At 43.1% G+C, this 247,516-nt stretch overlaps 5 protein-coding genes across 15 annotated transcripts; 3 read left to right on the forward strand and 2 right to left on the reverse strand.

The window, feature by feature from the left end:
• The first annotated feature begins 41,951 nt into the window (after window positions 1-41,951).
• UBE2Q2 (ubiquitin conjugating enzyme E2 Q2) lies at window positions 41,952-88,329 on the forward strand. 2 transcript variants are annotated; one of them, XM_040077216.2, is made up of 14 exons: window positions 41,952-42,333; window positions 57,943-58,047; window positions 64,666-64,770; window positions 66,393-66,449; window positions 66,661-66,747; window positions 68,473-68,613; window positions 74,919-75,003; window positions 79,597-79,657; window positions 81,685-81,775; window positions 82,116-82,174; window positions 83,448-83,496; window positions 84,378-84,473; window positions 84,914-84,980; window positions 86,705-88,329. In XM_040077216.2, the coding sequence occupies exons 1-14, from the start codon at window positions 42,148-42,150 to the stop codon at window positions 86,734-86,736; spliced, it is 1,221 nt and encodes a 406-aa protein (XP_039933150.1). In that variant the 5' UTR covers window positions 41,952-42,147; the 3' UTR covers window positions 86,737-88,329. The 2 variants fall into 2 exon arrangements, with proteins under 2 accessions (XP_039933150.1, XP_039933152.1); XM_040077218.2 differs by lacking the exon at window positions 66,661-66,747 and having other exon boundaries at window positions 41,973-42,333.
• Window positions 88,330-88,477: 148 nt separating this feature from the next.
• On the forward strand, window positions 88,478-96,714 carry FBXO22 (F-box protein 22). Its single transcript, XM_040077566.2, has 7 exons — window positions 88,478-88,609; window positions 88,694-88,826; window positions 90,383-90,470; window positions 90,875-90,970; window positions 91,841-92,005; window positions 92,331-92,496; window positions 93,520-96,714. The coding sequence occupies exons 1-7, from the start codon at window positions 88,506-88,508 to the stop codon at window positions 93,947-93,949; spliced, it is 1,182 nt and encodes a 393-aa protein (XP_039933500.1). The 5' UTR covers window positions 88,478-88,505; the 3' UTR covers window positions 93,950-96,714.
• Window positions 96,715-100,766: 4,052 nt separating this feature from the next.
• On the reverse strand, window positions 100,767-123,845 carry NRG4 (neuregulin 4). 5 transcript variants are annotated; one of them, XR_005702990.2, is made up of 8 exons: window positions 123,687-123,845; window positions 119,786-119,959; window positions 118,772-118,826; window positions 114,763-114,856; window positions 107,026-107,175; window positions 103,270-103,349; window positions 103,081-103,173; window positions 100,767-102,756 (listed from the first exon to the last, which is right to left on the reverse strand). XR_005702990.2 is itself a non-coding variant. In XM_058422372.1 (7 exons), the coding sequence occupies exons 3-7, from the start codon at window positions 118,779-118,781 to the stop codon at window positions 103,157-103,159; spliced, it is 351 nt and encodes a 116-aa protein (XP_058278355.1). In that variant the 5' UTR covers window positions 118,782-118,826; window positions 119,786-119,849; window positions 123,687-123,845; the 3' UTR covers window positions 102,927-103,156. The 5 variants fall into 5 exon arrangements, 3 of the variants coding, with proteins under 3 accessions (XP_058278355.1, XP_039933250.1, XP_039933251.1); XR_009208286.1 differs by having other exon boundaries at window positions 100,769-102,178; XM_058422372.1 differs by lacking the exon at window positions 100,767-102,756 and having other exon boundaries at window positions 102,927-103,173; window positions 119,786-119,849.
• A 344-nt stretch (window positions 123,846-124,189) lies between these two features.
• Window positions 124,190-213,495, forward strand: TMEM266 (transmembrane protein 266). 6 transcript variants are annotated; one of them, XM_040076981.1, is made up of 14 exons: window positions 124,206-124,252; window positions 140,439-140,555; window positions 150,118-150,303; window positions 151,401-151,501; window positions 152,495-152,600; window positions 154,636-154,824; window positions 165,206-165,360; window positions 169,981-170,054; window positions 180,998-181,054; window positions 182,793-182,931; window positions 184,379-184,494; window positions 193,695-193,881; window positions 204,011-204,061; window positions 212,726-213,495. In XM_040076981.1, the coding sequence occupies exons 5-14, from the start codon at window positions 152,587-152,589 to the stop codon at window positions 213,292-213,294; spliced, it is 1,551 nt and encodes a 516-aa protein (XP_039932915.1). In that variant the 5' UTR covers window positions 124,206-124,252; window positions 140,439-140,555; window positions 150,118-150,303; window positions 151,401-151,501; window positions 152,495-152,586; the 3' UTR covers window positions 213,295-213,495. The 6 variants fall into 6 exon arrangements, with proteins under 6 accessions (XP_039932916.1, XP_039932919.1, XP_039932915.1 ...); XM_040076984.1 differs by having other exon boundaries at window positions 150,118-150,196; XM_040076982.2 differs by lacking the exon at window positions 140,439-140,555 and having other exon boundaries at window positions 124,190-124,252.
• A 432-nt stretch (window positions 213,496-213,927) lies between these two features.
• Window positions 213,928-243,131, reverse strand: ETFA (electron transfer flavoprotein subunit alpha). The gene is made up of 12 exons (XM_040076987.2): window positions 243,071-243,131; window positions 237,100-237,249; window positions 235,208-235,289; window positions 235,024-235,106; window positions 233,427-233,526; window positions 232,093-232,203; window positions 230,869-230,970; window positions 230,008-230,076; window positions 228,936-229,018; window positions 218,122-218,187; window positions 214,812-214,892; window positions 213,928-214,025 (listed from the first exon to the last, which is right to left on the reverse strand). The coding sequence occupies exons 1-12, from the start codon at window positions 243,107-243,109 to the stop codon at window positions 213,987-213,989; spliced, it is 1,005 nt and encodes a 334-aa protein (XP_039932921.1). The 5' UTR covers window positions 243,110-243,131; the 3' UTR covers window positions 213,928-213,986.
• Between the last annotated feature and the right edge of the window lie 4,385 nt (window positions 243,132-247,516).

The raw sequence follows: 247,516 nt of genomic DNA on the forward strand, positions 1-247,516 counted from the left end.
GTAGTCATTCCTATTGGCTGATCTAGTGGAAATAGATGTTCTCAGGCAGATTTTGGTTTTCCTGCCCCTGTTTTAAATCCAGAACTTGACTTAAATGGAAGGAGAACAGGTGAGCTGAAAATGAGGCCTCGTGGACTTACCCTGAAACAACTCTCTCTTTTTTGCAAACATCATGAAGCTCAAGGCACCATGGCTGCCTGCAGGCTGCAGTTTTGCTGGAGAACTTCCCCAGCTGCTGTCTGCAGTGGGCTCTTGTTCCCCCCCGAGTCCTGAGTGCTGCCACATCTGCTGCAGGAATGCTTTCCCCAGCTGCATTCCTGATCCTGGCTCACACCATGCAGGTCCTGGCTGTAAGTTCAGTGGAGCTGTGCTCGAGTCTGTCTTTGTCAGCAAGACTCAGATGCTGCCCGTAGCTTCTTTTAGTTCAGCCCGACTCGGGGGGCACCCAGGTGCTCCTGGAAAGGGGAAAGAGTAAAAGAGCAGCTGTAGTCATTCAAAATAAAATCATCCCAGGAGATACTGCTTCTCAAAAACTATAGAGTAGCAAGCAGCTGGATCCCTGGCTCGTGGGAAATATGGTTTCTGCTGTTCTTGTGTCACTGGTGCAGGACAGGGAAGAATCTAGCACTTCACTGAGGCCATTCCTTTAACTGTCGTTGTTTCCATGCCCAGTACTTCTAAATCTGCCCTTTTTTCCCACAGTACCTCAGATTAGCAGTGCCTTCCTTTAGAGAGCTTTTATATTGTAAAAATACTTTTCTGGTTTGCTATTTTTGCTGCAGACATAATGTAAGCAGAAAATGATGGGGCTTGCGTGCCTGGAGTGAGACTAGTGAGACTTTTCTTTAAAAATTTCATTCAGTTGCACAAAGAAAATCCCAAATTCCATTTATGCCTGCCCAGCTAGGAAAGTGCTTTTGTTGGTTCTAGTAATTATTACATATTTTATTAGTCTATCAGTTTCATCTAATCTGGTCTTTCCTACTTTACTCCATAAACGCTGTACTGGGTGGAAAAAGGGACGTGGTTGTCTTGTGCGTGAGTAGAAATTATTTATGTGTGCATGTTCTCCCTCCCACTTGCTCCCCCACTTTTTCTTCATCTGAATTGCAGTGTGACTGATGATCTCACTTCTACCTATGTCAAGAAAAATGTTGCTGTTGGCCTTCCTGTGCACACAGGGTACGAATGGTCTATGTCATCTCCTTGACACACAGGGAAGAAAGAGTTGTTCTATCAAAATCTCCCTTTGGCCATAACCATCAGGGAAAATAGCACTAGCAGCATTTTTGGGTGGGTAATCTGTGGCCACCTGTTGGGGTTTAAGTCTCCTGTGGAATTTTTTCCCCCCTCCCAAGTTGCTAGGAGACTAAGTGCTGAGTGCTTAACGTGGACAAAAGAACTGATAACTTAGTTTTGGGGGAGGGAAAAAAGCTCCCGGAGAGAGCGGAGGGTGGGGGGATCTCGCGGGTTTTTTTTCTCTTCTTTCTTCCGGGGGGAGCACGGATCGGGCCACGGCTGGCTGGAGTCCACGGTTAACGAAGGAGTCTGGTCCTGGGAATTCTACCATCTGTTGGAGTATCCAGGAGTTTCTTCGCTGTCCTGCTGGATTTTGGGTGAGCCCGGGTCCCGCCGCTGCAGCTTCTCCAGCACTGCCACCTCTGCCTGCCGAGGACACCCCGTGCCTGCAGAGGACAGTCCACCGCGCCCGGCTTCCAGCCATCAGCGCCGGAGCTTCCACCGTGTGCCCTCGGGGTTCTTAGTTCTGTTCTACTATTGTTATAATTGCTGTTGTTTTTTTGTGTCTGTCCTGTTATATTTACTAGTAAAGGACTGTTATTCCTTTTCCCCATAGCTCTGACTGAAAAGTTTTATTCTTAATCTTCCGAATTATAATAACACGGAGGGAAGGATTCAAATTCCTCATTTCCTAGAGAGGCCTGCCTCTCCATAGCAGATACCTGTCTTTTCAAAAACCAAGACAGAATTTGGCGCCCAACGTGGGGCATTGAGAGAAAAAGGAATAACAGTTCTTAAGTGCCTACATTGCTGTGCACTGGATATCATGTAGTCTTGCTTAACCTGGTTTGGGTGGCATGTGGGTGTGGCCGTATTTCTCCCATTTGCAGGCCCTTTTCTAAACATGGGCCCTGTAACTAAGGTTACTGTGGCTGTCATCAATTTTGCTATATGGGTTAACGAAGTGAGGAAATCGTGGATTTTTAATTTCCTCTGGAAGGCAGGCACATAGATTCAGGGCTATCATACACTAACTGTGTGTTTCTGGAGTTACTTTAACAACGGTACCTACTGTGAAGAAATGACACCGGGGGAAATTTTTTCACAACCCTTCACCCAGCTCTTTGGGCCTACCCCACCAGTCTTTGAAGGGTTCAAATCTCTGAATGTTAATGACATCATACAGTGGCTGGTGTTGCTGGTATGCCTGTTCTGTTTAGCATTTAGAGATAAGGGGAGACTGACCTGGATAACCACCCTGATACCTGCCCTAGAGAATAAGGATACTGCCCCACAGCCTGAGCCCGTCCCACAGCCTGACCCTGCCCCACAGCCTGAGCCTGCCCCACAGCCTGAGCCCGTCCCACAACCTGACACTGTCCCACAGCCTGCCTCAAGAATAAACCACCCAGATTTGGTGAAGGAGATAGGTGAGATGCTGAGGGAGTACCTTTCCCCTGTAGTAGCCTCATTAGCCCCAGCTGCTGGGAAACCCTCCCCCTGCCCCGACAAAGGAGAGTCTGATGGTGCAGCAGCAGAACCCACAGACGTTACAACCGTCCAGGTTCCAGCTGAACCACAGGGGCAGCCACAGCCAGCAGCAGTGGCCCCTGTGGAAACAAAGAAGTATAAGGTGAAATCAGAGCACCCAGGCAACAAGGATAAGAAAGGAGGGCCCTCACAACCCGGGGAGGAGTCAGAAGTTGAGATCATCACTGAGTCCCTGACATATGAAAGTCTCCGTAATCTGCAGAAAGATCTTGCACGGCGGGGACGTGAGGCTTATACAGCCTGGTTACTTCGGGTCTGGGACCTTATAGGTACAGGCGTGCAGCTAGATAGTAGTGAGGCAAGGAATTTGGGACCCTTGACCCAGGACTCAGGTGTGAATCAGGTATTCGTAAGGGAGCCAGGGCCCCTTTCCCTTTGGGAGCGGCTTTTAATGAGTGTACGGGAGAGGTTTGTCCACAGAGACAGAATGCAGGAGCACCATCATAGAATGCGCTGGAAGACCCTTGAGGAAGGGATCCAACAGCTGAGAGAAGTGGCGGTATTGGAGGTACTCTTTGGGAGGGGTGGACAGCATGATAATGACCCCGACAAAGTCAAGTGCACAGGGCAAATGCTGTGGAATCTGGCAACTCTAGGACCATCTCAATACGCCACATACATTGCAACAATTCATCCTGATACCAACCGAGAGACAGTGGGTTCTGTAGCCAACAAGCTTAGAAATTACGAGAGTATCATCTGTAGCCCAATGCAGGCTCAGGTCTCTGCCGTGGCTAAGGAACTCAGAGAGGAGATAAGGGAGAAGATGGAGGAGGTGACAGAGAAGATGGAGGAGGTGACAGGGAAGATGGAGGAGATGATGAGGAGGAACAGTTCCCATGTAGCACCGGTGCGAGTTACAGGCCCCAGAGTCAGAGGTCAACAGCCCCCAGCTAGAGAGAGAGGGTACACCCCACGAGCTGACCTGTGGTACTTTCTGCGTGACCATGGGGAAGACATGGGAAGGTGGGATGGAAAACCCACTTCTGCCCTGGCAGCACGGGTGCGTGAGCTCAAGGAGAGAAACACTAACCGAGGGGGTTCCACTAAGATGAAGGTAGCCTCGACATCGCACGACCAGGCTGCCAGGTATTATAGAAGTGAGGATGATATGTCAGATCCCCGTGAAGGAACCTCTACCATGTATGCTCAGGAGGGGAATAATGACCGGTGCTAGAGGGGCCCTGCCTCTAGCCAGGGAGAGGCACGGGAAAACCGGGTCTATTAGACAGTGTGGATCCGATGGCCTGGCACATCAGAGCCACAGAAATATGAAGCTTTAGTTGATACTGGTTCTCAGTGTACCCTGATACCATCGGAATATGTGGGGACAGAACCTATTTCCATTGCTGGGGTGACGGGGGGATCACAGGAACTGACTCTGCTGGAAGCCGAGGTGAGCCTGACCGGGAAAGAGTGGCAGAAACATCCAATTGTGACTGGCTCAGGGGCCCCGTGTATTTTGGGCATAGACTTCCTCCGGAATAGTTATTACAAAGACTCTAAGGGATTCAGGTGGGCTTTTAGAATAGCAGCTGTGGAAGCAGAGGGCATTAAGAAATTGAATAGCTTGCCTAGACTGTCAGAGAACCCATCTGCAGTAGGACTTCTAAAGGTAGAAGAGCAACGAGTTCCAGTTGCCACCTCGACGGTGCACCGCCGACAGTATCGGACAAATCGAGATGCCGTGATCCCCATCCACAAGATGATTCGGGAGCTGGAGAGCCAAGGGGTGGTCAGCAAAACCCACTCACCCTTCAACAGCCCCATCTGGCCTGTGCGCAAGCCTGACAGAGAATGGAGATTGACTGTGGACTACCGTGCCTTAAACGAAGTGACTCCACCATTGAGTGCTACTGTGCCAGACATGCTAGAATTCCAGTACGAGCTGGAGTCCAAGGCAGCAAAATGGTACGCCACAATTGACATTGCTAATGCCTTTTTCTCCATTCCTCTGGCTGCAGAATGCAAGCCTCAGTTTGCTTTCACCTGGAGGGGCGTGCAGTACACCTGGAACCGACTGCCCCAGGGGTGGAAACACAGCCCCACCATCTGCCATGGACTGATCCAGGCTGCACTGGAAAAGGGTGAGGCTCCAGAGCACCTACAGTATATCGATGACATCATTGTGTGGGGGAACACAGCAATGGAAGTGTTTGAGAAAGGAGAGAAGATCATCCACATTCTCCTAAAAGCTGGTTTTGCCATCAAGCAGAGCAAGGTCAAGGGACCTGCCCGAGAGATCCAGTTCCTGGGAGTAAAGTGGCAAGATAGACGGCGGCAGATTCCCACTGAGGTCATCAATAAGATCACTGCAATGTCCCCACCAACCAGCAAAAAGGAGACACAAGCTTTCCTAGGCGCTATAGGATTCTAGAGGATGCACATTCCTGAGTACAGCCAGATTGTGAGCCCTCTCTACCTGGTCACCCACAAGAAAAACGATTTCCACTGGGGCCCTGAACAGCAACAAGTCTTTGCCCAGATCAAGCAGGAGATCGCTCATGCGGTAGCCCTTGGCCCAGTCAGGACGGGACCAGATGTGAAGAACATGCTCTACTCAGCAGCCGGGAACAATGGCCTGTCCTAGAGCCTTTGGCAGAAAGTGCCTGGGGAGACTCGGGGCCGACCACTGGGATTCTAGAGCCGAAGCTACAGAAAGTCCGAAGCCAACTACACTCCAACAGAAAAGGAAATCTTGGCCGCCTATAAAGGAGTTCAAGCTGCCTCAGAGGTGATTGGCACAGAAGCACAACTCCTCCTGGCACCCCGACTACCGGTGCTGGGGTGGATGTTTAAAGGAAAGGTTCCCTCCACCCATCATGCCACCGACGCCACGTAGAGCAAATGGATTGCCCTCATCACTCAGCGCGCCCGCATTAGAAACCCAAATCGCCCTGGGATTTTGGAGATAATTACAAACTGGCCGGAAGGTGAAAACTTTGGTCTCATGGATGAAGAGGAGCAGGAACAAGTGACACGTGCTGAAGAAGCTCCACCATACAACCAACTGCCAGAAGAAGAAACACGCTATGCTCTTTTCACTGACGGTTCCTGCCGCATCGTAGGGATGAACCGGAAATGGAAAGCAGCCGTATGGAGCCCCACACGACAAGTTGCACAAGCCACTGAAGGAGAAGGTAAGTCAAGCCAACTTGCTGAACTCAAAGCTGTTCAACTGGCCCTGGACATTGCTGAAAGAGAGAAGTGGCCAAAGCTCTACCTCTACACTGATTTGTGGATGGTGGCCAATGCTCTGTGGGGTTGGCTGGACAGGTGGAGAAAGGCCAATTGGCAGCGTAGGGGAAAACCAATCTGGGCTGCAGATGAGTGGAAGGACATTGCCACTCAGGTAGAGAAGCTACCTGTCAAAGTCCGCCATGTAGATGCCCATGTCCCCAAGAGTCGGGCTAATGAGGAGCACCGAAACAACGAGCACGTAGATCAGGCTGCAAAGATAGAAGTGTCAAAGATAGACTTAGATTAGCAACACAAGGGAGAGTTGTTCCTAGCTCGATGGGCCCATGATGCCTCAAGTCACCAAGGTAGAGATGCCACCTATAAGTGGGCACAAGACCGAGGGGTGGATCTAACTATGGACAGTATTTCTCAGGTTATCCATGACTGTGAGACGTGTGCTGCCATCAAGCAGGCCAAGCGGGTGAAGCCCCTGTGGTATGGCGGGCGATGGTCCAAGTATAAGTATGGGGAAGCCTGGCAGATTGACTACATCACCCTTCCCCAAACCCGCCAAGGCAAGCGCTATGTGCTGACCATGGTGAAAGCCACCACTGGATGGCTGGAGACCTACCCTGTGCCTCATGCTACTGCCCGGAACACCATCCTGGGCCTTGAAAAGCAAATCCTGTGGAGACATAGTACCCCTGAGAGGATTGAGTCTGACAACGAGACTCATTTCAAGAACAGCCTTATAAACACCTGGGCTAGGGAACATAGCATTGAGTAGGTGTACCATATTCCTTATCATGCGCCAGCAGCCGGGAAGGTTGAACGATGCAATGGCCTGCTTAAAACCACTTTGAAGGCACTGGGTGCAGGGACTTTTAAGAACTAGGAGAATAACTTAGCAAAGGCCACCTGGTTAGTGAACACTCGAAGTTCCACCAACCGAGCAGGCCCCGCCCAATCTGAGCCCCTGGGAACAAGAGATAGAAATAAAGTTCCTGTAGTACACATGAGAGGAATGCTGGGAAAAACTGTTTGGATTAATTCTGCCTCCAGCAAAGACAATCCCGCTCCTGGGGTTGTTTTTGCTCAGGGACCTGGCTGCACATGGTAGGTGATGCAAAAGGATGGAGAGACCCGCTGCATACCTCAAGGGGACCTTGTTTTTCGGTGAACACTGTGACTGTGTCTGTATTTATATTCACATGTATATATATGTATATTATTTAAAGATTTAAATTCAATATAATATGTTGGTGTGGGAAAAAAAATTCGGGGTGGATAATGTTGGGGTTTAAGTCTCCTGTGGAATTTTTTCCCCCCTCCCAAGTTGCTAGGAGACTAAGTGCTAAGTGCTTAACGTGGACAAAAGAACTGATAACTTAGTTTTGGGGGAGGGAAAAAAGCTCCCGGAGAGAGCGGAGGGTGGGGGGATCTCGCGGGTTTTTTTTCTCTTCTTTCTTCCGGGGGGAGCACGGATCAGGCCACGGCTGGCTGGAGTCCACGGTTAACGAAGGAGTCTGGTCCTGGGAATTCTACCATCTGTTGGAGTATCCAGGAGTTTCTTCGCTGTCCTGCTGGATTTTGGGTGAGCCCGGGTCCCGCCGCTGCAGCTTCTCCAGCACTGCCACCTCTGCCTGCCGAGGACACCCCGTGCCTGCAGAGGACAGTCCACCGCGCCCGGCTTCCAGCCATCAGCGCCGGAGCTTCCACCGTGTGCCCTCGGGGTTCTTAGTTCTGTTCTACTATTGTTATAATTGCTGTTGTTTTTTTGTGTCTGTCCTGTTATATTTACTAGTAAAGGACTGTTATTCCTTTTCCCCATAGCTCTGACTGAAAAGTTTTATTCTTAATCTTCCGAATTATAATAACACGGAGGGAAGGATTCAAATTCCTCATTTCCTAGAGAGGCCTGCCTCTCCATAGCAGATACCTGTCTTTTCAAAAACCAAGACACCACCTCAGCTGAGTGTGTCTTGATAAACTTCTCCAGGCCCCAGTGACTCCTACAGCTCTTTCCTCCTTGTCCCTCTTTCCTTCCCTTTCTCACTTCCAAACTGGGACGCTTCAGAACACTTAAATGGTGCCTTCTGTGTGTAAGAATAGGGTCAAGTTTTTTGAGACTGTTAGTCCAAGAGCAGGGAGTCCTGCATGGGGGAGAGGAGTTTCCTGGGACACCTTCCATGTGTGATCTCCACGGGTTGGAGCCCCGGGGCTGTGCTGGCATTGAGGGCAGGGGACTGCCAGCTCTGCTTTACCTGGGAGAGAAAGGCTTCTCCCTGCGAGTTAGGGGGGTGATTCTCATTGTCAGCTCCTCTGACTGCCTGTGCACGTGTTCCCAGGCAGGAGCTGAGGGCCAGGAGGTGTCTGAAGCGAAGGCTGCAGTCTCCCTTTGACTTGGACCAGGTTTCTGTGACACTTCCCTCCCAAGTTTCCACTCCTGACCATCCATTTGGTCTGCTCTGAACTCACCTCTCTGCCCTACTGCAGTGCTGTCATTGATACACTGAAGCTGTTCCTGTCCCCCATCACCTGAGGGGAGAGGGCTCAGTGGCACCAAAGTGGCTCAGTAGGGTCACGAGGTTTGCTCCAGGATTCTGAGAACAGGACAACATGACCAGAACCACTTCAGACTGTAAGACACTTCTGTGCTCCTTTCTGTACCTGCCCTGTCAGCAGGCAGGCAGAGACACCGCACTCCTCTGTGTGCTGCCTTGGTCCCCAGTCTGTGTTTTGCTTCTCTCTTTTGCACGGTCTCTGAAATATCCAGAGGCAGCTGCCATAACCTAGGTCTCCTTAATGGGGAAATTACCTTGTCCCGGTTTTGCTCCTCATCATACCCTGCAATTTCCTGTTCATTTCTGATCTGTATTGCTGTAACCTTCTTTGTCTGATCTGTGTTGCTTTCACCTTCTCTACTTCTATTATGAATAATCTGATAGAATTTTAAAAAGTGGTTTTTCATTCTTACATTTTTATGTAGCAGCTCCAGCTAGCGTGCAATGGAGCGCTGTGTATCAAAAATGGACAGGCAGGAATATGAGCAATAAATAGCAATGCTCATTAATGCTATGTGCTCTTCCACCGTGAGAATTCTCTGTCTCCTCATTATTTTTCCTTCTTCAAAGTCAATTAGTTTAATGCGGTAACAGGAATTTATGACGGTGCTGCCAAACCATATGTGTCTCAATCTCCGTGAATTCCCAGCATGACTTTTTGTTATGCACTGAGCAGTGGCAGATGTGTGACACTGAAAACATTTCTCAAACCTCTTCCACTTTTCTCTATCTTTGGGCCAGGATCAGTTTAAATAAAACCCATGGGCTAGCAATAAATGTACATTAACTTGTCCTTTCTTGGTCCTGTAATGATTCCTGTGTGTTCCAGTGTTCGGATGCAAACAGGTCCTTTGAACTTGCCTGGGCTGAGCAGAGATAAGGAAAAACATGGGAGTAAATCCTGCAGGACTGGGACCTTAAACCTGAGCAGATGACAAGGGTACAGCAGCTGTGTAGCCCCGTCTAATGTGGGCAGTGTTCCTGGGTGCAGGGTGCTTTATAGGGAACTGTGACACATCCATGATGCTCCTCATGGGTCCACATCATCTGGAGGCATTTCTGTAGTGACAAATATTTCTCTTAATCTTCTTCCAGCCTGGGTTCTAATGATTGGGATCTGAGGTTGAGCATGAGGTTTTGAACAGACGTAGCACTTACTCTGCAGGTTGCTAGACCCGCGATACTGATGGATGTTATTAATGTTATTATTTTGGCCGTGCTGCACTGTCAGCACTTCCCATACCACAGATTTTTGTATTGTGACCAAGATGTGCGGTGCCAGCTGAAATTGTTAGCAGCTGAATGGGACACGTTTGTGATTTTTGGCACTTGTTCATGATGATTTGGGGCTGGGTTTGAGCATTCCAGCTGACTTTCTCAGTACAATATTCAGCTGGGACATGATTTGCAATTTTAGACTTTACAGTCAACATTTTTTATTTTTTTAATGAAATACTGGCTACTCAGAAAACTCGGCTGATGTCTGAAGCTATCTGGAATATCTAGAAGAGAACACTGAATGTGATGACTTGCAGGATTTCTGACAAGGACTGTGCTTCAGTAACCTTGTCAGCGAGGGAGGGCGTTATTTATTTTTGCACACCTTCTTGGGTAATGTCTTAGCATATTTATTGTATTCATATAGAAACTTCTCCCAGAGAGAGTTTGGAAGAGCAAACCTCAGTTCTGGAATAATCGTTCAAGTTTGTTTTCTATTTATACACCTGGTGCAGATGTTTTATCTGAAAATGCCCAAAGCATTTTCTTAGCAACATTCCCAATGCTGTCCTTTCAGACCTTTGCTGTTGTTCTTTATTGCTCGTGCTGCATCTGGGCATAAGCTACATTTTATGCTTAGGTGGAAGATTGTTATCTAGGCATTTATCATTTCACACAAATCTCTCTCTGTAATCAGTGAAGTGAATGTAGCTTTTCCAGACCCTGCTTTGTGCTAGCACCTCTGTCCCTTTATAGCATTTCAAAGAACAGCTGTCCCAGTTCTGCTCTATTTTGGGCCATGAGAGGGTCCTGATACATTAAATGAAAGCTGATCTGAGACCAGGAAGAGGCATAAGAGTTAGGTTTGCTTTGAGCTCTGTCCATCTAACCCTTCCCTCAGCAGTGGCTTTAGCATGGGTTTATCTTTGAAAATATATATAAACAACAGATATAGAATTTGTTCTATCATATAATCATATAATCATATTAGAGGATCCTAGCACTGAAGAGGAGAGTGGATTTCAAGGATTAGTCAGAGGGTGAATGTTAACCTAATGGAAAAGTAGGATGAATATTGGGGAAAAAATAATCTAGCTACTGCAGTCCAATGGGACAGAGAGGAAATGGAAAGACTATTGACTGGCTTATTTTAAAATGGCTAGGAAGAATATTACATCAAGAAAAATCTTTCCTTGGTTAAATCGGCCAGACATTATTGGCCTACTCAGACTGAAGAAACCTGTAAACACAGCATTTATTCCATCTGTGCTAGGACCTTGCACAAATGTCCACCCCCTTTTGGAAAAGTACTGACATCCGAATGTATGCTTAGAACAAAATGCCTGTTCAGAAGTTATGTTGAATTCAGGTCTAAAGCTTTAGGGGGCTCTGAGCAGTTGTAGATGTTGTCCTGCAGAGCATCCTTTCACGCGGGTGCTTTGTGCTGCCCGGCACCAGCGCTGCTCTCGGGGCTCTGCAGCGTTTCTGTGCCGCTCTCCATCCGTGGGCTGCGGTGCTGGCACTCAGGTGGTTCACGTCCAGCCGTGTGTTCGCCTCACACAGCTGAGATCTGCTGGGCTCAGGTGTCTCATCCACTGCAGGACAGACACTGAAGTGGTAATGCTTGGACAGGCCGAAAACAACCAGATGCAAAAGTGTGCACCTTACATGCTGCTGGGCTTTATTGCCTATAATGCAGCGTTCATTTAAATTACAGTCTTTAATTCCTTATGTTCTTTTTTGAAAGCTGTAGAAGCAATTTTCTTTGTGATTTCATCTTCAGAGGAAGCTTGTTATAATTTCATTCTGAAAGATCATCAGTGGGTCTCTGCCGTATTGCACAACACTTGTTTTTACATTGTAATCTTATATAATAACGGGATTGTAATGACTTTGCTAATGGACATCCAGGATGCAAACTGTCTGTTTCTCAAATTTATAGTATTTTTTGTAGAAGGAGCATCCTAATGGAATCATCATGAGGAGTCTGAAAAGTTCCTTCCCTGTTTTTCTCTGTATGCTTGTACTTACGACATGAGACCATTGAGACAGTATTAGGAAACGAGATTTAGGGTCACTTTACAAAAGCTGTGTATTTGATAGGCAGTGTAATTTGTGGAACAGTGGTCTCATCCTAAATGGAAATCCAAATGGAATTATGAGCACTCCTGAACTCTCAAAATTGTACACTTAATGATAATGGAGATTCATTTTGTCATCTGTGCTTTGTGGCTGCAGGGTTGGAAGCAGGCATTAAAATTTGATGAAAGATATTTTCCCATGGGGAAGGTCTGTTTCTGATACTGACCAATCATCCAGACTCAGCCCTAGATGGTTTTATTAGGGCAAGTACAAGGCTGATGGGTTGGAGGTAAGTAGAGACAGAGTTGTTAGAAAAATAGCAACAGTTAGAGACCTTCAGACATCAGCTAGAGACTAAGAATGACCTGTGCAAGTGTGGTTTTAGAGCATCTGTGTGGCATGTGCCTGTAGCTACAGTGGAGCTAAAGATGATGTTTTTCTGGCACATACAGGGGCCAGCTACTCTTATCTTCTGTGAGCTAGGCAATCCTCTAGTTCCTGCTTCCTCTAAATCATCATTTCTGTAAGGAACTCTCACTCACATCACACTTAATGTGATTAAAGAATCATGTGACTTCAATGTGTCAAAATCACATTAAGTGATTCTTTACCATGAATTTCAACAGAATTTCCCTGCAGCCATTTCTGGGTGAAAATTGTGCATTGGCTCTCCTTGGAAGTCCAGTGCTAATTGTAAAGTTGGGGGGGGTTTCCCTCTCTTCTGCTTCTGCCTATCAGCTTTGGCTCCCAGTGGCTGAGAATAGCAGCTGCCAATGCTCTCTGTCATTGTAAGGCTATTCAGGTGGAAAAAAATTGTGCTTTCTTTAGTTCCAGGGTCATTTGACTTTCCCACAAGGACTACAAAGGTGATATTTTTATCTTGGCTCAAATCTTTCTATTTATTTTGAGCTTAAAACTTGTAAGAATTGCTAAAACTTCTGTCTCCAGCGACACTGGCCCAATGCGTAAGGTGTGCTGAAACCTGCCTAGTAAATATCCTAAACTTTGCTTGTTAAATGCACATCCCTCAGGCTGGCAGCTCTTCGAGTTCCAGAGCCACTCTGTGGGCACAGGCACAAAACTGTGCCTGCAGGTAGAGAGAACAAGCAGTAACACAATAATGAGTGAGGCTGGGCTTTTCAGTGTCTTTGTTTCCAGAGCTACCAGAAAATCTTGATCGTTAAATGAACAAATTGTATTGAAAGGAGAGCTGGCTGGGAATGTTTTGATGAAAACTTTCTCATTGCGAAGTATTACAGCTGCACCTGACTAGAAACATTTCCGTTTGGTCAAAATCTCTCAGGTAATTTCTCAGGCACGAGACAGAAATGATTGTAAAAGCAAGCAATAATTCAAATTTATTTTTCAATCATGATAAGTTTGGGCTCAAGATCTTTGTGTTTTAAGAGCAGATATTTAATCTTTCTCTCCCAGATTTCCAGTCTGAACCACTATTTTTGCAATAGAAATGACAATTTGAGTGAGTGTAATAGATGAACTGCCTGCCTTGCTGTGGGAGCGGTGTAGTTTATAATGCATTTACGGTTTTCAGAACTGACTAAAAGGGAGGGATCTATCAGGAGAAATTTGTACAACATTCCAGAATCCATCAGAATCAAAGGATTCAATATCGAAGCTCCAAGTTTCCTAGGGCACACATTGCTTTCTCTTCAGAATTAGAATCAGTAAAATCCATTGGAACAAAGTAACTTTACCTCCATGTGGTAATTACATGTACAATGTATATAACATTCAATAGAATAAATGCCTAGTATCAGGTTTCTAACTGGAAGAGTTAGAAAAGAGTGACAATTAGGAAAATATATGTATCTGGGGATTGCAACAAAATTTTTTCCTTATGGGAGTTAGAAAGATTTTTTTCTTTCTTTTGGCTATCATGAGACCCTCTTGCACTTATGGCAAACAAACATTCTCCCCAATCCTTTAGATAGATAGAGGCTTGAATAATACTTGTAGCAAATATTTCTGAGATGCATTTTATTAAAAAAAAACAAGCAAGCAAACAAACAGAACCACCAAAAAATCCAAACCACATCCACCTGTGCAGTGTGCCTTCCTGGCAGCATGCTGGGCTTGTTTTAAGCCTGACTTATGAAGGAACAAATACAGCATGCTCAGCAATAGCCCAGGAAAGGCTGTTTTACCTGTGACCTCTAGTTCCACTTGTAGAAACAATGATTGAAATTACACTTGCTGCTAAATTGCAGTGAGTCTGGCAGTGCTGGGGTCTGTAGGATATTCGTGCTTGTGGCTTGACCTTTCCACAAAGGGCGGAACCTGAAAAGCATCATCATCACAATCCATCCTGTATCAACCTCCCAATAAAACTTGAGAGGAGCTGTTTTGTTGGCTGGAGTTTCTGCCTGCAGCACTCGATACTGAGCCATTTCACTTGCAAATGTCAGCAGTTCCAGCTTATCTGTTACAATGCTTCACTGAATTCAAACTACTGTCATGGAGTATGAAAATAGGAATTTCTCTTCAATGTGGAGTAGACCATCTGTGCATTGTTTAACTTCTCGCTCTTTAGAATGCTTAAATGGTGTCACAGATGAGTTGTAAGAGTGTGTTGGTTCATGTACTCAGATTCTATAAAGTGTATTAGTATTCATGGTTTTCTTAACACTCCTTCACCCTAAAAATGGAGCTGCATGAATTGCAGCCCAGCTGTCAGTCAATTGAATACTCCCATGCTGATGTAAGGATGAACTCAAGTAAGATATCAAAACATGGAATGCTATTTTAAAAATTTGCCAAGTTCACTTCCTGCACAGTGCTAGAGAAGATGAGTGAGTGTCTGTGCATTGTATTCCTTGGAGATTGCAGAGGCAGCTATGTTTATACTGCAGCCTGTTCCACAGGCCTGCAGGAGAGCATGGAGCCAGAGAGGGCTCAGCTCAGGGGAACCACATGGAAATATTGAGTGGTAGGAAACAAGGGGAGCCGGCAGCAGAAACAGCACTGAATGGGGCAGCTTTTGGGAGCAGCTTCTAAGGAATCAGAGGCAGAAACCACTGAGCTGGAAAGTTTCAGTGTGGGTAAAGTGTGGGTACAGCCAAAGCTTCACGGTTCTCTCCCAGATTTGAGGAGGGTGTGTCCTGGATGCCAAAAGGGTCCAATCCTACAGGCTTCTCCTAAGGCTGGCTTTCAGTTCCCTCCTGTGGGTCGTGGTAGGACTGGCAGCATGGAGCTCCTCAGGTAGCTGGCAGCCTGTATCCTGACGTTCTGCAGTGCCATGGGAGGTGAGCGGGGATATCTGCCCTGCACCATGGCCTCCAGCATCAACGTGTTCGTGAAAGCAGCACCGGCCCAGCAGCAAGGGAGGCTGCTGTGCCCAGCTCAGAACTTCTGTGTGCTCTTCCATCTGGAGACATGAACACTATACTGATTTGTGGCTGTCCTGTGAGAGCAGGCAGGTGTACGTAAAGAGCTGTGAATATGCATAAGGAAGAGGATTATTGTCACTGCTGTTCCCTGAAGAAATGATGTGGAATGAAAGTGCACCTGGAGTCTTGCTGGATTTGACATGGTATTCATTCACCACTTTGTGGATGCAGCTCAGTTTGAGCCACGTGTGGCAGGGTGTTTTCTTTTTGCATTCAAACATTACATTTATCACAAGTATTTGATGCAATGAGATTAATTTCTCTCTTTCAATTACTTTGGTTTTTGCTCTTGCTCATTCTGTTTAATCTCTCCCCACCATTTTGTTGCAGAAAATATAAATGCATTACTATTTTCTACAGCATAGGGTCATAATTGAAGTTTTTGCATGTAGAGCGAGGTGGTGGATTTTTGGATCCAAGACAATAAAGATTTTAATGTTCATGGTTTAAATAAAAAAAGCTGTGTATGCCCCATCACTGGCATTTTCCACGCCAGCTTGGATGGGGCTTGGAGCAACCTGGTCTAGTGGAAGGTATCCCTCCCTTGGCAGGATGTTGGATCTAGGTGACCTATGAGGTCTTTTAGAACTGAAACTATCCCCTGATTCTAGGAGTCTATACTCTGAATATTTATAACTTAAAGCTGGGTAAAATCATGAGAGATTTTACCTTGCTGAAGCTGGATTCCATTGGCTAGTGTCTTGGGTTATGTAACAAAAAAATGTGTATTGTATTTCATCTGTTGAAAGCTGTTTTTTTGGAGATGTTTTATCCTTCTCTTGCCCCTCCAGGGGGGAGGGGGGCAGATGCCTTCTGACAATGGCCCAGCCATTAAACCCAGGTGGGGCAGTGTTCCTTATCTCTGTCACCACCCCTCCATCCTCCAGGGGACATCTTCTGATAATGGGCCATTGAGGCACAGCACATGGCTGATAAAATTCCATCATCCCATTGGGAGATGCTCCACCCAGTGGGGAGGAGCCAGCTGTTCACAGCCAGATAAAAACTGAGACTCAAGACCAGCAGGTATCCGGTTTCTCCACTGGATCGCCGGAGTAAGACCAGAACCATCTTCTTGTCACCACTGGGCTTTCTACAGGACCATCTCTTCTTCACAGAACCACATCTGTTACTCCAACAGGATTTATTTGGACAGCTTGCAACACTCTGACCGACAGGATGTCAGGTCATATCCCTGATTCTGTCAGGGTTTTTCCAGGATTTTTGTTTGCTTGCTTGCTTGTTTTTTGTCCTACTACATTTGTGTATATATATATATATATATTTTTTTTTTTTTAATATTCTTAGTAAAGAAGTTACTCCTATTCCCATATCTTTGCCTGAAAGACCCTAATTGCAAAATTATAGTAATTTGGAGGGAAAGGGGTTTACATTCTCCATTCCAAGGGAAGCTCTAGCTTTCCCTGGCAGACAACTGTCTTTCAAAACCAAGACAGCTAGGTAGGTGTCATTCCCAGTTCACCCAGAGGAAAACAGAACTGTGCAAGGTTTTGTACACTCCAGCTGCACACAGACTTTGTGCTCATTTAGCCTGAAGACAATTCAGGCATAATCTCTTACTGTGTAAGCTCAAAATAAAAATAAAATTAACAGTTCTAAATAGCAGAGCTTCTCTTGCAACGTTGCTGAGTTGAAGAGCTGTCATGTTACATAAAGAGTACGGTTATTGCAACTGATTACTTCGTACAGGGTATTTGCCAGTCTGTCTTCTGTGTAATAAAGAAGAATGCATTGAGTTAAGAAGCGCTACACATAAATAAGTTGTGAAAAAGTCTGGGAGACAACTGAAAGTTCCTGTCACGATTGGTAGTCTGGAGAAATATTGCCAAAGCTATCAGAAAAATACCCTCTTTTCATGACGTATTCCAGAAGATACAGACCCGCATCCCAAGAATTCTTTAAAATATTTGGATAGAAAATGGGCACAAGCAGTAATACTTGCTAGTGCTTAAACTGGAGCTAATGGACTTAGTCCAGGCAAACACCAACCCATGGTATTGTCTGAAGTGCGTCGCTGTGTTTTGTTGCAGAACTGAGTTAAGGAAGTTAACTCATTTCTGCAGCAACTCATTAACTCATTAAGGAAGTTAACTCATTTCTGTGGTTGTGAAATACTGAGTATTCCACGGCAGTAATCCATGTTTGTCTTTTTTGGAGAAAGCTCTTCTGAAGTCATGATCTACAAAATGTGTATGCCCTGGTTCTCAGGCAGACTAAAGCACTTTGGCTTTGTCCAAAGCCCTGAAGAATAAATACCATTACTGTCATTTTGCTCTGCTCTGCCTGGGTAAGACCCAACCAATAAACTTCTCAGTGAACTTGAACAATTTGGAATTGCACCAGGAGAATAAGCAACAGCTCTTTTCCTTGTTCACATAATTCAATGCCAAGGTGCTCAGGCACAGAGCTGTCCCTTTGAAACCCTGTGAGTGACACTGGATTTCCTATAGAATTCTACCTTTAAAAAAATCTTCCAAATATTTCTCTCCTCCATAATTCATTTTCTATCATCTTTTTAACTCCTCAAGTCTTCTAAATGGCAAAAACTTAATTTTTATTTCTCTCTCATCTTGTCATTTGCATTTGTTAAAGGTTTTTAAGAAAAGTTGCTTGCGTTGGCGTTTTACTAAAGATTTAGTAAACTTAAATAATCTTTCTGTTAAGATTTCTATGCAGTCATATTTCTGTCAAAAATGGAGAGGGGAAGCACTCTGAAATCTTGTATTCACAATTTTGCCTTAAGCAACTGTGGTTTGCAATGAAAACTCAAAACATTTCCCAGGAAACCTTGTTTGTATTTGGCAAACATGTAATAGACATTTTTCTCCAGATGTCTTTAATTTTGAGTATTTCTAAATCTTTTCCAACTTGCACTGCTTTTTAAGTTGCCACTGGAAATATTCAGCAACACCTTCCTTCCAGAAATGCTGAATGGGAACACAAGAGGGTTTTTAGCTATTTCCCTGAGGGAGTTTGGTGGTGGAAGAGCACTGTTGCATTAGCAGTTACCCTTGGATCAAGAGGGAGGATCGAAAGAAGCTCCAGGCCTACTTTTAAGTGTGTGTTTAGTATTTGCTCCAGATCAGCTGCATTGCAAAGCCAACCATTTAGTGACCTGGTGGTTTGACCTTGTTGCTTGTCTGCTAGGCTATAACCAAGCGGTCACCTCATGGCAAAAATGCACATCACAAACCTCTTCATCCAGAGATGTCCTAGAAAAGCCTGCTTGTTTTAACTCCTGTTCTGACCCAGGTAAAGCAGAGTTCCAGAGATGTGCTCTATTTCGTTCTGTATCTTGGGGTAGGGCACTGGCAGATGAGGCAACAATTATCACCATCTTCTCTGGTCATGTGAACCTCATGTGGGAGGTCCACAACAGGGAAAAGAATATGAGGGTTATTGCAACAGGTATGTAAACTGTGGGATTATTGCTCTAGGACTGCAGATGCCAAAGATTTCCCCGAACAGGTTTGTGGAAAAGACATTAATACTCTCTAGGTACCACTAAATACCTCAAACCCAGGAGGTCTCTGAGCTGCAGTCTGTGGAAGGGTATTTGGGGCTAGTATTTTCCCTCTAGCCTTCTTCTCTGAGCATCTAGCTTCGATACCAGGAGATCCAGGACAGTGGGGCCAGAGGGATATTTAGTTCATCTGCATGGCTGGACCTTGCACATTCTCAGCTAGAAAGTGAGAAATGAATTTGTTTGTAAATGTACCTAATTGAACTCTGAAGCCTGTGCCTCATAAAAGGGCTGAGATGCATTATGAGACAGTGCCACACAACACAATCTCCCTGTACCTGCAGCGTCTGCTCTGTGGGACAACATCAGGCTGCAGTGCTGAGTGCTGGCAGGTCAGCACCTTTCATGAGCACCAGATGAATTTTTAAAGGGAAAAAGAATTGAACCGTTGCCAAGAGGTTATAAGGCTGGTGAAGGAACACGAGACTGGGGAGGAGATTGCACAAAAAGAGATTGTTCTGGACAAGATCTGTGCTCTGAGCTGTATTAACTGCACTGAACTGGAATGTGTTAAATGATTGAGAGGAGATGGAGGCCATCTCCAAGCAGCACAGAACCCCAGGGAGTAGTAAATAATTAATACAATTCTTCTGCTGTTAGTGGGATGACTCATCTCTCACTGTCTGTTTTAAGCACCTGCTCCAGGAAAGGAAAGGAAAAAACAGCTCTGAGCCCTGGCTGCTGCTAGGTCATTCCTTTATCCACCTGGATATAAAAGATACCAGCAGCAGTTACTGGTAGAGGGAGCCTATTGTCCCACTGGATCGTTTGGCAATGGAGGATCTTGTTATCGTTTTCCTTGGCTTTCCTAAAAGCAGAGAAGCAGGAAGGTGGCAGCTGACATGGAGCTCTCCAGACCTGTCTTGGAGCTTCTGCTGACAGGCACCGAGGGCTTCCCTGCGCACAGAAACGCAGCAAAGTTCTGGGATAGAGCCATTCTGCCCAGGGAAAGCCCAGAATCACCAACCCAGACACCAACTGCTCCGTGTGCATTGGAAGTGGCACCAGCGTAAACCCTGATACTGTGTCCCATCATTTGTCCATTTGACCAGGCCCAGAATAGTCAAATGTGAGGTCTTCGGCTTCCTGCCCCGGCTCTGACACGTGGAGAATCAGGAGCCATTTCCAGCTGATATTTCCAAAGGTAATGTCACTGTCAGAGTTTGTGCCAGTTCCACTGTGCAGGTTTAGGGGCAGCTCAGAACTTTTAGCAGTGGCTGTCAAACCAAATTTTGTTGTAGTAACAGAATGGTGTCACGGGATGCCCAGACCAAAGAACAGGTCACAGTGGTCCTGGTCCTCTTTCATGCACCCGTGTCCTTGGCTTGCCTGTTGCTGGGTGTCTGTCTTTGCTCACAAGTGAGCAATATTGCAGAAAATGAGTGGAATTGACTTTTTCTCTCAGATGTTTTTGGAGCCCAGGAGAGGGTAGAGAAATGAAACCTGTCCCTCTGCTTGGCTGGCATTTTCTCTCACGGGTAAATCATGGAAATCCCACTGTAAATCATGGAAAATAGCTTAGCAGACTACAGCTTATTAAAAGTATGGGAAAACTAAAGCTGTATTTTGGAAACAATTTTACCTATGTTTGGACTTCCAAAGACATATGAGTACACCCATTGACCTGGTTGTCATAGGTATGTTTTCACCCGTGATTAATTAGATCTCCAGCTAATCACATATGCCTGAAAGCAGGATCTGACCTATTGCTGGAAATTCTTGAAAAGAGATGGTAAGCAGCGCCTGGTGGCATGCTGGGAGATCATAACTGTGCTGCTTCACGTTTACTTGTAGGAGGGAAGTTTTCTCTTAAAGGGATCAACTTCAGTGTTACAAACTTTCCATTTGAGAGTGCTCATTCAGGCATACAACCAGAAGTTGTTCGGAATTAACTGATTGATTAGTGATGTGAGATAAAACTAAAGAATAATAATTCCTAATTCCTAGAAGTCCAAACCCAGTAACTGGCATGTACAGCTGTAACAGCTGAATTCTTAGTTGCTGAGATGCAGGAAATCCTCCTTTTGCTACTCAGGCTTTTCTAAACTTAGAGTACCTCCTTATGCTCCACTGGCTGTTTTAGCTATTTTACTGGTGGAGAATGTGTCAGCTGATGAGGGAAAAGTCAGTTTCAGAGTTTTTGAACTGAGATGTTCAGTCCAAAAATTCAATAAAACTATTGCACCTTGGCCCTTCCTGGCCAGCCTAAGGCCTTCTGCCCTATTGTCTTCTCCAGCCCAGGGCCAGCTTTCTATTCAGGTCTAACTTCCTTTTCTGGTGACATGTCCCTGCCTGTCATGGGCTGTTACTAATCAGCTGCTTGTGTGAGATTTGGTACCTATTTATATCTGTTTTGAGATCAGATTCTTGTTCATGTTTTCTAGTAGTGGCCTCTACAACCTATGAGAAGTTCAGGATTTTTGTTGTGTTTTTAAGTGCTGCTCTCTGTTGCCCTATTTTGCTTTTTTATCCAGGAACTGTTGTCTTCTTGCTTCACACCAATATCCTGCCTCTCTTTTCACATCCAATACTGTTCCATATTTCTAACCACCAGTTATTACTGTAAGTATTTTTCTCTGACAGGTATCTGTTTAACCATGGGCATTGATCTCCCTGTTTAGTCCTCCTTTCTTCTGCAAAAGCATTTTCTTCCTTCCTTTTTTAAGAAACAAAAATCCTTTTAGGTCATTGAGAATCTTAGAACAGCCACATTTTTTAGTTAGATCATTTCAGTGACTACACTGTTCATTATCCATGACTGTGTGTAGCACAGTTGTCTGCCTCTTAAGTGAATTTAATGACTTTAATGTGCACACACATTTGCTTTTAGACATTCAGATGAGCAATCTTATTCATCATGAATTCTGCCCTGGACACATCCTTCTGACAGCACTTCTTGGGCCTCACCAGCCTCGTGCTGTGGACAGTCTCAGACAATAGCTCAGCTCTGCTTTTGTGCTTCCCATTGTGCTGCAGCTGTGTCTGGAAACCACACCTGTGATCTTGAATGAGTTTATTGTAAGAGGAAACCCTTGTTCTGCAGAGCTGCCGTCTGAAGAGATGAGACAGATGACAGGTGGAAATGAAAGGGAGGCACCAGCAGGCTCTGTGACTTGCTTGACCTCATGTGGCAATTGTGAGGTCCCTCGTGCAGGGCGTGTGACAAAACTGGGGCAGTGACCCAGCTGTCTGGGTCCCGATGGCTTTGGCACAGCTTCTGGACCAGTCCCAAAGTATCAGGTAGTGAGACCTTAGAAAGAATCCAACAGTGCAGTGTGGCTGTAAATCAAAACAATGCAACTCTTTATTAGCCCAGGAAAAATGATCAGGAATAAGTGTATAATCTGTAGAGTCTTTATGTCTGAAATGGGATTGCTAGGGATTATTTATAGTGGCTTTTTATACAGGGCAGTCGTCATGGAGAAATTGTAGAAATATCAGAAGTGATGCATCTACTTCTGTAAAGTGTAAGATCATTCCCTGAGGGAGTGGATTCTGGGAAGACAGCGGTGATGTTCCAGAAAGACGTCTGTGAAATTAAATAGCCTGTCTAGGGATCAGCTGTGCTGCTCCTGCTAATTCAAGGGGTCTCAGCAAGAATGTTCTTTGACCAAAATAGGAAATACTCAGCGTTCTCTTTAGCTTTCCAGCTCTGTACCCAACTGTGCAGGGCAAGCACAGGAGTGAACGAGCCCAGGTGGGAAAGTCAAAATCCACAAGAAGATGGAACAGCTTCTTTTAGACGGGGGAACTTGAGGAGACCTCTGTTTTTGTCAGCTTTCCCTTTGCCTGGTTTACATACAAGCCTCATAGTCTTGGGTGTGTGAGACTTTGTGTAGTATCAAGAGTACCCTTCAGATACTGCATTATTTCTATTCACCTTGATTCCTGTTTCCAGAGACATGCCTGGAGATCATCTGCTGAGAAGTTTAATTTACAAAATCACTTTTTTGCAGTGCTCACAAAGACACAGCCAGTACCTGATAAGGAATTGTGAGTTAAACTACTAGGGTAGTTATTCTTTTGTTGTTAGCATGTTAGGGGAAAGGGTAATATAGCAAGGAAATCTTAAGAAAATTGGCCAGAGATATTGCTTTGGATATTGCAATATTGCTTTGGATACTGTTTTTCTAGCAGTGTTTTGTTCATGTGCCCATATACAATTAAATCTAGTTACAAGGCGTTTTCTTACCATCCCATTGATTTGCTGCGCTATAAACCAGATCCTATATCAGACTAAGCATATGCAAACAGTTGCTTATTGGAAGCTGTTCTCAGGGCTGCTGGGACAAGGCAACTCAGGATTTGAGGCACCTTGATGCTGCAGCAAGAGAGGGTGTGCCTGGTGCAAGCTGCAAGGATGCACTCTTGTGGCAAAGAGGTGCTGTACAGGGAGTAGGCGGAGTTGAAATAACCTGTTTATTAGGAAAAGGAAGACTTTCATACTCAAATAAGCTGAAGAGATTATCGGCTATACTAGGGAATTTTCACTTGCAGCATCAGTATTTTTGTATTAGGTCTCATTATGTTTTCTCTGCTGGAGGAAAACTTTTTTCTGAACTTCTTATGAGCAGCTGCTATTCAGCACGCCTCAGTGTTTGCTCTCCTAGACACATATTCATAGCTGTGTCCCAGCCAACTGTTTCTCTGCATGACTTAGAGGAGAGGAGCTGTCCAAGGGCAGAAGCTGAGGAGTGCCACCTGCCCCAGTGAGCCTTGCACCCCACAAACCCCTGTCCCTGCTGCCTCTGCTCTGCAGACAATAAACCCCACAGCTGAGGCAGTGCAGGATTGTCTCCCTCCCCTGCCTTAAGGCACTTCCAGGGTCAGGTGGGGAGGGTGCCAGGAGGGGATGGGCCGGCGTGGCTGGTGGCTCTGAAGTGTTGTGTTAACCACAGAGCAGCAACATGAGAGCCACGGGAAGGGCTCTGTGTGTGCAAAACCCGGTGACTAAGAGCCAGCCAAGGGGAACCACAGGTTGTTTGAGGTGAACTGCTCAACCACTCTGAGCCTCTTTTAAAGGTGCTTAGGTGCCTGCTGATATGGATGGAGTTTTGAGCTTCCCCAGAGAACCTACCTGGAGTCTATTTTCAGTCTTCCCTCTTGGACTTTGTGTCTTCTCTGTAGCTCACAGCTGATCATGTGCTCTTTCTCTGCCACTGGTTATCTAAGTTGTGTGTTCAGAGACGTTATTTTTTAACTGTTTGCTTGTGTATGTCTGAAAAGTCTCTAGCATGAGTCTCCCATGTCCATCTCTGTCATTTAGGGGGCCTGTTTCTACAAATAGATGTCTTACAAGAGTTTCCCCGTGGAGGAAGCTGGGGATATTTGCAGACTGTTTATGTAAGGTACTATTGTCAAAACTCACTTGAACTGGTATGTAGTTATGTCATTGGTAAGGTGTTTTCCAAAATATTTATTCCCATGTTCTGCAAAAGAAACCAGCCAATCATCAGCTGAATCAGTAATGCAAAAGGTTAATAGCAAACAAAATGAAGAGCATTGTAGCAGACTGCCAAGCAGTTGGCTCCATTCTGAGTGTGACAGATGGATCTCAGGTACAAAGTGAGCATCGGATATACAGAGGAAAACACAGTCTGTAACACTGCCTTGCTTCTCATTTCATGTCTGAACATGAGTGACTCTGTTTTCCAAGAGACCCAAAGCTACCCTGGCAAAGTTCCTTAGTGTAGGTCTTCGCAGGACCTGCCATCAGGAAGCACCATCCCAAGAGTCAGATGGGTTAGGAACGATCCAGTGCAGCCAGGGCAAAGCAGGGAGCTTCCAGGGCTGTTGGACTTGTTCCTGCATGGAGCTGGGGCCCTTCTGGTCAGCACGACCCCCGGAGTTCATGTGCGTAACTGAGTGAGTGCGGCGTGTCTGTCCCGCGGAGCCCCAGCTCCCTTCTCGCTCCGGCTAGCCCGAGACAAGCCGCAGCTTGGAGGAGTTTCCTCAGGGGCCTAAAACCCAGGGGGTGGCTGGGAACCTTTCCCTTAGCACGAGAGAGCGAGACCCAAAGGAAGCAAAGGAAGGAGGTCTGCACTTGATTGGGGGTGAAACCAAGGCTTTGTTCAGTCTCTCTTCTGTGGTCCTGCCCCAGACCCAGCCTGGGTCAGGAGCCCCAACCCAGGAGCCCCAGCCCAAGAGCCCCAGCCTGGGTCAGGAGCCCCAGCCTGGGTCAGGAGCCCCAGCCCAAGAGGCCTGAGCACGTGTGGCTTCGGCTTGTATCCAGGGAAGGAGCTCTGGGAGGGGACAAGCCAACACCCAGTCAGGGTAACGGGGGAGTGGAACAGGGTTGGATTACATTCAAGGAAGGGGGCCGGGAGGAATGTGGGAGAATGGGCTGGGGGAAGGGCAGAGACCAACTGGGGGATATTGCATTTTCCAGGAGAACAGGGGAGTACAGAACAAACCATTATAAAACCCAATGTAAAAATGAAACACAGTATGAAATCAAACAACACACGGCAACAAATGAGAGTGCAGGGCTCCAGGGCTAACCCTGAGGCCACCTGGATCTCAGTAGATGGCCAGATGGAACCCAAAGCCGCTGGACACTGGGTGAGCAACTGAAGTAGGTGATGTTGAAGACTCCAGTTTAACGGATAATGTGGAGAAGTCCTTCTTAGTTTGAGCATTTAAGATATTAGCATACACAAGATAGGAACATAGGGTTGATTGGGACAGATTTGAATAGTTTCCAGTGTTTCTAGCTGAAAGTGGGTCAGGAAAAGTGAAATTGTTGGAAATTAAAAGGGGAAAAATGTAATGGATAAATATTGAGCAACATTGCTTCTCCAATCTGAGTTTTTCCTCTGTGAAAATGTGGCAGTTTAATAAAATGGAATAGACTAGCTTTGGAACATTAATGTGAGTATACTTTCCTTTTACACTAAATTGTAACCCCTGTCAATGTATCTGCACTGAAAACTGTTCATCAAACCATCCTGTGCTGCAGTCAGATGGTAAAGCTCCATCACAACTCTGTCTGGCTGTCACACAGAGATAATTCCCTGGCTGACTTCAGTCTGAGCCAAAGCAAATACTGGCAAACAGGTGAAGGCTTTATGAACCTCAGAAAAATTGATTTCTAGGTGCTTTTTCAGAATACAAGGTATGTTGTAGAGTCTCAGGAAGACTAAAATTATCAGAAACATTTAATCTCATGCTGGACATACCATATGGTTTTCCCAAGATGTTGAATAGTAAAATTGATGTGACTGAAATTAATAGGAACAGTTGTCTAGAAATAGAACGCTTTGCTTGAACTTAATAGTTTAGTTTAATTCAAGGAGTATTTTCTGAACTTGCACATCAGCTTGGTAGGAGAAGAAAATAACCACGACAATATGTAAGGAATTATCTTTGAATGTCCAGGGTTCTGATAACCTCTGCTCTACCCATAGTAGCTGCAGTGCTATTGTAAGAATGCTCCAGTTTTACCTGAGTGTCTCTGGCATCTCGTGTGGAGATACGTGCCAAGGAGAGTAGTGTCTGCACAGCCTTCTGAGAAGCAGCCATGATGTCTCAAGAATATTAAGAATTATTTTCTCTCCTTCTGCCTCAAAAGATTTGCAGATGTCATTTCCTTTTGGTATTCAGGTTTTACAGACTTTCAGAAAATTTCAGCTTTCCAGAACAAACGGGCTTTGGAGAGCAGAACTATCCCTTTAATTAACCTGCTCCATCGCCCTCCATCCCTGTGTCCCCTGGAATGGGTCAGGCCCCGAGGTGCTTCCAAAAGTGTTCCTCTCTCGCCATCTCCTGGCCAGCTCTTCGGCAGTCACTACACGTCCTGGATGGCTTTTCTTCAAGCAGTTCTTCTGTAAAAGGGGACAAATATTAGCATCGAGGAGTTCAGAAAGGTAATTTCTCTGTAATTGCTAATTATCGATTACTGGGGGGGAGAAATCCAAAATTTCTGGCTTTTCTGCCTTGGTAACTACATACTTTTTTCCCATCCTAAAAAGAACAACATGTTACCCAGCTTGTGTTTATAAAAATGTAAGTACTGGGCAGAAGCTGATCGCTGACTTCTTATGCTCATTTAACCTACAAAGCCATATATAATTTAATCAATAGAGATGAAATTGTGTTCCTTCAGCTGATTTTGAAATTGCCAGAGAAAGTGATTGGCTGATGACTTGTGTTCTTTTGTTATAGAAAGAGATTATATTTTCTGCAGCTAGCTAGGCATAATAAATTGGAAATGCATTCACTTTTTTCTAAAAGTCAGAGGAGTTCTTGGTCCTGCCCATCCCCCTGCTGGCTGTTTTAAGTGGATTATAATCACATTTTCCCAGGGTTTTTTACGTTTTTTTCCTCTTCTGTGTAGTGTGTGAATGGCCCACACAAGCAACAGGGAAAACTGACTGACAGCCTTGGGGAAACAGTGAAACTCTGCAAAATGCTGCCAGGCACATGAAGCAAACTAACTGAAACACCAGGAAACAAGCAATTATTTTTAGTCACTGTATGTTATAATAGGAGCCTAAAGGATTCTAACAGATGTGGGACTTTTGAAACAGGATGGTATCCTCAACACAGATGATGCTGTACTTCTTGATGAAAGGTTGAGTGTAAATGCTCTTCTCACTTCACCGTGACTGATGTGGTCCACTGAAAAATTCAAAACATTGTGGGGTGATGTAAACTCCAGAAGATCTTTCTTTGGAAAAGACAGCTATCTTTGGCTCCCTTCCCTGGATGGGAGCTCTAAGGTGGAGTTCTACAACTGAAGCAATGTAGAATTCACTGCCTCTGGGCACACCACCCTTTCCAAGTGGGCCTCATGCTTTTCATGAGCCAAAGCCTCTGTAAATAACCTCCAAAGGGATTTTAAACCAAACCAACGAACAAAACTTGGTACCAGGACCATCAGGAATGGTGGGCTAAGGTGGCCAGAGACAGAGCCATTCTGGAGAGCTCAGTGCTGCACCCCTGTCACTGCTGCTCCCACATTCAGGGGCGGCCTGGCTGGGGGCACTGGGAGCTGGGTGACCCTCCTTATCTGAAGAAGGCAGAGAGGAGACCTAGGGCCTGAGCTGCAGCTCAGCAGCTTCAGGAGTTTCTTATGCAGGTGCCATCCTGGTATGAAGAAAACTTCAGGAACCCAGCTCCAGGTTATGTATTCTTAGCTAAATCACATCTGAGCTGTGTGAGCTGCAAAAATCAAATTAGAATTTAAGACAGATGGGAACCCCCCAAAAATGTATGCTATTTTGTTTCCTAGAAGGATTTTGACAAGCTGTTCAAAGCTGTGCAGCCTGCCACCTATCTCTGCCTGGTCTTTGAAACACAATTCAAAATAAACGCATTAAAGGTTTGTGTTTCAGCAGGGGAAATGCAGAGTTGCCTTTTTGCATTTCTAGTGACAACATCAGCAGCAGATAGCAACCAACAGCTGAAAAGCTCTGTTTATGTCACTGCCTAGCCCCCATAGGGGGCTGTATGCATGTGGTGACTGCTTCCAAGTGTGAAAATACCCCTTGGAGCTCCTCTAGTGCATGTGCAGCACCCAGTGTTAGTGCCTGTTCTGAGGCTGCCTGCAGGGAACCTTGAGAGGATGTGCAGTTGCATTTCACACTGGGAAGTTCTCGTGGAATGCTGCAGGCATCAGGAAGGAGTAATTGTTTCTGCATGGGTTATCTGCAGCTGCTTAAAATGCTCTATCTCCCTGATGTGGCAAGTGCTTAGGGTAGAAGTATGTGCTTCAAAAAAGAGATTTGTGGATGAGTAAGTCTGAAGTTAACAAAACTTTTAAAAGGCTTTGGCAGTTTTAGTTTGGGTTTTCAATTGCAGCCAACAACAAACGCTCCAAGCCCCCTGATAAATGTGTGCAGGCTTGTCTGCCCCACAGCCCCTCCCCTGGAGCAGGGCAGGGAGAGGCTGACCTGAGAGATTTATTTCTTCTGGACCTGCAGTAAAGTTAGGCATTTAGAGAGATTTTCTGTGGCTGCTGAGAATGCTTCTAATCTATGCCAGAGAGCAGGGCAGGAAGGTGATGGCTGTACCTACAGGCACACCTTTACACAAGAATTCCATTCTCAGCTGCCCTGAGTTCTGCCCTGGGAGCTGCACAGCTATTTGCTCAGGGACTGGGAACAGGAAGACTGGAGCCCCAGTTTGTCTCCAGTGCTGGCTGCAGCTTGGCATGGTGGTGAAATGGGCCCTTTTGGTCCCGTTGCTGGGGCTGTTCTGGGAGATGCTGCTCTGGCTGCTGCTGAACTGGAGGTAGAGCTCCTTCACGGAATGTCCTGCCCTGCCAATGTAAATGCACACATCGTCACTCCCTAACCTAGTTCTGTCAGAATGATGCAGGTTAGCTTAGGTATTTTTTTAATGTGGGAAAAGTAGCCTCAAGCCAGGTCGTCTTGCTCAACTTCTATTACAATAATAGCATGCGACATTCATATTATGCTCTGCTCGAGTGTGTGCGATCAGCTCGTGATTGGACTTAATGCCCCTGTAAATAAAAGAAACGCAGAACAAAAAGCATGATAGTCTCTCAGAAATCCAGCTGATTCCTGGAAGAGTTAACTCGTTTAGAAACCTTTTAGTGAGCTGTAGTGATTACATGGATGTGTTCAGAGCAGCTGTGGATATTGTAGTAACAATGAACTGAAGCCGTTTATCAGCACGTCAATTATTTCACTGGTATAAAAAGGAGCTTTAATTGGACTAATGATGATGGGTTCAATCTTATATTGAAGCTATCTGGCTATCACAAAATTATCTGTCAATGAGCTCATCTGTTTTGCAAGGAAGAAGCTCATAATCTCATAGGATGGAAGATGTTCTGGCTATTTATAGTCACTGATTTTATTTGTAGGGAATATCATGACTTCACAAGTGCAGTGGCACTAATCTCCCTGGTAAAGCATTTATCTTAATCTAAGGGAGCTGTTTGCTACAAAGCCAGCCACATAGGTAAAAGGGCCATTGAACAAATTTGCAACACTGGCAGTCATTTGCCTGTAAAAGCAGCAGGTAAATCCTTGTGTCCTGAATGCACAGCAGCCCAGAGGCAGGCTGCTCTCTGAAAATGAGACAGAGGAGAAGATATTCCTACCCAAAATAGCTGAACTGCCAAGATGAATTGGGCAACTGCACATGAGCAGCTGAGAACATGCTGCAGCCTTCTGGCTGCTGGGGTCTGCAGGGCTGGGTTTAGGCACTCTCTGTTAAAGAGCAGGCTGCTGTTCTTACACCAAGGACAGGGAGAGAGTTTACTTTTTCTCAGGTATTTCCTAGTCTGTTCCAAACTAGCAGGTCTGGGCTAGCTTTTAGCACTAAGTCATATGGAATTACTTTTGGCACCTGCTCCCAAAGGATGAAAATACCTTTCTGGTTATGTTGCAGAAATCACTGAAGACCATAGAGATAGCTGGAGTACATCTCCAAGAGATCAGGCGTTCCCTGCTGAGCCAAATGGAGGATAAGTTAATCAGAAAGCAGGGGGAAGTGGAGTTTCTGCACAGTTCAGGGCTGCCAGGAGCACTGAGCCAGCAGGGATCACTGCTGGGGTGGAGGAAGGAAGCTGTGGGTCTGTGACCTGCTCGGACCAGGGCTGGGTTAACAATTCCACAGCTCAAGCCTTCAACAGGATGTGAAGCCAGTCCCAGGATGGGCTGGGGTGCAGGAAAGCCTGTCAGGGCTGTGAGGGCTCTGAAGGGAGGGAGTGTGGGTGCGCAGCACCTGCTGCTTTCCACCTGGCACTTCATTTCTTGCATTGCTGCTGCAGCGTCCCTCCGCTGTCAGCTAGCTCCTGGGCTGCAGCTGTGCCTGAAAGGATAGTGCAACCCCAAGTCTGAATTGATTTTTCTCCTTGAAATCTGCGGGAATAGAGTGCACTTCACTCGCTTTCTGCCTGCTCTGCTGAGGCCTGCCCTTCCTGCTTGTGGGCTCAGTGATTCCACTAAGATGAGCATATTTTACACAGGGTACGTACAGGATAAACTAGAACCACGTCAGTGGAAAAGGCCAGATGTGTGTTCCTTTAAATCATAATCCTTCATGTAATATCACACTTAGTTGTCATAGAAACCATGGCATCACCAAGACTTGCGGCTCTTGAGCCTGCAAAACAATCGAGCATTTGCTTTTAATATAAAGTATGTGTTTAAATTCCAACTATTTCTGTGGCACTGCTTGTATGCCTAGAACAAAGCCTACACTATTTTTTTTCCTGTGTGAGAGTGATGTGGCCCAGTAAAACCTCCTGGTTTCTTTTGTTAAGCCCAAACAGTATGCATGTTTCACAATCAGAAAAATTACTAGCACAGCAATGGTCTAAAGAGAATCCAAACAGAACTTTTTAAGAAAATGTGTTGGCAATTGAATGCTTGATTAGATCACATCACTGTCTCTGCTTCTGCAGCCTGAAAAAGCATTAGAATAATGCTTTTCACAATTTCTTCCAGTACTCAAGACACTGGACAACTCTTAATTCTACTGATTGTATAAGGAGAAATTTTTTTTCAATTAGTCTAAAACATACAGAAGCTGGATCAGAATTTCTAACAAAAACATTCATGTTCCCAAATTTATTTATTCCCAAACCTATTTATTGTTCATGAGGCATTTGTATTTTTCTTTGAAAACTCGGTCTCTGATTTAAATGTTTAACACTTTCTGTTTTAATTCAAAGTGCTGAGGAAACTATGAAAGTATCCCTTGTGTCTCCAAGAAAACAAGAGAAGTTTGGAGTTCTGGGGGGTTTAAAACATCTTTTAGCAGGCTTTGAGCCGGTGTCCATGTTGAATATTCAATTCTGCTGCAAATGCATTTGAAAGATGACACATGATCTTTCAGTTGTTTACATTAACTACAGTATTTTCCCCCAGATCATACTACAAATAAATGCTCAGGGGACCTTTTCAGTGCCTGAAGTTCCCCTGCAGACAGTCTGGGCCTTGCTCCAGACTTGCAGGACTCAAGGAGCCGGTTTCCACTGGAGCTCAGCGGGTTCTTTATCAGAATTAGGTGGTTTAGCCTCTATATGCCTGGTTTATAATTCATATTTGGTCTCATGATAGACATGGTTTGACCAATTTGAGCAGTTGATAACTGCCTACCCACATCTGTCACAGCTGTTCTATACAAAGTTATATATTTGCATTTGTGCCAAGGAAACCTGTTCTGTAGAACTTCAGTAGGCCAAGGTGGTAGCAACTCCACAGTAAATTCAGTGCATTAGTAATGCTTTGTGTCAGCAGAAAACAAAAAGCAGCAGTGTACCAAAGACATCAGCTTTTGTGGAAATTAAAGCAGAAAGTTAATCGAGGTGGCTGAGTCACAACTCTCTTCCAATTCAGGGGATGTTTGCGGACAGATCTTCCTGCTATTTACTGAGCTCCACCAGCTGGTAAATGACTGCGTGTTTCTAAAAGCCCTTTTTGTAAAAAGTTTAAATTTGTGAATGGGAAAAGGGCTTTAAAATGTTTCTGACCTATCTCCTTGCCTGGAGAAGAAGGTATCAGCATTTGTACAGCTGCAAAGATAAATTGATGAGCGTGCTGTTGATTTTGCTGATTTCAGAGTACCTGGACAAAAAGAATCTCATCCGTAAAAATGTGCATTTCATGAAATAGCATGATTCACACAAAAATGAGTAAGAATTTATGGTCATATTGACCAGCAGACACGCAAAGGGATAATTCCCCAGATTGGTTTTTAATAATGCTGTATAAATGTAATTAATTTAGGCTGAGAACAAGACAGGGAAAGGGGACAGTAAGCTACTTTCCTCTTTAATACTTACAGGGCTTAAGTGCAGTTTTTACACAGCTCCTCTAAGAATTCGTAGCTCTCCCGAGCGTTCCCTGAGGTCCATCGGGGGTGATGGACGAAATGCTGGGCCGTCCTGAATGCTTGAAATCAATTTCAGAGCACAGAAGGCGCCAAGGGCCTCTTCTATCGCCCCCTCTTTTCTCTTCGCGGCCGTGGGCATTGCAGGGGCTCTTTTCTCCTCCCCAGCACCAAAATCCCGAGATCGTCCCGGGGGCCCGAACGGCACCGCCCGGGGGGAACGGGGCCGCCAGGGGGCGCCGTGCGAGCGCAGCGGGGCTGCTACGGGGACACGGGGACACCGGGACATGGGACACGGGGACACGGGGACACGGGGACACGGGGACATGGGGACACGGGGACAGGGGGACAGGGGGACACGGGACATGGGGACACGGGGACACGGGGACACGGGGACAGGGGACAGGGGGACAGGGGGACAGGGGGACACGGGACATGGGGACACGGGGACACGGGGACAGGGGGACACGGGGACACGGGGACAGGGGGGGGGACACGGGGACACGGGGACATGGGGATATGGGGACATGGGGACACGGGGACAGGGGACATGGGGACATGGGGACACGGGACATGGGGACACGGGGACAGGGGGACACGGGACATGGGGACACGGGGACACGGGGACAGGGGGACGGGGGGACAGGGGGATATGGGACATGGGGACACGGGGACACGGGGACACGGGGACAGAGGGACACGGGGACACCGGGACAGGGGGACACGGGATATGGGGACAGAGGGACAGGGGGACATGGGGACACGGGGACACGGGATATGGGGACATGGGGACACGGGGACACGGGGACACGGGGACACGGGGACAGGGGGACATGGGACATGGGGACATGGGACACGGGGACACGGGGACACGGGGACACGGGGACAGGGGGACATGGGACATGGGGACACGGGGACACGGGGACACGGGGACATGGGGACAGGGGGACAGGGGGACATGGGACATGGGGACATGGGACATGGGGACATGGGACACGGGGACACGGGGACGTGGGGACACGGGGACAGGGGGACATGGGGACATGGGGACATGGGGACATGGGACATGGGGACATGGGACGTGGGGACACGGGGACATGGGGACATGGGGACAGGGGGACATGGGACATGGGGACACGGGGACACGGGGACAGGGGGACAGGGGGATATGGGGACACGGGGACAGGGGGACAGGGGGGACATGGGGACATGGGGACACCGGGACAGGGGGACATGGGGACACGGGACATGGGGACACGGGGACAGGGGGACAGGGGGACACGGGGACAGGGGGACAGGGGGACACGGGGACACGGGGACACGGGGACACGGGGACAGGGGGACGGGGGACAGGGGGACATGGGCACAGGGGGATATGGGGATAGGGGACACGGGACATGGGGACAGGGGGACAGGGGGACACGGGGATATGGGGACAGGGGGACACGGGGACACGGGGACACGGGGACATGGGGACGGGGGACAGGGGGACAGGGGAACATGGGGATATGGGGACATGGGGACATGGGGATATGGGGATATGGGGACACGGGGACATGGGGATATGGGGACATGGGGACAGGGGGATATGGGGACAGGGGGACATGGGGACACGGGGATATGGGGACACGGGGATATGGGGACAAAGGGATACCAGGACATCTAGGACATCAGGACAGAGGGATACTGGTGCGTGGGGAAACCGGGACATGGGGCAGCTCCTGGGCATGCCCAGGACACACCCGGGACACACCCGGGACACACCCGGGACACACCCGGGACAGCGGGACGGGGCAGTTCCCTGGGCACACCCGGGACACCGGGACCGGGCAGTTCCCTGGGCACACCCGGGACACCGGGACCGGGCAGTTCCCTGGGCACACCCGGGACACCGGGACCGGGCAGTTCCCTGGGCACACCCGGGACACCGGGACCGGGCAGTTCCCTGGGCACACCCGGGACACCGGGACCGGGCAGTTCCCTGGGCACACCCGGGACACCGGGACCGGGCAGTTCCCTGGGCACACCCGGGACACCGGGACCGGGCAGTTCCCTGGGCACAGCCGGGACAGCGGCAGGGGCAGCTGGCGGGGCAGTCCCTGATCCCCCGTGCCACCCCACACTCTGCCTTCTCCAGCCCATCTCACCACTGTAAACCCGCAGCTTTTCCCTTGGTCTTCCCCACCATGCTCGCCTTGGGCCACCCTTGGCCCGGTTTGGTAGCCACTCTTGGCATCTCTTCGGTCCTATGGCATTGATTCCTCGAGGGAACAATCCTTCTAGGGTATCTTATGTAAGAGTGGCAGGAAGCTTTGGGCCAACATTCAGGTTATGTTTTCCTCTTCCCAGCTTAATTTTTCTTGTTTCTTGGCTGCATCAGTACTAAATAATTCTTTACACAGTGCTCTCAGCCTGCAGATTTGGGGAGCCAGAACATAAATGCAGGCCCGTGCTCCAACTCACTGTCCTATTGGTTACATGATACAGCCATGTACTAATGAAGGGAAGGGATTATAAAGGTCCTTTAGCTCCTGCCCTCCAAGCCTGTTCCTCTCCCCTGTCCCTGTAGGAAGACAGTGTATCCCTATTTGACTATTAAAATTAAAACTGTTTACATGAGACTGGTTCTTCAAGCCAGATAAATCTTCCAGATTTATCTCAGCTAGATAGGGGACAAGTTAAGACTCTTGTCTGGAAAAAAAATCACCTTGGTGAGTACATTGCCATACTGCATTCTTGCAGGTGTCACACGGATGTTGTTCCGAGGTTGCTCAGTTGCGCCTGGAGCTAAAGTGAGTGCAAGCCAGGGCTAGGATTGGGGTGTGTAAAGGAGTATCCTAATGGACGTTGGCTGCATCAGAGAATCTAGTTCTGGCTTTTAATGCTATTAAGTCTCACATCAGAAATCTGCTCTCCACGTCCCACACTCTGCTGTGATTTTTGATAATTTTCTGCCAAGATCACAGTTGCAGTGTTCTCAGGGAAGAGCACAATAGAATGTACCAAGCAGGGTAGAATCTGAAACCAGTGACAGCATCTGCTCTGCCTCCCCTAGCCAAAACAGGTGGTGACTGTGGGTGGAAATATGGAGAATCCTGTGGAAAGTAAAAGAAGTGTGGAGGCATGGGAAAGAACTGGGAAGGGGGCGGAAAGAGCTATAGAATGAGCCCAAGTGAGATCCAGTGTGATGGTGATATAAAAATACAATCTATAGGAGAGCAGGAATCACTAAGTTTGTGGCTTTATAGATCAAGGACTTGATTTTTTTAAATTGATTTTCCAGCACCTCTTGAAATTATTTTCATGTCCTCATTGCTCTTCAAAATGTCTCCCTGTGTCATCTGGTAATTTCATCAATTACAGTCTCTTCTAACTCACAGTGAAAGTCTTGATCTGAACTCTAACACAGCACTACCATGATCCATATTAAACACATTAAGTACCTTTTCCTGCTCAGTAATTTGCTGGTTTTATTCCTCATTCACAATTCTTAAGCCAGTTCTCAAATTATGTGGGTGCTGTTGTCAAAAGAAATGTGAATTAATTATATTCAGAATTCTCATTCAGTCTTCCAAATGTTTGTTTAAAGCCAAGTATGTTGGTTCTGTTACTTTCCTTTTACTGACTGATGTTGTAAGTCTATATGAATGTTCCCTTCCTTATAAACTCTAGGGCACATATAACTGCTTGAGTCTGTTATCCTTCACCCATTGCAGCAGCTTTTTGTGCTTAGAATTTGTTCCTAGCAGAAAAAGAGTCAGATTTACAAAAAGGAATTGCTATGATCATTCTTTTTCTGAGGTTTGGTCCCGCATTTGATCCTGAGACTTCTGTTTTCCTGTAACTTTTTCTCAGTCATTCTGAGGAAAGAGGATTTCAAGTCAGCTTTACAATGAAAAAATAAAATCTTATATTTTCTGCCCTTTCACCAATAAATGTAGGTGGGTTACTTTTCCAGACATACTTCACTACCTTTTTTTTTGTGGGGTTTTGTTTGTTTGTTTGGTTGGTTGGTTGTTCAGTTGGTTGTTTGGTTGGTTGGTTGTTTTTTTTTAATAGTGTTGTAGCTACCAAACTCAATTTTGTGCATTTGATATTTAAAATTTAGGAGACGCAGTTTATGTAAAAAAATCTCATATTGAGGCTTGGTATATCTTGTAGCCTGAGGACACTTGTGATTTCCAAATCAGAAAATGATTGGAAACCACAGGTTTAGCTCCCCAGTCTGACCTTCCCCACAAATCAAATGTGGCTGCATCCTGGGTCTGCTTTGGTGTGACACTGGTAAGATCAGTGTTTGTGCAGCACTTGAGTCTGGGGAGGGTTTGGACAGGGACAGTACTGTCCCAGGCACCACTCTGTTCTCCAAAATCTAAACTTATCAACAAAAAGAGATAAAAGTAAATGAGAAGCCATGGTTGGCTGCTGGTAGGGTTGCTGAAATGCATGTGATCTGGTTTTTTCCATGCTAAGTGATGTGGTTGCAGAATCTGAAACAATAACACTGACCTGCCCAGTTCACCCCAGTGTCTGCCGACTGATGCCCTGTGCTGGTATTTTAAACATAGACAAAGTTAACTATTGCACTGCCTATCAAAATAGGAAATCAAAAGGGGGGTGGAGGGGCTGAGTATTCAGCTGTGGCTAATTGCATCTCAGCCCTGGGAGCACTTGAGCTGGGGGTCTGCCCATTCCCCTGCCTCCCACTCCAGGCAGAAATGTATTTAGCAGGATTGAGCCTGGCATCTGACCTCTGCTCTTGAACATCCCTTTTAAGCACCTGTAATGGCAAGGGAAGATAAGCTTGCTGAGCCCTGTAAGGCTTATGAGCTTGTGGATCCCAAGGAAAGGGTGCAAGTCCTAGGGAGTGCAGGGAAGGTGTGTTCCTCTACTCTGAACAGTTCCATGCAGCTACCTCTTCCCTCACCCAGCCGGGTTTGGAAAAATGATATCACATTTTCCTTTTCTTTCTAGCATGGAATGCCTCAGATATGGCTGCATGGCTCCTTACTGCTTTCAGAGATGTTAGTTTCATCTGTTTTCAGGAAGCTGTATGAGCCATTAAGGAGAGAACTAGATGTGTTCCCTCATATACGCACAAGGAGTTTGGTTTCTGATGTGTTTGTAGAGTGGATTTTAATCCCCATCTGCAGTATTGCAAGACTGTGATTAGCATGGCTTGGCTTTCCTGGGGCACCTTTCTTCTAATAAATAGCTCCCACAACTTACATATAGGACAAAAACATATTGACCTTGCTTTGCAGCAGACACTATCCAGCTTTTGATAGTTCAGAAATAATCACTGTTCAGCCATAGATGTAAGTACAGACAGAGCTACAAATCCACAAACAGTAATACAATCTCCACCAACAGGTTTCCTCTACAGGATAACAAACACTCTTCAGTGGATGAGCCAAAGCATTTCAAAGAAGGGACCTAATTGACTTAATTGCTGACAGCCACAGGGATGGACTCAGAAGAGCTGGGGTTGAAAACTACTCTGACCATCCTGGGTAAAATCATGCAACTCGGGTTTTTTTGATGTTAAATTCATGGCCATGGTACATGAGTGCCTGCAGACTTCTCCTTGACACCTCTTACTGAACATCTGAGCAACAGTATCCCTCTCTGTCCCGAGCTGCTTTAGGATAGATTGGTTTTGTAATGCCATTCCTTAGCTGTTAAAGCCTTTAAAAGTGAAACTGGTATCTGAGGGACTAATCAATGCCTCACCCACTGCACATGATGCCTCTTGAAACCAGCCATTTCATCAGCTTTCATGCACTGATATATGTGCTTTTTAGGTGACTTAATTATTGAAGCAATGACACTGGTGCTGTGAGCTCAGAATGATGTGGAAGCCTGGCTTTGGCAAGCAGGACAGCTTGACTTGTGTCTTGGCAAAGCAGGATCCTCTTGACTCTTTCTGCCTTTGTCCATGGTTTCGGGTAGGGTCCCTCTCTTCCTTCTCTTTATGGTGTCAGGTATTATTTGGCTTTTCTAGTCTCAGGTTCTACTGCTGTCTGTGAAAAAGTTCAGGAATCTACCTGGGGATCAGCTATTATCAAATGGCATCATCCATCAGTAAAATCAATTTACACTTCCTCCCAACTCAGTAACTTTATCCTTTACTTTCTCTGCCTGCTGGGGTTCAGGGTTACAAAAGATCTAGGCCTTCACTATTTCTGAAATGGCAGTTCCTTTTTGGTGCCTGGCATTTCTTTTGGGAAAGTGACATCAGAATTAAACAGAAAGGCCCTTTTTAAGTGCCGGGCTGTAAATGGGAGAAGTGAAGTCAAAAAAACAAAACTATGAACGACACTCAGAGAAACAAATCAGTCCTCTGCTAGGCACACTCAACTGAATCTAGAGGAGCTTCATTCAGGGGTAAAGCTGGAACTACAGCAGACCTGGAAAAGACATTCACAAGAAGAAAAGGACTAATACAAACTGAAATTCATCTGTTCTCTGGAATATCCTTTCTTTAAGCCCCAGACAACAATTGCTTTCATAAAAGCCCATTCATCCCATATTTTACCTAATTTCCTTCTTAATGGCTCATCCTGAGCTCATCTTTCCTTCAGTTCCCTTCGCCCCTTGCTGCTGGCCTTCTGTCTTGCCAGAGACATGCCTATCTGATCTGTTGGAAACAGGGCTGGCAGTAAATGCTAAGGGGAAAGACAATTTTGGTCTAAACTGTCTCCTTGTTCTACCCAAGAATGCAATGAGGAATCTGCTGGGTTTTTTTCTGAGACTCTTACAAAAGACTCTTACAAAATTTCCTATATTTTAATAGAAAGGAGAAAAAAAGCAACAAAGAAGGTTATGAGGGTATGTTATCTTCAAAACAGGGATTTGGCCAAAGTTCAGCCCCTGGGAGAGGTAATCTAGCTGTATGACAGAGGGAGGTAATCATGATGTTGAAGATGTGCTTTTCAAGTTAGAAAAAATGGTGCTTACAGGCAATGTAGATCAAGGAACTTAAGAGCAACTGTAACTACTGGAATCTGACTGAGTGCTCCTGAGAGGCTGTCCCAAGATTCATTATCTTTAGTAAACGGAGATGTCAGGTCCTGCCCTGTGTACAATAATTTTGGTCTTTGCGAAACTCTGGGCTTTCCTGAATCATCTTATGACCAACGTGGGATTCATGTCAATGTCCCATGGCAAGTCCTCAAGAAAGAAACAGGAATGAGTCAGACATGTCAAATGGCTCTTTACAGCTCTGAAGCACCCTCTGAATTCCAGAAAAGGAGACAGACCCAATGTGTTCTCCAGGTCTTATCAGAGAAACTGATTCACAACTTGCACAATGCCTACTAAATACTGAGAAGGGCAGGAGAATTCAGAGGAGTGGCGGCTGTGCAGCTGAATGTTCATTCTTGAAGCCTGCAACAAAAAGACAGACTGAAGGAGCTGGGGAAAGTTCTAGAGCAGGTTTGCAGAACACACTTGGCCAATTAAACAATTTGTTTGGCCTGCCAGGTGCTCAGCAGATGGTGTGGCATTTGGATTAGGGGGTGCCCGAGAGAGCTTCCCATGCCTTCCACCAGCAACTGCAGGCGAGGTGTCCTCCCAGGCAGCACATCCACACATCTCAGCTGTGAGCTGCCAAAAAAAGGGTGGTGTCACCATCAGTGGAGAGGCAGAGGAGAGGGAAGGTAGATGAGAAGATAAGGAGGATGGAAGAGCAGAGGTAGTGACAGAGGCAGCTCTGGTAGGGTATGACAGAAGGTGCAGTTTGAACTTGCTAAGCCTACTCACCTAACTGCTGCAGTGAGGCGTTCCAGGCCAAAGCCCTATCGTACGAGGGAAATTGGGCTGAGTCACCAAATTCATTCCTCTACTGTTTCATGCATCACACCATGCAGCACCTGACAAAGTCTGCTTTGTTTGGTTTTGTCTCTGGGGTTCCCATAGGGAGGTTTCCAGGTCCTCCTTTTCTAATAGGTATAGTCATTTACTGCTGCTTATTTGTAGCTAGTTTGCACTTACACTTAAACCTTCCTTTATCTCTCAGAGTTCTTTGCCCTGCCTGTTGATGCATTGGCACACAACAGTTATATCCACTCTGGCCTCCCTTTGCAGGCTGTACAGCCTAAGCAATAGTTCAGCCTCTTTAGGAGAGCTGAGCTGCACACACTGTGGAACCAGGTCTTTCAAATGACTACTAAAAAATCCCGTGGAGTTTCTGGTATCTTTCATTCAGAGTATTTAACCAGCGTCAATCCTTCCTGAATTCTTTTGTAGCAAAGCATGTTCTTTGCAGCTCTCTTTGCTGGAAGGATAGGAATTCCAAGCGCACAAATCTGTAAGACTTCCATATGCTTGGAGTTGCGCATGTGCGTTACTGTTTTTCTGGATCAAGATTAGAGTTCTCACCACTTGACAAGATTCAGCTTGTGGTTTGTGAAGTGCTGCCAGTTTGTCTGGAATTAAAGATTTATGTAAAATATCAGTTAAAAAAAAAAAGGCAATTCCCCGTTCCAGGTTTATGTGTGTACTGCATTAATTAGTAGCTGGTTGGGAAACATGAAGGACACGGTGCTGGTATACACTTGATGTCATGTGAGAGCTGCTCCACGTTCCCAAAGAACTGTCAACTATCTATTTGCAAAACCAAGACGGGAAGGGACAAATAAAGGTGCAGAGATGGTATTTCCAGCGTCAGGAAGGGGCAGCACCTCCTGATCTCTGAATGTAGCATGTGTTCACTTCACTACCAATGCTTTCATGCGTCGTGATGCTTTTTCTGGGGACAAAATATTGTACAAACAATTACAAAGGAGCTTAAATGGAGTAGTAACATTTTTTTCCTTGGCCTCCGCGTTGCTGATTTCCAGCCTGCAGTGACTGACACCAGATTTTATGCGTATGGATCCGCCAGAAATGTCAGGACAGGATTTCCTGGCTTAAGTCGACTGACCCCCGGGGAGTACTGAAGGACTGACAGGAGTTTGAGACGACGAGTGCTAACCCAAAGCCGCAGATTTTTCTCAGCAAAACAGAAGTGCGGTGCGGAAGCGATACCGCGTGCCCTTCCTCAGGGCTGAGCGGTGGGCGAGGAGGAGCAGCACGGGTGAGCGGTTTGTGCGGGTCGGCAGCGGGCACCGGAGGGCTGCGAGCCGGGCTGCAGGAGGCAGCGGCCGGGCAGGGCAGGGCAGGGGCGGCCGGGCAGCGCCAGCGGGTGCCGCGGGTCGGGCCGGCCGTGCCCAGCGGGGGAGGAGCGGGGCGCGGGCCGGCCCCGGTGCGCGCGTCCCGGGCGCGGGGCCGGGCTATCGGGAGGAGGGCAGGGCGAGGGCGGGGCGGTTGGCGCGGCTGGCCCGGCCCGCCGGGGAGGAAGGGAAGGGGAGCGGACCGGGCTGTTGCCCTTTTAAGCGAGCGAGCGGGCGCAGGAGGCCGGTACAAAGGGAGCTCCGCCGTGCCCCGTCGGCTGGGGCTGCCCCGGCCCCGCCATCTTCCGCCCCGCAGGCGCGGCCGGGGCCAGGGTCGGGCCGGCCGAGTCGGAGGGAGGCGGCGGCAGCGCAGGCCCGGGCCCGGAGATGAGGCCAGGATGTCGGTGTCAGGGCTCAAGGCCGAGCTGAAGTTCCTCGAGTCCATCTTCGACAAGGACCACGAGCGCTTCCGCATCGTCTCCTGGAAGCTGGACGAGCTCCACTGCCAGTTCGTGCTCCTGCCGCCGCCGCCGGGCTCCAGCCCGCAGCCGCCGCCGCCGCTCACCATCCACTGCAACATCACGGTGCGGGGGCCGCGCGGGGCGGGAAGGGCCGGCTCCGGCCCGCCCTCGCCATTGTCCGCGGGGCGCGGGGAGGGGGCGCAGCCCCGCCGGGGTGACTCAGCACGGGGGGGCCGCTCCCCCGGGGCTCCGGGCGCCCTCCCCGCTGCCGCCTTAACAAAAGTTCGAGAGGCCGGGCGGCCCCGGCCTCTCCGCCCGCGCGGCTGGGGCTCCTCCCGGGTTCTCCTCCGGGGGACCCGGGCACGGGGGAGAGACGCGGGCCGGGGCCGCCGCTTCGGGGCCGGAACAAAGGGCGGCCGAGGCCGGGGCAGCAGGCACAGAACCCCGGGGCGGTGGCGGGGGCAGCGGAGGGGCCCGGCCCGGTGGCGGTGCGCGCGGAGCCCGGAGCGGGCGGCGGGCGGGCGCTTTACCGAGTGCGCCACACGGCCGCGGCCTGGGCGGGCCCGGCCTCCCCCGAGGGGCCGCGGCGACGGGAAACTTGGCGGTGTCACCGTGGCGGAGGGTGACCCAGAGCCCCCGCTCCGCTGCCGAGGCGCCGTTTTATCGTAACGGTGCGTTTAAACTTGTCAGGGGCTACGAGCAGCCGTGCCCCAACTGAGGGTCTGCTGCCTGCCGAGGGCTTTGAAGGTTCTTTCTGTGGGTGGTTTTTTTTCCCCCTTAAATTCGTTTGGCTAAATATTTTTTAAATGAGCGGAAGAGAAGCTGACTAAAACGTACACTGTGGCGTGATATGGTAACGATCCTCTGGTTCTTCAGAAGTTTAGGGCCTAGACTTCCGAAGGATCTGAATATATTGGCATCTGTGAGTCATCTACAGGAAAGTGCTGGAGGTTCATTTTGGTTGGGTTGGTTGCAGCTATAAGTGAATTTAAATGCCTTATCAAGATTCAACTGCACAGTGACGTATTGAAAAACTTCGGGTGAAAATATCATGTCTGTGTTTAAGGAAGATAATTTTTACTACTTTTTTTGCTCTTTGTATGAAAGTTTCAAACACCACGGTGGTCAAAACATTCATTTAAGTGTGAATATTTCAGTACTGAAGGAAGAAAATCCTTGTATGCAAACCAGATAATTCTGATAATAATCATGACTAGATTCTCTCGTGCCTTAAAGTAACTTTATTAAATTGAAGGTGAATTGTTAAGTGGATCATTCAGACTTCACAGTTAACTGTTATGAGAAGTCACTTCTGTGGCCATGGGATGAGTCTTTGTTTTACTGGATACTTGTAACACATAAGATTTTGGGGTTTTGTGGTAAATAAATAAGATGTATTGGTGGTCTTGTTTCCAGACACGACCCATCAAATGATGGATTCTGTGACTTCCTATAAATATATTTTAATCAGTAGCGAGTGTTCCATTGCAGAGAAATTTGGCTTTTTGTTTCCACACAATATGATCTATTTCATAAGTCTCGCTCTAAACAATAAAATGAAAGGTCTGATGATTGTGCCCCCTTAGTTGCCAGTTGAATTTGATGGGTTATTTCTTTGTCAAGTCACAGCTATCAGGTAAGCCAGCAGTAAGACCTGAAGCTGTTTTGCCTGGGATTTGTGCTGTGGTGTTTATCTACTTCTGAGACTTCTCTTGATAGTAGTTCTTACTGCAAAGTAATACACCCCCTTAGCTGTAGGCTTCTGGTTGAGGTGTGTCTGAGCAAGCAAGAAACCACTTAGGTCACTGTTGTCATACTTGTGTTAATAAGGAAACAGTGTCTGCAATCTGCTGTTACAGTCACTTGCCCCAAAGGTCAGGAGATCTTTCACGTGCCGTTAGACTTAGGGCGTATGAACTTGCCAAAGAACAGGAAAAGTGCTGTTTGAAACCTCAGAGCTGAGACTTCAGCTGAGACTTCTGCTTTGATGAAAGGCTGTGTCTGAGTTTCTTGGAAGTTCTGTTTACAGTTGTCTGCGAGCAGCTTGGTGCTTTCCAATGTTGACTAGTTTTTTGCTCTTCGAGGCAGGTGGCTGTTTTCCCCAGCTCTTAAAAATAAATGGGATAGGGCAACCTGAGATATCAAGGTGGCTCCCTTGAAACAAATGGACAGCAGGTGATAGAGCCAAGAAGGGAAAGCTCATCTCTGTGCTTCTGTCCTAGTTCTTTGACACACATTTCAGAACGCTTAAGTGTCACAAAAGTGATTTTTTTTTTTTCCCCCCTTCCCACTGAATGGAGTCTCTTGGCCCTAAGTCCTGATTGTCTCCAAATATTTTGGGGTTTTGTGGATACTGTAAACTAGAAGAGCCTAAGTCCTGTTTACTGTGCTTCAGTGGCTCTGCAGGTACTGGGGGAACTAGAACTTCAAATAGCAATAGTAGCATGCAAAGACTGGTAAGGCTATAAAGTTGTTGGCCAATATGGTTCTTTGGGGAGACTCTGCATTAGAACCTGCTGTCTTAGCATTCTGGATTTGCAGAGCAAATATGCAATTTTAGCTGTTTGCTTCTTCTAGCAAAGTTTAACTCCTACAATACTGATCCAGCTAGAGTATTTCCTTTACTCAGCAAAGGATCCAATGGGTTGTGTCTGGATGCTCAAGAATCCTGTTAAGGGGGAAGAGTAAGCACAGCTCATTCACCTCTTCTTTTCTCTGTGGTTCTGCTAGCGTACATCCAATGACAGCTCTCTAGCAGTGTGTAGAGATGCTGAGGTTATGGGATGGAGAAATATCTGGTAGGGAAGGAAGCTTTCAGTAGCTAAAAAGAGATCTGATAACTAAGTTGGCTCTGATATTCCCAACAAATCTTTATTTCTCTCCAGCCTAGAGGGAAGAGGAAATATTCCTCTGGAGAGATAAGGGAGCATAATATGCTTAGGAACTGTGTAGGTCTCCACAAGTTTTCTAGACTAAAATTCACAGTTTGAGAAGTCTGTCACTGGCATTTCTCACTGAGATTATTTGCTGATTGTCTCTGTAGTACAAGTTTGTAGAACTACCAAAGTTCAGTATTGGCTATAGCATCTCAGGGATACTGTACCTCTGACACTGAACACTGCTTGAAGTTAAAGCAAGATAGATTTTACTTGGTAGCTCTTCTGTTTATAGAGTGGCAGCCAAACTTTGTTCAAGTCTGTCCTTCACTATTTCGGGTAGTGACCGGTATTAGAGCTTACATGGTTAATCAGATTAGTTTAAAAGAGGCACTTCAGGGTGGAGTCACTCCTGACTGAAACATTGCTGCTTATTCCTGAGAGCTGTCTTAGACAGTTATTGGACTTGTTCAGGCTGTGTACCTTCACATTCCCATTTTGTAATGCCAACAGCAGTGCCTCCATTTAGGGTTTTATTTCTGTTTTTCTCAGGTTTTCCTTTTAGTTAACAGCACTATTCCAGTTGATCAAGTTAATAAACTTTGTCCTGTTCCTTATGTGTTTTGAAATAGTATCAAGCCTATGGCCTTACTTAGAGGAGTGTGTGTTTATTGATTATGACTTCAGGTAAGTGTCCTTCAATACAATCTCTGGTTTCCCTTTGGTACCTTATCAGACTTAGGTCACAGTATTGCAAAGGGTGTGTTAGAATTATTCTACACTGAATTCTTTTCCATGTTATTTCAAGGAAAGGGACTAGTTTGGATTGCTGTAGAATATTTTGTATTTATGTCATCTCCTCAAAGAGAAATTGGATATTAGCATCTCCCCACCCGTATGAAAAATTCCTGTTGAAACTCTGTATCCTCAGGTGACCCTTGCAGGTAGAATGGGGGTTTGTGCAAATTCCGAGTGGGAGCAGGTTTGCTCTAAACAGATATGGGGCTGTGATGTGCAGTGATTCCTTCATACTTTAGCAATTCAGTTCAGGTGGTGTGGCTGACTCAGTAAACTCCTGCTTCTCTGTTGGAAAAAAGCATCTTCTGCTTCCACTGAAAAATACCCTGCTGCTAAATCTGAGTTAAAGCTGCTACGAAAGACTTGAAAAGGTTGCTGCCTACAGATAACTGCAGTTGATGGGAGAAGACTTTATTTTCCCTTAAAACCAGAATGGATGAAAAGATATTACCTGTGAAGCTTTTGGCAAGTTGAGTATATACAGAGAGTGAGTGTATTGTAACCTGGGACAGTTCTTCAAAGACATAGGATTTTCATATTGAACTCACTCCTAGTTAATGCCTAGGCAGCTGGTAACCTTTTTAAAAGGTTATTTATTTGTACACAGAGCTAACCACATAATGAATGATGCATTCAGTTCCAGCCATGGATTTTTTTTTTTTTTTTTTGTACATTATTATACATTCTGTAGTGGGGCTGTGACCTTTGTCTTGCAGCATATGGATACCAGGACTGTATAAAAGCATACACAACTTTATCTTGATAATATATACTTTTTAGCTAGGGTTAGATATACTTGATGGCTTTAAAAATGGCACTCATGCGACTATTATCAAACATAACATGCAATAGAAATTGACCAGGTTTAGTATTTAGCAAACCAAAATTAAGCTAACAAAAAAATTACTCAAAGAGTAGTGAGGGTTATAATTTCTATTTTTATGTCAAAACTGTAACTGGAAAAATAATATCGCAAAAAGGAATGGGAGGAATCTTTTGTGTCTGGAAGACAAGACCTTTCTGACACCATAGTCTGGTTGTGTGATGTCTGAAAGGCTGGTACCAGTACTTCAGGACTTAAAAGATGGTTCTGTCCTCCCTGCAAGGTGTGAAGTGCTCCTAAAATATCCTAGAAAGCCACAGTGGTGGGTTTCAAATAGAAATGCTGGCATATGTTGAGGTCTCAGTGTACAGTAAATTGTGCTCATTTCCAGTGGGTTGCTTGTGTGAGTTCATGACATATTTACCTCAGGACTGGGATTGTTGTGGTCCTTGAAAGAACTTTCTGTGCACTTGGATAATTAAAAAGTTTTGTAGAAAGAACTGCATTCTTTTTACTCAACATCCTTCTGTGAGCAGTTCAGGAGGTTTTGTGTATTGATGCCTTGTTGATATCCTTAACATGTATTGAAAATTGCTATTGTTAGTAAGAACAAAGTGTGATGTTGTCCTGATCACTCTGTAATAGTGCTGTTTCTTGCAGACCAGCAGAGGCTATGTGCCTTGAGAGGTGGCTGAAATTGAGTTGGCTGCATTAAGGACCTGGCTGGCATGTAGAAGTTCTTACCGAGTTCTTGTTGACCTGGACTATTTGCCAGTCTGGTTTAGCTGCAAGGACAGCTGCCCTGTGTCAGCAGGGGCACAGCGCTGAGTGGGAGCGGCCGGATCCAGCAGTGCTGGCAGAGCCCTGGGTGGCACTTGGGACTGACCTCTCCTGGGTGCAGGGCCTGGGGTGGCACCAGGCCCCCACTGCCTGCCTTGTTACAGTCACAGCTGGTCCAGGCTTAACCACCAGGAGTTGGTTTACTTGAAAAATCCCGCTCTTTCCTGGAGGCTGCAAGATGCAGAGATGGAGACAGTTCTCTAAATAGTATTATTAGGAAAGACAAAAAGGAGGTGAAATTTCTTGATAGAAACAAATGTTTGTAGAAGTTGATTAACAGAAGTTATTACTATTTTAGTTATGCCTCAGTGTGGACTGCTGTTTAGTACTGTCAGGTTTTATGTAGTTTTGAAAGGTTGTAAATGCCTGAATTCCTGGCTCCAGGATTAGGGGTTTTTTTTCCTTTAAATGGTAATATTCTGTTCTTAAGAGACATGACAGTTGATGATTTAGTATGTGTTCTACTGTGTTTCTTCAGCTACAAGCTATGTAGGAGAAGCAAAAATGACCTTTCACCAGCTCCTAGAAGACAACTGAAAAATGAAATGACTGTCTGTTGTAAGAAGATGCTATTTAGCATTTAGATCTTCAGTCAGTCTGCTTGTACGCAGTACACTTGAAGCTAATATGATCAGAAGAGTTCTCAGTTGCTCTCTGGTGGAATCAAGCATACCAGTTACTGTTTGTCTTGCATCCAGCTGTAATCTCTCAGCATGGTATGAAAATAATGACCTTACATGTGGGGATTTTTTTTCATTATCTCTTGCTTACAAGACATCTTGGTGTACTAAGTACTGTAGAGCGCCTAATACATGATTTCTGAAGATTTAATATGAACTCTATTCTCTTTCTCTCAGACTTCATCGTCTTTTGCCCCCTTGGAGCAAAATTCAATGCTTTTGGATATCTTACAGTAGGTTTTCAGTGTGTATTCAGGAAGGCAGAAACATAAGCTCTGTTAGAACTTGTATAGTGGCATTAGAAAAAAAGTGTTCCTGAGCAGTGGTGTTCAAGATACCACAGGCTTCCTTGAATTTTTGAAATAGGAAATAACTGTGGTAAGAGTTGTGGTATTTAACTTATTAATGGTAAACACTCGTTGAACTCCATGGTACTGAAATGTTGCATGTGAGGGACAAAGTTCCATCCAAATGGGTCTAATCTGAAGGCTTGTGGCTGAGCAGCACCAGGGCAGCTGTGTACATGTTACTGTGAGGGGAGAGCTTCAGGGCCTGGGGAGTGGTGGCTGGAATGCTCTCTGGTGTAAGGAGCAGCAGGACCTCTCTCAGCCAGGGGTGAGAATGAAAAATTCTTCTGCCTGCAGGTGTGTCTGGAGTACAGCAAGTTTGCAAAGGGAAAAGGTGGAAAAGCGGAAGGTTGCTTTCAGAGAGGGGAAGGGGCAGAGATAGAAGGGGATGCTGAGTTGGACACCTGAAAGATGTAAATTCCTTCCCAAGTTTGAGGAAGAAGGGGAAGGAAGCCTGGATCTTTTGGGTGATGACAGAGGTGATATCAGACTTTGTATACTGTGGAGTAACTGTGTAAGTGATAAAGGTGAGAGCAGGTCTGCAAGGAAACTTTCTGGAGTGAAATTGGTGAGAGAGGCTTTTGTCACAACTTAGTTATAACCAGTTCTTCTGTTCTAGCCATACCAGAAGCCATTTCTTGTTACTCTGGCTTTGTGACACTCTTGTTGATGATAACTGGCCTGTGTAATTGCATAAGTAGGCAATTAATAACTCTCGATGGTTACAATGACTTGATAATTAGTTTCAAGTAACCAGGCTTCCTGAGGGAATTTGGACACATCAGATTCTGTGCTGGCAGTAAGGAGAGTATTGCAGAATCAGATTGGTAAAGTACCTTTCTCTTCAGCCCATGTGTGTAGCTGCTCTCAGGTAAAGCACTGCCAGCCTGAGTGCGTGTGTAATGTGTGCCTAAAGGAGAGCCCCTGGTGTCTGAGGGCTCCCAAACAGCCAGCCTCTGAGAGCTGGCAAGCTGAGGGTCCAGGCACACAGGGGGTTTTGTGTGAGGAGCAGGACAGCCTGATCCTGCTGCTGTGAGGTGCTGTAATAAAAACCTGGACATAGTCTCAGGTCTACAGCCATGTTCCCAATAAGCAAGTCACTTAGCCTTTAGCAGTGCTGTGTGCTTTGCTCAGTTTGAGTGTGGAGAATGTTTAACTTTATTTGTTGCTGTTAACATTGGCAAAGCAGTGTTCCTTAGCTCCCTTAGGTTGGCCCTCCACGATAGTGTACATTTTCAGAGACTACATGCTGCTCCAGAACAACCAACTTGCTATGCTGTTAATGCAATCCTGTAGTGCTGAGTTGTGTTTGAGCAGCAATTCAGTCACATTTGGTGGATTTTTAGTTTGGGCGCAGACAAAAGCATTGAGTTTGTTTTTTTTCATTGAATTTCCTTGAGTGGTGAGATTACATGCTGCATTATAATGATGTGGAGAGTAAAATACTACTTCACAGTGATGAACAGTAACTGTGTTTTATCAGAAAAGTGCTTTTTTTTTTTTCTTTTATGCTCCAAATTAATGTTTTAAGTCTGTGTAGTTCTGTTCCGCTGGACAAGTAGCCTCCTGCCTTTTGCTTGGTATGGAGAGAATGAGGTTGTGGCAACTGATAAGAGAATCTGATAAACCTGTTTTTCCCAGGGTTATGTGCAATTTCATGTATGGGAATTGGCAGTTGGGACATTTTGCATAGATTAAGTAATTTGAAGGACAACTGGCTGCAAAAATTTGACCACAGGAAATGTAAGAATTCTAATGCTACATTTGCATTCATGTTTGTGGCCATTTGAAGTGATATTCTATGCCTTTGCTACTTTGGTTGCAGATGTTTTGGCTTCTTATCAGGTAGTGATGTTTTGAGGAGTGAGAGATGTGTGTACCTGGACAGAGAGATATGGAAGTAAAACACCAAGGTAACTTGAATTATTCCACAAACATTGAAGTTATTGGCCTCTTGCATATGCCTGTTTGAAAGCAGCAGTTGCTTAAGCTTTCAGGATTTTTTTTTTCCTCAGAATGTTATTTTCTGTCTTGGAGGAATAAAAAATTTAAGAAGTAAAGATTCCATAATAATTTCAAGATAATTCTATGGGCTTGGGTTGAACTAATGAATTAGTGCAGATGAAGGTGCAGATCACAAACTGCTTAGATTTTGGAATAACTTGTACACAAGTGAATTGCCACTGAAATACTGTCCCTTTTGAAATTCATTGGTTCTGTGGTTGCTGTCAGTGAGGATTGGCACTTAGAAATGCTGCTGAACATGTATATTGCAAAGTGTTCCATGATCTAAGCTTTCAGTTGATTCAGAGCCGTGGTCGCTGTGCACTCGTGCAGAAGGCAGCTGGAGAAGGTGCAGTGTCAGAGCACCACACGTGCCTGTGATGTGGCATGTGACAGCAGGGCAGTGGCTTTGCCCTCAGAAGGGATCCCCAGAACCGTTCTGTATACTCACCACAAACGTTTCCTCCTGCTTACTTTGTGGTAGCCGTCTGCAGTTGGTAGAACTCGTTTGTACAGAGAGCTGTATTTTTGTTTGGGACAATTTGTGGTTGCAGAGTGAATTTTACTGGCATCTATAGAGTTGTGGTTTGTTATGGTCTTTCTGCTCCGTGAGGCACATACCTTTGACCCTCCCTTCTCTAGCATGGCTGCGTTTAATAGCGTGAGCAATTCTAAAACAAGGTAGTCTGCTACACTTGCCTCCTTCCCTGGAGAGCGTGTGGGAGAGGCCAACTGTGACCCTGTTCGCTGTGCTGATTTAATGCGCTCCTGAAGGCATTGGCTTCTGTGGCACTGAGCGTATTAGCAGAGCTGACATGGAGCAGGATTAGGGGATTCTTTCACCTTCTTCCTGTAAAGGTGCAAGATGATTAAGCTCTGGCAATCCTAGGGATCCTGCCAAAGGATGATGCTTCACCTGGGGTTGTCGTGTATAGGCTGTAGCTGTCAATACAGCCATTAAATTTGAGAGTAGAATTGCAGTAATTTTGTATGTTGTGGAGAGAGATGTGTATTTCAGACAGCTGAACTTGGTGCCTTACCAAGTGCAGGACTTTTAACAAGTGTTCTCACTGAACTGAGCCTGTCAGGCTTTAGGAAGGATGGAGGAAAAGTAAAGCTATATGGGCTTGCCTTTGGGCAAGTTAATAGCATGTTATATATGACTTTAAATTAAAGAGGAAGAGCAAGTTAAAGGTTCTCTCTTGTTTCATAGTGATGTTTAAAATTCACTTTGCTTCTTTGCTCCCACAAATACTAATTTTCATTTTAAACCCTCTATCGCAATCACTTTTCTTATCTTTTAGAACTCTGGATCACTGACATGTTGATTCTTTAAGAAATGACAATTTTTTTGTATCTAAAAGTGGGAATGTTAGAGTACTGTGGTGTTCAATGACTTGATCTATACAGCACAGCAAATGGTGGTGTCTGAATGTTTGAAGATACAAATTTGGGGAATTTAAGTAACTGGAGGTTTCTGGGAAATAGTTTAATTTGGATTACTTCCAATGAAAGTGATTCTTCATGCTTTCTTCTTGCTTAATTATTATGAAGGATTGGTTGAGAGGGCAGATGACAATCTGCTGGTGGCTTTTAAAGGTTCTTAAGCCTGTGGATTTCACTGGCACTTGAGCTGCTAGTGGTAGAAAATGCTTACTGCTTCTTAAGCTGCCTCTGGAAAATTTGCCCTCTAATAATGGGAAACAATCTGTCACTTGTGTAATCACAACTAATGCTGTTTTAAGTAGCTGTAAGTACTAGTGTTTTATGGTCACCAAGCTAAAGTTTAGCTTTAAGAATATCTTCCTAAATCCTGATATTTTTGTTAATATTAACTCTGTGGTTTTTTTCCTCTAAAGGCAGCTTGATAGAGATGGAAAAATAGTGGTGAATGATTGACTAACAATTGCAAATAATGTGTACTAAAGTGTGGCTAATTGTTGTTTATTTTTCAGTACTTATTGAATGTTCATGTAGAATGTATATATGACCCTTAAAATGAGATCTGATGCTGCAATTTAATTAAATGGACAAAGTTGGAAAGCTGTCTGTGATTTGAAATCAATTATTTGGCATGTGTTTATAGATGCAAATATATTCACCTTGAGAAGATTGTGTTAGACCTCCGAGATGTCTGGTTCCATTAGGATTTACTTCATTACCAAGATTTGGGTGAGCAAGAATGGTCTCTTTCCAGATACTCTGGCCTTCTCAGAGTATCTAAGGTGGTTAAAAGACCTGGGAGAGTGAAGAAAAACTTGGGGTCTGAGAAAACGAATATTAGAAGGACTGTTAGGAAAAGTAGCTAAGTTTTAGTTCTATCCAGTATAAAAAGAATAGAACTAGGTTCTGTCTGTGATGGAGATTTTGCAAAAACTAACAAACAGAAAAGAAATAAAAATAGTTGAAATTTGTTCAGACAGTATGCTAAGGATTTTTAAAAGAAACTACCCCCACACTTTTCCCATCTAGTATGATCGGGAAATTAAAGAAAATTAAGAACTGTCACGACATCATTGTGATTTTAAATCTTAATGCAATGGCCATGTGTTTAAATGTGTTTTCCTGCTGTTTAGCTGTTGTAAAATGGCTCAATTGTGTACAAAGAGAGATGATTATTCTTTTGCATTTTAGCAAACTGCAGGTACAGGTGGCTCTAATGTTAAGAGTGAGAGCAAGATGTTTTGATTTAGCAACATCACAATTCTAACTGTATTGTAGTAATTTAGAAATGTCTTGTTTAAAAGTCTCTTACTAATGTCAAAAATGTGTCACGGTAGCTTTAGAAAGCAGGATAAAGATTATATAACATTGCAAGGAAACGGCCTTATTGTTAAGGATGAGAAAGCTTAGATAGGATATACTTAGATGACAGATCCTGCCCAGGAAAAGCTGAATTAATGTGTGTGTTCCTGGAATCTTCTGTCACATTTTGCTGCCTTTTTTTTTTCCCTTTCGTTAGCAAAATTGTTAAATGTAAGTAGAGCTCTTACAGACGATGTAATGGAATACCTGAACAGTGAGGCCCCATGCGTATTCTTCTAACACAGTGGTTTTCCTAAATGATTTTGTTTGAAATTGTTCCCATGGCAGAAGTGCAGGGCTTTATTCCCTTTGTATTTTGTGTGTTTATTAGCAGGCAAAATTCTTTTGCTGCGTTCTGTCACAGGAGCGTTTGCGATGCCAGAGCTCCGGTCTGTCCTGATGCTGGTACAAAGCGTCTGTAGAAGTGATGATGCCGTGAATTGTGATTGTGTCTGTGCTGCTGTAAACATCCTGCCTTTGTCCTGCCCCGTGCCAGAGAGGTGTGATGTCACTGCTGTCCTGGCACCGCTGCCAGTGGGCACTGCTGGGGGGCGAGCTGCTGCCTGTGCTTGGGGAGAGCAGCAAAAAAGCAGCAGTTACATAAAACATCTCCAGTACTGAATATGGTGAGAGCTGTGCAGCCGAGACAAAACAGAGACACAATCACTGCGTGGCTGCTCTCCAGTGCAAGGCCCACGGTAACGGGGCTTTTTAGCCACTGACAATTAATAGTAAAAGGACTGCTATTTTAGGGTTCTCTCATGAAGATTGTCTTTGAGAAGCTTGTGTTTCTTACACAACAGCTCAAATCTACCTTTTATAGCTTGCAGATACAGAAAAAAAGCTGACAGTTCTCCCAACAGAATTAGCTCATGTGAAGTTTAGTTGTTTGACTTTACAAACCACAAGCTTAGCTTTAAGTTACCTGCTGTGGTTATTACAAAGTCATGAGCCTTTTTATATCTCAAATGCAGAGCGTTTGAAGTTCATGTGTGAATTCTGTATTTCAAAATACGGTGACTCATATTCGCGTGGAAATCAGCTGTTCCAAAAATATGGATTACTTACAGATCTAAAGAAACTTAATGCCATTTATGCTTTTAAATTAAATGAATGTATTTATTGGTAAGTGTGAAGAATTAAGCATTGCAACAAAATGGAAGTTTGAATTTGTATTTTAATATTACACATCAGTTGTGAAAAAATTGGAATGTACAATTAAAAAGTCATGTTCCAAAAATCTAAAACTTGAAGTATTTTCTGATACAGCTGAGTAAATATGCTTGCAGTGTTAAAGAAGAGCCTTTCTGAGAAGTGTATTCTTCCCATTCATGTTTCAAAAGCTAGATCAGGCTAAAAATGTCATAGTTAATAACTTTTAGGATATGGTCATTCACATGTGCTATACACTAATAATCCAGGCAGTACCATGTCCTTGTAGGCTTTCTCACCTAGAGGAGGGCTTGTTTTCAGGGCACAAAATGGAGTGAGTGTAAACCATGAGTAGGGCTTGTTTTCAGGGCACAGAATGGAGTGAGTGTAAACCATGAGTAAGGACTCACTCAGAGCAGGAGGCAACAGCATGTTCAAGTAGCCATGGCAATATATTTAAACTCACAGTGGGATTGCTTGATCTTCAGATCTGTGCTGTCAGTCATGTCCCTGGCTGATGACAAAGTTGCTGCAGGTATTTTGGAGGAGATAATTAAATAGGCCCCCAGACTGGAATCGATACTGGTTGCAATAAGGAATGTCCTGCTGTGGGGTTGTTCCTTAAATTCTTCAGATAGAGAAAGGAGAAATAAAATTGTCCTAAAAAAGGAATATAAACAGGGAAGAGTTGAGTTCCACTCTCTAAACAGTCTTTAGATTCCAGATATGATTTAGAAGAGATGACTAGCAGATGTTTGTCTTTTATAAATTTTTGCAATTAATAGACTTGTATAGGTCTGGACTAACATAATTTTAAAAATGCTTGATTAAAAAAAAAAAAAAGCCAAAAATACCTGTTAGCAGAATGGTGCATGCATGCACAATCCAAGTATGACTGTATCTGGAGAATATTTTTATTCTGTTGAGTCTGAGGATTTTAAGAAACAGATGGCTTGGTGAATCTTGGAAAGGATTTTGCTTGCTCTATGTTTCTTGATGAGAATGTTGGTGTAGTCTAAAGTCATGGTAGTAGTGTTTACCCTACTGCCTTTCTCTTAACTTCATGAGCTGGACAGAGAAATTTGGGTCTCAAGAGCAGCTGGGTCAAACAAGTATTGAGACAGTGGGGCCACACTCAGCAGCTTCCCTTGTGTTGTTCCCCTGCACACCCAGGTCAGTGTGCAGTGCAAAAGGCTTCAGGTGAGAAGGTTGCACCAGTGCAGAAGACTTCACAAGTAGGTTGCATGGTATTAAAGGTGAGGGAAAGGTTATCAGTACAAAACCAGAAATATTTTTAATGACGTTTAGCTCAAAAACCAGCAGTTTAGAAACCCTGTGGAACAGGGAATTCAGCCTTGTTGCTCCCACAGAGATCGTGGTTAATCTATTAAGTGAGATTGAGGAGAAAATACTCTCAAGTACTGTGTTGTATAAAGGAAGAGGGTGATTATATCACATCTGTAAGTCCTGGCAAGGTGAGCACTGGACTTCCTTGGTAGATATTTGAGATGTTAGGCCTTAGTTAATCAAGAATAGATCTCCAAGGTCTCTGCTTTGTGGGGGAACAACACAAGGGAAGCTGCTGAGTGTGGCCCCACTGCCTGAATACTTGTTTGACCCAGCTGTTCTTGAGACCCAAACTTATCTGTCCAGCTCATGAAGTTAAGAGAAAGGCTGTAAGGTAAGCACTACTACCATGGCTTTAGACTACACCAACATTCTCATCAAGAGACACAAAGAGCAAGCGGGGTATAGCATAGTGTGTGTTGTGTGCTTTGAAGTGAAGATGGAAGATGTGAACAGCTTGTCCTTTTCATAAAGGTGCTGGGGATATCATGTATTCCTTTAAGGAGTTTTTAGTTGTGATTTGAAAAAAAAGATACATAAACTTGAGGAGACTGAGCTCTTTAAAAACTAAGTTTATGGAAAGGCTTCAGTTTCCCAGAGGTGGGAATTTTAGACCTCTGTATCTAGAACTTCTCTGGAGTACAGTGTCAGTCTGTTTTGCCAAAGCTGATGTCCTTTAGTCATATGGCTTCGTTTATGGGGTTCAGCACTTCAGACAGAAGGTCAGTTAGGAAATACACTTTATTAAAAGCCAGTTCTGACATGCTTGAATTTTCCTCCAATTTTCAGACCTTGCCTGTTAACTGTTGAAGAATGAAGCATAATTTATTGTCTTTGGAATGAGAAAGATGGAATTTTTTTTTTCCCCTTTTCAACTGCAGCGAGGGAAACAAATGAAAAATCACTCATTATTTTGTAAGACCCGGGGATACAAAGATAATATCTGTGTGATAAAACTGAGGTTCAGCAATTTGTCCTCAGCTACTAAAATTTAATTGAAAGGGTGAGAAGTGGAGAATGCCTTAAATAACTAAAATAACTTTAAAATCAATTATATGAAGGGACACTTACTGTTGAATTGGAAGCTACATGGTATCTTCCATCCTTACAATGTCACCAAACCTGTGTGAGGAGAAAATTGGAATTATTTTTTGAAATGTCTGAACAAGAGCTGAGGGATTTCTCTTTAGCTTTCTGTAGCAGGGGTCTGCCAAGCACCTTAGCACTTGTGGACCACATCTCCTCCATGAGCTCCACGTGCCCAAACTGTGGCTTGTTGTGACAAATGGAGCACACTTGGAATCCTGTGAGCCCCTTTGGTAGCACCTGCCTGGACCTGGCACCTGCTGCCAGCTGTGGGACTGTCTGGATGGAGTGGAGTTAGGCTGGGAGCTTTCCTGGGTGCAATGTATTGCATGAGAAATCTTCAACAGTGGAACGTTCTCTAGGAGCCTTGGTAGTACAAAGGTAAAATGGCAAATTTTGGCACTGTGATCTGCCAGTTAAACTGTCCTCCAAGGTGGGACATTGGAGATGTATCGCTTTCATCTGTGGCTCAGTGCTAGAAGAAGCAGTAATATTCAATAATCCTGTTTGAGAAGGAAATCTAAAGACTAAGTTTTATTTCTTTCCCAACTTTTCTTTGCAAGAAGCTGTGTTTTTATGAAAAATCAGCATCAGTTTTATTCGTTGGCATGTACTATTTGTGATTCCATTTTTTGCTAATTATCACCCCTACTGCATTTTTAAATTTCTCCCTCCTGCTCCACCTGCCCCCAAGGTTTTGAACATTTCAGCGCTGTTTCTTCTGCATATCTATCATCTGAGAAGGACAAAAGTAGGTTGAAATACTCGAAGAACCAGCTGGCTGGATTTCTTTCAATTTCTTTTGCATTGGCTTAAAAATGTGATTGTTAAAAGCTTCTGTGTTACCTGACATAGACTAAGATAAAAGGTGATATTAATACTATGATATGAAATTTTGGGGATAAATGATTTTTAAAAGCTTTGGGATTTTTTGTTTATTTGTTGGGTCTTGTGTTTTTATTTTTTTTAAACAGGAATCTTACCCCTCTTCATCACCAATATGGTTTGTAGAATCAGATGACCCAAACCTGACGTCAGTCTTAGAGCGTTTAGAAGATATTAAGAAGAGCAATACTCTGGTGAGTATTTTGTTATTATTAATTATAATAACTGAAATACCAATATTAATTATTATAGTATTAATGTCGGTATTTTTAGTTATTTTGGGCATTTACTTGGGCTCATGTGTTTACTTGGCTTCATCACATTAACAAGCAGGTCAACTAGTTCAGTTTTAGGGTTATTTGGGGGATTTTATAAAAACAACTTTCTCTTCCGAAAAAAAACCTTATGAGCCAAAAGTAATCTAAAAGATTTGAGGCAAGAAGGAAAAGATTACTTAAATGCTTACTCTCTAAAGAAGTTAAGTTTCAGCCCCAGTAATTACAGTGTGAAGTTTCCTGAAAATATTTAAACAGCGAAGTGTATGAAAATGTTTAAACTGCTGAATACAATAGCTGTTACAGAGTTTTCTTTGCACAGAAATCAATTGCAGAGGCAAAACTTTGTACTCTTGAGAAGGTATATTCTCCAAAACATTACTATAATACCAAGAATTCTTGGTTTCTTGAATTCTTTCCTCCTTTCAGAGGAAACTCGACCTTCTGGTTAACTTCTGGTTCATCAGAATGTTCCTTAGGTATTGATATATTTCAGCAGTGTTGTGACTGCAAAATTGCTGCTTAAAGGAAATCTTTGTGTACATATTCTGATGGTAATTTTATACTTCAGAAAACTCTCAAGCATTATATCTTACTTAAATATCCTTTTCATGTAGCGATGGGAGCTCAGGGGAAAGGCATATGAATATGAAACTTAATTTCCTATTCTGTGTGGGAAACTGTCCTTGAATATTGCTTGGAAATAAATTCTAGTACAGATGCAGTTTGTGCCACTAAAAGGTGTATTGCAGCATACTGACAAACTCAGGCGATCTTTGTTAATAGATGATTTTAACATTTTGTGTTTATTTTGGTGGATGTAAGTGTGATGCATGCAAAACAAATCAGTCTGCAGAATACTGCTTTTTGCATGGGTTATGTGCTTAGTATTTGTCTGGTCTGGGAAAAAATGGGAATGTTCTTTCTTAGGAAAGCCTACTGCTTGTTAAGTTTACTGGGATAATGTTCATCTAGGATATCCAGCCTTAAATAAGAATGTACAAGTGTCTTTTTCTGAAGATAGTTTAGGATGCATTTGACTTCTAGCAGAAAAAATTAGGAAATGAATAAAAGCGACAGTCTTTGTGGGCCTTGCCATAATTAAAAACAGTTGTAGAGGAACACTAATGTTTTCATGCATTTTGTTGGATCTGTTTGCACAAGGTGCACATCTCTGTATTTTCTACTTCAACCTAAAATTTAGACTGGACTATATTCAGAAGGGTATTATAAATCTTAGTCTTTAAGTTTTGCCTAGAAAGACAGAAAGGGGCAGCAGCAGAAAATCTGGCCAGATGAGCTTTTTGCTTAAAGACACTTTTGGAAAGATTGTGCAGCTTGAAGCTGGTGTGGCTGATACTCAGGCTGAAGGTTCTGAACAAGGTATTTCCTGTGTGCAGCTGCCTGCAAGGGCCTGGAAGGCTTTGTTGTAAACATGCATGGGACTTGCTGTGCTGAGTTGCATATGCACACAGGCTGCTTTTGTAGCTGGTAAGAAAACAGCTTCTGCTCTCAAGATTGTACTTGCCCATGTAAAAGCTGATGGGTTGATGTAATAGACACCTGTGATGGCCCATCGGTTTCTCAGGAATCCACCCTGCATCATGCTATGCCAAGGTGAAGGCAGATAGGAGTGGCTGACAAATACTTGCACTACAAAATCTGACTTCTTTTATTTTTTGCTCCAAAGACGTGGCTTGTCACTTTTTCATTGTTTTTGGTGGGTTTTTTTCCCCCCTACACCTCTTCCCCATGGAACTCCCACCCTTTCAGTGACATGGAGCAGCTCGCACAAAGGCTTTTGCAGCAGAGTAGGAAGCAATAGGGGACTACATGTAAAAGTCCAAAGGCTTCTAATTTATCACAGTCTCACAAAAATTCACTTTGTTTAATTTGGAATAATCTAGCATGTTTCAAAAGTAGCTTTCTTTTAATTTACTGCTGGTGAAGGATCATTAGTGCCACGTTAGTCTAAATTCAAAGTTACTGGAGCAGTCAAATTTTGAATGGGAAAAGGCACTGGACTCTTCCAGGAGCTCAGCTGTGCTAAAAGCAGTGCTAGCACATGTACCCTGGTTTAGCCTTTGGTATTCCACTGCCCTTTCTACCTGCTCTGTAACGTGGGGCAGCTGTCAGCTGTTGGGAAACTGAAGAACATGCTCTTCAGGCATAAAGGTTTGACATGTGGAAGCCTTGTTATTTGACGTGGTAAAATGGAAACCGGTTTATGATGTTGAAATCATACATGGATTTCCTGGAAAATCTTCTGTGGTGTGTTAGTTACCTTTCACCAGCAGGCTGCTTTTGCTATGAAAATTCACCAAAGCACTAAAAAATGCTGAAAGGTTATTAAGAATGTGATCAGCATAGATATCATCAGGTTTGGACAACTTAGCTGCTTGATTGTCAGTGTTGGACAAGTTTTAGTCAGCAGATGAAGAGGCTAGAGTTATTTCAGCCCCTAGTGTCTCCTGAACTTCCTTCTGAAAATCAGCCAAATTTAGATTTTGTAAGTATGAAGCTGCCATCTGCCTTCTAGTGGCTGTGCTGTGCCACAGAAAGAGAAATCTTTCTGCAATTACCTTGTTCTGTTTGGTATTATGGAAGCTACATGATGCAAGTCTGAAGCCTTAAACCTTATTTCATGAGATGTTAAGAATTGCTCTACACTATTTAGAGATTTGCTTTTTAAAGAGAATAGGAAAATGGGCTTAAATTCAGAGAGGCAGCTTTAATTCTCAAACTTGCGTGGAAGATACCAGAAGTAAATACACAATTCCTGGCATAAGTATGTTTACAGCTTGGATAAGCTGCTGTCTTGAAGTACACTGCTTCTGTGTTAATATGTCAGATTAAGTCCCACACGGAGTCATTTCAGGGAAGAATGTTGTCTCTTGCAAACTCCCAGTGTGGCAGCAGCTATTTCTGTACTGGGAGTCGCAGAGACAAAATGCAGGAATTGGTTTTGCTTTACTGAATCTGCCTGAGGCTGCTGAGTGTGGGGGAGGCCACTGTCACTGTTACCTGATAGCCAAGTAGTGGCCACATTCCAGGTGACAATTACTGCTTCCCTCTGTTTCCATTTGTATCTTTCTTCAGCCCTTTCTCAGTGGCAGGCTAAAGTTTATTGATGCATTTATTTTTATACAGATATTGTGGGTGTAGGTAGAGACACAAAGAATAATTAAGTCTCTGTGCTTAAACTGTATTTCTTAAATTCATCTTTCTCAGTCAGGAAACAGGGCATTGCATAGTGAACCCAGCAGCATATTAATATCATCAAAGGTATCCTAAAACTGTTAATGCTTTCATACTGGATTAAGATGATCTCTTCATGCATTAAAAAAGCCTCCCAGGATAGACTGGGTTTCAGAAAAAATTATTCTGAACTGTTTTTGGATGTGCAGGACATTAAGATAGGAAACAAAATTCCAAGAGGTGTTTGTGTTCTAAACCAGTGTCCAAAAGAATCACCAACTTCTCAGAACTCCTGAAGCATTAAAAACTATAGAGGATGTGCATTCTAAAGGTGTAATTTTTGTCATTTTGATATTAATTGTAATAAATATAATACACTTATAAATGTGTTGTATTTTGTTACTTGAAGGTTTCCCTTCTGCAGGCTGTTCACATTGCTCCTTTACCCTGTGGGTTATGAGTTCTGGTTGCTGTTTACTTTGTGCTTTAGGCAGTGTGTATTCCAGGGAAACTGCTGGTGTGCTGATAGCTCCCTTTTCTTCAGTAGCCTCTAAGTGTTTGTTAAATGTTCATTTTACATTAGTCAGGCCTGTGAAGTTATCCTGGAAATACATTTAATTTATTAATACATGACAGAAATCTGTTCTCCCTTTTGCTAGTCTGTGTATGTACCAAACCATGCCAGGCTCTGCTTAGAGCACAAGGCTGGATCAGATGTCTTCCAAATGTGCCTTTCAGCTCAAGTGATCCTGTGATTTTTCATACAGATGAGCACGGGTTAAGGGATAGCAGTGATGGTGATCCATGGCAGAAAGATCAATGGTATTAAATTAATTCCTGTGGAGGAAAAATGTAGCAATAAGGAGGAGGGTTGGAAGGGCTTTATGGATGGGATCAGCTTCTTGCTCTGCCACCACCTTTGCAAATTGTAGACACTTATTTCAAATAAAGCAGCTGATCTGTAAAAATGAGCTGCAGTATGAGTTGCATTTAGCTAGCCCTGCAATGTAGAATCCTGCCAAGGAGGGAGATCCCTGCTCTCAGCCTTTCCTTTGATGATGAAATGGTGCTCGTGTGCTGAAGCACACCAGGAATTGATCTGCCATAAAGCTGATAAGCTGTCACATAGCAGTGTGATGTGTGGTGCAGTGGAAATGAGGAGGTGAAAAGCTGCTGGAGGCCCTTGGCAGCTGGAATTCAGCCCAGGCTGTGCCAGCACCTTGTTGTTTTGAGGGTGTTCCTGTTCCTTGCTTGTGATCCTGTGCTTGGAAGTAAGGGAAGCTTACAGTGGGTTCAGTCCACGCTGCAGAAATCCCTTCTGAGTTTCAGTTCAGGTGACAGGACGTTTCATGGGGTGGAGGGGAAGTGAAGGATGCAGCGCAGGAAGCAGTTCTTTACTCTCCAGCCCTTATTGTTTTTCTGTCAAGGCACATCTAGTACAGTGTTTATCTGTTTGTCCAAGGCCGGTGTTAATTGACCAGGCCAATGCCAATGGTGGCAGTCTTCCCTCACTGCTCAGATTTATTTTGGTATGATTCACAGAAGATGTAAACAAGTTATTGGCTCTGTGAGAGAAAAATTACAGCTCCTGGAGTTGTATAATTTAGGCTCAAGCTCCCCACGAGGCAATGTTTGTGCAGAGAAAAAGTTTATCAACAAAATGTGTAGCAGTGCAATTTTAAGCATCTTGCACATACTGAAAACAACAGTTCTAAGACCTGTGATTCTGTCTGGCAGCTAACTTTTTGATTGATTAACCTGATTCCTGTCTGCTAAAAGATGTTCTGACGATCCGGATACTGAGGAAGCTTCAAACAAGTGTAGAGTCTTAATGCTGATGAGAAACGTGATTGTTACAGGACAGAAGGGTTTTTGCCAAAACCTATCACGTCTCATGTATATGCTCCTAAGAAATGTGGTTCTGGTGCCCCAGTCCTTTTGGTGATATCTGCTTTATTTTTGAGTTAGGTTGATTATCTGCTCTATTTGTGGTTTGGGTTGACTATCATGAATGTTACAGAAACAGCAGCCACGGTGTGATTGTGTTGTAATGCAGGCTGGTATCTCAGTTCATGGCCTCAGATGGATGAATAGCATTCCTATGAAACACAATGCGGAATTCAGCTGTAGAAGGGAAAAGCACTGAAGCTTTCAGATAGCATAAGGGCAACGTTTGCTTATCACTGCTAGTGATATGGGCTTAGAAATGAGCTCTTAACCCTGGAGAGACTTGACTTTTTCACTCACTGTGGGGTAAGGTGAGAGCATTTAAACTGGCCTGTAGCAAGGTTTTGGACAGGTATTTTGGAGTGTGTGTGTGCAGAACTGACTGTACTGTCTTGCATGATACCCTCAACAAGTGGCAAGACAAATTCTCCTTTGTATCTGGAAGGAAAGTCCATAAATGGATGTACAGTTTCTGCAAGCTTCATCTAGGGTATTATTTTGCAGATAATGAGGTGTTGACCCTTTTACAAATGGATTTTGCAGTCCTATTTTTTGTTTTCCTGACACAGCTGTGCAAAAGACCTTGGAAAGTTAGGAAACACAGTAATAAAGTCTTTTGTGTCTTTGCCTTAACTATGAATCTGAGGCTGCCTAGAGAAAGTGAACAGCTGTAGAAATAAACTTAAATCATGTGGTGATCAAAGAGCAAACTTAATGTTTGTTTCTGCAGAAGTAATTTTTTTTTTTCTCCTGGCTTGCATTAGTGAGTGTGAGGTGTTGCCTAGTTTACCGTTAACAGAGCACGATTCGTGGATTGCTGCAGATTGGAAACAAAAGTTAGAGATAATAACATTGTGCTTCACCCTGGCACAAGATACAGCAAGCAGAGTGCCTGAGCTCCAGCTCTGAGCCTGCCTGGCTGCTGGGACTTGGACAGGGTTTGTCTTGCTGCTTCTGCCTCGCTGGTGCACCCTGTAGAAGAATTCAGGATTTGGAAAACCAGACTGTTCTTCGTTGGTTTTTTGAAGATAGGGTTATTTAAGCTGGGAAATGGGAATGGACCGTTTTGTCTCCTGGAATGTCACCGTTTGTTTGTTCGATGTGTGGCTCAGACACCTGTGTTTGGAATGGATGATGCTGTCAGGGCAGATTTTTTTCTGCTTGTGGCTTTCTTGTTAGACTTAGGAAGATGAATTGAGAGTCGTTGTTACTTGCCATGTCCTTGAGTTTCTATTGTGGGGACTTGACTACAAAAATTTTACTCCAGCCTGAGCAGATTTAAGTGCTGTGCACTGATTTTAAGTTCAGTATCAATGTGTGAAGAAAACTCAAAATATATTTCTCTGTGCTTTGGTTTAAATAAACATATCCATGTTTTCTTGGTTTTTGTAGCTTCTTCAGCAGCTGAAGCGATTAATATGTGACCTCTGCAGATTATATAATCTTCCTCAGCATCCGGATGTTGAAATGTTAGATCAGCCATTGCCAGCTGGACAGGTAAATTAAAAAGCTGTGGATACCTTCTTCTGCCAATAAAGGAGTTTTTTTTAACTTCAAGAAGCAAGATAATGGGAATGATTAAACCTTGTGTACACCAGAACTGAGATATGCCACCCTTTTGCGTTATGGTGTCTTCAGCCTGAATTTTGTTTGCAAAATCCATTTAATAACGGTGTGATAATATTACACAATTCCCTTTGAAGTTTCTGTATCACTGGAAGGTGTGTATGTGATATTGGTGCTGTCAAGTTTAATTCCCTCCTAAACACTGTTCAAGCCAATCTCTGTGCACTTGGAGTGCTTCCCAAACTTATTTTTCTGAAATATTTGTCTCTTTGTTGAGGAGTATGTGTTTCACAGGGTACACTTGGATGAGCTGTTGATGTTTTCCTTCTTCAGTCCCTTGCAGGGACGTGGGATATCAAGGGCATATGTTTGGGTAGGGAGGTGCCTCGCTTACTTCTTGTGCACTTGAAAAGCTAAGAATTATGAAGGCCTATGAGGTGTTCATCTTAACCAAAATGTTTTGTATTGTTCTGAAAACAGAACTGGTAACCGACAGTAACTGTTCTTTTTTTGTATTTTTAATAAGATTATGGGATCTGCTTGTACACATTAAGATGACATGATTGCTAAAATGCCCCTGTGGAGTAACAGATGGCTTTCCTGTGGTGACAGTACTATAGTAATGACAAATAGCTTGCTTAATTTTTGGTCACGTGCCAGATTGTAATCCTATAGGTCTTTTCTCTGATCTACCCACTCAGCAGTGCAGCTGTAAGGCAGTGGGCTGTGCTGTTAGGGTGTAGCTTTGTGAAGAGTCTCACATATGCTGTGAAACTCAAAAAGAGACTCATGGAAGGTTTTCTTAGGCAGAAATGTCAGATAGTTTCAAGTTAAATAAGAGGGGCCTTAGTAACTCTGACCAAAGATCCATCTGGTTCCATATATTGTCTAGAGCAGTGTTATTCCTTCTTTGCCAGAGTGAGCAGAGGACAAGCATATCAGAATGCTCCTGAGTATTTCTGCAGCTCAGACTTCCTGAGCTTGGAGTGGTATCCTGAAAGAGAAAGTCCTAAAAATTAACATACTGTATTGTTTTGATATTTCCTCAAATAGTCTAATAGCAATGGCTGCATGGTGATAGTAGTGGCTGCATGGAGGTTCTAGGTAGTCACAATAAGAATCCATTAAGTTCTAGAGGGCTGAAGTTGATTGAGTTTTTTCTTTCTAGGGGTGTCGCGTGCAGATGGATTCTAGTCAGAGCCATGATCTGATTGCACAGTTAAAGCATTGTGGGTTGTAACCCACTTGATGTGTTTGTTGCATTTGTCACTCGCTGTCTCAGGATAGGACGTTCCTTATCTGAATCTAAAGTTTCTGCTTACAATTTAATTGGAATTAATTGAGACATTCTATTTATTTTTGCTTCATGCAAAAGTCTCTTCACTGTCATACTCCAGGAAAGCATCTTTATGCATCTTACCCTTATCTTCAAAGGACTGAAGTTTAATATGTAACTTTTGCATTTACTGCTTCTCTTTAAAAGTAAACTTGCTGATTTTGAAAGCAAGAAGCATGTGCAGAATTCATGCAAAACCTTCATTGTTGTATTGCAGAATGGAACAACAGAAGAAGTTACATCAGAGGAGGAGGAAGAAGAAGATATGGGTGAAGTATGTCTCTATTTTAGATTGTTGTCCTTAATCCTTAATCTTGTAGAATTTTGGTATTTTGCTCTGCAATGTCTGGCTAATAGTTAAACCAAACTGTAAAATGTAACCTCCCTGGAGTTCAACAGAAAAGATAATTAAAATTTGGATGTTTACCTGAATGTCAGCTTTCCCTTCAACCAGAAAACTAGTGAAATTTTCTTCTTAAACCTAGATCTCAGCTGTGAGGTACTTGGATACAGAGAATTGGACATCTGTTTGTGCTTTAGTCAAACAATACATAACATTGTGTGCCAAATCAGTAAGTTTTTGCATTGTTAACTCCTATTTCAAGCAGCATGTGAACTGGCTCTGATACAGTTGGAAGTGCCTCCCAGATTGAAGCAGACTGGCTAAGAGTAAATGGGTTTGCTGACTCATTAAATGGGTGAGCTAGGTTTTGACTGTAATAAATTGAAGGACATTGAAACAGACACACTAAACATTTATGTCTGTGTATGGTAACATGAGACTCTTTTTAATGAGCTTTTTAGTTGTAAGAATCACCCTTTTTGCTTGCTTCTGCTACATGTTAGAATATCTCCAAGATGCTTGCTTTCCATACCACTTCAGTTTGCCTTATTTTATAGTAGAACTGTTCTGACTACTTCAGATTTAGATTTGTAATGAAGGTGTAGTTAGAATGAACAACTCTCTCTGAATAAAGGATCTTCCTGTGGAGAAGATCTAAATGTTACCACGTTGTTAAATTAATTTGAAGCAGCCTTTCTTACATGATGTTTACCTGATCCAGACTATGTTTGCTGGAGCTGGTGTTTCTGTAAAGGTGGTGTGTCTCACATCCTGCTGCCACAAGGCTCTGGTTGCTTGCAGACTGCTAGAGTAGCCTTTTGCATTCTGTTGTACTTTGTACCAAAAACAAATGCCCAGCTGTCTGGGGGCATTGTGTGTGGCAGTGATATCTGCAACCTGTATTCTAGTCCTGGTTCTAAATGGAGAAGCAGTTTACAATTCTTCAGTTCTATCATTGGAGAAACATGAGTATTTTGAAGACTACTCAGTCTAAAGTCTGTTACAGCTGAAGGAAACAGTGTTGTCAAATGGCACCAGGTATGTTTCTTGTTACCTAGGGCATCCCTAAATTTGAGTTTTCCTGCCATGCAAATGGGTGGTGCATAGAGAGCAGCCCCAGGTGTGACAGAGCTCTGCATACTCGAGTGTATCTGGTGGTTGTGTAACCAAAGCGTGCTGGTGTGGCTGCTGTGGTGCTTCCTTTTTCGTGGCAGGGTGTTCACATGCTTCCCCTCCTCTCCTCAGCCAGCATTTGAATCGCCTTCAGGCAGTTGTCTGAAGCTCAGAGTGCTCCTCTGCAACAAGATAACCCCATCTCAGGATACAGAGTGGAGGTGCCTTGGTCTAGAACGCAGAACCAAAATGTTGGCTCGTGTGATCAGAATGCTTGACCAGAGTATTTTGTCTTATGTCCTGATCCCAAAATTACTGTATCTAATCTTCAGCTGAAATGGTAACCTCGAATAAAGTACACATAGTTTTCTAATATTTAACTTTCTTGAAGGGTTGCAGTAGCCATGCCAGATAGGTTAATCACTGCTTGCCAGAAGTGTAGTATAGCTGGGATTCTAACTGCAAAAGAGTCTGCTTTTAGAAACATCTTGGAGCCACCCTAACTTTGGGTATTTTTGGATTCTATAGTTTGGTTTGCTACCTACTTCAGTGGGCTAATTCTCCACAATCCTATCTTCTTGCAGAGGTTGTGCTTGTTTCTGTGACCAGAAACATGTTGTGAATTTGGGTCTCATTTGTATTATGAAGGCTCCCTATAATTCCAGTAAATATTCTGGCTGAGAGTGCAGTTAGAACAAAATTATTTCTATCCAACACTCACGAATCCATAGTGCTGTGCAGTATGTGACTGTATCCCACTGTATCCCTTGGAGAGAGCTTCATTGAATGGAGAGCACAGTATAGGTATTTACAATTAACTTCTCTCTCTACTGTCCTGTAGGACATTGAAGATCTGGATCACTATGATATGAAGGAGGAGGAGCCAGTTGATGGGAAGAAATCTGAGGATGAAGGCATTGAAAAAGAGAACCTTGCAATCTTAGAAAAAATCAGAAAAAATCAAAGGCAAGATCACTTAAATGTGAGTTAATGATTTCATGCTTCTTTGCATTACTTCTGACTTTAAAATAGAGATATTTTTTTTTTTTAGCAAAGATAGCCCACTGGTGTGCACCTAGACATAAATTAACCTGTAGCTGACTGTTTTACTGCTCATCTCCAGAGGTATCCATGTGGTTGTCCCTCTGTTTCTTGCTTGGTGCCTTTGTTACAAGTGGTAGTTGTCCTTGCAGAATCAGCAGAATGCATCTAGGCTGTGAGTGTGACTTCTGTTGCTGAGCCCTTATTAAAGTAAAAAAATTAAAACCATAATTAAAATTGCCTGTAATAAAGTTCATGAGTGACTTAAAATACTTGATCAACTTGTGCTTTAAAAATCCATTTTATGCTTGAGTTTATTTTTCAGAAATAACTGTGCCATCTGGAAATTACTGAGGGGTGGTGGATTGTTGTGCAGGTTTTTTTTTATTGCCACGCATAAAGGGGCCTTCAGCAGCTCTGGAGCTTTGTTGTCAGTTTTCTGAGTGATCTTGCCAGCAGGCAGTTGTAGAAAAAGTGCTTGTTCTCCAGAGGCTTAGAAGTGTTCTGTCCCAAGTGCCAGGCTCCAGAGAGGCTTCCACTTCTCAACAGTGCATGTAGGAGGGTTTGATGATGGGCATTAATTTTATTTTAATTTTATTTGCCCTGATTCCCAAAGAAATCCAGGCTTTTGTTTCACAGAGGCTTAAAATGTGTAAAGCATGACATTTAATACTTCTGTTTATGATCTGCTTCATCCAAAGGGTTTTGGAATGATAACACCCAAACCTGACTGGCGTTTCAGGGTTTAAAAGGAGATAAACCTAAGGTCCCAAACTGCTTTGGCTGTATAGTCAAGTCTGGTTTTGAGACTTGATTAACCATGAACACAATAGTCACTTGCTGCTTTTGTTTAAACTTGAACGTTCACAGTTTTAGAAGATGAGGTTTTGTGTGTTTCTGTGTGTATAACTCACCCTTAATAGTAAGGAGTCTTTAATTGTTAAAGAAGATACATCCTCTTGCAGCCTGAGAGGCATGGCCTGCTTTACAATTATCTAAAATTTGGTAGAAGAGAAGGAAGGTTTTTGTAGCATCAGCATTCTTCCTTGGTGCAAGATGTCTCTTAAAACTGTGGATTTTCTTTTGCTGTCTGTTCTTTTCCCATTTGGCAAATACTGCCTTTCCTTTTGCTTTTCCCCTCCACATTTAGTGGAGCTGAAATGAACACTGCTGGTTTTCTGTTTGACAACAGCAGATTCAACTTACATAATAGCTGTTTCTCATGCCAAGACACTCGTTGATGCTGGTGCATAAACAAGGTCAGCTGAGTACGGGGTATTCAGCTGCTGCTGAGGAACTGTGGTATTTTTGTGGGTCACCAGAAATAGCTGTGCTACTGAAATAATTTCTCCAAGGACTTGTGAGGGTTTACTCTTTGGTGCTGGAGAACCAAAAGCTGGAGCTGTGCTACTGACCTAGGAAAGAGCTAACCCAGTAGCACTGTATTGGTCCTCCCTGCTGCCAGAGCAGGGGGCTTCTAATTGGAGAGAGCACAAGTTTGCTGAGTGTCCTAACACAAAGCAAAATTTAAATCTGTACAGCCCTCACAACTGGGTTTCTTAGAGGACTGTATGAGTTTCACAAACCGAAATGCAGTGGCTAAACCTTGTCTATTTTTTTACAGGAGCCCTGCAGCTTTTTGGGATTCTTTGTTTCCCCAGCAGAGGCCAGTAAAACAAATGCATGCCATTTACATGCTGCTTGTTGGAAAAGGGAACGTGCAGCATAATATGGGGCTTTGACTGGTGCCCAGTGCAGCCAGAAGAGAACTTTTCAGTTCCTTTCCATGTTTTTTGGCCCGAGTCCATGAGCTGTCCTCTCTCCCCTTGGCTGCAGTGCAGGCTGGAGTTACAGATCATGCTCAAAGCTTGCTCATGGGAAAGCAGTGCATGCACCCCCATTCTCATTTATTCCTGATAGGTTAAAGACATTTTTCTGCTTCTCAAGATGTTGTTATAGGAGGTTTTAGGGTTTATGTGTGTAGTACAAGTTAAGAATATGTATTTACTAATTTTGTAAATGAGTTCTGTCCTTGGCAGTATCCTTAATCCCATTCTTCTTGCTGGCATCAGGAGATAAATTTGGCTTGTGGTACAGTGTGTAACTTGGAGCAAGAATTAATCCTCCTCTTAACGTTGTAATAATTTTAAAGAACCACTGCTTACCTGGAGTTGAAAAACACCTTTGAACTGGAATCATTAACTTCAAATATTTAACAACTTGCTGCTGCTTGCTTTTCAAAGGTCTCTCTCCACATAGTCATTTTAGAGATTAATGGCTTTCTTATTAAGATAATGCTGTTAGCTTTTCCTGTTTTATACTGAGGAGTTTAAGCACTTCCCTTTAGAAGTCTCCAATGTCTCTACTTTCATCTTCAGATTTTATAAAATCTGAGGTGTCATTTCTATTTTTAGTCTAATCCTTGAAGTATGAACCTGCTTTAACTTCTAGGAATGAATGTGCTTCTGCACAAATATGGAGGAAGTTCAGTGACAATGGAACTTGTGTTCTTTAACTCTTTTTGGGAAATTTTAGATTTCAGTTTATTCTCTTGGAGAAGTTTTCATGGTTTTTTTCAGCAGGTAATTTTTGGTCTTGTAGCTAAATCTTTTGAAATGTATTGAGTGAGGAGGTTTCCTGTAGTGTTCTGATGTGTTCACAGTATTTTTCTGATCAGAAAACAAACAATCAGCACTTTGGCTATAAAACCGCAGTGAACTGCACCTCTTGTCCCGTATAACTTGTGGGGGAAGAGCAGGCATTGGGTGCATTTTGAGGGTTGGAAGGGTAAAAGAAACCCCTGAAGTCTGTGGCCTCAGTACAGCAGGGCAATGGCAAATGCTGGTCCCAGGGCACCACGAGTTTCATGTTTCCAACAGTGCCTCATCCTTGGAGGAAGAGTTTGAGAACAGGACAGGCTTGTAGAGATGCATCTCATCAATATTTTTCACGTCCAGCAGTTTTGGCTGTGAGAATTCCTGTGTCAGGTATTTCTGGTATTTGCAGCTCTCAGCAGTTGGCATGTTGTCAGCAAAGATGTTTGCCTCTTGTAGCACGGATCTCTCAGCTTACCTGCTCGTTGTTCTGGAGAGCCACAAAATACACTAGTACAGGACAGGATGATTGAGACTTTTTGTGCCTATTTGATTACTTCTTAGGAAAAAAAGTCACTTAGGTCTGGTCTGGCAGCTCATTTAACTACTTCAGATGAAATGGCTTTGCTCTTGGCATCAGCCCCATGTGACAGATACCCGTCAGATCCCGTGATTGACTGCTTATGTCTGAGGCAGTTGCAACTATAAATCTTACTGCCACAATTTGAGAAATGGGAACTCTATCTCCCTTGGAGTGTCAAGTCCCACTTTTCCAGAAGGATACTGTTATTTATATCCAAGTTCAGTCTTTGAAATTATAACTTGCATGTAGTGAGTTACGGAAAAAGCTTTTAAATTTAGTAGCAGTGTAGTCAAAACTGACCTCGATGCTCTGTATTGTGCAGTGATGGGTTGCAAGTTGTGCTCTCTTCTAAACTGCACTTTACAGTGACTCCAAAACCCATAAGTGGTACCAGAATGAAGACGTGCTCCACAACAGTGGTTTTTGGCATTAGGGTTAGCATCAGGTTTAGCTGTTACCTTCCTCTTCAAGTTCCTCCAAGGGTAGTTCAGAGCACATAAAATAAGCTCCTGTGCTAAACTACTTAAGTTAAGCTTGCTATCCTCTTTCTCCTGATTGTAGATTACTGCTTTACAGTCCATCGATTCTTTAGAGCAGCAAGTGTAACTATATTTAGTGCTGCTATATAAGGAGTGGGCAGCCCAACCAGAAATTCCTAGGGGAAAAAAGTGTGAAAAACACTGTTACAAAGTGTGTTGTGGCTTGCTTACACACACTACAACTAACTTCTTCAATTAGCAGTTATAATGGCAGTCAGGGGATGTGTTAAGTTTGGGTTTTAAATGGCCTTCAGTACAGAAGATACTTAAATTTTCATTTGCCAAGATGAACTTCCAACGTTATATATAGAAATTCAGTAATTTAATTGGATGGAAATAGAGATGCAATGAGAGAGGAAGTTTTCCAGAAGGATGTCTTTGACCATCTAACTTGTTCTTAAATTGCCTGTATTTATAGGTTGACAATTTGAAAAGTGTAAGAGAATTCCTTCTTCCAGTAAGAAATACAGTGGAAGGGGCAAGGATCTACACAGCTCCGCTCAGAAGAAAACCAAAGTTTTGACACTTGTCTATGAAATCTCTTTGTCCAGAGTCATCATACTGATGAGTCTCAATCTGAACACTCACAAAGCACAGCAAAACAAAGAATGGTGGTTACCACTGCTGTGTTTACTGGTTGAGTGTAATGCTTCCTTTTTCAGCTGATATGTAAATTGTGGCCATGAATAGCAGTAACATGCAGATATTGCATATAAACAACCTTTTTCCCATAAAATTTCATGTACTTGGGGTTCGAGAAATCCCTTTGTCTGATACTGCTCTGTAGAGAGGGGTGTAATAAACGTAGAAATTACTTGTCTGAAGATCTGCTTTTTTGTAGCTTTTGTTTAATCAGATGAAAGGAGTTGCCTGTTATTTGCAGGTTTAATTACCAGGTTCATCCTTCATACCAGTCTGTTAAGAAAAACTAGTGGAATTTCAGAAATCTGCATAATTCAATCCAAAGGCATATGAAAATGAATAGCCTTAAAAGAAAAGTCTACAGATTCTAGTGTGAAGCTAAGTATATTATGTGATACTACAGGATAGAGAAGACAGAGGACTATGGGGAGGCTTTACCATCAAGTAACTGTTACTGATATTTTTGTTGCAAAGTAATTTGGTCCTGCAGTAAGACCTTGTAGAATATAAAACATCACTGTGGACTTCAGGCAAACAGGGAGGATGTTTCAGGTATTAGGCAATGGTCACAGCTGCTTCATATTCTTCTAGAAATACTTTCCTGACACTTCTATCCAAAAAGGATGTGTTTGTAGGTGTTCATAGTGTCTGGAAGGAAACTGAAGAAATAGGTATCTTTGAATTTTTAGATGGAGTAAAAAAGCAGCCTCATCAAATTACTCATTCAGTGCTTGGTACAGACAGACTGAATTATTCTAGGTGGATCTTTCTTATTTGGTAGTGGGGTGATTTTATTTTTTTGTCATGGTTTCTCCCTCCCAGGCTTCTGAGCTCCATATGTTAGCCTGTATTTCAGTGTCAATGACTGAAGAACAGGAGCAGAAAGCTACTGCAAAGGTCCAGTGGAATAATCTACCCTTGGGAAATAGGCTGATGGTGAAAGCCCAAGTGTCACAGGCTCAGGGTTTGGGGTGGCAACTGCCTCAGCTCCTTTGGAGTCCTTATTCCTATTCTGCATTTTAAATCTTATAATGCTAACCTTTATCTCTGTTTTTCCAAACTCTTGAACCTAAAGTGGTATTTTGGGTAGGATATGCAAGTAGAGTAATCATATAACTTAAACCACAATTTTCTTATATGTTTTCTCTCACTTTGAGCTGCTGAGCAGTACAGAACTGAGCTCTACATGAACAGAAGAGATTTTGCCCTGTTGGCATAAATCACAGGAACTATGACAAGTCACAAGAAGTACTTTGCATTTTAAGGTTTACTTATCTTTGTCTTCCTCTGTGTAGATGTTGATTCCCCCCACCCCCACTCAATTGCAATAAATACTACTTTTGTTCCACGTTTTCTAAATTCACTGGTTGGTCTTCTTCCTCTGGAAGCTGCTATTCTAGAGTGGATACCTCTCAACTCCTGTGCCTTTTTCAATGACCACAGAAAAATACACCTCTGAGAAAGCAATAAAACCTTATGTGTAGAAGCTTGTTCTTAGGATTAGGCTTACTCTTCTTCCCAGTGTGTAAAGGCAGAATGTAAAATGAAATATTTCACTCTGAGACGTACTGTGCATCCACCTTGGAAATTAAAAGGCCAAAGGTTTAGGTCCTTTACAGAAAAAATACCTGTTGTACCTTGATTAAAAGTTTGCATCACCTGTAGCATTTAGTAGTATATGTTAATGTGCTTCTTTAGAGGGAGGGCCTTGTTTCTTTGGAGCAGACTTGTTCACTAGAATATTTAACTTTTCAGAAACCTAATTCTCATACAGATATTATTAATACCTTCTAATTAGTGTAACTTTGTAATGTAAAGCTGTAACTATTGTAATGTAAATAGTAAATATTACTTTTCACTTATTTGGAGCATTTTTTGTTTGTTTCAGGGCGCTGTCTCTGGGTCAGTTCAGGCTTCAGATCGACTTATGAAAGAACTCAGGGATATATATAGATCACAGAGTTATAAAACAGGTAAAATGCCTCAGATTTCCCTTTTAAAAATATATTTTAAATTAATTTTCTTGCAAAGTATTTCCTGCTAACTTTTCTGTGTTTTGTTGTCCTGTGTTTGTATATACGTGCATGTTTGTGTGCACATATGTAAAAATACATAGATTCATTGTATATACTCTTATTACCTAAAACAGTTTATTTGTGGAGAAAAATCAGAATATATTCCTTGGAATAATGGTGTGAGTTACAGTGGAAAACAAGCTTATATTTTAAATTAGTTTGAATAATGACTGGTGGTTATCTGTCAGTAGTGGATGCTGTTTCATTTATTCCTTATAGGAGCTGTAGCTAAACGAGCTCAGCAAAAGATTCAACATATTGAATTGCCTGATTGTTACCGTATGAGGAAAAAAATCACATAGATTCTGGGCAAGTTGTATTCCTCCAGGTCTGTCAAATAGATAACTCCATCACTGCAGCCAGGTGCAGGCCAGGAAGGGAACAGGAGGAATGCCTAATTAGAGAGTCAGTAAAACTTAAATATTCTTTCACTTTTCTGAACTTCTGCCTATATTTATTTCTAGAGGACTTGAATCTCACTTGGCAATGCCATTTTAATCATGTGTAAAAGAACAGGTGTAAAGAGACAATGGGGTTCCTATTTTTATTTATCATATTTAACATTTAGGTCAATTGTTTCATGCATGGAAGTGCTGGGGACAGTGGTAAAGTGTCTGGGGTATAAATTTGATGAGATAACCTAGGGTTGATTTAATGCATCTTTCTTTTAGCTTTGTTCCACCTGAGTGCTTGTCAGTGTGCCCCAATCCCCACGTGTCTGGGAAGGAATGCATTGGTGGGTCTAGGGAAGAGCTGGAGGCACATCTGTATGAAGGCATGGGGGGTGCTTTACTGCCAGGGCTTGTTTTGGTGATTGGGGCTAAGGTTGGCTATAACACACTGTAGAGGTTGCTCTGGGGTTCTCAGTCACGTGGAGTCAGCTGGGGGCCCTGGATAGGTGTGGTTTGAGGGGAGGGTTCAGGCTCTCTAATAATGCCATTTCTTGGCTTTAGATAAACAAGTCTTCATGAGTTGCAAAAGACTGATCTCGATGTAGGAAAGCATACTCTAAAATTATGAGGAAGAGCAAATCTTGCTCAACTTGCAGAAAGCTGAGGTTCTAAAGGGTGAGTGCAGTAACTTAGGGCTTATGACTTTGGAAATATGTAAAAATACTGCAGCTGGCTGCCTCATGTTGATCTCTACAGCATGGTGTAATGAAGGAGTGTCAAGTGGAGGTTGACACTACAAAGGTGATGGTAATTCTGTTTTGAAATACCGTCCTACACATTCATTACATTTTGCCAGTAAATTGATGCTGTTTGTTATAAAACGTACCTAGATTCATTCCTTATGGTTTCATTTATTCTTCGACCTTGAGTGAATTTATGTTCTCGGTTCCTTTCATACACACAAAATTCCTGCTTCCACAGCCTAGTTCTGCCTTTCTTCAGGTAACTGTCACCATGTGCACAGGCTGTGGCCAGTAATTGGCTTTTTTAATGTCATTTTTGTTCAGAGCACTTGCCCCATGGTCCATTTTACCCTAAATTTAACTTCTTCCTGTTAATGCACAAAGGGACCCATTGTGAAACTTGCAGGTTCTGGTCACTGTTGCAAGGTAATATAAGGCTGTTTTCATTTCTTTGTAAGACAAGCCAGGAAGGCTAAGGCTGATTTTTAGTTGGTTAAGGATCACTTTATTAAGTTTGCGTGAGGTTACACATTTTGAGGACTGACAGTAGGACAACACTGGGGGTTCTGAAGGGAATAATACTTACAGCAATAGTATTTTAAATTTTTTCTTTTCTGTTAGACTGTTTTATAAAAAAGTACTATTAAAAGATAGTGGCTTCAATTGTTTGTGTACATTCAAGGTAGTATCTATTTTAGGAACTAATTTCCTTTAACAAATGAATCAAATGCTGGAGTTCAAGCAAAAGGTTACAAGCTCACTCTCAGCAGCAAAGTTGCTTATCTACCTGGGAAATCTAGGGGAAGAATTGCCCTTAAAGAAACAGAAAATAATTTTCTTACAAGCTGACAGAAGCGAAAAATACTCCAGCTAATTAAGGTACTCTGTTGTGAATTAGACAGTTTCATTAACCCGTTCAGATAATGAGAGCTGCAAGTCCTGCAAAACAAGATTATCTCATTTCCACATATTAGATTGGAGATTCACAAAGGACTTAATATAATTTAGGGGAATGGGAAAGGAGGGCAAGAAACAAAGATTTTGGGGATAATAAATTAAATCTTTCTGTTCATATCTTCAGCATCTGTTTTATTCATATATAGTTCATATAGACTTCAATTCCCTGTTTTTATCCAAAGACTGTATGGGATTTACTTTTTGATGTAATAATGTTACTCTAAATAAGATATTCCCTCTGTTTTGAAAGGAATTATTTTCCTTTCTCCATTCAAATTTCTTACTTTTTGCTTGCTTCATCGTTCTGTGGGTTTCTTTTTACTTGATCACCTTTGACTAATAAAACCCTTGTAAACACAAGCAAGAGGAACCTACCTTGGTTCCTGTCCTAAATTAAGGACTTCTCAAAAACTGCTATTAATAAGTTAAATACTTTTTTACGGGAACCTTTTTCTTCATGCTGTCAAAATAACAAAGAAAGCATATAAATTATTTCCAAATAAGACCTCTTGATAATTCAGAAAACCCCAAACATGCCTTCCCTCATCTTTGGATAGTGTTGTTAAGTAGGTTCCGTATCAAGACACGGAGCCCCCTGCTGCTGTTCATGAAGAGACACAGATGCTCTTTGGTCAAAACCTGGCTGCTTGAGGAGAACTCTCCTGCAGCTTCTGCTTAGTGCAGTACAGCTCTGAAGAGTTCAGCTCTTCTGTTAGGGAAGCTGGCAAAGCCTGTGGGCTTTGAAGGACTGGGACAGGGGCTGTGCCTGAGAACAGGAGGCCCAGGATGATGGAGGGAGCTGGAGGCTTAGTGAGTGAACAAGGGGATGGAAGCTTTCCTCTGATCTTCCATTGTTTAGCACCGTGTCAGGAGCCTTACTGTAACAAGTATTCTTTGCTCCCATTTGGATGCAGGGGGAAGAAAATATTTTGGACACAACAATGGAATGGATTTATCATTAATGGGAGTTGACAGTGAGCAGAGTTCTGAATGTCAGCTCTTTTGTTGTTACATCAGAGCAGTACAAATTGAAATTCTTACAGTTTGTGACTTACACAAAGGTCAGTTCAGAAAATAGCATCCTTGGATCTGGGGAATTGGAAAAAGGCCTTAATAGCTCCTTTGGTTGATCCTCAAACGGAGATGTCATGTCTCTGAGGTAGCTGCTGATTAAAAGGGACATGGATAGCACAGCGAGTATGTGTTCGGGTCTGTATTGTTACTCTAGACATAGAAAAATTAGAAATTATGCTCTTGGCTGCAGTACTCGCTTGTTAGTGGCACTCAGTGAGGAGAAACAAGCATGGGTGCTTCAACTCATGTGCCGAGTTTTGAAATGCTTGAGAAATAAAGGTGTCTGGACAGCTTGAAATGCCATCTGTACTCCAAGTACTAATGCTTATAAGTTTCAATTGCAAGATTGTTTTTATGCTAGAATAATAAGCTCAGAAATTAATACCCTCCGTTCCTTGGGGACAATGTGGTGACTGCAATCTGGTGGTTGTGTTGCCTTCAGAAATCCTAAGCAGGTTCCCAATTTGCATATGGCTTCCAAATAATTAGGTCAGTGGCAAAGATGCTGTTAAATATTATGCCAGGTAATGAGTTTTATAATAGTAGGTTAGTCTATATGCATGAATATTCTGTGAAAAAAGAGGTTTCACTTTTGTACATGACTGATACTATGCTCCAAATTTTGTCCGGTGGTTAAAGATTTATTGCTTTTTCCAGAGCTGCTTGTGAATTTATGCAGAGAGGAAGCTTTGAGTATACAAGTAAATGGCAGATAATTTCCATTCTTCCCTGGGAGTGAAATGCACAACTGTTGTTTAACATGCTTAAAACAAACTGGCTGCTGAAAGTCACCAGCTGGCTCCCACAGACCATTCCATTCTTTAGATGCATCTTTCTGGCTTCCTCAGTCAGCTGTTGGGAATGTGCTTCATCCACTGCAGTATCTCCTTTTCTTGGGGTTTCTACTGCATACACTGTCCTGTGTGCTATCCTGGTCTGCCTGTACTGAGGAGAACCTGTGAAACAACAATGTTGCTTACTCACACTGTGAAGCGTCTTAAAAACATGGTGGCAGGGTACTGGGTGTAAAATAGAGTGAGTAATAAGCAAGCTGGAGTTGTAGTTGTGGAAGGTTTGAAGGTGAAATGGTTAAGTATCAGGAAAAAAATTATTAATGTGGAATTTTTAAATAGAAGTGAAAACACTTTTTCCTTGTAGCTGCTCAGAAGTGCATCTGCTGCTGGAGGAAGGACATACCTCAGTATCAGTATCCTACCCATTGCTTACACCTGCTGACAGTATTCATATTTAAAAGCAAAGAATGTTTTTGCTGTTTTCTATCTACACTTTTAGTGCATAATTAATTCCATCTCATATTTCTACAGGGATATATTCGGTGGAACTGGTAAATGACAGCTTGTATGAATGGCATGTTAAGCTTCTCAAGTAAGTTAATGAAGTTTTGCATGTTCTGAATAATCTGTTTTATTATTGCTGGAGAGATTCTTTTGATAAATGAATCTCTCCAGCCAGAGCGTATAAAAGTCTGTTACAATAGTAGCAGCAGTAATGGTAATTGTAGCCACTAAGTAGTGGCTGTAATTCTGATAGGTAGAAATGTGTAGAGATGGAACTGTAGTAACTGAGCTGGCAAAAAGACAGACCTGCTTTTCACTGCCAACACTATGTGTATTGCATTGACTATCATTACTGTTCAGTTCTAAAACTGCTCCAAAATATACAGCCTTAAATGATGAAAAATTTTTCAAGAATTTTTGTACGATTTTATTTTTATTTAATTACAGGAAAATCCAGCTCTTAATCTAGAACAGAACTGTCATTAGCTGTTGATTTCTATAGTTAAACAGACACATAGGACTGAAACTTTTAGCTGTTGTATAAATGTGAGTTATATAATTATATGTACCTTTTATTCTGTCATCACCTAGCACACCAAGTGAAAAGGCAGTACATAACTCACCTTGCTACATCCATAGTCCAATAACTTTAATCCTAGAGCTGTTAGAGTGAAGTTATTCCTGGTAAGAGGATCATCTGCTGTCATCCCTGGACAGTACCCTAAAGAAAGGAAGGAAGAGCCTTCCCAAACTGTGCTGGGTGGCTGCAACATCTGGCAGTGGATGAAAAAAATTCCATGGGTTCAGATATATCCTGGGGGTTAAGGATAAAGACAGGCTGGTTCAGCACAGTAGTTGACCTGTCCTTAGGAATTGTTGCCTTGTCCTAGGGGTGAGACTTGTGCAAACTGGGTCATCAGCTGCTGAACTGGTTCTGTTTCCTTCTTAGTGTAATCATGGGCATGTGAAGGTTTTGAGGCTGAAAATGGCAGGAATGACACAGAGAGATCTGTGTCACATTATGGGAGGCCTTTCCTACCAAGCACTTCTGTAACCAAGTGCTCAAACCGTATGCAGTGATTTGAAACCTCAAATCACTGTGAACAGGTCTCATTTTCTGCCTTCAGAAAAGAGGAAATGGAGTACATGCAGCAAATGCCTTCCAGAATGTATAAGAGAAGTCTTGTGTTTATTGTAGCAAAAAGTGTCTGGAGACAAATGTGCTGTGTGCAGAGTAGCTGAGGGGTAGATGTCAGAGGAGAGAGCCTGTGTGAGGAAGGACCTGTATTGTTACAAGAACCAGTCCCTTTGAACTGGCCCGGCAAAAGTTATGGCTTGAAATGAGAGGTTCCTAAGCACTGGAAGATTTTTTTTTTTTTTTTTTTTCCCTGAAATAACTTCACAATGGTAGGATGGGGACAAACTGCCCAAGAAGTTCTGAAATGAGATCTAATAACTCTGTAGTGCCAGCTGTAGCAGAGGATTAGATTTAATGGTCTTTCAGTCCCTTTAACATCTGCTTTTGGCTTGCTGCAGGTGTTTTTGACTAGTCTCTTCTATTTAAAAGCTGATGGGGTGTCAGAGCTTGGTGGGATTAACCCAGTGGTGTCTGAATTAATGGCCAGGCTGCTCACCACCAGCATTTTGTAACAAACAGTTGTTGAAATTCTGCTGAGCAGAAGCTGCTGGCTTTAGTACTTCTGCTGATGCAGATTACTTTTAACAGCTGATGCAGAACTACAATTACATATTCCATAAAGGACTCACTAACTATGTGCTGAAAACTAGATGACTACAGTCTTCCTGGTTTTTTCCCCTCTTATTTGAACACAACTGAACTGAAAGAGAATTAAAATTGCTCTTTTCAAATGAACAGCTTATTCTGTGCTGTGTTTAAGCAACACTTGATAGCATTGGGAATGTAGTATAATGCAGCAAGTTTTCATGCTGATCTCAAGTTTTTACTTGGTGAAAGGAGCTAGAATTTCCTACAGTTCACCTTAAACTAAATTTGTCAATGACAAATACATAAAGGAAGTTTTTAAGAGGAATTACTGTTTACAGATAATGAAAATAATAACTTCATCCATGATCTCCCCCTGCTGCTTTTTATAGGGTTGATCCTGATAGCCCATTGCATAGTGATCTTCAGGTCTTAAAAGAAAAAGAAGGTGTAGAATACATTTTACTCAACTTCTCTTTTAAGGTAAGTGTCTATGGGATGAAAAGCTGCAGTTAAATTTGAGGCTTACTATAGAAAGTGAATGAAATTACCCTCAGCTATTACTTGGGTAATAATGGATCTGTAGCATTAAAAAAAAAAGGAGGAAAAAAGGAAAACTAACTTTTGAGTTTGGAACTGAAGCTTTGGCAATGAAAGCAAAAAAATGCTTTTTAGCCAGTACTATGGAAAGGGAATCTTTACAGAACTGAAAACTTGTAGCACTTCAAATCTGATTTAACAAATAAGGTGATTGAAATTCTTTCTGGATGGGAAGCAATATCACACTATTTTCCTTAACCTGCTATTCTATTATTCTTTTCAGGATAACTTCCCTTTTGATCCTCCCTTTGTGCGAGTGGTGTCTCCTGTGCTCACGGGAGGGTAGGTTTGAGTTGCCCTGCAGAAATTGTGCTTTGTGGTAAAAATGTTACAACTTGAAAAACTCTGCCTGTCATAGTGTGTAAGAACTGACACCTGTGGGGGGTTATCATTGCTGTTCCTGCTCCTGTTGTAGGGTGGTTGGGGGTGGTGCTTTGAACAGATCTTATCCCTGTGTTGCCTTAAGTTGGCTGTAAAGTCTTAACTGTCTCTCTCTTGCTGGTAATACTGCCATAAAATTTTTGTTGAAAAATTCCTCAAATGCTAATCCAGACCACTAAATTTAATTGAAAACATGCTCCAAATGTCATCTAAAGCATGTTTGAAGTGCTGTCTGTGGCACTTGTATATATCCGTGGAGAGACAATTAAATTCACCTTTCAAGGCTTTTATGCATCTCCTGGTGACAGGAAATGATGTCTGCATCTGAAAATGCAGTCTGTGATAGCTGGTGCTGATTCTGATGTGATTTGAATTGCCATGTATTCTTCTTGAATTCTGTAAGGGCTTTGTGCCGTTAAATAGGGTTCATGAGGGATGCTGCTCTCTCAAGACTAAACAAGCAGACCCAAATACCAGAAAATTCATTGGATTCTAATTTGATTGTACTCGAACTTCTTTCTAGAATTAAAAAAGGATGGCTTTCCAGTGGTCATTTCTCTCTGGATGCCATACGGATGTATGAGGTTTAAATGTCTTGATCATAGAGGAGAATACATTTTGGCAGTGGTAAATTCTCTTCCCTTCGTCAAGGTTTTGTCATGCTCAGATGTTCTGATGAGTCCCAGTCAGCACAATGGATCAAGTGTTTTTGAAAATTAAAAAAGCTATTTACAAGAAAAGAACAAGAAGAGATCTGGTTATCTCATATTATTTATAAGTGCACTTACATTGTTTGAAATGGTGTTAAACTTCTTTACGGAATTGAATTTTGTTGGTTTCTTTTAACTACACATCAGCACTATGTAAATGGAGAGTAGCTATAAAAAGTAACTTTCCTTTTTCCATGGTCTCTGCAGTTGTGCAGACCAGCTCAGTCAGTGGTTTAAACTAAGTCTAGTTAGCAAACAACTGGGGTTTTTGTCTCACAGTGCTAATTTTCTTTGCCTAAGTATAACATGGCTGACTAGTTACAGTATATTACTGGTTAAAGGGCATTTCAGCTGTATGAACAAAGAAATGAACAAACAAGCTGGCAAGAGCTTAAAGTGCTGTGAGCACTTGCGTCTTTTTACTTACTGCTGTCAAGTATATTTTCTTTCACATTTGTTTCTAGGTATGTCCTAGGTGGAGGTGCATTATGCATGGAACTTCTTACTAAACAGGTGAATATGAGCTCTGTTATCTGGATTATAAAACATGCCTGAAAATAATGAAAATAAGTGCTTCCCATGAGTTGAAGAATCCCTGTGTGGAATAAAATACACGCTCTGAAAGAAACAAGGTGGAATTAAACCTCAGTCCCACAAGATTTGCCTTGCTAATCTTGTTTGAGATCTTCTCTTCTGCCTTGGATGGCTTACAAGGGATGTGAGGAAGAGGCAGGAAGTGCAAGCATGTCAGCTGGGAGCTCTCAGAATTTCTGTGAGGAAGGCAGCGTGAAGAGCGAGTTCTGGGGAGCAAGACACATCATTTTATTTTCTAGAAGCCTCTTCAACTGCATAAAGTCAGCTCTGGAGAAGTGAGGAATACAGATGATCATAGTCATAGATGATTTGTGTAGACAGCGTGATTTTCTCTTTAAAATAAGAAAATGAATGAAGTAACTTACTTGCAGGCTCTGGCAGAAACTCTTGTGAGCTCTGGAATGGAAGGTAAAGCAATGCCAGAGATGAGCAGAATTCTTACAGCTTACTGAATTGGCTTCATTAGAGATGAGTCTTTTATTCTTCTTGGAAAAAGGAGTTGTAATTTCTGTTGCGACATTGCTGAAAATGTTGTAAGGATGGAGCTTTTTTGTTTCTGTCTTGCTGTATTTTGAAAATGTGATTAAGCCTTTTCATTCCTCTTATGAATTCTTAGTACTAGGACTGTATATTATTTTACATATTTTCTGTGGAAAAATAAAAGTTAACTGGAAAGAAATAGCTAACACTGGAATGCAGGGAAAAAAGTAAATCCCAAAGCACCCATTCCAAAATAGATTTGCAAGGTGAGCACAAGAAGCAAGTACATCTTGTATGTTAATACTCCTTTCCTCCTCCAGGGCTGGAGCAGTGCCTACTCAATAGAATCAGTCATCATGCAGATCAATGCCACTTTAGTCAAAGGAAAAGCCAGAGTACAGTTTGGAGCCAATAAGGTAAATGTGCTCTGTTTATCTATTACACAAATCACTCTTGGGCTTCTGTTTTCTTGCTGACTTTGCATGGAAGATGCTTAATGACAGAACTGCTATTGCAAATATATATGCATTTTGAATTGTCTGGTGCCTGTGTGAGTATTTTATTGGCAATTAATTTTTTTAAATGTAATTACAAGCGTATGAGGTGGATAAAGCCTTGGGATGGGCAGGGTAGGCTTTTGCTGTCCTTGTATTGGCAGGGGAGGGAGAGAAGGAGGATCAGAATTGGGAGGATTTGGAATTTCTGGCTCTGAGAAGGGAACCTTGAAAGCCAGAAATGTTCTGACATTGTGCATGGGCTTTATTTTTAAGCCCACTGTAGAATTTCCTTTTTAGAACTGGTTTTGAGTCTTGCATGTCTCCGTGCAGGTTTTTATGTTAGTTTTTTCTCCTTTCAGAATCAATATAATCTAGCAAGAGCACAGCAGTCCTATAAGTCACTAGTACAAATACATGAGAAAAATGGTATGTATATTCTTGCCACTGTGTTGTTGTCTGTACAGTAACCTGGGCTTTGGTGTTTGGCCACAGAGAAGCTTAAGTGACAAGGTGTCTTATTTTGGCTTGGGAAGGCCATAAATGTTTCTTCCTTTTCTTCTTGCACTAGAAAAACAGTAGTGCTTAAATAATTGACCACAATCATTGCAACTTTTCCAGGTTACCTGAATGTTGTGTGTGTGTTCCTGCTGCTTCTTGAAAGGCAGCTCCATTTCATTTTCAGGATGATCTAGGAACTTCATTATTACTGTAGCTTTAAGGACTCTTAACATTGATTAAATATCTGCTGGAAGTTTATCTCTTTCCCTGAAAGATTTTGTTGCGGTGTCAAGAGCCTAGTGGAAATAATCATTAAGGAAGAGAGAAAGTGGGGAAAAGACATGAGACTAAAGCATACAAGAAGTCCAAGTGAGGTGTACGAGCTGGGAAACTGTACAATGGAATAGGGAGACACCTGGTTTGGGCTTTTTTACTCTATTTAAAGTCTCTCTGCTGCATAAAACAAGGGTACAAGTGCTTCAGGTATAATTGAATTTACTGTGGCACTGTGAGAAGCCTGAGGCTTTAAAAGGTTTAAGTAGCTTACATGTTACATAAAGGTAGTCAGCAGAATTGGTACCCTGGTCTTGTGATGAGCGAGTCAGTGCAGTTCCACTTCCATGATGTTCTGTGCTCAGGGCCGGACGCAGTGTCCTCCAGGAATTCAGGTTATTGTGAATGTGTGTGTGTGACTGCAGTGAGCACCTCAGCTTCCCCACTGCTAACACGGAGCATAACACCTGTACTCTCGGGAGGAAGATCAAAGATAATGACTTTAACATGCTCTCCAATTTTACAGTGTTTTGATCTTGCCGTTAAGTGAGCCTTTTGCTGTTTTAGTTTGCTACAAAAGCCAGAGAGTGGCTGTTTGCTTGTATGTGCTACAAGTGATCAGTCCTACCTCAGGAGCTGTACACAAAGCATTCACAGTACTCATGCTGCTGTGAAAGGTGTCTTGGGCTTAGAGCTGCTGTGTGCTCTCTGGGACAGCACAAATAGGCCTTGTAGTCACTATAAACACATTTAGAGGAAATGTTACAAAAGGGGTTGGGAGAATTAAGATTGGAGCTCTAGAGGTCTCTAGAAAAAGCGGTGCACACTTGATCAGGTATGATTCAGCTGCTAAACATGCCAAATTATGTCAGGAGACCAGTTATTCAACTGACATTTCTGAGCTTACTCCTGTGGTTAGATTTGCAGAAGTAGGATAAACCATTCAATTGCTTGTGCATGCCTAACTCTGCAGTACACAAAATGGGATTTATATAAGTGTCGCAGTGCAGTCTTATTTGTATGTCTGTTTCAGGTAGCTTGAAGACTTGGGAGTTTTACCTCTCATCTATTAAGTTTGGTTAGTGATGTTCCTCCTCCAGCAGCTTCCTTTTGTTGGTATTCAGCTTGTCCAGCTCCAAATAAATGCTGACACAGAAATCCATGTGTGCACACCCAAATACCGGGTCTGATCCTGGAATGTCCCACATGGTTTGTCTCCCACTGCTGATTACTCACATTTAGGGCACTGGCTCTTGCTGAGCTGGCCTGCTTTAAGAGGGAAGGAATGAGCCAGGTTAGGTTTCCATCTCTCACAGGTGAAGAGTAGGATGGTCTGGACACAGCAATGTCGGTTCCTAACATGTCTCTGTTCTCCACAGGCTGGTACACTCCTCCAAAGGAAGATGGCTAATGCTGAGGACTGGTGTATACCTGGACCAATGTCAACAAAACAAGCTCTTTTTTATGTTTTCCGACACACAGACTCAAGCTATGAGTGCCCCTATAACAGCTGTACTGAGGACTTTAGCTATTAGATAAGTTAGTGGATAATCTGTCAACTGACACGTACAATATAAGTTACAGCCTTACCATTCCGCTCTTCTTAGGCATCTGGGCTGAGCAGTTTGGGCCTTTACATATTTGTTCTTACGAATTAAGCAGATTTGGGCCACGCCCTCCCTTCTCCCTTTTTTATTTGAAAGCATAAGCTCTCCCTGCAGCAGGCTATTGATTTACTAAAGATCATACAATAGAAGTGAGTTGTTCAGACACTTCTGTGTATTTCTTACTTTTTGCAAAATGCAGACTGCAGAGACTTGCATTGTATTGTTTCATTTAAAGCCAAGAAGTTTAATACATTGTTTAATACTGTTTTAGGAAATGTCAGGTCTTGCAAATCACAGTAGTTTTTCTGGTCTAAAATGACAGCGTTTGTAGTATTTTCCAAATTAATGATATAGGAAAAATACATGTATGTTAAGTCATTAAACATTTTTCATGGCTGTATGTGAATATGAACTGTTTATTGGAAAAGATGCTCTTTGTTAAGATTATCTTTTTTTGTTTGTTTTTTCCTTTATTTTGTTTTGGCTTTTTGGTTTGGTTTTTTTTTTTTTGTTTTTATGCAGAGCAAGGCTGTGCCAATAAAACTTTGTAACTTGTCACTTCCACTGGGGCATCAGAACTTGGGCTGTTCCTGCTACTTGTTGGCTCAACTTCCTTAACAAGAAGAGCCACAGTATGAAGCTTGAAGTTATTTAAAGTACTAAAAACCTTTTTAGGTGTTCCATTTTATTAACGGGTTGTTGCAATCATTTCTAAACTAATGACTTCTAAAGTGATCGGCACAAATTGAGATGAAAGTCCTTGAATGAAAAATTTTTATAGAAAAGCTACAATGAAGTACAAAACCATCATCCAATTCTGAAGCGTAAGAAATGCTGCCATAGTCATGACGGTGGTTTTGTTATTGAAAGACTAATGGGAACTGCTCTTTCTTTATTAGGAGATGAATCTGGGTCTGTGTACTTACACAATTTCATTGCCTTACCAGAATCGACTCTATTTTGGTTGTAGTACTAGTCCTTAGGCCTGTGCACTCCTCGGGGCAGAGCGAAGGGTGTGTTCCACGGATTAAGCACTTTCCGAAGTGCAGAAGCATGTTTTTATGTTGTTTTTTTTTTTAGCTGACTATCGAACTTGTGCTCTTTTCTCTATCAGGCGCCCGCGGGTCCTTGTGCATTTGCTTCTAGATCCAGTTTTTAGTCCGAAAAACACGATGGGAGATGTTGGGCAGCGCTCCCCGTGCGTGTTGTTCCCCGCTGCGGTGGGCGAGCGCCGGGGCCGCGCTGCTGTCGGGGCACGGCGGGGCCGGGGCCGCCCCGGCCTCCGCCCTGCGGCGCATGCATCGATCTGGGTTCCATTTCTTCTGGCGGAGTTCCTTGGCAATGTACAGTAATTTGTAAACTTGCATCAAGTTTATGAATAAAAAGCATTTTACGAAGCGCTGTGTCCGTGCTGGGGCCCGGGAAGGGGGAGGCGAGAGAGGGGCGGGTCCTCCCCGCCGCTAGGCGGCGCGAGTGTCAGGGTTGTGCTCGTGCGCGCTTACCGGAAGTCGCTTCAGGCGCGGCGGTGCGCGCGGGTGACGCAGAGCGACGGGGCCGGGGAGGCGGCGGGACCATGGAATCCGCGGCCAAGGGCGGCTACGTCCTCGCCAACCTGGCCGAGGTGGTGGAGCGCGTCCTCGGCTTCCTGCCCACCAAGGCGCTGCTGCGCGCCGCCTGGTAAGGGCCGGGGCCGTGGGGTGGGCGGCGGCCGGCTCCGGTTCGCCGGGGCGGTGCGGCCGACGTGCCCGTGTTGTGTTGCAGCGTGTGCCGGCTCTGGAGGGAGTGCGCCCGGCGGACGCTGCGGACGCGGCAGCGAATCGCGTGGGTGTCGGCGCTGGAGCCGGGCCCCGCCGAGAACCACGCGCTGGTGCGCGCGCTGGCCCGCGAGCTCGAGGTGAGGGGCGCGAGCTCAGCGCCTTCGTTTGGACAGCCCGGCGCAGGGGACGCGTTCGGAGGCGTTGGGTGGTTTTTATAGTTCAAGTGTTGCGTGTTAATACACCGATCAAAATGCCGAGGATTTGCAGTTCAGGGCGCATCTGTTCATCGCGGCAATCTTGTTAAGAGGTAAACCCTCATGGGCTGGGAGACACTGAGTAAACACTGCAGGACTTCTCTGTCTGGAAGAATTTCTTTCCAGTATTAATCTGGTGCTGGACCTTCACTGCACAAAGATTCATGTCAGGCTTTTTAAGCAGTAGACCGGCCTCATCAGATCAGTGTTAAACCAAGTGGGACAAGAAGGGCCGGAAGCGCCTCTGTTCTGTTTCCCAGCATCAGCAGTGAACAGCAGAAGCCGACAACTGAATGCAAAGAGTTTAGATATTGCTAAGAGAAGGAGCAGAGTCTTGCTTGTGTGAGGTTTGGGTCAGCTTCCTCCCTGTGCTGCCAGTTCACTAGCTAAATCTGGCCACTTCTGAGGCTAATGAGAGATTGTCGGCTGCCAAGAGTCCGGTGAGGGGGAGGGGACCAGCGTGGGCTGCTGGTGGAGCAGGAGCGGTTTCTCCTCGGTTTGCCCTGTCACGATCCTCTCGTACAAGCGGGGGTCGTGATGGTTTGTTTACTGATCTCAGAGTGCAAAACACAACACAAAGGAGATTTCAGTATTAATCAAAACAAATGCACTTTTTATTGATTGACCATAGCAAATGCGATAGAGGGATTAAGAGTGAGAGAAAGAGAGGAAAGGGAGGATATAGCTACCAAACGTGGAGACAAAGTCCTCGTGGTCTGGTTGGTGGATCTGCCTGTCGTGTCGGGGAGAGTCTCTCAAAATCTCTGGTTAACTCAGGGGTTTTTATTACAGTCCTCAATTGCGGGGGGAACAGGTAATAAGAATAAATCTTTTGAAGCCACCAAGGGGGAACAGGTAGTCCATGTTCTCAGCAGTAAGCGAGAGCCATTGTCTTCTTGGTCCCACGACCACACCTGCAGGCAAACATCTCGCTTCGGTTAAGTCAGCCCCCACCCCCTGTATTAGGGTTGTAGGGGTCTCATGTCTCAGTCCTTGAGAGGGGCTTTGTATAGAGGTCTCAATCTCAGTCCTTGGGAGGGGGCTTCGATCTCCGTCTGTCACGGTGGTTGTGGAGCAGATGAGGGATTTTCCATGGAGGGCCACCAAAGCTACCCCAGAAAGTTCCCTTGGCCAAGAGGTGGGGAAATTCATAGGCTATTGTCATGCAGCAGGGACTGTGAAACAGGTGCAAACTTCAGGTACAGAACTGCCATTACACTGCTCAAAGCCCATGTACCGTGGCGTGGTGACACAGGAAAATGCACCCGCAGACGATTGGCGAGCATCCACCTCGAGCAGGCCAGAACTGCAGTGGGGTCCTGGGAGTCCTCATGACAATCGTGAAGCGAATGAGGGGAACTTCAGACCGACTCTTACATGCCCCCACTTCCCCTCCACTCCGTCCTGTCTCGTGTACTCCTCTGCCTGTGTCTTTGCAGAAGGTGCATGTGCTGCCGCAGACCGTGCTCTACATCGCTGATGCGGAGACATTCAGCGGGCACGAGGAGTGTCACGAGCAAAAGAAAGGTAAAGCCTGGACCTAATTCACTCCCACTTCAAGATAACACTGGGATGTAAGTAGAGCATAGTCAGCCACAAGGGAATTCTCTGAGTCTGGGTTTCAATGGAGAGGAAATGTTTTGCAGAAACCATGACTGCGTAGTATTGCATTTGTGGTACGAAGCAGCTTGCGGATCTGTGTTAACGTGCACAGACTGCTTCCTTGCCCTTCTGTGGAGGATGCTGTGTGTTTGCCTTGCCAGCAGCCCTGTGCTCTCAGGGAGCAGCACACACCGGCGTGCTGTTACCAGGGTGGCCACTGATGGGCGGCATTGGTTATACAGCACAGGGTTAGCTGTGGGATTTGCTCAAAACACACTTTTACTGCTGTCTGATGGGGGTTTTTTTTGATCTCTTTCTTATTTTAACAGCCAGAAAAAGAAACAGTAAAGAAACAGCCCTGGCACTTGAAAAGTTGTTGCCGAAGCGATGTCAAGTTCTTGGACTGGTCACCCCAGGGATTGTAGGTAGGAGCAAAATATGTGAGGTTTTGAGAGGTCAGCTTGAAGGTGTCATCTCCCACCTTGTTCAGCACTGGCTTCGACTTTAAAGAGCTCATAGTGTCACTGCTAAATAATGTAGAGCTTATGTCATGTATTGCAGTTATAATTTCAAAGGGTTGGTTTAATTAGGCAGGCAGCTTTCCCTGGCACCTTAATGTACTTATTGAATGTTGCTTGGATTTATGACTGACATTTCAGTCATATTGTGACTAACTGTACAGGGCCATCCTGGAATGTATGTGTTTGTAATGGTTTACCAGGAGGCATATGCGGTAACTGGAAAATTCACAGCCTCCCGTGGCTGGCTTTCTCTCATGATTCACTTTTATCATTAGAAGGTTGGGTTTTTTAATAGTTTCTCACCTTAAATTCACTTCCGTATCATAACTAAGGTATTTGATTGCTTTCATTACTGTATTTTAAAAAATCACTCCCAATTTTTTGTGTCAGTTTGCTTTATACTGTTGTCACATGCTTGTAGGACACCTTAAAAACTTGAGTATGTCTGTGTGTCTGCAGAAGTTGGCAGGAAGGCTTGTATTGTTTTCATAATGTTTTATATTTGGTGTGCCTGGGGGGATATGTGTAAATATGTCCATGTCTCTGTGTCAAAACTGACTTCAGCGTGATCAATGGCCAGCAGCACCTACACATTTCATCTTTCCCAAACTTTAACGTAAAAATCAGACCACTTTTCAGTTAGCTAAGTTGTTATGGAAATAAATAGTCATGTTTTATATCACCTGAGCTGTTCAACCTCTTTCTGCCTGTGTTACAGTGTAAATGAAAGTATTAGAATCTCTGAACAGAAGATGCTTGGTTTTGTCTCTGTAGTTACCCCGATGGGTTCAAGCAGCAATCAACCTCAAGAAATTGAAGAGGGCGAAGCTGGGTTTGCTCTGTTGTTTCCCAAAATTGATGGGGTGAAAATTCATACCTTCCATTTTTCTAAAGACGTGAAAAACAGGGTCTTTGATGAAAGTAAATTTGCTGAAGCAGGTATGTCATTTTTCTCTCTTTTATATGGGCTTTTGTGAGGTGCTGCTCTCTGAGGTGCCAGTCTGGAGTTCTGCGGAGAACCAGCAGCTTCTGTACTGGTTCCAAGAGCCTCTGTAGCCTCCAGCTGGTGACTGTGCATCTCTGTTCCTCACAATCTCTGGATAAGTTATCCTGAATATCAGTTTCCAGTTACCTCAGTCACATTTCAAGTGGAGCTGTTCAGAGAGCTCTTGTGTGATGTATTATTTGAGGAGAGACTAGGAGGCTTGGACATCAGAGTTCAGGATTTAAAAATAAGGGTATCGGTGTTGGCTTTTGTTTGTAGGTCTGAAGAATAACCCAGATCTCCGTGTTGTTCTTCTGTTTGGCTACAACTCCTGGAAGACTGGAGCTACTCGATTTCTTCATCAAATAGTCAATCCATTGAATGAGAAAAGTATTATCCTGGCTGGAGGACAAGTGGAGAGCTTTACATCACTGACCTCTGAGAAGTAGGTATTGTTTTCAAGGTAAAAGGTGAAAAAGATTTAAAATGAAACATTGCAGATCCATAGCCTACTAGTTGAATTGAAAATCCCCTTTACCAGTAGTAAAATAACAATTTCTTAAAGGGAAAAATGTCCCAACTGCTACACTGTGATATAGCTAGAAAAGCTGGAAGCTTTGCATGGCTGTGTTACAATTTGGATTCTGGAAACCCAGCTAGGAGAAGCCCAACGAGAAGGAGATTTCCAGCTTCAGATACCTTTATGCGTTTATTGCAGTCAGCATTTCATCTCTAGAGTGCAGGTCAATGAGTGCCCGTTGTGACAGAGCCCAGGATGTGAACGTGTGTTTGTGTACCTGCCTCGCTTTGGCTCGCAGCACAGAGCAGTAGCTGTGCACAGCACAGGGCTGTGCCTCAGGAGCTCACCTGATCCACGTGGCACTCCACTGTGGAGCACAGTGCAGCCATGCCCATAAGCTCCTCTCGTGCCACTGGGGGTCTGGAGTCTGTACTGGTGTCTTGAATCTGATTTTGCCAGCTGCACCATTGCCCCAGATAAGAGAGCCGACCTTAAATAAAGCCACTGCAGATAAAGTCAAGTATGTAACTACTTAACCCTGTGTGTCCTGGCCAACCAATTTAAAGCAACATGGATCCAAAACCTTTACTGTCTCCTGCTCTGCTTTGATGTATAAATCCTCAGTGCCTTTGCTTGTGTTAAGTTTAACTGATGGTTTAGTTGAAATTGTAGAGCTGTAGCATACGCAAACTGCTGAATTTGGCACGAATGAAACAAATTTACGCTTAATACCTAGTAATGGATCGGGAATTTTTTCCTTGTGAAGGATTGCTACACAAAAACATTGGTAAAATATGAACTCTTTGGTTTGCTTCTTAACTCTGGATGGTATCAGAATCACTGCAGTGTTGGCTGCTTTGAACCTCCATCTGCCACAGCAGCAGTGTAAGTGAGGTGAGAAGCGGTCCCCCCCGAACATTCCCTGACTCTGTGCCCGTTGCCTTTCAGTAACCACGCCCAGCCCGGTGACGCCTGCGGCGTGGTTGGGCTGGCTTTCAGCGGTCCCCAGATCCAGAGCGCCACTGTCCTGTTAGACCAGGACGTGGCTGACGAGAGGACGGCAGAAGCGGCCATGCAGCGGCTCAAAGCAGCGAACATCCCCGAGCACAACACCATCGGCTTCATGTTTGCCTGTGTTGGCAGAGGATATCGGCATTACAAAACCAAAAGGAATATGGAAGCAGATGCGTTTAGGAAGTTTTTTCCGAATGTACCCCTCTTTGGCTTTTTTGGACATGGGGAAATAGGATGTGATCGAATAGTTACTGGGAATTTCGTGTTAAGAGAATGTAATGACATAAAGGATGACCTGCTTCATGGTTATACTACTGTTATGACTCTTATTCACCTTGGTTCAACTAAAGCAAACCAAGCATAAGTTAGGCGTAATGCTTCAGTGAGCTGTTTGTTTCATTTCAGAGAGCTGAGAAGTCTGGAAGAGTGGACATCTTGCAGTCAAAGCCCCTTCCAAAACGTAAACATCATTTTGGTAATACTATCGAGTCCTGTAGTTGCAATAGTTTACTGTAATATCTGTGAGAAAGCCTTGCATTTTGTGTAATCCTCTGTACACATCAGAATTGCAGGAAATTATATTTGATGGAATTCTGCAACTGAAGAAAGCCTCTTTCTTCCAAAATGAAAATGGTTTCTACGATTCATAGAATATGCTGAATTGGAAGGGACCCATCAGGATCCTTGAGTCCAACTCTTGGCCCTGAACAGGACACCCTAAGAATCCCACCAAGTGCCTGAGAGTGTTGTCCAAACTATTCTTGAGCTCAGGCAGGCCTTGGTGCTCTGACCACTTCCCTGGGGAACCTGTTCCGGTGCCCAGCCACTCTGGGTGAAAAATTTTTTCCTCATATCCAACCTAAACCTCCCTGACTCAGCTTCATGCCGTTTCTTTGAGTTCTGTCACTGGTCACAAGAGTGAAGAGATGTTGAAGACCACAATGAACTCTTCCCTCAATCTCCTCCAGGCTGAGCAAACTAAGTATCCTCAGCCACTCCTCATAAGGCTTCCCCTCCAGATCTTTCACTTCCTCTTGGCATTCCTCCGGACTCCCTCTAAACTTGATGTCTTTTTTATACTGAGGTGCCCAGAGCTGCCCCCAGGACTGGAGACTGGCCCAGTGCAGAGGTGGCAGGACATTCTCCTCCCTGGCCTGGCTGGCAGTGCTGGGCCTGATGCCCCCCAGGATACTGGATTGGATTGGCCCTCCTGGGTGCAGGGCACAGCTGGCTCCTGCCCAACTTGCCACTGACCCCAGCTCCCTTCCCACAGCTGTTCTCCACCCTCTTGCTCCCCAGTCTGTGCACACAGTCCAGCACTTGGCATTGTTAATTCCATATGGTTGGTGATTGCCCATCTCTCTAGAGCCTCTGTCCTTGAGGGAGCTGACAGCTCTTCCCAATTTAGTGTCAATGCCAAACCCAAACCCAAGTGTAGAAAAAACCAGTACTTCGATGTGCTCTATTTATGTATGTAAAACACTGTAGGAAAACTACTGATGCATTAAATCTACCATTTCCTGGATTTTATTTCTAGAGAGATGTTGAACTTTCCCAGAGCCCTGCTTACAAAACTGAACAGTTTTACTCTATAAAATCAATGAAAATCTTTAGAGTAAAGTAACAAAATTCTTGTTAAATAAAGACAGAAGTATGTTGAAGTACCTTGCCTTCTATTCTTAGAGAAAAAGCTCTGATTTAAAGATGTTGTCTGGCCAAGAGTTCAGCTGGGCTCATCACCCTGAACTGAATTTCAGTTGCTTAACTGTGCTGCTCAGAATATAGCGGTTGCCTCTGTTGTAGCGAGATTACAATCTTTTAAATCCAGAGTGCTTAGAAATAAGTCTATCTGTCTTTAAGTTTCCCTAGGGAGATTTTTGTTCTTAAATTTGGAATTGTGGGACACACAAGACCTGGCTATATTATATTTATATAGAGACTTAAAGTAAGACTTGTGCTTCTGCATGTTTTTCCTATGCTTTTACATCAGTCACCTGTTTTGATTGCTGCAGCTGGCATGCAGTATCAAGTGAGTAAATTCAGCATAGTCTCAGTATAGCTAATAATATATTTGCTGCTTTTTAAATTCTTTCCTCCCTTTCATTTTCACTTAGCAATGATAAGAATAGCATGACAAGAAAATAGGATTAATTTTGCACCGTATCACCAGATTTCTAAATGCAAAATCAGGCAGCTGGCCCATTTTCAGTGTGGTAAAAAGAAAATACCTGTATGTTGTACAACAAAGTAACATTTTTTTGCTTTAAATGTACCAAAGAAAACCTCAGCAACTTTATTCTCATGTCTAGTTAAAACCTTCCTGAACTTGGCCTAACAAGCTTTAGTAGGGGTGTGTCTGTCCTTGGGCATTAACTGTTGGTGACAGTATGTGCTGAGCATAGGCAGCACTTCCCCATGGCTGTATTGATAGGGTTTTGTTAATTAGAAGATAGGATGAGCTCTGAACTCCCAGTGGCCATCTGTGGATGGGAGATTAGTAAGGTGTGTCTTGGATAACATTCAGTTATTTCATTTAGAGGGAGAGGTATCTGGAAGTGGAATTTGGTTGAAGTTTTGGAGAAGCCCCTTGATGGGAGGTGACTGTTATTTTAGCATAACCAGAATGTCTCATTTGGCCCTTTGTGTCTGCATAAGCTTCATGTTTAACAGGACAGAAAGGAAATGTTTTGTTTCTGTAATGCAGATAGGATTGCTGGTGCTGCCAGCCATGCTGACCAGCCTAGGAAGGTTGACTGCTTGCTGTATTAGAGCAGTTGAAGAGTGACCCTCAGCAACAGTGCAGACTGAGCCAGAAGGTCAGAGAAGTTGATGGTGAGCTCAGACAATGGCACAGCTATTCCAGAAGGGCCAGGGTGGTCTGCAGGGGACAGTCAGCAGGTCCTGTAGCTGAGGAAGCTTCAGAGGTAAACACAGTACAGAAAAGGGGGTGGAGAGGGTCTGCATCAGAATCCAGGAATCCTCTCCAGCATCAAGTCTGGGGATGAGCCCAAAATACCCTGGTACCAATACACTGTCTGTCCCAGGCCACATCATGCCTTCCACGTGACAGGGAAGTGGTGCAAGTGATAAAATTGCAACATCTGTGATTAAAGTGTTTTGCTATCCAAATCCGTTTTGCCTCCATGCTGTTATTTGCTCTTCTACCACAACTCCTGAGAGAACCCCGGATACATTTGCTTACAAGGTGCATGTACCAAAAGGCAGAGGTAATTGATAGAAAGTTTTGCAGTGTCAAAATTTATATTTCTGTCACTCAAAAGAAGCAAGCATGAGGTTTTAAAGTGGGGAAAGTTATTTAAGTGAGTATTCAGTGATTGAAACAAATGTGAATAGCAGGACTGCTCTAAAGATATCTTTATCTGCAGTTGCAGTGCTGACAGTAACGTGTTTCCATCAAGAGAATAGAATCCCTAAGTGACCACAACTAGATTTTGGTTTTGTTTCCAAGAAAGTAGAACTTGCAAAGTCACAAGACCTGCAGAGGGGAGTGATAGTTTTGCTGACAAATGTTAAAGACATTTTGAATACAAATGTTTTGCTGCACATTTGTTGATGCATCATTCAATTAATTAATCTGTAGGTTTCAAAAAATAATAGGCAAGCAGTATGATGTATAACCTTGTACTCACATAACCAAAGCAGCAACTACCAAACATAAAGCTATTACTGCATCTTTTATTTTAAAGTTCCAAAGATCTCCTCATTATAGGATGTTTCTCTAACATGCAGTTGTAATAAAGCAAGAATAAATTGATAAAGAGGAGGAAAACTTTGAAGAACAAATAGTTACATGTGATTATGAATTAATTTTTTGTTAAAATTTTACCTCAAAACGCACTCGGTGTCATTACCCCCTCTTAGTTTCCTTAAAAAAAAAAAAAAAAAAAAAAAAAAAAAAAAAAAAAAAGGAGAACTTTTTTCTCCTAGAAGTAACCCTGTGGTGAAGGTTCTTAGCTTTCATATCAGAAACTGGAATTAAGTTTTCTGGTGTTTGGCCCCATGAGAGAACAAGCATAAAGCATTTGTCATTCAGATACCTGCTTCTGGTTTACTCAACTTTTTCAACTCAGAAAAATAATATTTGAGCTATAGAAGTTTGCACAGGAGTTACAAAGATCTTAAGTATACAGTTAAGTGGTCATTTATAGGATGTCTTACAGTCTCTGAGCACTCTGCAAACATTAAGAAAGTAATGATTTCCTCCACTGATTATTTTTCTTGATTACGTGGTGGAGAAGTTTGGGGTTTTTTAACTTTATGAATCTGTGGTGGATCTCTAAAATACATTTAATCTTAAAACAGCGGTTGTTGTTCTGCATGCAAACACAGGTAACACAGTTGAGTCTCATTATCATCTGCAATTTTTCCTGTTGCTGAGCCCATTTCTGAGCCAGACTCGAGCTCCAGGAGAGGCTGTTTCAGCAGGACTCCAGATGAGCCTGGAGGGGATCTGAACTGCAGGCTCCAAGGTGTGCAGCAAGGTAAACCGAGCTCACTTCTGCTGCTGGTGTGCAGCAGTCCTGTGCTACTGGCTTAGGTCAAACAAATACAAATTTAAACATTGTAGGGCCTTCTAATTGATTATTTCATGCCCACCAGCACTTCAGGACAGTGTGGGATATTATTCTAAAGAGAATGTACAGCTACAGTGAGAAGCTGGAAACTCAAAGGAAATGCCTAAGAGAGGTTTGGATTATTTTGAAGTGATATCACCTGGATATTTATATTAGAATTATCAGCAACAGCAGATAGAAATTATGAGAATATATATATTCTCATAAATATATGTAATAAATATATATATTATGAGAAATAGCTAATTAGATTTTTAGTGTTTAGATAATTTAGGAGGAAAAAAAATTCCCAGATCATTGGGATTTGTGCCTCTAAATGCTTTAAAAATACAATGTATAAATTGTCACCATTACATTTCACAGGTATATCTTCCCTGAGATTAGCAGGTAGCACAAAATTCTGAAAATAAATGTTTCAGAGATTCACATCACTGAGTCAGTGGCAGGTCATGTCACCTTTCCATGATAAATTTTCACAGCTGTGAGAGTTAGAAACAGCTTTTGTCAAAATAAACTCAACTGAGTTGTCAGTATGGCAACGGTGACGGCAAACAATAATCCTCTCAAAAGAGGAACTCTCCTAGAATCTTCAGAACTGGTGAAAGTACCTGAATGGTTGACACGGCAGCAAATTCTGTGGTGGAGAATGGACAACATAGGTTCAAGGGAACCTACATTCAGTCCTTAAAAAACGTCACCAGTGGAAGCTCACCTACATTTTTACAGCCCACTGTTTGCCTGCACAGAAGTTTTAGATGAAATATCATTACTTGCACTGAGAGGATAATTTGAAAACCGTCTCTTTTAATGTGCACTGAAAAAAGAGTTTTTAAATGCTATGGAAACTGACATAGAGGTGCATTGAAAAGTGTTAAAAATTGGTTGTAGCTTTAATTTGGGGGATGAAAACAGCAGTATCTTGTCATTTCAGGTTCTGCAGCTGTAGGTTCTGTTCACATGCCCTTCCCTAGCTGTAGAAATGCTTCCTGCTGTAAGGCTTAGTGGAGTGTCAGTGTCACAGACGGAACTGAGCAGCAGCCTGACCACTGGTGTTTCACAGGGTTTGTATTGTGCCTTACACACAGATGATGGTGAGCAGGCTGCAGTCACCAGGACAGCAGGAACAGACTTGGATGAGCATAAGCAGGTACCTCACCCAGAATAATGACCATTTCTGCTGTGAGAAGTTCTATCCTGCATTTCTTCTTGGCTTTCCATTTTCAAATAACTGAGTTACACAATCAGAGCCTCTCCACAGTGTTGTTGTGCATTATTTGGCTTTATACTGTATTTCATTTTTATATTGGGTTTTGTAATGGTTTCTTCTGTACTCCCCTGTTCCCCTGGAAAATGTAACATCCCGAGGTTTGTCCCTGACTCTTCTCCCGCCCATTCTCCCACGCTGGAATGTAACCCAACTCTGCTCCACTCCCACCTTATCCCTGACTGGGTGGTGGCTTGTCCCCGCGTTTAGCCCCTTCCCTGGATATAGGGCAGAGGAACACATGGAAAACTCTCTTGGCTCAGGGACAGGGAAGGGGTTCCTGACCCAGGCAGTGGCAGGACCACAGGAGAAAGACTGAATAAAGCCCTGATTTCCCCCAGATCAAGTGCAGACCTTCCTTTGCCATTGACAGGGATTTGCTCTCTCTAAAGGAAAAGGTTCACAGCCACTCCTGGGTTTTTGGGGCCCTGAGGAAAAATCCTTCCAACTGTGGTTTGTCTCTCAAGCTAGCCGAGGCAAAAACAGAGCCAGGGCTGTGTGTGAGAGAGAGAGAGAGAGAGAGAGAGAGACTGCCACACTACAGCTCTTCAAAAATTCAGGGCCAGAAGGAAAATGTCTTCTTTTAGTGCAGTAAATTTTGAAGGAGTTGCACAACATTGAAGTTGTCTTTAAAATGGAGAGTGCTATCAAATGGACTTCTGTTGGTTTTTTCTGCTTAATATTTAACATTATAAATCAAAAGACTATGCAATACAGAGAAATCCTCATTTTCTTTGAAAAGCCATTTGACTTTCTTCCTTAACTGTAACTTTAACTGTACTTTGTTCCAGTGTTTCTTTGGGCTGCTAATGAAAAACAATTCTATATTGAGTAACATAAGCAACCTCTTACAGGTCTATAAAGAGATTTTCTGCTAATGGCTGGCAGTTCTGCTAGTGATCAAAAGGTTTTCACAATACATTATGAGGAGACTTTTACTAGAAGGTTCTAGCAGGATAACATGATCCCCAGGTATAAAAGAATTTTTGCCATAATGCTCTAATAGATTGTTGTGTAATCATAGTAATGGAGTTTCTCAGGAAATTAGTCTTTTCCAGTTTCTTCCCTACATAACCTTTCAGCTGGTGGAGAGGTAATTTCTAAGACATGAGATCTCTTTCATGAAAATGGGAGTGAAACAGACAGGAGAGAGCCCTTATCACTGACCCTTTCATAAACATCATCATAATTTTTAAGACTCCAGGTGACTTTAGGCACAAGATCTGATCCACTGGAACTGGAGTTTCCTTAACTCAATTGCTCACAGGACTACTTCATTAATTTTGTAAGCAATCATTGCTAAAGAGTGTTGCACCATTTTATTAAATTATATATCATGTTGGCTACCCTGTATTTTCTGTGGCATTTGACCACCTTAAAATGAATTTGTAGTCTGATGTCATTTTGATTTGAACATCATAGCCACAAAGTCTGTGAAATGAAATCATTTTAGAAGCTGAAATGTTCTCAGATGCAATGGGTTTGAGGCGATCTGAATTGCTAATAGCATTTCCTTCACACGTAACAGTGTTTCATAAATCAGCCTGTTCACATTTAAACATGAGGTCAGTTTATTCAGCCCCACTTTTTGTACAGCTTGTTTCCCAAATAATGCTCAGTAACAATGAATAATTATTCCATGTCTGTCTAGAAAGCTGAGAGGATTCTAAGAGCTTATACAGAACAAATTCAGTCCATTTATTTCTTCCATCTTCTATTTGTATCTCCTTCCTGAATTTGCACTTAAGATTCTTCAGAGGAGAGTTTACCAAACTGTAAGCCTGACATGCTCATGATCAATAACACAGCAAAGTGATCTACTAGCTGTCATCTCTGATTAATTTTCACTGAGGCTGTGCAAAGTACTTCAGGTAACACCAATTCTGATGTAGCTGTCAATACTGCTACATATCTCCTGAACTCTGTACAACACCGCCTGTCCCTGTGTGATGAAAAATAACTTTTATCCTTCCTAGTCTTTAAAACAATATTATCAGCTTCCTTCAGCTTATCTGCTAAAGATTTGAGGTACAGAAAATGAAATGTAAGACTGATTAATTTTGGGAGAAACTTATCTTGTAGTGCTTTATATAACTTTGTCTCTGGATCAGGTTCTCTACCTGGTTTGGTGTCCCAAGATTCTCCTTTCACATGCTGAGCGCTAACTTGGGCTCTGACCTCTCTGACAGGAGTTTTCAGAAGGTAATGAATTATTCTGTTTTGTGTTCTAGTAACCATTGTAACGTGATTTCTCTTTGTCTTCTCACCCTATGCACTGTACCCACAAGCCTTTTCTCCCCTGTCCCACTGTGCCTTTGTCTACCTTGACACAAAGTACACACTGCTTTTTCTGACACTAGAGCATGTAGTAGACATCATAGAAATAGGAGCTTATTCAACATTTTCTCTGTGCCTATGTTTTTATACAACTTCAGATTGTTTCTTTTGGAGAAAGCTCTGTTCTGAATTTTCTCTCCTTTCAATTCATGAATTTTCTCAGCTAATCTTCCCTTCAAAACAACCTTAAAAATCCCATATAATGACCTGCTTGGTAATGTGCCATTATGAAAACATATCTGATTTTTTGCTGGTTTCAGCCTCCAGTTATTGAAAAGAAAATTGTTCAGTTCGTGTTTTCTATGCCTCTGACTAATCAGACATTCTCTCTGTGTTGTGAAGACAAAAAAGACATGGACCATGGCAGGTGGCCTCTCTTTGTCTGGGTAAGGGAATCCTGTAAGGGACCAAAGTGTGGAATATATTAGCGTGATCAACAGATGCTTATGTGAATAAAAGAAATAAATCTTTGGAGAGGGCAGCATTTTTTCAGCCAAGACACCTGTCTGGATATTTTGTGTCAAAAATGAACAAAATTCCTGATTTCTGCTGTCTGAAATATCTACTGAACATTCAAGGTAAGGTTTGAATTTCCCTCAGTAGTGAGATTTTCAGAAGAAAGCCAGACAAAATTAAAAACCATCAAGGGAGATGTCTTGCTTGGTATTAGGAGTACTAAACTCTGCCTAAAAAACTTTTTTAACCATTATCAATCTCTCTTCTTAATATTTCCCTTTAATTTGAATTAAAATCATGTGCCGGGAAGCTGGGCAATAAACCACCAGTGGTACCTTGTGCTGATGTTGTGTGACAATTTTTAAAAAAGCAAACATAAGTATTAGCTGGGAGAAAGGCAGGGGTTTTCCCCCTACATCTGGTAAGGTTATCTGAAACAAGCCAAATTCTGGACATGTATCACAAATACAGTTTTGAAACTATTGAATCAAAACAGGCTTCAGCTCCTCTGGGGAAATCCTGTGAAAAATGAAAAACCCCTATCAAAAGTTCATACTATCACTTCACGCAAAAATCCTGTGATATCTCATATTCTCTCTGAATTAAAAAAAAAAAAACTGTAGTAAAACCCAAAATTATCTCATGCATCTACCTATGGATTATTGAAAACCATAAAAACTCTCACAGAATTCAAACATAAATGATAGTAATTTCTGTATAATTGATACAGCTTTAAAAGTACATAGAAACTCCATTAAGTGCAACTGTTTAAGACTTAGATGTAGTCTTCTCCAACATGTCAGCCTCCTGTTTCAGTCAACTTTCTTCTCTCATCTTGCTTACCATGTCACCCTCTGCAACTTGGATTCTTAGGGTCGCTCTGCGTGTTGTTTCCCCACCATTCTTCCACTCTAACGCTTTAGGCTGTTGTTATTTCTGAAAAATAAATAAAATACATGACTTTAATTAACAAAAACTTCCTCCCCGACTTCCCTTGTGGAGTGCGGTCATTTAATTTTAAAATGTACTCACTGTTGCAGCCATTGCTGCTTGTAGTTTCAACTAGGTTGGCACCACACTCTGAAGAGCTTGTCCTTGGGATGGAAACTTTTCTGACCATAAAAAACAAAAAGGAGACAACAGAGAGAGAGAAATACACACAGAGTGAAAAAAAGTTATCCGGGAAGAGACAAATTAATGGAATGATTTTCAAAATGATTGAAAAAAGTGACATGGATCTTCTCCAATTACTTTCTAATTAATACTCATTGTTTTTGAGAAGTATGTATTTGAGGGAGAAGAACAGATCAGGGGGCAGTACAGCATTTGGAACTACATGGCTTCTCTCCTGAAGGTAATGTTCCTGTTTGGTTGATTTTGTAGGTCTTTATTTAAATAATTAGTAAACAGCACAGAATTATTTATCAATTCTGTTAGTGTTTGGAAATGATGTGAAATTTTCCACACTCTGTTGAGGAGAAGCAAATCTTGTAAACGGAGCTGATCATTTGCTGTCTAGTTCCCTTTCTTTTAACAGTAATCAGGCATCTGCTGTCTTGAGAAGAGTCATGAGCTATTCCCTGTTCTGTCCAGTTTGTGTCCTGTGGTGATGTAACTCCTCCACAAAGTCTGTTGTTTTGGACAGCTTAAATGGCTTTATTCCTAGACCCTGTTGTTTTGGCTGGCTCAGTTCCTGTTCACCAATATTACACTTACCTTACAGGTAATTTAGCATTTCAGCATGCACTTAGGATGAAATATAGAAATTAATTGCAGATTTATTTTGGTTTTCCCTAGAGTTGGCTTCATTCTTCTGAGCTATATGTGTGGCATTTAGGCTTCTCAATTGCTTTTAGAGAAAAGCTGGCTCATGTGGCAGCTCTTCTCATCAGCTACCTTTCTTCTTTCATTTCCAGTAACCCTGGTACAATATGTTTCTGGAGGATGAAGACCAGATGGACCTGGTCTGATAGGTGAATTGCTGGAAGCAGAATATGCCATTTGTTCCTCAGTAGCAGTGTAATAGCAGGGGATTTTTGCACACTTCCCTGTTTGGCCCATGTCAGAAGGACAGGCTTTGTCAGCACTGTTTGTTGGAGAGGGTGGGGGGTTGTTTCAAGATGGAGAGCGGCTAAATCTGCATTTGCCCTGCCTCCATGCACTCTGCAGATTGGAAAAATAAATCATCAGCTGATAAAAACGTGATGACTCAGCTAAACGTAAAAGGAGAATTATTTCCCACTGTTCACCCAGAGCTTTCGTGTGCAGCCCTACTCTTGTATGGATTACTTTCACTGTTAGTTATGATCGAGTTTTATAAGCAGAGCAATTAAACCTCCACCCTTGTATGTTGAATGGATTTTGTTTCTAGGGAACATGAAATGCCCTTGCACATGCTTGGTCCTCAAATCTGCCCCAAATAGCCTGAGAGAAAGAAAACTTTGAAAGGAAGGGAGGTACAATGATAGGGACAAGAAAATAGAGCACTGTGTTCTATATTCCAAACAACTTGATGTATCATTTTAGGAATTCTGTTTCCTTGTCCTGAACTTCAGTTAGTACCTCCTCTTCTGCACCCCTCCAGATGACATTACTGTTTATACTAAAACCCCACTAGAACCCTCTGCTGAAAGAGCTATGGAAATGCTCACTAACACAGTATCAGGGAAAAGGCTTTCTGATCTCTGATTGTGGATCAAATGTCTTTGTTAATAAAGTGCAATAGTGGAAATGGTAGCTAAGTATGCCTCTTTAACATTTGAAACTCAATATATCCCGTCAGGAGGCCAAGTCAAAGATGATGCAAACTCTCAGCTAACCCTTAAAAGCCCTAGTTCTACCTTCTTCTAAGATACAGGTGATAGATGACGTTTGAGAAAAAAGTCTGGAATAATAATAACTCTTAGCAATAATCCTCATTCACTCATCTGAAAAGGGGAGCAGACTAAAGTATCCACTTGAGACTCATGTGTTGGTCGCTTCAGCCAAGTGAGGACTTACAGATGTAAAGTGTTTCATTTATAGGTGAGTTCTCTAGCAGATGATCATCCTACATCAGCCTATGAAGTGTAAAGGTAAGACAAGACAATTTTAGCCAGTTAGGTTCTTTTATCTGTACTAAAGAAGTTGATAATGGTTTTATGAGATTTCCCAAGTTAGTCTGGTGTGTAAGATAGGGTTCAAGGGCAACTAGGTTATAACTGAGTTGTTGCTGTTTTTATTTTGCTAATAAAGAGGCACTACTACTTGTTCTGCCAGTTAGGTAAAGCTTGAGTAAAGAGAAGCTGATGTTCTGTCTAGTAAAAGAATTTTCACAGACCTGTCATTGCTGTCACTCTAAGCTGCTGCACTTGGACTATAAAACTCAATAAATTGTCTCCAGCTTTTCCCTAATTTTACTGTATGTGAGAGAAAAGGGATCTAATTAACACATTACTCTCTGAAGACTTTTTTTTTTCTTTTCTCAGAGACAGTTTTACTTCTACAGACATACTGTCTGTATATCTATGAGACTTGAATCAATTTTTCTTAAGATCGTTTAAGCTGTATTTTGTTCTAATAAGTTTATAGCAATTTGCAAATAATTTTTAGCAAACAACTGCTGTGGCACTCTCTGGCTAAGCAAGATTAATTTAATTAAAATTGCTAATGTGGGGGGTATCCTTTACAACAAGGGGGTTTTTTATGCCAACTGTTTTATCAAATGCTCTCTATCTCTTCTAAATACATTCAGCTGGGGGAGAAGCTGGCATTCAGTGGGTTTCCATGACAGCAGCTGAGGTAAAACTAGACCAGCTATTCCAAAGGTCGCTCACTGAAAGGCACAGAACAGAAAGGTTGATTTGGCAATGTGACCATGAGAGCACAAAGAACAGAACTGCAAGAACCTTTGGTTATCATAACCAAGGAGGAAAGAGAAGAGGCTGCAAGTTTGATGGTAAAGAATTACAGGGGCTGTAAGTTGCCTTACAGAGGCATAGAGATGCATAAACACACATTAATGGTATATGACAAAATGAGTTCTTACAAAAAGTGCTGTTCTATACAAATAAAGAGGGGACAAAGAAAGTTGACTTGCATTGCAGGTGAAGATGATACATTTGTTTGGGTTTGGTGTAAGTATAGTGATGTGAGTACAGCATCAAACAGTTGCCTCAATCCCAGGAACTGCTTATGTGTTTTCATTCCAAGTCCTAATATGTTTATTAGGACTTGCTGTCTTGCACTGATGTTTGCCTTCTACTCAAACATGGATCATCCTGGACAAATTAGTTAGCTCCCCTAAAAGCTAGTAGACATCTACCTGGAAGTGTTCTTCAATTTCATTATTTCCTTAGTTTTCCTTCTTAGACCAGGGTTGGTAGAGGAATTAGGACTTAATGGCACCAGCCGCTTTGGTTGCCAATTCAGTAGGAACAGTTTCTGATCCCTAAGCACTTTGTTAATTTACTTCTACTTCTCAGTCTTTGGACAACGTAAGGTAGACCTATGTTTTAAAATGTTAGCACTAACTCTAGATAGACTGTAAAACCTCAGATAGGGGTGTACTATGTGTATTTTTTACAAAGCAACTGTAAGTAAGAGCTTAGAAATGGCACTGAGAAAACTTCAAGCCAGGAAGTAAATATTACAAGCAACAAGTTGAGACATCCACATTCATTATGCTGAATAACCATACAACCTTATGGATAATTCATTACATACTTTTACATTCAAATAATTAGTACATGATTACCAGAAGAAATTTCTACTTGATTGAATAGCTTCAGCCTTATGAATCACTTTTACCTGCAAAGGAAGTAGAATGCTCCAATTACAAGAACTCCTAGAAGAAGAAGGGAAGCCAAGAAAGCTGCAAACAGGTCACCTTTTGTTTGGGATTTGATGCTGGGCAGCAAAACTTCCTCACAACGAGCTCCTGTGTAATTCTCGATACACCTGGGAAACAAAATTGTATTTGGATTAGATGGTAGCTTGTCATCTACGATGAAAAGCACAAAGGCTTCTTCTGGGTACAAAAATTGTTATGACACAATTCAAAGGTTGTATTTGCTTCACAGCAAGTCTTCTTACAGAACCTCCTCTCACCTCGTATTTCTGGAACAAAGGGAATTAGGCATGTTGGGCATCAAGTTTTCATTCTGATCCATACTGCTTTTATATATTAAGTTTAATATACTCATCACTGACAGATTTAATTAATTAAGCCTACTTCTTTAGTGTTAACTGTGTCATCCCACTGGTTTTCACATGGCAGTCACGCTTTCTTTTCCCTGTTTCAGGTAACTTTCTGGTTTCCTTTGTTGAAGATAGAACTGTCAGCTAAACAGATCAAGGAAATGGGAATTCATTGAGACACAGTACAGCTTAAACTACGAAAGTAGTTTATGCAATGTAATAATTCATGCCAGAACTTGTTACATGCTTGGTGAATAACCCCCTCTTGGAGAAACCTAGGTAGAGGTCTTCTCTACTATGCTTATTTTATGTGTTGAGCTTCTGAAAGCTTCTTCTGAAGAAAGGATTAAAATGAATATGGTATTTTATCATGGTAAAATGGTATGATATTTTATTAAAAATAAATAAAATTAACAGCTTAGTAATTCATATATAGTCAAAAATAGGTAGGTTGAAGCTAAACTAACCTTCATTTGTTATGTATTGTGCACTTATTCTGCTAAGTTTTCTTAAGGAATTGATTTCATTACAGAAAACGGAAAGCACTTCTTTCAACATCTACATTCTGCATGTATTTTTTATATATGTAAATTTGCTTCTCTCTATTTGTAGTACTAAAGATCTTGCTCCTTCTTGCTATTTCTGGCACTGAAGTCATAATAATCTGTGACATAAGCAATTTCAGGCTCCAGCTGAGAAAAATGGGCTAAACTGCAACATACTTCAAGTTCTCAACAGCCATTGGCAGCTGCAAGGTATAATTTCAGATGAGGGATAAGAAGGTGGAGAGGGGAGGAATTGCCAAAAAAGAAGAATGTTTAGCATATCTAACTAAGACCAAAGGATCCCTGTGAGTTTTCTGACTTAATGCCTGATGTGACTCCCACTGCACTTTTGTAGCTTATGGACCAATATTTCAGTACTGCTGGCCTAAACCACTGCACAAACAGTTGTTACCCTTTTATTTTAATTCTTTGACTTTGGAAATATAATGGAAGATTTAGAGACTAAAAAAAGACATCTAATTATCATCATATATTAAAGCTATGCAACTGATCAAACAGACACCATTTACTAAGGACAATCTGAGGCTTTTCAAAGTCATGATGTTTCACTGCTGGGAGAAGCAAGGGTAGGCAGACTGCTCTGATTGCTTGAGATAATGTTCCAGATATTTATTCTAAGTGTAGTGGCTTTTCAGTGGCCTATTTCTGAAATACTGTAGAATACTTTAAGAATAGAAGTGTAGTTTGAGTGGGGCATTGTTCTCTAGCAAGTGAGAGAGAAATGCTTTGGAAAGCTGAATAGAGTAATGGAAAGAAAATGGAATAAGGAATTCATAGGAGTATTCTTGAATAGCAATGAAAACTGGAGAATAATGCAAGGCTAAAATGATACAGGAAGGAAAAAAAAAAAAAGGTTTTGGCATCAAATTAGGGCTCGTGGAAAAGTTCTAAAGAATGAGTGTAAAGGGAGTAAGTCAGTAGCCTAAAGGGCAGAATGAAGCAGGAGGAAGACAAGACAGTGGCATCTGCAGAGAGCTGCATAGAGGATCAGCTAAAGGGTGAGGGTTCCTGAACTGCTGGGATACAGGACAGCGAGTTGGTGTGAACAGTGCATGGAAGCTGGATTCACGTTCTGCAAAGACCGTAGGAAAAGAACTGGGAATATGTTGACAGCGTAGCAAAAGGGTCACTGAGATCACAGCACTTCCTATGAAACAGGAAACAACCAGATGCCTAATGTAGCACAATCCTTTAACAGGGAAAAGAGCTTGAAGGCCTAAAATGGTAAAGGGGAAAACTCCAGTGATATGAATCCAAGGTTACAGCAAAGAGAAAGAAACCTATATGAAAGAAGCGCATGCCAAACTGAAAACATCCTGGATGCTGACCCTATGAATACTTCACGGTTGTAACAAAAATAAGTTGTAAAACATGACTAGCTAGTTTGATAGTACCTGTTTAACTGAGAGCAATGCACTAGGGATTACGAAACTACCCATCCACTTTGTCTAGGCTGGCCTGTTGACATACCTGCTTAAAGTGATTCCATATTATCTAGAAAATGCTGTCATATAACCTAAAAATTATGCAGGGTTTCATAGAAACAGGAAAATTAAGATGATATATCTCTGGGTTACATTTAAGTAATAAAATTATAGCGAATGTGACCAAGCTGTGGGCATTTCTGAAATATGATGTTCATATATTCAATGTTCATATATTCAGATGTTCAAATATTGGTTTGAACAAGCTTTTATGAAGTCACCTTTCCTGATGTACAAACAGGTAAAGGCCTATGTTAAAGATAGAAGCAACTAATGCTTTAACACAACCAGGAAACCTTTCTTCCCATACATCCTTTGCTAAAATAGGCAAGAAAGAAACTAAGCAGACTTCAGTAAGTAGCAGTGGAATTCTCTCAGAAGACCTGCTTATCCTATTGCACTAGCAGAGCTCCAATCATTTCAGTGGAGTTACCTACGCAGTGACTGCAAGCAAGACAGAAACAGTCTCTAACAGGCAGGTGGCTGAGAACACAACGCAGAGTGACGGTGTCTGGAGAGCTTCTCCTAAGTCTTACTGTACACAGCCTGAAAAGCCAGAAGCAACTCAGTTTGTCTTGTTTATAATGGATGCCTAAAAGTAGAGCACAAGTCAAGAGCAGCTGTTGACGTGGCAGGCACTGGTGCTCCTGCACTTGAATGAGCTGGGGGAAAGCCAGAGGACCCTGGTGCAGGCTGTAGTAAGGAGGAGTTGCACTCACTGAGTCTGTGCTCACTTGCCAGGTGTTGCTGTTGCACATCACCTGCACGCTGTTAATCTGCTGCTGCTGCACGTGCCCGACTGTGCAGCATTCCAGAGCTGGTTTTTTTAAATGCAAAAAACATCTTCCCCCTCTGAGAAAATGCAATTTCTAATTCAGAGTCAAAAGACAGCAACCTTCAATGTTTGGGGAAAATCTGTGACTAAAACCTCCAGATTTCTGCTGTCCTAGATGGCTGCACACACGTGCACACACACACACACAGCTCTTAGCAGATGACATGAGCCAGCCCTAAACGTTGTACACAAAAGTCCTACAGCAGTTCTGGACAAAACCAGCATATGGAAAGATTCTATAGAATCTTTCAGCGCAGGGTATTAATCACAGCAGCATCAATGCAAGGTGGACAAAAATAGACTGCATTGAATAAGATGTCAGGAGATGACCTGCAGGTCTGAAATGACATTGATCCTTTACAATCTGATTAGTACCTAAAACATAAAGCCTTGCAGCAGTACGGCTGTTACTGCTGTCTCCTCTCAGATGCTGTTTGTTGGACAGCGCCAATGATCCTATGGCACTGGGATTTAGTAAGAACATAAAGTTCCTTTCTTTGCCAGACTCTAAGGTGGGCATCACAAGGAAGTATCTGACAGACTGTAAAAGCAGGAAGTAGAATTTGAGTCAAATATGCACACAGATTCTCACTGCTTTGCATTATATTATCAGGGTGTTGACTTTAGTTTTTCATTTAGCCTTCCTTTACTCAGAAAAATCTTGAATACTTCTTGGTAGAAAAACTACTTGCATGTAAATACAGAGCTCTGAGCAGAAAAAATATCTGAGAAATTATCTGCTTGTCAATGCAGTTCAGATTACATGGCTAATAACTTCAAAATCAACATAATCTTCAGTCTGTAGCGGACTCCTAAAAGTCTTCCTAATCCATACAGCCTAAGAACATCTAGTAAGCATGAAAAAAAAACTTAGAGCCAAAGTGAATAAGCAATGGCAAAGTTAACTGGACACCTCAGCAGCTTTTTAAAAAGTTTTGCATTTAGAGGAGCTTCAAAACTGTTACTCTCTATACTCATAGAGTAAATTAATATGCTCCTACGGGAGAGAAGTTGAAAGAATGGCTTGTTCTCCCCTCCCCCAGCTATTTGTTTATATGGCAAGTTTTCCATATCTGGCAGTTATATTAATTTGGATTGCTAATGGTTTTCAAGCACATAAAGTAGTGTTGCATTTTATATTTTATGTCCCATTAAAAATAAATCTTCATTACTGACTCTTTTTAGCTACACTTTTGGTATGTATTCTAACTTTTGTTACTACTTTTGAAGCCAAAAGCAGAATTGAAAAATACTAATTGGACAGTTTTCAGAAGAGCCTGAGGGACATTAAAGTGTATTTTTGGAGGCAGAGAAAGAAGAAAACCCAGATGAGTGGGAAGCCCTTCCCTGGCAGCTTGCAGGGTGCATATTGTGAAGGCTGAGAGCACAGCAAGTGTATGACTTGTGGGGAATGAAGGGCCCATCACAGAGAGCCAGGCAAGGAGGGAGTGTACAGAAAGTGCACGGGATTTACTGGATTACAAGAGGAAAGGTGGAGGAGAGATTCTATTAGGAAGGAAGGAAAGGAAGGGAAAATGGAAGAGACATCCTTAAAAGATACACAGGAATTTAAGGGAGGAGATTTGCAAGGTCTGCCCGTGTCTCTTGCAGTACTCAGCCCTCCACAGAGAAGGATCCCTGTCCCAAAATGAGGACACTAATTTCATTTCTGTGTGTACTGCCCTCTGAAGCACAGCTCTGTAAGTGTTGTCTTATACCATCTATTATTTTGATATACAGAAAGAATGCTCTCAGAAATCTGCCAAGCGTAAGGAAAAAAAGGGGAGTACCAGAGCTTCCCCTCAGAAACCAAAATCTTCACTTAATTCTGCAGTGCATTAATTAATGATTACAGGACAGCTGTGCATCAGGTGCTGAGGCAAACAGCTTTCATCCTTGTGTTTTATGGCACACCTGAGGCAGCTGCTTTTCCATCCTTCTCTGTCCTGCTGCCTGTTTATTTAGTTCATTTGAGGTTCCTGGGTTTGAAGCTCATCTGGTTTATGGTGGCAGGTGTGCCTTTTGCTGCTGAGAACATTAACTCATTGTTAGGAAAGCAGTGAGGAAAGATGGCAGCTGAGCAAGCTCATGTTTTAACACACATCAGCTGTATTTAAAATCTGCTACTGTTGCACACGGAGGGGGTTCAGCTGATGGTCTGTAGATGTTCAATCTCTGCCTTGTATATATCTGTTTCCGAATGATCAAAATAACTGAAATTTCCAAGGTAAACAGCAGCTCTTAATTTTGAGCACGCTATAAAACAGGTATCTCTAACGAATGATGCATTTTTCTTAGTCACATGGTGAAATTACTTCCAGTGATGTTGCACAGGGTAATCTGGAGTAACTCTGCTGAGCACAACACATTTGTGTAACCAAGTACCACGTCAAGGCAAATGTGTTTTAAGGTATTTTTACAGTTTGCTAGTCTGTCCTTTCTCCATCTCCTCCTTTTAATTAACAATCACTCAGCCCTTGATTCTAAAAGTGATTTGAGTTTTCTTTCAGTAGGAGATGATAATTTGAGAACACTAGGGAGCTTTGGGTGGGATTTGGCAGAAACCTTCATCAAAGAAACTGTGCAACTCTGTGATGATGCCAGTCATGAAGTTCCAAAGCACCAAATATTTTCTGAATTCTGCTGAATAGTGATGCATTTTTTCTGTTGTTTCTATTCACATCACCGCTGATTACTAAGATATCTGTGTGTAAACAAAACCTTTCTCATCTATAATTAGACTTCTCTGACTGATTAAGGAACATGCTTAGAATGAGGATGTGCTTAAATAGAATGCTGCTATTTAAACCCATCTAACTTCATAATCAACCACTAGATACAGAAAAAATAGTTGATAATTTAAATGCAGTAAGATTGCCTGAGTATAACAAAAATGCTCTTAAGATGTCACTTTTCTGCTTCAACAGATTATAAAATCCTGTAGTATCTGAAATGAAAATTACTTCATTCGGAGCTATTTAAGTGGAAATTATCTATTCTGACTAGTTTGTGCTCCTGAAGAATGAATTTTTTTGAGTATTTGTTACTTCATATTTATAGTTATTGCACTGAATACATCTTCCTACACAGTCCAGTTATTGAGAGGGTGCTTTGAAATTGTGTAACTGCTGCTCTTTAGTTTAACCATTCGTTCTTCATTTATGTACAATGATACAGGATTTCCTCTAGAAAAAAAAAAACTTGTATTTCAGAATGTTTTACTTTTTGTTTGTGTAGTATTCATTTTATATTGCATAAGCTTGCAAGGTTTAGCAGATAGAACAAATTGTAAAACAGCACTTCAGAGCTTTAATTTCACTTCTGGATCTGATTCATTGTAACACTGAACAGTGACAGTGATATGCTGTGTATATTTTTGAATGAACATTTACCATAAAATTGCCTCTTTTCTCCCTGTCTAACTAAATGAATTTATGTGCTTAAGTATTTAGATTGAACTGTCCCAAACAAGAAAGTAATATTTTAATTAGGCATCTGGGGAAAGATGACGTTTCCTTCTTCAAATGTTTTATCCAATTATCATTAGTTATAGCTCAAGACAGAAGAGGGAACAGAAGTTGCCACGGAAGAAAAAAGGTAATATCCTTAAGTGTATGTAATATTTATCTGAACACCTATTTTTTTGTTAAGCAAACCCATTAAATTGACCATAGTTTATTTTGATGAATGATAACCCAGAATTAGTAAATGCAGGACCCTAAAAAGTGACAGTTTTATGTAGCATCTTATGTCTTGGTAAATCAGAGAATAAACAGATAGAGCAGTATTTATTCAGGAAATGGCTCCACATCCAAACCCAGGAAGTGCATCTTCTCCAGTTGGCTACATGGGCTTCAAAAGGAAGAATGGTTCTGTTATGGAGTGGTGTGGGAACTATCTGTATTTGCTGCCTTGATGTTTCATTATCAAGTAGTCTTTGGCTGTCACTATAAAGCTGCTCTTTGAGTATTTCAGCAATATTTGAAGAACACAGTAAGTCTTGAATAATATTCTTTTTTCCCCCCTTAGAAGATTTTTTTGTGTGTGTGTCTCTGCATTTTGTTCGGGTCAGGCCATTTTACATTACAAAAATTTTTGCAACATAATTAATTTGTAAGCAAAACTGTACTCTGCCTTTCTGAATGCCTTTCCCACAGTCTATATTCCATGAGGTAAAGGGTATTTTGTTCTTTCTGTATTGTAACGAGAAAACGTGGCTCTAAATGTACATACAATCCTGAATGCATACGTAACCGAATACCGTTCCCCCTGCCATACACCAGGTATACACATTTATATTTCTCATATTGCCATGTCTCTGTTAGCTAGGTAAGTAATAGGGAGTTGGTATTTTCTTTTAGATAATGCTTTACCGGTGATTACTTAAAGAAGGAAAATGGAGAACTAGTCTTTAGACAGCTACTGTCCAATACTTAAACACACAAACTTTAGTTTCACTGACCTGCAGAATGGACTGGATACAGTAGGAATCATATAACAAATCCCTCCATTTAGACAAAAAGATCCATAACTGGTGCCACAGAGTTCTTCATGATCTTAAAAATAAAATGAAAAAAAAAACCAAAACCACTGAGAAAAACAGAGACTTCAAACCCCAAACCCATGAAAATTAACTACCACACAAATGAAACCAGCCTAAGAACAAAAAAGGTATACGTCTTGCCTTCCAGGCCACCAACATAGAGCCCTGTTCTGCAGAAGAGTTTTATGTAACAATATGCAGAAAATATCACCAATTTATCACCGTATCAGTCGTGAAACACCTAAATTAGATTAATAAATCAAACTTTCTCGTGCAGTGAGAGGAAATTTTGAATTCTCCATTACTTCCTTTGCCTTTCATGCCCACTCACCGTAGTGAGCACAGTGATTCACAAGATGACCTAAGCGAAGTCTGGTTTGTCCTGTTCCAGTGGCACCAAGTAACTTTAGCTTAACTAGCTCCTGCAATAGAGTCAGCCCAGATACACCCAGAAGAGTCCAGGTAAAGGCCAGGACGTTCTGAGGCTGCTCTGGGCTGCAGTAAAGCTGAACTGCAGCACACTGGGAACCACCAGGCTTCTCCACCCCGATTCTCAACGGCCAAACCAGGGGACAGCCTGCAAGCACTCCCTAATGTACAGGATTGCTGGCTACAATATCTTTTCCACAGATCCCAGAAAGGCTTTTTCCTAACTCAGTAAGCTTCTTAGAGGAATTCTTAATGTGTTAAACATAATTAGGCATTCTAATAACACCCCAAATACAGGACACTAACGTTGGCACTTGTAACTTGTCCATTTTGTGCTTAAAAAGCACATCCAACGGTACCACTTGACTCTTCCTGAAAGCAGTCTAAATTTAGAAGCAGGACTGAATATATTTATGATACCTTTAATGCATCAGTAACTCATTTCATTTATATGTATCTAATATTTTTATATATTTCTTCCATCTTACGAAACCACAGTATCTCAATCAAAACCAAAATAGAGCAGTCTTCTGACATCATAGGGGTGATATGTGTTACCTCACACTTTAGGTGTTCTTGCTGTTATTTCTCCCAGAAGTTCTGAAAACAAGAATTCTGCTGTGTCACTATTTATGTATAGAAGACATGTTCTATACATAGCACAGAGAGTTAAGAAGAATCAAGATTTTAGATTTCTTATTTGTCCTTCAAGAAAAAGAGTTAGGCTTCCCCTTTATTCCTGCAGAAAATAAAAAGTAAGAAGTGTGGCCGTAAGACATTCTACCCTAGAGAGACCTTCTACAGCTTCTTATCTAAAATAAGCCAGGCTTTTTTAAGAATGGCAGAAATGCTCTGTGCAACAAAACCATTGTGTGTGCATCCTGCTATCCTCTAGGCCAGCTCTAGCAATTCCACTCTCCCTTTCTTTCCTACATTCTTCCCCTTCTATGACAGCATATTGATTTAGGAGTGTGAGTAAAGTCCTTACATTATTTTAAGATGAAGAGTTTTACCCCAGGCCCCAAGAGGAATTCAGTTTCATGTTCCTGTTACTGAAGTGCCAGCATCCAAATGGTAACTGGACCTTCTTGCCTGTGTGCAGATAAATTAGGAAGCTGGAGGAGGGGAGAAGAAAGGTTGGAAAGATTGTTCACGTTTGACCTTGTTGCACAGAAATGTGTGTTCTGTCATACCTGGTTAGAAATTAAGTGGAAATTTATTTTAACTCTGAAGCTTTCTGTGCTTATCTTCTGGCAATTCATTTACTGCAAGTTCACAATTAAAAAACTTCGGAAATTATTTTGTACGGGGAGCTGTACAATTGGAATAGGAATAAAATGGGAACAGGAGAAAACAAGGAGGTTTTTAAACAAGAACTGCAATTTAGTTGACTTTAGTCTATCCACACAAAACAGTGCACCGCCTGTGAGAGTGTAATTCAGCTGAAGGCTACATCCCTCCTTAAATGAGGAGAGGGCACTGAACACATCAACAGTGTATCAGAATATCTATACAATTTTAAGAATCAAGGGAGGAAAAACAAAACTCTCAACTTTGACCTGCTCTCAACTCTGTTGAGTGTCTGAGGGAGTTAACTGGTGAAACTCTACCAGATGGAAAAGTAAGATGATAGCAGGTAGGCCCCGCAGAAAAATCCTTTTCAACAGCTCATGGAAAGGTTTCAAAGAAATTCTCATGAGAATTAATGAGAATTTGTTAACCTCCTTAAAATCCTGCCTTATTGGTTCTATTTCCTCATCTTTATGCAGAAATAGACCTGTCTCTCCTGGCACAGGGGCAGAGGACTGAAGAATGCTAAAAGCCTCGAGTCGTTCAGGAACATTTGGGAGAATGAATGCCTCTGAGGTGTGATCTTTGTATCAAGGACCAGCCCTGTAGCCCAACCAGACACTTCTGTTCTGGCAAAATACCTCAGGCACTTTCTCTTAGGTCTCTTAGAGGAAAGTGAGAGAGGTGGAGAGAGAGAACAGAAAGTGCCTAGGAAGCCTTTGAAACCTTTTTGATTGTAATTACAGACAATTTTTCTATAGGCTATTTCTTTCTAGAGATAGACTCTTCTTCCAATACTAAGGGAAAAATGGTAACCTTAATTTTAGCAGTAATGAGAAACTCAAAGAAATCTCTATGTCCACCTAGATCAGGTACCCCTTTTTCCATCCAGTTGTGCTTTTGATTAGTAAAACTATCTGAATAACACAGTATAACGTAGATATTAGAATTATGAAAGACCATAAAAGAAATTCAGGAAGCTTTAACACTAGGAAAAAATATTACTAACAAATTATAATTTGCCACAATACAAAAATAGGTATTATGGTACTCCACACCTACAGTATTGAAATGCAGTAGCTTGCTGCAAATTTCAAAGTTACAGTTCTGTATTTGTAGACAGCAAAGTGTGAAAGCACCAGTTCATCCCTTTAAATCTACAGTCAATGATGCAGAAGGGTATACTGGAGAATCAGAAGGGTTTCAATAAAAGCCAAAACCCAATTACATTAGCATTGGTGAATGTGTTATGATTTTTCATGAGGTAAGTCAATACATTATATTAATCTAAAAATGCAAATTGTATGCTTTGAAAGTCAAATGTATACTACAGTCAGACTCCATAATCAAGACAGAAAAGTTTAACAAGTCAAGAGATGATAGGCAATTAAAAAAATACAAAAGATTTAGCTTTGAAATTAATAGAACTCTTATCAAGGTATGTTGTACATAACATATAAGTATGTATTTTGATACCCCCTTCTATGTGAGAGATTAAAGAGAAGTAGGACACAAAAGTACTTTTTTAAAAAGTTGAATTTTGGTGGAAGAAGCAAAGAGGAATAAAAGGAGGTTGCTCTTTCTAATGCTAGATGGAATACTTAAAACTGACTGAGGTAATAGCAGCCTCTAAATACACTTATTCTTAATTACTCTTTTTGAGGACATGCAGGTGTCCTGGTTTCAGCTGGGATAGAGTTAATTTTCTTCCTAGTAGCTAGTATAGTGCTGTGTCCCTTAACTGTCTGGTCTGTTTGCATTTAAACTTTTGTAACCTGACTCTCCTAAGTATTAAAAAAAACCCACAAATGCAGGCTCCACACCACCTTAACCCCAAAGAGCCAAGCCAGCCCTGATTTTGACTCAGCTGTCTCACCTACTCCAGAGGTTAAAACACTAGACTGCTAACACAAAAAGGAAGAGAGAGGAATGGGAAATGTTGACAGAAAATTAAAGGGGGCTGATGCATGCTTCCTCCCTTATAAGCAACTTTGGACTGCAGGCTAAACAATCACAAACTGAAATATTAGGATTGACCAAAGCAAACATCTCCTCACAGAATTCATACCACTGGCTGGTAAACTCTAGTGAGGGATGGCATCTCTGCAGAGCAGTTGTGACAATCCCAGTGGCAACTATCAAAATTAATGCAATTTTAATGAACTCTAATTATACAGGTGCATCCAAGTAAAGACTTGGAAGAAATTACCTGTTCGCATATTATTCCAACAACAATTCTTGGTTTTGGTCAGAGGCAACAGCACCTAAAGACAAACATGTAAATTAAGCATGTAATTTTTGAACCTGGTGTCTTTTTCCCTGAAGAAATAGCTATTGGAACGCAACTTTCAGTGTTTCTGCTAAGACATCTGTTGCACTCTGACAGTAATGTACTGTTATATGTAAGTTCCATTAATTCACCGTTAATGGCAAACATTCAAGTCTGTTGTCAAGTTCAGTGAATCCCTGAAGGCAGAGTAAAACTAAATTCAGACTAAACCATGTTTAAACAATGAATGCTTTTTAAAAACTGCCATTCTTATGCAGAAGTGTAATACCTGATGCACTTAGGCAGGTAGATTCTGGTTAGCTAATTAGATTGACACTTGCACCTTGAAAGATAGTCCCCACAACTGAACCATTCCTCAGACTGCTAATTAATCAGGTGAGACCTTGGTGGGAGAATTCTTCCATTCCACAAACAAGAACTTTCCAATTTGTCATTTCTCAGAGCCAATACGTGCTTTACTTGAGTGTTCCTCATGTCTGGATGTCAGGTGAAATCAGTAATATAAGCTATGAATTTATCAGAACTTGTACAATCATTCTTAAAATCTACAATAGAAACCCCCTGCCAGGACAGAAACCAATGTTCACTTGACATTGTTAAAAGAAACTAATTATTATTCTTATTCCATCTATCCTAGTTATATTCTGTTTTCTTGTTAGGTATAGTCAAGGTCTACTGTACCAAACAGGTTACTGAATAAGTCTAACATAATAGATCATTTTTTCATGTTTGCTCTTTCTTTCTTCAGAGTGTATGCAAAATAAGTATTTAAGCAAACTGTCCTATATTGGAAGAAAGATTTTTTTCCCCATTAAATGATCAAATAAAATACCAGCTTTATGAGAAACAGGTGCCTATACTGCAGCTTTAACTAACAGAAAGCTGACTTGCTTTAGAGGCCCATTTCAAAAGATGTAATGCATTTGTACTTACTTTATAAGTAGATGGTTCTGGTTTTCATGGGACCTCAGGTGGCTTCTCTAGCTTTTTAAGTGTCCTGTCCATACAAGAAAATCTGAAATGGTACTTCCCTGTGATATTGGGCTGTAACAGCAAGGTCCCCACCCAAAGGCGTCCTCTGGAGCTGGCTCACAGCTACACTTTGCTCTGTGTACAGAACCAAGAACAATTAACATAGCAGGTGGCATGAAGAAACAAATGAACAGGGGTCACTTCAGAACTAAAATCCTGTTTTTAAAAGAAATAAATCATCCTGGAGATTCATTTTTCTAGCAGTCAAGATCTGGATTCTATGTGTGCTGTTGAAAAGGTTTCTAATTTACACATGGTGCAGGGTGTGTGAGGTTACAACAAAGACAAACGTGTACAGGGTCCAAGTACAGAATAGGGTAACACCCCATCATGCTCACAGGATCACTTGCATATTTTTCCAGGGTTACCAGTACTAGAGTTTATTGCTGAATTCAAAATACTCACATAATGTGGTACATATAAATTGTATCATACATATATTTTACACTGGCATCAAAAATCCGATTTAAATTTGCATTTTATTGGAGCAAATAGTCTTTGTTAATTTAGTTTCCCTTTTCACAGAAAGCTCCAGAAAACTGTATAATGTCCAATAGCTCTCATAAAATTTAAACAGGATATATAACCTAAATTTCAGACTAGCTCCTGTACTAGATTCAATTAGGATAGGAATCCTCGAATTAACAAAATAGCTTGAGTTTTGCTACCACCAAAAGGGGATCTCCCATCTCCTTTCCTTCATCTTACTGTCAGTATGTACCTCAGTATCTCTGGTGCTGCTCCTGGTCTAACTTTAACTTTTTCAGAAGATGTTTAAATCCAGTGATCTGGCAGAAAATCCCTCAGGAGAAGCTGACGGTTTTCTACTGCATCCGTGCGTTAAATGGATGTGCTATGCAACTCATCAGCTCTTGGGACTAGGACTAATTGTTCCATGTACCACAAATTGTTTATAAACTGAATGCAGAGAGCAAGACAGCTTGAGAAAGGCTGTGGGACTACTAATTATTTATTTCCAAACTTAATTGCCTATGTATTCAAGGAAATAGGGGGTGGCAAAGGGAGGGAGTGAAAATACTTCCTCACCAATGTGAAAGCATAATTTTATTTTTTAAGTTCTGATAATAAGTATCACAATATGTGTCTAAAGATGGGTTTTGAAAGAGGTGTTGCTGACAGCATTCACAGCTTTGACTTTTTTGTTTCTAAGACTGAAGAGTACATCATTAGGTAATCATGTATTTAGATGCTTTTCCCTGAGGTGTTGCACTCTGAACAGAAGTTCAAGTATGTTATCAGTGTTCTTAAAAGAATGAACTGGACTCTCTGTCTCATTAGAGAATAAGATGATATATTTAAAGAAAAGAAAGTACTACAGCAGAAATTGTTGCTAAACTTAATTCTAACTCGCTTATGCCTGGGTGTGCACTGAGTTCATACTAGAAAGACAAAGAACGTCTGTGCACCTTCCTTGCACTTTCCAAACTGAGTCTTCCTCTAGATACAGATGTAGCCCAGGCTCACAGAAACTAAAAATCCAATTGTATGAATGCTCAAATGCTTATCTTGGGAGTTTGTGAAAGGTTACTTTGCATATCCAGTTAAGAGTATTTTAATCTGAAATTTAAAATATAGCCTTCTTTGCTCTGTGCCAGCTTGTTGAAAAATCTTATCAGTTCTACTCTCTCCCCCTCATCTTTGTCATCTAAACTGATATTAATAAAAGCAATGCATTGTTTGAAATGCTTATACATTAGTTGGGTCATCCGCGTATACTGACATATATTGGAACAAGTCTTGAACTTGTTAGATTTGTCTTTAAATCAACCCATGTGCTTTCCCCATATATTTAAATCAGAATCTGTATTGCCTCTTGCTTTTGTGTACTTTTACTGGTTAGCTGGCCTAAGCATCCACAGTACTTGTAAGTCTTAATGAGCATAGACAAATAAAAAGCAAGTACTGAATAATGATTTGGGTTTTGGTTTATGGATCTTTTCTATTCAAACATTCTTAAAATTAATTTCTATATAAACTCTCCTCCGAATTAAAGAAGATTGTTTCAGTCATGCAGCTATTTCAAATATACATTAATATACATTGTTTGTACATTTAGATTAAGTTGCACCTCACAGCTGCCTTTGAGAATGGGATTTAACTGCATTATGTATTCTTTCTAAAAATCAAAAAAGGTAAAAACTCATTCTGCCCTAATACTGAGCTCAAATATTTGTGTCATGAAAACAATGAAGGGGAAATTTTTTAAAAATAGCTTAGTATGCTGATTGAATATAAATTTTCTTCTGAGATGTCCTTGATATCTGTCAAGCAGTCAGTAGTCTACACCTCGTACTTCCTCCAAGAGCCAGGAACTGTCCTGAAGCCTTGTTAAAAGGAGTCGGTTTCTTCTCACTTAGGTGTAACTTTTCATACCTTCAGTGTCTGAAGCTCATAACTGATCTTAGCACACAAAATCATCAGACATCAGAAAAATCCATCACACTGCCTGAAACAAATGAGGATCTCTATAACGAAGAATTCCAGGTGAGATCTTACAACAAATCTGTATAAGAACAATGTTTTACTCAAATTTACATACTGGAAAATTCTTTTAGGATGGGATAATCACAATATCAGGAAATTTTGACAAAAGACAGGAAGCCAAGGCAGATGACAGATAGCTCACAAATCTCAACATGCTTTGCTTGACAGGGTAATTTTTTTGAAAACAGTTATTCAAAATTCTTTCTATTGCAGTTTTCTGAAATGGCAACAAAAGACTGAGTCCTCTTATCTTAGAAACCCCTACAACAAAAATTTAGGTTTGCATTTTCATTTTATCCACTAAAGTATGTCTAGGATTAATTATATACTAAAAGAGGTGATAAAACTCTTGTCATGGTGTTGAAATTGAAAGTTGAGACACTACAGTGAATTTCAGGGAAAACTTTCCATTGCCAAAATTTCCTAAGCAGCCTGCAACCAACTGCAAATTTCCTTCTAAACTCCAGTTCTATTGTATGAGATATTCACACAGACATTGGCAAAGCTACAAAGCTGAGGCTTCTGTCCGATGTAACCACTGTAGTCACACTATAAATTTCTAATTTTGAGACAGAGATTTCAGTCTCAAGTTTGTGTGTGCTTACGTGAGGGGAATTATTAAATCTTACAGGACCCTTGCATTAAAAAAATCACTATCAGTCTTGGAAAACAAACCTCACCACTATTCTATCATTCTGTGTGCTTACTGATTTCTTCTGGCACTTTTGCTTCCAAGTTTCATCCCTAAGTCTTGTAAGAAATAAACTGAAATGAATGCAACTTAAAGTTTGTCTCTGCTTGGTTAATTTTTATTCATACCTCAGAGGCAGATGTAGCGTCCCTCGTAATGTCAGCTGTCAAATGTCAATAATTTCCGATCCAGTAATCACAAGTCAAAACATCCATATGACAGGCTGACATACAGTGAGACAGTTTAGCACATGGTGACATAATACAACAGACCGGTGTCACTTGAATAATCTTGAGTTATTAAAAATGTATGTCGTAAGAGTTTAGATATTTACTTTACATGGCAGTCATCAGGAATCAAGTGTAACTAGACTTTGTAATAATGATTTTGATTTTTTAAGATTCATCCAGCACTAATAGCTGGTTGCTGCTAACAGCAGCTTTTCCAAAGCATACGGGAGATAATTGTCAAAACCTGAATTTCAGTCTCTCTATTATTTTGTTCATTTAAAGCACCTTCTTAACCTTCGGGTGTTTAATTTTTTTTTTTTTTTGGTGCAATTAATTTTGTATTGAGTTAATTCGTTCTATTTAAACCACATCTTACCAGAGCAAACGGGTATTCTTAACTCTGCTGGTGTAATCTTTCTCAGACATGCACGGGACAATCTGCTGAATCAACGTAATCCCTAATCCGCATGGTGTAATCCTGCAGCTGCTCGCTCCGGCGCCGTTACGTAATCCCGGCCTCTAGGGAAGGGAAGGGAGGGGAGGGGAGGGGAGGGGGCGGGCGCGGTGCCGATGTGCCGCAGCGGGCAGGGGTCGCGGGCCGGGCCGGCCGCGGGGCTCGCGGCGTCGGCGGCGCTGGGGCCGGGGGCGGGGCCGGGCCGGGGGCGGGGCCGAGCGCGGGGCCGGGGGCGGGGCCGGGGGCGCCGCTCGGCTCCCGGCCCGTAGTACTCCAGCGCGCGCCGCCCGCCGCCGCGATTGGCCCGGCCGCGCCCGCGTGACGCGCGGCGGACGCGCGCGCCCCCTCCGCTCCCCGCGGACCGACCCGCGCGCCGGCCCCGCGTTTCCAAGGCGACCCGGCGGGAACGGAGGGAGGCGCGCGCGGGCTCGCGCGCGGACGGTCCCCGGGTCCCTCCCCGCGCGGCCGCCGGGGGCCGCGGGCGGCAGGTACGTGCGGGGAGCGCGGGGGATAGACAGAGGTACGCGCCGGGAGCGCGGGGGATAGACAGAGGTACGCGCGGGGAGCCGGGGGGATAGACAGAGGTACGCGCGGGGAGCCGGGGGGATAGATAGAGGTACGCGCCGGGAGCCCCGGTCCGCGCCGTGCTCCGGCGCGGGCGGCTGGTCTCTGCCGTGCCCCTAGCCGCGGGACCGTACCGCGCTCCGGCGCGGGCGGCGGGTCCGTGCCGTGCCCCATCGCGGCCGCGCGCGGCTCGGGAACCCCCGGTCCCTCCGCCTCCCGGGGCACGCCGCGCGCCCCGCCGCCCCCGGGGTCGGGCAGGGCAGCCCGGCGGGTTCCTCTCGCCGCGGTGGCGGGGGCCGCGCCGGCGGGGGAGCCCCTCCGCGGCGGACAAAGTTTGGTGGCGGGCGCCGCCTCCCGCCAACTTGCCGGCGGTGGGGCCGGGGGCCTGAGGGCGCCGTGCCGCGGGCCGGCCCGCGGCGGGGCCCGAGCCCCCTCACGCGGAGTCAGCCGAGCCGCGGCCCGGCCGGCGGCGGTGTGAGGGTCGCGTCCGCCTGTCGTGCGGGGCCGCGGCGTCGCGGCCGGAGCGGCGTTACTCCCGCAGGGGAGGGGGCTGAGGGGGCTCTCGAAGCCGAGGGGCGCCTCACGCATCGCACTCCCCCGGCGCCGCTCCTCTGCGCGGCCCGCGCGCTCCCGGACGGGCCCGGCTGGACAACTCCTGGCGTGCGCATCCTGAATGCGAACGGCCCCGGTAACGCCCGAGCGTGAAAGTTGCTTTTGTCGTCTGTGCAAACCCACCCAACGGCGGTGCCCCAGCAGTGTCTTCACGCAGGAGTACTCTGTATATGTGAGGTACTGCATCGCTTTGGAAACCCCCTGTCCTGCAGCAGCATCGTTCCTTGCCCCAATGAGAAAACGAATAGTAGTGTCTTTTCTGGAGTCGAAATCCATTTAGAGTGCTCTTTACTAGGGAATTTTCAGTTTTCCTTCTATAAAATGTAATAAACTTAATAGGCCTTTTTTGTTAGATTTGTAGAGGTGAACTCTAAACTGTGGGTATCGATGAGCTATAACGGGACAGCATGTCATAATAACTTTACTTAAAAATAGTAGTTACATGAACATGCATGGTTTCTAAGCTTGTTAGTATACTGAAGTTAGGAAATGATTCTGCTAAGTGTGTCTTCAGAATCTCTTGGTTTTAAGAGCAAACCGATCTACAAGCTCTGTATTAGAGCATGCACCTGATACCAGTTGTAACAGCTGCAGAAGATTGTATGTGTAAAAGAAGTAAAATGAGTCATGGTGTAGGGGTATTTACAGCTGTGAGTGCAATCAGCAGGGAGGGCTCATTTGTCTGAACGCAGCGCACCTGTCATAGGCACACAGGCAGGAACTGCTGCCTTGCTATGCGACTCTTAGGAATCCTGCTAGTTTTGTGACACTTATTACTAGAATTTGCACAAAGAGGTTTAAGCAACCTGTGTACTTTTAATGTGCTGTAATAACATTACTAACCAGGTGTAGATTAGGTGAAACAATACTGATAATCAAATTTTGGTACCTCCTGTGAAGATACTGCAAGTTCCTGCAGGACACTTGTAAAAGGGTTATTGCTACCACAGTCACGTTAGGTGGGGGTTATAAATTATTAGACTGTGCAGTAGTAGCATATAGGTGCTTTGCAACGAGATATTGCAGTTAGCATTGTGCACCAAGTATCTTGTATGGGAAAATGTGTGTCTTGATGTTGTGAACAATGTCTGTCTTGTGAGGCAGAATACTCTGCAGAAAAGGGGAGGAATGCTTCTCATTTACAGAGGATGCAGAATAAGAAGCAAGTGTGTGCTGCTTCAAACGTGTTATGGTTCCTAAATGCTGGGAAGAGTGTGCCTAGAGTCAGTGAAGGGACGGTGTGAGGGAGGAGCCCATTCCCGAATGAATGCATGTGCATACTCATCTTACTCATTCCTCTATGTTTCTGAAAAAAGTGAATTTTTTCAGCTGTGTCCTGATGCTGCATATTGCAGAATTGTTTAGGACAAGATGCTGGTTTTGCCCTGAAGGGTGAAAACAGGTGGAAGTTGCACACAAAGTTAGATGTGGTTAGCGGGTAGTAATTACACTAAAGACAGCAGTGGACAAGAAGGGCGTGAAGCAAGAGTACGCATCAGCTATTTCAGCCACAGAACTGGAGTAGTAGGTGAGATAAAGATCTGAACTCGCACTGGTTTATGAAAAGGCCAGTAAGAAAATTAAGATGTGAGCTACGTATGCTTGCAGTGTGAGTACCAGTGCAAGCCTGCTACTCAGCTGATGTATTTTCAGTTCGTGACTGACAGCATAAATGCAGAACATAACACACAGTGTAGCTGTCTCCGCTCTCGCTGTGCCTGTTCCCAAAGGTTAGGTGGATGTAAGCATGATTACGGTTCTGAAGATGCCCTGTCCAAGATGCTTGCAGCTCATTACCCTTTGCCTCTCCTGGCCCCCAGTATTGTTGTGCTGTTACACCAGCTCGAGTTCAGTGGTGACTCCCCCAAACCTGGCTACCTGGCAGCTTGCTGTTTGTCTCTGATGGCCTCTACACTGCGGAGTCTGATGCTGCAGTAATATTGCATCACAGGTTACTTTTAGCACAGAGGGACAGAACCAGCAAAACCTCCAGCATGATGAAACAAATGGTTTCAGTGTTACTACACGTGGTTAGGTCCAAATTTGGAGGAGAAACTGCATTGCCCTGCGAGATCCTGACACGACTAAAATTTACCTGTATCATCAGTATTTGTTTAAAGTAGTTGTGTTACTTGGCAATAGCACAAGAATTAATTGAATTGTGTTATGCAGGATAAAACTGCATCTTTTATCAGAGCAACAAACGGGGTGTCACTTCAGTTGTAGTGGCGCTCAGCTAAACGGCTTCCGGGACACTGGGATTATCTAACAGGAAAAGTACTTTATCTCTGTGAGCACTGCAGAATCAATACTGACATAGGAGACTGAGCTGGAGTCCTTTCTGCCACATGTGTTAACATCAGAAGTGTCCAATAAGTGCCATTTGAAGAATCTACGTTGTTTGTTCGTATATGAGACGAGGACTGAGGTTTGATTCCTCATTTTCCTCTCCTCACTGGTTCTAAAGTGATTCTGTGTGTTGCTGAAGGGTATTTGCCACACTCTTGGTAGGCTCAGTAATATGAGGGCTAAGTCTGGAATCAGTGGTGTTGGAAAATGGGGAGGTTTGGATTTTTTGACTCGGAAAAAAATTCTGAACTTTTGGGAGTATTTTTGTAGTGTAGGTGAGTATGAGTATGCTTGGTGAAATGCCGTTTTCAAGAGAAGCAGAGTAAAAAAAACAGTAAAAAGTTGGCTTCTTATTCCTCTGGGGAAGAGTTTTGATGTTGTTCATTCTTTGGCTTTAGAGGTTTCTGTCCAAGGTGAATTGAGACTTTTTCCTCCAAATTCTTAGCTGGTGTGTTGTGGGCAGCAGCAGGGTTACGTCAGTTTCTGTCATATTTCAGCCCACCCATTTGCTGAGCCTAGGATTTGGTGTGATAAGTTGATGTATTAGGGTTTAATTCTTAATTTAGTTATAAGTCCCTGTTACCTCCATGTAGTCACATTGAAATCACTAGGTTTGCATGAATAGTGTGAAGTCAGGCCTTGTAAATTTGAGTAGCAGTGGAGGTTTTCTAATGATACTTAATAGTGCTCATCAACTAAGCATTATAAAATGTAACATTGGCTTGTTTTTTGCTTTATTCCTTTGTCTCACTTGTATTTTATCATGGCTAGCGTTCAGTGTTGCTTTGATGCATTTTGACTAAAATTTCTTTGGGGCAATTTTTGTATCTTTTCTCGCATCTGTAAAGTACTGTGCGTGCCATAGCATTACACACGGATGAAGCTACCTTTGGAAATTTACAAATCCATTGGTTGCAGAGTTAGACCTGTAAGTCAGCAAATGCCTGATTTAGGGTTGTGCAGATACAGTTCCATGTTATGAGCCACCCTGCTCACTGAATGAGGCAGTGATTTGCAGGAGGAGTATGTGGTTTTAATAGTTCAGAGGAGGATTAATGCAAATGGAGCTAAAGTAGTAGACTCTTTTAAACGTGGTGCTTCCGAATTTTCAAGAACTTCCCTTTCAGCCCAAGTAACTCTCTTGCAAATTAGTTTCTAACATAGTACCTCTTGGAACTGGGAAGCTTAGCCCCTTTTGTTTGGTTGGTTTGGGTTTGTTTTTTGGGTTTTTTTGTTGTTGTTTTTTTTTGTAAAATTACACTACATGGAGGTATAAACTTCCCTTGTTGACTTCAAAAAAAAATCCCCAAATGGGATTTGAGCCTTCAGTAGTGATTTCTAATTCAGGTAATTGCCTTTCTTGGTAAGGTTGTCACTGGATAAATGGGGGAAGGACCTTTGGGTTCTGTGCTTTGTGTGGGGGAGCAGCAGGTGCAGTTGGCTCTGTTTCATCCTCCTTTCTGCTCTGTGTCCTGCCCCTGCTTTTTGGCCTCAGCAGCCTGCCAGTGCTCACAGCACACTTGCTTCTGTTCTGTCTGAGGTACCAAGCGCCCAGCCCTTGTGTGCAGGGATTTTTGTTCCTTTGGATTGGCTTTTGAGAAGCCACCAAATACTTGATTTAAAAAAGCAACCAGGCATAGGAAAACAGTTCAGTTTAACTTGAATGGATTGCCACGAGACAAAGAGCATCTCTGCTGTTCCAGGGAACTTCAAAGGTTCCCTGCAGATGAGGCAAGTGTCAGAGCTTCTCAAAAAAGTTGTGAAAGTCTTTGTAGTGGAAACTGTTATGTGTCTGATATTTAAGTGTGCCTACCAGTTATTTCCACTAATAGAAAATGAAAATTCATGTATAAAAATAGCAAAATACAAGTTTTATTGACGTTAGTGAGACTTTTACTGTTGAATTATTCTATATTTTTTCCTTCAATTTATTTGTTCAAGTTTATCAGTTAGTTTCTTACAGAAAAGCAGCCATTTGGACTACCAGTCAATTTGGCTGATGGTACAAATGTAAGGAAAGCTCCACTTTACGTGAACTAAAGAACTCCAGTCTGTAATAATTAAAGTTAGCAAACATACAGGATGTAAACATGAGGCATGTGGTGTGTCTCAGCAAGCAGTGCATAATTTTTCTCTGTATATAATAGCTGCCTGCATTTTACAACCCACATATAGTAAATAATTGCATTTTTTTCTGAAATTATAAAGTAGACAACTTTGAAAGCAACTTTTTAACGGGAATGTGAGATACGGATCAAAGTTCACATGTTAATTGTACAAGTGTATTAAAACAAAAGCCAGTCTGAAAGATTTTTCTTGCACATATCTGTTGGTTTTCTTCTGTTACCAGCTGCCACCTCCAGGAATCGGAATGCTCTCTTTCTTTTTTTTTTTCCCTCTTCTCTGTTTAGTCTTAAGAAGAAGGACTTTCAGAGCAGGGGCAGTAGTGTAATTAAATAGATATGTTTAACTTGGAAAGGTGTTATTTTTAGGACTAGCTCAAAAGGGCAGGTACTCCTTGGAGGCATTATAGCGTGGCCAGATTGTCTCCTCCAACTAAAGAGCCGTACGAGACACGGGCAGCATGAGGGTTTACTTAAAAGTTTTTGACACCTGTTATCTCTGGGCTAAAAAAAAAAAATAAAAATTTGAGAGGAGGCTGCAGAGTGGGCACAACCTGTGAGCCTCTGGACTCTTGGTGCTTCATTGAAAAGAGTGTGGCTTGCAGAGGCTGCCCCGTGGAGGGAAGTCCTTGTTCCCTTCCCTGTCTCAGGGCCATGCTGGTGCTGCTTCTCTTCCCTGTGCTCGTGCACTGGCTCCTCTCAGGCGTGCCCCACTGCTGGCTGGAGCACAGGGAAGCGCCCTCCCAGCAGCGATTGTGCCGGAGACAGCAGCTCTTCTGGATTTACATCCTCAGCTACAAGGAGCAGGGAAAGCTGGTGCATGCTCCCGGTAGGAAAGGGTGTGTATGTGAATTAATGGGCACACTGCAGAGATATTTTTTCTCCCTACTCTCTGTTCTTTTTTTTGTGGTTCACATTTGCTCACTTTTCCACCTCTGAGCAGGGGGGAGCATATGGCAGTGCGCTGTCCATCTGGTTGCCACTTACTGTGAAATCATTATGCAGGTAAATTTGGCCCCATTTTGAATTTCTTAGGTAGGTAAAACTGTTACTAGAATGACAGCTGAAGTGTTTATACTGAGCTGTAAATGTGAATTAAGCGCAGAATGAACACAAAGGGCTCTTTCTGAATATTTTCAATCTTATACATTTAAAAAAACCCAACTTGTGCTATGCTAGTATTTAAAGCAAATAAGGCTGGGATCCTCATTGTGAACAGTGGGCTCTTCAAGTATGGATAAAAGACAAGTCCTGTCCCAGAGGATTTGCAGTCTAAATACATTTTAATGAGAATATAGTGAATGGTGATAAGTGCTTAGGAACCCCTTAGTTATAGCGATAATACGCTATGTATGTAATAAAAAATTCCACTGACATTTTTGCATCCTAGCACAAGCTTGTCACATAGTCTCTTGAAATGCACAGCAGATGTTAATTCAGATCCTGTGCATTTTGGGTATACCCGGGTATTTCTTGTTTACCTGCAGATCAAGGGTCAACACTGGCAAAGAGAAGTCTTACTGTCTTTGTCACCATGTGCACGTGTACATTTTTATCACATTTCACATTGCAAACACTGAGATAATAATAACTTAGCTTTCCTCTAGTTATCTAGAGGAGTACCACTGAAAAAAAGGTGATATTTACACTGTAATATTCTGACACCTTATCTGTAGACATGAGTACCTGCCAAAGTAGTTTTTAAATTCAATTTATTTTATGTTTAGGAGGGTTAACTTTTGTACTTTTTTTATTGTGTAAGTCAAGGGCTTGTTTTTCATGGAGCCACATGGAAAAGTCTGTATTTTTTTACATTGGAACGGGTAGCTATACAAGCAGAAAATGAGTCAGAAGAGAGTAATTTATCTGAAACAATCTTCCTTGCTGTTCAGATCAGGGATCCCCACTTTTGATTGTTATATGCATATTTATTGTATAGTACTGCCGCAGTGATTCCGCTGTAATATGTGATATGAAAGTGCTTGTTGATTGGAAAGAAGAGTTTTGTCTTTGTGGAGGAGAGTGGCTAGAGTTCACTTCATTCTTTAAAGTTTTCATTTTGTTTGGAACAGAAGTGCAGTCAAGTTTTTAGATATTGTAGGTATTGAGATTTTTTGCCTTTTTTCCTGCAAGAGCCTAAATAAAGGACTATAGGTAGCTTTCTAACAAACTTTTGTTCTATACTGCAACATGCAATGAGAAACATTAATTTTAAGGTTTCAAAAAAAACCCCTTGAGTTTGAGATTTACTCTGAAGAAACTGGTTTTGAACAGATATTCTCTGCATTAGTATGTCTTCCAAGTATTTAAAAACGGGAATTCAACCCTCAGTACACAGCAGTGAAACTAGACTGACAGTGGGAATTCTGAGTAGATTTGGGGAGGAGGAGGTAGTTCATGGCTTCTATTAGAGTCTCATGAGAGCTGTGGCCTGTTGGTGATCTACAGCCAAACACTTGTTGTAGCAGCACTGAGGGCAGCCAGGCTCTGCTGGCTGACACTGAGTGCCAGGCTCTGCTAAATCCCTGCTGAACTGCACCTTGCACTGCTTTGTTGAATGACTTGTGCTCTGTGGAATTTTTTTCCAGTTCAAAAGAAGAAGAAAAAAGAAGAGTGGCACAGAAAAATTCAAAGCTTTTTTTTTAAACCCCAGTTCTTTAGCTCAGAACATCGGAGAGTATTTCCTGAGTAGTATTTTGGGTTTTTTAATGCATGGTGTCATATGATTTGTATTGGAGTTTTCTGAAAAATATTCTGTTTTGGAGTTTGTTGTAGGATAAATCTGATGAATCTAAATGTGACATATTGCGTGAGATTTGTGGACATCTTTGTCAAACTTGTCTCCCTGCTGTTCTTTATAATGCGAAAGCGAGGAAGAGTTCCTTTAGTAGTTTGCTTCTCATGAGATAGAAGTAACTGGTAAGGCAGTTTCTCTCTGCTTTTAGAATAGTGACCATAGTGGCTTCTGAGAATGACATTTGAAAAAATTATGTTTAGTTAAAGATTCTAAAAATTTTTAGTTTAATGATATTGGACATCCTTCTGCATCTATTATTCTGCTGTAGAAAAAGAAGTAACTTGTGCAGGTAAAAAACCATTGTTCTGGCTAAGGAAGAGACTATAACAGTCATCTTGAAGTTCTGCTTTTAGGCTGATACCCAGGCTTCATATCATGCCAGGAGGCAGGAGTTTTGATGTGTAAATGAAGATATTCTTTGAAATGCTGGGAAGGCCTGGAGTGCCAGGCAAAGGACTCCCTCAAGAGCCCAAGGAACAGGAGCTCAGGGGCTGCTACAGCCCTTTGAATCTCGAGCTACAGACTGTCCAGTTGTAAGGGTGACGTTCGGTTTCTTTTTTAATTACATTCTCTTTTGATTAAAAATGCTCATCAGCAGCTCCCTTGTGCTCTTCTGAAATTTGGGAGTAATGGAAAGAAACTTAGTATTTTTTCCATTAGCAGTTGGATATTTTACCCGATCTGACTGCACCACCTCATTCTGAAGTGTAGACAGACCTGTTGCTTTTGAAGAACTTCTTTCAGTATAAGATGATTTCCTGCTCTTGAGGGGAAGGGATTGCAGCCCAAGTGGCTGGTAGCTTGCCAAGGCCCAGATCTGAAAGCAGTGGGTACAGTGAACTGGCAGACAAAGGCTAGTTGGTTGTTTGAAGCCTTGGAAATGTGGCCAGGTCTCGGAGTGCCCAGGTGACTGGCAGCTGCTGGGATCTGGTTGATGGTTGCTGGGTTAAATGAGGGAAGTGTATCTCTGGTCAGGAGGGTTCTACAGCCTCATCTGAGAACATTCTGTTAGCTGGTGCTTTCACGGGCTGCCTTGATGGAGCAATTTCATGGACTGAGTGAGCGCGTGAAGTCAGCGAGCTTTCTTCTGCTTCATGTCTCCAAATTAGGATTAAGGTACATGGGACAAATTGACAGGTTTGCACAGTTCATTTTGTCAAGAGAGGGAGGACTTTATGCCCTTGTGCCCGTGTATCTCACAAGCTTTAAAAATCACTTTTAAACATACTCCTTTTTCATTGGTGGCTGTGTGAGGCAAGAGCTTTCTCTCCTGGTAATGTTTAATGAAATGAAATACTTATCTTGGTTATAATGCTATCAGAAGGCAATGCTAAGTGTTCTTTCCTAGAATGAAGGCAGAAAAAAGGGAAGGCCGGTGTTCAAAATATTAAATTATAAAATGAAGGATTTGGCATTGGAAGAAAAATTGATAGCGGTGGTACTTTCTTTCCCTAGATGGACATCTGATCTTGGGGCTTTTACTGGTTGTGTTTAAATGGTTTAGCAAAGCACTTCGGTTGGAAAAAGGCTGTTTTTCTCTTAGTTCTACTGAGTATATAAAACATGCTGCATGAACAACATTTGGCAGAAGAGGAGCAAAATGTATCTGCAACCTTTAATTATATACTATAGGCAGGACTGTCTAGGTCCGAAAATGCCATATTATCAAATAATATCATATTAACACCATATTATCAAATATTACAGGCATTCAGAGCTTGCACAGTAGCTTGATTATTCAGTAAATAATTGGTCTTTGTTAAGCAGATAATGGCACTGTTTGCATTCAGAGCCTAGATTTGAAGTACATGACATAGAATATTTGTATTTTAAATCATCTGTTATCCAGCTGAGGTAAGAACTAAATAGAACGGAGTTCAGTAAAAGCTTCTAGGATGGTGGGCTGCCTATTCTCCTGTGCGTGTCTCACTGAATGTATCATACCTGTAGTTCTGAAGCTGTTGAAGAGATTTTTTTTGTTTACTGAATTTAATTTTGTATGGGTGTTTGCAGCAATGCTTGGGACCATATAGACTGTTTAAACATAGACCGTATTAACAACCAAACCAAACAGAAAATGTCCTGAAGAATAAAACAGTTTGGAAGCTTTCCAAACTGCTGGTGGACAAAAAGAGAAGAAAATAAATAGTGAAGGAGAACAAGAGTATGATTAAGACAGGCAAATAGGATTTATGAGAGAAATGCCATGTCTTTGTGTCACACATCACACCTTATTTTGTTTATCTAGAGGAGAGAAAGTATTTCTGCCTTATGAATATTTACTTAAGCTTTTTAATCCTTAAAGATCCCAAAGTGGAATATGAAATTATTGACTGCAGTGTCAATAGCTGATAATTTTTGTAAGTATGTCAGAATATGAGCTCAGGTAAGTTTGCGGGTTCCTAGGGCATTCATTTATGTAAGCTTATGCTAGGAGGTGACTGTCAGCTTAGTAGAATGCCCAAGTGCTACCGTACTTTGTTTTGCACAGGCTGGGGAGCAGGTGATGATGAACAGATCTTTTTTGTCTGGGTTTTATCTTTCTTTTTCCCAAGATGGAGTTTAAAAGAAAAGGAGCAAGGTGATAAAATTACTGCCTTAAAGGACAACAAAAGTGATCAAACCTACCCAAAGCAATGGGGTTTTGTATCAAGTGCAGCAGTCAGCTAATCAAAACACATGTTCTCTATCTGTGACTGTTTAGCCTGCAGAAGATGAGCCTGCCTTGCAGTAGAGAAGTTGTATTTTCCATATGAGCTGAATGCCCATTTGAGCTGTGATCAGCACTCTGCCTTCCCTAAGGAGATGGCAGTGATTGTAGCATTTATCATACATAAAGGAATCTGTCTTGCTCTATATATCTGCCAAAAGACATGTGAAAAATAGAGACCAAGGCAGCAGCATCCATGATCTCAATAACCCCTCAGACAACAAGACTGATGGTGAACTAACGAAATCACTTCTCCCCATCTCACCTGAGCCCCATATTTAGCCACAGCAATAGTTTTGAGTTGGGCTGATTTAGAAGCCTGTCTGTAGAGGAATCCGCTAGCAGAATATTGGCTGAAAGGTTTGTGTAGTGCATGAAGCTGCTGACCTGTGCTGCAGAGACATGAACCTCCAGGTGAAAACAAATTCTTGTTCACACCAGAAATTGAGTACCTGGATCGAGTGCTGTTGCTTACGTCAAAAATGGTTGCTTGAAAATTAAGTGATGTAGTGGGCAAGAGTTGGAATTTTTGGTGTTCAAGGAAAAATTGTAGTGCATACAATTGTTTTAATAAAAGCAGGGAGTTTGTCTGGGTTATTTAGGATTGAAAAAAGCCCAGAATGTAATGTTCTGCTGTCATCAAGCAGCCCTGTGACTGAGGCAGAGACGTAAGACCAAGGGCAAAACTTCTGTTCAAGAAAGGAAAGATGGAGCAGACTTAAGTTGCAGAGCACTTTTTTCATGGAAGAGCACTGAATATTAGGATTTTGCTTTAGTCCTCTGCTCTAACATGTAGCAAAAATGATGGATTGGTGATTCTTCTGACTTGGCAAAGTTAGGGCTGCTCCCTGGAAAATGCAGCAAAAGAGCCTCAGAGGCTGCTCTGGATGTGCTCACAGATTCGTGTGCCTTTGCAAGGAAAGGAGAAACAAAGGACTTGCAAGCCAAGATCAAAATAAAAAATGATGTCTAAAAGGTGCCATACATGACCTGTTTTTCAATTCTCTGCTAAGGGCAATGAAGCTGCATGGTATGTAATTTCTAATGATTTTCCTTGTATCAAGCTAAACATTCTCTTCACTTTTCTCTCTAAGGACTTAACTATAAGCATTTTTGTAATTCGAGCAAGGACAGATCCGTATGTAGCAGCAGGAGCTACTGGACCTACATGCCGGTCCGAGCTGCTTCCCTTCTTCCCTGCCACGGTGTGTGGGGTCAAAGATGTTCAAGTTGCTAATTTAATATCCAGGTGAAAGGATGGATGACAATATTTGTATGTCCATAGCTAGAGTTTGTGTATCTCCTATGTGAGGAGTATGGCAGTGTTCTCAGGCTTAGATTTTTTGTCAGTTTTTATGGTTCCGTGTTTGTTTTGGTGCATGCATAAGTGTGTTTAAATTAGTTTTCATCTTTTCTCTGAGATATAGTTTTGCATTTTTATAATAATTTATTGTTATAAGTTATATATTATACAACTTATAAGTTATATATTATACAGCTAAACTGTTGGAGGAAATCATTCAGGCATGGGTTTTTAATGAAATTAAGATCTAGTAACACTGTTCACTCTTACAATTTATTTGCCTAGAAAATCCTATAACTTTTTTCCTTCAATAAGCAGGTAAGCTCTCTTTCCCTTCCCCGGTTTTCACAAATTTCAACACTGTATCTGCTGACAAAGTGAGTAGGTGGGGTTAGGTAAAGCATGTGGACTTCTTGTTATTATCTATAATGTGTGTATGTACATGTGGATCCTGTAATTTTTCTGCTTTCTGGGCTCTCATTAAACTCTGCTGCAGAGCTTTGAGTTTGATTTGTACTTTCCACCAAGTTGTCTCTGGGATAGCCTCTCATCCCATTGATTTGCTGTGATATTTTTATGCTAAATGTAGCAAAAGGAGATGTTTAAGGAGAAATATTTCAGGAATTTCAAATGCGCATTTCATCTTCTGGACACAAACTGGTAGAGCAAAGGGGACAAAAGTCAGCATAGTGTGACCAGCTGTCTCTGTAAGTTCTCGATGGAGCAGAGTTTGAGAACATCTGGACTGTGAAATGCACCTCTTGAACTTTCATTGATTGGTTCCTCAGGCTGCCAGCCAGGAAGTGTATTTTTAGATACTTGCAGCAAATCTTACTGCATGTGAGAGAATGCCAGATCCATAGTTCGTCATTTGCTGTTTTTCAGTAAGTAGGAAAAGTGGATTTGGGTTTAAGTTAAATAGTTAATTTAGTGCTGCATTGCAGAGTGCAGTTTGTACACCTGTACCCGAGTTAGCTTTAAACTGGGTAGCCTGGCAACTAGTCCCAAAGCCCAGCACAAACTGTGGTAATTCTGAGTGCCAATCCAGAGAGGAAAACTGTTGGCCTGGACAAGATAAAGCAATCTTTTCTTTTCACTTAGCCATGGCCTCTGAAAGCAGAGATGGGGAAAATGTGTGTGTGTGTCTAGTTTTCATGCCTCACCACATATTTTTTACCAGAACAAAGGAAGACATATTAATTTAATGGAAAATGAATGGTTGACTCCTTGTGAGTGAAATGTGACAGTTACATAGCACACTAGAGTACAACTGTTCCTTGGGACTTTTTGCCTTGGGGCACATTTCTTGTTAAGAAGCAGGAGAAGAGAGTTCTGCCCTGCAGCTGCAGCAGTGGGCAGGGCAGGGGTGAAGTGTATGTAAGGTGTGGGACTGCCTGAACCCATCCAGTCTCATTGATTGCCTTGGTCCCATCACATTCCTGAAGGATTCTGCTCTTGGTTGAGAGTAAACTGTGGTTAGGCCTGCCTGTATTTTTAGCCTTTGGAGATTCTGTCTGATGCTGCTTTTGAATGGCATTATTCTCTGAAGCTCATCGCACTTGTTTTGGACACCTCTCTGTTTCGTGCTCGGTAGAAGAGCATTTCCAATATTACCGACTCTTGAAATTACTTGGTAATGGGATATCTTGTCAAAACCTTGTTCATCTTTGTTTCAAGGCAGGAATTTTCCTATCCTGAAGCATTTCCTGTTTCTCATGCTGTCTGTCCTGCAGTTTCTCCCAAAAGGTTCTCTGTTCAGCATCAGTGTGGTAGGTCCCTTAAAGCAACCTGTGATGCTAAGGTATTTTATCTGCGCTTGTTCAAAACTGAGTGATCTTATGACTGCAAACAATGCCTCAAATTAGATTAAGTACTTTGGAGCAGAGGTTATATCACTTTAAAAACCACCTTCTAAATCACCTAATGTGTCTCTAAGTAGCACGTGAATAACTAAAGTATGGGCCAACATTCTTGTGTTCATTTCTGTTCATTTTTAGGACCTTAAAAGTCATAGGATTCTGATTGTCCTTCTGGAGTCTTTCCCATCTTGGCCCACAGTGGAGTTTGCAGTGGACTCCTTTGTCAGCTCCCACTGAGAGCAGATGCTTGGGACCATGTGAAAGCTTGCTCCACTTTTCAAGGGCTGTGAGCTCTACAGTTCATAGCCTGTTAATTGTCAACCTTGTGTTTTAAAAGAGTATGTTGAGAGTGAGAAGAATTGTACAAGAGAATGTTTTACTAAGGACTAGTGTTTTGGAGCTATGAAGATGAGAAATGAAGACTCACAAGATATTGACCCTTTAAATCACATATTGGTCTTTGCAGCAGATTGTCTCATTTCTAATGCTTTTTTTTACAGTGACAAGTGCAGTAAATCTCTCACCTGATGCCAGTATCATCTTAATACCTTGCAGATGTTCTTGCTTTATTGGAAAATTTGTATTGATTTTGATTTTTATGTTTTTGATTCAAATAAGATTTCAAAACCAATTTATTTTATTTTTGGAATATTTTCATACGTATCTAAGAAAACCTCAACAAACTACACTTACAATACTAGAAGCTTTTCTTTCTATTGGAAAGTGGCAGGATTTTTACCAACAGAATGCTAAACCAAAAGCCAGAAACTTGAATACTAATCCAGATTTTAGCATCTGTTTCCTATGTGGTCTTGGGCTTTGTGGTTCAGTCAGGAAGTATGTATTCAGTAGTTTATTTAAATTCTATTGAAGGTGCTGGGGAGTCTTCAGCTGAGTTTGATATATTGTTTGGCAGACAATGGTTGGGTTGGTGCAATGGTGATACACAAAATATTTCTGAAAATTTTCGGAGCTGTTTTGCCAGGTCTTCATGATTTTAATCCAGAAGCTAATACAGGTGTAGCTTCTTTGCTCTCATTGGTCTGTTTTTAACTTGTTTTTCTGAGTTTCCTGTCTCCTAAAAATGTTTTATGACTAGACTGGAAAAGTAGTTAGTTTGGGTTTTTTTATTTTTAATAAAGATGAATTGATAAATCTTTAACAAAAGTCTGTGTTTGCAGCTGTACCAGACATGGTTCTGTTACAAGCAGGTGACTGGTATGTGTTATTGGTTGAAGAGCAAAACCATGTTTTATTTATATCTTGACATTTGTTTACTGTTCTGGGGCTTGCATTGCAGTATGGATCCCTTGCATAACCTTTGCTTGAAAAGCATCCTTTTATCTGCTCAGTGAGTTAGACAGAACCTCCTTATTGGATATGGGTCATGGGACTTGAAGTACTAAATAAGATACGCTGAAATAGAGCTGAGGAGGGTGGCAGGATGGCTGCTATGTTGGGTCACACAGTGGCCAAAGCTTTTCGGCCTGCGTGGTGCCACAGAATACTGAAGGATAGAGGACAAAGGGTATTTTATGGGACAGTGTGGTTGATGTTTCCTGTTTTCTTTATAATCTTCTGTTTTGAAGAAAGTGGTTACTAAACAAAGCTTTTTAAAACATGTGTTTTATATATTCCCTGTGCTGAGCTCTAGGGTAGCAGAGTTTGTTACGTAAGCTTCCATTGTACATTTCCCCAGCAGACACTGTCATGTGTGATAGAAGTGTTCACAAAGGAATTATTGTATCTCCTTTAATAGACATTTGCTGTCATTATTTAATACGCTGGCAAAAGCCACTGAGGTCTGATTTGAAGTTAGTGCCCGGCATTTTAAATGAGAACAACTTTTCTCCATCATCTCCCTAACTGCAAATTAATTACTATGGCTGTATATTGAAAGAGCAGCCTAGGAATTCACGTGCATGACTCTTAATTGAAAAACATGAGAGTTTTGTATATGCTATTTATTTCTTCCCATTTTGCTATGATTTGATGAGTATTGGGTAGAGGAGTTAATGCAAAGTTTACTCATGGAATTACCAGAGAAGCTGAGGAGAGGTCCCTCTCTGTGCCAGTCCCTGCCCTGTATTTTCTGGTTATGTTGTCAGTGACAGCAAGAGCTTGCTGGGGCAGAACCGCTGGGATTCTTGGGCCTACTTCAGGAAGACCAGCTCCCATGAAGGGATCCATTTGCTGCTAGATTCATCAGTTATCTTTCCCTTATCATTGTGTCTTATCACTACAGTTCCTTTAAATTTATTACCAAAACTTTTCTAAGGCAGGGAAGTTCTCTTTTTTCGTTTGGTTGGGTTTTTTTCTTGTTTCCTCTCTCCTCATTCTTTTCCTCCTCCATGAAGGAAAAACTGGGGTCCAGGAAGCCACAGTCCTATGAAGGCACCTGAAGTGGCATTCAGCCACCGAAGTCCAAACAGCTGAAGCAGCGTCAGAGCATTAACACTTCTGTTTGAACTATGGTGCATATTTTATCTGCCTCTAAGGTATTACTGTTGCTACTGCTCAGTGCCTCTCGCTTGCTCATGTTCTTCTGGGGCTGTAGTTTTACCACGTGTCTTTAGGGCCATGGTTCAAAGTGCATTTGAACCAGGCTTCAGTGCAGAAGCCTGAGGGAATACTGAGGTAAATTTTATGTCTGAATCCCAGAGTACTAGCCTCATTGCTTCACAACATGGATTTCTTAGTATATTAGCAGTAGCACCAAATTGGTGTGCCACAGGGAAAGCTGGTTCTAGGCTCACAGTTTTGAATCACAAAAAGATTAATTTCCTAGTGAAGAGTGAACTTAGTGAGCCTTTAGCAATTGAGAAGTTGATTTTAAGTTTATCTTGATGCTGATGCTGTCAGTGAAAGAGCACAAGCTGACAGTTCTCCCTTCTAAATCAAAGGGAGTTCATGGGTGGGTGTTCCCGCATCTTCTTTGAAATTTATTCAGTAGCTTGTGATGCTCTGCATTTCCTCATGTGACAAGAATATCAGTCCTCTCTGTTCTTGCTGAGTTTAAAAGAGATGAGGGCTGGGCAGGGATGGTGATGTTAGGTATTCTTGAGAGGGGGAAAAGATAAATCGGACATTTTTACTTTCCACGTATGGTTTGTTTTATGACCAGTAGCTGAATGCATTTTAATATGTATTTATATGAATAAGCAACTTCATTCTGAAGGAGCTCTGCATGCCTGTGCAGATCAAATGCTTTTTAACATTCTCAGAAAGTACTTCTCTTGCATGCTTCATTGCTCCTTTTTGTATTCCATACAAAATAACTAAGGAATTAATTACTTCTAGGAAAAAAGAGCACTCACTTCCTATCCCTTTCCCGGGTCCAGTGGGTAGAGCTGTTGCCTTATGTGTTCGGTTTGCAGTGGACGGACTAGGCAGACTGCAAACATCGCTGGGTGTGTGTGTGTCCTGTGATGTGCTCAGCCTCGGTGAGAGGTGAGGGGAGGGCACACTCGTGTGTGTGTGTGTGTGTGTGTGTGCCCCATGATGTGCTCAGCCTCAGTTCGAGGTGAGGGGAGGGCACACTCATGTGTGTGTGTTTGTGTGTGTGTGTCCCATGATGTGCTCAGCCTCGGTGAGAGGTGAGGGGAGGGCACACTCGTGTGTGTGTGTGTGTGTGTGTGTGTGCCCCATGATGTGCTCAGCCTCAGTGAGAGGTGAGGGGAAGGCACACTCGTGTGTGTGTGTGTGTGCGCCCCATGATGTGCTCAGCCTCAGTGAGAGGTGAGGGGAAGGCACACTCGTGTGTGTGTGTGTGTGTGTGTGTGTGAGTGTCCCATGATGTGCTCAGCCTCGGTGAGAGGTGAGGGGAAGGCACACTCGTGTGTGTGTGTGTGTGTGTGTGTGTCCCATGATGTGCTCAGCCTCGGTGAGAGGTGAGGGGAGGGCACACTCGTGTGTGTGTGTGTGTGTGTGAGTGTCCCATGATGTGCTCAGCCTCAGTGAGAGGTGAGGGGAAGGCACACTCGTGTGTGTGTGTGTGTGTGTGTGTGTGCCCCATGATGTGCTCAGCCTCAGTGAGAGGTGAGGGGAAGGCACACTCGTGTGTGTGTGTGTCCCGTGATGTGCTCAGCCTCGGTGAGAGGTGAGGGGAAGGCACACTCGTGTGTGTGTGTGTGTGTCCTGTGATGTGCTCAGCCTCAGTTCGAGGTGAGGGGAAGGCACACTCGTGTGTGTGTGTGTGTGTGTGTGCCCCACGATGTGCTCGGCCTCAGTTCGAGGTGAGGGGAAGGCACGCTGCTGCAGGAGGGACTCTGCTCCCGCTGACTGGGCTGCCCTGGGCGGGCTGTGCCTCCAGGTGCTTCACTGGGCTGTCTGGGCTGGGCCTGCTTGCTCACGGCTTGGAACAAGTCCCTCACCGTCAGTACTTTGTGGCAGAAACCTGGCCTGTAATTTGCAGTAAGTGCATTCCATGGCCTGCTGAGGGAACCAGGGTGACCTGATTAAATGCACCAGACATATATTAAATAATGGCTATCAGTCCTCTGCATGCTGTAATAAGGTAGTTAAAACTCTCCTTTTAGGCTCCTGGTGATCAGAAAAGACTCTGCCAGCCAAAAGCAGTACAGCTGTTGTGTCCTCTTGCCTCTGAAGTACAATACAGATGTGAATTCAAGAATTTTAGTGTGTTTTTGCAGAGTGGAGTTTATCCTGTGTGCATCACCAGGATTAAATGCTGCAAGTATTTGTAAATTTGCATTCAAAACAGCTGGGCTGTTTGTTTCCAAAAGCTGAATTACAAAGCATAACACGGTCCAAGAGAAGAGCAATAAATTTCACATCAATGGGCTAATGGTTATATACTTGCTTTTAAGATACACAATAAAGCCATAAATTAATATAAATTTATTGCATTTTGTCTGGAATGTTGCCCATAATACTTTCCAGTAATGACAAAACAGATATTTCTCACAAGTACATTTGTGATTTAGTTGGTTCTTAGAATGAAATCTTTTGTTCTAGATGCTTGTTTTGATTTGTCTAGTACTGGATTTAGTACCAGTCTAGTCAGGTCTATTTTGATTCTGTACTTCTGATTGTGAAAGACAGAATTGGTCTAAAGAACTTCTCACTCTCCTTCCTGGCTAGAAACATAATATTTATGGGCCTCACAGAGGCGTAGTTGGCAAGATGCATGGAAATCCTCAGCTTCACGAGATGCCAACCATTTCTTAAAAGATTTTTCTCTAGTTTCTCCCATTCTTATTGCAGTGTTGTAAATCTGTATTTTGGTTGACGTTACGTTCTCTAGAAAACTACAGGGTACTTCTAAAATTTTTAAAGGCCTTTCTTTCTAGAATCCATTAGGCCCAGGATCTGAAGAAAATTAAAATCAATAGCTGGAGGAAGAGTCTTAAGGTTGAAGGCTAATGGCTGAAAGACAATCTCAAAGTTATATTAATCTAAGTATGATCAGAAGCTCAAGTGAGAGTTAAGCTCCAAGTATGGGAAGCACATATGGTGGATGAAAATTGAAATGTAGTGAGTTTTGCCTGTTTTTCTGACAGACAGGTGGTGACAGACACCTGTACTTTCACGTGACTAAGATTGGCAGTGTCACCCCCCTGAATTGACACACCATGTCCTCAGGATGTCGCAAGGATTTTTTGTTATTCTCCTGCTGTTCTTAAAAGCCTCAGTGAAATTCCAGCACTGTCCAAATAAAATTTGCTGTTGGATTCAAATGGACTTCTATTCTTACCTCCAAAGGCATTAATAGGCTGCAAAAATTAGGTTCATTTGAGATAATCGGAGATTATCTAATCTAATTGCTCCAATCTAAAGAGATGACCATCCAGAGATGACCTAGCAGGTATCCAAATAGACCTGAAAACATTAATTCTAGCATGTTCAAAAGGGTACCTGTTTTTTTCTCAACTATTTTGAAGAGTGGCTGGACTGATCTTGCTTGGCTTGAACACAAAAAGATGTGGCTGCAGGTTTCTGGTTTGGCTTTTCACTGCACTTCCAGGGAGCAGGAAAAAGAGAACTAAAACCAGCATCCAAGAGCTGACTCTTGACGGACAAAAGCAAACCAAACTTCTTTGAGAATAAATTGGTACTTGATTTGCTTCCAGTAGTAATAATTTGGTTTAATGCAACTTGGCTTAGGTTAGTGTCATTCCCAAATGTTTAAATTCAGAAATGTGATTGTTTTTAGCCAAGGAAAGATAAACCCAACTTTGGGTTTCAAATGGGGGGTGTTTTTCTGTGAGGGGGTTGGTTTGTTTCTTTTGAGAAACAGAATTTGTGACACAAAAAATCATGGTTTGTGGGGGGAGTGCCTGTGTTGGGAAATTTGTCCAAATGATCATCTGATATATGCTGACTGAGCCCAGAGTCATTTAGGCTCCCAGACCAGAAAAAGTCAGATATTTTCAATCCAGTGGAGCTGTTGATGCCAGGCTGTTTCCTATCAGCATGTGCAGTGGCACATTTCAAAAGCAAGCTAATCCTGAGCTTCCAACTGTGAGCCCAGGAGCAGCGCCTGCACAATGTTGTGCCAGAGCCATTTACCCGAGCCCACAGTCCCTGTTGGCATCCCTGCGTCGTGCTGTACCAAGGGATCACCTCCCTGGGAGCCCTGTCTGGCCCAGGTGCTGCTCTGCGTGTGCGGCTTTGACCTCACATTCCAGCCAAGGTCCCCCAGCAGCAGCTGTGAGCAGAGCAGGAGATGCTCAGGCGAGCAGGGAAGCGCTGTGAGCTGCCAGCCCTGTGCCCAGTCCTGCCAGGCAACAGCTGCTCGGGGCTCTCCCTTACTGGGGAGGCCCAAACTGCGAAGACCAGACAAATCTGTAAAGGGACCTTTTAGTACGTGATTGTTCTGTTTTATTTCTTCTCTGGACTCAAGGACTCTGTGGTGTGGGGGTTTTTTCTACCACATGCAGGAAACTATAGATAACTGTGGGGATCACCAATTTATTACAGCTAAATGAGAGTGGTTTGTAAAAGGAAAGGGAAATGGCATGCTTGGAATTACTCCAGAGAAAGAGATCAAATGAATAATCTTCTGGCTGAATGAATGGCTGTTGTTTATTGAGGAGCTAAGAGCAAACTTGCTATTTGGATAGCCTTTGTAGATGAAGAGGTTTTGCACGTCTTTAAGAGCCAAATTGCCCTCAGTATTTGCTACAGTGTTAAACTTCCTCAAGAAGGGCCTCAGTGCAAAGAATACCTTTTCCTTGCCCTGTGGCATCTTCAGAATTAGCAAGGCTGTGGGTTGCTGCAGTACCTGCCAGACCTGTGCCTTTTCTGGAAAACACTGGGAGTATGTGGAAACCATGAATTCCAACAGGGCCAGTATACATCATGTAGCATGAACTCAATGAGCGCCCAGAGGAGCCCTGGGCAGCTCTTGTGTTGAAAGCCTATTGATGCTGGAGTATTTGCAGATCACAGAACCTGTCTGGAGACCTGCTACGCAACCCCTGCCCTCCTTCCTAGCTCCCATATGAAGAGAGAGCACAAGGAAGGAGTGTGAGTGGAGTCTTTTGATAACCTTCCCAAAAAGAGCAACTCCTCTTTTGGTTCTGGAAGTGCCATGTGCTGCACACCTGCAAGCTTCTTGGAGGAGGGTGGGCTTAACTGGGCTCTCCTCAGTCTGTTTTGGATTAGTCCTCCTCTAAAGGCTTGGTTCCAGCTACTCTTATTTGTTCTGTAGTCCAGATTTGCAGTACTGAAACGTTCAGGATTCAACCAATGATCATGTTGCATTTTTGCAGAGGTTATTGTAACTGTGCACAAGATCATTTTTCTCTTCTTTGGCCCATCTAGATTTCTCTCTAGAAAGTGTGAGTTAGACTTAGGAATAATGAGGTCTTTAGTTACATGATTACATGCTGGTTTTTTTCCTTGAACAGCATTCTGCCTAATTTCAGCTTACAGGATGATTCCACAAGGGGATAGAATTATGACTGCATGAGCAAGTGCAAATCTGCCATTTCCTAATTTGTGAATGCCTGACTTTTTTTTTTCCCCAATCGAAATACCTTTTATCTTTTTTTTTTTTTAATGTGGTGTATTTAAAAACTTTGCTGTCAATCCTTCCATGAAAAATATGCAAAATTCAGTGTCTTTTCTTCCTTGAAATCAAAAGCTTCTCTTGTACCTCTTTTCTTTTGGACACTGCATAGGAACGTTAAAGATTAAGGAAGTTAATTTGCTTTCTGTTTTCTGTTTGACATCTCTGCATTCATAATTTTTTGACAGATCTTAATACTTCATCAAATTCTTGTTTTAGAAAATGTATTAGGGAGGGTTAGTTTAATCAAAAGAATTTTTTTTTTAATATCATAACCTGTGATTTTTCCTGTTGGGGAAAAAAGAAGAACCAATTTTGTTTAACCCAAAGTAAAGGGAGTGCTGGAACCACGCCTGCAAATTTATCAGTTTTTCCATGTCAGAAGTACAAGCCGCTAGATTCCTGGAGGGAATGGTTTTGGCATACACGACCAATAAAACTTTCTAGATGCAGATGATTGGAGCTAATTAAAATTCTCAGGACAAAAACTGTTGTGTGTCGGAGTCCCGGGCATTCCTTTGGTCGCCCTGGAAGGTCAGAGACCTGGGCAGAGAAGTCTGAGACCTGGACAGGGGTCTGAGACCCTGGCACAGAGCCCAGAAAGACACTGGCTTTGATCTCAGTCCATGGGAGAGGCTTCCTACATTGCAAGATGAATTACAGGCCACAAGAGTGTGAAAGACGGTAGTTTAGCTTATCAGAGGGTGAAAAATCACAATTTCAGGTTCTTTAGTATAGAAGTAGATGGGAGCAAGATGGAAGATTTTGGGCGTTGTCTCTTGCTCCTTTCTTCTTCACTCACTCCATTTTCTGTGGTGACGGTGGCACAAAGTAATTTAAGGAGATTGCGTCAGAGTAAAGATGACCTGTTCAGTATAGGCTGTAGGTATTGGCAAGTACCTACATAAAGAAAGAATTCTTTATTCTTCTAAATAAAGAACACGTAATAATTAGTATAAAAGACAGCGCCCTCCCAGTGCAGGTGGAGTCGCCTGGTGCCCGAGCAGCTGCACAGACCTTGGATGGGCACAGAAGGAATTGTAAGATAAGAAAAAGTAAACAAAGCACGCAACCCTGAGAAATGAGAACTTGAAGACTCCGTCTCTTTCTTGCGTCTGGCTCAGGGCTTTTCAGAAGACAAAGGACTTGAAGACCACCATAAACTCGAGAGAATAACACTTGAGAGTTGTGATCCCAGGGGGCCTGTGAATTTCAGTTCTTGAAGAAATGCAACTTGATGTACTAGCAGTGAGTGATCACCTCAGGTTTGTGGTGATCCTCAGGATGATATCCATAGTATTCATCACCAAAAAATTTGACTTGGCTAATTCACAAGAGCTAAATGTATAAATCACTCTTGCCATTTTGCTTTGAAAGCTTCTGGAGTAATGTCTGTTTAGGTGTTTCCCGTACTCTTATTACTCTTATTTCAGATTATTTCTTTTCTTCCTGTTTTTCTGAATAGCTCCATGACCTCCTTAGGATTGCCCAGCTGGTACATGAGTAGCCATCATTTACATTTACACTTTAAAGTGTATAAGGGTTTCAATTTATAGACTGAAATAAGAATGTAACTTGTTTGCACAAAGGAAGCAAAATTCTGTGTCTTGATGTGGACAAGATTCAAAGTAAAAATCTCCATTATGACCCAGAAGGAGAAAAACCCTCACAGAAGCCATCCTCCTCTGCACCCGTTCTCCAGTCTCTTCCAGTCTCTTCAGTGCTTTCATGCCAGGCGTTTGCTCCAGCTCAATATTGCCGATGGCCAGGGCTCTCAGTAGTCCTTGAATATTTCTGATCGAAAGTCTTTCTGCTCTGTGTGCTTTGTTTCTTTGGCTGTGCACAATGCCTTGCCCTGCACTCTCGCTTTTGCTGACACAACTCTTTTTGGAGCTGTACTATGACCTGTATCAGAAAAGCCATCCTGCCTTCTTTTTTTTTTTTTTTTTTTTTTTTTTTTTTTTTTTTTAATGGATGGGGTGTGGGCAGAGGAAGGAGCTGGTGAGAACACAAAGCCCCACATTGCAGCCACAGAGGTGTCTCCTTACTGGGGCCTGTGGCATTTCCTTTGAATGCAAACTCAGCCTGTCCAAGTGTCTTAAGCTGCTATTGGGAGACTTATTAGAACATGTCAGAATTTGGTATTGTAGCTACCTCGTAAGGGCACAAACTTGGATACTTCAGTTAGCATCTGAATTTTGTACAGGGGCTTACAGATTCATGATAATATGCCTCAGAACATGAGCAAGTGCAGCAAACAGCTCTGAATCATGTTGTCTTGACTTCAGCTCAGCTGAATAGGGTACAAGTTAGTAGGGACTTTGGTGATAAAGGCTTAAATTTAAATCATCTTCCTACTCCCCACCCCCAATTGGGCCCACTACATTGTGACACATTTTGTGCCTAAATCAATGCTGAAAGCCATGGCTTTCATGCACCAGTGGAATATAGATTTTAGTTTTTTTGAAGTTTGCTATTGGGGTTTTGTTTTCTGTTTTAGCTTACAGTGTATGTATACCATGTGCTATGCTTTAGCATATGTTTTCCAACCTCTGTTCTATGCTTTTTGTTGTTTCAGCTGGATTTTATCTCCCATTAGCAAGCTCCAGTCGAGGTGTGGTGACTGACAGTAGAAGATTGATGTAAACATTAACAAATAAACTGGGGCAGGAGAGGTGCTGGGCAAGGCCAGCAGCAGGAACCTTTGCTCAAGTGCAGTGCATGACCCCAACACCTGCACAGCCAGAAGCTGTGAGCAGGTGCTTGCAGTGCCCCTGTACAGGAGAGGGGAAAATCACAGTCAATGCAAGGACCCCTTGCAGAAGCCTTGGGGAGCACTGGCACGTGTAGTGAGGGTGCAGAGAACAGAGCACAGCTGAAGAGCTTGGAAGGGAAGGACAACACCTTTAAGCATTTTGAAGATCTTGCCTCAGAAAGAGCTGAATGGTTGGGGTACAACTTCCTTCAGTGCTAAAGAGGGGTGAAGAGCTGAATCAGCTTGGCTGAGATTTGAGCTGTGATCCCACACATTTTAAGCTGGGCTACCAGTTGCAAACTTACATGCTTCCCATTAGATTGCACTGTCCTCTTGGTACATACATGATGTCATTTAGCACAGTGAATGTTTCTGGTTGTTACACTGCTTGAAAGGTTGCACTAGAAACTAGTGGGACAATTCCTTTCTGTCATATCTCCCTTCTAAACTGTTTCTGTAAACTTTGGAAACTGCTCCTGCTACAGCCATTTCACTTGGAAAACACACCACGGAACAAACAGAACTGCTGAACTCTCAGGGGTCAGGCATTGCCCATGCTCACGTGGCAGCTCAGTAAGTGCTGTGTGCTGCCTACTCTCAATTCTACAAAGTGGGGAAAACAGCCAAAAACCCTGGACCTGTTAGTAATTCCATCAGACGAGACTATGAGAGATGAGGCATTTTTGTCTACTGAACATTGAGTGTGTTAGGTGGGGAAAGGGCTGTAGGGAAAAATTGTCACTTGAATGGTGGATGGAATACCCAAAAGTTGCCCTCTGACTGTCTTTGTTGGTAGGGAGAAGAGCGTTGTCATTCCACTTTGCCTAAGGGAAAATCCTATAGGAATGCAAGCAGGAGATAAGTTTAAAAGAATAAAATTGCCCTGCTGATCCCTGCTGCCTTTAAACACCACTCAGTTGCACAGAAATTTCATGTGGAAATTGCAAGTGGTTTATGTTGCTATAAAATGGGATTTTTTAAAGGGAAGTTAAAACCAGATGAAGTGGAATGGATGGTAAGAAAATACATTTTTGCAGAATACCAGTATATGTTAAGATGCTTGTATAAAGCCTGGAAAGGAACATGGATCACAGTAATCCATTTAGGAGACAGATACATATACATAACCTATTGCATCTTTTTTGTCCACTTACTGACTCCACTTGTCTCTTCAGTTCATTAGATCAGCTACTACATTAGTCATTTTTACCAGAGCTTACTCACGTTTTGTCCCTTTTTGTTTCAGGAGGGTTGCAGTGAGTCCTTTGGAGAGCTGAGTCCCCGTCTCTCCTTTCGGGTGTCTCGGTGTTGCTCGTCTCAGCCCGGTGAGCTCCTTGTGTCATGGTAGCAATCCCTGCGGCTGCGGTGAGCTGGACTCTGCTCCCTGCAGAGGAGCTGCTGCCCTCCTGCCAGCGGCTCCTTCAGGCCTGGGGTGAGCAAACTTTACCTGTAGAGCTGCCAGCTCCAGCAGGAGGGAGCTGGCCTGGCTTAGTGCTGCTGCCGCTGGTCACATCCGGTTCAGAGCCCTGGCTGAGTTGTAAAACACAATTCTGTTTGATGGCAAATATACTTCCAGCTCTGGGAAAGCAAGAAACTGTTCTGGATGGACAAATACTTGATTTTTGTGTCCTGGCCCGTTCCCTAGAATCTTGGGATTAATCTAAACAATAAGATTTCTTAAAACCTAAATGTACAGTTTTTGTCACTGCTTTCTTTTCCAAGTCCTCTTTGGGAGTGAGATTGGGGTTATGAGCACTGTGCTCTCTCCTGAATAAATGGTGAGGTTTTACTAGGGTAGGAAGCTTCCATACATACATTTGTCTGTCTTTCCTCTAACGCCAGTTTCTGTCAGTCTTTTTCCCATTTCCTAAATCAGCTGTATCCCCATGTACTTTCTACTCTCCAGGCCTGCAAATGCAGTTAGAGCAGGATTCTCAGTTTTCTCAGTCTCAGAAGACAGGTGCACGGTGCCTCGTGCTTTGAACATTTTCTCATGTTGAGTGCTTAGAGCAACTGATTAGGGTAAAATTTTTCATTCAGAATTGTTTGGGGTTGTTTCTGCCAACTGAAAATGAGGTGCTAGGGAGCTAACGTTGCAAAATAAGCCCAAGTCTTACATTTTAGTTTTGTTGTGCTGGTAGGTGCAACAATTGCCATCAGAAAGCTCTGTGCGATTGAAATATTCATAATTTTGGCAGATGTTTTAGTTTTTTGCTGCCTTAGGGATATAGTAAATAAAATAATTTAAGGTGTACAAAGGCCAGGGAATAGACTCCTATTGATACTTGAATGGATATCAAATCAAGTTTCTGCTGTATTAGCAAAGCTTTATCTGAAAAACATTTGCTTCTTACTCTGCCTCTAGAAGCATTACAAGATTGTAAATAAATGGAGAGTGTGTCTTTCTAAAGTATGTGTAGTCTTTTGTTTTGAAGCTGTCCTCTTCATATGAAATTAAATTGCTTTTGGCTGACTTAGCTACCTGAGGAGGGTGATCACAGTGTAGAACTTTTTTTCTTGCATACCCAGGCACATTATCTGGAAAATGTGAAAATGCATTGGCTACATTGTGTGGTTTTGTAAAATTACAAAACATGAAATAAAGCTTTGGAAATGGCTCTACAAAAGACGTAAGTTCAATTTTACTTTTTTGTATGAAGTGATTGTTAAGGATCTTAATGTAGCTACATTTGTATGTCTCCAGTGTAAATGCTTGACTAACAATTCAACCTGTAAGTGACTCTAGGGTAAAGTTTTAGTATAAGAGCATTTTTCATGATCATTGGTGTTATTGTAAGTAATTCCAATTTGCCAGTGTTTATTTCTGTTTAATCAAAACAGAGTCTGTTTTTATGTTACTTTTCAAAATTTTGTAGCATCTAATCTTCACAATAGCTTCACAGGGTCTCTCATGAGTTTTAGGAGCTTTGGGGGGGGCGTTTTGTGCAGCATTCCTCATTCTTCCTGCTTCCAAAACCTGTGTATCAGTAGGTTTCATTCTCACAGGCTTTTGTCCTCTTTTGCTCTGGTGGCCATGCATTGATCCAGGTACAGGATGAGTGGAGATTTTGCCTTTTCCAAATGTGTTACTGGGTTTTGTTGATCAAAATACTATCCTGATAACAGCCCACCAAGAATGTTTGACAACATGATATAATTTTTGGAAGAGACTTCCTAAGATAGCAAAGGGAGTCAGGAACAGTTCAAATTGGAAAACGGGGAACAAATCCCCAAACTTTGCTGACAGTGTTAATGCTTATGTCTAGAAAGTATAAAAAATGGTAAGAAATTGTCTTCCAATAGAATTTACACTCCTGAAGCCATGAGCTTTCTCTGAAAATCCCCTTCCCCTTCTGTTCCTGATTATTTTCTTAACAATCTAGTGATTTAAAACAGTACCTGTGTTCTTATGGAATTATGTGTCTGCGTGTAAAAGTTAATGCCTTGTAACTTTACAGCTTCCTTAATATGGAGGAGTTAACCTGGAATAAAAACACTTTGAAAAAGAATCGTGGTGGGGAACTAACCTGTTAGACACATTTGCAATACCACAACAGAAGTCAGTGTAGCCCGTTGGATTTCCTTCAGCTGTGTTTCAGATAACTTTGTTTTGCTTCTCACAGAGACCTAATCTTGCAAGGCTAGAACTTTAATGCAGAGCAGCTGGAAGTAGTTAAATATTGGGAGCACTGCTGATTTGGTTGCATCCTCCAACATGACCAATCCTCAGTAAGTACCATGTGATACAACTTACTTGAAATGAAAGAGAACAGGCTGCTACCTGGAGAATAATGATGTGACATCAGGAAGGTTTTGTATTTGTCTGAAGAGTGTGAATTAGCAGAAAATTCATGAATGATGCTGTAAGCATGTCTGATGTGCTACTAACAGCAGTGGCTGAAAACTATTGTGTTATGTTTTTTTCAGATCTCTTTCTCTTTCTTTCTCCCCCCCAAGCCACCAAAGCTGCCTGCCAACACCAGTCTATTTGTTTTTCTTTTCCATCAAATCAGACTTTATCTGTCATCTAGTCTGTCTAAGAATACAGAAACTCAATACTGTTGGGGGAGGGAAGGTTGCACCAACCCATCTCCTGTTTCTTTTATAATACTGGAAATTGGATCATTGTATGCTCTTTCATGCAGAACTGAACCAGCTTGGACTTACAAAGGTAAATGTCCACAGGATGGCATTAAAGGTGAAAATGGAAGAAAATTCTTGCTAAAATTAGCTTGTACCTCTGGGTTTCTGATTTCAGATTGTTTACAGAAGAATACAGTTCTGTTGGAAATTAAAGAATCTCAATGCTTTCCATTATTAGTTACACATGAATAAAATAAAAGCTTTTAGGTTGTTCAAATAGTACTCCCTTTTACGTCCTTTTTCTGTCACAGTATGACACAACTGCAGCCTTTCCCTGCCAAATGCTCTACATATAACAGCATTTTACTTTCTTGGCCAATTCTGGCAGCAGTTAGCTCCTTTTAATTCAAGAATAATGTCCTCCATCTGAAAGAATTAGTCTAATGGTGAGACTGACCAATGAAAACTTTCAACACATAATTTTAGTTGCTTCACCCACATACTTAAATGATATCCTTATGCAAGGAATACCAGTTAAGTGGTCTTCCCTTATTTTCAAGAAAAAAAAATTGAACTGCTAATCAGGTTGCTTAAATTGTTGGAAGATTTGAATAAGCTTCTTTAAAATAAAACACAATTTTTGCAGTCGAATAACACAGGGCACTAAGAATTCTTTAAATATATCCATGTGGAAAAAGAGTATCTTCACACCTGCTGCAAACCTCTGACAGTAGCCTGGGATTTCTTCTAAAATTACCAGGCTTCCCTGGAAGAAAGCTGGAGAAGTTTGTGCTTGCACATCCTTGGACTCAAACAGGGGAAGCAGCTTTGCTGGGTGCTATGAAGATCAGCCCTTGACATGCAAGCTGTGTCTCACAGCCAAGTCATCCTGTGCATGCACTAATGGTAACAGATAAAATTCCTACAGAAGCAGTGTCTTGTTCTAAATGTGGGAGACATACACATTGTCACTGTTCTTACCTGCGTGGAGTTTCCAGTAGTATTAGTGGGCTGCTGTAAGAATACATGATCAGATTTAGAAGCTGTACATAACGTTAGTTAAGATCATCTTTGTGGAGGAGGCCATAATTCTTCTGAATCACTGTTCCCTTTCAGAACTATTTTGAAATAACTTAGAATTACCCTTTTTTAGGTAAATGTTACAAAGCTGCCATCCGTCAAAACTGTTTGAATCGATATTCAAATCTACATTGGAAGAGGGGTCTAACTGCACCTAGTAGTTAACAGCTGATTTGAATATAATAATTTAAAAGCCTAGCTGTTCATTGCTAACGAATCTAACTTAAAAAGCAGTGAGTCTTTATTTGGCATAGTTATGTGCCTTCTTTCTGTTTTGCACAAATATTTTCCTTTTGGGCTGATGCATTTTTTTTTCTTTGTTTACAGCACAGATATTTATATTTAGTACTTTTGAAGCAGATTCAGCAGAGTTAAATGTTCTTCTCCTTGGTGAGGTTTCTGTTGATGACAGTGAGATCTACTAAAGTTTGGAGAGATTTGATCTGCCTCTTTAATGAAAACACCTCCTCAATGACCTTGCAGAGGCCTTTTAAGTTGCTGGCTTGTTAGGATTCTATGAAGTTCTTGTCTCTGAATTCCTTTTACTTGCTTGCTCATTTATATTTCTTTATGTGTATATGTGCATTTATTACATTTTCAGGCCTACAATTGAAGGCGGTGTTTCGGAAGTTGAGATCATTTCCCAGCAAGTGGAAGAAGAGACCAAAAGCATTGCTCCTGTGAAGCTTGTTAATTTTGCTTATCGAGATCTACCTTTAGCTGCACTTGATTTGTCTGTGGCTGGGTCTCAGCTTTTGTCAAATTTGGATGAGGAGTACCAAAGAGAAGGGTAAGTACAAAGGGCAGACTTTTGTCGTGTCGTTTTAGGTTACAGGAATTTCATGGCCTGTAAAACAGGAAACCTTAAACTGGAGAAGTGCAGCCAGTTGTCCTTAAACTCTATGTAACATCATTGTCACAGGATGGAAGAGACCTTTTCTAATATCACTAATCTGACTGGTTTAGAGCTGTTTATCATTTTAACTGGTTCATAGCTACTGTTTGACTGCAGTCTGGAAGCTTTATCTCTGGAAAAACCAGATGAAATGCCTGGCCTGTCAGACAAGCAGAATGATCTGGTGAAAGCTCCCTTGAGAAAGATGTTTCAGGAACATGAGAGTTGTCTGATTCTTGTACATAACTGTACATCTCCTGACTGAGAGGTAGTATCTAGTACTACAGATTCCAGGACAGATAGTGTACTTGTCACCCAGTAATTTGAATTGTGTAGTTTGCTAATGTGAAAATGTTGGTTTTGATAATGTTCACAGTATATACATACTGCTTCTGTTTTCTTAGAATGCTGGTTCCAGGTTTATTGCAGTAAAAGATCTTAATAAGTTCATAGCATCTGCGCGAACATAGCCCAATGTCAGATTATGTAGCACTGTTGTCCTACAGGACATTAGAAGTCATCCTCGTGCCTGGTTCAGGCTTGAAGTGGCTGTAGGTAGACTGCTGTACTAAATTCTTTATGAAAGATTTGGGTCAACTGGAGAGAATGCAGAGGAAGGCAGTGAGAATGATTAGAGGCTCAGAAAACCTGCCATGGAGTACTGATTGAAATAACTGTGTTTCACATGAAGAAGAGACTTCGAGGGGAGCTTCTAAGAGACTCCAGTAAGAAAGGGAACAGCCTGTTACTGATCTCCAAGATGTCTAGGACAAGAAATAGAAAGCCTGAATTGCTGCAGAGAGTAGTGAGGGCAGCAAAGTGCTGGGGTGGGCTGCTGGTGTGTGTTGGAAGAAGGGGATAGAGGTACAGTTGCTGGATGTCTTCAGGAAGATGCATTTGCCGGGAATGATAACACTATGTGTAACATCCCTCGGGACAGAGATGGGCTGAGCCCTGGTGCCTGCCCTCCCTGGTTCTGTGCCTGCTCTTCCCCTGGGTGTCACACTGAACACAGACCTACTCACCTGTAAGGTCCAGGGAGAGCATTTCCCAGTAAGCCATACAGAATGCTCACTGCTGAAGACTTCAAAAGGCTTTATGTAAGCCTTCATTTATTAACAGCTCAGTGTGTTTTAACCTGCGCTCTGCAATCAGCAGAGACCTGCTTGATCTCAGCTCAGCAGGTATTCTGTATGGTACTCAGGAAGCAAGGCGTGGGGAGGGCTCTTGCTTTTAATTTCTTTCCAAATTGGACTTTATGAGACTTCTCCAAAAAGTTGTTATTCCAAACAAGGGGAAATACATTTTGAGTAGGTTATATAAGTACGGTATGACTGTAACATAAAATACCCTGCGTAGCAAAAGAGGCACTTGAAAATTAATTTGAGTATGCAGGTGTAACCCTCAGGCTATTTTGGTGTTGAGTCAATATCAGTTTCGTTCAAATATGCGTTTTTATAGATTTTTATGATCTGAAACTCAATTCTTCACTGTGCCAAAGGGCACGGGTCTCTCACTGTAACCATTTAAGCACCTTTGCAGTCTTTTTAAGCATGGAAGTAGACTTGTCATTCTTTTCCTCAGCAGAGATCTCTCCCTTCACTCACACTTCTTTTGTGGCTTTGTCAGTCTGAATGGAAATAAGCAGGTGCCCTGCACACCTCCCAGCTGTAGAGTACATTCTCTGAAGAAAGTTCACAGCTTAAGTTTGGACATCCCAATGCATTTTCGCTGAGTGTGTTCATCTGCCTTGTGGGAATGGTGGCTTCTTCCTTTCAGAAGCATCCATGACAATTGATGCCTTGTGAAATTTAGGGGAAGAGCTGGGCTTCAGAAGCGCAGCAGCAAAGTAAAATGCTATCCCTGTGCCACCTCCTGGCTTGGTTGGAACTATGGTTTTATGAATGTGGTGTCGTTTCTTTCCTATGGCCATATTCATTGTGACTGCCTTCAATCCGAGTGAGAAGGAGACAGGGTGAGTCAAATCAGTTTGGTACAGGAGCTGGCAGCCACATCTCCCTTTAGTGCAAAGAGGGGAGTGTGGGGAGGGCAGCACAGGAGGTGGCAGAAAACGGCAAAAATGCCTGTCGTTTCTGCCAGCACCCGTCTTCGTGACTGAGGCTCTGTTCCCCCAGTGCTGCTGTGCAGAGGCAGGTGGAGATGCCAGCAGATACTGCTAATGCCAGAGAGTAAAAGATTCCCTTTTGGAAATCTGCCTTTTGTTGCAGACTCCACGGGTTACCCTCTGCATGCATTTCCCAGAGAATATCAGGGAAGGTGCCAGCCTGCATGGGCCAGCACGTATTCTGTGTGACTGATATTCCAGATCTGCAGCTGATCTGGGCAAGCTGGAGTTGTTCAGATTGCAAGGCTCTGGCACGTGTCCGTGCTTGCCACAAGCTGCACCTCTCCACAGCCCTGCTGGACAGCATAGTTGTCCACAGTCAGTAGTTCCTGGTTACTCTGGGCATTCAACAGTAAGTCTCCATTTCCTGGCATGGAGAAGCAAGAGAGACATCAGACTAGAGATGAACGAGAGCGCAAGAACGGATTCTTCTGATGTAATGGTTTAGTCGTGTGCACCCCAAGGTGCACACAAGGTTTTCCTCTACCTTTTCTTCTTTAAGGCTACAAGGTGTTCAGGGTCCATGCACAAATTTGACCTGGTTGCTACCTAGAGGAGATCTTGTTTCATCTGAGGGAATATTTCTCTTAATAAAGCTGATCCTAATAGGCCATCAGGAATAGATGGGTCATTACCCACGTTGTGTGCCTGGAAACTCTCAGATGACATCACACGAGCTACCCCTCCCACAAGAAAAGAAAGAAATGAGAAAGAAAAGGAAAAAGGAAGTTATGGTCGGTCTTTAACATGTTAGACAAACTGTATGTAAGTTGACCTTCCTATGGCTTTATTACTGGAATAAAAGTCTTAGTTTGAGCAGTTTGATAGGTCTTTGCCTTTTCATATCAAATTCTCAGGGCAGTCAGTTCCTGTCTGTTGGTGGTGTTGAAGGAATTTTGTGGACAGTTTTGTCAGACATTTAGATGACAATGCTGATCCCTGTCCTAAGCAACAAAGAAAGGGCTGAAGATTAGAGGCACATTAAACCTGTCTCTGATGTACGCCTCTAAGTAGTGAAAGGGTAATCAGGCAAGAAAAACCTTTCTGCTCTACCTGAAATCCTCAAACAAAATACAAAACGTGTTGTCCTGAATTTACTGGAGAGGCTGTGGCTGCATTGAACTCAGTTTGCATGAAAAGAGTATGCCAACATTTCTTTAAGGAGGCTAGTCACCCAGAAAGGTGAGATGATTTTTAAATGTTAACATTGCTTTAAATGCCACTCTCAGTTTCTTTTTTTTTTTTCCCCAATCAAGTATGGTGTGTTTCAAAAAACAGTTTCTCTCTTCTGCTTTATTTGCATCAAGTCCAATAAAAGTGATGGAGAATAGCAGAAAAACTGACATGCAGAAAGTAATACATGGATAAGGAAAAGCTCTCCTTCCTATATTTTCTGTAAGTTCCAGTTAATAGGTATCAATCACAATAAATTATTAAAAAATTGACATGCACTGCAGAGTGTATTTTATTGTGTGACTATGCAGAGACACAGTGAACCTCTCGATAAAGATCTTTGTTTATTGGAGTTGAGAAACAAGGGGGCATGAGTTGAGAAATAAGAGGTACACCAACTTTTAAATTATTTGTTGTATTTGTTTTAAATTGCAGCTCTTGATTTTTAATGTTAAACATTTGAAATATGAAGGTGTTTTCAAATACTGTGTTTTACATCAAAAGCTGTAAACTTTATGAGTTCACACAGTTAATGCAACTCATTTGAGATTAGCTGTAAATAGTCGTGCTGTTGTAATTTAATAATTTATGATCATCTGTTCATAGCCTTAGATTTGTTTGGTCACAGGTAGAAAGTGCATTAAACAGTGGGAATGTCAGAAAAAAGAAAACCATAAGGAGAGAGAAAGGAAGGGAAACCGAAACTGAACAGAGATTTACAGAGATGCAGAAATTAACACAGAGAAGAGTTGTTAGCTCTCATTTTAAACTGGTTGCAGGACTTTGCTGGTGGATGTATTCATCCATCCAGGGGAAAAAAGATGTATGTTCCTTCAGTCTGTCTTCTGTAATTGTACCAAGTAGATGCCATTATTTTGCTTTTTGCATATTGCTTTGATTTTTTGAGGTATTTTTCTCGTGCTTTCTACAAAACTTAAAGGTTCTTTTTCTAAAAGAACTTGACTAGATTAAGTTCTCACATCGTTTTCTGCTTTCCTTGTCTTTGTCTGTTGGCATAATTAAAAATAGTCCACTTTCAGAGAAGTTTCGTGCACCTCTGCAGATCTTGGATCTGGAATATTGGTGAATAATGAGGTCCAAACCCAAGATAAAGTACAAAGATTTTGGAGGGCACAACTATTTTATGTAGTGAGCAAGCTCCTATTTACAAAAGTGAGTTGTAATTTAGTTTTAACTGCCAGTCATAGTCTGAATCCAGAAAGATGGTGCAAAATCCTAGCGTGAGGATGCAGTGAATGAGACTGGAGTGCTGATCTGTTCTTTGTGCAGTACTTTATCACTGCTGCTCTCGGTGTTGTGGTCCAAAACAGACCTGCACTGCAGCAGAAAAGGCACATTCAGCTCAACAGAACCTCTGAGGTGCCCAGCTCTTCAGTAGAGAAAACATGAAACTTTGAGCTATGTTACAGAGGTGTTCAGTGATTTAGAAATTTCTGTTTCTGTACACAGCCTTTTAAGTGTTTCTCTTGGTAAATTTTGTTTCCAGAGTAGCTCATTACTGTTTTTATCCCAGTACCTCAGTGCTTTGAGTGTCCCCCCTGTGTCTTTTATCAATTGGTAGAGAGAGCAGTATTGTAAGTAACACAGAGAATTAATTTTCTAGCTCAGCGATTTTAAGAGGTTTTCAGTCTGGAGATATTTCTGTATTTTTCCAACAGAACTTGCTTTTTCCAGGTAGTTTTTGAGGATAGAAATGTAGCGTTTGTAGCCCACAGATCACTGTTTGCAAAGCTCTTTATTGGAGACTGGAAATGACATGAGCCTAATTTGTCTGGCTTGACACTGGAATTAGTTGTCTAAATTGGGGAAGATATGGCTTGGGGCAAAAATTGAAATATGGATAAGCCAGAGGACCAAGGGGAAATGTGGAAAAGAGGAATATTTGTCTGGAAGGCAGGTCTGTAAAAAACATTGGCTAAATGCTGAGCAGCAGTGTAAAAGCAAATCAGATCTTAGGATTGCTTAGGTAAAAGAGCAGAGAATAAAAGAGAGGCCATTGTTCTGCCTCTCTGTATATCCAAGCTTTGCCCACGTCTTGAACACAAGTACAGTTCTGATCCCTGTCAGAAGGGATATGGTAGATATAAAAGAACTGGAAAAGAATCAAAGAAAAACAGTGATCAAAGCTGGAATACATCTTCTGTTGGAGATTACTATGTAAACTAGGACTCTGCAGTCTGGAAAAAAGAAGGTTGACTGAGATTTGATATTGCAGGTTGACTGATTGATATTCCAAAGTCTGTGACACGGAGAAGTTAAAACTGGTTTGACACCCACATACCCCCCTCCCAATACAGTCTCTAAAGTACATTAATAGATTAAGGCCCAGTTCCAAAGAAACAAAAAGAGTTTGCTCTTGGCACAGAGGGCAGTAGATGCCTGAAGCTACTTTCTGAAGAACGTGTGGTTGGGAGTAGCTTATCCCCACAAGGAGTTGTTGAACAAGTTTGTGGAAGAGAAATTCATTGAAGTTTGCTAAGTACAACCTGAGAAAACACACCTGTCTCAGGAAGTGGCCAAATGGAAAAGTGTTGGATGCTGTGAGAATGTTAAGGGGAAGGATTTATATGTTTGCTGTGTTCTTATTCATCTTGAGACATCTGCTCATGGTCACTCTTGGAGACAGGATGCCAAGCCTTTGTTCAGTATGTTCTAGTATGGCTGTTCTTATGTTTCTTAAAGGGAGATTTTGAGGCTGATGTTATATAGCACTAAAGATTTTAGCATAAAAAGGAAAAACCTAACAAGCAATTTTCTAGTGAGAGGTGTAAAGGGCCAGGTAAATCACAGGGTGTCTGTGAGCAAATGGTGTGATATACACCTATAAAGAAAGAACAAATGATCCTAGAGAGCTTCAAGTACTTCAAATAGAGCTGGGAAGCATTCATGTAATTAATTAAGCCTATTCTAAAATATGATCTGCTGCTCCAGTTGTCTGTATTCACAGAAGGGACTGCTAGGATAGTTACAGAAACTGAGTGTTCTACAGAAAGCATGGGCTTTAATTGAATCACACACGTGGCTGCCATTACTGTGTATAATGCATCATGGACAAAATGCCACCTAGGGAAAAGACCTAATCAAGCTAAAGAATAATTTTGGCACAAGAGTGAGTGTGTATAAACTGGCCATGGCTGAGTTTGGGGAGAAAAATGGGGGAATCTTTCTTGCCATTTGAGCAGTGGAGTTCTGCAGGAGTCTTCCAAGAAGTGCCATGGGGCTTGAAATAGTACAAGTATTAGGGGGAAAAAAGATGAGAGTGTTGTCAATAGTTAAAAGTTCTGTAGTTAAACCAAGCTTGTAGAAGTCCAGAAAAGAGGTGCAGGGCTCTGTGTGTTCCTTGGAGTTAGCTGCTCCCTGCAGCCTGCTGTGAGGCTCTGCTGTCTGTGTTGGCTCAGACGCATTTTGTATTGTTATTTAGCCTGTGTTCCTGTCACTTCCTGACCATGGCCTTTCTGCTCCTTCAGATAGCAATTTGGATGTCATCCATCCTTCTGTTTTCTGATCATAACCATCTTGTGAGGTGCAAACACTTGCTGTTTTAGCCAAAAGAAAGAAAAAAACCCAAACAAACAACAAAGAAAACCAGGCTAAGGTATAATGCAGATTTTGGGGTATTTGTTTACAAGAGCAGAAAACAGAAACAGTGACAGCTGTTAACAGCTTGAAAAAACTCTTTGTAGTGGTTCCTTAACACATAAATATGTTCAACCTTTCCCAGTTTGGCCTTATGCTCATTTTTTTCCAAGCTGTTTGTTAGTAGGACTAACAGCATGATGACAGATTGGTTTTGCACAAAGCCATGTGTGAAAGTATCTTTAAAAAAATTACCCCTGGTAAAATTCCACTAAATATATGTTAATGTCTCAGAACAAAGTTTTACAGCTCAGTGTTACCAACAATTAAAAATTTCCTGTGCTAGTACATTTATTTACTTCCAGGCATTGCAAGAAAGGTAAATGATATTTCTGTTGTAGAGACAAAGTAGCTGAAATACCTGATGAACTTGTTTGAAGTCATGCAGGAAAGTTTTCCAAAGTCACTTGCCTGTGAATTCAAGCAAACACAGTCAGGACACCAACAGAATGTCTGCTTATTTTCTGAACAGAATAGGGGACTTTTTTACTTGTTTGTGGGGTTTTGGTGATTTGGGGGGTTTGTTTGGTTGGGTTTTTTTGTTTAAAGTGAGGGAAGAAGGTCTTCTGCTTGCCTGTGGTTAGTACGAAATCTCTTTGTAAATTTATGAGCCGTGTAAGTTATAATTTGGTTTGTTGAGTTTTCTGAAAATTCTGTGTAGCTGACTTTCTAATTTGAGCTTAAAATTTTAGGTGTAGCTTTGCAGTGTCAGAGGTGAAATGGTCAGAATTTGGAAGGTAAAGTTCAAACCCACACTAATTCTGGTAAGGGTTTGTTTTTCTCCAAAGCCGGATTTCTCATCTGTTGGATAGATGAGCCTTTGTACATCAGAAGGGAGAGGGAGGGACTACTCAGCTAAAACAGGTTCCAGGGTTCCAGAAGTGAGATTTGTGTCAGGAGTCAGGGTGATTGTCAACAGCCTGCAAACAGGGGTGTGTGCCAGTCACTATCCATCCACAGGCCAGGTGGTAACAAACTCACCTTGGTGTAGCAAGTCAGGATACAGAACTGAACGTGGTTCTCCAGTGCTTCAATTTCAAATCCATTTGTGTCTTTGAAATCACTTTATATATTTTACGAGTGTGCTACAGGTGGAAATGTGCCTGTGAGCTGCACTTGACCTCTTAAGCTGATTGCTTTTTCAATTATAAACTGGTAGTTTCATTCTGAAGCTTTTTAGAATTGGTGGTAGCAATATTGAACAGACAGAATAATGCCATGTTATTTAGGATTCTATACGTAATTAACAGCTTGAGTAATAATTATCATGGTTATGTGTATTGTATGCCAAATATTGCAGTTGGTTTATTCTTACTGGTACATTTGCTATATTTGAAAATCTTGACTATGCAGAGATTTTAGAGGCAGGTACTTGGGCCCTCTACTGATGATTTTGTGATTAGCAAAGCTGCCCTCCAATATTAAAATACTGGCATAACGGGTCTTTTGGAAAAGAGAAGATAAATGTAAGCAGAGTCTAGAACTAAAACCTGTTCTGTTTAAACAGAGCCACCCCCCCCACCACTGTTTTTAGAAAAATCTAAAAAACCCCCACTCTTAGCCCAAAGTCATAGTTGCATTGAAAACAAATTACCCTGTTTTGAGATGATGTAAAATAAAATCCATTAAAAGATCAAGTTAGCAAAAAAGCCCTATCCCAATGCTTTTTTTTACCTTATGTTTTAACATAACCTATTTGATGTCTAGTGCATTCTGCATTCAGGCTGGAGCCATAAAAAAGTTTAACCTAAGGGCAAGTTGCTGATAGTAACACTTGCCAAATCTTCTCTGGAGCTTTGAGAGTCAGTTGAGGAGGACTTTTATAGTCAGGCAATCAGGCAATCTGGCTGTAAGTGTTGTTGATAGGCTTAATTCTGAGAAGCTGCTCGAAAGTGTCGAGTCTTTGGGCACCGCTTGGCATCGCCCTCATTTGTGAGTATGTCAGAGAACATTTTGTGATATTTTTCCAAGGGTTTGATTATAATGTGAGTTATTGAGTCTAGAGCTGTTTATTAGGAATTGATCAGTACTATCCTATCTTCTTGTACACCACTGATTTCTGTATAGTGGTATTTTGGACAGTGAGGTTACTGCATCATACTTGCAGCTTTTTAAACTCTGGTTAATAAATCATGTCAGCTTTTCATTACCTAATGTATATTTACAGTGCTTTGAAAACCTGAAGTGTCAGGCAACCATCCCATCTGATGAACTTTCTGAGGTGAGCCAGTAGGGGAACCCTGCAGAACTCTGTGATGAGAAATTATGTGATATTGCATCAGTGATACTGAGGGGGAGGAGTTAGGAGATGAACTGTATCAGGATGGGCTTTATACTTCTGAAGTCCATACTACTGTTATTCCTATCACCAATACTCCTAAAAGAAAAAAAAAAAAAAAAATTTAGCAACCCTCTTGTAAACGTGTATCTGCATTAGCACAACACCAGTGCAACATTTACTGCTTCATCAGCTTCCCTCCAGAGTTCTGATCCACAGAACTCAGCCTCCTCACAGCTTCCTGCATCCTGCCTAAACCTTATTGCTGCTCTGGAAAAGGGTGACCTCATCCAAACCAGGTTTGGGAGCGATTCCTGGTGCATGCTGTCCCCCAAACTCTGACAAGGTAATTCCCAATGGCCTGATCCACAGACAGATTGATGAGAGTTGGACAAACAGCCAAGCGAGAGCGCCTTGCCCAGAGGCCTGACACTTTGCCAGGCTGCATACCTTTGCTACTATAAAGTGTAGCTGTGGAGTCACTGAGCTGCTTCTTCGGTGTTTTCCAGATTCCTGTTTTCTTTTCCATGATGTCATGGACTGATTGTTGCAACCCGTATTTGGCAGCCCTTGTCAGATCTGTCTCATAGTAGAGCAGGGATAAAGGTGCATGGCCAGAAAATTCAGTAGCAGGGAAATTATTTTTAAAAAGACATTAGTTTCTAAATAGCAGCATCCTGCTGTGCCTTGGTACTCACTATAAATGAATGCAGCATGTCTGTCAAAATAAGAGCACATGAGAACCTGTGAGACAGGAAGAAAGAAGAAATGTGTGTGTGATGATTAGGGCTGCATGACTCAGTACACTGAAGGGGTTTGAACACCACTACACTCCAGAGCTGGGGAGATCCCAGATTGAAAGTTTTTCTCATATTTCTCTCAGTAAAGAAACCAGTGAAAGTGAACTTTGCAAAGTCTTTGTGTGTTATGGCTGAGTGTATCTATAACAGCAGAACTTAGACTTTTGAGTTCACTGCTCTTTAGCTCTTTTCCTTTTTCACTTCTTTTCTTTTCTTGTTTTTCCCTTAATTTTATTTCCTTAGATCTAACTGGCTAAAACCGTGCTGTGGGAGACGAGCAGCTGTGTGGCAGGTATTTTTGATCAGTGCAAGTCTCAACAGTTTCCTGGTAGCCTGTGTAGTATTGGTGGTGATTCTTCTGACTCTGGAACTTCTAATAGATATAAAGCTTCTCCAGTGTGAGTAGGAGGATTGTTTATTTTTTTGTTTTTTTTGTTTGGTTTGGTTTCTGTTTTTGGTTTTTTTTTTTTTTTTTTTAATTTTGATGAAATAAAAGCTTAACTTCTTGCTGGGAGGTTTTTGAAGGGGGTGGATATTTGGGATGTTTTTTCCCTACAATTTAAATGATAATTAGGCTAGGTAAGAAATGTGTCCTTGTGGAACCCTGGTATAGTGAAGTCAGTCTCTTCTTTATTTTTCTGACCAAAGCTAGGTCAAATAATAAATTCAGAAATTCAGTACAGGACAGATTTTCAAAGGATGCAAGCAAAGTGTACGTGCAGAGATCCATATGTGTTGTCATTAGTACTTGAAGAGCTCTGCCCTTTACAGACATACTACATATGCACAAAAGAAAAATCTGTGCATCGTTAATCTCTGCTATCCATCACGTGTCGATAGACAAAAGCGATGAACGTACAAAAATAAATAGGGTACTTGGTGCTAACCTCTTATTAATTTACTTCTGCTCAACTGGATAGGAATTGAAAATACAGCCTTCTAGCTTGTAATGCACTGAAATGAGACAGATTTTCATTCTACTTTGCTAACACACTGTGAGTCAAATAATGGCTTAAATGGAGTTTAGCTTTATCTGAATTCACTCTACACAGGTTCCACAGTGGAAATTTTAATGCTGCTGTTTTGCTTCTTAATTCATCTTTTTTTCCCTACTCTTCTTTTCCTCTATTCCACACTTTTTTTCCTTCTTTTATGATACAAAGTTGACGTGACCACAGACACCATGTACGCTTTCCCCTAAGCTAAATATTGAGGAGCAGCCTCTAGTATCTCCATGCGATCTCACTCGTGTTGAAATGGCAGCTGGGGTTCAGACAATCCCAAAAATGCAAGAGTACATAGCACAAAAGAGTGTCTGGTTTCTCCTGTGGCAGCTTTAAACTGAGCAAAACAAATTTTATTCTGTTGAAGTCCTTTTACTGTTGTAATTTGTCAATTGATTGTAATGGAGTAAAGATTCAGGTGTTGCAGTTGTATTAAGATGACTTTAAGGGACTTTATTGATAATTGCAGCCATTTCTTAAGCTCTGTAAGATGAATAAATGACTGTGTGTCATTCCATGCTGTTGCTCCCCGTTTCCACCCATCTATCCATACTGCACACACTGCTCAGGGCACGGCCACTCCGTTACAGCTGTTACTTTCTCTGCTCTCTGGTCACTCACCATTTTTGGTTGAGGAAGCCCAGGATTTGGACAAGTCTGCCACTTTCAAAAAAGTCAGGAATCCTAATTGTAGGTATAAGGCCTTAATGAGGAAGAAGCTTTCACCAATATTTATTGAGGTGTCACATCTTTCTGTTTATATAGAGAATTTTCACTTCCTGTAGAGACAAAGGGGTTTAAAGACTGTTGATTTCACTGAGTTTTAACAGTTTTGGTGACTGTCTTCTGGAAGCAGGCATTTTGTCACCATTTATTTTCTAAAGAAAGCTTTACTTTAGGAGTCATTGCTCCCCTGCGTGTCTGGTGCATGTGACGCTGCTGAAAGCTCTGCAGCTTACACCTTGTGCATGACCTGCAGGTGTTTGGTTGAGGCAGGTGACTTCACTCTTCAGAGGTGGCCCCTGCCTGGATGGATTTGCTCAGGACCCATTCCTCTTATGTTACTACTTTACATTTTAACAAATGAATTGCCATGAGGCTTGTTGCTTTTGCCAAGTTTGAATAACATCTATCTTGTTTTAAGTCAGTTAGAGGTTGTCTCAGTGAGGCTGATCTAAGTATTCCAGTTGTGCCTTGTAAGGGATGTGTGTCACTTACATTAAGGTTTTGAAAAGCCATTACCCATAAATTTGTTTCTCAAAAATATAATTAGTATTAAGGGGTTCCTTATTATTTATAAAACCAAGCAGTTCATTACAATACCTTACAGCACGTCACTGCTAGTTCTGTCCATAATAATAACTGCTAATCCATGCTATAGACTGTAATTACTTAGGAAGCCTCCCTTTATTAAAAGAAAACCAAACCAACCAACCAACAAAAATCCACAACAAAAGAAACCTGGCGTTTTCTTTGGCTATGACATGTTTAGAGTTTAGTTCTTCTCTCCTTCTTTCAGTATAGTCTTTGGTTGCAGGATGCACTTCTCCCATGCGCAAAGCTGTTGGTTTCATAGGTCAACACCACATTTGCAAACTGTAGGACACACGTGAAAAGGTCAGAGACCCCTTAGGGTCTTTTAGTACAGAGTGTATTCATTCCAGATTTAGAAACCCCAGAAAGCAAGGGACATATAATAGGTATTTTGGTTTAGGTCTATGTTCTGTAATCAGTTTTTTTAAGTCTGTCTTCAAAGCTCCTGACATGCAATAATAAAATACCATCTCAATTCCTTGTGTTTTGCAAAAGCAGAAGTAGATAAGTATTAACTCACATTTAAATAAGGAAAAGAAAAAAAGTTGTGGCACATTCTATGCCTCAGAAATACAGACCATGCTATCCATTCCTCATCCTCAGCAGTTTTGGGGAAAAGGCGCTCAGGAAATGATGTTAGCTCTGCCCTCGCTCTGCAGTCACCTGCAGCAGGTGCATGTGTAGAAGACAGCAGCCCTTCCTGAGCAGCGTGCAGGGGAGAAGCTGCACTCCTGGGCTGCCCTGGCTGAGCCCTGCAGAGGAAAACGCCCCCGTGCTGCAGCAATGCCTCAGGAACCAACAGCACCACACACACCCCTGCAGTGTGCATCTGCCTGGAAATCAGCTACGGCATCCGCTGAGAGCAGATGCTGCTGCTCCGGGCTTCTGCTGCTCGGAGCTTCTGCTGCTCGGAGCTTCTGCTGCTCCGGGCTTCTGCTGCTCCGAGCTTCTGCTGCTCGGAGCTTCTGCTGCTCCGGGCTTCTGCTGCTCGGAGCTTCTGCTGCTCCGGGCTTCTGCTGCTCGGAGCTTCTGCTGCTCCGGGCTTCTGCTGCTCCGGGCTTCTGCTGCTCGGAGCTTCTGCTGCTCCGGGCTTCTGCTGCTCGGAGCTTCTGCTGCTCCGGGCTTCTGCTGCTCGGAGCTTCTGCTGCTCCGGGCTTCTGCTGCTCGGAGCTTCTGCTGCTCCGGGCTACTGCTGCTCCGAGCTTCTGCTGCTCGGAGCTTCTGCTGCTCCGGGCTTCTGCTGCTCCGGGCTTCTGCTGCTCCGGGCTACTGCTGCTCCGAGCTTCTGCTGCTCCGGGCTTCTGCTGCTCCGGGCTTCTGCTGCTCCGGGCTTCTGCTGCTCCGGGCTTCTGCTGCTCCCAGCTTCTGCTGCTCGGAGCTTCTGCTGCTCCGGGCTTCTGCTGCTCCCGGCTTCTGCTGCTCCGGGCTTCTGCTGCTCCCGGCTTCTGCTGCTCCCGGCTTCTGCTGCTCCCGGCTTCTGCTGCTCCCAGCTTCTGCGGCGCTCGCTCCGGGATTGTCCGGACGGGCTCTCAGCCCGAGCCGTGCTTGCTGTACCTTTTTCTGTCGCTAGGGGGCAGCTGGAGCCGTGTGTGTCAGTCGAGGCCTGTTGGGAAAACTGCATCCAAAACTGCCGTTCCTCAGGCTGGAGACAGCGCTTTAGGAAACTTTATTAGATTAATGTTCTCCTTCGTAATTTGTATTATATTGTATTTTGCCGATTTGTTTCACCTTTAAGTAGTTCCTCTGCTGCAGTGCAGCAAATGCTCTCATCAAGCCCCAAAAGAGTTTCAGCAGTGGAATTTCCAGTGGCAGGGCATACTCAGTTTTATTTGTATCCTGATTTCTTCCTATGTGCTTCTCTTCTCCTTCCCGTATTAATCGATTCTGATTTTAAAATAAAATTCTTCATTTAGCACGCACCCTGTATGTTCTTGGGACGTAGTTAAGTCTGCCACAGCCCTGCACCTCTATGCACACAGCCACTGCTTTGCCTTACACAGTGATTCTCTGACTCTGCAGGACTGCCCAGACTGCTCTGGTCTGTCTGCTGTGGAGATGGTGGATTCACAAAGACCCTGCAGGAAGGAGAGAATGTTTGCTCTTCATTCCCGTAATCCAGCCTTGGGAGCATATGGGAGTGGGAATCGTTAGCAATTCAGTTAGTGCACCCTGTCAAGTTTCTGCATTTTTCTGTCAGCGTGAAATGTATTTTGAAGCCCATTTTGAGCACTAGTTTTTAAGCAGCTGTTTCGGACAAATACTGATCATTCGAGATGAACTGTCAAAGACTGAAGACAAGGAATAATGCGGGGATAGTAGAGCATTCTGTTTCCTTACTGAGTGCTAGATCTGGATTTTTAGGTACACAGGAATTAGTCACACATCTCGTACTAAAGCAGCATGTGGGATGAGAACATGAAGCAGTGGCAGAGCATCAAAGACCTGAGCTGTGTCTGCCACTGCTTACCAGCAGCAGGATCTGTTAAAGCTCCAGTGAAGAGCTGCTAACGTGGTGAATGAGGGTGAGCAGCTGGCAGGGCTGGAGTTCCATGTCCATTGCATCCCATCCTCTTTCTGGTACTTCCATTGCAAAATCTCAGAAAGCTTTACCATATGTAACTTGTGGCAGTACTAATTATGCTAAACCTAAGTTGCCCTCTGCTACTGTAATGACCCTTCGTTGTATTATGTTAATTGCAGTTTCAAGTGCTTCCCAGTTTGCAGGAGTAATTCACTGGATCAGCCTAGTCATCCTCTCTGTTTTCTTTTCAGAGGTATGTATAACCAAAGTCTTTCACCACATACAGAACTGCAAAGTATTTTTATGTTGTCACTGGAATTAGGAAGAGTTTTACAGTAGTTTGACTGTAAATAATGTAACGCAGTGGATTTTAAGGAAAAAAAAACAAGCAAAAGTGTACTGTTGCTGCTTCCACGTAGCAAACTGAAAAATGTTGTTTTGATTAGCACTGTATGTCAGTTGCTTAGAACTGGAAAGGAAACATGGAAGGGAAGATACTGCTTTACAAATAATAGTTGGAAAGCTGCAAAAATAAATAATTATCTCTGAATCTACAGGCGTTGGACAGGATAGTTTGATCCATTTGTTATCAGTGTCACTGGGTATAAAGTATAGGATTTACCTGAAGATCTGTTCTTCAAGAATAAAGACCCATGGTGGTTTTGTACAAAAAGATCTGTTTTGAGAATGGAGTTATCTTCTCTCACCATTTATTAAGGGAGTTTTTATATTCCAGGTTGCTGCATACAGACCTAGTCAGAGAATGAAACAAACGGTGAATTTCTTTGCCAAAATGTGTACGAATGTGTGCACTGGAAAAGGCTCTAGTCATGATGTAACAAATTACCAAACTGGGATAATCTGCCTTTCTGAGCTTTCAGCTTTGTTCCAGAAAGACGTCATTGGTATTGAGACATTTAGACTGCTCCTGAAATATTCCAAAATGCTTTTATTGTTATTTTTCAGGTTGTAATATGTTACTTGTCACAAAAACAAGTTTTATGTTTGTTAAGTTGGAAGACAGCTTGGACTTAAATATTTTAAATTTTTTTTCTGGTTCCATAGGAGAAAATGGAATCCAGAGAGGTCTGGTAATTACTTCATTCTATAGGAAATTTAGATAGTTACAAGGTGAAGGTTACAAAACACCAATAATCAAAATTGATTTATTGGATCACTTATATTGAATTTGTACTCATCATATATGATTGGTAATTTCCATGGTGCTCCTGATGAAATGCATTTACATGTATTATTTTGTATTTCTCAGCAGGGTTTTTTAGCTGGTGTTGTCAATGGGTGCTTTCTGAAAGGATTGTTTGATGGCAGGAAGGGATCTCCTGCTGCACTTACACAAACAGGTCCCATTACTGGCTCCATCCTTTGACAGTGTGGTGGGCTGTAGCTTACATGTGAGATGCCTGAAAATAATCTCTAAACAATTAAAAGAGCTTGCAGTCTTTCCTTTGTGAATTGTGTATCCCAATTCCCAAAGACTCGGGTTTGCTAGATGGTGTCCATTCCCTTCAGAGAAATCCTTGTGTCTCCCCTCCAGAACCTTTCCTCAGTGGGGATTAGCAGCCTGGAGCTCCTGTAACCCTGAGCTTCCCAACACTGCTGCTAGCAGCATGGCTGCACAACCACGCTCACCTGACCCTTTTACTTTCTGGAGCTGGTTTCACCCAAAGCCTCTCCTGTGCTGCTGAGTTCCCTGCTGCTGGACCTCACTCTGCAGTTCTGTTGTCATCCCTTGCAGGACCAGCACTCTGCTCGCTCCTGGGGCAGTGCCTTGCTCCTGTGTCCCTCCCTGAGTGCACAGCTGTTGTTGGGCTCTTTGTGGCACTGCAGGCACATTCTCGAGGCCAGGGCTCATCTGGCTCAAGGAAGGAATTAGTTGTTTCAGTTCTACGGGGACAGGATACCCCCGAAGTGGTTGAGTATTTTGCAGGAAAAGAGTAACAGAAGTGTTTCACAGAGCCAAAACAGATTGTCTAAATCACCATCCTCGTTTTGGATCTGTGTTGCTTTTCTCTCTTTATTAGATGTTGGAACTACTTTGTCTCCTTGCTGTTCTCATTTATTACAAACTTCTCACTCACTTCATTATCTGCTTTTGTCTTCCAAAGTAGCTTCCCTCACCTATTTGATTATGGTTTGAATTTAGAACAAAGGCCACAAGACAGCCTGAGGTGCACAGACCAGGGTAGATTTTTGGATATGGATTCATTTGGCAGCTCAGAGACAGAGGTGGCTCCACAGAGCAGCTGGATGTGCTTCAGAGACCAGCAGTCTGGGAGAGAGTTCAGGTGTACCTTTCCTGCTGGGTTTGCTGGGGTTGGCCTTATGCCAGGTTGGGTTCATGTTGAATTGGGTCTTAAGAGAGGAAAAGCAGAGGGTATAATTTTCTATCATCCAAGTATTTTTTTTTCCAAGAGGTTACAAAATACTGCAGGATTTGCAAATGGCTTTTTTTTTTCATCCATCTTGATTTTATTTACTCCTTTGGTCCTTTCAGGGGACTTTTTTTCCCTCTGATTCCCATGCCATGAGTCAGCTGTCTTTAGGATCATTTGTTGAGAAGATCATGTGTTACAGTGAGATTCTGCAGTCTGTGTCTGTTCATGCCAGGATGATATTCCAGAGATAAGGAGGTTTAATTATTTTACCTGTATATAACAGGCAACTGCTTAGGATTGATGAGTCCTTCAGTCATTGTTTTTCTACTCAAAACAAGGATTCAAAGTTTCTGGTGTTCAAAAAAGGTTGTTTCCACAGCAAGTACCCTGTAGGATGTTCACTGTTTATTCTGTAATTTGGTTCCCATTAGTTGTAAATATGGGTGTACAATTCTTCAGAAAGGCCTCATCTTAAAGAACAAAGAAAGTTTTAAAAGACTTGTTAAGACCCATAAAACTTTCAGCACAAAATCTGAATGTTTTGGAAGGATACGACTTAAAGGTTACACGACTAAAGGTGGTGCTCTCAAAGCATTGCAAGTAATTGCAGCGGAGTTGAAGTTAAACAGCACTGGCTTCCTCCTTGGTTAAAATGAGGGGGCTAAACATGCCAGCAGCTGGCAAATGCCACCAGAACAGCTGCCAACAGGCTGAGGAGCTGCTCTCGCAGCATCTTCCTGCTTTCCCTGGCCTTGTCTTACAGCCACAAGCCTTAAAGGCACTTTGTTCATTTTATACTCTCTGTCACTGTCTGTGACTTTCCAGCATTAAAATATCCATATTCAAGTGAAGTGTGCATCAGCTTTGTTTGCTTCTTTCCAAGTATTTGAACAGGATTTACTAGTGGTTTGTCTCTGTTTACATACATCACTATGATTTGTCTGTGCACCAAATGTTACCCAGACATTAAGACAGAAGAGAAGAGACAGGCACTGGGGGGAAATCCCAGTATCAGCAGCAAGGCAGGGCTGGGGTTGCACCTTCTCAAGAGGGCAAATTCAGCCTTGGTATTAGTTGGCTGAGGAAAGCAAGATGGGGAATGTCACAGAGTTGTTAAGTGGATTGAAATCTGCTCTTAACAGTTCCATCTCCTTGCCACAAGTACTGTGGCTGTTGCTTAGCTCTGCTTTTCCACTAGGACTGATGAGTCTGATTCTCTGTGCAAGAATGGAGTTCCTTGATATTAGCTGTTTGCACTGCTCTGTGTGTGCTTCAGCCAGCCCAGCACTCAGGCACTCTGCTGAAGGGAAGCCCTTGAGGGTTTCCCTGGGAGGAACAAGTCTTATATACCGAATCTCAGCTTTTTTGTGGCATCTGTGTCTAAGAAATGAGCTCTCAGATTGAGTAGAGTAAGTCTGGGCTCCCAGATGAGAAACAATCTGTTTCATTAGCTATGGTTCACAGGAGGAAAAACTCCAAGGCTTTCCTCATCCTCTGTGTTTAAAGGAAGTGTTCATAGAAACCTGCCACTTTTCTGCTTGTTAATAGCAGCCCTCGAAAGGAATAAAACATCCAAAGGGAGACTCTGCTGTTAAGGTTCTGTTAAAAAAAAATATCCTAAATGGCAAAACTGGTAAAAATGTCTTTCCCTTAACAAATTCATAATTTATGTTAGAGAAACTCAGTTATGTTACTTTTGTTATATTATTTGCGAGCCTCAGAGAGCTGAGCAGAAAGATAATAATCTTCTATTAATCTTCTGTAAGCTGTGGTTTCTCTTCTGTGTGTTTACTTTTGTTCCATGTACACACAACTTTTCTCATGATGCATAAATGCATTTCATTGCTGTATGTTTTGTTTTTTAAATGAATTGAATAGTGGGGTCTAGGAACAAAGATACAGATTTTATATATTAATATGATTTATAAAGGCATATTTAGGCTTTCTTTGCTAGTATGTATAAAATAAATTTTAATATACTGGGAAATTTCTTTGCTAAGTAGTTTTCTGGCTTCACAAAGAAGTAGTTACCATGGAAAATGGTCCTGTAAAGTTCTGGGGATCTAGCTGGACATCTGCCTGAAATGTCAGTCTGCCCATTTCATTTCCAATGGTATACCTAACCCACAGTGTGCTCCATCAGTGCTTCATCTGTGCTTTCATCTCTTGATAGTGGCAGTGCAGCACCTCCTACACCATGTGTTTCAGAGAGGTGTCAGTGCTCGTGTGACCATGCCCAGAGGGAACTTGTGATGCAGGGCTGCCTAAGCCCAGTTCCCTGGCCACTCTGCATCTGTGGTGAGCTGTTCCCATGCCTGAAAAGCCTTTCCAAATCTGTACAGAATTGTCAATTGAAAACTCATTGGTTTTACCTGTGTGCTAAGAATTAAGATTTTGAAAGTATTGGGAGAACATAAGAAGAAATAGAAGTGCAGAGGTAGTGCAAAGGTTTATTTGGGTTTGTGATGTCCTGGTAGTGTTGGTGAGAGAGAACACGTGTCTGTGTCTGTTCATGGCACCAGGCTTTGGCAGGGAATGATTTCTGTGGCACCTCAAGCTGATGGAGCCCTAGCAGTTCCAGAGTGCAGGACATGGGGTGGGTTGTGCTGGATAATGGTGATGTGGGGTCTGTAGTTTCAGAGCCTTGGTTGAAGAGAAGCCATGTGAGGAGGGTGCCTGTGCCCTTGAAACAGAAGGGTGTGTTGATTTAAGCATGCCAGCACGTTCCTCTGGCCTCTGGTGGCCTGGGGACAGTGTGTGCTAGGACAGCTCAGGCTGTAGCTCGGTACCGGCACACCAGGAGATGGCAAAAGAGGATTCTTCTAAGGACTTGATGAGCTAAGGGCTCTGTGGAGTGACCCAGATGAGAGAGGTTATAAATTACAGATTGGGTACAGGCTGTTCTGGAAAGCTTTCAATAAATATCTGGTCTTATGAGATACGTCCAAAAGGCAAAAGCTTAATCTACAGAGTTTCTGGAGCCTCTGTAACAGATAAGTTCCATGGCAGAGGAAGGGAGGGAGGGCTTGTCTAAGGACATCTTTTCCAGCCTCCTCCATCCTGCCTATCTCCTGCCCAATCCCTGCCCCACCTTGAAATGCAGAGTTGCCCTCCTTTGCCTCGTGCTGCTGGGCCAACTTCCCCTCCTGTGCTGCCTCTTGGTGATTTCTTCACACTACAGGGGCATTTGACTCAGTGACTCACCGAGTAGTAAATTGTCTATTAACGGTGCAAGCAGAAAAGTACTTAAAATTACCTAATGTACCATGCAGTCAGCTGACAAATGCAGATTGTGGGAATTCATACAGCTGGCTCAGCAAAGGACTTAGCCAAGTTTCCCTACAAAATCAGAGAGAGAACCTGCAGCATCACACAGTTCATCATAAACGTCACTGCAGACAGTTAGTCATGCAAACAATTGTGTGTCACCAGGAGACTTTGTCAATTTTGAAATTGGATTTCTGTCTGAAAAATGGTTTAAAATTTTATCTGGATTTACTTCAGCTTAAAGAAGTTAACAGAAATGTTCAGTCATTTGCCTTTTTTAGTGCACTGAACACATTTTTGTGTAATAAATTAGCTTTTAGCAGAAGAAAAATGTATTTCTGATATAACTGAAAAATATATGTGTTAAGGACTTTCTAATTAAAAGATTTCCAGTCAAAAAACGTTAAAGCTTGTTCTTCCAAGTACAAAAAAACCAAGTTGTCAGTACTTTCCTTTAACAGCAGACTACTCACACTGATACTTAATGCTTTTTTTCAAATCTGTATTCAAAGATGCAGAATGCCTGTGGTGTAATGCAAAACTCTGTGTGTGCATTTGATACATGCTTGCACATCAGTAGGAAACAGCAGTGCTACTCCAGTTTTTCCCTTTTTCTTGTACTTAAAAATGGTAGAGTTGTGACTAACATTGGTTTTGTCTGTGATGAATGTTTCACAGTTGCAATTCTCTTCTAATCCATATGCATCTCTCACTTTGGACCTTGAACAGTAGGTAGGAATTTTCCTAGATTATTAATTTCTGTCTGTGTTTTTTGCAGATTCTGCTACAGTTCCTCTTTTTAAAGTTCTGTACAGAGACAATATACAATCAAAAGCAATATATATGTATGTGCTTGAAACGTATTTTTGTTTCAAATCGATTGCTTTGGAAAAAATACTGAAGTGTTTTATATATAAGAAATACCAATGGTTTCATTTGCAGTCCAAGTATTTATTATACTGAGCAATCAAGGAGGTGCCCAGTATAGTCCACATTTCTTTGGTTCCACCTCTTCTGGGTGAGAGCTGTGGCAGTAGCAGTGGATGTTCTCTCTCTCTCTGCCAGGGACACACAAAGGCAGAGTGGGGACACCCGGAGCTGGTTTGGAGCTCTGTTGGCACGGGCTGGCCCAGGGGCACCGCAGTGGCCAGGCTGGGGCTCACTCGGGTCACCAAGGACAGACTGCCTTGCCTGGCTCTTGGCACGTCAGTGGTGGGGGTGTTTTTTAAGTGACAGTGCTGTGGTGCACAGCTTGAAGAGCTTCCATACAGAAAAAGTGTTTGCAAAGCTTACCCCCAGTTGTGCCTGCTGGTTCTGAAGGGTGCTGGGATGGGATGGGAGCTGGCTTATCCCACCCTTCCACTCACCTTCCTGCAGTGTCTGCTCTAGCTGAGAGCCAAGGTGCTGATCATCTCGGCACGCCTTACTGGATACCCACACCCAATCCTGCAGGGTGTCTGCCAAGTAGACTTCCAGTCACTGCTGACTTGTGCTGATTCACAGCAGCAGGGCGACAGTGAAAACATTTGTGTTAGTTCCCAGCCCTTGGAACTGCGCACACCTGTTAACATGGCAGTAGCAAAGTCTGATTTAAATTCTGCAGTCAGGAATTAAAAAGGCAGGAAGGAAAATCCTTCTTATATTCCCTCAACAGTCCGATGTTAAATCATATTTATGGTTGTGAGGCGGTGTTTCAGTTCTCTTTGTGCAAATATGCTTCATTTGGATGAAAATACCTTTGTGCACACCTGTCCAAAGGCAGTTTCTGTAAAGGTGTTAAGTGCTCTGCCATCCTCTATTAGTTGCTCATTAACCTGGCACTTCATAAATACTGCCTGAGCGTAACACAGCATGAGCTGTGCTCTCAGCAGGGTGGCTGTAGCAAAGGTGGTGCCCCGAGGTTGTCCTCGTGTTTCTGCATGGCTGCCTGCTGTGGAACCTGTGTGGCCCCCAGGTGACTGACACAGCTGGACTGAGGGCTCACAAGAAACTTGTACTTCAGCATTTTGTGCAGCTCCTCGGTGGGCAGTGAGGGAGATGCTGGCAGAGGAGCTGGGATGCTTTTGCCTGGCAGAATTCAGCTCGGGAGCTGAGCTGAGGCTGCAGGAGTGCCTTGGCTGTCAGCAGCATGTGTACTTACTGAGGCTGCAGGAGTGCCTGGGCTGTCAGCAGCATGTGTACATCCTGAGGCTGCAGGAGTGCCTTGGCTGTCAGCAGCATGTGTACTTACTGAGGCTGCAGGAGTGCCTGGGCTGTCAGCAGCATGTGTACATCCTGAGGCTGCAGGAGTGCCTTGGCTGTCAGCAGCATGTGTACTTACTGAGGCTGCAGGAGTGCCTGGGCTGTCAGCAGCATGTGTACTTACTGAGGCTGCAGGAGTGCCTGGGCTGTCAGTGGCATGTGTACTTACTGAGGCTGCAGGAGTGCCTGGGCTGTCAGCAGCATGTGTACTTACTGAGGCTGCAGGAGTGCCTGGGCTGTCAGTGGCATGTGTACTTACTGAGGCTGCAGGAGTGCCTCGGCTGTCAGCAGCATGTGTACTTACTGAGGCTGCAGGAGTGCCTGGGCTGTCAGCAGCAGGTGTACGTACTGAGGCTGCAGGAGTGCCTTGGCTGTCAGCAGCATGTGTACTTACTGAGGCTGCAGGAGTGCCTCGGCTGTCAGCAGCATGTGTACTTACTGAGGCTGCAGGAGTGCCTGGGCTGTCAGCAGCAGGTGTACGTGCTGAGGCTGCAGGAGTGCCTTGGCTGTCAGCAGCATGTGTACGTACTGAGGCTGCAGGAGTGCCTGGGCTGTCAGCAGCATGTGTACTTACTGAGGCTGCAGGAGTGCCTGGGCTGTCAGCAGCATGTGTACATCCTGAGGCTGCAGGAGTGCCTGGGCTGTCAGCAGCATGTGTACGTACTGAGGCTGCAGGAGTGCCTGGGCTGTCAGCAGCATGTGTACATCCTGAGGCTGCAGGAGTGCCTGGGCTGTCAGCAGCATGTGTACGTACTGAGGCTGCAGGAGTGCCTGGGCTGCTGTCAGCAGCATGTGTACATCCTGAGGCTGCAGGAGTGCCTGGGCTGTCAGCAGCATGTGTACGTACTGAGGCTGCAGGAGTGCCTGGGCTGTCAGCAGCAATGTGTACGTACTGAGGCTGCAGGAGTGCCTGGGCTGTCAGCAGCATGTGTACTTACTGAGGCTGCAGGAGTGCCTCGGCTGTCAGCAGCATGTGTACTTACTGAGGCTGCAGGAGTGCCTGGGCTGTCAGCAGCATGTGTACTTACTGAGGCTGCAGGAGTGCCTTGGCTGGCAGCAGCATGTGTACTTACTGAGGCTGCAGGAGTGCCTGGGCTGTCAGCAGCATGTGTACGTACTGAGGCTGCAGGAGTGCCTTGGCTGTCAGCAGCATGTGTACGTACTGAGGCTGCAGGAGTGCCTCGGCTGTCAGCAGCAAGTGTACTTACACCCTGTGCCTGTGTCACATCACATTGTGTGGCCAGTTTGGGGTCATTAAGGGACTTGAGCACCAGCACTTGTGACACACTGTCCCTCACGGAGCAGCGGCTCCGTCCACCCGAGCGGTCAGATGGGCAGCACACCTCTGCATCCCGGGAACCAGAGGAGCGGCAAAGGGGGATTTCCCCTTTCTGAGGAAGACTGAGGAAGGAGTCTGACTCAGCTGGAGGGGAAATTCCAGCTTTATTCAATCCCTGCTGGGACCTCTGCGCCCCAGGGGACCTCCTCCAGCAGAGCCCCTGGGGCACTGAGCTCTTAAATGCAGGGGAGGGACCAAGGGAGGAGACAAACCACCATCCGATGGGGGACAAGGTGGGAGTGGAAAAAGGGTGGAGGGACATTTAAAGAAACCAATGGGAACATAAAGGGAGGAACCTCCTTGGCTCCTGCCCTATCACTCGATGCCCTTACCCGAACTCTCTAGAAGCCGGGAGGAACAAACAAATGACAGGCAGGGCCTGTAGGAGGGGACTGGGAGGAATGTGGGAGGATTGACAGGGAAGGGGGGCAGGGACAAACCTTGGAACATAACATTTCCTCAGGAGAATAGGGGAGTGGAGAACAAACCATTCCAACGAAAATAAATAACATAAAATACAATACAAAAATAAATAACACAGAGCACAATGCAACACACTTGTGCATCTCTTCCTCCACATAATAAATAAACCTTGGGGAGATATAGGTTATTCTGGAGAGAGCCTTACTCCCGTGCTGCGTTTGTAAACTGCTTTGGAAGTATGATGTTTTCAGGAGTACAGCAGCATTGGTGCATCTTGCTGTCTGTGTAGAGTCTCATCATTTTTTGTAGAGGAAAGAGGATGCTGCGTTTTGTCTTCTGGCTCCTCCCTTTCTTTGCCGGCCTTGGCCTGTGCCTTTGCATCCCCCATTTCTGAGAGGTGTGGGGGTTGGCAAAACCACGCATGGGAACACTGCTGAGCAATTCAGTATTCTTCTGCAGTAGGTACTGCTGGACTGTTTGGCATAAATTCAGAGTTGCTTGGGGTTTAATACTTGTGTTTGTAATGAAGAGGAGGTAGATGTGGTCCTCAGAGTCACATTTTTCTGCACAATTCTGGGCATGGTCACCCCTCACAGAGTAGGCCTGCTGAGCACTAGGTCCTCTTGCTGCTCTTTATTGGAGAAAGCAGCATTTTGGTGGTCTTTGTAAGGTTCCCAGCAGCAGGTAGACTCCTCATGTCTGTCAAAATCAGACCTTGTTGCTGTTGGCAGGAAGCATCTCTATCAATTAGGCTTTTATGTGAGTTCAGTATCAATCACAAGTTGACTGGTGGATTTTTTTTTTATTATTATGTCTTCTTAAAACCAAATTAAAAATTAGGAAAGGTGCCGTTGGATTTTTTAATGGAAATTCACCATTGGTTCATTCTGTGTTCTTTCTTTATTCCTCTTTTTTAGCTGTTGAGGCTACTTAATACTGTTTTGCTTCACAGGGAAGGATCACAGAGATATTTTTTTCTCCTTTATCCCATGACTTTCCCGGGATCTCATAATAGAGCGACTGCCTTTGACTCCAGTGAAGAGCATCTGCTCTTCAGGCTGATGAAATATCAGTACCCTTAGGCATCAGGACAGGACAGGGCCTCTTCTCTTAGAAAATCTGTTAGCACTGGCATATCAAAGACGGCCAGAAAAGAGAATTTTCCCCTGTTCTGACTGAGGGGACCTCATGGTGGATAATTCATAGGATTGGGTCAGGAGGGTGGAGAGGGTTGGTAATCTAAATCACACAAATCTGGAAGCAAAATTTTAGGTAGATGGAAAACTGATGAGCATTTGAACTTGGAACTTGTTTGTGGAGGTTTTAGTAAGTCAATATAGTGGCTGGGAAGCAATATCTGCTTTTTAAATATAGAAATTCAGCTATTTCTAGAACCTGATTATTATTTAGGAGAAATGTGTAATGCTTAAATAATATAAAAAATTATTCCCTAAATAGGCAAAGGACTAAACGTTTATCTAAGACTGCAGAAACACTCATAATCTTTTTTCCCCCAATCTGTTTTACTAGACTATTTTGAGGATTGTGGTCCTTGGCATATGGGATTACATTGAAAACAAAATAGAGGTAAGCTCTCTCTTGGTACTGTTTTCCAGGCAGCCCCAGCAAGACCATGAAGAACTGCTGTGGATGGCTTCATAATTAACCTGGTGCAGTGCAGTATCTTTTAAGGGAGATAAATGCACACGTTCTTCTCATTATGTATTATCCATAGCTGAATGACGCAGTCTCTTTTTCTGTGAGAGACTCAGAAGATTGCAATATTTGAAAATATTTTATGAAGAGAGGGATTTGTCCTTTTGCTCTTTGTGTGCCTGTTGTTGTTAGAGCTGTGCTGGTCTAACTGGTGATACTGCTACCCTGAGATGTGAAAATTGTCACCTGAGTTTTATATCCCATTGCCATAATTGAGTTGAAGTTAGTTGAGTTAGTTAAAAAATTGCATGTATTTTCCTGATAGTCAGTACTAGTTTGGCAAAATGTCCATTTTTATTGTGAAATTGTTTTGATAAACACTGTAATTAGTACCTCAAATTAAAAATTAGGTAGAATGTGTATACTCCTGTAGAGAAAGAAAAGGAAATTTGTGTGTTAGAAATAATACATAATCCAAATCTGAGCAGAAATCTGGAGATGGGGAAAATTAAAAGCTCTTTCTTGATACTGCCTCATAAATCACTACTGTGCTGGAAGAACCGGAAGACAGTCTGGGTGTTCTTGGAGCTTAAGCAATCTAGAGACTTGCATATTTTTATAATGAAGTTGTAAACATTTTAACTTGTTTTGCTAAAAAAGTGAAATGAAACTTAAATAGTTGATCGGGGGTTTCTTTTTATTAAGGCTAAATGCAGCAGTTTCTGATAATTCATTTTGGTAATTTGGAATAGTGGTATTTTTTACTGTCCACCGAGTTGCAGTAAGAAGTAATGCTTTTCAATATGCTGAATTTTTATACACAGTTCTGAATAAGTAGTTCTTACAAAAATCCATGCCTGGCCTCTTTATGCAAGCAGTTAATCAATGGGCCATGGCAGCAGGGGAGGGTGTCAGCAGGAATGAGAACATGGTGCTCTGTTCTACCCTGCTAGGCCAGTGTGGGACGGGCACAGCACTGCTGCCACTTTGCTCTGAAACACATTCTCTGGCTCATTTCTGTCCAATGCTTTGTACAATTGCTTTTTCTGATCTAATCCCAATGCTGCCAGTGTCACATAAATCATTCTGAGCGGTCCCAATTGTCAAACTCCTTGCAAGCCTCGCTGCCCCATGAAAGTGAGAGCAGGCACTCGTTCTGTCTAGGTGCACAGCCGTTCCCACTCGTGTTGTGTAGCCAGGACATGGCCGAGAGCCATCAAGTCTCTTGGCTCCATCTTTTTCTACTTGTCTTCTTGATCTCTTCATTTAGACAGGAAGATCTATGGGTAGGGACTGCATTTTATTTTGAGATGACATTATGCCAAGTAACAAGTAATAAATACCAGCGATGATAAAACTATGGCTGTAATAACATTTAGACTATCACTTCTCCTTGGGGATTTTGGCCAGTATTTCTAAATACCTTTCTCTCCCCCTGCCCTTCCACCACAATTTATCTCTCCTCACCTCATAAAAAGCACTGAGGAATTCTGTTGTGCTGCCTAAATAGGATGCAGCCTCTCTGTGGCTTGGCCACCTCTCATTCCCTTTCAAATAGGTACCATAATTGCATTTCTTTTGGGCAAAGAGGGAGTCCTTCAAGAGTTCAAAGAGGAACGGCAGGGATATGATTTTAAGGAAAGATTTGAAAAAGCTGATTTCTCTCTAGGTGTTTGATGGTGCTGTCATAATCTTGTCCTTGGCACCAATGGTGGCCTCAACAGTGGCTAACGGCCCCAGCAGCCCGTGGGATGCTATCAGCCTTATCATCACACTGCGCATATGGAGAGTGAAGAGGATCATTGATGGTGAGTGGGGACTCAGTTTGTGACTCCAAGCATTACCTGGCAGGCTGGGAAAAAGAGGTTTCAAAAATACAGAGAGAGTGGTTGCTAGCACTGTTCCTGTCATTGTCCTTTCTCTTACATTTTGCTAGCACTGAGCAGAAAAGAGTTATGACTCCCATGGAGGAGAGTAGGTCTGGAGATCATGGCTGTACCTCCTGCTCCTTGGGAGCCTTTATAATTCATTGGTTTGTTTTCCTGTTAGGCACCTTCCCATCCCCTGTCCTGTAACGTAAATGCCCCAGCCTGTCTCTTGCCACCAGATATCATTCCCGATTCTGCAAAATAATTGATTCCAGTCTGCTTTGCTGATATTTGCCGCAGTCGCCCCATAACCATACAGCCAGCTCTGTCTTGGGACTTTGTTTTCTAAGTTCTTGTCAGTAAATAAGTTTTATGTCAGATTCCAGGAGGATTTCCTTGCCCTGGGGATTCCCAGCTCTCTATCCTGGAAGTGAAGTGTATGTCGGTGGTGGTTTGCACAGACCTCTGTGGGGATGTTCCAGGGGAGATGAAAAGGCTCCAGCAAGTGAAAGTTGCAGAGAGCAGTCTCGGTGGCTGGGCCTGGGAGCAAGGACTTTAGTGTAGGTTACTGTGTGCTCAGCCGCTTCAGGCAGCTTAGGGGAAAGAAATAAATGAATGATCATTTTGCTCATGTGTGAAAAATCAGAGTTCAGTTTTTATTTTGGGTTTAAATGCCCAGGAAACTCTGTATTCAGAGTTCAGGACGTGTCATAGCCCTCTGATTGAAGCAAAAAAGAAAATGTCAGGGTTTTGTGTAGCTTCAGAAAACATTATTTGCAGTATGTATTGACCAGCTTTTCTGATCACTCTGAGTTTGCAATAGTTAAGACAGGAGCCATTCAGAAAACATACTGAAAACTGGGCTGTAGCTTGAAAAGCTATAGAAGATAAATGCCCTTTTTGTTTCTTCAAAATATCTTTCTTAGTCTGCTGTGTCCATTAAGGGCTGATTCCTTACCACAGAGTCTAGGAATTAAATAGTTAGGGCTCTGGAATAGTTTTTTTCCTGAGGGAGCTGTGCTGTTCAGGTTCAGAGGGAATGGGACTGACTCCTAGAGTCAGAAAATCCTCCTACCCAGCAATTCAGGAAATCTGTGGTAAGCACTGGGGAAGAGCTGTACTAGCGTGGAATCTGGGAAGAGCAGACAGCATGCATTTCAGTTCAGCCAGGCAGATGGAGGTCTGAGCAAACAGTATCTAGACACTGCATTTCCTATGTTAGAAACCCTTCCCTGGAAAAAGTTCTCCAGTGCTGCTCCTATTAGAAATACTCCATTTCTCTAGATGCAGGGGAAAGGGATGATGCTCTTTGGCCTGTAAAGGTTTACTCTTTGTTAAAAAACCAAATCACAGCTGGGTTGCTTTAAGTTTTATTTGTGTTTTCCAGCATATGTCCTTCCAGTGAAAGTGGAGATGGAGATGATGATTCAGCAATATGAGAAGGCAAAAGTTATTCAAGATGAGCAGCTGGAAAGACTAACCCAGATCTGCCAAGAACAAGGGGTAAAGTTCAGTTATGTCTTTATTTACACATATCTTGTCAAGGCAAATCAAACAGTTCATGTACTTCGCTGCAAGCTGAGCTTTGAGAAGCACCACTGGGACTTGTGCTCTGGGGTGACAGGTCTCAGTGCTAAGGAAGCATTAGCTGCAGCCAGGATATTGTCAGCATGGTATTTGTCAAACAGCAGTCAGCTGCCTCTGCTGCTGGGCTTGTGTTTTCAGAGGTGAGGAAAACAAATGTGAGCAACAGAAAATTAATGGTTCCAGTAGGTCATTTGTTGTATGAGTACAGCTAGCTTGACACAGTACTAACATACAAAAGCCATTGCTGGAGACTGCAGCTAGTAGTCCTAGGAAAAGGAAGTGCAGTTAAAAACAAATCAATTTCCCTGCTTTAAATGCAAAAGGCGACTTCCCTGTAGCTCAGTCAGAGGTTCTTGGCAAGCTCAAAATGTTGCAGTAGAAGCTTCTAGTTCCTGGAAGCAAGTCAAGATTTAAGACTCTTCCCAGGCCCCCAAATGTTCAGTGATTCAGTCTAGAGGTAAGGGAAGGTGAAGTTTGAAATATCTCAGATGAATATATTTTACATGAAAATGGTGTAAAACCATTTTTGGGGCAACGAGCCAGGAGTTTTTGCCATTTGTCTTATGCAAATGGGTTCTTGACTAACTTGCTGTAAAGTAGAAAGCAGGGATGGATGTTGAGGCTCAGGATAAGTGAGTGCCGAGGTGGCCATCAGACCACAACAGGATGATCCCCAGGTGATTTACTTCTTGTTTCGGTGAACTATGAGATATCCTCCAGATAAATCCTGGAGATTTCTAGCTTCAGCTACCCCTCCTGGCTTGTGGCAGGTACTTTTGAAATACAAAACCATCAATATTTAGGTCCCCAACTGGATTTTTAGGTTTAGGTCCAGGTCTCCTGGATCTCAGCCTAGGATTCTGTGATGAACTGCTGGTGGTGGTGAGTTGCCTTGTCTGTGTGATGGATTAGGAGGAGCTGTAGACACTGTGTTATTTCATAACACTGGTTTTGAGTCGCTTACATTAACCTTAACAAAGTTCTAAACCTAAGGCTTGGCTTCTGCCAAGAGTTACTAAGTGCCAACTCTGTAAGTGTCTTTGGTGGCAAAACTACAGTCCTCTTCATAGCACCTTTGCACGATGATACTTTGTGATTTGGGTCTGTCAAGGTTGTGAAATTGCCAGGTAAGTGGTATCCACCCCATTTTACAAGGGAGAGGTTCTCTCTTCACCAAACTCATTAAGCAAAGTAGTGATTTCTTGAGTCCCAGTGCAGTATTTTGTCTGTTAGACCATACTAAAGGTCTTGACAGTCATAAATTGTAAAATATTTGTTTTTAGGAACTTTGCTATACAGCCAGATAACACTCTCAATCTCTAAAAAATTTTTGGTGTTACTGTTTCATAGTCTGAGTAAAGTAGGCTCATTATCCCAGATGGGGTTCAGGAACAGCTCTTGCTGCTCTTCACTCTGAGCCAGGTACTCCTGAATGTCTGACCAGAGTAGCCCTAAATCTGAGCTCTGATGGTTATAACAACCAAAGAAATACTGCATTGGGAGAGGAGTAAATCTGAGAGAGCAGAGCAGGTTCTCTTGCAGCTTCCATGTGTCATCTGCTGTGGAAAAATACAGTCTATAGAAAGATGACAGCATTCATATCCCTCTAACTGGCCTGACTTGCTGCCAAACAACCATCTCAGCTGTATAATGTCAGGTAAATGTACTCATTTGCTGCAGCTAGCAACATAAGACATTGACATGAGTACTGCATCCTTTATTTGTAAATTATTAACTTCATAATTCAGTCAAGAACAACTTGTCAGCATTATAATATTCACATTAACATTGTGTATGGCATCTGATGGGAAAAACGGCTCCTAATGGTATTTAATGTCTAAAATTCTGCCAGGTTTTTGCTTTTTAGTTTGATCATCTTTCCTGAGCTTTCTAAGGGATTGCTTGTTCATGGTGTTGTGTGTGTGCTTGTCTGTTTTTGAGGGAAGGCTTGCCCGGCTGTGCCCAGAGCAGAGCAGCAGCCAGGAGGATTCCAGGCTGCCCTGTGTGTGTGGTGCCAGCTCTGCCAGGGCAGGTAGGCAGAGCAGACAAGTCACCGTGGTTCCCTGCAGCCCAGCAGTGGAGGCAGGCACCGATTCACCCTGTGCTGCACCTTTGTGACCTCAGTGGTGATTTGCATTTATTCAGCAGTTAGAGACGGGGTTGAGAATATTCCTGTTGAAAAGGTTTGCCAGTGCTTCCTTTCCTGAGATCCTGTGTTCAGTTTCTTACTGCTTTGCTGCTGCTCAGGCAATTGGGGTTAGAATTCTCAGGGTCTGGCATATTCTGCAGATGAAATTATCTTGAAAGTTTCAAGCAAAGTATTAATAATTTCATTAGAGGAATTGGGAAAAATAGTTAGCCTGTTTTGCTTGGGATTTAAAACAAAAATAATTGGTGGCTGGTTCTCTGAGAAGTCCCATGCTGATTTGAAGCTGGTGCTTAGTGCTAGGCAGACAAAACCAGAATTTCTGTTTTAAAAATTAAAAGCAGGAAAGATACAACCTCCCTTCATCTTTTTGAATTATCTTTCTTTTGTTAGTTGCGGGGTTTTTTGACCAGTGGTGGGGTAGCACAACTATAAAGTACATTTCCATTCCTGCCTGACGTTGGAGATGTACTTTTGCAAACATGGAAACTCTTTCCACATGTTGCTTTTTGGCTAGCTGTACACCAGAATATATTTATTAATCGTATTTGCACAGGCCACCACTTTGTTCTCCATAGTACCCCACTGCAACTGTTTGGATAGTTTGCTTTTTATTTATTCTCCACTGGCCAAAAAAGAAGTTGTTAAACAGGAATGGAGCATGTAGGATTTCTAAAAATGGATAAAGGTAAAAGAAGTCTCACTGCAGTCACTGTCAAAAATACGCAGAGTATGTTGCTGATGGTTTTATCAGAATAACTTAAATTGCAAAACAAAGTTCTGAAGTTTCATTAGCTACAATTTCCAGTCAGGGAAGATTGTTTTTTTCCTCTGGAATCACCTGTGAAGGAATTTCCATTAGTGATTGATAGTAGAAATACTTATTGGATCTTCTCTGCTTAGCTTTCATAGGAGTAATTCAGCTGAACACAGCCCAGCCAAGAGTATGTGCTCAGCCTTAAAACACCAGAGCTCCTTTCCTGTTGGTTCCTCTAGAACTGGGGTTTTCATCATTCTTAACACTGCAACAACTATGAAAGCTGTAATTTCTTTATCTTGGAATGTAATTTGTACAACAGCTGCCAGTTTAATGACAGGGCTATTTAGCTGGTAAAATTACCTATTGGAGAAATAAAGTATGCTATCCTCTTGCAATAATTTTAATTTATTTCTAACTACCAGTCATTTTCTTGGTGGATGGAAGGCAGCCAAGGTCATCCCGTGTTTTATTCTACCCGTAAATCATTAGTTTGCAACTGTCTTCTGATTTTTATTGTTACCAACAATGGCTGAACTAATGGAAATAAACATTGGATTGTATCCCAGTGGCAGATGAGTTTTAGGGCAGAGCATTCTGTACAGACAGCACTAATAGAATTGAGCAAAGTTATTGCTCCTGCATTAGACACAAGTAAGCTTCTGGCTAAAATGTTCATTGATCTCTCAGAAACTATGTCTGTCTTACTCTGTTGTTAGACCATTAAAGGGGAGTACTCCATGACTCACTAAGACTCTTTTCGAGTCTTTCATGTGTATTATAAAATATCAGCTAGGATGGGTGGCCCCCTTCATAAAACCAGGCATGTAAAAGGAGATGTTATCTAGAGCTCGGGGTAGATCTGTCCATATACCTGCTTAGAAATAATCACCTAATGCATTATTTGAGTGAGGAAGTGCACAGGAGTGCCCCATAATTCTTTCTGGTTTGCTTCTTGACAAAACATGGCCAGGTTTGTACTGCAAGAGGACATGTAACAGATTTTGAAAATGGTAAGTTTAGATTTCCCATGGGTGAAGTTTCTCTTCATGCCAGACAATCTAGTTACTCATTCTTCTATAAAGTGTTCTGTATCTCCCTTTTTCTTGGTAGTGAGGGTGTTACCACATCAGCCACGTGGATTACACCTTTGTTGCTGTCTTCAGCTCCATTGTGGTGGGGTGTACCCAGAACTTCTCTGAGGTGCACGGTGACAGTACATGGAATGTGCAAACTGCCTGTGAAGTACAATAACAAAAGTTTTTGTTGTGAGAATGGGCAAGCACTGGAACATCTTGCCAGGGAGGTGGTGCTGTGTACATAGCCTGGAGATAGAATTTTAGAGGACAGGCTTTCAGCAGCCTGAGCTAAATGGAGCTGCTTTAGGCAAGGTGTTGGACTAGATGGCCCTCCCAGTTCGATTTCAGCTTAGATTGTTGCTGGGATTCTATGAAGTTTTCCAAAATATTTTTCCATTACAAAGTATGTTGGAACTTACTGGGAAATACCAACCCAGAAGCTACCAAAGTATGTGTAATTAAGGAATGTGAATGTCATAGGTGTCCTGGTAAATAAAGTCAGTAGCAGCTTCAAGTGGACCGGTGCTCTGTTTCTAATTACCATGAGTCAGGAGGTGGCTTACCTTTGTCTCCTTGGTCACAAGTTATCTTCCACACAAGTGCATTTTTTTGCTCACTGTCTCTCTGTCAGATTTGCAAGGTTCTTCCACAGAGCTGATAACCCATGAGCTAATTTAAACAAATCAAAGCATATGTTTAAGTTTAATACCTCTTCTTTAATATGTGCAATATGCTCGTGCCCTACAAGCTTCTAGGAATACAAACCATGGTTTCGTCAGTCCAGCTCTGCTGGTCCAGATGTACACTCAGATCACTACATCAGTTCCTACTGCAAATAGAAATTTCCTGTGTTACCTTGGCCCAGAATTTTAACTTCAGAAGACTGTTATATTTTGTACCTCCTAATGATTTATATTAGCTGCTCTGGACTGCCTGAATGCAGTCAGAGCAATCTCATTAGCTCTTGTACACATTGGAATTGCCTGGGGTCAGTGTGCAATATAATCTTCAGTAGGTTTCAGAAGCACCTACAACCTAATTTTGCTCCTGCAGCCTTTCGTTGCATTTTGCCTGTAAGGAACATGTCCTTAGACTTAACCTTTGTTTTAGGTGCTTGCTTTGAGTGGTGACACTGTAATGCAGCATCTGCAGGATCCTGGGGTAATGGTTCGGAAACAATTCCTACTGAAGCAATCTCCTCTGTAGATCCATGCCTTTTATGAACAGAAGTTCTGCTTCTTGTATGTGACAGGGGGCCGTTGGTGCCCGGGCTCGGTGCCTGTGACAGGGTGACAGCGGTGCCCAATCCAGTACCTGTGACAAGGTGACAGTGGTGCCCAGTTTGGTGCCTGTGACAGGGTTACAGTGGTGTCCAGTCCGGTGCCTGTGACGGGGTTACAGTGGTGACCCAGCTCAGTGCTGGTGACACTGGTGTCCCTGTTGGTGGTGACCCAGTCCACTGCCTATGACAGGGTGACACTGATGACCCAGGGTGACACTGGTGTCCCGGTCAGTGCTGGTGACAGGGTGACACTGTGTTCCAGTCGGTTACTGTGGCAGGGTGACGCTGTGTCCCGGTCTGTGCCGGTGACAGGGTGACACTGTGTCCCTGTCCGTGCCGGTGACAGGGTGACACTGTGTTCCGGTCTGTGCCTGTGACAGGGTGACGCTGTGTTCCAGTCGGTTACTGTGACAGGGTGACACTGTGTCCCGGTCTGTGCCGGTGACAGGGTGACACTGCCTGTGACAGGGTGACACTGTGTCCCTGTCCGTGCTGGTGACAGGGTGACACTGCCTGTGACAGGGTGACACTGTGTCGCGGTCCGTGCTGGTGACAGTGTGACACTGTGTTGCAGTCGGTTACTGTGACAGGGTGACACTGTGTCTCGGTCCATGCCGGTGACAGGGTGACGCTGCCTGTGACAGGGTGACACTGTGTCCCAGTCGGTTACTGTGACAGGGTGACGCTGTGTCCCGGTCCGTGCCGGTGACAGGGTGACACTGCCTGTGACAGGGTGACACTGTGTCCCTGTCCGTGCTGGTGACAGGGTGACACTGTGTCGCAGTCGGTTACTGTGACAGGGTGACACTGTGTCTCGGTCCATGCCGGTGACAGGGTGACGCTGCCTGTGACAGGGTGACACTGTGTCCCGGTCCGTGCTGGTGACAGGGTGACACTGCCTGTGACAGGGTGACACTGTGTCCTGGTCCGTGCCGGTGACAGGGTGACGCTGCCTGTGACAGGGTGACACTGTGTCCCGGTCCGTGCTGGTGACAGGGTGACACTGCCTGTGACAGGGTGACACTGTGTCCTGGTCCGTGCCGGTGACAGGGTGACGCTGCCTGTGACAGGGTGACACTGTGTCCCGGTCCGTGCCTGTGACAGGGTGACACTGTGTTCCAGTCGGTTACTGTGGCAGGGTGACACTGTGTCGCGGTCCGTGCCGGTGACAGGGTGACGCTGCCTGTGACAGGGTGACACTGTGTCCCGGTCGGTGCCGGTGACAGGGTGACACTGTGTTCCAGTCGGTTACTGTGGCAGGGTGACACTGTGTCGCGGTCCGTGCCGGTGACAGGGTGACACTGTGTCGCGGTCCCTGCCGGTGACAGGGTGACACTGCCTGTGACAGGGTGACACTGTGTCGCGGTCCCTGCCGGTGACGGTGTCGCCGTGCCCGGTTGTGTCCCCGCGGTCGGTGGCTCGGCCGCAGTTCCCGCTGCCGTCGGCAGGTGGCAGCAGAGCCGCGCCGCGGGCCGTGTCCCGGTTTGCGGCGGGAGCTGAGCTCCGCCGAGCGCGAACCTCGCGGGCTGTGCCCGGAGCGCTGCCCGTCCGTGGGGCTTTGGGAACCGGCACTAACCCGTGCTGTTCGGAAAGGTTCTCTTCATCCCCAGGAACCGTGTGTGGGCGGGAGGAGTCTGGGCTCTCCCCGGTTCTGCTCTGGGCTCCCTCTCCTTTGCACTTGTATAATGCAGTGATGCATTTGGGCTTCTGATTGTTACAGTGCTCAGAAAATCTTTGTAAATGCTGAAGTTCCTTAGATTGGATCTGATGCAGACATAGTGATTGAGCTGACTTTTAGCTAGTTCTATTTATTTGAGTTAAAAAACACCTGCCGGAATTTTTGTCTTCCATGAAAAAAAGGAAATCATACCATATCTCTAGACCAGAATTAAGCATTTTAATAACAGATATTTCTTTTTCTGACACATGTGAATGTTTTGAAGGGTGAAATGTAGAAAAACAGAACTTATGTTTGAGCTAGACAACATGAAAAAAAGATCTCTGAATTTATTTTTTGCCTATTCTGTTTGAGTGCATTTCTTCCATTAAACTAGGGAGTGTCTGAAAGAGTATCTTTCTCCCTTCAGAGGTGGAATGTAAGGTATTCCTTGTGATTATTTTTTTTTTTTTTCAAGTCAAGGGTAAAACCTGAAGTTCCCTATGTTCATACTGGCACAAGCACCTTGAGCCTCAAGATGCTTCAGGGTGGCTGGGAACAGAGTTAGCAGTGCCAGTTCTTCCTAGCAATAGGGTAACACAATAGCAACGTGCAGGAATCTGCCCTGGAGGCTTCATTGCAGGGAATCAGGGAGCAGGGCAGTATTTTGACATTTGCTGATTGCACTTGGCTTCTGACTGCCACTGCCAGAAGCCCTTTGGTTAAAAGCAGGTAGCACTTACAGCCAGCTGTTTGCAGCTGCCAGGTGTCTGTGCACTGAATTGCAGATGGAGGAAAACTGTGTGCTTTGTTAGAGCCCTGGATTAGCTGCTTTGAATGGGATCTGGAAAGGTTGAACTGCCCTTTGGCTTTCTAGATTTGAGTCTTGCAATGGGCCCTCCAGTTACTGTAGTTCCTTCCCAGATGCTCTGGAAAGCACATAGTTTCCAAGTGTGACAAACTGGAATCCCTTTTTCTTTTCTAAATCTGTGGAAGTTATGTCTCGTTTCCCCTCCCTGTTGTTTGCCCCGTGTCTGACTGCAGTGGAACGAGTGAGGTGTGGTGATGAGTTCCAAAATCTGCCAGTGAAGCAGATCTGAGTCACATCTGAGGGGCGAGGCACAGCCAGGGGTGCTCACCAGGGCTGTCCCACGCCAGTTTTCCAGTCTGGAGGTGCCAGTTCCGTGTGTGCTGGGAGTGTGGAGTGGCAGCTGCCATGTCCTCCTGCTCTGCTGTGGCTCCTCAGGCCCTGAGCCAGGGGAGGCCCAGCAATGCCACATTTGAATGATTGCCTGTTACTCACTTGTTTGTGTTTCCCTCTCAAACTCTAGAATTAGATGACTTGGTCACTGCTGTTCTACTGATTTTAAAGAGTTACTCTTTAAAAAAGAGAAACTCTTCCTTGCAGCCCCACAGCTGTACTGCGTGACGCAGGGAGTTTTATCCTGCTTACATAAGGGTTTAAAGGGTCTCTGCAGACTCTCAAAAAACCTGTTGTCTTTGTTGCATTGTGGAAGATGCATGGCCATCATAAACAAGAGAAATCTCCTGTATCCTTCAGCTGGTAGCTTCTTTTTGTCAGGTGTCTGCTTTATAACACCAGTCATGAGCAAATCCCCTCATGGCTGCAGAAATTCTTTAACATGTTTGAGAGGAATGGCCAGAAAAGTGATAACCTTCCCCAGGGTTTTCTGCACACTGTTGAGTACAGAAGTTTTCAAATCAGAAGAGGACTGCAGTATCCTCCCCTTGTCTAGTTAGTGAGGGAGGACTATTCTGGCTGCTGCTCAGAGAATCTCCCCTCCACTGGAAGCCTCATTATTACAAACTCTAATTAAGGATATTTGTCATGAACCTAACTCCCTAAATGCCTGTTAGAAGTGGTCTCTTTCTATAAAGGTTACATGAGGTTGGGCAGTAAGACGTGTTAAAATTGTCTGTTAAAATCTCACCTTCAGGACACTAGTGTGCAGAATAGAAGACCAGCATGGCGCAGTCATTGTCTTTAGATTATGTGAGAAATGGTCCAGCTCACACAGGCTCTAGGAGAGCACCACCAGCTCGGACTCATGTCCTGGCCCAACCACAGACTGTAGTGTTTAGTGATAAAATGAGTAATAGATCCCTAACTGTAGCGTATAAACTTCTGGCTGTGCTCACGTGACATCAGTTTGTGGTGTTGTTTTTCCCTTTAGTTTGAAATCAGGCAGCTGAGGGCCCACCTTGCTCAGCAGGATTTGGACCTGGCTGCAGAGAGGGAGGCTGCACTGCAGGTCCCACACGTGCTGAACAAACAGAGCAGCAAGAGGTACAAGGTGGTGGCCACCGAAGACTCGGACGATGAAGCCACAGAAAGCATCACAGAGCTGCGACCTGCACGAGGTGAGTGCTGCCTGTGCACACACTGCTGATCCCTCCACACTGGGATCTCCCTGAACACCCTCACTCCAGCAGGCATTGATTGCTTCCCTGCAGGCTGCCATTTCCCATTGCTGCAGAGAGGCTGCATCCGCTCTGAAGTGGCAGGAGCTGTTGTATTTGAGAGCAGGTTCTGAACAGAGCCAAAGGAACGACAGGGGAAGAAAATGGCTAGGATGTACCTCCCCACTGTCCTCATGATTAGATTCATCAAACACTAGAGAAGCAGCAGCCAAATGAAAGTTGGCCAAAGGATAATAACTCAGAGGTGAAAGCAGGGAAATTGGGAAGAACATTGAAAAACAATTTTGGTCTTTGGCCACTTGCATTTCTGTGGTTTGGAGAGGACTCCTGCATCAGCTGTGGGGTTTGCCTTGCCTGGGCTGTGCTCTCAGCAGTTTCCTAAAGCTGCCAGTGTTGGGCAGGGCAGCACTGGTGCCAGGAAAGGAGGGAAGTGCAGTGTGGGCATCCTCCTTGCATGTCTGAGTGCCACGTGGCCGTGGTGAGGAGCACTCTGCTGCCTCGGGGTGTCTGCTGGGCAGCTCTGTGCTTCAGGGGTCAACAGCAGTTAAATTTACTTGGAGCAGATTTTATTATGTAAGTACTAGGCTTGATTTTTTTTCTGGAAAAGACAAAGCTCCTTTCCTGTGATCCACCAGCCCTTCGAGTGGAGTGCAGAATGTCTCCTGGTTTAATGTAATATTCCAGAGGAGACAACACTTTCTGCCTTAGTGGTATGTTAGTCTTCCTTGGGCGTCTTAGCTTAATTATTGTGAATCTATTGGAATTAGAATATGTTCCTTAGAATTCAAGGGACAGACGCCTTAAAAGCTGTTAGACATTTTCAAATTATAGTTGTTTCCTTTCTCTACAGAGTACTGAAAGCATGTAGAAATTGTTTTTGTTTTTTTTCTCTTAATAATATCTAAGTGCTAACTACAGTAAAGCCATTAATTATTCCTGATATGAAATTGTATTCAAAAGCAGACAGTCAAGCAGACTGACCCCGAAAATGCATTTCCCTCTTTTTTGTAGTATTTCAGAGGTTTCCCCAGTGGATATATTATAATTTATGCATGTGTTCCTTGCGGGTTACATTTGGAACTGAAGAGTGTTGTGCACAGTGTAAGGAGGCTTGCTGAAATTTTAGTGCTGTGGAGGTTGATCTAAAAATTCTTCTGTCCAAGATATTCATTCCAACATCCAGGTTAACAGAATTACTCATTATTCATGTATTCCTGTAAAATGCTGCCCACATTTGCAACAAAGTAGACATCCAATCTTCAGAATTGATTTCTGCACTTAGGTTACATGATTAGAGGGATTTGTTCTTTTCACTAAAAAAAAAAGACATTTAGCAAATAAGAAAACATGTATTGCTTCACATATTGGGTAAGGTGCAGTTATATTTAAACGTTTATACTGAGTATGCAGAATAAATTTCCAATTCCTGGAGATCATCTAAAAGCACCAGAGGAGATGTTTCTTGTGCATTTATTATATATTGCATACAAAGTCTTTGTAGTGCTTGTTGTCAGAACCTAAATTAGGGTGACTATTTGAACAAGTAGCTTCTGTGGAATGAGGCAGGAGCTTGGCAGGAGAAATTCCCTGTGCTCTTACAGCGAGGGCCAGCAAGGCTGTGGTAGTCTGTCGTCACATGGGGCTGCCAGCACAGGGCCCAACTCAGACTGCATGAGACACCACACAGCAGCAGTGTTCAGCGTGCACAGCCCAGGGCACAGGCAGTCGAGGCAGAGGATTTCACATGGCATTTCTGGGATAATTTTGCAGTGCTGGCTGAGGGATTGCTTCTATGTAACTTGGAAATCTCAGCTCACAGCTGGAGAAGGCAGTTACCTCTGGGCAGTAAGGATCCTGGGCCAGCCCTGCCTCATTCTTTTCCTTCCCTACCTTGACTGGGGCTTTTTTCTCCAGCTCTCCAGCACCACCTTTACTCCCAGTGATCTGCTGGCAGTTGCTGCAGCAGCTTTCACCATATCCCTTTGCCATGCTGGCAGTGTCTGCTCATTCTGCACCCTCCTGAGCAGTGCAGGGGGCAGCCAGAGCTGCCTGTGCTCTGCCAGGGGGAAGCAGGGCACTGCTGAAGGTGCCTCCATGTCCTCTCTGTGGGAAGGGCATATACAGTTGGTGTGGGATCTTCCATCTCCCCCCCTGCTCAGGCATGTGAAACACTCAGAGGTGGGGCTCTGCAGAGCACAGGCAGACAGGACGATTCCTGGACTCTCCTGCCTCTCCTGCAGTCACACTGCCTGTGCTGCCTTCAGGGCTTCCCACACCACTTGTTCCACCTGGAATTTCAGCCACCAGTGTTTTAACACCTGACTTTCGGGTCAAGGGTTATATTTTGCAAGTTACCCTGTGTGTCAGACCACGTTAGGGATTGCTTTGCAACTGTTTTCTCTAAGCTGTGTTTTTCCTCCTTAAAGATTCCAGAGTGAGGGCTGCAGCTAATCATTCTGAGTGCCACTTGGCACTTGTGAGCTCTGAAACATGCCTGCCATGGCCTCTTGCACTGCTAGGGAGAGGAGAAATGAGGGACTAGGTCACTGCCACTGGTGAGAGGAAAGCAGCAGTTCAAAGGCACCATTCAGCTGTTTGGCAGAACAGGCTCTGATGTGCTGTTCTTCTATGCTCTGGCAGAACATTAGTTCTACATACAACACCTGAGGCTGGGGGATGGAATGGAATGCATGTGTTTATTCCAAATGAAACTTTGTCAGCCTTCAAAAAATCACTGTCTTCAGAGAGCTCTGAATTCTGCCAAACCAGCAGGCTTGAGCTGGCTAGAGAACACACTGCACGAGAAAGTGGGATATTCCATCTCAGGCTAATCTTATTTCCCTCATCTGTATTGAACAATGGAACCGTTCAGTGCAGAATTCTTCACCACGAAGGGCTGATGGAATAAGAAAGCATTGAGACATTTACTCATTTCCCTACCTGGAAGTTTTATGGGACAGTACATTAGTTAAAGCTCCTTAGGGGCAGCTGTAGCTTGTACTCTGGTATTTACAGAGGATTTTGTTCAACCATTTACTACAGCATTCAGTAAAGTCAGGTAACCCCAGTATCACATGGTATCACCAGCACCTCAGGGGATTTGTGTAGGGACACACAGAGACCTGCACCAAGAGAACTGTGTGTGTGCTGGCTGATTTGGGAGTGTAAAATTGCATGTTTTCACCCAGATTTTCCCTCAGCAGATCTCCTGCTCTTTGTATTTAAAGTGCCTTAATTGCAGGTACGAGACTGGGAGAAGCAAGAGCTCTGGTCAGAGGGACAATGGGCTCTGAAGGAGCCCCGATACACCCCAGCTTACATTTCATGCCTCCTCCCAAAGGCCAGTCCTGTGCTAATTCTGGGAACAATGAGCTGGTTGCTGCCTCACACTTCTGTTCTCCAGAGCAAGAAACCAAGAGTAGGAAAACTCCATGGAAAATATATGGAGGATATATCCTATTTCCTAATTAGTATGGTAAAGAAGCAGGAAGTTTTTTTCACCTTCGATTTGCTTTGAATTGAGGTTTTATTTCTCTTGCCAAGAATTTTATCTCGAGAGCAGACAAATGTGAAGGCTGAAGCAGTTTTCAGCCTGCAAGTCAAAGGGTACCAGTATCAAAAGCAGGAAACAAATAGACCCCAGAGAAGGGCAGGGCTGGAGGAGCTGCAAACCCAGGGCAGAGCTCTGACATTTGCTGCACTCTCCAAGCACTTCAGCTCTGTTTGTGAAGAGCTTGGGCTGAAAGCTGCTGCCTGTGAGTGCACAGCAGCATCTCTAATGATGCTCAGGACCATTGTGGTCAGCCTTTCTCCAAAAGCAGGGAAATACTCTTGAGTGCTCCTTTCTTCTTCCCAGAGATGGTTGCCATTTCACATGATGGTAAATATCATCCTGTCTATTAATCTCTAAATTATAAAGGAAGTTCTAAATTATAAAGGACTTTGTACCCTGTACAGTAAGTAACTGGTCATGGTGAAAATAACAGCTAATGTTTTCTTGCTCTGCACAAATCATTTTTAGTGTTTGGTATACAAAGTTCCAGGCTTCAGGGAATGCCAGGTTCACAGTGCCCCCTCTAGCCATTAATACTTCCTTCCAAAATTTATTATTCTTTAATCTCTCCCATAACATATGAATTAGAGTCCCTAGTGGAAATTCCTCATTTTCCTGCATATATCATTTCAGTTTTTGAAATTCTACAGTACTGCCATATTGTAAGATTAATATACCAACCTTCTATTCCTTTGAGCGAGAACCGGAACGTCACATCGCCAAAAACTCTTTTTTAACTGTTCTGAGTCAAATTTCCATTTTTATGGGGTTAGCAATAAGTCTTTTGCTTTGGGGGACTGCTGCAATTTATGATCATGCTTTAAAGAAAGGTAAAGCTTGCCCTCCCCATAGGTGCCCGCAGTTTTGTAAGCGAAGAAAGTAGGATACTGGGAGGCGAGCATAAAAAGTTCTGGAGCTTCAGAGGGCTCCCCTTAAGATTATTCATAAGCTGTCTGAGAAGGCAAAGCAGGGTAATGGAAAGGATTTTTGTCAGTTGTTCCTTGCAAGGCAGTCTGAGCTGGTTGTATGCTTTTAAACTCGAAGCCAGTTCCTTTGGTGATCATCTGTTAGCGCTCTATGAGAACCCTGTTAGTGCAAAACAATAGATAAAAAATAGTTTATGGGTATTTTCAAACGCTGAAATGTATCTACTTTGAAGTCTGTTCCTGGAAATGGAGTATCTAAGTGCACACCACTTCAGCTTGGCTTCTCTCTAGGTGCCTCTTTCAGGCTTTGTGGTTCTCTGGGCACTGAGCAGCCAGGCAGGAATCAAAGGAATTAAACCTTAAGCAACACTTAGAGAAATGTGTGTGCAGTTAGTGGAGTCAGGCTCTTGTATTTCATAGTCACAAATGGGTGGGGTAGAAGCTGCTCGCTCCCAGAAGGGGTGAGCCTGCAGTCACGGCTGTGAGGGTGAAGTTGTCTCTCATCATTAATGTGAAGAGGTGTGAAGGCACTGCTGACAGGTAAAGGAACACAGAACTGGAATGCTTTCTGCTGTCCAAGCATGCCTTTCATAAGGATCCCTTTCATGAGCAGATGGTGTTCTTTGTGACAGCAGTGATGTGTTCTGCCCTCCACCTCCCTTCCAGCAGCTTGGGTTCTGAAGTCTTTTCCTAATTCTAAGATTGCATTTATTTGTTGCTAGTTTATAACAGTTTGTTCTTGAATCCTTTCGCTTAATTTTTTTTGTCTTGATGATTGTTTTCGTGGCAGCCATATTCTTCCTTAGCTTTGTATTTTAGATTTAGCAAATGTTGCTGTCTCTCAGAGACAGACCCAGGTTCCTCTGAGTCTGACTGTACTGAGCCAGCTCAGAAGTGGATCTGCTGATCCATATTCAGGGAACGAGGTTGGGAAGAGCACTGAGAGTCCCCCAGGCCATCCTGTGCGCACAGCCACCCTGCCACAGAGCTGTGCTGCTTCCCAGCCGTGCTCCAGTCAGCTCACAGTGCTCTTGCTGCATCATCTGCTCAAGTGAGGCCCAAAGCCCCCATTTGTTGTCAGGATTCTGCATTTCTGTCCCAGCAGCATCTGCCGATAATGGAGCCTGTTGCATATCCCAGATTTCCTTCTGCACCATGACTTCAACCACAGGTTGATTTCTTACTTCGAACCGGGCTGAAGCTGTTGCTCTGTTTTGTGTGCAAGCTGACTTTACAGTTGTTCTCAAGATGGAATATCCATGTGCCCAGGCATCCATCCAGCCTCTGCAGGGACTGGATGTGTGTGTCAGTTGAACAGTGGCGTGAGTACTGCAGCTTGCACTAATGTGGCAATCTGTCTCCAAAGCAAAGGCAGGGGAAATCTCCTGGAAAGTGCCAGCTGGCTGCTCCTGGTTCCTGTTGAAACACATGAAAGATCTGCCTCTTTAGAAACCTCCCAGTAAAGATTGTTTTCTGGAAGGAAGTTGGGGTAAGACATTACTCTGAGGACTCACTTCCTCAGTGGGAGGCTGCACAGCAGAAAAAATAACCTTCCAATTCAGAAAATTCAGCTTGGAGAACAGAAGGCAGTACGACCCATGGCAATAAAAATATGAAATAAAATACTCTAATGAAATATTTCAAAATAAAACCCCATTTTTAAGGCGTTTTCTTGTATGCAGGGGAGTTGCAGATCGTTCACCTGAGGCATTGATGAAACAAAGATCACTATTGAGGCGTTGTAGAACTGAATGAGATCTGCCCTGGGTGGAATGTCATTTATATGTTTTACCAAATCTATTAGGTTTTTCTAGGGCCAAGAGAGGGAGATTGCAATGTTGTCTCTTGGGTCAGATGAGATTATATGGCACTGTACTCTAAGTAGTTTATTACTCCCTGAACCATTGCAGTGTGTGTTTGTAGTCCTGCAGGAAAAGCAGCAGATAACTTGGAAACCTTCATCAGACAAAATCCAGTGGTGTCAGACAGATCCTGCCTGAGAACCACACGTTTTTTCAATCACTGGGATTTGGGCAGCAGGCAGAGATGGGACTGCAGTGAAGAGCCTTGCCGAGGGTTGGTTACAGTGCAGGGGAGGCTGGCTTTGTGTGAGTCAGGGCAGAGTGTGAGCAGCCTTCCCAGTCACACATCCCCTTCTGCGCGGCGGGAGCTCTCATGTGTTGAAGTCAGCCCCACTGTGCATTTGTGGTCTCTGCTGCCTCACCCCTTGGAGCTGCCAGCCCACACTGCTTGAGCGAGCTCTGCTGATGGACCAGAGAGCAGCGTGTTCTACTCCTTCCTTCCCCTGCTCAGCTCACTCTCAGCTGAATCCCTGCACAGGGCCTCACTGCCTCCACGCTCCCACTCTGCAGGGAACATTGTAGTTCCATCCCTGTTCACCACAGGTTTTCACATGGGGAAGAGCTGCCTCACTCTCCCTTCTCAGCTCACACCTTTTCGATTTTCATCCCTAAATTTCCTGCCATCCAAGTTTCCTTGGGATCATCTGTTAAGGCTGGATGTGGCACAGAAGGATATGTGGCAGTTTTAGGTTTCCTGGTAGACTCAACCTTAAAGGCCTTTTCCAACAGAAAATTTCTGTGATTCCTGCTGGTACATGTAGCAAAAGGATCCCAGTTTGCCATTGCCGTTTTCATGGGAATTAAGAGGGAAATGCTTTTCCTTTCTACTTACTGCCAGTTTTTTAGTTTGCTCTAAATACCATTTAGGCATCTTTATAGCTAAAGATGCAAAGTCTGTCTCCTGGAAAAGGAAGTGCAGGTAACATTTCCGTGTATTGGAGGAGATGGATTTCTAGGAAAAGAGAAAAATTGAATCTGGATCCTGAAAATTCCAAGGTGGCAGGGGTAAAAAAAAAAAAAAGAAAAAAAAAAAGGAAATTGTGAAGAATTAATTATTTCTTAAGACAACTCTTTTTCTGCAGCTAAAACTGGAATAGATTGACAGCAGAAAACACTGTGTAGAATGTAAATAATACAAGTGCTCTGCCTCTTGTGTAAAAGCTGGTGTTCTCTGCTCGCTCCTACAAGCTCCCTGCGTGCCACCAGCTGATCCTGATCCCATGGGACCCCCACTCTGAGCAGGGACTTTATCTCCGAATCCCCACAGGCACTTGAGTGTTCTGTGGCACTGTGCACAACCAGGGCTTTGTGGGTATCTTTTATATGCACAGATAGGTGCTTTCACTTGGGTATTAGTTGCATTATTTTGAACTCCTTTTTTCAGCAATACAGAATATAATGGGAGGTAACTGGAATTCTTTATAACCTTCAACGCCCAGAGCAGCTGAGACTCCCATATGACTCAGATGAGTTTAATTGTCAGTTTGCTTTAATGTAATGATTCAGAAACTTAATCTGTTGTTGAAATATTTATTCTGCTGCCTTTATTCCATTACTCTTTATTGGTTTTTATTCATAAGAAGCTACTCAAGTTTGTTAAATATACGTGTTTTATATGTATGTACACATGCACATACATATATACTTAATTTATAGCTAAATAGATCAGCAGTGGTGAGCAATGACAGTAATAAGACCATCACAAAATAACATTCAAGTAGGCAGCTGGGAGCTCCCCCAGTCTTGTGTGCCTGTGGTCACACACAGGGCCAGACCAGGCCAGAATTCTCCCAGCTCAGAGGGAGCAGGGGCAGTGCATTTCTGGAGTGCCAGGTGTTTGGCAGTGCCCACTGCTGCCATCCAGAGCAGCCTGGCTCCCTGCCGGCTTGGACACAGCTGCTGTGTTTGGGAGCAGTGCCCTGGTACATTCTGTCAGCTGGCAGGGCAGTCACTGCAGTCCTAAGGAAACCTTGATTTGAGCATTGCCTTTAATACATGGGGAGCAGGTGAGTAACTTCGACATTTCCTGTCTTTGATGCAAAGTGTTTTGGCATTTAGAGACTGTACTGGGAGCACGCAAGGCCCCTGTTGGTGGCTTTTGTCAGGTGACAGGGAGGGTGACCCTCATCCAGCCAAAGCGCTGTGCTGTTTTCCTCATTTGTCTGGTTAGAATTGGGCTCCAAGATGCTGAAAGTGCCCTACCCGAACGAGAGTTACACGGGCATTCTCTGAACCAGAACCTGTGTCTGTGCGGCTGGGCACGTGTGGTGGCACTGAGAGTATCAATCATGCATGACTGAAATGAAGTGTATTTTAGTAGCAGATAGCTGAAAAGCCTTGCAATGTACTCCTAATTCAGCGGCATCGCCTTGAGCTACTCTGAGGCCTCTTTTAAACTCAGACATTAGCACAAAGCACACCTCTGACTGCAGGCATTTAAAGATCAACAAGGGCCGAAAAAGCTTTTAAGATCCAATGAAACCAGGAAAACAACTACGCTGCCTTTCAGTGTCAGGTTAGATTGCCTTCTTATGAGTGCAGCTATTTCAGGTACAGAGTGCTTGGTGGTTTGGGTGTTGTTGTGTGAGGAAAGTGTTCTCTGGAAAACATCTGTTTCTTTCACCTGCAAACCGCAATGTGCTGTGATGAGGCAGGACTGTAGCCACAGCGACCCAGGGGACGAAGGAAATCTGGCTCAAAGGGATGAGCATGGGTTTCTGAAACATGGTATCAAAAAGAGCACTTAAAAGGAGAGAATGCTTTTAGAGCACAGATATACCACAAATTGGGCAGGTCAGGTTGCTTTGGAAGCCTGATGTTCTCTGGGCCTGCCAATACTGTTTCTTAGCAGCAATGTTTGCCTTCCTCTCGGAACAAGAGAAGTTTATTTTTCTCCCATAACATTAAAATGTTCTGCTTTTCTGTAAGATAACAGTAAATCCCTGTCATCTGCAGCATCTGAAATCTGTGGATGCAATAGAGATGCTGCTTTCCCTTCTGTGGTCACATCTTCATTTTTAACTTGTTGTTGAAGTTCAGGTGTAGCTCTCGTGCATGTATTACAAATTTAGTACTACACCCTTGCTTAAGTAAAACTTTATAGTAGGTTTAAAGCCAACAAAGAGTGTAATGTTAACATTATGGTTTATATTTATATGCATGTGTTATGTACACCAAAATAACTCTTCATTCATCTGAAATGGAATAGACATCTTAGAAGGTAGGGAATTAGACATTAAAATCATACATGGTGCCTCCGTTTCTCCTGTGGGAAAGGAGGTGACCTGGGGATGTCAGTGTGCAGCAGCAGTGGGTCTGTCTGTGCTGGTGCCCTGGGTTCAGCCCGTCAGGATAAATACCGGGTGTATTTGTGTGCCCTGGCTGGGAGGGGAGGGCCCTGCTGACCAGAGAAATGCCAGTGTTGTGCTTGTCTCTACAGAGCAAGGGGAAATGGCCAGCCCACATCAGCCTCTGGAAATAGCACAGAGCACCTGTGCTTTGGAGCCCCAAGTGCCTCATTCCCAGGCTGGACTGTGACAAAGGATAATCCAGTCCCTGTGTTGGCTGCAGCCACAGCGTGGATGGGGTGTAATGCATTCAGGCTTGTCACCTCAAAATCCAGAGCAGTGGCTCTGGGAATGCAGGGAGAGGAAAGCCTTCCACGGGGTGGGATTCCGCCATTTAATGAAATAAATGGTCTTCTGAGGGCTGCCTTTCTGTTCTTTCAGAGGATGACATGAATAATTACATCAGTCGATACTACAACGAGCCCAGCAGTGGTGAGTGTTGCTTGAAAACACAAACGTGAGCAGTATTTTTGCATTGCATTGTGTGCTGTAAACCGGGTGAGACTGAGCAGTGGTGTAGATCTGTTCTCGACATGAAACCCACCACAGTCTTCTGGTTTGGTCCATGGAAGTGTGTGCCAATTGTCATTCTCTGAAAGTTGAAGGGCCCCAAATTTGCTTTTGCTGATGGCACTCAGGATAGTTTGGAGATCTGGGAGGGGTTAATTCCCTGTAGCTGAGCTGTCCAGCTCACAGAGCAGTTCAAACAGATTTGAGAATGAACAGCAGGGACAAAATAAATGAAGAGAAAAGAAGTGGGGAGACAGCTTAGCCCAGCACCACGCTGGGAGCCTTTCAGCAAGGTTAAACTGAGTAGTGGGAAACCTGAGCAGCTGGACCCTGACCTGAGGGCAGCTTTCAAATAGATGTTCCTGGCAGGTGTCCTGCTGGCACAGGGGGCTCTGCCTGTGCTTGGGGCTCTGTACAGCCCTGCTGGGCAGCACTGGGGGCTGTCTGTGCTGGGGGCTCTGCACACACTGCTGGGCAGCACTGGGGGGTCTGCCTGTGCTTGGGGCTCTGTACAGCCCTGCTGGGCAGCACTGGGGAGCTCTGTCCATGCTGGGGGCTCTGCACACCCTGCTGGGCAGCACTGGGGGCTCTGCCTGTGCTTGGGGCTCTGTACAGCCCTGCTGGGCAGCACTGGGGGCTCTGCACACCCTGCTGGGCAGCACTGGGGGCTCTGCACACCCTGCTGGGCAGCACTGGGGGCTCTGCCTGTGCTGGGGGCTCTGTACAGCCCTGCTGGGCAGCACTGGGGGCTCTGCCTGTGCTGGGGGCTCTGCACACCCTGCTGGGCAGCACTGGGGGCTCTGCCTGTGCTGGGGGCTCTGCACACCCTGCTGGGCAGCACTGGGGAGCTCTGCCTGTGCTTGGGGCTCTGTACAGCCCTGCTGGGCAGCACTGGGGAGCTCTGCCTGTGCTGGGGGCTCTGCACACCCTGCTGGGCAGCACTGGGGGCTCTGCCTGTGCTGGGCAGCACTGGGGGCTCTGCACACACTGCTGGGCAGCACTGGGGGCTCTGCCTGTACTGGGCAGCACTGGGGGCTCTGCCTGTACTGGGCAGCACTGGGGGCTCTGCCTGTGCTGGGCAGCACTGGGGGCTCTGCACACACTGCTGGGCAGCACTGGGGGCTCTGCCTGTACTGGGCAGCACTGGGGGCTCTGTCTGTACTGGGCAGCACTGGGGGCTCTGCCTGTGCTGGGCAGCACTGGGGGTTCTGGCCGTGCCGGGGCTCTGCAGAGCCCAGCCAGGGCTGGCCATGCTCTGGCTGCCAGCACAGCGGGGCCAGGGGAGGCTGAGCAAGGCAGGCTCTGGCAGATGGCACTGTGCACACCCCCCTTACGTGTATAACATTTTATATATATGCTAAAAAAGTGTGTGTGCTTAAATATAATGTGTTATAAATTTATATCTCCACATATAAATCCCCATATATATGTGTGTATATATATATGGGCTTATAGGAAAAAAGTGCGTGTGCCTGCATATACATGTACATAGAATATACACAAGGGGGTGTGTATAAACACATATAAGCATTTATGTGTGTATATATGTATGTGTGTGTATATATATTTTTAAAATGTACGACATACTTTAACCCTATCTATAGTATGCATACATAGTGAAATATAGGTGTATATATATTTCTGTAAGGATGTGGCTAATTTATATAAAATATGTATCGTGTATAAATCTTCAGTGTATTATATATATCCCACATATATACACACAAACCCAGGTGCACATACATAAAGATGTAAGTTAACATATGTATATAGTATATCACGTATGTCTCTTGAAACATACACACATCCCCATATGGGTATTATGTGAGCAGATTAATACACATATAAAGGTATATTGATTTTGTGTATACATATAGATATATCTTTATGGAAATATAAAGATTTGGGAAATGCTGTGTCTCTGTACATACTGAGATACTTTATAAGAATGCATTTATTAAATATATAAAATGTATAAAGGAGGGTGAAAGGGAGAGATGGTCAGAATATATGTGTGTATATATTATAGAAATGTATGTGCATATATTACAGGAATGAAAATATGTATCTCTGTATAATGTATATCTTTAATCCTGTATATACATCCATACACGTGGATATAGATTGTATGTAGCTGAAGCTACAAAAATACTAAACAGAAGGGAGTGTGAGTGTCTGGTTGCAAACCCAGCTGGCATCCAGTGGGATCCAGCAGGCTGGAGAGGGGGGCTCCCGACTCCTCCTGCCATTCAGCAGGGCCAAGGAGAAGGTCCTGGCCCTGTGTCCAGGCACTCCCCAGCACAAACCCCAGCTGGGGACCAGGGGATCAAGAGCAGCCCTGGACAAGGACCTGGAGCTTGCCTGCCCCACTCCTGTGAGCTCCTCCTGCAAAGCTGCCCCAGCTCCAGCCCGACAGGAGCAGGAGCAGGATCAGCAGGACGTGGAGCAGGAGCAGGATCAGCAGGACAGGACGTGGAGCAGGATCAGGATCAGCAGGACAGGACGTGGAGCAGGAGCAGGATCAGCAGGACAGGACGTGGAGCAGGAGCAGGATCAGCAGGACAGGACGTGGAGCAGGATCAGGAGCAGGATCAGCAGGACAGGACGTGGAGCAGGAGCAGGAGCAGCAGGACAGGACGTGGAGCAGGAGCAGGATCAGCAGGACAGGACGTGGAGCAGGATCAGGAGCAGGAGCAGCAGGACAGGACGTGGAGCAGGAGCAGGAGCAGCAGGACAGGACGTGGAGCAGGATCAGCAGGACAGGACGTGGAGCAGGAGCAGGATCAGCAGGACAGGACATCGAGCAGGATCAGGATCAGCAGGACAGGACGTGGAGCAGGAGCAGGAGCAGCAGGACAGGACGTGGAGCAGGATCAGCAGGACAGGACGTGGAGCAGGAGCAGGAGCAGCAGGACAGGACGTGGAGCAGGAGCAGGATCAGCAGGACAGGACGTGGAGCAGGAGCAGATCAGCAGGACAGGACATCGAGCAGGAGCAGGATCAGCAGGACAGGACGTGGAGCAGGAGCAGGAGCAGCAGGACAGGACGTGGAGCAGGAGCAGCAGGACAGGACGTGGAGCAGGATCAGCAGGACAGGACGTGGAGCAGGAGCAGGATCAGCAGGACAGGACGTGGAGCAGGATCAGCAGGACAGGACGTGGAGCAGGATCCGCAGGACAGGACGTGGAGCAGGAGCAGGAGCAGCAGGACAGGACGTGGAGCAGGAGCAGGAGCAGCAGGACAGGACGTGGAGCAGGATCAGCAGGACAGGACATGGAGCAGGAGCAGCAGGACAGGACGTGGAGCAGGAGCAGCAGGACAGGACGTGGAGCTGCTGCGGCGAGTCCAGAGGAGGCCCCGGAGCTGCCAGGGCTGGAGCTGCTCACCCCTTGGGCCAGGCTGGGAGCGCTGAGGGACGAGGCCCTGGCACAGCCGTGGCTGCCCCTGGCTCCCTGGCAGTGCCCAAGGCCAGGCTGGACAGGGCTGAGCACCGTGGGATGGTGGAAGGTGTCCCTGCCATGGCAGGGGTGGCACTGGATGGGCTGGAAGGTGCCTCCCAGCCCAAACCATCGGGTGACTAGTGTATTGCGTATGCGCGTTGTATAGTTTCTGTACGTGGGCTGAAGAGGGCTTCTGTGTATCTGTTCATAGGTGTGTGCAGTGAATATGCCTACAATGTATGCTGCATATTTAAATGTCTGTAAAGGCATTGGTACACGTTTGTGGCTGCAGATTTATATTTTATATGCATTACAAAATACATGTGTGTGTGTGCATATATAGCTGTAATGTATTCTGTATCTATAGCTATATACTTTAGATATGACTATGTATGTATACAGTGTAATCTGTATAAAGATACTTTAAGTGTGGCATGTATGTGTGTATATATATGTCTATCCCATATATATGGGGATAGATACGAATTTATATATATGTGTGAGAGAAACTGTACTCATTTTATATTTCTTAGGTAATATAAATCAAGGAGGTGTGAATGGCTATATACATCTTTTTAGTATGTATCATATGTATGATGTATAACATGGATCTATCTCTGTGTTTCGTGTATAGGTATTATATTATAAATTATATCCCTATATACAAATTCCCCACATAGATACATACAGATGGGGGGAAAGTGTGTGTTTGTGTAGATTTATTTTAAAACATAATTATAACATATACCTTTTAGAAATGTATATATTACTGTCTGCATATACATTTTTAAATCTATTTTATGCATGTTATTGTGTGTATATTTTACATATGAAATATATACTTGTTTTTCTGTTATGATATAGGTACATGGAAAATTTTATATAGGCTTATCCTAGATCTTCATATGTATAAATGGGGCTGTTTATGTGTATATACGCAGACAGGTAAAGATCTGTGTGCTACATTGGTATTTTATATGTGTATAAATATATGTAAAGATACATATATAGATATCGGGAGATATATATGTGGGTAGGTATGTGAGAGCCTGTTTAAATACATATGTGATTTATACATTAGAAAGGACATGAGTATGTATATAAACTGTCTTATATACAGAATATGCATACATATGTAGATATATTATGAAGGGAAAACATAGATATATGTATAGAGACATTCCCCCTATAAATATGGATGTCTTTATATAAAGCTATGTATATATGGGTATATAAAATCTGTATATATGTGTGTGAGAGACAGTCTATATATCCATAGACACATGAGTACACAGAGACCTATTTTAAAAATGTACACATAGAGGTATAAAGTATTGATTTTATTTGTGTCTATCCCTCTCTATACATCCCCAAGCTCTACAGGGCTATATATATAAAGATGTATGCAGGTGTGGGGTATGTAAAAAGGGAGAGGTGTGAGGGACCATGTCTGTGCATCTACATACATACATAATGTAGGGATGTGGGGGTGTCTGTGTTCACATAGAGCAATGATGTACTTTATATATATATATCCCTGTATGTACATTCCACGTGTCTACAAAGATACTCGCGCGTGTGTGTGTGTGTAAGCACTAGAGATATATACATTGTATCCCATTTATGGGGCAGATATACACACCTATTCCCCCATCTATATGGACACATGCATATATAACATTGGGGGGATACTCTGTATATACCTATGTATTTTATAGTATGTGTAGAGATAGCCATATACACAGGTATATGGTACTGTTTATATGGTTCTGTTTATAGCTGTATATCCACATAATATACATTGAGATATGTTAAAGGGGTGGTGTAATATAATTTTATAGGTATAATATGCATCAATGGTGTTCTGGATAATGTATTATGTATGTATGTCCTTATATCTGCAGTCCCCATGTACACACAGATTTATAGATGTGTGTGTGTATATATATATATGCATATGTAGATACACATATGTGGAGGTGTGTTTTGTTTAAGGAGAACAGACTGTATTTAAAGGGAATATTGTGTGTTCCATGTATCAAAGGTCCATATGTCTGTATGCTGTATTTTATAGGGGACTCTTCATCCATGTACGTATTGCCTGTATGTCTACAGAATGATTGTGTGAGAGAGACTCTGTGTGTATGTGTGTATACAATGAGCAGGTGTATACAGGCATATCCTATTTACTTATAGATGTGTGTGTGTATATATATATATATACACATACACAAACGTCCCTTGGTATTAACCGCCATTATATAGATAGCAATAAAGATATATCTGAGTTCTCAAGTAAAAGTACAATGTATTTTTAATATGTATTTATATGTACATGTATCTTATAAATAAATATACACACATAGATGGGATTTTTTAAATTTAGTAATAAATAATTATGTATATTTAAGGTGTGGGCTATGTATTATAGTGTATATGTGTGTGTGTGTGTGTGTGTACAATATTCTATTTGGAGCTCGTGTATGCATGTATTGCCCGTACCTGTATGGAGAAATCTAAAGATTATGTGTATATACAAGGGAGAGGGGGAGAGAGGCTGCATTGATGTAGTGATGTAGTCTGTAGCATAGGTATGTGCCTGTATATACAGGAGTGCAGCACTGTATATAGATAGAGTTCCTCTCTCGATACCCTCTGAATGCCTGTGACAATGTCTAACAAGGTGTATGTGTATGTCCACATCTCACTGGCTGTGAGATATATGTGTATTTCTGTTACATATAATGTGTATGTCTCTGGGTGTGCAAGCATAGTTGTAATGTATATACTGAGATATACATTGTCTGTGTATGGACACATGGTGACGAGTCTGTGCATTTCTACAGAAAGGTAAGGCTGTGCAGGTGCTAGTGACAATGGTGTGGAATTAAAGAGGGGACTAAACAGTGCATCTATAAAATGTCTGCATATTCCTAGGGAAAATGTATTATTATAGGGGGAACCATGCACTACAGTGTGTGTGCATGTATATGTAAAATATTATATGGACACACACATCCTCCCCATATCTGTATGGAGAAATCTATGCATGTATAGATTATATAGGTTTAAATTGGGGCAGGTGCATATATGTAGGTGCATATTGTATTACACATAGATTTGTATCCCTGTGTATACATCCCCATAATAAATGTTGCTGTCTATAAAAAGGTGTATGTATATAATTTTAAACACATATAAAGGTGGGGGGATCATGTTTAGCTATAGTGTTATACATGTATTATATGTATATCTTATATTTTGATACATGTGTTTTATATAGATCTCTGTATATTCAGTCCGGATTTATACATACACATCATAAGACATAAATACTCACACACAAAGGCAAGTATACATGTAATTGTATACATTCTGTTTAAAGAGTAACAATTACATTTTTAAATGGGGAGAACAACTCTGTCCTATAGATAGTACACAGATATATATTTTTATATATCTGTGCACACGTGTGTGTGTGTGTGTGTGTGTATACACACACACACACACACACATTTATAAAATGTACATATAGATGTATAGGTCTAGTGGACTAATGTATAGGTATATATGGGGCACGTACGCGCGCGCGTGCGTGCATGTGTGTGTGTGTGTGTACCCATATCTATATATTTAAAGCTATATATAAAGATTAGGTACATATAAAATTAGGGGGGTGAGAGACTGTAGAGTCACCTCTAGAGGTGTATGTCTGCATATGTATAAAGAGAGGTATGTAGAATTATATAGTGCTCTATAGCTCCCCATAATATACTTGGAAAGCTGTAAAAAGATACATGTAAATGTGTGTGTGTGTACATATATATCTTTAAGTAGATACATATACATAAAAAGACTATAAGAGGGAGGGGGTGCTCATGTATAGGTAAAATGTATTCTGTATATCCCTGTAACTATGGTCCCCAGCCATACACACACAGAGTGAGAAATCTGTATTTATAGATGAAGGGTAGTAGACCTGCATGTGAGAGCACAGGTGTGTTCTGTTTACAGATAATAATTCTATGTATTTAAAGGGGAGGCATGCATTAATAGTCTATATAGGTATGTATGTGTACTGTATCATATATGGATCCCCATGTAGTCTGAAGACATTAATAAATATGTAAATACAAAGGAATAGGTTCATGTATAGATATCATCTCTTACACACAGACCTAGCCAATAAATATATATATACACACATACAGAAAAATATGTATACATTTCTATAGAAAGGTGGAGGGGTTGTATATATTTTATTTACTGGTGAATAACTGTCTTTCAAGGGGCACCACATCTTGTGTGTGTATAACAGAAGGTCTGTGTACATTGTATTCTATATGGGGCTCACACAGACATAATTCCTCATCTCTCTATAAAGATCATCTCTATATAAAATGGGGTGGGGAGAAGGGTGAGAGCCTGCATCCATACACCTGTGTATTGTATGTAATAAATGTGTGTGTGCTCAGTATATACAGATATGTGGTATTAGGTATTAGTGTAAATAGCAGGACATACATAAAAGGCATGTGTGCATAATTTAAGGACTGTCTCAAGAGAATGGGGTCATATTATCATGTGTAGGTATAAATGTGTGTGTTTGTATATCCCTATGGGTACACACAGACAGAAAAAACAGCACAACTTGAAGGGGGTTGGGCTGCATGCTGTTGGAGCAGTAACTAATTCCAGGTATTTAAGGGAGGGCCTGTAGGTCCCTATTGCCTGTCCATGTGCACATGCAGGCAGAAAGGAGCATAGATGCAGTTCCTTATGCACACATAAACAAACACCCCTTCAGGTATATGACCAGACCTCCAGGTGTTGGTGTTTGGGAGTGACTGACATATACACGCACATATATGCGCATACAGTGTGTGTCATATCTGTGTACTGCTCTACCGCTGCTCCCCCTATAACCATAGAGAGCTGGTGAGAGAGAACAGGGCTGTGTTACTGTATATGTATATATTAATATACATCTATAGATGGACTAAAGGGGGTCTGTGTACTACAGTGTGTGTGCAGTTCAGCTGGCCCTGTGTACAGTGCTCCACATGACCTCGCTCTAGCTCTCTGCACCCCTCTGCAGCCCATCCCCGCACGGGCTCTCAGGCGCCTCTGTGCTCTGTCCCTGCAGACAGCGGCGTCCCCGAGGCCGCCATCTGCGTGGTGACCACGGCCGCCATCGACGTGCACCGGCCCAACATCTCCTCGGAGCTGTTCACGGTGGAGGTGCCGCTGCGCCTGGGCAGCACCGGGACCTCGGCCAGCCTCACGTCGGGCAGCGCCTCGCGCTCCACCGTCAGCTCGGGCACGCGGGGCTGCAGCGAGAGCAGCCAGACCCTGGGCTCGTCCCCGGACTGCAGCGCGGCCTGCGAGGAGCCGGCCCAGGCGGGAGGCGCCCGGCAGCGCGCGGCCCACGCCGTGGTGCAGGAGCTGCTCTCATCGCTGTCGGAAGAGGCCCGCTTGGCACAGAAGGGGCTGGATCCCGTCAACCTGAAACTGCCCAGCCCGGCCGGCTCCGTGGGGGCCAGCCCCGACCTGGGCCACCGGCTCAGCGTCTACAGCCGCAGGAACCAGGAGAGTCTTGACGTCTTCCAGCTCAAGCCGCTCCTCGACTGCCCCCAGGGCGCCCCAACCATCGAGGAGAAGTATGGGGCGCTGGGGCCCCCAGAGCCACGGCTGGGCAGGGTTCCTGAGGCGTAGGGCCAGCCTGGGGGAACGGGGACTCCCGTGGAGACACGCTCACCCCGCTGGCCACGAGGCTGCCACAGGTGAGGTGGCAGTGCCAAAGACAACCCGTGGCATCTCCTGCAACGGCCACCGGCCCAGGGAGAGGCCGGCGTTGCCTCTGCTCACCAGCGTCTGTGGCACGTGACCTACCTGCCCTGCCACCAGGCCTGGGACAGCTGGGACCTACGGTGGCCATCTGGGAACAATGGACCTTCCAGCAGTCTTAGGCCAGTACGGACCCCCAGTGCCTGGAAGGACAGACGGACTGTGCCGGGACCACCACGGAACTGCCACCAGTCCAGGGCCAGCACAGCCCCATAGTGCCTGGGGGCAGGACAGAGCTGCTGGACAGCTTGGGCCCAGCCTGGCTCCCCAGTTGGACCCCCCAGCCTGACCCTGCCCAGGGCTGAGCATGGCTGGGAAGGGGGTGGAGATGGGAATAAACACTGACAAATACATACAGCCTCTTGCTGCTTTCTCTTACCTGCCTTCCCCGCCTTGCTTTCTTCCATCCCGCCACTCCCTGTGCCATGCAACTGACCACCAAAAACCCCCAACAAAACCAAAAAATAACCATCCCAACATCACAGTGACCGATCCCACCTCTTTCCAGTAAAATCTTTTATTTGCCCTTACTCCACAGCACCGGGTCCCATCAGCAGCACTCACTTCTTCTTCAGGAGCTTTGTCATCTCTGGCACCGCCTGCAAACACCAGTGCCAGGGTAGCAGTGCACGTTCCCCTCTGACCCCCACAAACTCGCCCTGTGCACTTCCCAGCCCTGCAATTACACTGCCCACCCTCCCACCCAGCACAGCACTCCAGGGGCTGTGGGTCACCCCAGCTCACAGCACTCCCCACTTCTCTCCTGCTGAATAAAGCCTCTTAATTATTTAAGAGAGCTACATTTCCATTAGGTGGAAATAATGCATTCGTACAAAATTTATTAAGGTAATTGTCTACATGGTGTTTCTTTGGAATGTGACTTTGTCTCCGGCTTACAAAGAGGCCAGTGCTCACCACGGAGCCAGCGGGCATTATTTCAGGAATGGCATTAAGTGCTGGCAGAGTTTCTGCCCGTGCCTCCACAGAGCCACGACGCTCCCGCCCCTTACACGTGTGGTGACACACAGGGGACAGGCCTGGCTCTGGGCTCCTCCTGGCCATCAGTCAGTGAGGCACTAAGCCCAGGCACAAATAATCAACTCTCTACTTCCAAACTTTATGAAGTTTAAAAATACATGCAAGCACCTATGTGCAGTTATTTCCAGAACGGTTCAACCTCAGGAAACCAGAATTGAGGCAGGCTGGCTGTGACACAACCTGCTTGCAGGGATTTGATTTTGAGCGCACAAATCCCGACATCGGAAAGCGAATTTTTAAACTAGAACCCAAATGCCCTCACACAGACATTAACAGTCATTAGATTACATTACGTAAGCTCCTGTCAGCTCTCCCAGAATTACCCTGCACATCGAGTTTAGCCTCACCTGAAATAAGTCTGCTACCAGTCCATAGTCTGCCACTTGGAAAATTGGAGCTTCTGGATCCTTGTTAATAGCAACAATGGTCTGCAAGCAAAGGTAAAGCACCATATGAATCTAGATAGTGAACATCCTCTGGGGCCAGATTACAGGGCCAGGTCTTAGCCTGGAAATGAGCTGTATTCTCTCCAAGCCTCCAGAAGCAGAAGATTTATCTGGGCATTTAATATTTTCCCATCTCAAAAACAAACACCTCCTTCCCTCCACATACACCACAATCCCCCTGAAAGAAAAAAAAACACAAAACAAACCCTCCTTTCCCTGCTCATCATACACATCTCTGTTATCTTCCCTGCTGAAAAGCCTAGAAAAAATGTACTACAAACAATTATCTGCACATTCGAAGCTGCACCATTGCAGAAGTAACCTGGAGGCAGCAGTTACAAGAAGCACAAAAAAGCCCTGCCCAAAGGCCTCTGTATTTACAAGGGGACGCAGCATTGATTTTGGCACACTGTAAAAAACAGGACGACAAATCCCAACACAATGATCCAGAAAATGTCTTGGTTTAAACTCTGCCATTCACTGTCTGTGACAACTTCCAGCAAGTTAAGCATGGGTGGGTGTCCTCATGAAAATCTGCAGCAGGATGGGGAGCACTCCACAAAGGAAGGGAAAGGAATCCCAAAGCAAACCCAAAAGCTGCCAGAAGGAGCCCAGAGCACAGCACGGGGCAGTGCCTGCCCACTCCACTCTGCCAGTGGGAACAATGGTTGGGAGCTCTGACCCAAAGGGCAGCTGAGGCACTGCTGCCACACCCACAGGGAGCCACACTCCACTCAACGTCCAACAGAATGAATGGCTCACTAAGCAGGGGCCTAGTGGTAGTAACTCAAGGAGAAAAGTTTACAAATCCTGTGGTTTTAGGCCCCAGAAATGTTATTTCTTGGCATTTCGTTTGTCGCCTGAGAGTCCCTGTAAAGGACCCCACCATGCACACGAGGCACCACCCAGAGCACTGCCCCTGCCCTCAGCTCACAGCCGAGGACGTGCACGTGCTGCAGCAATGCTGCCCTTGAATGTTCTCCCATTGCTTTATTTGCTTCACTTCAGTCACCCCTGTTTGCAAATGCAAGCTTCCCCCGACAAGCTGCAGTGCAGGAAGTGAATCCAGGCTGTGATCCCTCAGGGTGCTGGCCCAGTAAAGACTTTCTGTGACCCTCCTGACCCTGCCATTCCTTGCAGGACCATCCACAGGGGCTGCCAGCTCTGTCCTTAGCACAAAAATAATATAAAAATTGCTTGCAAAACTGTCTGAAGCTTTGCTTTGGCAGCCTAGTCCTTCCTCTGCCTCCTTTAGCTGAAGTAACTTCAGTAAGATCTGGTTCCCTACCTCGTGGCTAACTCAGGTAGCACAAAAGCGTCACCTTGCTCACAACAGAACTTTGTGAGTTAAAACTGAGTAAGAAAAGACAGGGGAACTCTCACGAGGGAATTGGAAATAAGGAGCGAAAGCAACAATTCTCCAGGTCTCCTCAAAAGCTGCCTTTTCTACCTTGCTGTAAAAGAACAAATAAATTATACATTTCACTTGGTAGAAAGCATCTGACTGCTTTGGAAAACGTGTCCTGAAGTGTCCAAGTTCACAATGCCAGGTAATTCAGAGTGCTGAGGGAGGACAGGGGAAGTGTCAGAGAGCTCCTGTGGCTGCAGAGCTCTTTGCTGGGAAAACTGGATCTTTTCCATAACTACCCCACTTAAATGCTTCAGCTAAAAGGAAGGCAGAACACATTGCAAATGCAAGTAAATCTTAATTTTACAACAGACACATTAGGTTACGCTAAAAAACTGAGATATGGGAGAAACGTAAGGGGTAAATAAACACCTCATATCAACAAATTTCCTCTGTTCTTACAGCAGAATACCTCAAAATAAACGTGCCTTTGGAAAAGCCATAAAAGCAGAGGTTTTGCTGTTCCAGTATAGGATAACATCACTGCTCAGTGTTTTTGGAACAAAGGAAATTCTGGCTCTTCAAGTCAGAGGTTCCCAGTGCTGCTGGCAGCCTTAAGTGAGGTAAAGCAGCAGATAAACACAGAGAGGATCACCTCAAGTCTTCATGCAGCTTCTAATATCCAGCTGTCAGCCAGTGGCTGCTGCTCCTCCCACTGCCCATCTCCTCACTCGGCCAAGGGCACAGCTGGAGACTGAATTCCGAACAAAGCCACGTGTGCCACGGTGCCAGGGGAGCTGAGCTGTGACTGTCCCTCTGCTGCTCTGCAGGCACGAGACACTGGCAATGCTGTTCCACCAAAGCCCTTGGGAACACGCTGCCACCACTCCACTCCCACTTCTCAAGAGAGACCTTCACCCACCATCACACACCCTTAACATTTTGAATTTGCGGTTTTTTCTCCACTGCGTCAACTAATGCTAACACCACTCGAGTCCCTGCTTTTACAAAGCTTATCATTTCCCCCCAAATATTTATATAATACATAAGAAAAAAAAATGGTAAGAAAGCAGAGATCATCCCACCACAGGGGCTGGTTCCTGAGGACAGTTACCAATCACAAACTCACTGCTCTGTGGCTGCTTAAACACAAGAAACTACCTGCTAACTTCTGCAACCCTTTTCCTCAGCTCTTACAAACTATTCCAAGTTGTGGCTCGGTTAAGATCATTCCCCAAAAGTAGAAATATATTAAATACATATCCTTTTAAAAAATTACTGTGGGAGGCAGGACCTCCAGTTTTTGATGTCTGGCATTTGATAGCATCAATCAGCAGGTAACTCTGCTCCTCTTTTTAAATGCTGCACCATGGGCCAAACTGGCGATTCCAATTTTGAATTATTTGCTTTGGCAACTAATGAGTTAAACCTTTTAAAGTTTTACTGCCGTTTTATAGCAGGTTTCCATTTGAATGGCTAAATGCAGGAATGTCAGAAACATCTTTTACTTTATGGAATAGTAAGTTCATAATTCAAATTGCACATTGTTATGCATGAATTAATATGTCATAGTGAAATAAAGGCAAATGGAACTATTGTATAGAATTCAGGCATATGTGCTTTGGGTTGGTTTTTTTTTAAACAAAGTCAATTAGCTGCTTCCACTGATCACTTTGGGTTGTAGTGCAAAGGTTTTTCTACTGTGTGAGATGTTCTGCCACAGTTTTTTGGGTGTTTTTTTGTCAAAGAGTGTTTTAAAGCAGCAGGAAATATGAAAACCATTTAAAGCACTGATGCAAAAGCAAGGGAGTCAACTCGTTTCCTTCCTCAGAAATCTTTTCTAGTTCATCCACCTTCACATACCTTGCTGTCTTTCATTCCAGCCAAGTGTTGGATTGCTCCAGATATTCCCACAGCAATATAAAGTTCCTAGGAAAAACAAGAGACAGACATTTTTGGTCCCCACAGCACAGTCTCAGTAAGCTCTCCCCCACCTTAATCCAGATCACTACATGCAGCAGATTTTACATGACAGTAGCTTTCAGTACTAAAGGCAACCGATGGCTGATTCTCTTCCCCACCTGGGGATGCAATGTGACTGCAAAAGGAGAATCCCAAAGGAGCATCTAGCAAAGACAGATTTGGGAAAAAATAAACAAAGCCTGCATCAAAAACATTCAACACTGCTCAGCTAAAGGCCAGGGCAGTCCATGTTATCCATGACCCTGCACATTCCCAGTGCAAATATTAAGGAAATAACCTACAGATGGATAATGCAGATGCCCCAAGAGCAAATCAAGGCTTTTGTTGGAAGGCCTCAGAGCCTTTACCTAGAACAGAATGCTCAAAGCTGGAATTCGGGTGTTAGGCCTTTGAGAGGTTCCCTACAGAGCAGGATAAACCTCTGAGGTAGCCAAGTGGCTGGTGCACTGCACACCTGAGTTTGTGTTCCTTGCCCCAGCCATCCATGTCCACGTGTGCTGAAGCCCTCCTCCCACACAGGTACAGAAGGGACACCAGGGACAGCTCTACACTTTCACATCTCCAAAGAGTCTCACAGTCAAAAGAGATGAAAATTTCTAAGTAAATAGAAGTATAGCAGCTGCTTCATTCACAGCTGAAAACTCTTACTTCTCCTTGGGCTGGAAGTCATCCATTCTATCATCTATCCAAAACAAAGGCGATTTCAGCTCCCTGACAGTTTTTCCAGTAGCACAAGTCCAAGCAAGCAGTCAGAGCTGTACTCTTTAGCTAACTAATATTACAGAGAAAACTAAAGAAAACACTTTTCACCAACTCATTCAGTAACAGAAAATCAGCACATAAATTTAGTTAGGGGCTCATCTATCAAAAGCAGTTAAAACGTGGTACTTCACACATGCTTAGAAAAGACACAGCCTCAAACACCAACATAATTTCTCTTTTAAAAATACTAAGGGTATTCCATATCTAAGAAAATATAAACCTAAGTGAACTCAATAAATACTACTGGGGGGACACAGGAAGGGTAAGAGGATCAAAACCCATCTTAGCACTGCAGCTGAAACTGCATTACAGTGAAGTGGCTTTTAGCATGGCAGAGCCAAGCCCAGCTGTGGGACATGCACAGCCCTCCAGAGGGGAGGAGCAGACACAGGTGTTCACACACACACCACAGAGGCTTCTGCCACACAGGCCTCAGAGTCTTTACATCACTTAAAGAAAGAAGGGAAGGTTCCTTTCTGAGGTTTCTACAGCTACAGGCTCTGCTCACTATATTGTTTTTTAAATTGGAATAGATAAATGAAATTTATGAAGTCTTTCTGTACTTTTATACAAAAAGCTCTCTCCTGAAAAAAAACGAGGGGAGAGGAAATAAAGCAGAAACAAAGTATTTCCTATCAAAAAGGCTTCCTTTGACATTGAAACATGGAATCTAGTCCACGTTCTTCCCCAAAACCACACAGCCGGTGAACACGCTCAGAAACTCCTTGGCCTCAGCAGGCTTTTACCAAGTGGATTACTATTAGAGGTCAATCCATTTCAACCACAGCTGCAATGTAACATAATATGTCCACATTAGAACTCATAGTAAGAATGCAATATTTTAATTATACCAAATAAAAGAACAGATGTTACAGGAGAAATTACTCTACCATCAGGCTGTCTTTAATACAAGCTCTTTTTAAAGACACATTACCGTAATTTGATTTTTTTTAGAGCAATTAATTAAATGCCAGTCATCCAGACTACCAGATACTCTTATCAGTCTGCTTAACATTGTGAAGCTCAATCTTTGGAGAGAATCCAGCTAACCAGGAGCCAGATGCCTATAAAAATATTCTATTAAAATATCTAGGAAAGACAAGGATGTTTCATTAAAAGGACATTTGTAAATCACCAGGCCTGTCTAAAAGCATTTATTACACATCTAGGCCATGGCCTTCTAGGTTATGTGCTTTTGGCTCCCTGGTTCAGACAAGTGGTCCTCTAACCCTGACAGGAGAGCACCTCAGCAATGTTTTCTTACAGAGAACACACAGGACAGCATGGTTCTTACCCACACTTCTGTGCTGTAAAAGGGACAGGACTGCTTAAATCCTAGTTTTAATCTATTCTGCAATTCAGTAGGAGGGACCCAAAGGACCCGCAATGTGTAAATGATGAAGCTTCAGGACTATTCACTGTCATCCTGAAGAGATTCCAACTGGTCATCCAGAGATGACAAAGCATTGAGAAATTCAAAAACCTTATTTATTTTCTGAGTAATAACCTTGTTTTGATATTTTCCCTGAGATCACTAACTTCTATCAGGCCTTTTGCTGAGTGCTGTCATTGCTGTGGCAGAGTTCCAAGTCCCAGGCCAGGACCATAGCCCCAAGCCCCGAGGGAAGCAGAAAGGAGCTGGGTACCCCAGGGCAGAGTCCCTTCCAGAGCAGGCTGGGCCAAGCTCTGCAAGGAGCTCTGGGTTCTCCAGGGCAGGAGACCCACACAAGGCACAGAACAGCTGAATCCGAGCCTGGGTCACACCTCTCAGGAGCCAGATGTGGCTTTACACCCACTGCAAGTTCCAGCTTTTGGAGCTCTGGAAGTTGCTCTAATTACTGCTGTCAGGCAGCTGACCCACAGCCCCCAGGTACAGGCACTTACAGCCAAGTCCAGGACGTGGAACAGCATTTATCAACTCCCCAGTACTGGGCATTGGCAGATTTTCACTGGAGGGCTGCTGCCAGCACTGTGCCACGAGAGAACGGGCAACAGAACAGCACACACACATTCCAGATCAAAGGTTCACAGCACTGTGAATGAATGAAGTGCCAAAAGCAACTGAGGTCAAGGAAGTGAAAGTTTTGGTGGTATATGGACATGACATCAGGTTAGAAAATTGTCTTGGCTCTCAGTAACTTCATTTCACACAGAAAATACTGTACAAACATCACAGCCACGCCACAGATATTTTTATGAAGTGGCTGGCAGACATCAGCACAGGGAAAGGAAGAGCAGGAAAGGGGAACACGTGGCACAGGACACTGAATGCACCCAGCAGCTCAGACTGTGCAAAGCAGAGGACAAGGGGCACCTTGGGGAAGTACCAACGCTCCAGATGTGCTGCTGCTGGAAGGGCTCTCTGCATCAACAGTGGGCAGATGTGAAGGGGAGCACCAGCACCCACGAGGGCTACAGCAGCAGCCCAAGGTGACTGTGCCAGCAAACTGGCACAGAGGCCAGGAGGGCTTGCATTTGTCCTGCCACACAATGCCCTGCACTACTCCAGAGGCAGACACGACCTTGACAGAGACCTCCAAGTTCATAAGCACAGATTTGCATCACAACCACCCTAAAAAAACCCCCAACTCCAGCTCCCAAATTTATCCTATTCAAAGTCAAGACTCCAAATCAAAACCCCACCTTCTCAGTTGCTAGCTAAAGTATTCATCTAGACTTATATTTTTCCAATGGGAATGACCACGGTATGTCCTAAGAGTCATTACATGTTAATCACTAAAATTAAAAAACATCCTCCTTAGCCATTCCCTGAACTCTATTCCTGCTTCAGACATACCCAGTGTAAATACTGGCAGGCCACAAGCACGAACCTGCACGTGTCTCAGAATCCATACAGCTGTGTGGATAAATGCACAGGAGTGCTGGATGTGAATGATTGCAATTACCAAGATACCAATGCAGTTATTTTCCTGTGCATACAGACTCTTGCAATTTTTAACAGAATAATTTGTGACATATATTACTTCATTTATGCTTATGAGAATATTGAAATATGCCTTAGGCTGCCTTGGGGCAGTTAAGGGACATTTGCTTAAGAAAACTACAGGAAGAGTTTTTATTTCAGCTCCCAGAGCCTCTGAATGGTGCTGTGACAGAACACAGGGCAGCCACAGGTGCCCCACAAGCTGAGGTAGTTACTTTGCAAACATGTTGGCAGCTATTGATCTTTATGACAATTTTTGAATAATGCTGAAAACCTCCAATGCACATCAATTTATCATCCTCCTAATGGCATGCTTTTAAACAGGCCAGTTTAATAAACCCCTCTGGCATGCACACTATTTTTGAAGGCAGCTCAGATATTTTATTTCCTTTGCAAGAGCGAAAAGACAATGAAATTAGAAAGAAATCTTTGTGATCAAAATTGGTTTGTACAAGAGATTCCTTCCAATTACAAGCTATTAAGCCAATAAAATATTTTCTGGCTTGACAGTAGTTCATCTCTATTACTGTATATCACACACTTGTCCAGTACGTGATGCAGCTGAACCCACTCCATTCAAGAAGCACACATCACTAAGCTGGAGCCCAGCTACAGTTTCTTTTTCACTTTAAGAACCTTTGATCAGCCAAGCTGTGTAATTACTCTTAAGCGTGGTTAGGGTGTCTGCTGGAGTGCAGGGCCATACAGCAATTTTTTTCCCCCTCTCTCCAGGGAAAAGCACATCAATTGCTTTCAGCTAAATGCACTCACATATGAATATTTTAGTACAATTTAATGTTTCTGCACCAACCCCAAAGGAGCAGAGCATCAATTTGTGAACATAGTTTTCTTGGAGTTAAAAGCTGCGCTGGATAATGCAGGATGAAAGGGGTTGTCAATCCTCAGCTTTTTAGCGAGTCAGAGAAAGACAGTCTGTAAATTCAGTCCCAGCTGCATACAAACAGCTCTCTAAAGTTTGCCACCATAAAGCTACTTTCCAACAATAGTGAATTATCAGAGGAGATATTCCAAAAACAATTTCCCAAGCACGGTTGGTTTTCCCAATGCTATTCCCATCTGCTTCCTACCCAACAGCCCAAGCATTTACAGCAAGCAAAGTGCACCTGCTGGTCTGTTAGCAACACCACAAACCTGAGGTACAAATAGCACATTCCTACAAAGCGCTGAGCTGAACACAGCAGAAATTACCTACTGTGCTTTTGAAGAGAGAAACCTTGGTATCTCAATATTCCCTTTTATGTGCAACAAATGAAGTAATGAAGATCTTATAAATGATAAACAGAGTAGAACTTTTTTTGAGAAAGTACAATCCAGACAAGAGGAGTGACAATTCTCATGATGCCAAGGGAACTAATTAGTTTCTTCTGTTGTTAGTCATTTTAGGTAAGGGCCAGGGAATAAAAAAGAAGCAAAATACTAGAATAAAATATGTTTTGTTTCACTTTCCTTATGCTTCCTCACAAGAGAGTGATAGGAAACAGCAGATAAGCTAATCTCAATAAGCAAAGGATCCCTAAGAAAGCAATGGGAAATAATTCTCAAGTTAGCATCTACTTCTTACAAAGAAATACGAAATACAGGAATTATGTAAATGATGTGATACGTGCCTCTGCCTTCCCCAAAGCAAAATGACAAGTGCTAAAGAGCCACTCACTGCAGTGAAAGGGATGCCCAGCAGAATAGTGGGGGCACAGAGAGGCTGAGAAGGGATCCAATCCTCTTGTAGAGGAGGGGGAGCAACAAGAATTCCACCGTTCTTCCACAGCTTTGGTGCCTTTCAAGTGAACCAACATCTCACTCCTGTGTCCCAGCTGAAGCTGCACCTCCTAACATGCCTCCTTTCCTCTCACTATTACTGTCAATTCCTGGCAGTTGTAAATCCGCCTCCTTTTTGAAGCTCCTTCCATCTGTGACAGCCAGAGAGATCCTCTAACATGAAAATGAAGCTGCAGCAGTTTCCTCCAGCCATCACATATCAGACCTACACTGAATTCCCCCCTGCCTTGCCCACATGAGGTCTCTCAGCACATGCACCTGGCTTCTGTGCAATCATACCACATTTCTAGCACAAGCATTTAGCCCAGTGTGAATTATTACTACACCACATATTTCCTAACTTGTGCCTTCCTGAGTTTTCCACCTCAGTTTCTCATCATCTGTTAGTGTTTTGTATCCAGTGGTGAAAGCAACAAGACAGCAGCACCTGAACACCTTAAAATAAAAAAGAAAATTTTAAAAAAATAAAGTAGTTTTGCCAGTTAGGAAATCCTGCAGCTGAAACTATGGCAGTTCTAGAGTTAGACCCTGAAAGAGCACTAATTTTAGAAGAGAGAACATTTAAACTCTGAAGAGAATTATCTAGAAGGACACTTTCAGGCAGCAGCTGATCCTTCCCAAGGGCAGAGGGTAACAATATACACACAAAAAAAAGCATCTCTCAGTGTCACAGAGGTTCTGGCTGTTTCTTGGACAAGAAGTTGAGTGTGAGATAATCCCAGTAACGAGCCCACCTGCCTTGAAACCAGAGGGAAGGATATCATTAATCAGAACAGGCTGCCAGGGCAAACCTGGGAACAGCCTGGCATTCAAAGGCACTGCAGTGTAGGGCCTCCCAGCTGGACCATGGATGCAGCTCCAGAAGGAGGTGTCCAGGTCCCACACAGCCCTGGGAATTCACCTTTCCCAGCCCAAGCTGCCTCAATGGCACTGGACCCCCACCAGTGACCATGCTGAAGTGCAGAGCTCACAGCCCCAGGAAGGGGTTACAGCAGCTGCTTTCCTTTTCTCTCAAGTCAAGGGTTTATTTTATGGTTGAACATCAGACAAATGGCACAAGTCCCTGAGAAAGATGACATACTGCTTTGCATGTTAGAAACGTTGTTAATTGTGCCTTGGGTAAGGAAAGCTAATACTGAACTAATAAATGAAGCATTCGTGTTCCATTTTCAAAAGTTTTAAATAACTGGGAAAACCAGGTTTTTGTTTCTTTCTTTCTTCTCCACACCTGTTTTGTTCTTCTTTCTTTCTTTCTTTCTTTGTGAACATGAGAAGCTAACTGTGGAAACGAACACCCCTGACTATTTGAAATTTCTTATCTAAAAATAGCAGCTACTCTGGGGTAATGGTGGTAGGCCTGATTTCTGTAGGGAATTTATATTTTCTAACTGGATATACTTAACTAATATTTAGTAGTAGGCACTCATAGGAAGGATATTTTTATCCAAAACCAGCTAATTTGAACATTCTTACAAAGGCTTTTTCCTTAAACAGAAACTCCATACAGGACTTAACCTAAGAATCGAATTTCATTTTTCGGCAGAACACTTGTATATAAGAAATAGTGGGAAAAGCTAGCTTCTTACTGTAAAAAACATGCTAAAATGGTTGTCACTGATTAAAGAGACTGAATTTACTAAATTGCTTTAATTAGGAAGAAAACATTTTATGTTTTAATATATCCACTTATGTCTAAAAATTTCCTTCCTTCCATCTCATCAAATAATGCAAATCAGCCTTCTCTTTCGTAAGACAGAATGTTCAAATAGGAGCTGCAATCACCTGAAATCAGGAGGTTAAAAAAAAGGTACCAACAGAAACAAAAATAATACACCGAATATTTTAACAACTGGACTAAAACCGTAGAAAAGCAAAATTGCCAAAGGTCAAAACCCAACAACACGCAGAAACGCCACCATGAACAAAACCTTGACGTTTAACAGTGCAAGGTGACTTTGGAAGAGCAGATGTGCTGCACAGAAGCAGGGATCCAACAGACACAAGGTGAAATCTGTGCTCTTTAACCAGCTGCACTCTTCCATCACTGAAGTCCCGTGAGCTGCAGCTGTTCCCTGGGTGGCAGTGTGTTTGTGTACTGATACCTCAGCATCTTGGAACACCACCAAGCTGTGAGCTTCTTGGGTCCTGGGATGCACTGTATGGCCTGCACTCTTAAAAACTGAAGCCAGTCACTGAATTAAGAAGGGCCAATGACCAAAACTACCCTTCCTTCCACAAATCCACAACTGAAGGCACAGGGGAAGAAATAAGCAGCCCTTTTAGCCCATGATCGCATTACCCAGCAAAGAGCACAAACACACCCCAGCAGTCACACAGAAAAAGCAGGGGAAGCACCTCCCCTCTTCCTGAGCTTGTAACTAACCCTTGTCCCTCTGTAGATCCAACTGACCCAGTTCCAGAGTCCTGGAAAACAATGCATTCCAATCCTCCACTGAGACTGAGCAAGACACTATTAATAGAAGTGCAAGAGCACACATGAAGATACTTTCCCATCAGAAGCCAAGAGCTGCACGAGAGAACAAGCGTGGCTCTGACTGAGAGTTTCTTCTGAGACTCTTCCCCTGCTTAAAACCCACACACCTAGAGGGCACACACCATGTCAGCTCAAAACTGAACACAAAATTCAGGTCTCAGCTGCTCTACCTGACCAGTATTCAAACCTGCTTTGCAATTCTTCAGATAGAACATCGCAAGCTCTCCCTGAACTGATACCGAGCACTTCTCACACAGGGAGAAAGCAGCATCTTCTGAGAACTGCTAAAATAGCCAGTGTCATCTTGACCTGACAAAAAAAAGCTCAGTTCTTCTTCAAGTCAACTCTATTTTCCACTGCAGAGAATAATTTTCTAGCTGAAGTACCAAAAAGACAGTGAAGTAGAATTAGGGATGTTAAATTAAGAATTTGCAGCTTTCAATTGCTTCATATTTAAGATGACTATCCAGCACACTGAAAAATTAAAACCTCTAGTCAGCAACTCTCTGGGCTGAGTATCAATTCAACTTGCTCTTTCATTACAATTAACATTTAATATTTTCTGTATTTCTAAGGCACTGAATCCTTGCATGTATTTTAAGATTCAGACTAAATATCTGAAATTTGAAAGACGCATATAATTTCCAGTACTCTGCACAACTCACTATTTAATTAAACACTTGTTAGGAAGTGAGATGAGAGAAAAATGCATCAGCCTGCAGACAAATAGATGGGGCACCATGCAATTGTGCCAATTCAGATCATTTATAACACCAGAGTTTAACATTCATTCATTAGTCCTGACTAAAGGCTACTTAACAATCCTCTAGAAGAGCACAATGATGACACTGATGTGATCCTATGATGTGGTTTTATGCTCTTATGACTCTCACATGTTGCTATGGGCCATCTGTGGCAAAATACAGCATTGTATCATCATCAAAAACCAGCCTTTTTTGTTTCAATGTAATTGTTTATATGCCCTTGACTCTGGAAAGAATGTTCATTGTTGAGCCTTAACACACAAACCAGAGCAAAGCTGTCTTCAAATTAATATTCTCCACCTCATTAACAGATATTTGGGTAGTGAAGAACTAAGGATGGTTAGTCTCATCTCATGCCCTTTCAAAATAAACACTTAAGTGACACTTAGCTTATACCCTGGTAAGCAGAAAGATTTGGGATTGCATTTATAATCCACAGAACCTCCCAATTTCCTTAAATAGCAGAGGTTAATATCACTGCTATCAAGATTTTGGAATGACCTTAGTCTTATCAGTAATGTCTATTTCCCAGAAGGAGTGTTTTGTCACAGGTGGTTATCATACAGATTTACAGGTTTAAACACAAGCATGCCTAGAAATAGCTCCACTCAGCCCCACAGGGTGATCATCAGATGGCCTCTGATGAGGACTTCAAAAAAGGTAGCAAGCATTGCTACCTAAAACTCAAGACAGAAGAAATCAGAAGCACAAGATGTCTTGTTCAAGAAAATCCAGCAGACAGAGCTGACAACAGAATCTCGAGTTCCTGTCTTTGACATCCAAGTATTACTGTATCCTGCTGGATGTATTGCTAGAAAAATAATGGTCATGGTTTGAATTTCTTAAATTTGCAGCAATGGCAAAGGCAGAACATTTCAGGATCCTATCAAGGCTTTGAACATGCACAGCTTTTTAGTATTATTTGAAGTGTTATGTTTTGGAAAATGCAGCAATTGAAATGTGATGAGTTTCTCTACTAAAGTTTGAGCTCACTCTTCCCTTCCGGCCTCATCAAGACATGAACAAGTCAAAAGTTGCTCCCTGGTGCCTTCTGCTGCCATACACAAAAAGCTGCCTGCTGAGAGGCAAAACCTTTACTCCAGTGTGGAGCTCAGTGTACCCCTGACAGAACATCTCATCTCATCACACTGAGGTGAGCTACATTTGTACCTTCCTATTTACAAACACTCAAATGTGCTTTATCTGGCTACAGCTTTCCTTGTATGTCCTCAGGTCATAAAGAACAACGAAAGAAGTCCTGGACTTCTGCACGAAAGAAAGCCCCACACAGACACAAAAAGACACAGAGATCAGTTCCCTGTGATATTGGGATGCAGAAACAGCAGAAAAAGATATGCAGCATGTTATTGCCCAATATTAAGCCATTCAGAGTATGCTCTTCTTGGTATTCTGCTCTACAGCAGCCAATCCGTAGATTATTCCTCTCTTAAATTTCTTGCGCTTTCACTTCTTATAAAAATTTTGCTTTGACTGTACTGCAATAATCCAGTAACTGTTACTAAAAGTTTTTTAAAAATCATCACCTGAAAAAACCCAGAACACACAACTGCAAGACATCAAGCCACGGAGTGATATAATTTTGACTTTCTGTCAGTAATGACATCTTTTAGCATTCCAATGCCAGCTGCTAGGAAGTTAAAAAGGTTCGGGCAGCTATGAAAAAGCGCAGCATGCAAAGCCCCAACAAAGTTGTGTCAGAACACACCCCATTGACCCAAAGGAGAGATTTCCATCCCAGCTTGCTTCTGTCATTTTGTAAATGCATCCTCAAGTGACAGTATCACAGTGGGCACGCTGATGTTCCTGTTAGGCCCGGTATTAGCACTCAGCCCATGTCTAAGTGCTTGCTCTGAAGGAAAAAGCATGCTAGAAACCATCCCAGCTCTGTGGTGAGAGAGATTTCCATACTTACTGGTGCTACTATTTTGCCCGTCTGTCCAACTTGCATGTCATTAGGAACAAAGCCAGCATCAACAGCTGCACGGGAAGCTCCAACTAGTTGAAAGAAAATATTTTCAGTGTTTTCTTTTAAAATATTTGCAAGGCAAATTTATATCACCATAAAACCCCACGTATTTAACTGAAGAGTCCCACAGTCTAAGGGCACGTATTTAAAAACTTCCCTCTTAAAAGCTCTTATGGTAATCCCTCTCTATACCACTAGCTAAAAACTTCCAAATACTAAGTGCTAATGCACTTCATAAGCAACAGGAAATCCCTACTCCCAGCACCAAAGGGCCATATATTTAAAACCAAGGATTTCAATCTGGCATATTTCCATGGTTTTCTCTTGTTGCTTTGTCAAAAGAAGATTTTCCCAGAAATGCCTTCCCAAAATGTTCCTTCAAGTCTGAATGGAACATATGTGCCATCTTGTATTGCTGTGAATCTCAGAAGTCAGGCACGGCAAAGAAAAATATCAAAGTAAAGTCGAAAATGCCATATGGACATTTAGTTAGCAAAAACATCAATTTAAAAACTAAGCCAGTCATGTAAAACTATAAATGTGAACGCTAAAATTAATAGAGTTAAAACATTAAAGCAGACAGTTTCTCCTTCTTTCCCAACCTTCATACAAAACACTTTGCTGAAACATTGTACATGGTTGATTTTCTCCTGTTAATACAAAAGGACAAAGCCACTCGAACTGCAACAGTGTGAGTGGGATTCTGTAAAGAAGCAGTAGAAAAGGATGTATGCAGCAAGTATCAGCTCGTCAAAATGAGCTATGACAACTTCACTTTTTGTTTGCAAGCTTCTGTTCTGGAGATTTGAGAAGCACAGAGAATATTACAGGTTAGTATTTTGCTTCATACACAGGCATTTAAGTACAGCTGACAAAACCTTATCTATTACGAAACTAAGAGCATTTTAACCATTTGATAGAGGCATGAAAATAAGAGACTTAAGATTAATTCCGGTTTTAATATGGCCTATTTAAATATAATAAACAGAGTTTTAAAAAAGGTGGAAAACAAGTTTACCTGCAGCATGCAATTGATCTGCAAGGTCATACAACAACTTAAAATTTTCACCGCTCTTCAAGCCCCTCCCTTAAAAATTAAGAAGAAAAGAAGATCAAGAAAGAAGAACATGTGTTTTAAGATGTTTTTTTGCCTATGTAAACTTTCTGTATGACTATTAACATTTGCAAAGACTCAAAGATATGCTTGCACAGGGTATTTTTGGATACATTACTAACCAGTATTTAATATTTGGAGATTTAGCTTTTGTCCTTGCCATTAATATTTCATATGTATAAACCAACACCACTCTGTCTTGTTTACTTCCTGCACACAGCACCATCAAGGTCATTCTCCAAAACCAGGGAAACAGCATTTTTTTAAACTAATTTGTGCTCCCTCTGCTGGCTTCAGGAACAAAACACTAGTGGGATTAGTAAGAAATCATTTTGGCTGTAGGTGTACAATAAAAATCACAGTCCATCGCTTGATACCTAAGGAGCAGAATACAATCAATACAGGTTTTAAAATCATTAAGTCATTGCATAATAATGCTCAGAGTGACTGAAGTGATCAGCAGTAATTTTAAACATGATAAATTTCCATCTAAAAACCACTTCATATTGCTAAAATCTTAAAGAGGCTCACCAAATATGACAATGTTCTTACAAAGCCTCCCAGCATATGCAAAACTCATGTTTTACCTCTTTACAAAATATATGTTGGGTGCTTCCCCAGCGGCCCCCATGGAATATTTCAGAATTACATCATAATTTCTTTTTTTTTTTAATATGTATCCCATTCCTGTGTTCTGCTACAGATACGATTCACCAAGAGGTGCCATTACTTCAGTGCGGCACCAGTTGAATGTGATCCACTCACCCCCCGACACAACCACTTTAGCACTGGTGAGCTCCGGTCGATCGCTCTTTGTCAGCTTCTGCTCAATCCATTCAGAGATCCCGACGGGCGGTGGAGGGGTCACTGCACTCACCAGATGAACCAAACACCCACAAGCAAAATAAGAAAGCATGTGTTTTCAAGCTGCAATCTGAGTTTAAGCTTAATTCAAAGTTCATTCTCTAAGCAGTTCTGCCGCAGGCTTTTGCTGAGTCTCCGCAGTTGCTCTGAGTAACAAGCCTCGCTCACCAGTTGCGTTCAGGGAACCTGCGGCACAAACTGCACTAAAAGCAGTTGTGCTCTACGAGTTACACACTGCCACCGGCCCAGCATAAGGAGTGTGAGCCTTACTATCACAGGGGCAAGTCAATCAGGCGGTGCAGCGACGGTGCAAGACACTAACTGCAGTCACGCTGGACTCCTGCCACCCGCAGACGTTGGGAAATACAGCGTGGTTCCGAGGCAGGGACTCGGCAAAGCAAAAAGGCCCAGGGTGAAAAACAGCAGAGGTCACCAAAAGTGGAACAGGTTACCCAGAGTAGCTGGGAGGTCTCCACCTGTGGACATTCTCAAAGCCTGACTGGACAGCCCAGGGCAGCTGGCTCCATGATGATCTCTAGAGATCCCTTCCAACCTCAACTGCTTTGTTATTCTGTGACTGGATTGCTCAATTATCAGAGCTACGCTGGCTTCATGAAACTGTAAATTAAACTGATATAGTTAAAACTGATCTAAAACAACTGGGTGTTCTCAAATCAATTTAAGCTGCCACTAATCTGGCTTGATGATGTAATGACCTATCTCAATTGCAACATGATTAGACCAAAACTGCGGAGAGCCAAACACTTCTATTTTTGCTCAGTCTTGTTTTGAAAACCAATCTGGTTATTCCAACAGCTGTAACTTGTCCTTACTTAAAGTTTCAAGACTGCAGTGGCAGAACTTTAGGCAGTGAGTGGAACAAGCATGGATTTCAGCACAGATAATCTCCATTTCTGGTCAAAGAAAAGGAAGTAACTGTGCAGATAATCCCTATCTTCCCTTACCAGACATCACTAAAAAGTACAGGCACTTGTACTTAAAAGCATAAAGCTAACATCATGACAATCAGTTTGCTCTGACAAATACTTCTACAAAACATCACCATACAGTGAGCAAAACTAACTCCATTAAATGGAACAGCAGCATCCCAGAACAAATACTCACACTTCTCTACACTGGCACTACCACCGCTCACTGGTGCAGCCTCAAACGAAGTTCCCCGTACAGTAAAAACTTTGACTGCTTCATCACACTGCACAGTGCAAATAATATTTCCTAAAAAAAGTCACATTAAAAAATTAAAGATTATCAGACATACTATGCTTAAAAAAAAAAAATATATATCAAAACCACATTAGCAGTCATATTAGACTATGCAATATCCACCAAGGTACTTCCCAAAACTGCAGTTTTAGATGAAACTTAGCACTTAAATAAACTTTAGATAAAACTTAGCACTTAATAAAAAGAGATTACAAATACTTTAAATTACATTTTAGCCCTGTGTTTCTAAAGTACAAATACAAATCCTCTGTTTTTAAAGGATACAAAGCATTCAAATAATCTCTTTTGAATGAGCTTTTAAATTTCAGAAGGGTGAAAAAAAAAAACCCCTTTGAAAATGCCATTCTTACACATAAAGAATGTCTATAATTCAAAGTAGATCTTTTATCCTATTGCTTGAATTCATCAGAACTGAAGACAATGAGCCCTCCCCCAGTTATCTGTGGGACTGTATTTCTCCCTATAACATAATACAATACTTCCCACTGGAGGCTGCAGGGAATGCTAAAAGAAAAAATGCTGCAACATTTTACTAAACAAACTATTAATAAACAAAGTCATCTGGAAACTGTGAATTACTGGGAAGCAACTTAAAGTGCAGCAAAAAACCACACTCCGGTACCATAACTCAAAATGTAATACCCTGCTGGTAAATGTGGTACAATCTTTACAGTAAAATTAAGAAACACAAGCTAATGAGCTCATATCTAAAATAAAACACAGTGTCAGCCAAGCATTAGAGAAACAAGACTGAAAAACTAATTACAAATTAAGTTAATTAAATATCATAAATAATTTGTTCAATGTCTTCATAATTAGAAAAAATAACCCTGTGGTATCTTAAATCAGAACCAATGCTAGTCCTATTAAATAAAGCTGGACAATTAACCTGATGTCTTATGCTTTCCAAAATCTGATCAGAAGGGCATGAGCAGACACAGCACATGGAAAAGAAGTGACCAAATTCTATTCCTTAAGGTGACAGACCTGGGTCTGACATGCTTCTACCAAGGCTCTTGGAATTACTTGCTTTCTCACACAGGGAGCATCGTGTCCATCCCCAAGCTTCATTTTTTTATTAATCACAGCAACTGGGATTGTTAAGTGAAAATTCCTATCATATTCCAAGGTTTTAACAATAGGATCATGTAGAAAAATTAGCAGTACTGGTTTCTTCACTGGACAAATAGCACACAGCTTTTGTGATTACCCACCTGCATAGATGGTTCTCACAAAAGTATCTGGGGACTTGATTTCAATAATATCAGAAACAGGGGCAACATCAAGTTTGCCAGCCACTCTGGGAATAAGATTCTAGAAGTTAGAGATGAAAAGTTAGCAAAGTAAATGCTAAGGAAAATGTACATGGTCAGTAAAAGAGCACTGCTGACCTGATTTTAGCTTCATATAATGCAGTCACTAAGACATATAGACCGAAGATTTTTGAAGGGCTACTCATGTAGCTTTAGCAGCCAGATAAAACCCCATTACTGTAATAACATTAGACATTTTATGAGACTTACTCTAAGTAAACTCTTAATTCAATATCTTAAATTAGGAGACTTATTTGCTTCAAGTATTCTAAAACTGAATATAGATGCCATTTACTCAGAAAATTGACAGTTATGGGATTGCTGAGCTCTTGCCACTTCAAGGAAAAAAAAAAAAAAAGGTGCATTTGGAAGTTACATGCCAGAAATGACAAGAAAAAACCCCCTGCACTCTTCCCTCCAAAGCAAAAACAAAATTTAAATGTAATATTAAAGTATATATTCTCTTGCTCCAAAATTTACTCTAGAAAATTACTTAGCACCTTTAGGAGTGGGAAGAAGGAGAAAAAGAACAGCAGAAATTATGAAGAAAACAATGATAAGATGATTGTTTGTTTTTGTCTGCCTCCTAATCTGGTACAAGAAAAAAGGGCCCAGTTCTGAAATCTTTATTCACTCATGCTTCACACGAAGCACTAAAAAATGGCAGTGTAAGCTTTAAAGCAAAAGCCATTATCTCCTACTATGACACTGCAGCTAAAAAAAAAAAATTAGGAAAACCTAAGGCTTAAGGTACATAAAGATTTCTCTTAGCAAAAATACAAGCATATGGATTGATATTGATTGGAAGTGAAAGTAGTCAGATGAGATGAAAGGCCAATGCCATTACTCGTCCTACATCGGCGACATTTTTGAAGAATCCTTTTTCTCTAATTTAGCTGCACCACAGTGCTGCCCAGATTCTTAGTACTGAGGCTCTCCATGTACATATAAACACATTCCTTAAAAAAAGAAGTTCCGAAAAATTGTATTTTCATTAAAAACCATTCTAACTCCCTGGCTGGGACTTAGAGCTGTGTTATTTATATATGTTTACAGACATTTCAATGTACATGGCTTAGATCAACAGATGCAAATCCCACTCCAAAAAAAAAGTTTGCTTCCAATAGGTCTGCACACTTTCATTTCAACATGCAAATAACAGATTTTTCATCTCAATTTGCTGTGCTTTTCTTTACAATTTTCATGCTTTCAGATCACTTAATCTAATTTGCCTTACTGTACATTTTGCCTTGTGTCTGTAGGATTGACTGGTTACCATCAAATATTTCCTCTACGCTCTTTTTTTCACATCAGCTCCTAAAAGAACTCAAACACGAATCGTGAAATCTAATTAATGACCTCTTAAGCAAACTACTGTAAATGCAAATGCAAAACTGTCCATGGCTGATCTCTCTCAGGCCTTTGATTCACACTCCTACATACAGCATTGCCTGTCTCTTTTCTACAAGAACTTTTTGCTGCTCTCTGAACTACTTACCTTCCCAAAGGCAGATGCTCCAGCACAAATGTGGGTGTAATTAAATTTTTTATGAGTTTCCACAATCAAGGGAGTCAGCTCCTCTAAGAATAAAAATATATTGCTCAGAATTTACAACTATCTTCTTTTTGATCACAAATACACAAATAAATTTATTTTGTTAATAGGTAAGAACAACTCTCACCTGCTAGAAACCCCTTGTACGCATCATGCTGAGCCACGAGAACTTTTGCAACACCCTGCACTTTGCTGAGTTCTGATGCTACCTGTGATTACAAGTGAATTAATATTAGTTTGTGTTTTAACAAGCACCACAAACATCTAACAAGGGAGTCCCCACTGCAAATAGCTCACAGCCTATCGGTGAGTAAAACCAGAACCAAAAGTACATTCATGTCAAAATCAGACCAAACCTGAATGGAATAAATTGCACGTCTTCTGATCTCCAGCACCGTGCCTTATGGGATAATGAAAATGAATTTGTGAGTAAGAGAACTAGGGAGCAAATTCAGCTTTGGAAAACTTGCAGGGCTCCACACCAATCCCAGTGCTTCTTCCAGCAGCCAGCAACTGCTCAGTATTCCAACACAATCACCAAGAAAAAACCAATCCTAAGTTCTTTTAGATCAGTCAGTAGCTACCATACAAACAAATACAAACTCAGTATTCCAACACAATCACCAAGAAAAAACCAATCCTAAGTTCTTTTAGATCAGTCAGTAGCTACCATACAAACAAATACAAACGTACAACGCTGTTAGGATTTCTGTCCAAATTCTAGGAGCAACCCTTTGTTTGCATCTGACTTTTTGCCCACTGAAGCAATGTGTATTTTCAACTGATATTTATGCATTTTTTTTCGTTTGAATTGGCACAAGTGAAGTTTAAATGATAAAAGGGTTACTATAGATCAGAGAGAAGAGGACTGACAGTGAGATCTGGAGACCACATGCATCATCCCAGAACCAGCGCAGTTTTACTGAGTTTGATGAGTATCAGTTTACCCTCAAAAATTAACAAAAGGAAATAAGGAAAAAACTCCTAATAGCTGCTGCAGAATATCTGTTTGAGTCACTGGCTCTTAAATAAAAACCTCTAAACCTTCATTTTTCATAAAATACGTTTCCCCACCATAACATACAGACTCCATATATTTAGCATTAAAACAAATAAAACATTTGTAATAATTTTTGTCCTATGCAAGTGCATAGAATAAGGAAAATTAAAGACACACGTCAGGCAATTATTTCTTTTTTTCTTTTTAATTTTCTTGATTTAAATAAATATTTGTTTCACCTTCACCTCAAACAGCTGAATAGCTACTGAGGTTTCTCCACCTATTTGTGAATAAGCTGCTCTAAATATGCCCTCTTCATGAGATACTACATGTTGCTCTTAAAAGAACAGTTTGTAAACAGTGTGTAAATATTAGGCACAGGTTTTGTACTTTTACTGCTCACACAATACCAAGCCATGAGGGAATAAAAGTGCCACTAATGTACTATTTACATTGTCTCTAGAAGTGGCACATAAAAATCACACTAAAAATACCAAGCTAACACATAAGGAACTTTTTACATGCGTGAGCTGTGTGATAAAGTCAAGAAGCACTAATTTCAGAACTTCAGGTTGCAAGCACTCTCTACACAACTAGTGATTGGTTCATAAAAGCAACTTGCTCAAAAGCCCAATTTATCACCGTTGTTTCACTTTTGCTGGTTTCCATTTAAACAAGCACAAGCTTCTTTCCAAATTCTTAGCAATGCAATATTTGTCATTTAAACTTTACAGCGATGTATCTTGTTTTGAAAGTTAATTGTCCTTTAGTCCTATAAAAATGCGCTAGCTCAAGCATGTAACAGCCATTATTGATCCCGTCCCCTGTGAAATGAAATCTGTATCCGTATTTGCTCTTTAGAACAGAAGCACTTCCAAGTGCAGGACTTTTCCGGCAGATTAGCAACTCCTGGCACCGTTTCTCCTCAGTACAGATTATTTTTCAGGCTGCCCAAGACTCTGCCAAGTCCCGTTTCACTGCATTCTTGATTTCCTTGGTATGAAAATAGCATTTCCTACCTTGTCACAGCTGGTACCGGCCACCAAACAAGAGACGTCCCCTCCCAGGCGCTTTGCCGCAGCGATGGCGTTGAGGGTGATGGGCGTGAGGGACTCGTTGTTGTGTTCCGCCACCACCAAGGTGCTCTGAGACCTCCGGAGCGCCGACGCCTGCGAAGGAACGGAGACGCACGGGAGTTGGAAACTTAACTTCAGTAAAAACCTGTTCCTCTGAGCACCCGATTTACAGCAATTCATCGATTATACAAATCGTAAAACGCTGCTGAAAGACAGACCAGGCTCATTCTAGTTAATTAAGTAAAGAGAATAGGGTGGTACCAAAAAAAGAAAAGATAAACCTGCTTGGATTTCAGCTTGTCTGTAACATGCTGTGCTTAAACTGAAACTCCACAGGAAAATACTGAACAAAATTAAGAAAAACATTTTAACACATTACATTCAAGCTCAGCCGATCGACTTAACCAAGTACCTTTAAAGAGTGCGGATTAGACAAGCAAGAGTAGGACACAAGAAAATCAACAGTTGCAGAGAAATATTTACTTGGTTTTCTAGGATGGTTCTCTGGCAGTGTTTTATTCTAAGTTTTAAACAAAATCTAGCTACAGAACCCACTTTTATATTTAGATATATAGAGAGGCAAAATTTTATGCAGTGGCTAAATGAAAATTAAGCAGCATGGGCTCACAGCCTGAAAACACACTAGGAGAAATCTTTCTAGGCATCAGGTCATTTTTCCCGCTTTTCTTTAAAACATTTGAGCACTTACACACAATCTACACATCACAATTTAATGGGCTTTAAATAACAATTTTGACCAATTCATCTTCCATACACAAACTTGAACTTATAAAGCAAAAATGAAAGAAACTAAAAAGATAGAAAAAAAGGCAAAAAAACAAACCCCAAACCAAATTACTCTAAATTCTGAGACCTTCCTCTCTAATATTCAGATGTATGTGTGAAAAGTGTTATTCCTCTATACTAATAGAATATATTATTCTAGTAAAATAGTAGATAATTATATTATATTATCCTCTATACTAAAGCTAATACTAGGGTAGGGAAAACATTTTGGATGGGAACAGGAATATTGTCCCTCAAGTGTTTGTTTATCCTACATAAAGCCCAACTGAAGACTCGAGTTACAGTCAGTGTAGGGTGGAACACATGGAAAACCAAGTAAATTCATTCCTGTAACCAAGGAACAAATACTAACACAACGCTGAAGGCAGCCAAACACTACTTCTCTAAACTTACATTCCAACCCCATCTCCCCTCATGCCAAACGTGCACTTGCCTACAACCTCTAATAAAGAAAGCTTCAGAAAACATGAGAGGCTAAAATTTGCATCTGGACTTCAACCCCACAAAGCCTACCAACATACTGGATTTTAAACATAGAAAGCCAATCCCAAGGACTTCCCTGAAGCTAATCACAGGGCACAAATAAAAATACAAAGTTAAGTTTTTGCAGAATCTGGATCATAATTTGTCCTTTTGATTCAAACAATAAGGATTCACGTAGAAGCGCTCAGCATTTAATCTCTTATGCTTAAGCTTACTTGCTGTGATTAAATATCCCAATTTCCTTTGAAAACAATTGCCAGTAACAAAATATTTACTGCCACTACAGATCAGATGCTGTATTTTTACTGTTTTGTACATAATTTGCAATAAAAGTTATGACATTTTAGTCACCATTTGAAGAATAAATCCATGCCTTTGTGGCAAAAATACTACTCTCCAATGATTTACAGTTGTGTCATAGGGTAGACCATACTCCTAGAAAATCCTCAGGTTTTCAGATTTCCAAAGGGAGACACATGCATTTTAAACACACACTTATTTCTGCCTATATTATCTTTTTTTTTTCCTAAATAAGCACTGCACCGCCACCATCATTCCATCAAACTATTCTAAAATAAATTGAGAAATAATTGGTTTTTTAGCCAAAACGAATATGAGCAATAGAAGTTGCTTAATCAGACTAGCTATTACAGCATTAATCAGGTATTGTTTCTAAACCAATAATTCCACATTTTATATTTGTGGGAATATACACAATATGCACACCAGAAGGTCACTTCATGGATGACATTTCTGAACATAAAGACAAGACCAGATTCAAAATAATGTAAAGTCACATTATATATAATGGGTAAAAATCTAGATGACAAATGAGATTTCTATGTGAGTCTGAATTTTATACACTAAGACACATTAAATAATTTTCTCAATAAACAAACCAAACCAAACTGACTTTTGTTTGTTATAATAAAGAGTCTGCAGTAAAACCAGAGGGTAATTCATCCAGTCATATGGGCCTGAAAACTAAAAACTGGCAATGAGTCACTGATAGGACAGGTAGTTATTCTGATGAAATTGCTGCCCAGCTGCACATGTGGGAGAACAGCTCATTGCTGGACTGACATCATTCTGCACTTGAGCAGGATGTCTACTTTGAAGCCTAAATAAAATAGGAAGGTAGAGAATAAACCAAACCAGCTGGCAGCAAGGAAAGAAAGCACAAGAAATAAGACATACAGATCAATCAAACTACTGAAAACAATGCCTTAAGAAGGAACAGCACTTAGTGCTTGTGCCACAGAAGGTTCCTGGTGAAAATCAAGCTCTGGAAAATCAGGCTACCCACAGAAATCACCTCCAGATAAACATCCCACCAACTTGGGCAACTGAGTAGCTTCTGCAGCTTGGCAACATGCCAGCAACAGGGTGGTAGAACTGGGAAGGTTATTTTCCTCAGGTTTAGGTACAAATCACAGACAGACACCTATATTTCCTCTATAGCACAAACATCTGCACTTCCTCTCTGGTGGAAACTCTGGACAGTGATTCAGTTTATACCAAAACTAACATTTGTGAATGAAAAACACCTAGAGTTTTTAACTTCTCTTTCCCTCTCCAGTATTTACAATAGAACAAACTTGGCCTCTGATTTCCAGATGTCTAAAAGTTGCTAAGATTAACTCAGATGTGCAGTATTGACCAATTAAGCCACTTGGATAATAGCCATGGATTCACTGAACTGATTGTCTCAAGTTCCCCCAATGCATCATTTTGCTCCCCACTGAGAAGCTCATCAATATTTTCCAATCACAGCACAAAAAAATCTTAAGTACAGTTTCTAGGCTGTGGACAAAATACCAGATATAGGTCACTGCTACTGTCCCAGCAAGCATCAGCAATCTGGGCACATCCAGTACACGTGCACAAGTAAAGCCAACACCACACACAGCCAAGGCACCCACTGAATTTGCACAGGTGATCTGCTCTTCACACACCGCCACTGCAAACGGAGCATCTGTTGTTGCTCTTTCAGCACACAGACAGGCCACCTGAACAGCACACACGCCCAGCGCCTCATAAATACAGATCTGCTGCTTGTATGGTAAAAAAACATTGTATCAAGAGCAGGAAAAACCCAGAGGGAAGTGTCATAAATCTTTGCTTGCTGCGGGGTGAGATTGGTGTGCAGCATCCATGGCCTCTGCTAGCAACAGTGGTGGCTGACTGCCTGCAGCCAGCTCCAGGACACTCGATTAATAACACCGGAATTAGGAAATCAGCTCTAACTAAAACATGCGGCAGGCACAGCAACACAAGATGGGTCAGCCAAAAAGTTCTTCCAAGAAGTGCAAGAGATGCAGCAGGTGAATTCTACATAGTCCTATGCTCCAAATATGCATCAATAAGAAACAGGGTGCTAGAAACTTCACCTGGGAAAATGAAGTTTGTCTCCCTTTAGAAGAGCCACTGGAAGTTACAGGAACAAAACCAAAACAGACGTTCACCAGAGCACCAAACAACTAGACCTACAAAGGTATCTCTAGAGCTGATTTTTTTAGCTGTAAAAGCAAACTGGCCAGAAGCTAAAATTTTAAAACTGCTTATTATGAATTCTGATCTCATGGAGAACCATTAACACTGGGCAAAGCTCCCAAGAAGGAACTCCAGGAACTAGAAATTGGGGTATTGCTTAAGATAAGGGCTACATAACAACCTAAGAAACAAAGCAATGCCTCATTTTAGTAAGACAGTCTTGTAGCTGTAAAACTTTAACTAAATATATTTGGTAAACTCAGGGAGAGAAAGGAACTCTAGCAATAAAGCATATACTTCTAGAACCTCTCCAAAGACTTGGTACAAAAGAGGTCTAAGAGACAGCTCTATAGCTCCAGGAAACACTAATTAGAAAAACAACACTAAAGGGACCTGAATTAAAAAGGAGCTATAACTGCAGCAAAGAACAGCAATAAAAAAATAAAACCACTTTGCAAAAAGGATTTTGCAATCATAATAAAGACTTAACATTACAAAGGGACTGAAGCAGCAAGAGAAAGATGTAATACAAGTAGACTACCAAATACACCCTTGAAAAACATTTAAAAAATCAACAAAACTATTTTGAAATACAGACAACACTGAGTGTATTTCAACACAGTGAACTCCCTAAATGGCTTATTCCCACCTCTGCACCAACTTTTTGTGCACTTGCAGTCTCATTCCTCCTCAGTACTCCCATTTTTAAGTTATACAAAAGTCCAACTTTCCTTCCTGCTCATACTCCACAGGTTTCTCTCATCATCTTTTTCTCCAGAATCCACTCACTCTTGAACGCTACCGGTCAGCAGGGTTAAACTTCGCACTTTTCAAAAAGTGAAACAAACTTGTTTCACTTCTGGCACAGGCTACATTGTTACGCACACACAGTGAAGATGCAAACAATGTTTTACTGGCTTTATTGCAGGAAGTTACTAGTTTAGACGCGTATGGCTGAAAAGCAAGGAGATGAACTCACATGTCCAGGCCATGAAACTGAATTGTGCAGTGAGCATGCGAGTAAAGTACTATTTACATAGCAGTACCATATGATTCAGAGATCATCAAGACCTTTGCTCTACAAAGCCTGCAGCCTAACAACAACTGAGACGTGCCCATGATAATAACAGAATTTTCTGATTAATTCATCTGACCTAGTCTACCTTTGCTCATGTTTAATGAGATTTTTATCACCTGAAAACATTTAACATATGCATAACTACTATTTTAGAGCTGTACTGAACTGTAATACCTGTAAAAGCCTTGGAGAGCTCAAAAAGAAACTTGTGAGATTTAAAGTTGTTTACAAAGGCTATTTATACACAGTTCTAGTGGAGGGGGTGTCTTCTGGTGCATTGTAAGAGATTGAGCAGCTATTCGGGGACATCTCATGAATCATCTACTCCAATTAACCTTGAGTTCACCTAGACCTTGGTAACACAGCCACAATGACACACTAAGCAGTAAATGTCCTCCAAAAGCCCAGCACTCCTCCCAGCTGAGCCATATGAAGGTCAAACTGGAGAAGCAACAGGTGCTTTGCATTAGCTTCATCCACGGGTTGTAATAATTAAGGCAATCACATTTCTGCACAGGTGTGACTGAAAAACGCTGGATTAACCTGCAACACCCCAGAAAGCCTCTCCTTGAGCCACAAGTATTTTTCTAGTGTTCTTAAGAGTTTACAGTAACAAACTTTAGAAGTCTTCTCCACCTGTTGCTCAGCTTGTCCGGCTCAAGGGTAGATGCGAACGAGCACTCCCAGAAGTTCGGGACTCCCCTGAAGCTTATGTCAGCTTTCCACACGGGACAACAGTCCTCAATTCCTGCCTGCCGTGACCGCTAGAAAGGGTTTCTGGAACACCCTATGTTCACTCGGAAACTTTATTTTTAACAGACACGGTGGGAGAGGAGTCCAGCGGAGAAGTTCGACCCCGGCGGCGCGGGGCGCTCGCCCCTCAGAGACCCCCTCGGACCAGCGCTGCCGGGCGGGAGGAGCTCGGCGCCACGCCCCGCCCCGGGCCCCCTTCGCCCCGCACGGCAGGGCCCGCACGGCCGGGGCGGGGGGAAGGCCCCGGTCGGTGCGCACCACGCGGCCCGAGCGCGCTGCCCGGGGCTCGCCCGCACTCACCGCCCGCCGCAGCCGCTGCGCCGCCGCCGCCCGCAACATGGTTCCGCCGGCCCGCACCGCGCCGCTCTCGCGAGAGTACGGCCGGGCCCGCCCCGCCCCGCCCCGCCTCGCCATTGGACCGACCGCCGGGCCAATGCGCGGCAGCGGCGGCGCGGGGCGGAAAGGAGAGCGCGGAGAGCAGAGCGCTGAGCCCCTCACGGCCGGCTGAATCCCGCACGGCCCGCTGAACCCCTCACGGCCGGCTGAGCCCCGCACGGCCGGCTGAATCCCGCACGGCCGGCTGAATCCCGCACCGCCCGCTGAGCCCCGCACGGCCGGCTGAATCCCGCACCGCCGGCTGAGCTCCGCACCGCCCGCTGAACCCCGCACCGCCGGCTGAGCTCCGCACGGTCGGCTGAACCCCGCACCGCCCGCTGAGCCCCTCACAGGCGGCTGAGCCCCGCACGGCCGGCTGAACCCCGCACCGCCCGCTGAGCCCCGCACGGCCGGCTGAACCCCTCACGGCCGGCTGTCCTGCCCCTCGCTGCCCGCTGAACGCCGCACGGCCGGCTGAACCCCTCACGGCCGGCTGTCCTGCCCCTCGCTGCCCGCTGACACCAGCGCTGCCGGCTGCGTTCCCCCGCACCTCTGTCCCCCCGCACGGCCGGCTGTGACCCCTTCCCCGCTGGCTGTATCCGCCCGCCCCGTACGGTTGGGCCGGGCCGTACCGGCGGGCGAAAGCGAAGTTGCCGCTGCCGTAGGGAGCCGTCCAGCTCCCGCGGAGCACCTCGAGGGGACCGGACCCCTTCCAGCCCAAACTGACCTGATACCAGCGCCAGCCTCCTCCGGCCGCCTTTGCGCGGTCCCCCTGCACTGTTCCCACGAAGGGTTAAAGCCTTTAAAAAGAAGAAAACAACAGAAAGCAGGGTTATGCCTTCAGATGCCGGTGCCCCTTGCCAGACCCTGTCCTGAGCCAATGAAATTGCCTTACAAAGAGAAAGAAAAGTCTCAATTTACGACTGCGGAGCCGACAGCAGCCTGGGAGACCGTGGCCCCCGCCTGTGGCCGTCCTTGAGCTGCCAGATCCCCCCGGGCCACGCTCCCAACACCACGAGGCGCGGCAACAGCAGAAGAGATAATGTAGGGACGGAGCGGCACACTGGAACCGCCAGATGTCACGGTGCTCCCCAAATGTCGAGTCCTTCCAGTTGTTCAAACCACACCTAAACTTCAAAGACCAGTCAGGTACCACCAGCTCTGGATGGCATCCTCTCACCACGACAGATTTCTGGCTGCCTCACCCACACCCCTGCTTGGACCCAAGCAACATTAAGCAATAGCTCATGAGCTCTGAATAATTTATACATCTATTTTATTATTATTATGATTTCTCAGAACCAAGGCAAGACATCTTGTGCCTGCCCCTTACATGGCACCAGGATGCCCCAGGGACCAGACTGAGACTTGCTGGTTTTCCATACCTCCGGATTTTTTTCTGGGTCGCAAGGAGAGGGATTTAAAAATCAATGAAGCAAAATGTTTCAGGGCAAATTCGCTGCTAAAGTGTGTGCTATGGTTCTCTGAAGACATGATGTCCTGGAGAAGCTGGCAGGAGCTGCCACACTGGAGCAACTGGTCCTGCCAGCCCAGGAGCCCCAAGCACACATGGATTTGGGATGCTCCAGAATGGAACTCCCATCCCAGGAATCACAAGATAGTGAACCACAAATGCAGTTTCTTCCTTCCCATTCTGAAGTGGTTTAGAGTGTAAAAAAGCTCCCAAACTTTCCCCCACCTCCCCCCAGCAATTATGGCCAGTGGATTGTTTCTCCAAGAATCAGCAGTGATCTTCAGCATGTCAGCGATTCGTTCTGCATTGCTAAGTCTCTCCATAAGAAAGCAAAAGGCAGATTGATCAAAAAGGCTCTTCAGCTTTGCCACAGTCTTGGCACAGGATCACCTTTTAAATTTATTCTGCCACATGATTTTCACATCAGATGCCAAAAAGTGCTGCTTTACAGCAAAAGCTAACCAAGTCCAGCAACTCAAATATCTAAATGGACAATTTACTTCGTCTCAAATCTCAAATGTCTCTAGAATGGAAGAAAAGCAGCTGTCCTGCACATTACAGCTTTCTGGCCCCAGAGCACTACCTTAACTCCTAAAGCCCCAAAGGAGGGCTGCGAAGGGAAGAGCTAAAGGAGGTGGCAAACCTCCTCCAGGGCCTGTGCTTCATTATATGGATTAAAGACTCCTGCCTGGTCTGGCTCCACCCATCCGTCCCCAAAAAAGGAAGGAAATAAAATGAGTGTTTGGAGCTGCCTGTGCATTGCCTGGTCTGTGCAAATGACCAAGTGAAAAAGAAACCCAATTGTTTATATGAAGATGAGGGGGAAAATGGTTTTGCAGAAGCCACAGTACCCTGAGAGGAATTTAAAAAGAAGATTAATATTTGATGTGGCTCTTTATCACCAGTTTGAATGATGGTTAAGGTGCAGTGTAACTCTTCAGAGATGTGGAGTTTTATGCAGTACAGAAATCCCTACCTGCACTCTAGGTAATCAAACAAAAGCAACAGCAAAGGCAAAATAAGAACATCCTAGGCACCCTTAATTTGCCCATTATGTCTTTCTAATTGGGGTGTTTTACTCATTAAAATCGTGGCATGTAATTTCATAATCCTATTTTAGGCTCCAGAACTAAGCTTCCAGTATGCACATCTCATGCAGGTGAAATCTTTACAACAAAAGTACACCTAAAACCCCCAAACCACAGGAATAAACAAAGTGATCTCCTTCAAGCTGGGGCTTTACCACCTCACACTAAAACAAAAGTGAGCTACTATCAAAATTACTAATTGCATCATAGCCAAGAATAAATTGATCCTTTTGCAGTGTGACTGGCTTCATAGCAGACACATCGTATTTTCACAAGCAGAGTGACACCACCGCTCTTTGGGTCAGATTTACAGGTGTAGCATCACCAATTCAGAGACATGACAGATTTTTTATTATATTTTCTGTTTATAATTTTGATTCAAATCCTCAGCAACACTTCAGATGCACAAATCCTTATTGAAACTGGCTTGATGCGGATTACAGCCTGAAGCACAAAGGAAGTCTTTATCACTTATGGCCAGTGTTTTAGGAGCTTATAACTGTAATCAGGTAGGGATTATATCAGCATGATCCATACAAGCTGAACCGTGGCAAAAAGGTTTTTTTCTATTTGACCTTCCCATGACAATAATAAAAATGGAAAATATGCAACAAACATGCCACTGAAGGCAGAATCACTGTCCACTGCAGGCAGAAGTTACTACTTTGTATTTTGAAAGAAAAATTAGTCGTTAATTAGTGGAAGCAGATCCTTGTATGGTGTATTGTTATCCAGGATTATTTCATTAGGATTTGCTGACCCAATTTCTTCATTGGAAAGAGAATTACATTTTTTCACACTATTGGGAGTGGAGAAAAGAAAATCTCAAAATTACTCAAACTTTTAAAAATATGGTTGCAAACAAGGACAGGTACTTGTATTGGTATCTCTAGAGAAGCCAAATGAAACAAGGACCATTACAAATATGTAATGATGTAACGATGTCTTCCCTAGAATCGGATTTTGGTTTTCTTAAAATACATAATTCCTAATTAAAACATATGGAATCCAGCTAATACAGCCTCATGACTAAGGGACTTAGTGAAGAGAGGGAATTTTTTTTATTACTGCTATGATGGCCCCTCTGTCACAGGTCATCCTCAGCTTACTCCTCCTGCAATCACCCTGGGGATAGCTGACTCAGATGAATTAAAAGAGCTTCATTTGGGAAGCTTCCCCAACACAAGAAAGGATTCGCCTCCTAATCTGTCAAAATCCAATAACGTTAAAGCAACTGCAACCTGCTGACAGCTCAGCAGGACCCCCAAACCGATGGAGAGGACCCACAGCCCAGCACTGGATGGGACTAAAACCCACCTTGGAAGCAGCAGCAGGAGAGGTTTCTGCTGCTGAAATAATTTGTGCCCAAGTGCTGTAAGCTCACAGGGTCCAAGTGGTTCAGCCACCCCAGGATGTTGCCAGTGCCCCCCTGCACTCAACCCTTGCCCACAGCCAGGAGCTGTACACAGGGAGGGAGGGATGCATGGCCCCAGAGTCCTCTCTCTGCCCCTCATCATCACTGGCACAAAAACTCATGCCCAGGGGTCTGACACTGGACGTCCTTTATAACAGACCATCACAGGTGTGCTTAGTGCTCTGCTCAGATCACCTTCCAGCCACTCACCTGCATGGCTCAGAGCACCAGCTGCTCTTTCAGGAGGCCTTTCAGGAGCCTTTGGAACGGACAATGCCACAAGCCCTGCTTACAAAGTGGGGGACAGAGGAAAGAGCTCCCCCAAAGCTACCCCACAGCGGGGACAACCCTTCTGATATTGAACCAACAAAATCACCACAGGCAGGTATTTTCTC

Source organism: Hirundo rustica, chromosome 13, assembly GCF_015227805.2.
Source record: "Hirundo rustica isolate bHirRus1 chromosome 13, bHirRus1.pri.v3, whole genome shotgun sequence".
Taxonomy (NCBI): Eukaryota; Metazoa; Chordata; class Aves; order Passeriformes; family Hirundinidae; genus Hirundo; species Hirundo rustica.

Coding starts and splice junctions, on each gene's coding strand:
- UBE2Q2 (XM_040077216.2), top strand. CDS start 42,148: ATGTCGGTGTCAGGGCTCAAGGCCGAGCTGAAGTTCCTCGAGTCCATC. Junction 83,497..84,377: donor TGGAACTTCTTACTAAACAG/GTGAATATGAGC, acceptor TTCCTCCTCCAG/GGCTGGAGCAGTGCCTACTC. Junction 84,474..84,913: donor TACAGTTTGGAGCCAATAAG/GTAAATGTGCTC, acceptor TTCTCCTTTCAG/AATCAATATAATCTAGCAAG.
- FBXO22 (XM_040077566.2), top strand. CDS start 88,506: ATGGAATCCGCGGCCAAGGGCGGCTACGTCCTCGCCAACCTGGCCGAG. Junction 90,971..91,840: donor GGTCACCCCAGGGATTGTAG/GTAGGAGCAAAA, acceptor TTGTCTCTGTAG/TTACCCCGATGGGTTCAAGC. Junction 92,497..93,519: donor ACATCACTGACCTCTGAGAA/GTAGGTATTGTT, acceptor GTTGCCTTTCAG/TAACCACGCCCAGCCCGGTG.
- NRG4 (XM_058422372.1), bottom strand. Junction 107,176..114,762: donor GTATCCAGTCCATTCTGCAG/GTCAGTGAAACT, acceptor TTTGTTTCCCAG/GTGTATCGAGAATTACACAG. Junction 103,350..107,025: donor GCATTCTACTTCCTTTGCAG/GTAAAAGTGATT, acceptor TTTTATGGTCAG/AAAAGTTTCCATCCCAAGGA.
- TMEM266 (XM_040076982.2), top strand. Junction 165,361..169,980: donor AGATATAAAGCTTCTCCAGT/GTGAGTAGGAGG, acceptor TGTTAATTGCAG/TTTCAAGTGCTTCCCAGTTT. Junction 193,882..204,010: donor AGAGCTGCGACCTGCACGAG/GTGAGTGCTGCC, acceptor CTGTTCTTTCAG/AGGATGACATGAATAATTAC.
- ETFA (XM_040076987.2), bottom strand. CDS start 243,109: ATGTTGCGGGCGGCGGCGGCGCAGCGGCTGCGGCGGGCG. Junction 233,527..235,023: donor GAGCATCTGCCTTTGGGAAG/GTAAGTAGTTCA, acceptor TCTAACTTCTAG/AATCTTATTCCCAGAGTGGC. Junction 214,026..214,811: donor TGGTAGCAGACTTATTTCAG/GTGAGGCTAAAC, acceptor TGGTGTTTGCAG/GCGGTGCCAGAGATGACAAA.